Source organism: Lepisosteus oculatus, chromosome 13 (genome assembly GCF_040954835.1).
Source record: "Lepisosteus oculatus isolate fLepOcu1 chromosome 13, fLepOcu1.hap2, whole genome shotgun sequence".
Taxonomy (NCBI): domain Eukaryota; kingdom Metazoa; phylum Chordata; class Actinopteri; order Semionotiformes; family Lepisosteidae; genus Lepisosteus; species Lepisosteus oculatus.
The window spans coordinates 14,267,247-14,518,612 of NC_090708.1; the positions used below are offsets into that span (position 1 = coordinate 14,267,247).

A 251,366-nucleotide genomic window follows, 5' to 3' on the forward strand; every position below is an offset into this window, starting at 1 on the left:
ATATTTCATTTTAGTTAGAATCACATTGTCAAATTAAAGCAGATTTTAGATTTATCTCTGGTCTTTATCTCTGGTCCACCTATCATTTTATTAGCTGTAGTTTTTAAAATATTGCAATGTTCTATTGAATACTATGGTTTTCTGTAGAATTGTATGTACTGGACTATACATTAGTATTCTACCACAATAATCTATTTTATATTGAGAGCCTTTGTGGATACACTCTAAAAGATCTGAACAAAGAAAAACATTAGAACAGAATAAGGGAAAAGATATGCAGAACTGAACATTCAATAAATAAATCAACAATTTTGAATACATTGCACAATAAACCATATTGGATTAGATCGTTCTGGCAACTAATTTATATAAAAAGGATGAACATTTTAACTCCTGATACAGGAAAGTAACCTGAATGGGGAATTTCATCATTCTGTACCCGAGCAATCTGTCAGAAAGGGCGCCAGTACCAAGAGTGTTTTATAATGTCATTCCAGATCACGTCACCTCTGCACAACAAAGTTGCGGGGAAAGACGTAAACTTCTCTATAACAGAACATACAGTACATCTCAGTGAGCTCGAGGGAGCGAGTTTCATTAATCAGCATTAGAGAGTTCCAGTAAACCCGTATCACGGGATTTCCTGACACAGATTCTGTTCCACAATCTGTCTCACCGCCATGCACACACAATGCGTAAGCGAGTTCTTGTTTGTGCATCATCGCCAGAAATTGGCACCGGTCCTACTTACCTGGTGTTAGACATTGCTTCAGAATAACCAAAAGTTATTTTCAAAGTCATGTTTTCCGATGCCTAATATCAGCATATTATACTACTTAAACATTTATTGTTTATTATGTATCACCTTATTAATGACTTTTTACATGTAGATTTTGAGCAAATTAAAATACTAGTGCAGTTTACATTCATTTGCAGAAGATACGCACACTCGTGCTATACATGGAGGCTTGTGTGTTTGAACATATATACATACTGTACATTCATATACTGTATTATACAGGTATACCTGTACCAGATCCTTGATTAATTTGTTTGTGCACATGACGGAAGGTCTCCATTTCTTTTATTTTTAGCGTGTTTCCAATGAGAATATCTATTCTTGCAGTTCACACGGAAAATGTTAGCTTTTATTTTCCAGTATTTATGATAACTTAAAAGAAGTGAGTTTAGATGCGTGGAAATATTCGGTGTTATACGGCATTTGTGGGCGGGTCCTCTGCCCCATGTGCGTTGAGAGTTAATTTTCATGGAGGAATTCCCTACTGAACGATTTTACGGTGGGCAGATACTCTGGGAATTGCCAAAATCTTAAACTGGAGAAAAAGTGGGAGATCTATTGTCCTTTGAAGATAATTTTATTGCAGCAAGGTAAGAAAAACAACACCTTTATCAACTGCACGCTATACACGGTATCATTTCTATAGTGAGGACGAAAGATAGCAGATCTTTTTAAAGTTATAAAGTTGTTGAGATGTGGTGTCTGGAGTGAAAAGACGCCGGTAGGCTGAGCCGAAAATAAAAAGCAAAACTCGTCTTTCGTGAAAACGAAACTTTGCGCTCTGCTGGGTTGAAAAACGATTCTAACGTATTTACTCGACATTATTAAATATGTACGACTGTTTTTTTTTTTTAAAAGAAGACGTTGGGGGGAATGCTCAGTATTTTCATGCGATGTGCCCACAGACCCTGTTCCAAGTCAGATTTTTCCCCCTTGATAGCGAGCTGTGGTGTGAAAAGTCTAGTGCGCAAGAGTTTTGTAACATTGTTTCGCTTAACCATTTTGTTATGAAAGGGAGAGGAAATGTTTATTCCCGAAGACAAGTTGTTAACTTTGTAACAGTTCATGGTACTTAGCGCTGGGATGCTTTTATTTTCGACTACAGAAAAGTAATAGTTTGACAAAATAATAATAATAAAAAAGAAAATCAGAGATTGTGCATCTAGAAGGCGTTAACGAGAATGCGGATAGCCTCTATTTACTGAGATGTTTCTTATACTGATTACACTCTTTAACAAAATTTCTACAGTATCCAAAATAATAAGATATGTATTCTATCGGCAATATTAATTCGGATGTTGAACTTTTTCGTATTTGCGAACTGAGAGTTTACTTGAAGGGGCAACTCCATCATGCCCTAGTATTCCAGAGAGCCTGTGTCAAGTTACAGCTGAAAAGAACGACGTTTCTGTTGTCTGTGGAAAGTCTGAGATTTTCTGGGTTGAAGTAGGTGAGATCAGACTTTCAGTATTGAATACGTTGCAATTCTAGAACTGCTCTTTGTCTGAAGAGAATTGAGATTTGCTTCGTACTTTCTTTTTTTTTAACCAAGCAGGTCTTTGAGATCGCATTTGATCTCCTTTTGTAGTGGTTGATATTTTTTATTTACAAAGTAAGACGAATACGTTTGAAAATAAAGAAAAAAACACGGGTGGGGGTTTGGTGTTGGTATTTGCTTGGCATTGGGGAAACTGGTGGAGATCTTAAGGAATTTTCTTTGACACGTTTCTTTGAGGGTTTGGTCGTGCCAGATGTCGTTCAGGTGAGGCGCTTCTGAAAGACACATTTATTCAGGAATTCATAGCCTGAAGGTGTGTTTGAAGTCTTTAAAACATGTCTGGATCCAGGGGGCACATTGGAGAAAAAGAAGTAGATTATCATGGTCGGGAGAAATTCGATACCAAATAAATGACGTCAGATGAAATTCCACTGCAGAGAAGTCGAAGAAAGTAGAGCTGGTTATTTTTCATATAAATATTTTCGGTCTCTATCTTTCTTAACAGCTGACAATGAGTAGTCAACGAAAACATGAAATTGTCTCTTTTGGAGCAAATAGCAGAGTAATGTTTTCCGAGATTATTTTTGTAAACTGGAAATAGATAATGCAGATGGAACAACCATGTATTGAGCCATGCAACTACTTTTCTGTTGAGCTTGTTTTATAAAGAGGAAACCGAATTAACCATAAATTAGGCTATAGGTATCAATTAAAAATAATCTATTGTTTTTCTATGTTCCTAATGGCCATGCATGGATAACATGGGAATCGGGAAACAACGTACATTAAGTCAACATCATGACTTTTACATATGCAAGCACATAATCATTTCGATAAGAGCTTGAATTAGGGTACGTGTAAAAGCTCAAATTATTCGTAAATGTGGTATGAAAATGCTTGCATCGTGAACTGCGAAAGGCTATCTACTCTATAGTTCAGATAACCTCAGGGATTCAACGTGCCAGCTCATTTCCATATGTCTCCTCGTATGAAAGCATTTTATATTAATTGTCTTCTGAAGTCTCGACCGTATTTAACACAGAGAACCTTCTGTAAATACTTCACAGAAAGTGTTGTTGCTGAAATTAGTTCAGAGGTCACTTTCTGATTTTTATTCTTGCTTCAGAATGACCCCCAGACTTTGAACTGAAAACTGCTCTGGCTGGTCTTTTCTTGTTGCTCACCTGAAGACATGTTGTCTTGGTTATGTGGATAGATGTATCATATGGCGAATGAACACATTTGAAGAATACATTCCTGTTAGCACAGCTTTCTGTTTTTCTTTTTGGAAGTGTTTCAGTGTCTTGTAGGACTAGGAAACCACTACAGAATGAAGGAAGATGGACAGTTACCTATTCAGTTGTTCAAGTAATTTATTTCTGTTTTACATATCATCTTTGAGGTAAAGAGTAATCAAAGAGTAATTTGGATCCATGCACAATAATTATTAAAATTGGATAACACTGACATATCTGCACATTTAAAGTTGGTTATTTAACCATAACGTTTTAATAGCATACCCTATATGAAACAAGGACATTGACAGTGGTTAAAGTAGTTATATCTAGTCTCAAATGCATGTTTTAAGATACTGCATTTGCAGCATGGGCTTACTGAAAGGCCAGTTGGTTCTTTGTACAAAGGTTTTGCACTGTTATTTTATCATGACTGTTTAGTATGTTAAAAAGTTTTCAAGTTGTGTGAAGAACACAGCACACAGACTCTCTCAGTGTACATGGGGAAGGAAACTGCTTGTCACTAGGTGCTATATTCTTTGTCTCAGTCATGAGTTACTGGTGCTAATCACAGGATGAGGGCATTTGTGCTTGGGACCGAGTACTGTGTGGCACAGTGTGAGATGCAGTATTAAGTCACTATGTAAAAATGAGGTGTGTTAAAGTGTAATTTGACACCCTTATTTTTTAATTTGAGAACACTTTGAGGTCAAATTTAATTTCAGGAATGTAGGCAACTTGCCAGTGGTAAACCCGGCTGAATTACACTGATCTTCCTTTGATTAAAATAGAGCTCTTTTGTTTCCAAGCAACAACAACAAAAATATTGAGGTACTGATTGGTTACAATTACAGAGGTCTTTTGAATATTGAGATAGATTTTTCCCAGTCTTTTTTGGTAAATGAAAGAGTGAATTATATATAATATTATACCTACATTGTTGTATCTTGTCATAATTGGGAGAATATTTTCTAACATTTCTTTTACACACTATTTTCCATACTATTTTGTCATGTAGCATTTCTCATTTTATTAATTGGCAGTTTTTATATTTTCAATTTGTGTTGTCTTGGAGAGGAAATTAGTATTCTGCTAGTTTCTGATATAAATTCTGGAATAAATTGGTGTTAATTGTCTGATTCTTCACAGACATCCATAATAATCTATTATAGTTCCTCTTGTCTTGTCTTTTTGTAAGGTCATGGGGTTAGTATTTGGTTTACCAGAGATTAGTTCCCAGGGGACAGGTTTTTGGAGCATGTGTTGTGGTCATGTTAACTAGAATGTTAATGATAAAATCTCCAAGTAATTAGCAAAATGCCTGCCTTTGGAAAAATAAAATTTTCCAATCTTAATGAATAAGGTGGTAATTCATTCATTATTGCTGATAAGATGGATGAAGACAGATATCTAAATTCCTGTTTTGCGGTATTTGAATTATTTTATAAAGTAGCTTTTAGGCATCTTTAAATATATTACCATCTTTTATTTTTCTCAGTTAAGCCTGACACATCATGGAAAGTCTTTAAAGGATGTGTGATCTCCAAGGCTGGATAATAGTTGTTTATGCCTTGCAAATATAATTTTAATGGGATATTAGGCCACCAAAAACAACAAGGAAGCAGGAATGCTACTTGGGGTGTTGGAGTCATATATTTGTCATCTTCTGAACAAGATGGTTTCCTTTAAAAGATGAAGAGACAACGCATGAACATAATGACTTTGAGAATTGTGTGCTTTCTATTGAAGATTTTCTTTTAAGCATGGTTATGGCTTACAGAGCTCAGTGCTATTAAGTAAAAGGCGAATGATATGTGTTAGAAATTCACGAGTCCAGTGATATCTTCTGGCTCTTGAAGCAAGTTGATAGTGGGCATTAACAATGTGGATCTTATCACCAATCCAAGCCTCTTCCCCTCTCCATTAGGCACAACAGAGCTACTGCAAAGGAGAACACTGATCTCATTTTTTTCTAGTTTGAATTGCACAGCTCTGTGTCTGAAGTCAGTGTGGGACAGAATCCGGCATCCTTATTACTATCCCTTTCTCACAGACCCTGAGCTGACATTCATAAGCAGCTTATTGTATGGGTTTTTATGGGATTCTTTGACCTTTTTCTGTGAAGGCTAGTCAAGAAGTGAGTGTCTTTTGAACTATTATTCCAGTAAAAAAGAGTTAAGACTGATGCCATTTGAACAAATAGGATTCTAGATATGCCTTAGTGAGACATTGAATCTGGGATTTGAGGACAAACATCACAAGCTACTGTGCTTTTATGCGTGGATTGTATTTCTAAGGGCAGCACTCAGTTGGCTTGTGATCAATTCTTAACAAGCAACCTCCTAAATCCAGCTCTTTAAAAGCATATGTGCATCTATTGGAAGGAACAAGATGCATTTCATCTGTTCATGGGAAGAGTTTTCCAGTTTTTCCATTGACATTGATAAACAGCTTCACTCTCACACTTATGGTTTATCAACCCTGTTCAAGTGTTCAGAGGATTTTAAGCCTCAATAGAGGTGCAGCTGCATGTCCAGCATTCCTTTAACATGCTGCTGGAATTATGGGAAAAAAATGTTCTGTCACATATGGGAGCATGATAGATCTCTGAGATGGTAAGTGCCAGTGTGACAGCGCAGGCAGGGCCTGCTGCTTGTTGTGATGAGTTGAGAAGAACGAGATAAAAGTGTGGAGATAAGCCAACCCAAAGTCACTGTCTGGCCTCAATTATTTTATGTACTTTGTAGAAAACAGATTGGCATATCTTCCTTATCCAATGTTTTGGAAATTTTGGCATTTTGTAGGTTGCCGGAAAGTTTTTTGTAATCGAGGGCAGTGTTCTGTCACGCACATCAGTTTTTTAGACAAACTACTGGAAACACTAATGGCAACTAGAACAGTATTATTTGTTGTCGATGCCTCATGGTTACAGATCTTGTCCATTGTGTGGTCAAGGTTTGCTCAGTTGTGGAGCTTTCTTTCTTTCAGGATGTCCATGTTCCTCCAAATCTTCTGACACAGTGCAGCTACTGGGATGATTTAATGATTTAATCTGGCATTTCTCGCCCCTCTCCTGCCGCTGCTTGTTTGCAGTTTTATTTTCGTCAAAGTTATCCGGTAACAGACTTATGATAAAATCGGTCATTTTTCAATAATTTTACCACTAAAGCTAAGCATGGGTGTTTACTAGTATTTACTGGGTTAGGAAAGAAAAAAAGGCTTCCACTCCTGTAAGTCTTCATTGTCAGTTCATTGTTGGCCAAAACTTGTACCTTGTTTAAAAACGTGGATTTATTTTCCAAGAAAATATAGAGCCTCTGGTTCTTATTTGTGTTTTTGTGGTTGTCAGATAAGACATCTGATTCTGATTGTAAGGGCAAGCTGTCAAATAATGTCGGAAGCAAACGTGATATAGAAATTCTGTTGGGGAATAGAAAAGAAAAGATTCAATTAAGTGTACAGTGTTTCACAGGGTTTCACTTACTTTTACAATGATGATGTCATAGCCAGAGGCATGGACTGTAAAAGTGACTCGTTGTTAAATCTGAGGTGGCTGAAGCTGTTGCACTAAAGCAGGTTTATTTCAATTTTTGGTATATTTTAAGTGCAAATGGTGCATTTTTCTCAGTGTTTATCCCTTGAGGTTCCTCAACAGTAAAATTACTCTTACTCTTAATGTTTAAAACCTAAGGTCGAGCTGTTACCGAACATGACATTGGATAACACCTAGTGACTCTAAGATTTTGGAAGTGGAAGGTTGTAGCTCATTAAACATCAAATAAACCTTTAATAATTTTAAGCTGCTTTAGCAGTTGGCTCACTAATGACATGATACCAGGATATTTTTTTTGCTATATTGTGTTTTAGTATTTCTAAAGTCTTTGATTGACAAACAGAAGGCATTTTTTGAATGAAAGTTCTTTTCCTTGATGGATTAAAATACACTCAAAATAGCCTGAAGTTTAATAGGCCAAAAGGCCCCTTCTTGTTTGGAGCCCTTCTTCTGTTCTGGTTTATCTGCCAGGAAAGTTCCTCATCTGGACCCCTTGGTGCTTACAGCACACAGCTGAGTCTAGAGAGTGTACATGCTAATTGTGATGGATTCCCCAGGTAGCGGTATGTTCCTGGGGCTGTTCAAGGTGTCCTCGGCTCACTCTCTAACAGTGACTCCCGTCACTCCTACTCTCCAGCTTGCAGAGGTGTCTGTGAGCACTGCATTGTTCCACCTCTTCATGCATGCTGTCCCACAGGCACCCGGCTTGAACAACGGACAATGGCAGATATTGCCATGGTCTCCCTCCCTCTTTGTTGATCAATCATTATTTGCTAATTCTAAAAAAGAAAAAAAATGTCAATTGCAAATTACAACAACTTATCTATATATCTGAAAAGCGTTTTGAATTTTTCCACTCAATTTAGAGCTGGCAGTAATTTCTTCCCGTCACAGCAGTGATTACTGTTCAGGGAGGGTGGGGAGAGAGAGATGTAATCCTCTGAACTCCCTCCCCTCCCCGATAGAGGTCAATCTCTATTTGGGCAAGCACCTGGACTAGTTGAGCTGCTTAGGAGTCCTAAACTTCAGCAGGAAGCCTGAAAATGGTAAAAGATTATGTTCAGGAGGAAGGTCTTGCTTACACTATATGTACAGTTCTGGGTAGCTCCAGTGGAAACTGTTTTACTCTCCTGTTTGCATAGCATTGTACTGTAATGTGTTAAGTGCTCTTTGGCTTTTCTGCAGTTTGTTTTGCTGTTGACAGTTGATTATCTTAAGGAAGATGGGGAAGCCCTTTGAACTCCAAAACAAGCAAGTAGTCAGGCAGGCTGTATTATAGTTGAAAACAGTGACTCTTTATTGAAAGAACCCTCTTTGTACAGCTTACCACTGTAGCAGTCACAAGATTGGCAGCTTGTTAACAAAAGATTTGAGATGATTGGATTCTTTAATGTTTTGAGGATTGAGGGAGACTGGCAGTTTAAGACGCTACCTTGATTTATAATTACCAAAGGTATTAACTTGTTGTAAAGTCATTAAAATTACTTTTGTTTTACCATAACAAACACTAACCGATATAATTAACCAAAGCAAAAATAGGGAAGATGCTGTTTCTCTCCCAGTGTTAATACGGTCATTAATATTCGCAGTGATAAGGCACTTTATTAAACTCCGTATCCTGAGAGAAAACTGAGTCACCTAACAGCTTTTAATATTGGAAAGATTAAGCATTGCTGTGTTCCTCAATTGCAAGTTCTTTGTCTTTTATATTCTTAGCTATGGCTTCAGGCATGCATGTTGAATTAGTGTTTGTGAGGAGGGCCTGAGAGGAAGTGTTTATTTTTATGCAAAACCACATTTTATTGGCTCCCTTTGAACTAGTGCCTGAGCTTTTAATTGCTGACTTTCCGAAGACCCTTCACCCATTTAGGTCCCAGAAAGAATTGTTGGCTCCACAGCGCCCCCACACGGTGAAAGTTGAGATGAGTGCACTGGTTCACATTATTGCAGCCCAGCTTTTGTCTACACAGTAACTTCCTGTTGTTTTTTCACTCCTCCCTGCCTTAAAGTAGGTCCTCCTTTGAATGATTAAAACCACAGAACCCCCCCCCCTCCCCACTCATGTGTGAAATCTTGAGGCCTGAATGAAGTGAGGAATGTGACCTGCTGACCTACAAGACTGTGGGTGAGGGGTGGGGGTGTATTGGGATACTTTGCCTGGGATGGTTAAGTGTCTGAATTTTGAAACTTTCAGTGAACTGCCACCAGTTTCACATTTGCAGCTATACGTGTTCTACACACATTTGATATGTGAAGTATTTTGTTGTTTTCATGAGTTTACAAAGTGCGTGTGGTTGCTTCAGGTTTATGAGTTTTGACAGTTTTTGGAATTAATTATTTCAGTTTTATAGCGCTTTTCTGGATACTGCACTCAAAGTGCTTTACAAGTAGTGAGGACTCCCCTCCACCAACACCAACACCTGGATGATGTGACAGCAGCCAAAGTGCACATCTAATCACACATGAGCTCTCAGTGGAAAGGAGAACAGAGGAATGAATCCAATTTAAAGGTCAGAATTATTAGGAGGCCATGATTCATAAAGGCCAAGGAGGAACATTTAGCTAGGGTTAACACCCCTACTGTTCTTGAGAAATGCCCTGGGATTTTTAATGACCACAGCAAGTCAGGACCTCAGTTCTATGTCTCATCTGAAGGACCGCACGTTTTTTACTGTATAGTGTCTTTGTCACTGTCATGTTTCTCATCTAAAACCAATGAGTCAAACCCCATAAGTTTCTAGGATCTGCTTTCACACCCCTAGCTATATGCGTGCATCATGAGAGCCTAAAATCTATTTTAAATTAAATAATAAAGAAATTTAAAGACAGAGGAGGAAATGTGAGGACATTTTCAGAAATATTTTTTGAGGAAATATTAATTAATCTGTACAGTGTTCTATATTCTCTGTGTGGTTTTAGTTGTGTGCTTATCATAATGGGTAGATACTGTAAAACTTCTTAACAACTATCAATCGATCTGTTGTTAGTCTCCTTGTCCTGGTGAGGGTCTTGGCAGGAGCCTCTTGATTAGGGAGTATCAGAATTCCAGGTCCTTCTAGAGAATTCACAAGTGTTCCCTGTCCAAGCAAGAAATATACTCCCTACAGTGTATCCTAGTTCAGCCTGGAGTTCTCCGTCCAAACTGCCTTCTCTGGTTTCATATAAACACATTCATTTTGTGAGAAGCCATGTAGGTATAGTTCTGAAGTAAGTGGACTTTTGACTGTCCTTACACAGAGAGCTCACTGTTGCTGGTTGCCTGACTTTCCTTGAATGACCCCCGTAGGAGGAACAGGGACTGCTTAAAGGCTTTGTGTGCAGTGAGGAGGAAGTCGTTATGTTTGTATAAACTGAGCTGGCCTCTTAGAGGGCATTCAGCCATGTGGGACAGTTTAGCAGGAACAAGCTAAGGTCCTTTTACCATCTCTAAAATGATGTTCTGAGTTGCCAAGAACCTGGATGTTTTGAGATTGCGGTCTCAAAGACACAACTGCAGCTCTGCTTAGGCCATATTTTATTTTGAGTGGGAAGACCATGTGCCCTATCGGGCTACCTTGATGTGAGCTTTACAGCGAGAAAGCTTCAGTTATGCCAGGATACACTTTTGTGTTCATTCTGGGTATGTGATCCAGAATTATTTGCTTTGATACACAGGACAAAGCCTTTCACCTATACAGGTTTGTATTGAAATCTTGCCCAGGGTTACAAGTGAAAAACAAAATGGCAGCTAAACCTACATATTTCAGAATGTACTGGTTTGGTTTTGCAGGTGCTCATCATTCACATCCTTGAGAGATTTGGATGTGGATTATGGTCTTCCTCAGTTAGGAGGTCAATATCTTTTTCCTCTTTGTACTACATCGATGCCCTCTTTAAAAAGTGTTATCATGGAATGTGTTGACCTGAATTTTTTTCTTTTGTTCAGTTTAATTGAAGGTAGCAATGTGTGATTTATACATGGTTTTTAAAAATTAATTATTCAGGTCTTTTATAAGCAATTACCATGTGTCTGCTAGTTACTAAATTGTGCAATTAAAAGTTCCAGGAAACTTATTGTGGACTTAAAACAATAAGATGGTGGTACTTACAGTAGTTTCTGGTACTGTCTAGTAGAGAAAGGGCTGAATAAGCTCTATATGCGGACTCTTCAGCAAATCTGCTCACCCAGCTATTCTGATGTGTTACATCCCTGTGTCTCAGAAATGCTGAGGAAGCCACAAAAGTAAAAAGGTTCATTTCAAAATGACGAACCCACATCTGAAACCACTGGTGTAGATGGGGTAGAAGTGAGATATTTGCTCTGTTTCAGGTCTCTTTTGTCCCACAGAACTTCAGGTGCCAAATGCAAAATGCAATACCTGGGTTTATATCTGCACACCCTATACTGTAGATCCTAATATCTTCAGGCTCACCTGTTGGTTTTTGATTCCTTCTTTGAGATTAAAAGGATGTAAGTGCAAGAATGTCTAAAATGTTATGGACTTGTAAAATGTATTGTGTCTATTGGGTAATTGTAATGTCTATTGTGTATTCTGTGCTAAACAAAATAGAAATTCCTTTTATCCCCTGATACTTACACCCCTGCTTATATTCATCTCTTTATGTAAGCCAACACATTGCATCAAAAGAGATGAACTCAGTGTTGTTTATGCTCTATAATTTGCGAGCACGTTTTGGACATGGAAAAGTCTTTCAAGAGCTGACTCAAACCTCAGAAGTGCTTCTTAGATATATCTTCTTAGATCTGTAAATAATAAGTGCTCACTGCACGGCCTCCACCCTCCTTGATTTTTGTTTTGGAGTTAGTGCAACAGGAAAATCAGTTTTGATTTCTAAAATAAAAAAAAATCAGAAAAATTGGAAGCGAAATGACTCATATTCTTGTGCTCATGGGAGTGAGATTGTTTCCTGTCAGGCAGAAGCAAAAGACAAGCTCAGCAGGCCAGAAAAAAAAAAAAACAAGTTCAAGAGCAATGGCCTGCAAGGTCATGAATCCAGCTTCACAGACTTGCTGCTTCCTTCAGGATGATATTTAAGCTATTCAGTCTTTTTTCCTCTAAAAAAGCACCGTCAGATCATTTGTAAATTGATAATCAGGAGATACTACTTTTAAAAATGTCTTTGAGACCCTGCTGTCTCTGGATCACGAGGAAGGAGGAAATGGTGGATATGGTTGCTGTTTCTTAGCTCAGGCTATATTATCCGTGTTCAATTCATGTGTTCCCCACTTGTTAGTGTTGTCTCATCAGGTGTGCATTAGGTTTCATAGGCTTTGCTAAATTGCTCCCTTCTTCCCCATGAGGAATGGGTCTTTTCTCTCACCTCATTAACCTTGACCCTTTTGCAACCTGGTCCAGTGTCTCTCCCTTAGAGCCTGTACACTGGACAAGGGACAGACCACTGGACTGGAAAATAATTATTTGCAACTCTTCTCCCTCAGTAGCCCCTTTTTCGTTTTACTTGGCTCTTGGCTGGGTCCCCCTGCTGTCTTCTGTGTTAAGGACAGTGAAGTCCATTCCTCATAGAAAAAAGCAGCATGCAAACCTGAAACATATATGTTTCCCACACCTGAGGCAGTTTAACTCATTCTAAAGACGCTGAAAGTGAAGAAGATATACCAAAACTGTTTGAAACTGCCTCAAATAGAAAATCTTGAAAAGGTTGGGTTTTTTTCGAAAGCCATAATAAAACAAATGATTAGCGAGCAGGTCACATTTGAGTTTGTTTCCTCTTTAATGCACCTGGAAGAACTGCATTGCAGTTGTGCTCCCTTATTTAAGTTGTCGAGTCGTCTCTCCGGCTTGTATAATGGCTACGTGGCAGGGACTTTAAGTGGATTTACTGCCTTTTGGCCTCTTGCCTAGTCTAACTCCAGATGGTTGGATTGAGTTTTTGGCAACGTCATGTTGCTTCTGCTGCTGCTGTGAAGCTGGAGGGACTGGGTATATAGAGCCGTGCCGGTTGTGTCTTAATATCTATGTCCATCTCTAATTAAATTCTTACAATCTCACTGTTCTTGGGTTGCCATGTCCACTGGGTCTTTTCCATAGGGAACCGATATGAAAGGATCATTATGTTATCTGGCCTGCTACATATTACGTAGTCCCCTAAAACAATCTTTCAGCAGTATTTTGGAAGTTGTTAGTAAAATGATCTAGAAATATGTAAGACATTTTTATGCATTTTAGCTATACATGTACACAGGATGTTATTTGGCTTATGCTAGAATTGTATTAAAGGTTGTTTTTTGCTCTGGACACATAAGATACCTGTCTTTAGAGTGTGCTCAAAAGTTGTGATTTTATGAGTGGTGACTTCAGCAAGGAACTTCTGACAAGAAGACATGCAACACAACCTGTAAACAGACAATGGATAGCAGGTAGTTTTTAAAATATTCTTGACTTCTGATTGCCTGACCCCATTAGTGATGGGTTACAAAAACTCAGGCAGTGTCTTTGCAGAGATCTCATTACTAAGAAATTACTGAAACAGGAATCAATAATGATTCCTATTAGCAACCTGTGGAAGAGTGTTTTAAAATCTAAAAACTCAAATGTGATTTACCTGAACTTTTATTGTCTCTGACCAGGTTTTAACATACAAATGGGCCTACCCTAATTTTTTTTTTTAATTTTAAGATGGCTTTTTAAATGATCAATCTTTATGTGAGCATTGTCCTATGGTCATTTCTAATCGCTTGGAAAAAAAAGTCATTGTAGAAACATACCCCTTGTAATTGATACTGGATGGATTTTCCTTAGCAAATAAGCTGTGATTACCTTGAAATGACTCTGTTACTTAAGCAGTGTATCATGGGCTCCTTTGGCTTGGTGCTCTGATGTGTCATGAGGTCAAAATCATTAGAAGTGACAAAGGTCTTTTTGGTGGATTAATGTATGTTGGAAGAATGGAGAGCAGTCCTCTTTATTAGTCTATTTTAATGCCATTCATTGACAGCTGGAGTTTTTGACCCAATTGCATTAGAAAGCCAGTTAAGACAAAAATGGGCAACTGTCCAGTGGGTGATAGCTCCTGGAGAAGAGCCACACCTAGAGCACAATGGCATTGCCCATAGTCCTCTTCCTGCCAACCACACTCAGACCAGAGCTCAGCCCTCTGCTCTGAAAGTTGTTCTGTTCTACTTTGAAAGAATTGCATTGTTCAACGGCCTGCTGTTGCTTAATTTTCATATAATGGCTGCATGCATGCGTCTCGAGGTTTTCAAAGGACATTTGGAAGTAAAGTCGACTGGCACATTCTCTCTTCATAAAGACCTCCCTTCTTCTGAAAATGGGTTTATCTTACAGGCTTCCTGTGCCCATCCCTGCTAGGGGCTCAAGTTTGCCAAGTTTTGCAGTGGCATGGTTCTCTGATAACATTGTGAGAGACAAATTGGGGCTCTAGATAAACACGAGTATTGCTAACCAAGGTTTTAAAATTGAGATTTTTGGAATGCTCCCTGTGTGAATGAATTTGGAAAAGAAAGTGCTTAACAACGTGGCATTTAGATAATGACAAGTTGCAGAGGCGGTTCCGAACTGCTTATCTGTCCAGTGAACTTGCTTTATTTGGAGTCCTCTGGCAAAGAAATACCCTGTTCATTTGAGTTAAGATGCTGTATATAAAGAATCATGAATCTGATTTTAAAACATTTAACAATGGCACTCCGTGGGGTCTGAAATGTGGTCCAGTAGGGGCACACCTCATCTATTTACTGTGTAGTATATGTAGCGTTTGCCAAAAATCCACAAGAGAAAAGGTTTTCCATTAGTCCTGGATACAGTGGCTAGCCAAACCTGTGTAGACTTGGGCCAGCAGTGTATGTGTGGGAATAGAAAAGTATTTGGAGGGAACATTTCCCTCATTGCATCACAAGTCCAGAGTGAGTGTAGAAATTAGTGCTATTTAAATGGAGAATGAAAACCAAATTTATCTAATAAATGCATCATATATTTACTAAATAAATCTGAAGAGTAGGTATTCTGTTAACCTATTGAAGATATTTTTAGTTTAATAGGTTTTATTGACAGCAGTGTCACACTGTATGTGTGGCAGCTCGAGGTGCTTGCACAACTGTATCTCTGCAACATGTCATGTCACCCTGACCTCTGTAGTTCATGTTTCTGTATGATTACAATATCATTTTACTTAACCTTGTTACATATTCAAAAAGTGAGTGGATTAACTGAAATCCAATCTGAATTATGGTTTAAGTCTGGAAAATTAAGCTGTCTGACCTGTCAGTAAAGAAGTGTTGAGCCCACACGTCTTGATTCAGAATTTAGAATGGCTAATGTGATGGCCATCAAATATATAAGCTTATGTTTGTGTCTTGGTGGCATTTAAGAACTTAAGAGAGTTGTAGCATCTGACAGATACATTTACTCCATTGACATATTTGCTGTGATATTTGATGTGATAGGTGACATGCAAATGATACGTTCATTATCGGCACATAAATTCAGACTTGGGTTCAAATGCATTTGCAAACACTATTCTAGTGGATGTAAATGTTTTTAATCCTTTCTTTTAACCACAGAGGTCAACCGAAAACAAATTCTCACAATGTCTGCCTGGAACGTATCCACACAGTAGGGTACTTACTGGAGTTATAGCCCTATCCCATCCGGGACCTGAACCCAGACCATTAACCAATACTCCACACTACTGCTCCAAGCAGGAACCATGACAACAAGCTGCCCAGCCATGTAATTGAAGCTAGTACACTGCATTCCTTCAAGAAATGGCTGGGTGAGGTCCTTGGATCAATTTTCTACTACCAGACACACTGGATGGGCTGAATGGCCTTCTCTCATTTCTCAACTGTACTTATGTTCTTAAGGCCTTAAGAGGAAGAACTATATCTCTGTATATGTCAAGCTTTAAATGAACAGTAGTGAAATGAGATGGTGAACATAAATCAAGCACATTATAGTCTGTATACTGGTATGACCAAGTCTTGGTATCTTGATTATGTGACTGTCGTGCACAGGGAACAAGTGGCAAGGCAAGAGCAAGACTACTCATGAAACATTGGAACAGTGGTCTTATTCTTAAGAACATTGCATTTCAGGAACCCCCTTTGTAAGGAGAGTTTCCTCAACTTTGGCAGGAAATATCAGATACACAATAATTTTTAATCAAATTTTTAATAAACTCAGTGCCCTGTGACAGGAGAGCAATCTCAGTTTTTGTCTTTGTAGGTAGGCAGTCACTGTTCTGTGGAAGATGGGGGTATTTTATACACAGGATTTAATTGCTCCTGAAGAAGCCTTTTTCTTTTTCTCCCGTTTCTTTCTCTGTTGACCGTCACTCATGACAGATTATCCATGGTTTGTTGATGAGCCAGCTGTTCGTGAAAGGTTAGCTGGGAAAAAGTGACTCATTGTGTGGAGACCTTTCAACAAATCAATCCTACTGTAGAGCACCGGGTTAAGAGGTATTGTTTTGCGTGAAGAGCTCATTTCCAGGATGACTAACGATGTGTATACATCCAGTTATTACAAGCATGCTGAAGAGGGGAAAATGCCTTTTTAGCTCTTCCGCTGTGTTATGAAAGTTTTTATTACATCCTTATAATGACTGTGACGTAGTGTTTACCAGTTTTGTATGGCAGCATGTTATTCCTAGAAAACATTTTTCAGTTTTGGCAAAAATGGCTGCTGCAGCTGAGGATCTTCCATTGACTCAAGTTTGCTTTTCATCCAAAAAGCAAACCTCCATTGCTCAGTATCGCTGTTGGTGTTTATTTTAATTAACATGTTTCATCAGTCACTCCTTTCACTCCCTCGAGTCCCCTTGTAGTTTTGTCATGCTTTCAGTGGTGAAGTGAAAGCAGAAGCTGATGATTGATAATCATGTGATATCTGCACTGTGGACAAGTTAATTTTTTGGACACGAACGATTCACCAGAGAAACTTCTGAATTTCTCCAGAGTGGTTTACATAACAAAACCTTTTTTCTGAACTGCTGCTTCTCTCTAGCTTCCTCCAGCTCTTTCCCTTCTCTAAATGTTTTTTTCTGTTAATGAAATACTGAAGTGTGAGCATTGGTAATTTACTGTCTTGTTTTTGGAAAACATGTTTTTTTGGGTTCATAAAATTCAAGTTTTTGTTTTATTTTTCTGATAAAGCGAAAGCTTGGTATCATGTGGTACATATCGAAGAATCCTGAAAATGATACTGTATCTCCTGACTACAGTGTAGTCATTCTGGTGGAGTATGGAGAGATGACAGATATTTTAATGAGAGGGAGACATTGTAGCAAAATCTTCTCAAACCAGATGGTATCTACTGTGGTCTGTCGAAAGCACTATATATGCCTTGAGGTATAACAAAAAGCTGAAGGTTAGGATAAGATCCGTTTCCTTTCTGGTATTTTTCCAGTTAGCAGTATACAGAAAACTGAAGTGCATCACAGTGGTTTACACTGTAAAGCTGTTGACTAAAACATATTTTTTTTCTGGCTAAAACAATTGTGTGTTGAAGTGTACTACGGTTAGCTCAAGACTTGCACTGAAACATCTGGCTGTATGTGTTTATTAGAAAGGCACAAAATATAACACAGTGTCAATTTCTGAAGCCAAAACAGCTGTCTTATCACAAATTCTTTTCTGTCAGGAGTGCAGCTGGGTTTTTTACTTTAGTGTGTTTCTAGATATCTGCATATAGTCAAGGTTAACTGCACAACTTAAATTTATATTGGAACCACTTCAGATTTGTGTAGAAGTCTTTCATTATTTTTTTATGGAAATAATGTCTTATTTTCTTAAAGATGTAACAAATCTAGTAGAAAATGGTTTGTAACAATTAGTTCTTGAAAGCAAAATACTTGTTTCCAGTTGTTATTTTCGGAATTCCTCTCTAGTTCCTAGTATGATTGCATGGTGTGGGTTTATTGGACCATGTCCATGTGTCCACATGCTGTCCATTTATGGTTGTCAATAATATCAGTGAGACAGGATTTAGCAGTGAAAGTAAAGGAGAGTGTGTGAAATCATTGTAAATGAATGTACAATAAGAAGAAAAGTATAAGGGAATAAAACTGATGTTTTTATTGGTGAAATCAAAAGTAGAAGGTGTTGTGGCTGACAATGTGAAATTATTTGGTGTTCAAATAGGTTATAAGTAACATCTATGTCTAAGTATATAATCTTCAGTATGGGTAGTTCCTAAAATGTTGTCAACCTTTTGGTTGAAAGCTTGCAAAAAGATACTTGCATCAAGTATATTCTAGCATGGGCACTTTCAGCATGTGTGTTGTTTCTTGGGTATGTATTGCCAGATACATCCATCCAAGGTGGTGTGCCCGAACATTCCTCACATTTCTCTGTTCGTCAGCAGAAGAAATTCTTCAGCTTGTCAAGTCCTAATACTGAACAGATGAGGTCTGGCAGTCATCCGGAACAGTTGGTTATTTTATGTCTTTATTTCTATTTTTTTTCTTCCTTTAATTATTTGAATTTTCAAGTGTAAGAATCCCGTGAAAGCAGGCATTCAAATACTTCTTTTCTCTGTTTTTCAAATCTACATTTCCTCTGCTCTTACTCCTGCATACCAGTATAAATGCATGAGAGTGTACACCCATAAACTGTATATATATCCCCATGCAGTGTACATGTTTCAGAGGGTGATATATGTGATTGGAGGATGGGACATTCAGTAATTTAGTTTGCTGATGCAGCAGCTGCACAGTACGTGGTTTCTCAGTGTATATCCCATTCAACGCTGGAACCACAGTGTGCTTGTCGAAAGACCTAACATTTCCTTTTCACATTTATGAAAAATTTCAAGAGTGTATGATCAACATTCCACTTGTTGGCAGCTGAAAAATATGGTCTTCTGTTCCTCAACTGGGGGCTGATCTCCATGGTTATCAGATTGGATCCTCTCCTCTCGATCAACATGCTAATCTCCTTTGAATTACTCCTGAGTATTTTTTTTCTTCTGTCTGCCTTCAAGTCTGCAAAAGAAGGAGTGATTTACCACCCTCATGCTTATGTTGCCTGTTCAGCTCACTGCATGATGTTGCTTTCCTTCCATTTAACCTACAGTGTTTCTACAACTGTGTTCTTATTGGATAGAAGTTATAGAAATTACACCTTTTCTCTTGAGGTACAAGAAGCCTTCCTGTGGACAAAAACCTAACAATGTAAATTAGTGTCTGCTTGACAGCTATACATTTTCTTTCACGGGCAAAGTGTTTAAACAGGAAGGGAACATTTGAGAAATAGTGTTCTCTTGTTATTCAGCCCTTTCTACATTTCAGCAGAAACTAGTGGCTTTGTAATGGTGTTCCAGATTCCATGTCAGACCACAGATTTGTCATTGGAGAGTTCTGCTACAGCGACAGTGAAATATACTAAAAAGGCCTGTTACTTCACATGTAAGAGCCTGCCTTTAAAGATATTGGCCTTTTTTCCACAAGATATTTATAGTTGAAGAGATGTGCAGTAAAGCTTAATTACTCTTCAGTGATTGTTCTGTCAGAAAATTATTACACTTCTTTATCTCCCACCTGCCATGTACAATTTTCAGCTGAACCTTTCTTTTCAAGGTTTAAGTTCTGCAGGAGTTACTGGGTGGCACATTCGGTTATGCTCAAGATTTCTGTCTAAACCAAGGACAATTCAGAAGCCCCTAAACACTTCAGCCTCGCAAATTGGCAGGTGGAGTTGTGGCTGAGCAAATCTCCTATAGTCCAGCTTTTCAGAAAAGCACCTTGAAAGTGGCCCCTGGCCAGAATGAAAGCTGCTGAAACAAAAGGCTGTTATGAACATTTTCCTTCATTTAAGTAACATTTTCTGTGTGTTTACAGAACTGACGTTGTACAGCTTGACCTAAAAAAAATGAATAGGTCCTTGATCACGTCTGAAGAACGACTAAGACAGAACAAAAACGTGAACTGTGCCCAATAGGGACAGCTGCAAAGAACTAACATGTTCCCCCTGTAGACAAAAATAAATGCTGATCTTGCTGCTTGGTCTAACATGTTGAAGCAGAAAGCTTGGGTTGGAAAAAGTGCCAGTGTTGTAGACATTTACAGAGGAATGATTGGTATTTGCTTGGAGGTAGATAAGCTATATCCTCAATTATGAGTTCTGTTCGCAGCCCATAAGCCTTACTTTTCCATAAATTGATTATAGACTGTCAAGACGTTTTCCTTATTCTTATAATATAGCCTTATTCTAATTCATTTTTTGAAAGAGTCCGAAAAGTGGTGGAAAGCTGCAGAAAGATGAGTGATGATCATTACTCTGAGTGAGTCCTTTCATTAGACTTGGGATTTTAAATGAATTCTTCCGCATCTCAACAGTCATTAAGAGCCTTTGCCTATCTCTCGTCATTGCAAAATACTTTATTTCATGCTGATCTTGATCATTTTTGGTCGTATGAGCTTCAATGTATTTTTTGAACTTCTAAAGAACTACATCTATACTATACTACTTCTGTGCTACATCTTTGCTTTTTTTTAAAATATTTAGTTATGTTGTGTAGAGTGCAATTCAAATTGATAAAATTTGTACATGTTTTTCTTGGACTTTTATGTTTCGTGAGGGAAATCATTGAACTAAAGGTGCTGGGAGGGTTCTGTTACACCCATATTCCCACACCCTAGGTGGGAATAAAGCTGTTTCAATCTAAAACATTTTGCACTGAAAGAGGATCCTTTGAATTGTTTCTACAGCTGTGAACTTTATTCCGAGTACAGACATTTTTGTGCATATTGTCATGTTAATTCCAGTGCCACATTTTAACACATTTTCAAAATCAGTTTTTTCTTTCTGTCAACATTTTAGCACTATGGCATTTGCTAAGATACTTTTAGGGGCAAAACAGAATGAGCAATCTTTCAGCTATAATCCTTCATTAGTCAATGTGCTTGTGCTCACCTGTCTTATTGACTAAAGTGTTCAATGTACACTTTAAAACTACCCTTTAGCTTTTTTGCCTTGTGTGTTTGCTAGCTGTTTGCCACTGATCACTTGTATAGTCTTACACTCGGGTTACTTGCCGAGTTAGAAAATAATGTTTATGTATATGTATATGAGCTGGTTTGTACAAAGCAGCTTCTCTCTTTGTCGGTTGGAGAAGAACAGGAGAAATCGACCTCTGTTCGCTGAAGGAATTTAGATTAATGTTGAGATGTTATACAATATTGTTAACCCGGCCTTCCAGTGAGTGGAAAATCTGATTTCCCTTCTCCCAGCACACAGAGCACCTTGTGAGAAAGTTGGCTTGTCATGGTGTCGGGTTTCACCAGTGCTCTGAATTAACAGGGTTACAATTGACTGGACCTGTTCACCCTTACCTTTTAAACTCTGCATGGTTTTTCTTTTCAAGTTTTTCAAAGAGACAGTTCTTAGGACACTTTTGAGCAATTTATAGCAAAATATATGAAACCCTTCAGGTATTTTTCCTTTTTACTGTGTTTGAGATTGTTTCTGTCCTTAAGACCAATTTTCAAGTAATAAGGACTTTGAGATAACGAGTGCAAACAAACCTGCCTGGAGCAGCACTGTGCTCACATCTTAAGGATGGATTACAATTTGTAATAACTTAGTAGTGTAATAAAACAACCAGCCTAAGGATAGTAGAAAATGTTCTTAGCGTTAGATATCTACTCATGTAAAAGAAATGTTGCACAAACTACAAATGTTTGTACTGCATTAAATTGTACAACATTTTTATTAAGTGTGGGAAAAATATTTGCCATTTTGTCATGGAATGCAGGGCAGGTGCAGTATGCCGGACTAAAAGGTTTAATATTGCTACTCATTCTGATAATCTGTTATTTACACATACTGTAACAACATTTTGCAAAGGATCTTTTACTATAGGGTTAATTCATTTTTCAGATGTCGGAATAAAATATTGAAATTGCAAACTAATGTATTTTATTTAATTTCCTGGTTTGGGTTTTTATCCTTTTTGGATGTTGTTAAAAGTACATACTTCAAGGTAAATGGCTTTTTAATGGCTGACAAGGTGTTGCACCATGTCTAGTCTAATTGACATTTTATCATTCCCATACTGTAGCTCTGGCTACAGTTGGACTGGCTGCTGTCCAACAATATATAAAGCTTTGTGTGCCGGGCTTCCTAATACATGCATGACTGCTGTAGTCCTAACTACAAATAGAGGCCATAAATCATATTTCTTTGAGAAGCCGGTAAGCTATGGATGTTATGCCAGTCAGGAAAGGCTGATGAATTTCTCACACAGCAGCATTAAAGACGAACAGTAAATGACAATGAAAGCACTGATGTCTAACTGTGTAGTAGCAGGAGGCAGGGGTTAATGTTTATAGATCATGAGGACTTTGTAAAGAATTCTTGGGAAAATAATCTTTGCTGTCAGGTAGGAGTTTAATATGTTTTCTAATATTTTGTTATCCTTATAATACCACATTAGGTAATGTAACTTTTGCATTAATCTTTTGCGTTTTTGCACTTGTTTTGAATGTTACGTTGAATAAAGGGTAAATGATATCTGTGAGCTTTGTTAGCCATGATAATTTCTCATCTTTAGAGGGCTGAACCATCCGAGACTTTGAATTCTGCTTTGCTTACAATGTATTAACACAAAACAGAATTAGGAGTTTGGTAACACCATGATCTGGAAATATATTCCTTATTCAACACATAAAAAATATGGGCTACTATCCGTGTGGCGTTTATGTCCTCCATGTATTTGTGTGGGGTTCCTCTGGTTGCTCCAGTTCCCTGCCAAAGTCCAAAGACATACTGATAGGTTAATTGAATTGGTTTCTGGGAAAAATAGCCCTGTTGTGAGTGTGTGCACATGTCTTTGTCTGTGTGTGCCCAGTGATTGACTGACGTCATGTCCAGACTGTATCCTGCCTTGCTCCCGTTGCTTGTTGGGATAGGCTTCCGTTCCCCCATGACACTGCATGGGATGAAATGGTTAGAAAACTGATGGATGGATGATCCATTCATTCAAAAAGTTTATTATATGATGTGTAGTTTCTGGTCAATGAATGACAAAATAAGAAGTGCTATTCTTTTTTCATCCCTGAGTGGCTTCAGATCAAATGATATTTGTATATAACACTTTTGCAGTATCTAAATTTAGATAGCTGAAGTTTCCTCATCTGTGGATGGAAAATCCTTTATGGCCAGAGGCTGTTTTGTGGGAGTCTTGTATAGGCATGTTGCTGAAAGACCTGGAGCTCTTAGCGAGATGTTTACAGCATAAAATGGAATTCCAGGATCTTTACCTGCATCTGAGTTACCGCTTGAATGTCGTAGGTAATTATTTCAATCAGAGAGAATGCAGTGCTCATGGCTGTGTACTTTTTACATGCTCCTTGAAATTGCAAGCAAAAAAAAAACTAATTCTCATCAGTTTTACTGAGCGTATTTGAAAAGATGAACAGATTAGTGCTGTAAACTGAGATGGAAAATCAGCTTTTTTATTGCTGTTGCTGTGTGCAATATAACATCTATATGTGTAATAGATTAAGTCTGCTGTGCTTTAAAAGAGGGTTAAACCACTGTCAACTGAACCCAGAGGCAGTGATAATCTGATGTGGGCTGGGATGGTCTTGCCTTTTCTGTTGCATAAACCTAAAAGGCATTCAATTTGTTTACTCCGAGGTGCAGTCTGCAAGTTATTTGCTCATCACAGTTTACAGAACTTCAGCATTCCTAAGGCTTGCATAACCCCCCCCCTCTAATAATTGACAAAGGTGCTCCATTATGCAGCCTGCCTTTCTGCTCCCTCTGTGAATACCTATTGTTAAGACCAGGGGGTTTGAATGGGAGATGTGTGTGAAGCAGTTTCCCACAATATTAAAGTACCCTCCTAGCTGCCAATAAAACGGTGGCATGAGGTCAGGTTAGCATGAAATGGCTTGGAGAAAAGGCAATTGAGTACAGCAGGTGTGTCCGAAGGGCATTCTTAGCCAAGCAAAAAATCCTGTTATGTTTAGTGTTTTCTATATTGTGGCATTTAAAGTTCTTTTTATGGTAGACTTCAGTACGCCTTAAGTGACTTGGTGCACACTTCACAGTAGTCTTTTTTTTTTTTAGAGGAAGGGGATACTGAATGCTATAGAAGAAAGATCAGTCATTCAATCTGGTTTTCAGAATCTCTGAGTGCTTCAGAGTAATAACTTGTTCAGAGTAGGCTTTATTGTTGAGAGACACCTGAGAACATTCCTGGCCATTTAAATACACCCAGGCAAAATCTTAAAGAGATAGTGCAGTGTTCAGGATATGAGTAGGAATCTGGAGACAAACTGTTCAGCGTGACTGTGCTCAGTGGTGTGCAGCGTACCATAGACAATTCCTGTTCTGACGTCTTCATCAAAAGCATTTTGGGAGTGGATGCGTTTTAGTTCTCTTCCGAGGTTAAAAGTTTTGAGTGATGCTTAACATTTAATCTTTCGGGTACGGGTATGTACTTGTCCTTCTGTCCCTTTGCAAAGTCAACCTTAAAATGCTTTGGAGAGTGTTTGCGACTTCAGCTTCTTGCATCACCGAATCCGACCCCTTTCTCTCTGCTGTCCGGCATGTTGATACAGTGCCTCTATGTGCCACCAGAGATGCCTGTGGCCTTCCTGTGGTCACCTTATTGTTGTCGTGTTTCCCCGTTTGCCAGCCTCTTGATTTTTTTGTGTGTGGTTTTCCTAATCATTGGCATCCCCGAAACACAGCTGCTGCATAGTGTTAAAAAAATGAAATGAATTATGGAAATATAAGGTACTCTTTCACAAAAGCAAATGATAAAAAACAAGGATTTCCATATTGTACTGTCCTTTGGAAGTATGGAAAAAAAGTAGATTTTAGCTTTTGTTTTGTTTTTTCAAATTCAGTTTCAAGCCTTACGTATTTCAAACCTATCGTTCCATTTACACTTAGTAAATTACCTGAGAAAAATTACTGGTGCATTACGGCCGTAAAGGAGGTATTGGGCTTAATTATTTAAATTACCTGAATTTTAGCCTGGATGTTAAAGCACTGATTCTGTAACAACTCTCTGTGTTTCAGCAGAGAGTCAGTACCAGGCCTAATGGGCACAGGTTTTGATGCCCTGGAGCAGTAATTTTCTGAACAAAACCAGCAACAGTTATCTTATTGGATTTATCTCTTGAGTATCCTGCACACAAACATGACTTGCATTTGAAATCTAATTTTTCTTCATTTAGCTTTCTGTTCTCAATGAAATACACAGAAAACTCTTCAGTGTTCGTAGTGTCAGTCTGCAGCCCACGTGTGGAATATATAAGTGCTATCTTTGTTTTGTTTTTTGAAAGACGACCAAAAAAATACCACAGACAAAAGCAAACCTAATCCAATATAATCTTAAAAAAGCCCTTTAATTACAGGTTTAACAACATGCCTTTTTTAAATTGCCTTCCAATTTCCTGAAATTTAAACCAGTATTATTACTCAAAAAACCAACACTGGTTCTTTCTTGGATTGAAAAGGTAAGATGAGGGAAACGTGAGGAGATGCTGTTGCCAAGGGGATAAGCGGTTGCCATAGCTTTGTTTTGGTCCTGAGAAGTAATGCAGATTGTTTGTAAGCTGTGATCATGCTGCTAGTAATATGGTGGGGGATGGAGTCTCATCTGTGTTGAACCCAGTAAAGTATGTCTGAAGTTTTAAGTCCCTCACAGCACACATGAGTCTTCTACTCTTTATCAGTAAGTGGTCACATCATAATGGAACCTTATAAGATTGATCGCGCATGAATTGCACACATTTGCTCAGTCATACTTGTAAATTATTTCTGTCTAGGTTTCAGTCATATGTAGATTATGGATTTGTAAAAAAAGAAGCCCAAAACAAACAAATAGAAAAAAGCTTCAGAACTATAGCACATAAACAGTAGCTGATGGTAGTCATGCAGATTCTTTTATTCCTGTGTTTATAATCAGGCTGAGTGAGTGAGTCTTCCCAAGGAGGCCACGCTAAGTAAAGAAGTGGTGAAAAATGCAGCATTTTTCATTTGTGAGCAAACGTCTCCTTGTTTTTTTTTTTGGCTTGTGCCTCCTACATGTTGCACTGCATTCCAGTCTGCCAGAGAGGGAAAAGGAGGGCCCAGTGCCTCTCCAATGAACAACTCAATAACCGCAGCGCCTTCATCAGCTCCTTTTACTTATTTCTGTCTTTTTAATACGCCAGTTTGTAATCCTGAACTGCTGGTTGCTTCGTTAAAATAAGCTAAAACCTGGAAAGGTTAGTTGTTTTATCCTTGTGTCTCGGTGACAGACAGTGTTGCTGAATGCCAAAATTCAGCTGAATATGCTCTGGCACAAGAACACGTTAACCCCTTATTTCCTGGCTTCTTGATCACATTCATAGGACAACATGAGGACACACTGTATTTTACTGTAGCCATGCCCACTATCCAGAAGAAAAGCAAAGCATAATGGCTATAAATATGTATTGACCACCAGTGGAAACTGAACTTGAATAGTTAAAGCAAAATCAGTGTTTCCTGCTAAATGTTTAACGTGGGAATAATTGCCAAACTCAATTGTTTTGATGAAAGGCATTTGCTTTGTGAGACTAGTAAGGCATTCTCTTGCCACTATACTTCACTTTGTTTTTGTGGAAACTGCATGATTTGTTGTTTTTTTTGGAAAACTTTTAATCATTCCTAATCATTCTTCTTTGCACTGAGTGTGATGTTGCAGATGTCTACTTATTGATCATTTTGTGAAGAGTGCACTAAAATAGCAAATTGTGAACTACTGGAAGGAAATCCGGTAGCATTCTGTTGGAAGTGGGCTGCCCTTGTTGTTTTTATGTTTGGAAATTGAAACTTTGAGCTGCCGCTAAGGTTAAGGAGACCTGTAGACAGGGTATGATTAAGCAGCACTAATGAGCAGATATCAGACAGGATGACATAATTCCAGTCTATGCACTGAGCAGCCAGCTGTATGCATACTTGCAGGTAAAGCTCATGTCTCCAGAGGGTGTTTTTGAAACAGAATATTAAATTTCTCCTTCTCCTTACATAGTGCCACATACTGCCATGTGACCCATGTGTGCTGGCTCCAGTGTTTCCTCTAAGCTGTCAGCAATTTTTTTCACTTCTGGAACCATGACAATAACATAATTTGTGACTTTATAAACTTGTGGTTTATGATGGGAGAACAGCAGTCACAGAGTAAGAGGATTGAAAGCTCTGATGCAAAAGGCTGGCTTGTTAATTGTTTATCATACATATTCTGTTGATAAGGTGGTGTTCAGGACTAGCCCAGTGGTTAACTGTCTTCTGAAATCCTAGGTCAACAACCTTGTTGTGTGTTGAACATGTTTGGATTTGTCCAGAATGTTGTAAATTACTTCTGTCTGACCTTTAAACTCACGTCTTTGTTGTTACTCATGCTTGCAAGAATTCTACAAGTGGCCATAATATTTACCATTTAGTTCTAACGCTATTCTGTAGTAGACTATTAAACCATATCCAAAGAACTGTTTGTATATCACCTGTAATAAAAAAATGGATCAAAATATTGTTGGATATGTAGTATTAATTACAATTGTTGACACAGTAACTTGAGAGGTTTGACAATGTCTTTGCTTGTCTTGATAGTGATATTTAAATATGCTATTATCAGAAGTCTTAGAGACAGCTTTTACTGTTGATTATTTTGCTTTCGGTGGACAGTAAAGGCTTTCTCATATACAGAAAACCAGCATTTGAACATTAGGGTTAGACTCCAGTGCAGAGTCTTTAAACACACAGGTTCAATAAAACACTTTCCAAACTCTCATAACAGACTTCAGGAAACACCTCCCTTCACACTGGGCTGTGCTATGATGAAATGCTTGGAATAACAGCTGTTATATTGAAGCTGAATTGTTTTCTATGGTTCTTTGCCGGGCATCCTAGTGTGGAGAAGGAGATCTTGATTGGTGTCCTGGCATGATTGAGGCTATATGTGATGGGTGGTTTAGTTGAAACTTGAACCATCACAATTTATAGCTCAACACATGATTATACAACAAGCAATACTGGGTGTGTGGCCAAAAAGAAACTGGAATTTGGATTGCACATTTCTGCATGTTTTTTATTTGCACGTTCAGTGTCCTATATTCATTTAGCATTGAATCGAACTCTTACTTGACAAATGTAGGAATGTAGGTAATGTGACAACTGACTTTGCCAATAATTTTTCTATGTTTACAGCAAATCGGTAAATAGTGAAGCTAATAACTCATCCCTTGCTATACAAGCATAATTGGTTCCAAGATTTCTGGTTGTAGGCGAAAACTTGTAAAAGCAACCATTCAAATACATGTAAAACTCTCTTTTTTGTTGTAAATGCTTGTAACTGGACACGAACCAGATTAGTTTGGCACTATAAATTGCTAAGTATATGTTACAATTAGTAGAATTTGCAGCACGTTTTATTATTCAAGCTGTCATGTTTAAATGTGTTATGAAGTAGTAAAGTGGATAAAATTGCATGATATCTGATAGTTATTGATGAACAGTAAATATGACATGAGGTAATCAAAATGGTCTATTATGTTAGATAATTAATCTTGTTTGTCAAAGCAAGATAAAACATCACGTTGTTTAGTGATACCAATATGGTGCATTCATAATGTGCCTAATAAAAATAAAACTAAAGATAAAATATTTAAAATATTTTATAACTAATATAAAATAAAACTAGTATGATACCCTTAAACCCCCATTTCTATTAAGGCAGCAACAGCCTTGAGGAGTGAAAAATGAAAAAGAAAGAACAAGCTATCCACCTGGATTTTGTATTAGTGAGGGGAGTTCAGTCATCTAACAAAAATATGTAAATACATGTGTATTTCGTTTTAACAAGCACTCTTAAGTGAAGTGCTTATTTAATGAGGACTGAGTGTATTTTAGTGTGTCTTGAATGACTCCACCACCTTCAATCCCAACTAATATAGTAAGTGGCTTTACTGCGTGAATGATTTTCAGAAAAATAAAATATTTGAAAAAAGCAATGACAGAAGTAATTGGGCTTTACTTTGCATCAACACTGAAAATAGACTTCATCTTTGTGAAATGAAGATGTGACACCAGAACGTTTGGGTTTTATTGCAATGACAATGTTTTTTTTATACATGTGAGTTTAATTATTTCATGCAGTTAATTGTTTTGTGCTCATTTTTCTTGCTTATTGTGGTTTAGAGAACAGTTGCATCTGGCAGAAACAGTTGTGATGGGATCCAGTCAACAGTCCTCTGTTGAATCAGTTAAGACCCTTATGGGCTACTGCAATATTTATGTGTAAAAAAGATTGGGAGTTGATGTTTTTCCAGTCTAGAGATGCAACTACCCACAACCTTAATTTGAAAGGACACTTGCAACCATACTGTTTGTGAGGGTAAACATCATTTAACAGGGTTAAAGGGGAGAAATGCTTTGGTTGTCTTTTGTGTATGTACTTTGTACCACTTGGTAAATTAATGTTGACATCAGTAGTGATGAAACACATTTAATCATGTTTGCTAGCTTGATAAATCAGTGGGTTTTCCAAAGTCCCTTCCCTGTAGTCAAGCAGCCTCTGTGAATTCCCTTCGTGGTTGATGTTCTTAATACACCCATGAGGGCAAAAGAACATAAATGTTAAAAACGGGAGGAGGCGATTGGCTCATCAAGCTCATTTGGTTGCTAGTAGGTCATTAATCTGAATCTTTGTCTTCTTTCAAGAAATGACAAGACAAGTATCACTTTTATAGCTGGTGCACGGTTGGGTAGGTTGTTTCAGACTCCCACAATCCTTTGTGTAAAAATGCCTCCTTACTCTGTTTTAAAGATGCTCGCCACTTCCCCTTTATTTCTATGTGTATCCACCTGTCGGGTAGGCTTATAGGGAATAAAAGTATAGGAAAGTCCATTGGGCTGAAATACCCAATGCCTTTGAGAATTTTGTTGAATTAAATCATGTCCCCAGTTCAAGACTAAGAAGGTTCAGTTCTTTTAGCCTGTCACAGCAGGACAGGCCTTTAAGTCCAGGGATGTTTTTTAGTGCTGTACGTTCTTAGCAGCATTACTAAGACCTATTGGCAGTTACGCACTTGTGCATTGAACAGCTAGCATGAATCTCAGGCGAATCTGTGCTTTTGGGGACACCTGTATACAACAGAAAGTACCCCCGACTTAAACTTTGCTTATAACATATTTCATGATGATGTGTGGCTTAAACATTACCATGGTTTCAATTCTTGTTTTTGGGAGGTGAAGCAATGGCAGCGTTCTGTCATTTTTGCTTCCCTTACTTCACGTTTCTGTGGAGGCATCCACCTAGCCTAGATTCTTGGTTAACACTGAGCCGCCCTTGTTTAAGAACGCTTTCCCTTGAGGACTGGGACTGTCCCCTTGACCACACTTGTGACAAAAAGACTGCCTATTCCCTCTGGGCCATTTTTCAAAACAGTGAAATGAGTTTGAAAAAAAAATCAAAGCGAAAGGGTAAAGTGAAACCTAGCAACAGGAAATTGTGGTACTTCAAAAGGGAGATTATATGCTGAACAAAATGATTGATGGTAGGGGAGGAAAGGTTATCACAATAAACACACAGTGTACTTTCTGTGTGTTGTCCCTGTTTTTTTCTCTTCTGGCTGCCATCAAGTAAGTCTCTTTTGTGTGTCTGAGACCACCAGCAATAGTCACCCTGGGCAAAAAGGATCGAGAAGAGGCTGAGACAGTGCTCGCTACCAAGCACGAAAGGGAGGTGACTATAGCTGTTCTACTGCCTCAAGATCCAAAAAACAATCAAATTGTCTGCAGAACTTGGACAAGTCTTCAGAATGATGGAATTTGCCTTAAGTTTGTAATTGTAAATGCAAATGGCCAGTATTGTTAGTAATATGAAGCCCTACTACTGCCTGGAGGTATTTTGCCACGTCCATGAGCTGACTCTGCATACATCAGCACTTTGAAGTTTGGAGACCTTCAAAGTGCTAATCACAAGCTTTCATAGGATGCATAACGTTTTTCCCTCGTATTTTTGAATGAGTTCATCTTGGCACATAAATTGCAGGGGGGCAAAATGAAAATAACCTTCTAGTTCCGATGCATGGTATAATTAGATGTCTTATCTTCCTTGACCATATTAAAACATTTATTTTTGTGGCGTCTCCAAAATCTGTGTGCATGTAAAATAAGTGCCAAAAATGGACACAGGTGGAATATGAAATGGAAAATAAGTTTAATTTAATTGCATGCCATTAATGCTCTGTTCTGTGAAGGACTATGTTCACCACTTTTACAAGTGCAAACAGGATATGACAAACTTAAAATGAATTTTTGTTTTTAGACAGTGGGAGTGAGCAATAATTGTTTGTTTTGGATTATATTCTATAATGTCAATTGAGTCCTCAAAGGATTGTTTGACTGCATAAAACTGAATTAAACAAATGTGGATCTCATAAACAGAGGCCTCTTGTTTTTGTGAAGAGGGTGAAATTGCCATGAAAATGAGATAATGAGTAGAAAAGCCACTAACTGGCTCCACCAGGGCTTCTTTTCAAATCAATGACCTCAAGAATTACAGTCTTGCTGTTGAGTGGAGCTAGGTTTGGTGTTGTTTGATAGATGTCTGCTTGGCTACTGGTCAAGGTTATATATTAAGATTTCAAGAAGGAGGTAGACAATGAAGTTAAACACACTGTTACAGATGTGACTTTTATAAGTTAATTGCAGGTGTGACTGAAACTGTGGATCTCCCTATTACAGACAGTACAGTTTACAGCATTGGAAATTAAAGTGTTGCTTCACGAGGCTGTTTTTCCTAAAACAAGGCTGTTTGTAGTCCCAAAGAATATTTAGTACACCTTCACTATTAAATGAAATTTAGATTTTTTTAATATTGTAATCCACAAAGGTTTGTTTCAGTTTAGGTCATTTGATTACTGTCACCTATTTATTAGAATTATTTATACAGTATTTGGTGTGTGTACAACCTGCATAGAGGTAAAAGCTACTAAAAGTCTTTGAACTTGACTAGGTATATTGTCCCATTTTATTGTTTCTTCTATTGTAATTAGTCTTTCCTTTTCTGAAGGAGAAAATGTATTTGAAATTTTATTTGAATGGTTTGAATATTAAACCAGATATCCAAATCTTAATATCTGAACAAAACAATCAACTCTGTATTATTGGTGATACATTTCAGTTAAAATGCAGAGCAACAAAGGGTCAGAACAATCAAAACGTACTCTTTCATTTGTATAATGCAAATTGCCACCTTCGCACAATGACTAACAGGATTTTCATGCAGAGCAGAGTTGCTCTCCGGTACTGCAATCATAAAATAGTTTGACAGCTAAAAATAAGCAAAAGATAAAAATCATGTTAAAAAAGAATAACGGCACTCATGCATGTTAATTTGCACGTCATTTCTATATGTCACTTTGTGGTTCGTTCTGTTTCAAAATTTTCTCCTCTTCTTCCTCTTTTATATTCTGTGAACTGTGCTCAATTCAATTTTCAGCAAATGATGCATAGGTCCCAAGATACAAAGGGTATCACATTTCAATGAACATGCTAATTATAGCAGCTGGGTAGCAGAGAGGCTCTATGAAGTATGTGTGTTAAAAGAGTTTCAGAGAAACTGGATTCTTAGTGGGGTTTCTTAAACATTCAAGAAGACAATAGTCATGGAACAGTGGAGTGCAGCGCACACTTTCCCTTTCGCACCCTGTTCTTCCCTCCCTGGAAGATAGATGAAGAATTTGATAACTGCATTTAAATAAAAATGACCTCATCATGACTTCATCCTTCAAGCTTAGCCTTTCCCCCGAAACATTCATACCCTTCTGTTGTGCTTTTTTTAGTCCATTATTTAAAACGGTCCTTTAACATTTTTTTAAGTCGTTAATTACTTTTGTAGTTTGTCCCCTTCTCCAAAACGGCCAAACATAGAGCATGTTCATAATATGTGCCCTGAAAAACCATTGGGAGTGGGGCTCCTTTGGCCTTTTTTAATACCTGAAATAATATCCACATGCCATCTTAAAAATTAGGTGTATGCGGGTCTCTTATGGAGTGAACTTCCCTTTTCCTGCTGCTTACAGATCTTAAGTCACTGATCGTATGCAGTTTATTTCCCTTTTCTTGTCACAGTTCTCTTTTAATGAAACACTCGATTGCCCGAAAGCAGTTTTGCGGCACTTCCGTTATGTTTTGCAAATTGTCATTATAGTTTGGATAATTAGCTGCTGCTCTACCTGTAGTTTGATTTAAAACCCTATTTTTAATCTCAGTGTTTAAGGAATTATCTCCTACAGACAAACACTGCAAGCTGGGGTCTCCCTCATCTGTTCTGCAAGGGGTCTCTCTGTTTTTTTTTTTTACCACTTTAGTGTCTGAGTAGCTCTGTTGCCCTCATCACAGGTCACATGGAAGTTTCGTCCCATTTTCCATCTATCCTGAAATCCCATTTTCAGAGGTGTTAGAGAAATTGATTTCCATTAATTATCATAGTTTCTGTCAATTTACATTCTGTACATTTTGTGTCCCAGAAGAGCTGCCTGTATGGCTGATTGGAAGATGTCAACTTCATTGCATATCATACACGCAACCGAATGTTCACTTTAACTTAAATATCCTGTGGTTTCCTTTGTCATTAAACTGCTTCTGTAGGTGGCAGTGAAGTCTCAAGCTGATTTTCAGGATTGAAATTTTTAAGATGGCATGTGGATATTATTTCAGGTATTAAAAAAGGCCAAAGGAGCCCCACTCCAAACGGTTTTTCAGGGTACCTATTATGAACATGCTCTGTGTTTGGCCGTTTTAGAGGAGGGGACTTCCTTTTCATTAATAAGGTTACAAAGACATCAGATTTTTTCCGTAAACAAGAAGAGTTAGTCATACAATATGTTTTTGACACCAACGCCATGAATGGGATTTTTCATAGAAGTGCTTTCTAACAATGGGGGCAGAGCTTTCTTATGGCAACTAACTTAGAATAAGCTGTAATTGAAAAAGAATTTGTGTAAGGAATGTGCTGAGACTCGCAGTGGAAAATGGGAACACTTCTCTAGCAGCTCTTTGAGCAGGAATCAACTTGAAGATGACCACTGTGAAGCCAAGTGATCTTTGAGCTCCTAAAGAGCCGTTTATTTTTTTTTTCTCTATTTGAAACTGCTGCTTTTCTAAAGTTTTGAGAACATTTTCCACCAGTTGCGACATCATCAGAAGGCGCCCCTGTCACTCCAGCTGATCCACAGAATCCCTCCTATGATCTCATGAGCAAGCCAGCATTCAATTGAGAACATGTGTGTCTAAGCCTAGATTACTGGGAAGAGTAGAGACTGCTTAGTGTTTTGGCAACAGTCTGTCCTCTTTGACTGATGCTCTTATGGGGAAAAGATCTTGCCAGCAGTTGCACTAACTGACCCCTCTATTATCGGTCACCACTGTTAAATACCTGGCAGTGTAAGACATCTCTCTTAGTAAGATCAGTTTATTGACAAGAGTGGATTTTATTTCCATATCTTTTCAGCATTCACCCCATGACAACATCACATTTGGATGAATTACAAGTACTGTGTATATATATATGTTATTTACTTCAAGATTGAAAGGATCCAACTGAACTTTGCTGTATGTGAAGGAGCTTAAGTGTCAGCATCACCTGCAATGGAGATAAGGTGATATTTATCATCATGTATTCACCCCCCTAAGTCAGTACTTGGTCAAAACACTTTGACAGAACTGAGTGCAGTCTCTGCCAGCTTTGCGCAGTGGTTTTATTTCATCTTTTATTCCTAACACAAATTACTCCAGCCTATTGGGTATAGTTGATGGAGTGCAATAATCAAGCCTTACCATAAATCTTCTATTGGATTCAAGTTAGGCTTTATCCTTGTGCTTCAGGTCCTGACCATTTTCTTCTACAATTTGCCTGTACTTTACAAAATCAATTTTCCTCTCAATCCTGACCAGCTTCCTCAGGCCCAGCTGAAGTTTTGTCTGATCATTAAACCTTCTGTCACTTTTCTGCAGAATATCATGCACAACACTTATGTCTTTATTTCGCTTCATATATCTTTCTTGCCACTTGTATATTTGGACCAGCTTTGTGTATAGTCCAAGATACTGTCAATGCACAAATTATAAACAGTATTGAAATTAAAAGCTTTTTGTTAAAGTATTTAACTAAAGTATTTAATTTGGACAACATGCTATTCTATCCAGTAATATATATGAAGCATGCTGAGTTTCCAAACAAGTAATGTTTAAGGTTTGTTTTTCATGAATGAAAACTGGCAGCCCAGTTTCTTTCACTAAGTCAAACAGATGATTAAATGACTGATAGAGCATTCAAAATATTTGAGTCAGAAGATAAATGGTTCTTCACATGCATCTGTGTGGTTGATGTGACCCGTTATATGCTTTGCTTTGTCAGGAAGCACTTTTGTGTCAAGTGAAGGACACTTCCTGAGAAAATCTTTTCCTATAATAACTGCAACTGCACTTCGTTCAGACATTCCTCACTCAAGTGTCTGAAATTCTGAGACCACTAATTTAATGGATGCTTTTTATTTGTACTAAGCCATATCAAATAATAAAGCTTGATAAAGCTTAGAGCTGTTGAACAAAAACTTTTGAAATTCAATTATTACTCCCTCAGAGCTATGCATTCCATCAGGGTTTGACTCACTCAACACTTCATGATCTGTTCAGTTTAAAGAGAAAACCAAAATACAGAATCTCTGTTTATTGTTCATTTATGAGCAGCGTAATAGTCATTTGATAGCACCAGGATATAAATAGTCATTATCTACTGTAGCAATGGGCAGTCTCCCCATAGAGAAACACCCTTTTCCCCTATGATGATGATGTCATCCTGCTATTGTCTTTGAAGTTTTTCTGAAGTGCTCAGTATTGCTGATGCGTGTTTTGACAGCCTTGTATAAGCTGGTTTTGTAAAACTTGGTACTTGGATCTTCACATTGTTGTTAGCCTCTTAAGTGCTCTGGATCACATTTTCTCAAGTTACTCAAAATTCTTTATATATCTTAGGTTTGAATTTTTAAAAGAGCTTTTCCACAAAATATTTAAGCCATTTTCATCCACTCTTTGAAATTCCCAAGATAGAATAGTTATTGCATTTGGTCATTTTAAGAGACGATAAGAGGAGAAACAGGAGATAAATGGGTGTGTGGCCTGCACATTTTCTTCTGTTTAGGAGTATGAGATAAATTAGTAGAAATATTCACTAATGGTATGCTAGCTTGTCAGGGATATTTGAATAAAAACATTCACCAAGACTAAAAAATAAATGATTAACTAACCAGAAAAGAAGCATTTACAGCTTTATTACAGCCACTTTAACACTGTGCTATCTTCACTCAAGGTGTCAACTGACCACCATGGGTTTCAGGTTGAGGTTCTTTGTTGTGTCCATATAGAAACTCCATCACAGCTTTTCTTACCCTTGGATCCTGTGGGCCCTCTCCTATATATACATTGCATCACAAATGCAAATAATTATTATTGTTGTTGTTGGTGTTATTGTTAATTAAATTAGAAAACTCTTTGAAATTCCCTTAGGTTCCATGGAGCGGATTTGTGATGGTAACTGCTGGAATTGTTTGTTTTTGCAGAAAGACAGTAGAGGAAAGTTCTCCATGAATGTACGTCACAATGATGATGACAGACCAGATCCCACTGGACCTGCCACCTTTACTGAATGGGGAGATGCCTATGATGCCTCACATGGTTAATGGGGATGGATCACAGCAGGTGCGTTATTACATCATTGAAAGCCCAAGAGCTCAGACAGTCCTTATTAGTTTGTGCAGTTTTTGTTTTGAATATAATATCCATGTTTTTTCCCTGTGCAGCAGATATTGTTCATTTTGTGGCTGCACGTATGTTTTTTATCAAAATTTTAAATTGGTTATCCACAGTGCTTAATTGTAGCACAAATGTTATCTTCCTGTAACTTAACTGTCTACGGCCATAAGCCAATTTTTGCAGAAACATTCAGTTTACACTGCTGTGTTTTGAAGGTCCAAAGACTATATGAGCACAGCTGGTGTTTTAAGACCCTTCATGCCAAAAGCCTACATTGCATATTAAGTTGTAGCCTTTAGAGTTGACTTTTCTTACTACAAAATGTGGTAAAAGTTGTGCTTTTGGATAAAGACTGTCAGGAGTCTGGTCTTGAGAGTGAGGCAAATTCAGGATTTTAATTCACTTGGGTTACTAAACAAATCTTTCCAAGTATGTTTTGTTATTGCATCGGAATAAATGTACAACTGCATCTAACATAATTTCTTTTGAAAATGTAAGAAAGTTAAAATAAATGGAAACTTGTTCAGTCGGCACAATGTGCTGTCTCTGCCCTCCCACCTTGAACCATATCAGAATCATAAACTGTGGGGACATCCAAATTTCTAGGAATTAACTGAGATTTTCTGCTGCACCAAAAGCAGACTGAATTTTTATTTCTGTTGTTGGACTAGTTTTACGGTTAATCTCTGGAGGGTCAGATCATTACAGAATGCAACAAGAGGAGAAAATCTTTTTCTTAAGATATGAAACATTAACGTTTATATATTAATCATATTTGACTCATCCTCTTTCTACCTTATGTGATGCAGTGCCTGGTGTTTATTTTGCATGTGTTGTCAAGGAAGAGTCGAATCATCGCCACATACATACTATGTATATTTTTCTCATTAAATTAGAAATAAGGCAGCAATGTATTGCTCCTACCATGGCTGATGAAACATACACAGCCTTATCATCTGAAGTTTGTTTCCCTGCTTTTAATCCGTCAGTCTTTGTTTTCATACCCAACAGTGCTGGGAAGGCGTACAACACAAGTGTGTTGATAGATGCTGTGTAATATGTAATTTGCTTGTACCATCATCATTGCTGTATTGCAGGCGCTGGAGAGCAGGCTGGTGTGTAAGAGCTCTGGGAGGTTGTAAAAAAGGCTTTGTCGCTTTGCCTTTTTTTTCTTTTTAAACCTCAGTTGACAGTGCAGAATACATCCTGGTAACCATAGCAACCTCATCAGCAGCCCGTCCTGCAGGAAGAGGAAGCCCAGAATTCACTGTATTAAACAGCGTGATCAGAGAATTGCCAATGATATTGCAAAGAGGAGAATAATGATAAAATCCTCTTACTTACCTGTAGAGCTTAGAGAGTCTGAGAATGGCAGCACAACTTTTTCATATATGCAGACAGCTATACACTGTTAACAACGTCTGTTCAGACAATATGATGGTAAGGAGCTGTTAATTCTCTACTGACACTTCAGATCAAGTTAGACTTTTTAAAGTACCACGAAGCAGAATTGTTTTTTATCTGTGGTATGACAATCTTTATATTATAAATGTATGCAATTTTTGTCAATTTTAATTAGCTGGTATTATTTTTTATAAAAGGAATTATTTATTCATTTATAAGTATTTATTTGTGTATATTTCAGGTGTTTAGACAAATCTAAGCAGTTTGGGAAAACTAACATGGGAGAACTGTGTATTGTACTAATTGAGAAACAGATACAAATTGGGTTATATTGGATGTACAGTAGCAATCTTTTTTTTGTTTTTTTTTTCCAATGTATTTTTATTTTCAGGCCTTTTCTTTATAAGCTTCAATGTAGTTCAGGTCCAGTTTAGATTCAATTTGGAACCTTGAACTGCTGATTTTTTTTTAGTCTAAATTAGGATGAGAATAATGAAGGTGAATTATTGCAGAAGTGACCATTGCAGCACCAGCTAAGAAAGCTTTTCCATGTTTTTTTCTCTTAATGGCAGTTATTAAAGACGGACTTGAAGTTTTAGATTGGTGCTTTCATCTGTTGCCTCCATTTCCGTTGGTTATTGATTCGTGCTACCTTCTTGCCAGGTTTATTTTGCAGGGATTCTGTGAATATTGCTTTGGACTCTCCACTCATCCACTCAGACATTTTCTTTCTTCTTAATGACATATTGTTAGAAAATCTGTTAGTATACGCGTTTTTCACCACAATCTTGATCATGACCTGAGTGTCTTCTGTTGAACATTACACTGCTGAACTAGTTGTGTTTGTCCTGTTTATGTGTGTCTGTTGCTCATTTATTGGTTTTATGTGTTTCTTTACTGCAGGTCATTTTGGTTCAAGTCAACCCTGGAGAAACATTTACAATAAGAGCAGAAGATGGGTCCTTGCAGTGTATTCAAGGTATTTTAAAAATATCACCTTTTCCTTTTTTATAAACCCTGCCTTCTTCCTTAAAACACCATGACTTTTCTCAACCATGACACAGCTAAATGCTGTGCACTGGCTGCATAGTTAAGTACTGGATATGTTTTTATACACATGGTGGATATGTTTTTATCTGCAATAGCAATCTGTGTTCACATTAGACAATGTTTTTGAAAATAAATTCTACCTGTTAGTTTTCACCGCTTTGTCCCTAGCGTAAATTTTGCTGAAGGTGTGAGTTCTTATTTTAAATTTAATAAAGCACCTGCTGGAAATCTTTGTAGTTATTTCAAATGATCTAATGCAGATCTGAAGGATTCTTATTGGTAGCAAAGGTCTTACAGGCCAGAAAATCAGCATTCTCATTAATGGTTCCAGAGGGCTTGTAAAATCTGCCTTGTCTTGCATTGTGTGTACAAAAAAGAGAAAGAGGAGTTGTATTGTCAGAGACCTGTGGAAATGCTTTCATTCAGATATTGAAACAGCTAACCAAACGACAGTACAATTTACAGCTTTACAGTTTGTTCATTTTCTATTAGGTTTTACTGCTAAGTGGAACCACAGTTTCTCTGTGATTCAATTTTTAGCCCGTACAAATCACTAGAAAAACTTCATTCTCAACTAGGCTGTTGGTAAATTAATTTGCAGATGATCTATAGCAGCACTAAATGAAACAGGCATCCTGCTTGAAAATTTAATAACCACCCTTTCTCCTCTTTCATTTCTAGATTTACTGCAGCATTGGTCCATAGGTTCTAGAAATTGAGCTTTTAGAGTTCGTACCGTAATTTTATCAATTTCCTTGTGTCTGTAGTAGCCTTGCTTCCTTCCTCCTGCCCTTTACTCCACTTTTAGTTAACCCAAATTTTTAGTGTGATACATTTTTCACAGTCTCATTCACACACTGACTTGTCTGCTTCTTAATTTTTTCAAGTTTTGTCTTCGTCTTCTGATAAACACTGTTAAGGTTTATAAAAGAAATTGGTAATTTTGGTTAAATGTCTTGAAGATACTCCTTTTAATCAGACATTTCTTACTGGTCTTATCAAATGTGAGGATTACCAAACATAAAAAAGTCAGTGCCTTGGATTTCTCTCACTCCTGTTAGTTGTCATTAGGATTTCGTATGCTTACATCTGAAACTGCTGTTATCGTGGTGAATGCAAGCATGTTATATATTGTGAATCAGTGTAAAACCAAATGCCTCATTATCCTTGACAATGCTGAACTGGTGTGTGATATGGTGAAGCTGCATGTCATGTCTTCCATATTTTCTGTCTCCTTTATTTACATTGAGCCAGTTTTCCTTTGCTATCTTCCACAGATTTTACTGAATTACTGAAGTAGCTGTTTTATTCTAACAGCTATTTTGGCTAAGGGCCAGACAGTGGAAGTCTATATAGACAACACAAAACAATAGATACAAAAAAAAAACAGCATAAATCTCAAATGGGTATATATACACCCTAGATCCCTTGTCCTTGATTATTTTAATTGAACATGGTCTAGTTTTCAGGTTTGTTTTGTCTCCTGTATAGACTCCCAAAATAACACATTGTTTCTGATAGCTATGTAGAGGTTGATTTTCTGCATGACTGGTTGGACGAATGAGCTAGCCAGGATGTGCTTGCTTTCCACCATACACTGGGAGCTCTTGAATTCTTTGCTTGTCATAGCCAGCCATGGTTCTATGTAGAAATTATCTTTATTCCGCCTTTTTATGAGTAGATGTGCCATCTCATTAAAATAATCTCCACCTCTGTTGTATAATTGGGCTTGGGTTGGAAAAATGGTATACATTTTAATTAAAGGCTGGAAGTGGTTTAATCACAGTATTTCTGAGAACACAGTCTGGGCTAACTGTTTAGCTTGAGGAAGAGTTAATATGAATGCTGTGCTGGCAGCAGGGAAAGGAATCTGGAGTTATGATGGAAGTAATCACATCTTTCTTGAGCTTTGCTTCTCTTTCTGTTGGAGATTGTCTGCAATCTTCTGTCATGGGAGCTAATTGAAATTAGCATGCAAAACAGAATCCTGCAGAGCCGTGGACACATTCTTGAGCATACCTGTCTCTTCCAAATGCATTGGTTGAAATGTGTTGGACTAGAAGCAATAAGGTCTTCTGACTTCTTAGAATCCAGCTCTGGCTAGATGTACTTTGGAGACTGTCATAATTAGTGGCTACAGGAAAAATACTGTTACTTCCACAAAAGTAGGAGCGCTTACTATTGCCAAAGCATTTGGCAAGGCATTGCAGTGCTTTCAGCTTTTTAAGGGCCATGCTTATTTTACATGACCAGCTTTTATGCAATTTGGAGTGAGAGGGTTTATGGCTGCCTGAGTCTGGCATTTTAGAAGGAGTTGTAAAAATGGAGAAGGAATAAATACTGACCATTGTGGGGTACAATGTATATTTCTACCATTAATTTGTAGAAAAAATCTGAATTCTCTTAACATAGTTTTATCATTCACTCATAGCTTGTTGTTCATTTTCAAAGATGATTTTGAAATTAATCTTGCACAAAATATGTGGTCTCCTATGGCTTCAGGTTCTTCCTGAATTCAGCTGGAAGTATCGTAGACCCCCAAAGCCTGGGAAGCACCATGCTGTTCACGTTGGAGTTAAAATGTTGTCCACATGTTGACGAAATGCGATTTGGCATGTTCACTTTGGCTTGGCTGAAAGCATATTGTTGGGATAAGGGGCAGACTAGTTGGAAAGACTTGTAAAGGTTTGGCAGCCATATTGTTGACACAAGATAAGAATTACACGTAGCATATGACGGTCTTCAGTTATTCCAATATATAAATGGTTCAGCCCTGCACTGGTTCTCTTTTGTAAATGGCCAAAATGTTCTGTTGCTGACATTGGATAATTGTAACAGTCCTGCATACAACGGTCTGTTTTAAATGAAGTTTATGTGTATAGAAATTGTCCAGTCTTTCACCACCAAGAGCCCTCTTTTCACAGAGTGAAGTACGTTACTTAACTTTTTCTGGGGATTTTTCTTCATCTCTCTTTTGTTCTGTCCCAACATAATATAGCTGCACTACAGAATGATGATAGAATTGTGCTATTTATATGGGGGAAAAACAGTTTCTCTTTGAACTGTCATGTGCGGGCTGAGAGTGGAAAGCTGGCACATCTGAGTGAAAAGGAATGGACACCTTGTATGCCTTGCATGTCTATTTGCTTGTTTTTTTTCTGTTTTTAGTTCATTATGAGGATATGCTAACACATGCTTTTCTTTGAACTGAAGCTTGTTCAATTCTTGGAGCCCCAAACCACCACCTTTTTTTTATTTTGTGGAATTACCCTTCTTGTTCCCTCTATTGTGCTGTTTGTGTGCTGCCAAGCTTTGCCCAAAGTGTGAATGAACTATGAGTGTTGCACACATAAGCTACATGCATGAAGAATTAGACTGAGGTGTCTGTCTTATAATCAGTCATTTAGGAAGTGATTTTTCTTCTTGGAATTTTGTGTCAAACATCACACATATACTTGAATTTTCTCTTATCAAAATTTATACATACAAATGGTTAGCAGGTTTAATTAAAAGTGTCTACTACACTAGCAGTCATCTTGAAGTTGGCGAGTGACTGTTTTTAAGAGAGAAGCTTCTTTGTCATTATCCCAAACCTCAGGGCAGCACCCTAGGTTTAAGTTTTTATATAAAGTAACTACTGTTTAGTTTGTGGACTGTTTGGTTTGCAGAACACACAAAAGGATTATCTTTTAGATGTTTGGCAATTGGACTGGCAATGTATAGCTTTGGTTTAAAAAAGTATTGTATAATTACCTTTACTGTATTAGTCTTTTTTTAACCTGCAGCTAAATCAACAATAACAATAAAAATGTGATTGTTCGGGGGTTAGTACTATTATATACTAAATGCATTTGGATTTACACAATGGAATAGGCCACTTGGAATTTTTCATTCATTCTTTTTGATTGATGAGAACTTGTGTACATTTAACTCATGTGTACACCGCAACCTTTACTAGTAACAAACTGACAAAAGTTTCAATTAAGCAGATGAATGTTCCAAAAATAAAAGCAATATTGAAAAAGTACAATTTTGCCCAATTAAAGCTTGGCCCAGCAGAGCTGTGGTCTCTTTAGGTTTCATAGGTGGAATAAATCATTAAGGCAGTACAGTCATTTCAGTGGTTGAGACCTGTGTTGAGTTTATAGTTTTCCATTTCCAAGGTAGCAGTCCACTGCTGTAGGTACTTATAGGTTTGTGTTTGGGAATTTGTGTTGTTACTTTTAAAGAACAATTTCTTAATCCTCCTGCTGATGTTGAATATTGTCCTCTGAGTCCTGCTGATCTCAGCACCACTACCCCTGAGTGAGTGGCATCTCATTAGCAGAAGCAGAGCCTGGTTTGTTTACACTTGCCTTAGCCAGTTGTATCTGTGTGCTAATTAGGGTGAAAGCAGTCTTACTGTAATCTGTGCCGTGTTTATACAAGGGTGGCCTTTTTACTGTTCAGTTTAACAGTCTCCTACCAAACCTCTTTCATTCAAACGAGGAACACTCAGACTTTCCCCACACTTAGACAGACCCGAAAATGCTTTTTAAGGTTCAAATTAAATATCTCTAGAAGGGGGGCTTTAGGTTCCAAATGTTTAAGTTGCTTCTCTTTTATTTATAAAAAGGTAATATGTCAAGGAATTGTCATAATTGTGCAGAGTCCAAGAACATTAAAAGGACTACATACTTAGAAATTGAAAACTTTTATCTGCAAGTCATTTTTGTACAGTTTTCTTGGCCTGTTTACTGAAAATACAGAATTCTTTTTGTGCTTCCTATATCTTAAAACAAACCTTAATGTAGCTCTGTATCATGTGGGTAGACTGTTGATCCTTCTTTGCTTATTAAAATTACATAGCTTAATGTATTTTGAAGGAGATTAATTGTATTAATGATATACATACTGTTTAATAAACAGGGAGAGAAATGTTGTTTCGGGATGTTTTGATTAGAAAGCAGCTACTCACTGTACTACATTTTGCGGATGGCAGAATGTCTTAAGATGAGCCATGTGTACTCGCTGTGTGTGATTTAGGTGCAGATTTCTGAAAGTGGCAGGAATTGGATTCTAGACCACCAGTAATGAAAGATTGAAAGATTGTAGAGCTGGCAAACAATAAATTAGATCAATAAAAGCCATTGTACAGTGCTTGGGAATATGTGTGTTTAGCCCTGGGGGGACTGTTCAGTGGGAGGAATTTGTTTTATTTACTGTTGCCTGACTTCAATATCACAGCCAGGCCCCCGGTAAAATCAGGTGAGAAAGAAAAATGAAATGAATTCTTTTGTCTGTGGGTTATTTTATTCAAATGCTGGGAAGGTATTTGGCAGATGTGGTAATTGGAGGTTCTGACACAAGGCCCATTGATGTGGTTTCCCTGCCAGCTGTGAACGTTTCCTGTTTGTATCATCTGGTCAAAGAAGAGAAGCCTAGGTTATAAACAGTCCTGCTTGAGTTTATCAAGCAAAACCTTTCATGTTTAGTACTTTTAGACAGATGATGGCATTTGGCACATAAAGGAAAAATACAAACCCCTACTGATTTTGACTGAGATTGTTGACCTTTTATTCTGATTTTACAAAGACCATTCTTTGGCCACAATGTCCAAGATCCGTTAAAATTACAGGTTTACATCAACACAGTCGAGCTCCTGGCTTAGCAAATACATTTCCTTACCAATTAATTCTGAAACAAAAGTTGGAGACAAATGTTTTGCCACAGGTCTGCATTCTCATTTGGTTTGTTTAAAAAAGGCTGAAGCACCAGCCAAGTATTGTCAGCTGGCCTTCTTCTCTGTCTGAAACTCTTAAGTATAGCTAATTAAAAAATGAAAAAAATCAGCTGTTTTCTTGCTGGTTCCTGATTTTAATTGGTTAATTAAAAATAAGCACAAAAATAATCCACTTGGTAATATCAATAGCATCATGCATAAATTCCCACCTGAAGGTTGTGTTTTTAACCTAATTGCACAAATCCAGTTTTTTGTGGGTTTGAGGAATCAGTTTACACAGAGCAAATTTTAAAATGAAGAACCTTGCTTTTAAGAAAGTTTTTAAGTTTTTGCATTATATATCTTGCATGAATTTATATTTGGATTGTCACAGAACCAAATTTTACTCCTGTTTATCGACAAATAGCTTTAAATCTCTCACCCCCAGCCTCCAAAAAAGTACATTTTTGATAAAAAATCAAGTATGAATATTAGTACTCATACTCGAAACATGCCTCAGGCTATCAGATCTCCTCACCTCTGTGTGATCCAGATTTCTAGCTATATAAGTATTTTCAAGTTGGAAACCTGACCGGTATCAGACTTCCCTTAGTCGTTTGTAATTTAGTGGATTTCATTGTCTTTCTGAAAAAATCAGAAATTGATTTGCTCTAATTACATATTTCGTTAGGAAGACACATTCCAGTCTGCAAATGGCAATTTAGCAATAGTATCCAACACAGAAAATCGCCTAATTACAGCAGCCCATACAGTATGACTCAGAGCTTCTTCATTCTCCGAGACCGCTTTGCTTCTAGGAAAGACTTAAAGGAGTACAGTACCTGTTAAGCCATCCGACTGTGGAGCACTGTACTTTTTTATATTTCATTGAAAAGTATCTGTTAATGTACCACAGCACATCAGCCTTTGTCTTTGCCTGTGATCCAGATTGATTCACTAATCCTTTGGATGAGTGACAATTCCATTTTTTGAAAAGATAATTAACTGCGTCTTCCCACATTTTAACTGAGAAGTCAAATGAACACTTTTGTGTAATACCCCGATATGCGAATCTTTTGATGTTGTATCTTGTATGAAATTTAATTTTGAAGGCTCTTTTTAACTGTACTCTGGGACTGTATTACTGTTAATATTTCTTCCAAAAAATTGCATTTCAATTTAGTTTTTTTTGTGTTTAAAAATGGTACTGTTGGTAACTGGAAGCTGTGGGCGAGTGAGCTCTCTTCCAAAGACTCATCAGATTTCTCCACCCTATTTGTTGTTTACTGTATAGCAGAAGAATGTATCATGTCTCACAATTCAGGAATGGTAATGACTTAATACAGCGTATTACCTTGGATTTGGGTTTCTCACGTGAATAATGAACAAACTTGCATATTCCTGGCTAAATTAAATTTGTGATCAAGAACTAAAACTAAAAATACAGCTAAAACTGGTACAACAATCGAGTCCACTGTTAACAACAGAGAGAGAAAGGGGGTGCTGAAATTACTTGTCTTTAAAGTGTTTAAATTCTTGCTTTTTGTTATGTCTGCAATTAAATGTTCTACTAGAAGATTTGGGAACATAACATTTTAAAGGCACAGAAGCTGGACATGCTTCTTTCCATCTTTAGTTTATACATTAAAATGTTTTATCTTTAAATTACCACCTCAGTAAGTGTTCTTTAGTGGAGTTTTGTAAGAGTCTTGATTTATGGAAGCCTGGAAAGGGAATCTTTTCTTTTGCCGCAGGCAGCATAGAATAAATGACCTTGTAATTTACAAGTTATCAATGACATCTTCAACTTTTTACCTGTCTCGACACCTTAAATAGGAACAGTGCTTTATGGAAAAGCAAAATGTTGTTGGTTTTTGGCAGTGATGGTTTTTGAGTTCTGTTCTTTTTCAGCTCTGATTTATGAATTGGGCTGCTTTAATGTTGTTCAAACAGCCTGGGTACCCTTCGGTTTGTGTGCCATATCGCACATTGTAAGCTTTTGCCTTCAAATTTGAAAAATACTTTATATAAAAAGAATAGATGGAAGCTTTCACTGCCTGTTCTCATAAGCTGTAGAATGTATGAAAAGCTCCAAAACAATTCAATGTGAAACCTGTTTTTATAGATCCCAAAATTACTTTTGAGTTTCTGGATGTTCTGGTATAATTGGTATAATGTTTTGTACAAAGGGGTTTCTTATCGTTTCAGGTCATCTCTCTGATCTCTCTGATTTGTCTGCATGTCTATCTGTGAGTGTGCATTTGTGAACATTTCCTCTATTTACTACCAAGCTAGTTTCATTTCAGACTCCAGCTGTCCAGTCTGTCCCAGTGCACTCACTTTAGACTAACCTTAAGGGGTGAATAAACACTAGATAGTACATCCAGGTTCCTAATCCACCAAAAAATAATCTGCCAGTCTATGTGCCACTTTGGTCTAGTTCTGAAAGATAATTTGAGAATTTCATTTCATAACTCTTTCTTTTATTGATTTTGTTCTCCCTAACTCATTTAGTGCATTGGTAGAATTTGTTGCTGCACACTTCATCTGAATCTCGGGGATTGATAGATGACTTTTCTGAAGTATGTCTGCTCAATTACTCTTATGATCTGAAATTATTTCAAGCAATGTTTGTTTGAACTGTACACTGATTTTAAAGCGTTGCCAGAACTCCACTGGGGCCTAGAGACCTACTTTTTCTAAGGAATGCTGAAGCTCCTTCACTAGGTAGATACCTGAAATAACTGAAGTGTAACTATAGATGTGAATGCTCTTTTGATTCCATCTGAAGTGATTAGTTACTGTTATCGATTTCTCATTTAGATTCCAACAATTCCACTTAACTCAGACTATAGGTGCACAATTATGGCATGTGTTTAGGGCCTGTGAAAAGGACTCAAATATCAGACTATTTTAGCAACCCTATGCCCCAGGCCATTCATGTGGAGGTGAAGGACATTTTTTCACATAATTACACAAAAACATATGAAGTGATGACAATGTTGATTTCTCAAACAAGATGGAAACTAAAAACAAAAGCTCCTCTACTGACTTGGTATATAGATACTTCATGGAAAGGTAGCCCTGATTGGGAGACTAGTTCCTGGAAGTTCTAGAACAAGAGTGTCCGTGACTAGCTATTCTTTTTAAATGCAGCTTTTACTGTTATAGCTGCTAAGTATTCCAGGGCTGTTTTATTTGGATTCAGTGGCATGCCACAGGAAAAAAAACAGAAATTCTTTCTCTGTCTACTGGACTGTGTGTAAGCAATGAGAAGACCAGAAGGTTACAGAGTACATTTGGAACAGCAACCATTTGGACCCAGTGCCTCAGCGAATGTGTGGTGCAGTTTTTAAAAGTATTTATTCCAGATGTGTTTGAACAGCAGTTGCGTGCTCTTTTTTTGCATAGTCTTTTAACGCATAGATTGCATCTTTGGGTCTGCATTAGAACCCTCTGATTTAAATATGCTGGTTGCAGACAGTTCCAGATCTCATCCCTCTGTTGTGCTGTAAGCATTTACAGACTGCTGGGAAAGGGAAAGCCTGCCATTTGCATACAGTTAACGCAAATCTTTGATGTTTGACGAGAGTTAATCAGGCTTTGTCTTCCTGGGCAGAAAATCATGAGAGGTAGCAGGGTGGTGGAAAGATATGCAGTGGAATGTTTGTCCTCAAATACAATGCCCTCAGATTCAAACTCCTTTAGGTTAGAGCTGTCTTGCACAGATGTGCAAACACTATCTTAGTGATGGTCGAGAAGGTGACTCTTTGAATCTTTGGTCAGGTTTTGGGCATTTTGACCTCTGCTGTCAATGCAGACCTGGATCTTGTGTCATCATTAATTGCAACAAGGAAATTTATAGTGACAGAAAGGAAAAGGTATTTTGGTAATGCCTTATAAGAGCAGTACAGTGACTTAATAACAAATCATATTCAAGTTTATAATCCTATACTTTTCAGAGGCTCAGAAAGGCAATCACATGTTAAAATGAATGCAGACCAATGAACATTGAGTTGTTAAAAAGCTACTTTTAAAGTAGCCATAAATATCATCTCTTGTAGATTAAACCCTTAGTGTGAATATTTTCAACTGGGACAGTCTGGAGAGCCAGGAGATGAAAGCTCATGCCTGTAGTTGCAGTAGCATGTCTGCTCCTGTCTTCACTGAAATACCAGGCTAAAGTACTTCCTAACCTTCCCCTCGACAGACACATAGGGCTTGTTGGGAACTATTCATTACATCCCTGTCTTGAATGAGTCAGCTTTTGGGCACGCGACCTGTCACTTCAAAGGTGTCTAAGCGCTTCATCTCAAAGTTTTCAAGCTGGGGGGGGGGGTGTATTCCTCTCTAGGGGAAAGGTGATAAAAACCTGAAGTTTTATTTGCTCACCAAGCAATCCTTATTTCTACCTTCTGATCTTCTTTATTGTTAGTATGTTTCTTTTGAAAAAAGATTGTGTTACCACAGCTGTTTGGTGCTTGGCGTTTCAGCTCTAGGTGAGCTAGGACTGTGACACGGCTTGTATCACAGAAACTCAAGCATGTTACAGGAACCTTTAGGCATAATTTTTCCTGTAGGTTTCCCCCCTCCTGAGTGTATATTCATTTGCCTCTATACATTAGGTTGCTGTGTTTCTCTCGGCAAGCTAGCAGCTCCAGACAGTCAGTATGTGACCTGGCAGCCAGCTCTGCTTCCTGCTGACGTGGCTGTTCTATATCAGAGCTGTTAAAGACTGTATGGGATTCTGCAACCCCCTTCACCACCCTCTTTCTTTGGCAGGCTGAGGGTCTGTTACACAATGAATCATTTAAATATTCATCAGCTGTTAAATATTTACTTGACTGGGACTTTTTTTTATTTTTAGGACTGAACGATTAAACATTCCTTCTCCTTTTTCATAGGTTAAAAACTTGCTAACTGTGGAAAGTTGTAAAATCTCTCATTTCCTGTTATCCACTCATATCTTGGCTGGCTGTCTTCTGGTGTGTCAAAAGCACTTCTCCGATATCGTCACAGATTAATTAGAAAAGACAAGTGAGTTGTACAGGTTGTGCGGTATGTGTGACGAATCTCTAAAGCACAAAATTTAAAAGGGAAATGTGTAAAGTATCAAATATTTGGAACAGTTTATAAAGTGTGATGTGGTCTTTTCTTTTGGATTTACAATACTCAGTGCATCCTTCCTAATCCATTACCACTTGCATAACATATAGGAAAAACTGTTTACACCCTGCTATTAATATTCTTTAAATTCCTGTATTCTCCAAAGGGAAGCAAAGGTCTGATTGTGTTTGAGAAGGATAATCTCTTGAGAAAAGCATAGACATTAATATTAATTATTGTTTATTAATAACATTAAACAAGCTAGACTATGGAGATATTCCAGCATTCCACATGAGCAAACTTCATTTTTTTAATGTGCTTTCTTTGGGTAACTGGGTATTTGTGTTGTGTTGCTTCAATGATGATGTTTGTGACGGGATACGGCTTGATGATATTTAAGCAAATTGAAGTTGATGATTTATTTTTAAATTTTAAATTTTGTCTTGTGAAGATAAGGTGGTCATACACCTTCACAGTTTTCACGTTTAAATTCATTGAAGTGTCTGATTTATTTCAGTTTTTCAATATTTGAAGCCCCTTTGCATACTCTGGTTGGTTGGTTCCTTGGAACAGTTTGAGGTGCTGATGAAAAGACCATATGCATGGTCATTGTATTTTTTTTCAATAATGATTTGCTCATAAGTCCCCAGTTCGTTTTTTTTTCTGCCCATGAATCATCATTTTCTGAGGCTAACCATTGTGGTCCCTAGAAATCCATGAAACCACACTCTTCCATTCATTTTCCTGATTGTTCCGTTGTGACTGGGTTTGCTGGTTAATGTTGCTTCCATAGCTTTCTGCTCATGTTCTGTATCATCACGTTTGGAATCTCATGGCCAAACACAGATAGCAGCAGTTAGGAATGCTAAACATTTTCACTGATGTGTCACAAAGGCCTTCCATGGTCTTTTGTCAGTCTGCTTTCCTTCTTACAGGGTTGCCTTTCCACAAGTGACGTTTAGAAAGTGTCTCTAGTCAGTTGCACAAAAACACCATAAGTGATATTTCCTCTTACATTTTCACAAGTTTCCCTAGTTGTACATCACAGCTAATCACACTGAAGTCAACACCCTTAAAGAATTATTTAATGTTCAAAACATAAAGCGTTTGCTCATGTTTTATTCAGTTGCCTATTGGGCTTGTGTTCAACAACCAAAATATATGACCAATGCATGCTATAAACGACAGATAATGGATGGGGCATAGAGTATCATGTATGTACTTTCACTTTTCATAAAGTATAGTCTCTGTTCGCTACCATATGTTTCCTGTACCAGAAAACAAGCTCATCTGTACCACACCAACACCGATTTTCATAAATTATTCAAATTGCAAAGCAGTTTTCACACCTCCAAGGGTGTTTGGCAAGACTGAATGCTCTCGTTACAATGACCTTTCATTCAAGGTAACAAGTGGGCAGTGGTGATTACAGTTCTTGAAGGCCCGGCACACCTTTCTAATGTGCTACTTCTTACTTATAAACAAGAAATAACAAAAAGTAAAAAATTGCATTGTTCAAAATTCAAGAGGATTTCATCACAGGACAGGAGAAAAGGCAGTGTATATTTTTACGACATAACGAGTAGATGGAAAGAGCCACTTCTTTCTGACAGGTTGAAGAATCCAAATGCTCGATCCCAGTGAAGGTCTGGGGATTGATGAGAGCTGATGGAGGTAGACAAACCAGTTCGGAGTTACGAAGGCAGGCAGAGAGCCAAACAGGAGAGGTGAAAGCAAGCTGAATGCGAGCACAGTTTTTAGGGCTGAGCAGGTTAGGCTGGTACACAAAAATGATATAAAAACTATATTGCAGATATCAAAGCTTTCTTCAAGTGCTTAAATGAAGACTTGAAGACTGAAGTCTGTTTTAGCCTGGGCCTTTGATCACACTACAGTGGTAGTGCTTAGTTACAGTAGTTCAAAGCACCTCACAGACAGGAAGCTCATCTAGGTTGTTTTAATAGCATCTTGAAGATTTGTAGTAGATTTGTCAATGAGCATAGCCAGTCCCTAAGTGTTTACTCTTAAGTTCCTCATAACTGACCTTTTCCTTTTACGAACGAGTGGGATTTGGTCATCAAAGCATACTCTGTATCATTCTTTCCATGCAGCCATTGTAGAACTCTATAGATTAAAGGTAAGACGGTCAGGGTGCAAAGCTCGCTGCTGTGTCTGAGCCATCAGCCTTAATCCTAATAGCTGGACAATTTATCCATGTAGTGCGTTAATGTTTGGAGCCATTGGCGGGAACCGGTGTATATATCTTAGGCTATCTTGAGGCGGTGCGGGTGCCCTGTGGCTAAGGATCTGCACCTGTGGCTGGAAGGTTGCTGGTTCGTATCCCGTGGCGGCAGAGGAATCCTACTCCGTTGGGCCCTCGAGCAAGGCCCTTAACCCCAACTGCTCCAGGGGTGCCATATAAATGGCTGACCCTGCGTTCTGACCCCAAGCTTCTCTCCCTGTCTGTGTGTCTCATGGAGAGCAAGTTGGGGTATGCAAAAAGACAAATTCCTAATACAAGAATTTGTATATGGCCAATAAAGTGATTTTATCTTGTCTGTGAATTCTGGATCAAGAAATGGAAATGGATTTGTAACACATGTAAAACAGCAGTAAGAATCTGTCTGGTAGGCAGCAGCTCCGTAGCATGTAGTGCCGATTTAATGCATTAACTGTAGAAGCTTTACCCCTGCCTGTAATGGTGACTGCTGTTGAGGTCTGTCTTCGGCAGCCACAAAAATCCAAGTGTACTGCCTTCCAGCCAGCTGTGCCCCTCCTTGCTGATGTTTGTTGCATCATCTGGTAAGATAGCATCCCAAGTCTTAGCTTTTGTGTTGATTAAGGAAGTTGTATGTTTTTAAATAATTATGTATAGGAAATTCCATTAAATATTTTCATAACTGCCCTCAATGCATGAAAAATGCATACCTTGACAGGTAAACCTGTCTTTAATGCTGATATTTTTAAAATTAGATGGGTCAGGTTATAGTGGACTTCCTCTGAGATACCCGGAAGAAAGTCTTTTCTACAGGTGAAATTTCTTGCATTTTCATCCTTCATAGATTAAATGTCTAATTCTTGCTTGCAAAATATTTTGTAGATGTTATTTCCTTAGTTGTGATTACTAACATTATAATTAGGGATATGGAGATTTTAAAGAATTGCCTCAAATTGCAAGTTTCTAGTGCAGAGGTTATTTGACAGCCCATTTTGAATTCAAGGGTACATTAATACTTGGGCTAATCTATCACAGAGGCAGGTTTTCCAAAATGGCTGAAATTGCTTTTTAAAAACTAGCAATTCCCGACTATCAACAAGTATATAATTCTGTTCATAACAATGGTGTCTGTGCCGGTAGTAGATTAACATTAGCCATATTGGGTTTGCATATTATAAGATTGAACATTTGAAGCTCCTCTTATATACCATACTGTCTTCTCTGTTTTTAGTGTCTGTTAAAATAACAGACTGTTTCTGTATTTTTTATGGTATCAGTACAAAAACAAAGCATACTTAGAGTGCTGGGAAGATCCAGAGAGCTAATTAGGCCTGTTAATCTGGACGGTGCTGTGACTGTTGACATCGAGCCCTATAAAGTGTGAAGCTTTGTGAGTGACTGCAAGATTTCTTTGTGAAGCCAGTTTCGCGACACACTGACAAATTTGTCTGGTGCTTGTTTTTATGGTACTCATCCTCTTCAGGGCTTCCCAGAAGCTTAACAAAACCTGTCATGCTGGTGTGAAATCTTCTCTGCTGCAATAAACAATAGACAGTGCAACACCTTGAGCTGTGAGTTTCCGTCCAAATAGATGCTTGTGACTTGTATAACAATAGAGTAATACTTTGTTGACTAGAGGTAACTGTTCTGACACTCTGTCAGAAGCAGGTGTGAAAATATATAGTTCCAAAGTCTCTCCTTCCCTTCTTCAATGATAATTTACAATTAAATAGTGCTTTTCCCAAGCATAAATGAAAATGCCACTTATATAGCTCTTTTCTGGACACTCCACTCAAAGCGCTTTACAGGTAATGGGGACTCCCCTGCACCACCACCAATGTGTAGCCCCACCTGGATGATGCGACGGCAGCCATAGTGCACCAGAACGCTCACCACATATCAGCTATCAGTGGGGAGGAGAGCAGAATAATGAAGCCAATTCATAAGGAATTATTAGGAGGCCCTGACTGGTAAGGGCCAATGGGAAATTTGGCCAGGACGCTGGGGTTACACCCCTACTCTTTTCGAGAGACGCCCTGGGATTTTTAATGACCACAGAAGATCAGAACCTCGGTTTTATGCCTCATCCAAAGGACGGCACCTGTTTACAGTATAGTGTCCCTGTCACTATACTGGGGCATTAGGACCCACATGGACCGCAGGGTGAGCGCCCCTTACTGGCCCCACTAACACCTCTTCCAACAGAAACCTTAGTTTTTCCCAGGAGATCTCCCATCCAGGTACTGACCAGGCTCACACCTGCTTTACTTCAGTGGGTTGCTAGTTGTGAGTTGCAGAGTGATATAGCTGCTGGCTATATTTGAAAATATCCTGGTTACTGGTTTGTATGTTATGTGCTTGGATTTAAAATACCCTGTGTCAAATTTTCCCTCTACTCTTTTATATGTAAGGATATAAAGAAAATAAGAAACTGTTTAACAAGATTAGAGCAGTTGTTTTCAACAGATTTTGGAAGTGAAAGAGGAAAGGAAAGTTGAAAATATTCTCTTTAGTTAGCAAATTGGGGAAGCAAGGGTATTCATTTGCGTAATCAAAATAAAAAAAGGGCTGTTGTTGCACTATTTTTGACCTTGGTCGGTAAGTGGCTTCAGAATCTTTCCTGACCTTGCCCTGGTTTTATCAGGAATGTTATTTCAGGTCATCCTGAGCCCAGTGTCTTCAGGGTGTTGATTTTTGTACGCATATGCTGTATTGGGTATTCAGCTCACAGCTATGTTTAGGTTTAGAGCACTTGAAGAAAAGCAATAGGATATTATTTTATGGATGTCAGAATGAAGCAAAGCCTTACTAACCCCGATCCTGGTTTGCTGTCTGTGTGTTCTGATTGCGAAATGTGAAAACAAGACCCTATTATCAAAATGCTTTACACATGCTCCTGTCTAAATCCAGCCTTTTACCTGTGACAGATCTGAACAAACTGATTTGGTCGGATGAGTTTGCCTGTTGTCGGGATAATAGATTCAACAGGTGTACATGAAGCTCATACGGCACTTCCAAATGCCTTGGAGATTCTTGGTAAATTCACCACATCTGGAGAGAGTATCACAGAAGCAGTGCTGTTTCTTATTGACCATCACATTCAGTGTTACACTGAAACCTTCAAAAACTTCCTTTTTGGGGTCTCCTACAAAATCAAGGAGTGTTTCAACTAGTTTTTTTGGTATCAGATCATAGGATGGAAGAGATAAACCAAGGAAGCGAAAATTGCCTTATTTTGGGACAGAACCGGAAAGGTTGCTTGTGATTCAGATACAGTAATTACTGTGAGAGGGCCTAGGGGTGCTGAGATCCTGCACTGGACCGCACTGTAGGTGCAGCTCTCCATTTTAAATAACTTGCACATGGCCAAAGAAAAGCTTTGGGGCATTTTGGCACATGGCATTAATTTGCACATATACTTTACTGTGCATTATTACAATAATTAAGTACAATTTTTCTTACTGGAGGGAAAAGAATTATGCTTCCGAGTGCAAATCAATCACTCTTTACAAACAGGAGTTGTGCTCATGAATGATTATTATTACTAATGTGATTGTTTTTTGCAAACAATCCGTTTAACTGCATTTTTGTATTCTTCTAAATAATTGTTTGTTGTATTATTTTATGAGTTCATCTGAAGGAGTATCATAGATGTTATGCAGTGGTTTGAGGTTTTTGAAAAGTGGTCCAAAATAAAATCAGTAGTAACTTTATCAGTCTGTGATGCTTTCTAATCCTTTTTTGCTGATAAATTAGCTTCAGCTACACAATGTGTGAAGTCTGTCAACATGTTCACTTTAATTAGGAGGGGCAGAGGTAATATCATAAAGGCTGTGATAGCAAAAGGTAAGAAAATATTTGAGACTAGAACATTTCCTGTTTAGGCTCTTTGTCATCTTCAGTTTTTTGTTGTTGTTTCACATTTCAATTTCTTTTCAACATTTTTTCAACACTTTAACATTTGGGTTTCTCCTCGGAGATCAAACGTCTTTCATTAAAGTATTAAATTAATTGAAATAATATATATATATACATTTGCATACTTTAATATGCATGTAGCATTACATAATCTGATTTGTTTTAACTGCATAACATGTTAAGTAATAGGAACAAGCAATAGGTGAAGAAGACTTCATTGCCAAAAACTGCAGTAGATTTTTACAAACATACTTCCCATGAAATTAACCCTCTAGAAATGTCTTTCCAGATCATTTAAACTGAAACTTGTTGCACTATCATGGAAATCATTATTTACTTAGCATCTTTTGTACATATGAAAACAGTTGTGTAAATAGTCCTGGTCCCCAGGCAGAATGAAGTCCTAGAGTTTTCAGAGTAAGTCATTTCCACACTGCCACCCAAACTGTGATGACGTTTCTCTATTATTCTGCTGGACAAGGCCTCCTCCTTTGTTCCTCTGGGTAATTCCATTTTGCTTTATAATCAAAGAGCCAGAGGCCTGTCAGCAGATGGTTCAAATCTGAGGTGTTGTACTGCTCACTTTCAAAGACGGTGTGAAATTGCTGCGTGTGTTTTGTAACCCACGACCCCACATCACTTGACTTCACAACAAGTACAATTTTAATCTTCTGTGTGATTCATTATTTTACTCGGTCAGAGCTTTCAATGGTGTTGGAGCTCAGTGTAAAACAGATATTTTAGATATGGCAATGTCTGTGGCATTAAGACAGATTCCCTAAAGCATTTTTGTTAAATTGAAAATTGACTTGTTCAGGCTTAGGCTGTGTATCACATTTACTCATGTAATAAATTAATTTAATTCACAAACAGTAGTATGTATCACATTAGTCCATTTGTTCTTCAAATGAGACTTGTCCAATAATTTTCAATTTGTAAGCATTTCTTTTTTGTGAAGCAGGTAACTGTGTCAACTACCTTTGTGTAGACTGGAAAGGAACAGGTGAAAAGAAAAAAAAGAAATGCAACTTTGTGGCTGTGGAAACGTGGAAGACAGCCCCACAGCCAAAACATTGCATCCCTTTTCTTTTCCTTTCAGCATGGAATAAGTCTTCACCTGTTCCTTATTTATTTTTTATTTCATTCACAAGCATGCCAACACAAGCTAGGATCCATCACCTCGTGAACATGAAGTGCTCGGACCAGATGCTTGACTGATCTAAATGTAAAAATATAAAGGCACAAAAAGCTTCAAATTAGAATACAGCTGTAGAAACATACCATTAGATACTGTTTACATGAAATGCAACAGTTGTTTTTAGCAGTCATTGATTTTTTTGGTTCATAGTCGCACTGCAGCTATAAACATTACAGTTGAGAATAGTAATGATGCATGATGTGTTCGTATATACATGTATCATGTTCTCTGTGGAAGCAGCTCATAAACACTGTTCTCTAGTTGCTTGTCTGGCGAGTTCTTCTAATGACTAATTCCATGTCACTCCCCGGTCTGGCAATTTACAACCGTCTGCTAGGCAAAGCAACTCACCACACATTAGAAGAGCACTCATCTGTATGGCACATGAAGAGGGGAATTTTTCTGCACCCCGCGGTTCCAGCTTGATGTCTTAGCTCTTGTTTTCTCTGATCATCTCAACCATACCCTGGGGTTCACACCTGGTGGGCAGATAATGGGTGCAGGTGTGTCTTGCTCTGACTGCCAGATGTTGATGTGGGTGAGACAGTTCTCTGATTGACTGTTGCTTACCCCTCCCCCATGACAAACAATGCTCCTGTCATGTCCTTCTTTAGCTATTGCTGCGATGAATAGTTATATTCTTTCATGCCCTTCTTATGAACATCTGAATATTAGAAACTTGATTAGGCGAGTCTCTCCGGGTTTTATTAAACTCAAGTTCTAGGTAAGCGACACCATCACTGTTTGAATCATAATCTTTTTTTAAACCAAATAAAAGCACCGTTTTTAGTGAGTGTTTGGTTAGGCATTTAGATTCATGGAAAGGGGACTCTGTTTACATTTATTTTTTATTGCTTTTCCAAAAACAAATGCTGTTGGAGTTCTTGAGGCTTAAGAAGTAAGGCTGCTCATTTAAAGACGGGTTGAGTCTTCTAGTCCAGACATTTCCAATATTTCCAATCTGAGGAGACAAAGATTTAGATTGAAGTAGTTCAAGGAGGTGGCTATGTCAGCATGTGTAGGCTGCAAGGAACAAGTAAAGGTTTATTCTGTGCTGAAAAGAGAAGAGAGGAAACACTACATTCTCGTTTCAGCATGGAATAAAGATTTAGATTAGTTCATATCCATTTAAGGGTACCACTCGGAAAAAGGATAAACTTTATTGCCATATGTACTGGTACAATGGAATTCTTACTTACAGAAAGTCTCTCTATTGTAAAACAAGTGTAAAAAACAAAACAAAGTGCAAACAGTGCATCAAGACAATATACAAACAAACAGTAGACAATGTGCAAGTAAACATGTAGACACTTTGAATGTAAACAATACAGACGTGTAAACAATGACTGGAGATGTGCAATAGATAAGAAATCATAAAGAGGTAGATGGTGATGGTGTAGGTGTGGTCCGAGGGGGATGGCTAAATGTGTTCGCCAATCTCACTGCTTGTGGATAGAAGCTATTGAAGAATCTAGTGGTAAGTGTCCGTATGGTCTTATATCTCTTGCCTGAGGGCAGTGGGGTGAAGAGCTCATGCCCGGGGTGGTGACTGTTCTCTGTGATGGCCAGAATTCTACCACGGCAGCGGTCCTCATAGAGCTGTGTAATCTCGGTGAGACCGCAGCCGATGATCTTCTGGGCCATATTGACCATTCTCTGCAGTGCCTTTCTTTCTCGAGAAGAGGTATTGCTGTACCACACGGTGATCCCGTTGGTGAGGATGCTCTCGATGGTGCAGCGGTAGAAGTTCACCAACACATGTATTGGCATCCCCCAACGCTTGAGGCACCTCAAGAAATAAAGGCGCTGCTGAGCCTTCTTCATGATAGTCAGTGTTCACAGTCCAGGTTAGATCTTTAGAGATGTGAATTCCCAAAAACCTAAAGCTGGTGACTGTTTCCACTTCCGTTCCATCAATACTGAGTGGGCTGTGAGTGTGTGGCCTGTGTCTCCGAAAGTCCACTATTAGCTCTTTCGTTTTCTTTACGTTCAAGTCCAGGTTATTGCTATGACACCACCTAAGCACCTGGACGACTTCATCCCTGTAAGTGGACTCGTCATCATCACTGATCAATCCTATTATAGTAGTGTCATCTGCAAACTTAATGATGCGGTTGTTGCTGTGTCTTGCTGTGCAGTCGTGAGTGAACAGGGAGTACAACCTTGGACTCAGACAACAGCCTTGTGGGGTTCCAGTGCTCAGGGTGAGTGGTGTTGATGTTTTATTGCCTATCCGCACCACCTGTGGTCTCTCGATAAGAAAGTCCAGCAGCCAGTTGCAGACAGAGTTGCACAGACCTAATCCCCTGAGCTTTGTCACCAGTTGACTGGGTATGATGGAATTGAATGCTGAACTGTAGTCTACAAACAGCATTCTCACATACGAGTGTCCAGGAGTTCCAGGGCTGTATGCAGAGCCAGGGAGATAGCATCATCCACTGATCTGTTGTTCTGGTAGGCAAACTGCAAGGGGTCCAGGGACTCTGTGATGGAGGAGTTGATGTGTGACAACACCAGCTTCTCCAGGCATTTCATCACCGCAGATGTTAATGCTACTGGGCGGTAATCATTCAGGCATATCACTTTTGCCTTTTTGGGGGTTGGAACAATAGTGTTTTTTTTAAAGCAGGTGGGGACCATGGACTGTGACAGGGAGGAGTTAAAGATGTCCGTAAACACTGGTCAGCTGGGCTACACATGTCCTCAGGATGTGATGTGGTATCCCATCAGGCCCTGCAGCCTTATGGATTTTCACCCTGATCAGAGTCTAAACTAAACTAGAGTCTAAACTAGAAGTTGCAAGCAACTATATGGCTTCCAAGGCTTATTGTACACTCTATGTGACATGCATCTGTTAACTGTGTGAAAGTTCGATCCTATCCTTGTAACTCATTTTTTTCATGTGATATTATCTTGCATTACTAGCGTGACAACACCTGAATGTTATTTGTAGGCTTATAGTAAAGCAGATGCTTGATTGAAAGACTTACAAACATATTGAGATTCATGGAATCCAAAACACGTTCATTTATTTCCATTTCATGTATGGAGATTTAACAAACAAGCACTTTTATTGTTTGATGTTGGCCATCTTGGTTTATTGGATCAATTAAAATTTGCAAACCTCCATTTCCACTCTGACAATGGTCACAAATGCCAGAATGACAGACTGCTCTGGCGTTTGTGGGGAAAAAATGAGAAAGGATGAAATATCACACCTGAAGAAGGCTCCACGGCCGAAACGTTGTGTTCTCTTTCTTTTTTTCAGCATGGAATAAACCTATTACTTGTTCCTTTGAAGGATAAAATATGTCTGCCAATCCATGTACTCAGTCATCTTGCATTCAGTTGTGTGGAATGCTTGTATTAGGCTTCTTCTGATCTGTGAAGTCTCACTGTGCACAAAATATGCACATTTACCATAGCTAAAATTGGCTAATTGCAGTGATTTTTTTCACAGTTATTTTTGCTTAATAACATTAATACAGTACAGTACAAAGTGACCAAGATTTACATTCTTCCCCTGAAAGGATTCCTAAGGAGCTGGTAGTTAAATATTTTACACAAAATCCAATATGGCCACCACAGCTTGCAAGCTATACTTTGATTCATAAATCGTAGAATCAGTCATGTGTATATATAAGTTTCACAGCTGTATGCATCTAAATTATTCATTAAGAAGAATGTTGAAAATCCTCCAAAAGCCAGTATGGAAACTACTTATAGTCCAATAAAATAACTTTCATTCAGATACAGTTCAGTATACATCTTTACCAATATATGAATTTTCATGGAATTACAAGCAACTTTTTTGAGAGCAAAAAAGTTTTTTTTGATTGGTTGATATTGGCTATCTTCAGTTAACAGAAACACAAAAAGTGTATGAGGTTGAAAGCAGGTTACGCTTAGTACAAAACCTCCTGAATTGTAGGCGGTAGTAGTTCAAGTGGGTAGCTGTGTCAGCTTGCGTAGGCTGCAAAGGAACAAGTAAGGTTTATTCCATGCTGAAAAAAAGAAGAAAGAGAACACAACGTTTCGGCCTTGGAGCCTTCTTCTGAAGAAGGCTCCACGGCCGAAACGTTGTGTTCTCTTTCTTCTTTTTTTTCAGCGTGGAATAAACCTATTACTTTCTCCTGAATTGTAGCTCAGTCTGTCCATTAGTTGTATATGAGTTTATTTTATTGTATTTTACCCATTTGCCATGAACCGCTCACAATAAATAATGTGCCTGGTTGCATGTTGTCGTCAATATATCCCTGAAGTTTGAGAAAATTTAACTGTAGTGGTTCTGGTGATGTTTGAGACTTCAAAAAGAGGCGTGACGCATGTCCTTCTTTTCTGGTGCAAGAGAAGGAATGGACAATAGTATGTACAAGATCAATCGTTTAGTTTCCCCACCTTGTCCATTATGCAACCCCCTTTGTAATAGCAGATGACAACAAGAAATAGAAGTTTTCCTGAATAATGTTGGATGTGAACCTGTTGAGTCTGGGCTGGTTTACGATTGAGAGCCTCATTGGGGTTGAGAGCACTTGACGTGACCAGTGTATGTTTGATTTCCCTTGTAACTGTGACCTCTCTCAGTTACTTGGAACACATGAACTTGTAGTGTTGTCAGAATCACATCCTCCAGATTATGCTAAATCTCCAGTAGACACTGGATGGCACATAGAGTATAGCTCTGCCACGCTGAATTTTCCAGAAAACCTGAGCACTCTGCTTATTCCTGTTTTCTGTCTATGTGGCAGTGATGAAGCCAGTTTGATTAACAACTGTGGGGGGGGGGATTGTACAAAGACAAAAATAGACAATTGCATTTTTTTAAAATTAAAAGCTTTGCTGTCTCTTTTATGCAAGGCAGGACGTGCTCTCTAAAAAACCTTCAAACCACACAAGCTGAAGTAAGCCTTTGTAAAACAAGACCTATTGTAGCCATTGTAAGTCTCTATACAAACACACAGCTCACCACAGCTGCTTTGTCTAACTTTGTTACTCTTGTTGTTAGTCTGTCAGATTCAGGAAGAGACCAAAAAAATCTTAATACAATTCTGGTGAGTACTCTTTGTTGACTCATTAGCCTTTTAAAATACATTTTATAGGCATCCCAGGAAGTAGGTTATAGTAATATCCTCAGATAATACCCTGTTTGAGGAAATTATATTTGCCATGTTTTTTGTTATATGTGGTATCAGAATATTTTGCCATGTGCACCTTATTTAACTAACTGTAATTTTTTAACATGATTAGCAATGGAACAGGCCTTGAACTTGTTTTAACTTTGTACCTTACCCAAGGTGCGCTCATCACTAAAACGGCCATGAAAAGTCTGCCGCTGCCGATTATGTAAAATAGCAATGGGGGAAAAAAATAGTAGAATTCTGCAATGTGTTTTGTTGACCAGATGAAATACAGTGAGCATAAGAACAGGAAGGAAAAGCTGCTGATTAAGTTCTGAAGCCAGTCCCCACTGTTCTGCTCTTCAAAGGCAATACCAGCGTTTTGGCACAGAGAGGTTTTCTGCATCTTTTAATGTGGAGGCAGTGAGGGAGGTCTGTTCGCACTGCAACAGAAAGCATGTTTTTCTCAAAGTTTTTCCATCCAAGGAATCTTGGCCTAGATTTCTTTGTATTTGAGTGTGGGTGCGGTCATTCCCCATGCTCTGATTCCAAATGGAAAGCATTCACTGACATCACTCCCACTTTGTCTGCTCTCTTTTAAGGATCTGCGGTGGCTGCTGCTGCAAAATGCGGCCCGGTACATCCTAGGGAGTACAGAAAAATGCCCACATTGTCCGGTAGATAGTGATGCATTGTGTTGCTCGCTAGGGACTGCATTCCCACCAGCGTCTTCACTTCAGAGGGGAAGAGGTGCTTCTCTTCCCCCCTGTTTCCTGTCTCGTTTGGCTGCTAATATAAACGTAACATTCTGCAGAGTGGGCAAGTTCTGGCAGACCTGCACTTAAAGGGAAAGCACGGCCTTGTGAATCAAGGGAGTGACTTTTCTGAAGCTTCCTGGTTTAGTTTGACCTAGATTATAGGTGTTCTTTATTCCTTTATCATTTATGTGGGGTTTCCCCGAATTCTTTATGGTTGTGTGGTCCCACACTGTTAGGCTACCCTTTGTGTGCACTCGAAAAGATGAGCAACACCACCTTATTGTCTGGTGACAAGATGGACCTTTTAATTTTTATGGGGTAACAGTGCATTGTGCATTATTAAGGGACTTGCAGTGGGTCTTTTGTAGACATCTTTTATGGGCTTGTGTAAAAAGGACTGCAGTTACTTATTTGTCCTCATGAAAAACAGTTAAATAGTTAATGCAGGATCTGTGCTGCATTGTATGTGAGCTATTTGCCAAAGACTGTGCTGCTGTTATTCACAAAAGGCTTTTATTTCTGTTTCCTGATATTTTATAGTTTCATAGTGTCGAGCTGAAAGGTAAAGCTGCTCCATTCATGCTCCTGCGTACTTCTGTGAATCTGTGTAACTCTGGAGAAATGAAAGCCAGGACATCTCTGGATTCTCAGTCTAACAAGTGGGTCGCCCTTCTCACAATCGCTCCACAAATCTTCATGACGGAGGAATTCCTTCCTTGTGACTCATAGGCTGTGGAACAGCAGTTTTTTTGTATACATCGCAAAGAAAAAGAAAGTGACAACAAAGAGGAAGGAAATGCTATCAAACATCTGAATGTGTTGAGGATTTTTTTTTTTCTGAAGGGAATCTTAACTGTGCGAAGGCTGTTCCACGATCTCAGTCTCTGAATTTTACTTTTCACAGAGCGCAATCTGTCTGAAGTCAAATGTTTGTAACATGTGTCTTTTGTAGTCTTGGTGTGATTTAAAAAAAAAAGAACTGGAAACAACTGTAAAAAATGTCAGTTGGGGGAGGAGGGGAATTCTTTTTATATTAAATTTTAAAACCTCCAGGATTCCCATTTCATCCAAAATGTCAAGCATGTTTTGTAAACACAAGGCTGAAGGAAGTATGCTGTGCAAGGAGTGCTTATTAATGATTCGGATTTGTTTACAGTCCTGCAGATGTGACATTTATTAAAGTCTGTGTTACTGTCATGGAGTGGGAAGAATGAGTCACGATATCTAGGTTTAGCTGAGACTAAATAATTCTAAATAATTAAAAACAATCTCATGGATAAGTGCCAGTTCAAAAGTTTGCCTGGGGAGCTGCATTGATACCACCCACTCAATCAGAAATATAAACCGGACACATCTCACTTTTTCCTAGCTCGTCCTTGGTGCTTTAGTGTCAAAATACATGTGAGATAGACTTGTTCTAGCCTTTCACATCTTGTTTCATCCACTTTTAATCAAGGGGTCTTTCTAGGAGAACAGACTGTGCAGAATAACAGGTCTGAGTGCTGAATGATTATAAGGGGTGTAGCTCAGGCATAGTGCTTTTCCCTTTATAAAAACTAAAAAATCAAACAAAACTATAAAATCAGCATTCTTCCTAATAAAAAACATTCAGCATTCTGTTATAATTCCTTAAGTGTGCTTTTTCATATCATGTGTTCACATACCTTAAAGATAATGTACTGTAATTTGAACATTGCAGAGATCTGCGCGATTTTATGTAAACAACACGCAAAATTGATATTTTGCAGTTAAGGAAAAATATTTTATTAACTGGAAAATATGTTGGCATATTAATATGGAATTCAAGTGTTTTTCTGAATTTTCTTTAAAGTGGTTTTGTTCTGTATGGGTGCGATTGTTTTCAACAAACCATCAGGAGCATTTTTACCTTATAACAAGTTTTATCTACTGTAATCAGCAGTAATGTAATAAGAGCCTGAGGTTTGTTCTAACTTTCTAAAGAATGGCATTTTTAATTTTAGGCATCCTTAAATAGTTGGTTTGCTCCTTTCCTGTGCTATATCTGAATTAACCCCTGTTGCAATTCACATGCACTAGGGAGTTCCTCACTTGAATATTGGGGGTGTTCAGATCTGCCTCTTTTTTAGTCTATTACAACAGAGCTTTGTTTCGTGTCTGTCACTCTAACACTGCTCTTCAGGAACCGAGTTCTGCTCTCTCCAGAGTTAAAACAAAGATTTAACTCACCACCCATCTAGACATTACACTAACACTAGATTTCTGGAAATGGTCCAGAACACAAATAGGTCAGCCTAGTAAAAATAGGGCTGGGGGGGGCAAGGGGTCTGGTTATTAGGCTTGTACTAATGCTCTTTGTGTTTTTTCCATTTTCCAGTGGCCCTGTTACGGTATAGAATTTTCATTGTGTTAAACAGTAAAATAAAACTGCCTATCAAGTGGATCATGTGTGTCACAGTAGGTGCTACTTCAACCTAAACACCTGCGGAGAGAAATGAATTGTAGTGTTGATGCTTAGCAAAGTGATGGCTTGAACAATTATTCAGTGGCAGCCTTTATTTTTTTAGCAGTGTTTTCAATTCTAAAATACTGACAAAATGTGGGGAATTATTTTGTAGTGTAGTCACTAGTCTTGCATAAAGGTTGTTGAACGAATCTAAAATTTATTCATTTCTTCATCATCAAAAACATTGTCATGTGCGTTCCATATTACTTGCTAGGGCAGAGCAACACATTTGCGACACTTTATTACAATTACAATTCTGCTTTTTTTTGCAGCACTGTCAGTTAAAAGAAAACTTTAATGTCGTTGTTAGCTGACGTAGAATGGGCAAAGAAGGTAAATAAACTGTGAATGGTTAAATGCCTTCCAGTTATCAACTTGACATAAAGAAAAACAGATGCTGTTGTCTTGCACAGTATGAGGAGCCCACTTCTCACTGAAGGCTGTAATCCAGTGGCAGGGGAGAGAAAGCAGATAAGGAGCAGGGGAGACTTCCAGTGAAAATAGTCGCTAGGCAACAGAAGCAACAACGTGCCAGGGAGACCATCACTTTCCTGAAAGGTCATGCAGCGACCCTTAGAAGAGCCAGTTTCCCTTCTCTGCTTTTATTATTGCTCCCTTTTCCTCCGAATCCCCCTTACTGGTAACCATAGGAACATCCTGCAAATATATATATATACATTTTATTTAGTAGAATATAATATTAAGGCTAATGAGGTCTAAAACATGCAATGTGAATCATGAATCAGAATTCTGATGAATCTGTCTTATTCACCTTGGATAAATGGCACTCCATCCTCCTTTGCACTTCCTTTCTTTAAATGTGATGAAGTGTGCTGGTCAGGATTAGGTATTTTAGTCAATTAGATTAATCTTTGCTCTAAAACTAGTTTGGACAAGGCAGGCGTGAAGAGGGATGTTTAATATAGTTTTATGTTACAGTAAAATATTTTGATTTTGCGAGTGCATATAGCGTAATAATTTTACATTCAGTACAATGAATTACAATTGTTGAATTGTTATTTAAGATACAATGATGGACAAAATATAGATTTAAAAAAAATCTACAAGATTTTGATAATATCTATCCTGTCAATAAATTTATAACAATATAGTGGAGCATGAAGCACATTATGTGTTTTCTATGTCATAGTGTGCTTCACAGGCAAATAACTGGATTTAGCATCAAGCTACTGAAGGAACTATCCACTCAAAATATAATTTATATGCCAGGACAGGAAGACTGGAATGTCTATAAAGGAAGCTTGGAAATTGACTGCAAAATAAGTTTTTGTTAAGTCGGAAATACCTAGTTTTCAGAATATGTGGTCCCTTGACAACTTGTTAAAACCCCTGCTCTGAGCCCTTTCGCTGCAAGTCTCCCCTGTTGTATGGAAACTAAAATTCTTCGGTTTGTTAAAAGTTCATTCTTCTGTTTGGCTGTGTTGAGCTTGTGACCCTCAATCACCCCCCCCCCCCCCCCCAACACGTCTACGCTCCTGTGTGCCATATTCCAAGAAGTAGGGGAAACACTAAAATGAATTTCAAACTTGGCTTTAAAGCATTAAAATGTTGTCTTCCTCCTGTAAATCGCCGAGATGATGTATTGAACCTCATCACGCAGTGCTGTGTTGTTGGGAAAAAAACATCAAATTATTTACTATGGATAGATTTTTAAGTATCCACAGTTTCTGGAAATGTGAGACTTGGAAGGAAGCACTTCTTTCATGGTGATTACAAATCTTTGTCCTCAAAATCAAATAAATGCTACCCACAGGTGGTGTAGAGCTGTCCCATTGTTGCTTTTTAATCCAGTGTTATCAAAGCCCATTTCTATGTTACTCCTTACTGATGTGAAAGGAGTGCGTTTGGGTCTCGCTTCACCACCTGTTTGGCAGAGGAAGGCTAAATTTACTGTTTTATTTTTGCTTTACAGCCATTGAACCCTTCAGCAGTTAAATAATGATAGAATCTGTGTCCGGCGTTCCAGGAAATGCATGAAAACACAAGGGAAAAGCGATGTCATGCCTTTAGGATGTTAATGAGTCAGAGGAGACAGAGGCTTCTACTTCACTGAGGGTTACATGAACAGCAGCCCCTTCTGTGTGGCTATAACTATCTGGCAGACACTTTGAGAGTTGTCTGTGCTGCCGCTGTTTCAAATGCACTTCTCAGGAAGTTCCTGAGTGGGCGTTTTTTCAGCGTATTCACAGATTTCCACCCGCGAACATTCTTTCACATGGTAGAGATGCAATCTTAAAGAGACAATGGTGTGAGTTTTCGCAGTTTGCGGCTCTGCTGAACAGCACCTTAAACATACAGTACACCAGTCCAGCAATGTGGTACTACAGATCCTCTTATTAGGCTTGAGTCAGGCACAAAGTAATAAAATGGTTCCACTTCCAGAAAACTAACAGGTTAATGACTGTGATTGTGGTTATTGCCTCTCGTAAATTCCTAGGGAAGATGTTAACTTGACTGAACTACCCAACATTACTTCCTGAGCAAACCCCTTTCAGGTGTGGTTAGCAATTGAGTTAGATCAAGAACATCATCCAGATTATTCTTATGTAACACTATCAAAAGAGACAGCTGTTGGTTGTGTTGACTGATAAGTAACCTTTCACAGAACAGACAGCTGCACATTGTGCTCATTTTATTCTTTATAATTCGCTGTGTTCTGTAAGGCATTAATTGCCAGGCAAGCTCCAAAAATCAATATTTGAATGTGAGCAAAATATGATACAGCAAACGTATAAACATGGACTCTTGCTAATGTGCTGGAAATTACTCTTAGTAAAAGCACATTTCAGGATTATTCACAGAGGTCTTTGCAGTTCATTTCCATGTTTAAAATATTTTTAAACTATGCTCACCACATGTACATTAGTATAACATCACACTATAATGTGTTAATAGTTAAATATTCTATTCACAATGTATGCTTTTCTCTGTGTGTGTTGTGGGCAGTCAGATATTTATATCTGTCCTAAAGTCTTTCATTTGGTGACTTATTTAGTGTAGTTGTCTTTTTTTGAGGTTTCATTTGCTTTAGTCCTAAAGCAAAAAAAGGTATACTTCTGTCAGACAGCATGTACTTTAAGATTTCAAAGGTAAGTTCTCACTGTAATAAAATACTCCAAGGAAAGTTGGTGGTAAACTACAATTTCAAACAGTCGAACCTCTTATTTGTTTTTCTTAAGCCTTTGTGGTTGTGATGCCACAATGCTAGTCTAACTTGCATGCCTCTCTTGAGGAAGAAAGAGAAATTTGGCTTGCCTTACAGGAAACATTGGGGACCAATTAAAGAGCAATAAAATCTGAAATCACTCGGAGGGATCTAAAGGACAGAATCAGCATTTTGGTTGGCTATTGTCAAACCAAGTCACTTAATTTTCTTCTTTTGGATAGTCTCTGTACTGTGGTGGCTGAAGTTGCATCTCAGTGAAGGTTCTAGAAATCTATCAAGAAATTAATTGCTTTTTTTCCCCCCTTCCATAACTCGGTAGGTATTAGATTTTGAACTTTTTGGATCCCAGTAGAGATGTATTGACGATTCCTATCGCCAGTTTTGTTTTATACTGAGAAGGAAAGAGAGAACATGTTACTGGTTACCTCGGTCTTTCATCTCTGGATACCTGGTTTCAGATCCTGCTCAGATTTCAACCTGTACCCCCTTTGAAATCTAGTGTGGCTTGGGAAGAGGTTTGTGCAGGAGATGACAGTTGATAAGCATGTCGACATAGAATTAACCCCCTCAGCTTTGCGCCGGGTGTGTCTTATTTTACCAGATTGAGGTACAACTGGAGAATAGAGAGTTGAAAGTCTTGCAGCTCCTGTGCTGTGCATTTATATAAATTGAAAACTGGAGTTTCCTTTTCTTTATGACCAACCTCCTTCACAAATGCTGAAAATGCACTGCCGTAGATCCTATATTGAAAACTAAGAAGGGTACTGCCCATGTATTGTAATTTGTTCTTGGGGGGAAAAAAAAGAAGCTGAAGTATCTGTCTCTCCACATGAATGTTTGCACAATTGTCTCCAAAGCAGAGCAAAGTCAGATGGAAAGACAGATCACTGTCAAGCTTTGGCATATTGTATTCTGGAAAGTAATTTGATCCCGCACCTTTGCGGGTGAAAACCACTCCTTCAGGCAGATTAGATGTAAGGTTTATGTTCACCCCACTTATTTTTATAGAGAACATTTCAGAGAAGTTGTTTGAACTTTCAGAATCTGTTTTGCATTAAATATAGGAATTTGTTTCAGTGTTAACTTTACAGGCCATGGGATATGTAGCATTCTGTGGTTTCCACGTGCGTCTCTGAGTTCAAGGTAACCTGACAGAATATCTTTTGAAAGTGGAGCTTGTAGCTCCTTGTTTGATTTATTTTGTGGGAGTAAAATCGAACATTTGCCACATCTGTGTAATTCTTTCTTTGCAAGTTACTTTTGCAAAGCAGAGCATAGCAAAGCAGAGCATTTCTTAATTATTGAAAAGATACTTACAGCATACTTTGAGAAAAGCAGATGTCAAAGTAAATGCATTACATATATAAATTAGGACGATGCTCATTTACAGCACTTCACAAGTCATATTGCCCCCGAGCACCCTACCTGTTTCACTAGAGTAACAGATACTCTACTTGCCTTTACAATAATGTGGACCATCTTTGTATTGCAGTATAACAGCTTGTAAAATCATGGCACAACTTCACTTGAAACAGCAAGGAATGCATGAAGTACATCTGTCATTACTAAAATGTCATTATACGCAGGTGGTGTCAGTTATGTGCAGATTTAGGTCACCATAGCACCAAATTCCCTCAGAATGCTCAGCAGAGCCGCCTAACTTTGTAAATTTTGATCAGTATTCCCTTAGTAGATCTCAAGGTATTCCTGTGTCAAAAAGATCAATGCAGTCGCCGAATTTACAGCACGTCTTGGAGCTTATTCTTCAGAGCTGTGTGTGGAATCCTCTCAATTAGATTTTTTGGCGATGGGCAGGTAATGTACAGGATACACACCTGAGTTACACAAGATTAAACAGAGAACTTTTCCTTCAAAATCTGATCCTGGAAGTCTGCAGAATGTTAGAAATTTTGTTTCAGGTAATCCTCTAAAATACTTAATTAAATACATTATCTATCTGTGTGGTACAAAAGAATATGGCTGAACACCTTGAGAAACCATGGTTTTACAGTCTGCTGAAGTGCTGTTCATTCAAGAACTGCTTGGCCACCTGTTTCTTGTATCTTTTCATAACAACATGAAGTGTATAATTAGCTTGAAATCTTTTTCCTTTTTATATTTTACCTGGGGTGGTTAACCCTTCACGATGTAATGCAAATCTTCAGAAAAGTAAAAAATGCTTTCCCATCCTGTAGTAGAATTTTTCCTTTTCTTACATGACCATTATTTGCCAGAAAACCTTAAGTAAGTTTTTATTATACAGAGTACAATGCTACTGATCATTCAATTCATTCAGGAAACATAAAAGGCTGTATTGTCCTCCTTAGGGAGAAATCACAGCTGTTACTGACACTTACCATGTACGTTGTGAGAAATAAATGATGTAATGTTACATCATGTCCTGTGTGGAACATTTTGTAGGACCTACTGGATGGTTTCTTTTATTATTGTGTTTTATCCTGAAAAGATGTTTGATGTTTAGAGATATGCCAAGGTGTTTTGGATTATGTTGGTTTTCGTAATTTGAGTTTGTTGTTAAGATTTTCACAGATCTGTCTACAAATCAGACAACAAAACAAAAAATGTAATTATTCTATTCCTGCTACAGAGATCAATGAAAACAGTTGTGGTACCTTGTATAAAATGTAACATATGGATCACTGTAATAACAAAACTGGTTAAGGAGTAGTTTGTGCAATTTATTTAATGTTTGCTTTAATCTTTTAATTATAGCCATTATGCTAACTTAGAATACATTCAAATATTTGTTCTTTTCTAAAGCTGTTTGTGTTTTTTGCTAAAGTTAATTGGAAGAATGTTGTTTGGAAAGAAAAGTAGCCATTTGCTTTCTTGATCAATTGGCATTTGTGCCTTTATGTGTAGGGATGTTATGAAAGGACTCTTTTGACAGCTTTCGCATGGTAATTTATCATTGACAGGACCTTGTGCGATATTACTACTTTAATGCAGATGTGGACATATAAAAAAAACTCTACAGTCTACCAAATCTGTCTTCTGACCCTTTTGCCTTTCTGCATTTTGCCAAAGCATCTCTTGACTTTCTGTCCTGAGAACACTTTTCTTTTTCTGCTGGAATAGCATGACAAATTGGCCAAGCGCCGTTGACAGCGAGCAAACTGATAATCAAGCGCACCAATAAATTAATAAGTTGGTACCCACTGATTATGTAAAGTACTCCTTGCAACCACTTATGACCATGTTATTTATATATTTTTAACCATATGTTTATTAGTTTTTATTCCTGTTTGCTTTAGACCTATACTTGCTGCCTCAGGTCTGCCCAACAGCTGTAAAGCATTTTCTTTTACTAGAATCAGTGATAAATATTAATCTGCTAGATAACAGAAATGTAAGGTGGATGACAATTGTATTCCTTTACAGAATTTGAAAGGTCAGGTTAAGTAAATATCCAAGGACCTACATAGAACACTGTCCAAAGCATGAAACTATAGCATTATTATATGCTTAGGTTCTTATTGCATACTTATGTATGTCTAACAGGCAGCAATCCAGCAGGTATTATAGACCTCTTTAAAATAATATTTAATAGCACAAGACCACAGAAAGACTGTTACTTTAGCTCAATTAATGCCTCATTGGACAAATTGTATTCTCCTAAACAGTTTGCTGCACTGTTGTTTTAAAAGGCCAGACTTTAGGAGCCTGTTATACATCAAATTGCTTGAATTTAGTTATCACCATTTTTGTATCTAAACTGTCAAGTGGCATTTGTACCTATAGTAATTTAAAAAGAGCTAGTTACAAACTGCTGTAGGTATCCTCCCTGAATGATGTTGTATTCTGGGATTCATATGTCTTCTACTTGGTTATTTTTACTGAAATATGACCCTGAATACAGCATGATCTATTTCTCTGTGCTTCCCTGTGCTTTTTTTATTGACCATGGTCACCATAACAACCAGCTATCTCTCCTGTATTCATGCAGTGAGACTGCATAGATTTCCTTCATGATGGTTTAAAACAGTCTGGTCTGGTTTCTGTATTTTTCATGAGTTTTAAGGAGGATGACATTTTTGTACTTGGTCTAAAAAAGGAGCAACTTCCAGCATTCATGATGTCAGGGCTGTCTGTCCTTGTTTTTTGAGAAATCATGATTAGATATTTTATTACTTGCATAATATGCTCAACAATTTTGAACAATACTTGTAGCTGTTTTCTATCTGAAAAGTAGTTGAATTATGCACACACCCTAGCCCATGCAAACAGACGTGTATGTAAAATATATACATTTATGCAGACACCAGTTCACATAGCACTTTGTAACTGTGTAAATATTAAGAGAACTTTTGATACTTTGCAAGCTTTGTATATGTTGTTGTATCTTCTTTGTTGGGCAGTTGCTTTCAAGGATTCAATTGTAAAATTTTCTTAACCTAGATTCAACATTATTTTTTCTCAGTGCACACTGCATTTGTTACAGTACTTGTCTTGAAAAATGCCTTTAGATATTTGGGGTCCCTTTTTACAGTGAATTATTTTTCTCAGAAAAAAAAAAGATTTAGGCTATAAAGATGCAATATTTTTCTTTATGGTGTCTTTAGTGTGTTCCGTTAAGTTCCAGACTAAGAGTTGTGTGCCAAATAATAGCAATATAAAATGTACAGTGTTAACTTGGCACACGTTTTAGTTTTTAGTCAAGCTGAGAGAGAACTGTAAAAGAACATTAGTCTTCCTGTGCACTTGTGCTTTGACTGTTTTGACTGGTAAAGTCAAGTGTTTTGAAGTTGCTAGGCTTATTTGAAATGGAGGTTTACTGTGTGTGCTTATTGGGTTGGGGAGCACCAAGTGAGTTTACCTGAACTTTTCCAGCGGCTACCAGGATAAACTGCTCGAGAATTATTAAACTGCTCATTATTATTATTGACTGCTGCCATAGGGCTTGTGCTCACCAACTCAAGTTTAGAGTCACTTCAGTACTTAGTTAAGCATGGCTCTGAGACAATAGTGAACATGCCTAGCAATTACGGAAAGTTTATTCAGCCATAAAAGCTGTTTTTCTGGTTGCCTTTTCTGGTATTTTACTGAACCACACGCAAAAGAGATGGTGTAGTAGTTTGTGTCATACTTTTATTACAAGCAAAGGTGATTTTGGGACTTGAATGTCTAGTTTATGGCAGAATTGTTAGTTTTGCTCTGGTCTGTTGTCAAAACAAGCCAGTGTTTACAGAAATGCATTACTTAATGAAACATTGGGCTACGTGCCAGCTATATTAGCTTTTCTTGATACGTAGCAGTGTGACTTGATTTGGAAGCTTTGCTGGTGGTGGGTTTGCCATGCATGACCTTGAGGTCTCAGTTGCTCAGCTGGATATTGTGATGAATCTCCATTTGCTACATAGATCCAGTAATTATAAAGTTTGTCATAAACCACAGTTGGGTTGGGGCTTGACTGAGTAATAAGAACCTCAGTTGGGACAGGCTTCCCCTTGCTCAGGTTTGGTTGATGCTTGTACAGTACACGATCCCCACATGAAAGAAAGCACTTAAATCATTTAACAAATGAACAGCCAAAGGTTAAATAAGGTAGTCCATGATGAGTGCTAATTGGTTGGTGTCTGCAAAACTGCTGGATAACGTCTAGTTATAGAAAGGTGCTTTAACTAATGTGCTTGAAATGTTATAGTTTTAATGGTAATTTATTTAACATGAATTTCCAGCAAAATTGAGTTTGAACCAACTTTGCATTTCACTTTGATTGTATTTGTGCTACAGAAGATATTGTCTCCTTCCTAGATGGACAACAGACCTTCATGCCATAGCAAAGAAACTCTCTTAGAAGGACACGCAAAAATTAGGAATTTAAAAACATTTGATAAGTGTATATACACAGTTTGAGAGAGGGAAAGAGGGAGTGTGAAGGACAGTGATAATGTAGTCCAATACTGTGATATTCCTGGCCGTTTACATTTTTCAGTGTTTATGTAGTTACTTAACTATGTCTAGTTTGCATTTTTAAGTACTCTAAAATGGAAAAAACAACAGTGAGCAGTGAACTTTAATATGTCCAGTCGTTAGTTTTTAGCTTGGTTTCTCAACAGATTGTTTATGCAGAAGTGTTTTTTCGTGGAGATACAGTTCAACACTTTGTTTCCAACTTTGTTTTCACTGGGCCATTTGTACTTAAAGTAGGTACCAAGTGAGAATTTAATGCATCAGAAATGTGTAAAATTATGCTGAATGTGAACCTAACTACATATTTTTTTATATGACTTAGACATTATACTGTGCAGTTATGTCTGAAATATTTCAGAGCAAACATTAATTGGAAGTTTTGTTATTGCAGGCTTTTTAAAGTGTGAGGGTTTTTATATATATGCATATATATTTCATATTTTGAGACCAAGCCTAGTATTTTCAAGCCAATTTCCTGTATTTTTTGGTGAGGTGGTAAAATAAGTTCACATCTTTTCTAGCACATGGACAGATTTTGATTAGACAAATTCTAGTCAGTAGTGATAGTACTTTTTTTTAAAAAAAGAACACCACCATATTATATTAATATTACTATGGGAACCTAAAACAATCTGAATTGTGCACTGATGCAATGATGGTAGATTATTTTATCATCGGTAGAGGCCATGTGTGGACTGCTAAATAGTGCGTGCCTGGCTGGCTTTCAACCATAGCAAAGCTGTTTTGTTTTTTAAAAAGCATATTCATTTTATTATAAAAGGCACTTCAACGACTTTATACCAGCTCATCTTGCTTTTTAGTCTCCCTATCATTTCTTTCCATGTTGTAATATGTTAAAGGTACATTGGTGTTAGTGGCCTTGAAAACTATTAGCTCTTTGTAAGATCATTAACAGATAGCACTAGCCTGACTGTGACTCTGCAAAGAGAAGGAGGTAAACAAATTTATCTCCGGTGATGTTTCAATTATTTTTTGGGATTATCTGAGAGGGAATTGATTAGCATTTCCTCCTGTATTACATTGAAGTGTAAGTTACAGTTTTAAAAAGTGAACCCTGAACCCTGGTTCACATGTTAAGGCAGTCTTGTCATGCTTACAATGGATACACAGGAGAATTAGTTATGCTTGAAGACACTAGCTCAGGATTCTTTCATTTATGTCTTTAAAGTACTTCCTGTAATCTGTAAAAACACTTTGCAATTCATGTAGTGTAGAAATATAAAAACCTGACTTAGTTAAATGTAATTATTTCTAGCGATGCACAGCACACAAAGGTAAATTATTTTTTCATTGAGAGGAGCATCCAGTTTCTTCATTTTTTCAAGCCTGCGCTTAAAATAATAATGTGTATCATGCCTTTGTTGCTGAACTGCCAGTCACAGAGGAGGACTGAGGATCTACAGGTGCCTCTCAGTCTGACTGTCAGACTAAATCATCTTTCAGTAGCTCGGAGAATTTAATGAGCAAATTTGAGAAATGCTTTCATGCTATTCAAAGAAAATACTTCACTTTTCTTTTCATACTACATTACTAACAACGGTCTTATAATTTTCTTTTTGCATATCTTCAGACTTTGTTGTCAATATTTATTGGACTATACATTTTTCCCAGGGGCCTTTGTGGTATGGTTCGTTTGAGTAGATTTAATGTGGATAAACTGCAGGAGTATATGCTATTCAATGGACCACCCAACGGAATTAATTGGAGATGACCGTAATTCTGTGACGGTGAGAAAATATTTTTTTAAAGCATTGCTATGTATACTACAAGATCTGTTTTAGAGGTTTACATTTTTCACAGGCTCATTGGATAAACATCCGGTTGAAAGGGGTGGCCAAGCCATATTTGCCGGGCTAAAAAAACCATATCATATGAATTTTGGAACGAACCAAGATAGGAGAAAATTAAGCAGGCCATGGTTTCATTGACCCAAATGGGAATTTAGCCAGGACACCCGGGTTCTTAGGAGGAATGTCACTGGGTCTTTAATATCCACAGTGGAGATAGATTGATGTTTACTCTGGCTCAGGGCCCACCATGCTGGGATAGTTTTAGCATTGCACGAATTCAAAACTTGAGAAATGGCAAAAAACGAATGCGTTTCTAGCAAATACGAAAATAGTTCAAATTCTTACCAGGATAAATCTTACTCCCTTTGTTAGATAGTATTGCCTGCTTGAAAAATTCTTATTTACAGTATAGCCATTTTAATAAGAGTATGAGATAATTAATGCAAATATAAAAATTCAGGCACTGTCTAGATGGAAATCACATTTGATTTTGTTGTATTATATTGTGAGGAATGAAAACCAAAAAGAAGCCACAGCTGGAGCCTGTGTTTTACTTAGGCCTTATTTAAAAAATTATTTTCATTTCCGCTATACTTTTTTGGATGTCTGTCATAGAGAAACCATACTTTTTTTTTCTCTGCATATTTCAATGTCTCTGGAGCATCACAGTCAGAAATTAGTTTATTATTAGTTTATTTGGCTGCTGCTTTTATCCAGAAGCAACTTGCGTTTGTGCACATTCATACATCTGGGAATTTTTGCTGCAGCAATCTGAATGAAGATCTTTGCTCATGGGTACAAACCAAGTGCACCAGCCAGGTTTTGAATCAGACAAGCTTTACAGCTTTCCACCAAGATAGGAGGAAATCCTAACCACTCCTCCACACTGCTTTACGTATTTAAATGATCTTTTAAGTGTAAATTAAAGGTAGATGTTCATTTTATAGGACCAAGTTGAAGAAGACAGTATATTGGTGAATCTCACTGATTCCTGATGTAAAGTAAAATGAGTGAGCTGGCTTAGTTTTGTTTAAAAAACACAAAAGTACACACAGAGGATATTTTATATTAAGCTCCGATATGATGTGAAATTGGTAAATTGACAAAGCTATTTTTTTTACACATACTCAGCCTTCATTCGGTTTAAAGTCCCTTGAAAATCTATAGCTGCGTTCAAAATGGTAGCTGCTGAAGACAAAGGCTATCCTGTTTTTGCAGAAGGTCCCGTTGGGCCTCAGAGGCCCAGCATGGGAACGCAATGTCCATTTCTCCTTACTGTGGAGTTACAGGAATGCTGATGTTTGCCGAGCAGAGGGCTGCTTAAACTGTCCAAACAGACCTCTGTTTGCCAACTGTGAACATATTACTGTCTCTATAAGGCTCTTGATGGAGACCTGAATGGGGCCTCTTGTGCAGTGATGCTGAGACAGAAAAGACAACATTTCTGAAGGCCCAGGTCCCTCTATGTAGTGCCCTCTTGAGTTTCCCTTGAACTGCTGCTGCTTTTAGTTTTTCCTCGGCTTTAGGGGGCTGGAGGCTGGACGGAAAGGGCCAGAATGTGTGTGTGTGTTTTGGGGGTGGGGGATGCTGAGTCTGAAAGGCATACCTATGCAGAACCTGCAAAGATAAAGTGGAGAAGCTGCTAATGGATTTATTGGCCTCACTGAATAATGCCATCAGAGACATTCCTTTGAAGATTAGACATCCCGTCCCTTTTGACCCTTTGGGAAACCCGAAGGAATTTTAAATGTTTTTGCCTTCCCCTCTTTCCCTCAGCTTTGCCCCCCTCCACCTCTTCTTGATGCCCCCTAACTAGTCTCTTCTGATCTGTTTTAACAGTTTGAAACAGCCGCGAAGCTTAGCGCTGTATGTAAACAAAACTCTGACATCTAAAATTGTGTTCCCTTGGAAAAAAAGATCTGGTTATCCAGTGTTAAAAGTCATGCCTTATAGATGTGTTATCCTTTTATCACTTTGACTTCAAAAGGACCTTAATACTTTTAAACTGAAGGAAAACTAAAAGTTTCTCAAAAATATATTTAATTGAATTTTGTCTATATACTATACTTTTTTTTTTCTGGTTAGCTTGAAATCTTAGTTTGAAAATGGACCCATTGTTTCAGTCTACAGCAGTGTGCCAACTTTTACCATTTTTTTTTATCATAGTAAGAGCCTGGATTTAAATTAATAGGCTAAAAGTGTCCTTAGCGAGACAGATTGGGTTTGGTTTTAGTCTTCATTAAAGCCATTCTATGCAAATAAATTAAGCTCTTGAAATACAGTTGTTACAACGTCTAAATGTCTAAAGTTTAATGCTTCAACCACACCGTTTTTAGATGGCTAAAAGTTCACTAGTCACAGCAGTTTCCAGAAGTGCTGGCACAGCAGTCTCTGACGATATTTCAGCATTCCTTAAAAAATCCAAAGGTATTCATTGAAACCTTAAGACATAAGGAGGAATCTGGGAATGTAAGACATAAGGAGGAGTCTGGGAATGTGTAGGAAGAGTTCTGCATTCTCCCCCAATTCATTTTACCCCCAGAGCTATTTTCCTGCCAAAAGACTCCAAAATTGAAATCATACAAAACTGGAAAGCAGTAGAAGGATTAAACCAAACAGTAAGTGATCAAAAAACTAAGCAGAAGAAAATGAATTCCTGAAGGCACATCCCCTTTGTGCCTCTTGAACCTTTTGGCTGAGCTCATTATCGGCACTAATTAGCCATTTAAAAAAATTCTCCATCATTCCTTCTGCAAAAATCATGACTGCACACCGAAGAACATTTATAATGTCTCTACACCAATGCATTTCAAATGTTCCATGTTTTTAAAGGGTTGACATTATTTTGGTAAAGATGGAAGCATAGTTTAACCCATGGGAAAACTGTTTTCAGCTAACTTTCTTTTTTCCACAAGTTTTTGCCCAAGTTAGTCCATAAAGGGAGAATGCCATGTACCAATGGCTTGCAAAGAGAAATTATATAATTTATTTATTAGTTCAAGATGTTGAAACAGATGGGCTTGATCAACTTTCCCTTGTCTAGCTGGAAACATCGGAATCTGTTATAAGCTCTGAGGAAGGAAAGTTTGCCCAACCTTCTTCCTCAGCCAGTGAGAAAAGTGGATGAGCTTGCACTTTGATGCTGTTCTTCAGTGAGACTGTTCTCCGTCTGATGCTAAGCTTCAGTGTGACTCTTTTCTGGTGTTATGTTTTAGTTAGTGTGTTCTGTACTATAATTTGCTTGTTGATGCTTTAAGTTCAGCATACAATTTAAATATTAGATTCAACTTTAACGATACATGTCATAGCCAATGAAGCCCTCTCACCTTAAATCTGAGCCTCAATTCTAGCACTAGAGATCACTGAACTCAGTACTGTGTGTTTGTTCTGGTTTTATATTGACATGAAATGTCAATGAGTTAAAAAATAGAGCCAATAATATGTTTTTCAGGACGTGTAGATCATGATTATGGTGATTACACAAAATTGAATGTTTATTCTTAACATCTAGGACACGTTTCTCTGGCCTTGTTTTGTTGAAAATACTAAAATACACATGCTTATCCACCCACACACACCCACACACTAGATATTGCTCAATGTTGTTATTTGCTCTCTTTGCGTTGGTTGTACAAACTAATGGGTTTATTCAATGAGTTCCTTTGATTCTTACAGTAGAGATATCCTATTCCATTTGTTTGTTTCCTGCAAGATGGATGAACAGGGATTTCAGTTACTACTCCTCTTTATGCATATAATTTCCACCTTAAATCAGTGACTCTGGCCTCTGTCAACATTGTGGTATAGCAGATGGAGATGACTCTTGTACCTTATTTCCCCTAGCTGATTACAGATATTTGCCCTAAGGATTCCCTTGTGAGTGCCATACAATTGTAACTATACAATAACAGAGTATATCCCAAAAAGTTTTTGCCCAGGTGAAGTTGCATTATTGGCAAAGCCATTTGTGTGGATTTCAATTTAAAATGATTAATTACTAACTGAAGTGGTGTCTACCAAAGAGCATGTAATTTTAAGTAATGAATTACCAATAATCTCCAGCAAGAAAGAAATGGCTGGTATGCCAGACAGAACAATCTTTTTGCCAGTGTAGTATTAAAAGTATGCAGAGTATGAATTATTTTTGTGACGCATTCCTTGCTGCAGCCACGTCTGTGTTTTCCTGGGATGACCTTAGTTTGCATTACTGAGATCCAACATTTTCCTTCTCTGCATAATTAGACATTCATCGAGTCTGCTGGATTAAAAAAATATAACAGGATGTTTTTTCAAAACCCCTACCTAGCTCTCAAAAATCAACATAGAGGAACTGATTTTTTTGTCCTGTTTGTTCCATTTATTTATGTCTTGCAAGATGGTTATAAGAAGTTAGAAGCACTGACAATTTAAATATGTAAAAATAATTGCAGTTAATGGCTATTAAGAAAATGTCTTTAAGGCTAATTGCTTGTTTTAGAAGAGGTTTCATTAAGAGTTAATTATCTCTCTCCTTATGAAATCCTTGTATTTTCTATTTGTATGCATTAGGGCATATTGGTGGACACAGAAACAGTATGAGTTCTTTGTGTTTCTTTTTACATACCACTAAATGGTGCTTAGGTTATCTGGAATTCTGATTACTTCTTCCAGGAAAATAATTACTTGAAGTTGAGAGGAAGTCTATTGCACACATCACCGAAGTTTATTGATTAAACATTATACCTCTAAGTAATTTAATCAGTTAATTAGATTTCCTATCATAATTTTCTATGTTAAGCTTGAAATATTTTGTCTCAAATATCTAAATTCGGTGGAATCTCGAATATATGGTGAATATCAATTATGAAATAATGTCATAAGTCTGTTTTGCTCTCAGGCTAATTTACTAAGTTTGAATATGACATGCACTACTAAGTACATAGCTGGATGGATTTTTGGTACACGGTAAAGCTATTTGGTTTGTTTTCATGTGGCATAAAACTGAGACATGATCACGCATGTAACAGGCTGAGTATTGAATACCAGCACAAAAGAGCTCAAGTAATAGGGAGAGTATACGTGTGAAGATGGCAGATCTGTAGTGGTTTTGTTTGCCTAGCAGCTCAAGCCAGTGAGTTAATGCTTCAGATGAACATTGTACATTTGTCAATTTTCTGCATACTCTGTGTTCACTCAAACACAGTGCTACTAAAAAAAGTGGAAAAATTGCCGCTGTATCTTGGCTGTCAATCAACAACTCCAGCCAGATTTCCTGTTTATATGAAGAAATGGTCCCTTAGACCAAAAAGATTGTGCTTGTTTTTGTTCTTTGAATTATGAAGCTTCAGTGTCTAATCCAGTTGGTTTCAGTATGCCTTTGTGTCCAAAAACTGTTTAGTAAAGGACATTTGTGGTGAAGAAGAGAGAACAATATGACCTTGCACTAGTTTTTAAAAACATCCACAGAACTGCAAAGCATGCTTCTTTCTTTATACAGATAATTAAGGAAATAGCCTACTTAGTTATTTAACCAAGTCCTCTAAAAGTTTGTTTCCTTCCATTGTCAAAATGTTTTCTTTATTGTAAGGATGGTTTTTGTCATTTTCTGTTAAGGAGGCATTATCCTAATACATTATGGCTAACACTTTAAACTTGTGCGCTGTTTAAATTTGAAAAGGAAGGATATATTACTGGAATTGTTTACAGCAAAGGAATATCACACATGTTGAAAATCCTGCTATGTTAACTGGAAAAAAACATTGCCCCCGATTAGAATAACAGGTCTGCTTTGAAAAAGAGACAAACTACTATCCCCAAAGAAAATCTGTTGTGGTGGTAACGGTATGTTCACCATGTTATGGTAGATTAATGTGGTGTGCGCACTAAATTTTCTTCAGTTTTGTCAATGACTTTTCTGTTCACTAAGCCTTCACAGGTATGCTGTTTTAGGATATTACGTAGTGGTTATAGATTTTGTGTGGTAGATGTTGAAAAAATATTAGGCTTACTGTAGAATTCATTAACCCATCTGAATGATTTATAGTGGCATACTTAGAAGAAGCCTAACTGTTGAAACCCCCAGAGATAAGAAATGTCTTTACCAGCTTCACATTGTGCTACTGAAGCTGTTGTGAAGCACTACAGCAGAACTTAGAATAACACAGTATTATATGTGGAGATTTATAACATTGAAATCTGTCTGTCTTGTTTAATCCTTAAAAATCTGAGGTTTGAACCTCACAGCTATGTCTTGAAGGAGGTCAAATGCCAGTATCCAATGCTAATTCCATCTTCCAGAAGTGAATTCCTCTCCTAAAAAAACAGCAAGATTAATTGTAGCCTGCTGCCAATAGTTTTTATTTATTGAGTAAAGCTGAAAAGATGAGGGAGTGCTCTGATAGGTGAATGATCTGTGATCAGTTAATGTAATTATAAATCTATAAGTGTCTTATCAGGTAAATTACTCCATTTGTGCACATTATTTTTGCACATTGTTATTATGTTACTGTTATGAGGATATAGTATGTGAAGTTAATCTGACATTTCAGATTCCAGGCTACAGATGAGAAGCAGGGGGAGAGGAGGGGAGGGGTCAGTAAGTCTCAGAAATTCACATTTACTTTCAACATTTGGATGCTGAGGTTTTGAAGCGGAGATCTTATTGCCAGCTGAGCTTTATGATTTGCTGTTGATAAACAGAAGCTGGCAATTCCATTAAGTAATACTTACCCCATATTGAGACGTCAAGTACATCTACATCTGTACTGGATCAAGGCTAATAGAACTTTCAGAGTACCACAAATATTTTCCACGCTGCCTCCTGTCTTATTTCCAAGGTTTTGGCACCTATCGTTCTCTTGTTCCATGAAGTGTAGGTTACGTTTGTAATGTTTTATAATACAGGGGACTTACTGGAGATGAGGGAATGGGAAATCTCCTGTCCCTCAGTTACAATGACATTTTTCCTGGAGTTATTGCTGGCTAATCATGCAGCTTTGGAATTAGTGTAGCACTAGCCTGCAGTGCATTGTTTAAATCTGCATTGCTTCAGAGAGTGGGTTTTTCAAACCTTTGCCTCGATTCAAGAGTGATTGTTTCAAGATGACAGCCTGGACTCTAGTTGTATCAGTCTTCTGTTTGGGTGTAATTTGAAGAGTGCCCTACAGTAGCATTGAAATTTGTACCCATTATCTCTGAGATTATCTCTGTTCTTGAAACAGATGGGATTGATAATAATCCGGGGATTTTGACCATCCAGTAGCAGCAGAAACAGTACATGATTTTTGCCCCCAAATGTGATTTTATTTTTTGGCAAAGCAGAAGGTAATTTTGTACATTAGTCATTTTTATTATTTTTTGAAAAACTGAAAGAATTTAAGTTGCTTGAACACTCACTTACTCAGTAACATAGCAACCATATTATAAGTACTTTAGCATCCTAGGTAATTGTGATTTAATGTGCCAAAGAAGTTCATCGTTAAGTTGGACTTTTTACTCAAATCCTATTAAATTTGATGTTCTGTTGAACAGTCAGTGCTTGTCTTGTGACTCTCTTCCTTTAAACATGATGCAGAACCCAAACATATTGCAGTAATTGCTACAAGCACTCCAATTTTTGAAATTTCTTTAATTGCTTGTAAATATAACATTCAGGCTAATCCTTTTACAAAATACTGGTTGTTTGCAGTTGTTTTTCGGTTATGAATTGAATTTAACTTATTTTAGATGACGTCTCTGTGTTCTAAGTAGCAAAATAGAAATAAAAATTTGAACAGCCTTTACTGTATTTCCTAAAGGACATCTTTAGATATCCTTTAGAAATGGTATCAAAATACTATCGATGTAATGATATCTATATTATTTTTCTCCCCACATTTTATTTATTAAATTTAATTGTATGGAGGCAAATATGTTTTTGCTGTGGTGTTTCCATAGATCGGTGTGCAGGAGGGGATATATGAAGCCGTAATGCAAGCCTATACATTTTTCTGAAAAAGACAGTCATATCTTAAGAAGAGACCCTTATATCTGACTGGGATTTCTGTTTGCCAAGTAGAAAGCACAGATTGTTCCGGTTTTTTAAGCTACAAAAAGGTACATAAAGAGTTAAAACTTCCACTGAAGGGGGTGACCCAGAGCCAAGAGAACCAAGTCTTTCTTCGGTCATGGAGGTGTGAATGTCTTCACAGTGGATAATTACCGTACACTAAGAGTGGTGAACCTCTTAAGCCACGAGAAATCCTTCTTAAATCAGTTTAACAGTGAAGGAAAATATATAGATTCTTTCATTTTATAGGAGTTGGCTTAAAAAGCAAGTTTGTTTTACTTTACTTATTTTTTCACTTAAAGCCTTCACACTCCCCTGCACATGTGAAAAAAAAATGGGAGTGAAACATGCTGCATATATGTTGGAAAAATAAATGGCATGAATACTTGGAATGTTTCCTTTGGCTTATACAAAGGGATTTTCTTTGCTCTAGAGATCTGACTGTTGACTTTGTTTGACAGGGCCTGCAGAAGTTCCGATGATGTCACCCAATGGTTCCATTCCACCAATTCACGTGCCACCAGGTTACATCTCCCAGGTAAGAGGAAGAGAGTGGGGAGATGTTTCTCTTCTAGTCAGTCAGGAAAACCATTTTGTGTTTGTTGTTTTTAATGGTGAACAATTTTTGTTTATTTCATATGTGGATAAATGATCTTACCTTCACTCTGATTATGCCATTATTATTTAAACATCCATGGCTCTGCCCCCAAAGGATTGATCCAAAGTAATAGTGTGGGATAGATCCAAAAGATATTTCTGGGTAAAAGAAACCGTACAATACAATAGAATATGTTTGCATAACACCTTCATACAAAAACTACCTTTGTGGCTATAAACAACAATGTGGAAACCCTAGGAGGGAAGTGGTGAGTCAGGGTAGGTAAACGTATATAGTTTCCATTTTAGGCCATCTGAAGTAATTTCTCAGGCAGTTCTATGAGAAGGGGCTTGAAAATTGAAGAACCTGTGTTAAGCTGTTTTCAGTTGCTGAGCTCCTACTCTTGATGTAGTATTTGGCTAAATAGAAGACCTCCAGCTGAAACAGAGAAGGAAAAACTCCCTGTATTACATCACCTGAAATTTCAAATTCTACACTGTTCTAAGCAGAGAAATTTGCCTCTCGAGTCCATGTTAAGGGTAGATTTGATGCATCCACTGTAAATCTTCTGAAACTCTTCTGAAAATGAATTTCCTGTTCCAACTACATTAAACTGCTTCTTTGAGTGAATGTGTACAGAAGAATCGGTGCAATGTCAATAAAGCAACATCATAAAAGCAACATAAAATTGTCAACAACACAACAGCAGACTATTCCTAAGGAAAAGAGACTGTAACATTTATTCCAACATAGATGTGGACTTTTATTTCTAACAAAGGATAACATTTCCCTATTTAATTTTCTGAACTGCAATATTCTATTTAGTGATTAGTAAGTGAAAGGGGACATAATAATGCATATCTCATCACACATGCTCTAAATAACAAGGGATTAATACATTCAAACAATTAAATATTTTGTGACACGTTTAAAAGAAATTAATACAATGTCTTTTTTCACTCCTGTAACTCCTCACTAGGAAGTAAATGTTAAATGTCCACATCTGTCTGTAGTGCTGTTTATCTGTGGATTGCATACTTTGTGATTATCAAAATGATTAAAGTATCACTGTTTACTCCGATGATTGTTTAATAATGACTGATTGATGCTTTGAGACTAGTGGACTGAATTACAGCTTTAAAAAACAGGATGTGAAAAATATAAAACCCTGATTGCAGGGTTTGTTCACTCAGGTTTAGTGCTATTAAACTTTTGTGGATCTGCATGTCATATTTTCTTTGTATTCCCCTCAGCCAGCTTGCCTGAACTCTTTCCTTTTGTATTTGACACTTATTTTTCCCCTTCTTACGTTAACCCTTCTTGCATGGCCTGCTGTCCCAAACATATCCACAAGTTTTGCCCCTGTCTTGTAAACCAAAAATGACCATTATTTATTGATAATATTCTGACAGCATCACATATCTTAAATTAATTCTTAAATTAGTAGTTGTGGTTGACTAAAATGATTTTTTACCTGAGCATAAAAATCCAAGAACATTTTACTGACAAAATGGTGGATGCTGCACATTGGTGGTGGTGGTGGAGGGGAGACCCCATTACCTGTAAAGCGCTTTGAGTGGAGTGTCCAGAAAAACACTATATAAGTGTAAGCAATTATTATTATTATTATTATTATTATTATTATAAAATACATGACACAGGTGGATTGAATGTGACCGTATAACTTGTTTCTGAATTTCTAAGTCAGCCTTTTTGTATAGCTGTAGAAAACTGTTAATAGTGTAAGTATAAAATTAAAATTAAAATTCCTTAGTTAAAAAGAAGTTTATAAGCGGAGAAGTGACATTTTTGATGTACTACATTGCTGGCAGTGTGATTCCCCATCCAAGGGGACGTTCAGTAATCACAGATGGGCTTTCATCTCCCCCTGTTCGACAACGAGGTGAAATCTAACACCAAAGCAGTTCTTGGGGTGCAGCTGCACACTCTCCCTCAGCTCTAGAAGCAAGTGAGCCCAATGTGGACTGTACGCAACCGCTTAAAGAAACAGCCTTCCTACTCCATTTGCTTTCAGTGTTTTCACATGCTGAGTGCAGCTCCGTAATTTCAGAGCCCACATTGGTGCCTCCCACAGCAAAGCTCTCTCTCTCTGAAAGTGATAAAATAGCTTAACTCAGAGTATGCATCCCATCCTAATCTAATAGTATAACATTTTTATGTACTGTAAGGTGAAAAAGCCATCTGTAATTTCTGTGTATGGGAGCTGCAAATGAATGATCAGCCCAATGTTTTCTCGGCCCCTTGCCTGTTTTGGTCCCTGTGAAAGATGAGTCATGAAGCAGGGAACCAATGGGTGAACCCACCTAAAAGCCCAGTTCCCCCGCCCCCCCCTTGTCCTGAGATGTTAACTCAGATGTATGATCAGGTATGCTGCAGGGCGGAAGGGTCCATCTCCTGGGCACCGAAGAAGCAGACAGTGTATAATAGCTAGCAGTAATAGCAGTACTCTACAGTCAAGCAGGTTTTTGTTTCAATATGTGTGCCGTGCGGGTGTGTGCCGCTTCAAGTGGAAAGCGATGACATTTCAGGTCATCGCATTTAATTGACACAAAATAATTTGTGCTTTTGAGCCTGGGAAATCCACAGTCATTGTTTTGTGAAGGGGAATGAATGCTGATGTGTGATGCTGAAATAAAAATCACATGTTTCTGTTTAGAACTTCATTCTTGTTTTTACTGGTATGATGGTAGCTCATTTTGTGCATCTTCTGCATCTTTACTTGATTTCCCACTAATATAAAATAAAAACTGTTGAAAACCTGTTGCCTTTCTAAAAATCCTCATTTAGTTTTTGAAATTAAAAGCCTGTCTCAAAGTGCTGAAAGGAATTACAGTGCCTAATGAATACCTACTGTCTGTTGAGGAAAATAATAATCTCAGATCTTTTAAAAACTGATGACCTGTAATGTACCTTTTCAGATAGCTTTGCAAGTAATTATGTCAGACTATGTCCATGTATGGATCCTTTACAACAAATTCCATTTGTTGCGCTTCAAACTTCATTTTTGAGAAGATACTTAGGGCATTTAAACCAATTGCAGTAATTTGTCTATGGATGCTGATTTTTGCTGTTATGTCCCAGGAAAGGTAAAAAAAAAAATGTGGCCTTCAGCATACAGTGCTTGCCAGCTCACTAAGTGATTGTTCGACACGTGTATTTCAAATGTTGCATTTGGCTAGAAATGGAAGCTGGTTGCTTTTCAACCTTGAAAGCCAGTGAGCGTAAAAAATCTCTTCTTCAGTTATGTCCATTGGTTCAGTTGTATCAGCTGGTGTTTTAGAGAACAGTCTAAACCAAAGGGAAAAAAATAATTAGGGATGTGTTACATAACTAAATGTCATTAGTCACCTCTTCCCTCCTATTCTTCTACCTCCTGAGGAAGTAAAGGATTTAAATTCTGTCAGTGGTTTTTTAAGAGTTTAGTCACAGATGGAGGCTTAGCACAGTGACGTGAAGAAACGAAGACAAAGCAGAAAGATACATTACACAAGTGATGTGAAATAGTATCTCTCGGGTGTCCCATTTGTTAATTGTCTCAAATTCATTTAATCTTGTGAATCGGGGACAAACACATATCAGAGCCAAGTGCAAGCGGGAAGCACACTTTTGCAGAGTCATGTTTGTTTAAACATCGTTCAGAAACTGGGGAGATGGAGAGAGAGCATTTCCACATCCTGATGTGTGTAGAAGGCAAGAGGACAAGCAGTGTTTTGCAAGGGTTAACACTGAATGTGTTTGCAGTTGTTTCCCTTGAGAGAGTTACTGTAATCCCACTTCCTCCTGCTATCCACAGGCATTAGAGTCTTCTGATGTAATTTAACCAAATGACAAATCACACTGTCCGCCAAAATATCTGTTCTAATAAACAATTGTTTAGGTCTTCGTTGAGTTTCCTCTTTCAATCGGAAGGATTACTGAGGGAATACATTTAATAAAACCTTTCTGCTGTATCTAAACACAAGTTGTGTATTTGTTTGTGTTAATATATACTGTTCATCAAAATAAATGTTTTTTTTGTCATTGTAATGATCAGACATGACATAATTTGTCATAAATGTGTTAGCTACAGGGTTTATTAACAGGTGGTCTCCTGTGAAAGTCATAGGCTAGTAGTACAGTATGTGTGCCCACTGTTGGAAGTGGTACAAGCTCTTCCATCTGTGACACTTGCTTTGATCCATGTTGCAGATGTTGTCTGGTGGAGTTCTGTCCAATTCTTCTCGTAGCACTTTCAGAAGCACGTACCTGTCCTCTGTGCCACAGATTATAACAAATTCAAACTCATTTTCATGTTTGGCAATTCGGTAGAATCACTTTTGCATTCTCATCATGCATGAAAGCCATTATTACATGAGCAACCAAGGGTGTTGGTTGCATTTTTGGAATACCCTCACATCAGGAAGAGCATGTTGCATTCCAGGATCAGTTTATTCTTTGCAAACAAAATGTCATCAATTTCTACTAAAAGTATAGTTCTGTAGTGACTAGATAGTCCTTCACACTCAAATGATGATGTTGACCTTGTGGTCATCCAAAATGTCTGTGAACTTGTGGATATCAGACTTTTTTCTGTCCTATTTCCATTTTTCTTTTTTCTTCTTTTTTTTGTCTATATTAAATCACCTCATCACCCCTGCTCAATCCAATTTCTCACTACTAAGGCGATTTAGTCCTTGAATGTCCCAATCAGTCACGGATGACAAACTATTCAAAATTACTGAAAACATTAATATCTGAAATTCATCAACTTTATTTTTCTAAAAACATGCATGCATTAATAGACTAATAAATTACTTTTCTGTATATTTTATGGTGCTGTCATCATATGATGTTAAATATTACTATAACTGACATTTTCAGTTTAAAGTTGCTCTTAGGTTATTCATTTGAATTAACACTTAAATTACATGACTTTATGAGGTGCTGAATCAGAATGTGCTTGGCATTAGAGCATATAAACTTGAGACAGTTTTTTCTCACTTACCTTTTACAGTAACTGTTTGTACCTGCATTTCTTTTTTGTTCATTTCAAGCTTTGCAAACCAAAAACACTTGATTTTAGTAAAAATAAATCTGCTATTTCTTGGCTCTTACATTCCATCAAGTGTTCTGCTTTTAATATACTGTACTAAATTGGCTACCACACCTCACTCTCAATATGTAAATAAGTAGCACATGTTCTGTTTTATTTATGATAAAACAAGCCTGGGAAAAGTAAATAATCTTATTTTGTTTTCTCAGAAAGTGATTGCTTTCTCAATTAACCATTGGAATTTGAATAAAAAAGTGACTTTATCAGAGACTGAAAAGGAAGGCCAGCCCTTGACTAGTACATTCCTGGCCTTCTGTCAACCTTGGCTTAATGAAAGATGAGCGACAAAACAGGCTGATCCAGAGTTTTTCTATTCAGGCTGAGAATGCCAGCAAAGTCAGAACATGATCTGAGCCTCAGATAAGTTGAGCAGACAGTCTCATAACAGAGTCATATGCAGATAGATATACTTGCTATAGACCCATGGGTTGAGGGTGCAAACAGATGGTACACAATGTATTTTTTAGTGAGGATGCTCAGTCTTTCCTTTATGGGGGAAAAATACACAATGGATATTTCCATCACAGTGGAAAAACAGTTCAATGCTGCTGCTTTATATTCCAGACATGCATAATTAATTAGTTTCTTTGGTCCAGACGCACTTTACATAAGGGAAGGGATCAAACCTGATCCATCACTGAATTGCTGCTCCCACCTGGGTGGAACGTGACAGCAATCACGCATCACCAGCGAGTGAGAAATGACTTCACTGTTTAAATTAAGGCTTAATTAAGGCTCTACATGGCTTGGCACCTCAATACCTGTCTGAACTATTATCGCCCTACTCCCCACCTCCCAACCTCCGCTCTTCAAATTCTGCCCTCCTTACTGTCCCCCAAGCCCGTCTACATTGTATTGGCGACAGGGCCTTCTCCTGCTTCTCCTTCCCCAAGCTCTGGAACTCTTTGCCCAAGGATATCAGAGAGTCACCTTCTCTAAACTCCTTCAAATCCAGACTCAAAACCTTCTTCAGAAAAGCCTTTACTTAACTGGTTCCACTCTTCACCCCTCTGCTCTTCTTAGTACCACCTTCCACGGTTTCCTCTATTGTTATTGTTGTACTGTTGTAATTCTAATTGTGTCTTATCTTGTGTATTCTTCTTATTTATTGTTGTAGTCTTCTTATTTATTGTTATTGTCATCCTGTAAAGCGCTTTGAGAAGCCACCTTTAAAGGCGCTATATAAAATAAAGTTTATTATTTTTATTATTATTAATCTTTTTCTTCTGACAACTAGGGCTTCTAAGTATCTGAGTACTGACCCTGCCTACCCTTGCTTAGGTACTGAGGTGGTAAAACCACTGTCTTGCACTATGAAAAGATCCAGTCGCCATACAATCATAAAATGTATTCATGCAATCCTGGGATTTGTCATACATGATTAAGAACACAAATAGTCATTGACACTCACGGATGTGTCTGGGCACCCAATACACTGATTTATTAAGTTGAGATTATTCAGTGCATACATGTGGGTGTGTCCTTCCTCATTGTCAAGAGATCAAGTGCATTATTGCAACAATAATATATTTAGTGCAATTCACAATCTGTTGAATTTTAAGGGAGTAAATACTTATTTCTACAATTTTGTATCTGTCAATGGAGGAGCAGGTGGCATTTATATCCTATATATTAAATTCATTTATTAGAAATTTCAACTACCACTTAGATTGAAAAAGTTCAGTAAAACTGCCAAATACGATTTAGCAAGCCATGTTTGTTACATTCAAAAGATTTGTAAATAACATTGCTGGGGATAGAGGATAGCAAATAAGTTAATATTGCTTAGTCACAATATGTAGATTCTAGGTGACCAAATTCATTATGCTACCTTCAAGCTGATGAACCAAGATGAAAATCTTTTTAATACGGCTTTATTGTTGTAGCCATTCTTCAATCAGAAAGCAAAAATTAAAATGTACATTTTTACTGACCATTGTCCTCTTTCTGTCCACAGGTGATTGAAGACAACACTGGAGTGCGACGTGTGGTAGTGACACCACAGTCTCCTGAGTGCTACCCCCCCAGCTACCCTTCTGCCATCTCGCCTACGCACCACATACCCCCGTACCTTGCCCACCACCATCATTTCATCCCCAACTCCCATACAGCCTTCTACCCCCCTGTCACAGGGCCGGGAGACATACCACCCCAGTTCTTTCCACAGCACCACCTTCCTCCAACAATATATGGGGAAGGTAAGAGTCTACTACGATTTAGAGAACCCGCCATCTTTTAATGACTTGTTAATTAGGCCTCGGTAGTCGTGTTCTCCTCTGAAGCAGGTGTGTATTAGAAGGTAAATTATATCTGAAACTTTTAAGGAAGGGCAAACAGCTAAAAAGCTTGAAATAAGAGTTTGATTGGTGTAATTGAGGGCCGAAATGAAAAGCAGAGCCCAGTGGGATCATAAGGGTTAGTACAGAGAGACTGGGTGCTCATACTATACACAGTGGAACCTAAACAAATTCCACTAATTGTTATTGTAAAGACTTTTCACGGGGAAACCCCCCTTATATTACTGAGTAGATGGCTGTCGACGTTGTCGTTCATTCTCAAGTTGCTCTTTTGTTTTCTCTCCATTTGAAGAGATCATCCCCGTTTACGGTATGTCCAACTACATAACCAGGGAGGACCAGTACAAGCCACAGCCCAAGAAGATGAAAGAACGGCAGCTGGACCGGCAGAACCGGCTCAATAGTCCCCCTGCGTCCATCTACAAAAACAACGTGGGCTGCACAGCAGTGTACAATGGATACGGCAAGACTCACAATGGGGCAGGGGGAGGCAGCCCAGGCATCAAGAAGACGGAGCGTCGAGCGAGGAGCAGCCCCAGGGCCAGCGAACAAGACGTGCCAGGTAAGAAACCTCCCTGGGCATGGGTCAGCAGGTGCAGCCAGCTGGGGTCGACAGTAACACCCCCCGCCCTCCCCCAATCCCCAGAGTTTGTCAAAGGCTTCCTGCAAACCTGTTGAGGGATCTCTTCAGGTCTGAGGGGCTGCTGAATGATCTCTACTCTTCCTCTAAACACTCTTTAGATGCGTTTCCAACCACTGTCTAAGCTGAAAGCTAAGCCTTTAAAAAAATGCCTTTGAAACGACGAGTGCAGACCTGTTCGCCTGTACCCGTGTTGTTAGTGTGGCTAGGAGACTGCAGGAAGTGAAACCATTTCAATAAAGTAGAATAGATAAGAGCACTATACTGAAGCACTTGTAGTTATCATTCCATAGACTGTCATATGCAATAGTGTCAGTGGACAGTTAATTGTTAATTAAACAAAATAAATAGTAAGTGGGGTGAGAATTTGCACTGATAAACGCCTATGTTCTATAATTTCTCTCAATTTAAATTTTAAATAGTTGACCTGAGTAATTTTAGCTTAACTACAGGCTAAATTTGACCTTGGAAAGTACCACATTTATGGAATCAAGTCTCACATTTCGTTCTGGACCCTTTAATAATGAATTCAGTAAATTACAGGATTGTGAAGCAATCTCATAAAGTATCATTTTTTACTGGGCTTTTTTACCACAGGATTTTTCTTTTATTGTCTTTGCAAATTGCCTGTCTTCTTGTCTGATTGATACTGGGGAAAATGGCATCAATTAAATACTAACATGAGGCATAATTTTTGAAAGATGATGATGTTACAGATGAAAATGCCATTCACATTGCGATGATTAATTGAACCCCCTATAATTATGATTATTTTAATTTTTGTAATGAGGATAATTCTGCAGTCAGCCTTGAAGGAGCAATCTTTTAATGAAGAGAGCTGCCACAGCAAAAACTGAATTCATTTTTTTAACAAGAGTGGCAGAACCCAAAATCTTGAGACAACAAAGCAGTTTTAATAGGAATGAATCATCATTCAAAACTAAGCAGAGTTCACCATTAATTTTAGTTTATTTCAATACGGAAACAAATGTCAAAATAATGTACAAAAATAGTCTTCATAGTAACATCATACCAGTATTATCTTTTGGTATTGTACAGTATATAGAAATTAGTAACAGTGTGAAATCAAGTGATTCCTTTGGAATTTCCATCACTGTGAAGTGTGATCAGGTGTTGACTAATTGGTTGTAAATGAAATCCACTTAAAGAAGTTGCCTTTTTATTCTTGTTCATCTACCGAGAGTGGCCCTTTGTCAAAGGCTGCACTTTTACATGTGCCCTGTTTCCCACCGGGATAGCATTTTTTCTGTCAGAAATCTCTTATTTCTTCAGAGAAAAGAAAAGAGGGGGTAGTGGTGTTGTCATAGTAACCAGATATTTGGAAGCTGCCGGGGCACTATCGTTTTCCTTGTTCACAATGCAGCACTTGTGCCCAGGTAGTGGCCGCCGGCATACCTTAGGAGTCGCACATTTTCCCAATGAAGAACCTCATTTAGCCTTGCCTCTGATACGCACACGCCTTCAAAGCCCCCCTGTGGTGACATTTTATACGGGGTTTCTTGTCAAATCATGTTGGCTCAGAGACTTTGCAAAGGGGGGAGAGTGTGGGTATTTAATACAGAGTTTTTGACATGATCTCTCACCGAGTCAATATGCAAGACTGAATTATTAAAGTGTGCACCTGCCCGGTTAGATAAGGTTGTTTCATGTTGCAGAAACAAAGCTGACCTTCCTTTAAAAAAAAAAGTAAAAAGAGGGGGAAAAAAAGTCCTGGAAATGTTGTAGCCCGATTGCCAGTTCAACCAGGGGAATGATAAGCACTGAACACACTGAGCTGTTAACAAATCATCATGAATCTCAGGACATGTCTTAATTTGTTTAGTGCAGTAATGAGAGAAGTACACTGCTACTTAACTTTCAGTGTTTTTTTTTTCTACTGGATCAGTCAAGTCAATTTGGTTTTTAGTTTCTTGAATTTTCCGCAGGAGGCAATAGATACATTTGGCTTCTGCAAGTATTTTCTTCAGTTTATCATGACATCGTGGAAATTCTGTTGCAAGCTGTCTATTAAATTCAGATATTTCCTTCTTAAAATACACTTTTCACATTTTTTCCTCAGTGTTCTCACCCACCCACCAAGTTGTTTGCGTTTACAAATTAGAGCAGCCCTTATACACTCCTCTCGACAGCATAACTGGATCTCTGGCCTTATGTTATGAAACATTTTTGCACTTTTTATTGTTATATCTTGTAAAAAATATCAAGTGAGAAATATACAAATATAAAGAGCGCAGAGCTTGTGCTATACAAAGACAAAATTGAAGTACATGGGATATTCTGATCCTGTTTCTGCAAAGTACTTTTCAGCTTGTCTTTTTAAATGTTTTCTAAAAACACTTTTTCTTATTCATAAACAAACTGAATACTATTCAAGGGGTTTAGTCACAGACTTGCTAAATTTCCATGTGTCCTAGGCTAGAGACAGTATGCTTCATTTATACTTCTGCCTCTGAAGAGAGAGCAAATATGATCAATTCACAAGGGGATATGATTTATGAGTTTGACCGGCTGTGTGAATGGATAATATATGATATTGCAAACACAGATTTGTCTCTGCAAACTTAGCCAAAGGCCTAGACAGGCCAGTAATGTTAAATAGGGTGCAGAAGAGACACCTGAAGAAAGCTCCTCAGCCAAAACGTTGTGTTTTTTACTCTTAGTTTTTCCTTTACACGGTGGAATTAACCTCTGCATGTTCCTTGGAATAACAGCTGGCCTTTCAGCTGCTATGTCATATTTTCTTCTTCAGTACTTCTCGCCTCTTCACTCATCCATTTTCATAGACCCCCCCACACACACACACACACACACTTGCCACGACAAAGTTTGAAAGTTCTGTGGAGTCCTTTTCTGTTAGGTGGTCTAGTTTTTTGGATTAATATGTATGTGCTGTCGTAGCTCTTATGAGCATCAAGCTTGTACCCGAGGTTATGATTTTGGCAGACTCTGGGCTGTCATTCCACATGGCGTGTCATAGGGATGGTGCTGTGGGATCCCACTACCTGACTGGTGCGGAGAAGCACAGGTTTCACTTTTTCCTCTTTTTTTCTCTGTGTGTGTGTGTAATAAGAGAGCCTGGAAGAAACAGAAAAAGCAGTAAATTTGCGGGTGTCTAATCAAGCTTCTAAACATCAGCCCCAGTTGGAGTTGGGTCCAGTTAAGATTAGAAATACCAGACAAAGCCTGCAATGGGAAACAGCCGGCCATTTTTTGGGGTAGGATACAAATTCTTTGGGTCAGACGGATTTGACAGTTTCAATTGAATATGTGCCCCAGAGCAAATTATAATTTAAAAGCAATAGGACAGAAAATGGATTGTTTCACAGTAGGGCAAGTGTTTTTTTTTGTCAGCAGCCTCAAAGGAGATTGGAGTTGCTAAAAAATGCTTATTACTAGTATCCATTTTTTATTTTTTCAATCAGGGGCAATAGTTTCTGGTATAGGGGGGTAGTTGTTGTACTGGGTTGAAGTCTAGTTTGACTGCGTGTTACTCACAGGGTAAAAGTTTGCAAATTGCTTTGAACCTCTGTGGAGTTTAAACTTAAGTCACAACAGAACACTAGGAGAGCCTCCCCAGCACAGTTGTGTACTGCTTAAAACATCCTGTTTTCTTTTTATTTCTCACACTGGCACTCTTTAGTCACCATTTGTGGTTGTATGAAGTAGAGTGAACATGTTTATGTCACCATATGTCACTGTCACCATAATATTTGAGTACATTGTATCTTTCTATTGAGACATTGTTACTTTTTCATAATTTAATATTTCTGTTTACTTTAAGTCTTCACTTTTCTAGAATTCATTAGGCTCATGCCTTTCTTTAATATTAACTAAAATTGACAGCTTTGTAGAATGCTAACTATATGTGATCTATTTGGTATGAAAACAAAAAACTGGATAAAGGATGCCATTTGATAAAAAAACATATATTATTCAGGAAAACCATTAAAGCAAGTAATACAGAGCCATTTGGAGTAGAGAAAAAATGAAGGGTCGCACAAGAGTATTTTCTAAAGGATGTTTTTCCTCATTTTACAGCAACATAAAATTACTCAGACTCACATCTGTTTTGGCTGTAATTAAGGATTCAAAGCTGTTCTTTAAAACTGTTTATTCCTGTTGGAATTTTATTTGCATGGCAATGAGCCATATTAGCAAACGCAGTTATTTAATTCATTTTTTAGCATCTCGATCTGCTATAAACAAAGCTTTAATCTGTCTCTTCCCAAAACAAGACCATGAAATTCTAGGGTAGCCTTCAGGCATGTCTCTCCTTTTTGTGTAATTATTTCAAATTAAAGTCTGGAAACATTAAAGTCCCATTTTGAGAAATTATTTTTTCTTTGTACTTAAAAATAGACTTTCACCAGCTATGTAAAAAATAATCAAAAGTTAAAAACTTTTATTCATAAATGTAGTCAAATGAATAGCTGTCCTTGTGTATGCTACATCAGCAGTCATTATGTGTCCAAGACATTCCTGTGTCTGTTGATTGAAAGGGCAGGAGTCAATACTGGCATAGAAGCTAATCTCTGTACTCTGTACGCGTTTGAATATTTCACAGCTGAAGTGAAGGACTGTGATGAGACAAGATTAGAAAACTAAGTCTCTGAGTGTCTCTTAATGTTAAAAAAAACAGTAATAAAGGGTGATTCGGTCATGACAACCTTGTAATGAATGAAAGAAACAAATAGGAAACAACTAAAGCAATTGGCTTGTGAGATGAGTTGTTGTTTTCATAACCATGCTTCACTGTTCAAATTCAAGCCAGCATTTCTTATTGTTTTTGTGCATGTGTTACAAACTAGGTCTGTTACCTCTGTTCTTTCCAGTCTGTTTCCAGGAAGGCCTTGCTCACTCTGAACATTTCTTGTCTCTGTCAGTGCTGAACGCAGGACATTTGTTTGCTGTGAAAGTTGTTGTCTTGTAGTCACAGCATGCTCGCGTTCATGTGGTTTTTGCAACTTAGGGAAAGGCTGTCTAAAAGACTGCAAAAACCCCTGTAAAAACGTAAACGTAAGCGTAATATGCAGGCAGACAATCGGGTGCCATTTACGGATGATACAGAAGATCAAGTGCCAGGCCTATATGGGGTACTCTGGAAGCTCCTTGTACCCGTTTGACAGTGAGCACTTTGATTTAGGGGATTTTCTATGTATTAGCTTGAAATCTTTCAATAAAGATGCCTGAAACAAACAGGGAAAAAAAAAAAGAATGGACAGTAACCCTCTCTTTTCAGGACGTGCAATACTTTACTAAAATACTTATTTTAAATTCAGTTTTTGTTTATTTGATGTGTTTGTGGAATGATTTGTTCTTAAAAAGGATGTTTAAGGACATAATAATTATTAGGAGTAATTAAAGATAAATGAATCAATTGTATCTACAATGGGAATGTAGATAATCATAGAAAATAAATAGCATGTTCCTGTTTCCAACACATATGCATCTGATCCTGCAGTTACCTTTACCTTGTGACTCCAGTCGGCCTGAATCACAGGTTGCTTGTGATTTTTTTTTTTAACTTTTCAAATCACTCCTAACTTCCCACCCTCAGACAGAATACCTTTTCGGTACGGATGGGGTCAGATAAGTAAACGTCTCAATTACACCCTTTAGTGTTCAAAGTTACCGAAGACGGAAGTCTTGAACTCAGCCAGTGTCCTGACGAGCATGTTTGTTTCCTGCACAGGACCGTTTAGCAGTGGAACGGTCTCCACCCTTCCCAAACCCCTTTCCCTTTTCTTTCGTACAGTGGAAATGTGCCTTTAGGAATTAGCTCTGCCAAACTGTGTGAAATAAAGCATGGAGAAAGAAAGGGGGTTTGTCAGTTCTCATGGAGTGGAGCAAGCAGTAATTGTGAAAGGGATTAGGATGCACAGCTGGTGAGCAGATGGAATGTTTGCTATTTAGAGTTGAAAATGTTCTGGAACTCCAAGACCCTACAGTCTTCTGCCCTAATTTCCCTTCCCGCTTGCTGGTTTTCTCAGTTATTCCCTACGTTTCTACACTGGGGAAATGCTGTGCAAAACACTAGCTGTTTCTATAACCTTTAATGTACCACATGGATTTGGGCAAAAGTGAGGTTATTGCTCATAGGTGTGGCTGATAAAAATATATTTTTTTTTTACACCTTCTCAGTAATTGTTTCTGACAGGCATCAGTCTTTATAGATACTGTTTGTCAGCTGTGGAAACTTGCACTGATATGAGATAAGAACAAATACAGTCTTGGGGTTTTGTTTTTGTAGGGCTTTGTACCAATTCAGTTCCAGTATTGCATGTAGTTACCTTAACAACAACTCTAACAGAATAGTTTTCTGACTGCTTTTTGTGTTGTTCTAACATGCTGAATGGATTAAAGAACATGGTTCAAGCCAGATGGTTTGTTGATATTGGCTTCCAGACTGAACCTGATTAAGGCTATGCCTGGTGTTCCTCTGGTTTTATCTAGACCATGCTGGATGTAATTGTTTCTCTGTGTAAGCATGTGCATTGTGATACTTGCTAAGAAAAGGGAAAATTAAAGCATACATTTCCAAAGGCGTTTTATTCCTTATCCTTTGACCCTGAGGGCAGCCTAACCCGTTTCTAATTGGGAATCTCAAAGAGTGATTTATGTTTGCAACCACAAGATGTCAGGGTCGAACGCTCTTTAAAAAAGTGGAATAGCACCTTAAGACGCCTTAGCAGTGTTTTTTTATAATGCTTGTTTTTATTTTCCTTTTTTGAAGGGAGACTGTATTAAGATGAGCTGTGTTCTTTTCAGCTCTGTGTGAATGCATTTAAATTGTCAACCAAAATGTCTGCCTGATGTATCTTTTCAGCAGTACAGTAGGCTCCTGTCGAAGCTGACAGCTAAGGCATTCCTGGCAGTCTAGAGTCTCCCTGGGTGTCCCTTCAGGTTTGTTTTTTTAGAACGCGGGCGTCCGGCAGACTCGCTTCACACTGGCTCTTGACCGGGACGGCTCCAGCTGGGGGGATCACGTCTACCATTTGAAAGTTTGGACGCTCAGTAAATACTTTCCACTGCCGTGTCTCCTAGAGTTTAGAACAACAGATTCCCACAGCACGGAAGCCAGCCGGCCTAATTAAACTGAAGCATGTCTTTGTGCCTTGTGGCAGATTGCATTTTCAGCTTGCATCCAGAAGCCATTGACTCTTGAGAGAGATGGGGAGCAAGATAAAGTTGGAGATAGTATTGAGTTAGTGAGTTTTTCTCTTTGTTTAAAAAAAATGCATGATGTGAAGTAAGGTTAATTGGTAAGTTTTTTTTCATACATTTCCTGTAGGGTATTCTTTCTTTTTTTTTTTTAAATGAAAGATGTTTCATTGAAACATCTGCTACATGACAGTCTCTGGTAATATTTATAGTTGAGTATTTGATTCAGCCGTTGCTGAAATGAAACCGCACATAGTTTTATTTTTTAATCCCTCGTGTAAACCTGGCATTGGACCCGATGAACTCAAAATCCAGATTATTATTTGGTAGATGTAACTTTTTTTTTTCTCTCCCCGTTAAGCAGAAGTGCAAGCGTGGATCTGTCAGCGTGACAGACTCGGTCTTGCTTTTCCTTTCTTAGAGGAGAGTTAAGCAGAAGGAGGGAGGGTAAGCCTGTCTCTGAAAGAAAGCTCTGTTATGGCTGAGTGTACTGCACTCAAACCCCTCAGCCTGAGAACCATATGTACAGGCTTCTTCCAACTTGGGGTGATGTCATGGGCCTGGAATGGAGGGCTTGTTTAAACGGTAAACATCACAGAGCACTCTGCATCCTACGGACTACTGTCTAGCCAAAGCTCTCTTTTTTTCCTTTGCTCCCCTGTCTTTCAAAATGCTCCCTGTCTCTCGCCTTCTCATTTCCCTCTCTTTTTCTGTCTGTCATTCTCTCTCGTGCTCTTGGTCCTGGTTACCTTAAGCACACACACACACTTTCATTTCTCATTTCTTGGCCTGTTTTCTTGCCATCATATGGTTTCTCCCTGTGACCTCACTCACTAATTAAATGCAGACACTTTCTCTCCTTGTGAAAAAAAAAAGTTTATGGGGTAAAGTGGGAAGGAAGAAATGTGGACAAAAGACATACCGTTTTCAAGCAGCCAGTCTGTTCCTTGGAAAAGCAAGTCAGTTGCTGAGAAACGCAAGGCTCTTTGGTGACATGGTTACAGGAAAATAGACACTTTTTGGAAAATAAGCTTTTTTATTTTCTTCCACAAAAGAGAGGTTTGTGAGGTTTGTGCAAGTAAGTGGTCTATTAGAAGCGCTGTTGGTGCACTCCTGTTATATGGAAGTCAACTCATCTAAGGTACTTAAAAAAGGCACAGGCAATATCCAGTACACTGGAGGCCTGCTGACACTAGGGGAAAATGGCCAAGTGGGAGTCACTAGGCAATTGAATGGCAGCAACAGTTTATTTTTAAACATTTAAATAGATTTCCCTCCCTTCAGTCTGACTTATTTGTGTAGGTGGACTGCATCATCTCCAGCCAGCAGGGGCTTCTCATGTTTTATATTCTATTTTTTTTTTACTGAAGCTCTTGCATTAATATTTTTGAGTCTGTCTATCAGCTCATCCTTTATACTGATTCCACTGCAGAATGGTGGACTTAGCCTTTCCTGACAGCCTGTTAGTAAGGCAGGAGCAGATTAAATCATGGTACAGTCTCTCAGAAAGTGTGTGGGGGGTGTTCATTATTGCCAATGCTAATAGCAAGAAGGAACGCCACAGCCTAGATCTCCAACAAATATGATCATGTGCTTTCTGCCCTTCTGGAGGATAATACATGTGAAACAAAAATAATTCAGCGATGGTTTTGGTTTTATTGTTGTGCATTTCAGTGAATCAAATGCCATATCTGCCCTCTGAGATGCAGTTTCATTTGAAACGTCTTGTTAGTAGAAGACGCAGTGTTATGCCTCCCCTGTGGCTCATTTGTACCATGAGGACCTGATCTGTTATTAGAAAGAAGTTCTGCAGACAGTAGAGCTGTAACATTTGTGTTTTAATTGCTTTGACCTTTGGCCTAGTCAAATAATTTGGCATACACCAACTGCACTGTGAGTTCCCACTATTATTTGTTTTGTGGTTTTTTTAGTCTCTTTTATGGAGAATTACAGGTTCAATCTGACACTTTCTGTGACACATTTTGGCCTTCAGCCGGAGAAGAATTATAAAAAAGGATGCTTGAGCTCTGAAAAACATTTGATATAAAACAACGATTAAAAATATTCTAATTGTCTGCAAATAGCTAGATTACAAAAGCAAGAATTGGGGTTTATGCTCACATTAAATTAAACTTGTCCTGTCTGGCAGTTGAAAAAAAAATCAATATTTAATGGTGGCTTTTTGTCTTCCTGAATTTCATTCCAATGGAAACCCACCAGGAAGTTTAGGTTTGTAACTTACAGATGCTAAAATGGATCAGTTTTTATTTGATCATGGCGGGAATATAAAAGTATCCTAGGGTTCCACATATCCGGATTGATTAACTTAAGAACTGAGATATGTGCAGTAGAGCATAATATCTAAAGCCTGACAACAAATGTTCATTCGTTGTTTTTCCTTCTATTAAGACCTTTAGTTAAAGTAAAAAAAAACTGTGCCACAAGGTTTGTCTATTTTGGGATTTGCTGTGTTTTTTTATCTTTTTTCTTTCTCAGCTAGAGAGTATAAATCATATCCACATGGACGAAAAAAGGTCTAGACTGCAAATGAAGGGAGAATGACTTGCCCCATCTAATGCTGAGAGAGTTCAGGGAAAAAGTTATCCACTTAAAGTCAACTGGAGGTCACGCTGCAGTGACTTCACCACACCAGTGATTCACTCACTATCAGCCCCATGAGTTCTGTAAAAACAATGCATTCTGAATTTCTTAAGCCTTTTTCCTTTGTCCAGAAAGCAAATTTGAAGTCAATACAACTCATCAGAATGAAAATAGAACCTAAACCTTTGAAAGAAAAGGGCGTTCTTCTGCAGGTGTGGCACACCTTAAGTTAAGTCCCTTCCAGGTGTTTAGGGACTAGTTAGAAACTGCCTTCAATTTTCCATTTTCTGAAAAAGGAGGTTGACGGTACTTTTTATTTATACCATTCATTGAAATTTCTTTCTGCTTTGTGGCCATCTTTTATTAAATTCAGTTCAGCAAATCAACAAAGCCCAAATAAACCATACAAGAAGAACAGAGACCCGGTATTAAAAGCTTGCAACTCAGTGATTAGCTGACTATAAAAGGTGGATAACTACTGTAACTGCTGAACAGTAGACATCTTACCACATTTACCACAGTTGTTGCCCGAGATTAGGCCAGCCTTTTTAAAACTCAAATTCCAGTTTGTGTTTTGATAATTTAGTGAGAGCACATTAAAGATTAAAAGGTATTTGTGTGTAAGTGTGTTTCTAGCCTGCCTGTGTGGGTGACGGGTAGATTGCTGGGTCTGTTGTATTTGTTTTTCCTTTGTGAGAACACCTATGTGTTGACCCTTTGGTGTGAGTGAAGGTGATGGATGTGAGTGAAGTCCTTGTCATTCTGGGTGGTAGATCCAGTTAGCTTTTCTTATTGGCTGAACCTGATCACAGAATGTCCCAGGACTGCACTGTGATAGCCTGGAGTTGAATGAACAAGAAGGGCTCTTTTAGGGATACTGGGATATGTATTATACTATTTATAACATGTATTGATATGTATTACTATACTGTATTCAGTGGTGAGGTCCAAGGTGATTGATTTGCAGGTAGTTAAGGTTTCTTCTGGCACTGAGGGTGGCAGTGGATTATGTAGGGGTAGGGCCTAGGATTCTTAGTGAAGATAGTGACATTTTGAATTCAAGCTTTAATTAGTGCATCCAGTCATAATTATTTGCAGCTTTATTTTTGACCTTTATTAAGCTTTATGAGGCTTGAACATATTCCATTTGTTTTACTCTATGATTCTTTCTTTTACTGAATCTTTTGAAAGGAAAGTGCATTCCTCTGCAGCTGTTACACCTATACATTCAAGAAATACAAAGGATTCCTATTATCTATTTAGACTTATTTATAAGTCTCTTTCTGTCTTTCATAAGACGTTTTGAAATTTACTGCACTGTTTTGGGATGTTCTGGACTGTCTACAAGACATGTTCGTTGTCTATTATTAATAGTATTAAGTGTGAACTTGCTAACATTGTCTTGATAAATGGCTTATTTAGAAAGTACAAATGAGAATTAGTAAACAACTGTATTCTTATGTTAATATCCATAGCAATGGATCAGGGAAATATTATGATCACATTCGTGTATCTGGTGAAAAGTTATTCTGGTATACTAATGAGGGAGTTCCTCATTAATTAATAAGGTAATAATTTTGCAATTATTCATCTTTAGGTGAATAATTGTCTAATTGTCAAGGGGAAAACTGTTTTTTTTAGAGTTCTTTGGCAATGTTATTTTTAGGTTTGAAAGCCTTTATGTTGTTTAAGCTTTGTGGTAAAAACACTTGGAATAGAAATTAATAGAATAGAAACGTCTCTTTGAGTCCAGACAATATGTTTTCAGATTTTAAATCATTCCAGGATGCTCAATCCAATAGCACCTGCTAGGGATTTCTGAGAGGCTGTGGGATTTGTGGTGCAGACAGTAAATGTTAAAGAAAGGGGAATTCTCATGGTCTTCAGAATAGGTACAGACACCAATACAAAATAAAAGTTTTCTTTTCTAATTTCCCAATTTCCCACAACCGTCCCACATATTTGAAATGTTGTTGCTACTGTAATGTTTTGACATGGTGTAATTTAATTAAAATTATTTTTCTACCAATGTACTATCATGTGAGTGTGTGTTCTATTATTTAAGTATTGTCCAAAGCAGAAGAATGCTGCCAAAAGCATGGAAGAAGGATTTAAAGGGATACCCACACTCTTTCCATTTCTTCAAGGTTAATAGTTTTTACTTCATTGCAAGGAAAACCAACCCCGATCCCAAAGAGTCCCAGTCCAGTTAGTCTTATGGATCATCCTAAACCCAACTGGTTTTTAAAAATCAGGATCACTAGGTACTGTAAACAAGCTGTTTAGAGGAGGGATTTTATACCTTGAAGGCTGACGGTGTTCTTAAATCTCTGGATTTTGAGATAACTTAGCTTAACATATTGTTTTATTTAATTGATCTCGGTTAAATGATCCATGTCTTTAAAAATTGATGACTTAGCAGTTACCTAGGAAATGTCTCTCTTTACCCAGGTGAGAAACCCTGCTTGAATTAATGTGCACACTGATAATAAGAGACTCACTCTTTTAGGAAGGGTGTGTACACATAGGAATGAGAGGGAAAAAAAGGTATTGTTCATATTGATCTTTTTTTTAAATTTCCCTCCATACCACATTTTTTTAGATCAACAAGGGTCACTTTTGCTGTAACAGTAACATATTATTATTGTAACAGACCCCTTTGATCATCTTCCAGTGCTTATTTACTGCGGTACTATTGAGTCTGACTCCACTAATTCCTTACTTTACACCCTATATATGTCATAAAAGTTCATAGTGTGTAAACATAACCTTCCTGCATTCATTTAACTTTTAAGAAAAGTAGCAGCTGCCATCTACTGGAACATGACAGATATAACAGTTTGTTTCTTTTCTTCACAGATCATGATTCAGAAACCAAAAGAGTTCAAGACATGCTTTCAGGAATCGAAAAACCACAGGTAGGCCTCCAATGATCAAATAAAACTGACAGGATTTCCAGAACACAAACATGATTAATAACCAAACCTTGATTTATCAAGCTCTGGAATTTACAATTCTATGTGTTAGAATGACAGACATAATTGCATATGAATCATATAGAAGGAAATGGTCCACTCATAAATGGTTGTTGTATAGGTTAGAGGAAAGACTGCAGGTTTGTTGCTTCATAATTTCTGGTTCTCAAGTTTGGTTCAACATTAAGTGTAATAGAAGACTTGCTTAATGGGGAATTATGAAGACTAATTTGTCACATTTGTCTCAATTTCTCATTTGTAGATATGATGTTTTAATAGCTGGGTTCCAGGTCATCCCAGGTTAGGTAATTGGTCCTTAACCTTCCCGAAATCTTGGAAGTCTGCTTTGTCCACTTGGTGGCAGAATATTGCCACAATTGAAAATGCCTTTTCAAAGTTGCAGTGAATATGTTTTGCAGGAATTCAATGGAATTATTTTCTGTTAAATGCTAGAATCTTTTGAGGGCCTGACTAAGGTAACCAAAAAGTTTTTGTGAATGCAGCCAGTTTATTGCACGTAAGGTAATGAGTTCAAGCTCCTTCCACACTCGGCTTTTAATGTTCTCTCAACATTTTATTATAAATTTGAATTTATAACTTTATAATACATTTATGCTGCTGAAATAATGACTTTTAATGTTTTTGAATAAACACAAATAAAGTTTATATATTTGGAATTCTGGGGGATATCAAAATTTGAGAGAAACAACATTTTAGCCTGGTCATACATTTTCCTGTTATTTTTCATCAGATGTGTTTTCCATATTAAATCTTTGAGGGTAAAAAAAGGTTTACAGGTTTGGTTGAAAGCAGCTGTTCTACATAATGAAAATTGAATCCTGGTATAATTTCAACTTTATTATGACACTTAAGATGCACCACTGAGAGTGCAATAAAATGCAAATCATAATACTGGTAATATCACCTTAGAGCCATGTGGAGTTAATTAAGTTAAGCAGTTCTTTTTAACTTAGTGTCATTGTGTCATTGCACACAAATGTATTGAGTCTGTACCCTGAGTGTTTATGCATGATGAAATGTATTATAAGATTTTGTTTTTGCTGTTTGAACAGTTTGTTATTCAGTGTCGGAATGATTCAAAATTCTCTTCCATACTATCCTTGCAAAATGACCAGAATACCAACACTTGAAGGTTTAGGCATCTATGTTTAACAGTTTCAGTTAAAGGACCAAAGTCCTTTTCATAACTGACCATTTAGCTCATTTCATAGCTAGTATCACTGCAGTGTTTGTTTTCCCCAGAATGATCCTCTGAAAGGATCATCACTAGCTTCACTGATTTCCACTAGGTTTGAAAAAGGAATAGAAATATTGCGTGGACTTGCAAGAAAACGAAGACAAAAGCTATAAAAAAGCTAAACAGATAAGGACGTTATTTGATAATTGTCAAACAAATTCGCACACAAAAACATTTAAGAGGCCTTATCTCAGAATATATATTAGTTTATTCAACTAATTAGAAACAAAATCACAGTTTCTGAAATATACCATAGTTGGAAAGAAAGCACTTCTTTCACCCACTCCCAGAGTCCTCTGTGGCCTTTACTACTGTTTACTGCTTACTTTTGTTTTTAAAAATACCAAAGAACATTATAATGCATCCTCCCACATACACAATGACACAAAAAATTAATAGATGCTGCACATAGCCAGTGCCCTCAAATTTTCTGCTTGGTAACAAGAGGGTAATAATAGATAAATCGCTGCTTTATCTGTTTATAGCTCATCTTCTTTCATGCTGCCTTAGATACAGGAAAATGGAGCTGATTAGTGCTGCAGCAGAATCACCTCACATATCAGTCTAACCACGAAACCTGAAGACTTGTGCATAACTATCCTCCCATGAGAGTCTTTCTTCAGTGTAGAGTCCCTATTTGTAAAGCACTCATTTATTAGAGGGTCTTACTGTTGGTGGGAGACCTTAATTTACAAAAAATAAACTAGGAGAGGAGCATTCAGAAAAGCGGTTTCAGGTCATTTGTGTGCAGTATCTCTGGGTTGCATTGTGGTTTAACAAAACCAAAATATCTGTTGGTAACTTATTTATAACAGAAACACCAAAATGGTGAAGTACAACACACTAGTTTTGTGCCAAATGGTTAATAGAGTTAAAGGCTAAAAGAAACATAATACAAGGTTTTGTATAAATGTTACAGAAATGAAGGTTGAAAGGTAATGTGGAAAATTTTGCTTGAAATTATCAAAAGGCTTTTATCGATCCGAAGAAAAACTGAAACTTAATAAGCTCTGTGATATTACTGTATCAAATAAGTCACCTTATAAAAATCAACATGGGCTACTGAGCTAAATATTTATGTTGTATATGTGTAGTGTTCCATCACCCTCAAGAAGCTGTTTCTAATTTTATGTGACAACTACTTGTTATATACAGTAGCTTTGCTGTGCTTGCAGCATTACACACACTGTAAAAGAATATGAACCTTAAGACATGCAAGGACACAAGCTTTGCTTGAAGTAGATCCATGTGATTTCATTGAAATAGAGAGAAAGGTGCAGTGGCACACAAGAGTGGCGTGTGTGGTCAATCATTTATGCCAGCAGCCATATCACCCTGTAACTCACAACTAGCAACCCACTGAGCCTGGTCAGTACCTGGATAAGAGACCTCCTGGGAAAAACTAAGGTTGCTGCTGGAAGAGGTGTTAGTGGGGCCAGCAGGGGGCGATCACATGCGGTCCATGTGGGTCCTAATGCCCCACTATAGTGACAGGGAGACTATACTGTAAACAGGTGCCGTCCTTCGGATGAGACGTAAAACCGAGGTCCTGACTCTCTGTGGTCATTAAAAATCCCAGGGCTTTTCTCGAAAAGAGTAGGGGTGTAACCCCGGTGTCCTGGCCAAATTTCCCATTGGCCCTTACCAATCATGGCCTCCTAATAATCCCCCTCTATGAATTGGCTTCATTACTCTGCTCTCCTCCCCACTAATAGCTGATGTGTGGTGAGTGTTCTGGCGCACTATGGCTGCCGTCGCATCATCCAAGTGGGGCTGCACATTGGTGGTGGTGGAAGAGAGTCCCCATTACCTGTAAAGCGCTTTGAGTGGAGTGTCCAGAAAAGTGCCATATAAGTGTAAGCAATTATTATGATTATCATTATCATGATCCAGAGACTAAGACAGACCTCCATCACCTTCATATGCCAGAGCAAGGCCCAGATATTAGTCCGGTTGAAAACCCATGGAACTATTCGTACCAGCAGTTCAGTACCATAATTTCTGCCACCCAAAGGCAATTCTGCTAGAAGAATGACTCGGAACATCTTTTGTAGTGAATTTGTCTTCTTTCTTACACTTGCACAAACAAAGCCTGCACAGTGTGCATGACATGAAGCAAAGATGATTTGGTGAAGATGAATCAATGATACGCTGTACCACAGTTTTCATCACGTAATACTTTTATAAGCCCAATGTACTGTATTTTAAAAGTTCTCTGTACTTGCAACTGTAGTGTTGTTTAATCTCGCCAGAGCATATTATTAGCCCTTTGCTCAAAGAATTTGTTAATGCTTTTCAAAATACCTTTTCTGCATCTTTCTTGTTTGTTTATTTTTAAGAAAGTTCAAGAAATCTATTTGAACCTTCACCACTTTAGTATCGAAAAGAAAAAAGACGAATTGCTTTAACAGAATGATTTTTAAATTTTGTTACCTCTCATCTTTCCTTGGAAGATTGAATTTGGTTTCCTGTGTCCTTTAAGAAAGGACAAATAAAATAAAATGATTGTGCTCCATGCCAAGTATCTCAGTAGGATCCTTGCTGACTCGTGTTACTTGTGTACAGTAGCCAAACCTGGGGATGTGATGTGATGCTTTTGTTGCCTTACAAGCTCAAGCTTATATTAATATATGTAATACAAGCATATACCTGTACATTTTTATTATGCTCATTTATTGTCCATAGAAAAAAAATGGTTATAGTATAAAAATAAGTGCAAGCTGCCAATATTTGACATAATAGCAATTAATTGCCATTTTCTCAGGAAAGTTAAAAGGTAAAGTCCATACCAGAACCACAGTGGCTCATTGAGTTTCTGTAGTGTTAAGCAGAATAGAGAGCTGAGACTATTGCATATTACACAAAGAGCACCACTCTTCCATCACAAACAAAAGGACACTCTGCAAACAGTACACCTTTAGTAACCAAACTGGAATGAAATGGACCATAATGCCCAAGAAATGTTCATCCCAGTCCTCCAATGGTTGGGTTGTAAAATCAGCAGCCAAGTACGTTGTTGACCTGCAGTTTTGCTGTTATTATTTTCTAGTAGCCTTAATTAAATGATTCAAGTAGGTAGCTGCGTCAACATGCGTAGGCTGCAAAGGAACAAGTAAAGGTGTATTCCATGCTGAAAAGAGAAATAAGAAAACACAAAGTTTCTGCTGTGGAGCCTTCTTCTTGTGCCACACCTGAAGAAGACTCCACAGCCAAAATGTTGTGTTTCTTTTCTTTTCAGCACAGAATAAACCTTTACTCCTTCCTTATTTGAATGATTCTCTTTTAAGTGAAGGGTCAAGCTCGGGAATCTTTATTGAGAGTAATCACTTAAAAAAGGCTTCCTCCAGCCAGAAATGGATGAGAAGCCATGGCCAGAAGTGCTTCATTTGACTTAAATCAACCATTAAACATAACTTTTTAGAAAGAACCGGGCATTAACTATATAAAGAATTAGAAATTTTGAAGCATGTTGGGCAGGTTTGTGACTTTTTCAGGCACGCAGTGAAACCTGCTTTGTATGCAGGTGTGCTGAAAGGTTGAAATTTTCATTATAGGCCTGAGACCTCAACATTTTGTTTTTTTGCTGTTGTAAGTGGCATTTAACTTCAGTTCATTTAGTGTAAGTCACTGAAGCTTATAATGTAAACTGTGAGACATCAGCAAAGCTGTGGAAAATTGCAGTCTTCTTTCTCGGTTTGCTTTAAGATTTTAGTTCATTTACTACTAGAATTTATAAACATTAATGTTTCATATCCTATATGTTTTTTTATCTTTGTGCTGCAGTGTGCAAATGCTGAACTTTCTGAGATATTCAAAATGCATTTGAAAAAATACTATATAAAGCAAGAGACCAGCACAGATTACCCTGCATTAGAGAATATTTCATGCAAGAAAGATAACTTTGTGTGAATATGAATAAGCAGGATTGATGTTTGAACTTTTCTTTGTATTAAATCAAAGATTTTCATTTAAATAAGGAGTTGTGGGGTTATTTTGAGTGACTAATCTATCAAAATATCATTAAATATTAGAGATGTTTAATGACCTATGAAAACTACTTACTGCCTTTCATTAAAAATTAACTATGCGCCCAGATATTTTACTACACTTGTGGTTGGGTTTCAGCAACTTAAAAAAAAAAACTTTATTGAATGCTTAGCATGAGATTTTCAGTGTATAAACTTAATTCAGTTCTAAAAGCCTGGGGATACAAACAGACTCTCCTAAATACGAAACTTAGCTCATTTTGTTGTGGTTTTTTGTGTGTTTATTGTAATTTAATTTTGTATCACAAAGTTAACTTTGTTTGCCTTCACAATGTCACAAAAAGCATTAAATCATGTTTGCACAATGTGGTCTGCCTGTGAAGCCTTTGAAGAGGTATTACAAGTTGATAAATTGTCAACTCATGCATGACATAATGCAATTTTAGCCTCTTAAGAGCTTCTTACTGCGCTCCCACCCCCAACCCCTCCGTCCTCAAAACGAAAATGTTTGTCCCCTTGAAAAATTAGAATGCTGGCAATTCATCATGGCAACATATAATTCAGTTTTAAATTAGATGTGCAATGCCTTAGGATGAAGTCGTCGTCATTCTGCTTGCTTTGCAAATTTAAACAGCATCATCCATAAATTTCATGCTCTCCTCTGAGCATCCTAGCAGTTTTCCCCATCAACACTGTTCTGAACAGATTTAGTGTGTACAATGCAGGCTGGCGATGGGACAAAGCAACAGTTTGTTGGTGCAGACTGGGAATTAGTGGAGGTTAATAAGTCGTTCCTAATTTTCTTCATTTTAGCGTTTTCCACAACCTCTAGGACTCGAGAATTGACATGTGATAAGTTGTTTTTTTTATTGCAGAACATGGGGCAATCTCATTGCCTTTTCACATCGTCTGTAGCATGAAAGCTTCCCTTTTGATTTGTTGTGCAGTTGAATTGCAGACGTTTTCCTTTTAAGAGTAGATTTACTGTCAAGTACTGGTAGTTAAAATTAGGCATTTCTTACTGATTAATAAAATTTGTTTTCCTCTTTTACCCTGACATTTTTTTGTCTCCTGGAGTAAAGATTGCATGCAGTTGCAAATCAATGTGAAATGTAATTAAAAGTAAATAGAGAAGATAGACCTGAACTGTGTTTGTCTGTTTGAAAATGTAATAGAAACAAATCCAATCAGTTTAAATTAATTTTACTTACATTTTTCTCATTTTTCTAACGAAGGAGTAAAGAGTTTCCTTTGCGAGCAGGCTTAAAAGGCTATAACTCTGGCAAGTGCATTATGCTGTCTTTTATAAAACGTGTAATTCTATAAATGGTAATAGTTCCTATTATTAAAATCTGATGTGGCATAAAAATTAGTTATTCCACAAGGTTGTTAATCGCATTGATAAATGGGCGAATCTTTGTTAATCTGTGTTACTCGCATGTAGCTGGGCTGCTGTTGTTTATTTCTATGCCTGCTTATTCTGAAAGCATGTTTTACCTCACACAGATCAAAATATTAAGAAGACCAGTAGCATTTTAAACTGTAAAGAAAGTCAGATTGACAGTGATGTGACACTGACAGAGTGGGTTTCTAATAAACGTTTTATTTTGTTTACACATTAAACTGATGTGCATATGAATGGTTTAATAGATATTCAATAAACCAATAACTATAAACTGAGAATTTTAATAAAGCATCCATATACATATGGTGGTGATGAGGTGAATGTGTTGGTTGGAGTTTGTATGAATACTACCGTGTGACTGTGCTTTATTAACATTCTACAGAACCTCATATTAAAAATGATCAGATCACTAGTAGAATACCTTCAGTGACCTTAATGTGTTAAAATGTCTCATTGAAAATGATTTACTTAAGCAGAGTAGTTCATGTAATTGCACATAGCTGATCTTATATCACATTCCTGCTGTGAATCAGATTGCTTAAATATTTCCTGTATTTTTAAAGGTGTCTAACATTCAAGCCAGGACAGCCAGATTGACTTGGAATCCGCCGTCTGGGCTCCTGAATGGAGACAGGCACACCAATGGTATCCCATACTCATGCAGCTATGAGGTGATGCTTTCAGACAAGGGGAGGGATGGAAAGTACAACATTATTTACAGGTGAGCATTACTGTAGTTTCTGAATGGATGTTTTCTTAAAATAATTTTGCTTACAGTATATGTTCCACAGACAACCCTAAATCTTCCACAGACAACCTGTGTTCTCATCATACATTTAGTATTTTGTATCTGTGCTCAAATATTATTCATGAAGTTAGGTGTGAAAATCTTAGAATTTATTTTTACTTATTTTTTCCAGGGTAACAAGGCTATTTTTAAGGGCAAGGAATTACTAACCCGTGATGGTGGACAGTAATAACAGTTTAAAACAACATAAAAACAGTAATAACAGTAATAACTGTTTAGTTAACATATTTCACATTATTTTGAAAAAACTTTGAAAATTTATGGCAGGCAATTCTGTGTTTCCAGCAGGCTCATACGTAATTTAAGTAAAGCCCTTATTAGTTGATGAAAGATTTTACCACTGCAATTTGCTCCGCTGTTTTGGTAGCCAGGTGAAACGGAATGTTAATCATCCCGTTTTCACACCAGCAGAGTCCAATCAGTTGTGAAGAAAAAAAGGATTGACAGGACCTGACAAGCTTTAGCTGGAGAGGCAGTCGTTATTATCCCCCAGGCTCATTTGCCCCTGAGCAGCATTGCTTGGAAGCAGTGAAGTCTGAAAAGTCTGACTTGCTGATTCAGTGAACACTGTGGTTTTGAACAAAACCACTTACCAGTCAGCTAATCCGCCTTGGTCAATCATGTTTAGATGTATAGCTGCTTGGTCTGTCCATACATCATCAAGCAGCAATTACATTTTTTTGTGTGTTAACAGACTAAACTACATACAAGGTTGAAAGAATGAATTCTTAAGAGTGCCCTGATCAATAGTGATTTCGGCATCACACCTTTGTTTCAAAATATTAAATTCTAATGATTTCCTCACCTGGCATAAAGTGAAATCTTATTTATTTGAAATCTCATTAAGCTGAATTTTGTTGTTGTATGTTGTTTTATGTTTATACAGCAAAACCAAGATTGCAAAAGGAAACAATGAAAGACTTAAGCACCAAATATTATTACTCATTTAGAAGGGTCAAACTCAGTACATTTAGGTGTTCAGTCAATTATATTGACACAGTGTACCTATTTATATGGCTTTATTAGAAAAGAATTAACTATTCTCTGGGTGTCCTGAAGAAAGCTTTTCATTTAGATTAGGTTCAGTTGGTAAAATATATAAGCAATGTTAACAAAACCATCCAGGTTTTTCATTATTGGTCAATAGGTGTTGATAGGTTCAGAGCAGAATTGCTAGGATATTTTTAATTTCTGAAGGCTATAAAAAGCAGAAGAGAGTTTATCATTTACTTAGTAATAACAGACAGAGCTGAGGGACATGGAAACCACATGAACCTTTAAATCTTACCACTAATCTCTCTTGTTTTACTGCGCATTATGGTTTGTAGAGCTTGTAAGTGTGGTGATGTCTGTGTGAATCGAGACCATCTGTTTAATTTTAAACTCTTTCAAATTCTAAACAAATGAGATACGCGGTAGACAAAACAGTGAAATGCTCAGAATGCAGTAGACTATTTTCTGTTAAGAACAGTGGCTGTTCTGATATCGGGGTTCATGAATCAAAAACAAACCTAAGGATGTGTTTTAACCGTAAACCAATTCTTTACTGCCAGACAAACTCCTCAGGGAGGAGTTATACCTTGAGGCTCAGGAAAGTGCATTTTATTCATCTTATAAGAGCACAATGATAGCTGCCCTACAAAAGACTACATGTCTGGACTAGTCGTGAAATTTCTATGTGCTTGTATAAAATCAGAAGCTATTGTTGTCTTATTCTCTTTTTTTTTTTGCTGTGGAGACAGCAGCTGGAGGCCCGCCGTTCATTTCAGTGTCTGTCGATGTAAAACAGCCACAGAGCATTGAAAATCGCCTGTGTGCTTGATCACTATTGTCTGACTCCTTGCAGGGTGTGTGTCTGAGTTATGGAGTTCGCAGACTTTCATGTAGAAACGATGTTGCTGCAGTGCTGAGAACCTCACATCTTCCAGACCTTTCTATTGTAGCTGGTAATACCAGTACTGATTTCAGAGGTGCTGAACAGAGGAAGGAAACAAAAATGAGCTGTTCAAATCTGCCAAGTCAGAAGTTAAAATCTTCAAAGCAACTCATGAATACAGTTTACCTGCTCATGAAAAGTTGATGGTATGCAAAGCCTTTCAGTATTTTTACTTTTGCATAGCAAGAGTAGAAAACCCTAAAGAATTTCAGTGGAACAAAAACAGAATTTTCTAGGTCATACCTAAACAGTCTCCTGTCATCACTGTTAGGAAATGACAAGATTATTGACATATTTGAAGTTAGAAAATCAAATTTCTGTGTCACAAAATGGCCTCTACTACACCTTTAATTTTTTTCAAATGGTTCAGCAGCATTAGTATGGTTAATCTGTTTGCAGAAGCATCTTGAATTTTTTCTAGTCATGTGCTTCAATCCACATAAAATGTTTCAAAGGTTGTGTTTTACGGTTTAATGCATTTTGTCATAGGATAAGGACGAAGGTCCTTTGTTTTCCCTCAGTGTGTTTTGGCAGCTCTTGCTTTGGACTCACAAATTTGGACAAATCTGGATTCACCAGGGGTCTTTAGGGCCCAGATGTGAGCAGTTACCTCATTTGCTTCTCACTCCAGTTCGTATCCAGTGGAACTGCAATGATTAATAGGATGCAATGTTTTTCCACTTACTGTAAATGGTAAATATCATCAAGAGACATGATGGGAAGTTCAGTAATAAGCCTAAAGGCTCATTCTGTAGGACATCATGGTTATAAATGTGCTGCCATTGTAGGGAGAATAGCCTCATTCGTTTTTTTACTGCGGGGTATTTCAGCTTCACACAATCTATACAAATCAACAAGTCATGTCTTTTATTCTTTTTTTAAATCTTAATTGCGACAGAAATAGCAAATGATGAGCCTAGATAGGGGCTCTTATTGTGTTTGAGTGAGCCCTTTTAACCACTGCTTCATTTACTTTATAGTATGGAATAGGGATGCATTCCTAAACTGTAGATTTTGATCTTGAGTAAAGGTATTCTTGGCATAGAGTGATATTCAATATTTTTTAATTGTTCAAAATGTAATCAATAATTATAATATGACTCATACTGATTCTAGACATTACTTAGTTAAGTATAGATCTTCATTGTCCATTACATTACTGTTTGTGTCTCTTATAATTGTAATCTTATTCAATTAAAGAATAATTAATTCAATAAAAAACAACTAGAGAACAGTTCTGTGTGCCCTACTAAGAAAAGCATGATATTCTGTACATATGATACTATATATACTGTATGATGATGAACTGTTTACACACTGTTTGTCTTATGTGCCTTAAACTTTGTTGCAATGCCTATGTGGTATTGCAGTAATTGGTGATAGATTTAGCAGTGTTATGGGGATATTCCAACTTTCATGAATCAGATTATTAAAGGATAAAACAAGTGTTTAATGATAAAGTGTGGTGTAGAGTGTGTGTACTACTAATTCCATAATTATTTTTAATTGTGATTGCTAATTTTACAAACAAATCAAAAACTAGCTCTTGAACAGACTGGATGTTTGGTATATGACTGCTGGGTCTAGATAATTAAAAACCAATTAATTCTCTCCTTTTCTTCTTTTCCAGTGGAGAAGACTTAGAATGTAATTTGAAAAACTTAAGACCAGCAACAGACTATCACGTGAGGTTAGTAGGAGCTTTGAACGTTCTTTGTTATATAATTCAAATAAGTGCTGCTGTTCAGCACCTACTATAACCTGAAGAATTGAATGTACTCAAGACTAAAAGTTGAATAAGTGTACTTCTAATATAAATTTGATTTCTACTTCTTTGATTATGGTCCCTGAAGAGTAGGTCTGAGTGCTGGTTTAATGTAATTATTCCATATAATGTGCTGTAGAGTGCTTTAAAATCATGCCTCTACTAAATTTTCAGTTATTTTTGTAAAAGTGCATAGCTGCTTTTGATGTGTTGTAATGTACTAATAATGAGTTTCTCATAAATATTTGGTTAAGCGGTCAATTATGTGAGCTACACCAGATTGATTTCAGTTATGTGTTTTGAATTGAATGAGTGTGCTAATTTATTTAAATACATAACAGAAAATATTATATTTTTAATTATGCCTAAAATATGCTTGTCATACTATGCTCCTGAGTTGAAAGTGTTATGTGCTAATTTGGATTTGTGTGTCTAGTACCTTAGTAATCTGATTTTACCTATTGTAAGCTGTAGATAAGACTTAAATATACTATATACTGTATATACAGTTTGTGTTCTTTATAGCCTCTACTAGTTAATAGAAAGGTTTAACTTCACTGTTCTTCACTTCACTGCTGTAATGGATAACTTACTATCTTCTCAAAATAAAAACCACAAAATGAAGATAGAAATTGTGTTTGGGTGTGGTTTAGGTGACATACGGCTCTTAGAAAGCAGACATTTATAAAACAGATTTACTACTATATTCATTTAGTGCAATAAATATATAATCACCCATGAATCATTTAAAAAAAAAGACTAGTAGAGAGCTTGAAAGATGAACTATAATATCAATGTCTTTTTCACATGGGGAATAGGGAAAAAAATCTAAAGGTCAACATGGTGATTTGCATAGTCACAGGTCAAAATGTCTTCAGTTTTTATTATAGAATGGATCAAGTTTATGAATATGCCCTTTAGAGTCTGTCATGCACCAAGTAGTACTAAATCCAAGAAGGGAAGAAACATCTGCTTGGAAATGTACAACCTATAATATCATTCTTAAAGTCCTTCTGCAGCTTTACTGGAATCAGAAATTTGACAGTTACCCAAGGGGAACCAGCTGCACTATGTCAAAATCAAACCTTGTTGCACCTTAACTAACATGAATATGTTTTTTAAAATCTGTTTGACTATGAGTATGCTAAACAGTCGCAATTATCCAAGTGCATCAACCTATTCAGTATATTTTTTCCTTGTTCACGCCTGTTAGAAAATATATTTAATGATGGCCAGTGTTACTGACTCCTTCATTTTCAAACTCTAAAAGCGTCTGACAAGACCAGATGGTACCAGTGATTTAATATACAGCAAAATACATTTTAGCGTCAATTTAATTTTTGCTAAGCTCAAAAGTCTCTCGGGTCTAATGGAGTTGACTTTGCTTTGCTTGTTTGTTTAAGTGACAGACCATTTACATTTTGTTCCAGGTGATTAAGGTCTGTTTTAATGTGTTCGTCACCTTCATTATTTTAAAGGTTGTGGCAAATTTTCCTATCTGTCGAAAAGGTGTGACAGAGATGTTGAGTCAGTTTTGCAGACAAGCTTCTTCCCTGGCTTGGCTCTGAGCTTGTGTGGTCACTGGAGTGCATAAAGGAAATGGCCTTTCTGGAACTGGCGAATCCACAGCCAGCACTGCAGTGAAATGCAGCATTAGTCAGCTGTAGCAGTAGGACATCTTAGCAAGGGACTGGATTTAAATTTAAATACATTTCGATGTGTTTATTCCAATGAATTAGGATTTAAAAGCTGCACACATTGATATAATACTTCCTCACTATATGGGCCATGTAAACTGAGCTTATTTATTCCAATATCACATAACCTTGGGTACCATTTATAAAGCGTACAAAACATGTTTTGTTTACATGCCCTACTGACATATGGGTTTGTGTGTTCATGATTTTGTCCAACACTGTATGTGATTGCAGCTGTTTTACTTTTGATGTTCTGATACATATATTTTCAGAGTCAACGCAGTGTATAACACTGTCAAGGGATCGTCTTCGGAAACAGGAAGCTTTACCACACAGTGCAGCACACCTGACTGTCCCTGCCCTCCAAAACTGTCTCACAGGACCAAAAGTTCCCTCACTTTGCAGTGGAAGGTATGACTGACCAGTAATCCCTCCCACTTAGCAAACATCTGTGCTAGAATTATGAACAATGAGATAAAGTATGAGAATGGGCTGTATACTGAGAAGCTTTGGTTCCAATACTCTTTTTTTGCACTTTTAATGCCTCTCAGTAAATTTCATGTATGTTTTTTTTTCAGTTTAGTGATGAATATTAAGTCAGCAGTGTTTCTCAAACTGGATATCTGTACAGCCCCAAACCCAGAGATGTAAACAAAAAAATAAAAGGAAATCTGACAAGCAAAGACTATGACAAATGTTTTTTCTCTTCTCAGCAGTCTGCCAGAATAGCATTTTAGGTGTGTTGTTCTGACATCTTAACATTTGCTGTTGAAAGTTCTCTAGAAATTAAAGTGTACTGTTTCTTTCAAGTAGATCAGAATTTACCAGGTTTGAAACTTGATAATCTTGAGATGCTGCTCACTTAAAATTAAATTGTTTTTCATAATATAAGTTTAATACCTAAATGTTTTTTTCTTTATAGTTGAGTTTTGAAATGGTAATTCAAATGCTTTTCCTTTTATGCTTGTCTTTAATATGTGTCCCTCAGAAATGATAAATGGCCTATATAAATTATAGCAATGTTATTCTTCCAAAATCACACAAGAATTGTAATCATTGTGTGTGTATTCTTTTGTAATTTCTTTATGATTAAAAAAAGTTAAGATTCTTGTGGTACTTCAGGTGACCTCGTTATAACCAGAAGAGAGCAAATGGAATCAACCACTACTTTTCATAAAAGATGTCTTAAAAGCAAAAACTTTTGAATTTTCAGTACTAGCCCATTTTAACTAAATCACACAGGTCATCGTGTCAGTAGGGTACTAAGTTTCCATTCGGAACACAAATAAAGACAGTGTGCCTAAAATTAAGACTTTTTTGTTTGTTTGTTTCTGAAAGATTTTCATCTTTCTTTTAGGCACCAGTGGACAACGGATCAAAAATCACCAGCTACCTGTTAGAATGGGATGAGGTATTTTTGTGATGATCAGCTTTTAAAAAATAGAACAAAAATCAAGCAACATGGCAAGAAGGCTAAGAGATAATTATCTTTGATGTTCGCGTCTGTTATGCTTATTAAACATTTTAGATTGAATTCCTCTTGATAGGGTTCTTAGTATCCACCCGACTTGATGACTTCCCAGCCTGCTTTAATCCTTGGCTACACTGCATGACCAGTCTCTGTTCTCAAAAACATTCTAATTGACAGCCAAAACATTGTGCCTGTTTTATTTTCCTTTCAGCATGGAATAAACCTTTACCTGTTCATTTGCAGCCTACGCATGCTGACGTAGCTACCCACTCTAACTCTAGTCCAGCTCAATGCATCCTCATCCATTACCAGGAGTAATGTGACAGAATTTAGATTAGTGTTATATTATCCTTACTTCTAACAAATCACAACATATAATACACCGTAATTAGAACCAGATCATACTGTCCAGGCTCAAGGACACCATAAAATACATTGCAGTGTGGATATAGTACCAATATGGAAGAAAGCATAGTGTAAATAGGACCTTAGATTTTTGTGTGCAAGACTAAACATTGTTTTAAATCATGGATTTAGTTCTGTTGTCTTGGGGTAAATCACTTGGAGAGGACTTACAGGAGAGGTTTAATTCTGTTAAACCTAACCTTCAAGCCTCATGTGCTGACATTCTCTATTCACCATCCAGTTTATGGAACAACCTTGCACACTTTAGGATGCTTCTTCACCGTTTTGAAAACAAACTGAACAATAAAGATTTTTAGAAAGTAGAACAAAGCTGTCAGCAAACAATAAGCTACAGTGTTATGTTTAAAATTTCATTACCCACTTGATAGAAGCGGTTTCTGTGAAATAGCCCAATGTTGTATATCACATAAATTATCAATCTGAACTGAGGTGTCAGTGATTTTATTGTGCATCACAATTGAAACTAATCCCTAAGACAGATCCCTAGAACTTCATCTTGTCTATGAAATAGGAATTTATGGGATGATAAATGGCTGAAGATAAAAAGCTATCTCCTGCAGACTTTTAAATCACTTATAATAACCAGAAGAGCAAAACTAACCCTTCCAGCTAGAGACAATTTGTACAACTATGAGCACAGTAAAATTTAACAGGAATCTCAAATAGTTAAAAGTGCAGCATTGACATATTTTGGATGTGGTTCAGCAATACTGAAATTTCTTTAAATAGTTTTGTTCCAGCACAGGCAACTTAGGTGTTAAAAGCTTTGGGGTTATTAAATGGTATATTGTATTACATCTGCTATTACCATGTAAAAACACATTTGAACATTTAGCTATTAAGGTGTTTTTGCACAGTAATTTTCAATCAGTGCCTCGCTGTCATTCCAGTCTGTGTACAACATGTTGTGGCAGATCTCCTTTTAATTGCAGCGGGGATGTTTTGTCCTTTCAGTCTACATTTCCTTTCTCATTTATCAGCAAAAGACTCCCTGTGGTTTTGTCTGCCTTCTGTTTTTTAAGGTGGTGCTGGAAGACTAAAAGAACCTCCAAATGCTGGATTGTACCTATGTAGGTTTCATAGTGACTATTGTCCTGTAGGCCTCCCAATAAAATATGCACATCCTGTGGCCAAATACTTCTTGAAAAATGAAAGTAGTATTGTAAGGCAATGCTGCCTTCTAGTGCTTTCCCTAATAGTATCAAATTGCTTATGAGAAAGAGCCTCCTCACAGTGCTGGTTCCTTTCCTTGTATCCAGTGCTAAGAAGCAAAGTAAAATGTTAAATTCAGATTCAATTCAATTTAGCATACTGTATATGACCCATGCTTGACAATCCAAAACTAAATATGCTGTTTTTTTTATTAAACAGGAAACTTGGTAAATAGATGCCAAGTAACTAAAAGAGTCGGGTTGAAAAATACGTCAATTTGAAAGTCTCAGGCTATAATGATATTTTTATTTACATTTCCCACAGTTCATCTGTTTGTTGAGTTTCTGGGTGGATCTTGTAGGATTCACGCACTTTTGAATGGATCCTTCTAGGATGTTTGAAAAAGGTTGTGGCTGTGATTAAATGTTGTATTTCTTATAAAATGCCAATAGGTTTGGCAGACAGAGCTTTTGACAAAATCTTACTTCTGGCCATCTTGTAAAGGGATTGCTTTTGCGTTTCTTTTCCTCTTTAATATCCTATGTCAATGGGCCTTTGGAAAGAAAGTTGAGAAACATAAAAAGTCCTACACCGTGAGCGAGGAGGCTATTAACTGATCTGGAGGATACAAATGAATTGGTGTCCTGTGGAGGCAAGTGTAGCTGCTGGCCTCATTATTAGCTCTTAACTTCATCTCTAGAATGAAGCCAAAGTCATTGCATTAACCACACTATCCATCAAACACTAATGATCTGATGGCACATTGACGGACAGTTACGATACTTTTTTCCTCCTTCTTCCCTTTGGCTAAAAGTGATATGATATGATATATGAAAGTGATAAAAAGAGGAAGAAGAGAGGAGTAAATACTATGGGGATACTTAACATCACTTTATTAACCCTATACAATCTCTTGCATTAGGAATTTGTCTTTTCACATGTCCCAGCTTGCTCTCCATGAGACACACAAACAGGGAGAGAAGCTTGGGATCAGAGCGCAGGGTCAGCCATTGTACAGCGCCCCTGGAGCAGCTGGGGTGAAGGGCCTTGCTCAGGGGCCCAACGGAGTAGGGTTCCTCTGCCAGCTGTGGGATTTGAACCGACAACCTTCCAGCCACAGGCGCAGATCCTTAGCCACAGAGCCAATCATCCTCTGTTTGTTACTGGGAACAAGAAGAAGTGTTATCTTTTGTTTTACTTGTTTTTATGGACTTTTTTTTTTAAATGGGGAAGGTGTAGTGTTGACATCACACAATGCAACAATATTACTAAAAGTAAAGTTCATGTAGAGATAAAAAAATGCCCGGGCTATTTCAATATTGCTTAATATCTTGTGTTTGATGTGATGTTTTTCTTCTGGCCTTGTATACTAGAACATTTATTTCCAGTCAGTGTTTTTTTTGTTAGCCCCACAGTATTCCAGTAATGTAGCGTCACAACATATCTCCTCGTTCTCCCTCATAAACAGCACATTAACTGAACAACAGTTGCAGCATATATTTTGTGACATTTAATGACCCAGCTGCATTTCATGGAAATATTCTGAGTCTGCAGGCATAAACACAACTGAAATAAACAAAAATAAGAAATATTTTGAAATGGCGGTTTTAGATAGTGGAGGAATGTTGGAGAAGGGGGCTCTCCTGTCACCCATCCAGGCCAATGGGATAATTGGGATTGAACTGGGATCCTCTTGGTAAAAGACTGGCTAGCCTTCAAATACATTTTATCCTGTCTTCTTATTTTAAAATTATGAATAGGAATGTACTTGTTTCTCTCAATGCTCACATGGAGAAAGGAGGTTAGCTGCCATTTTCCTATTTATTGCCTTTGCCCGACTTTAAATCTCACACCTGTAATGTCTTATAAATTTCATAATATTTTTATGTAATGTGGATGTGTTATTGTTTCAGTAACCTTAATCCTGCTGTGTTACTAACGCACCTAATTCATCTCCAGTTGACGACCCGCACACTCACACGGCGCAGCAGGATAAAAATAAGAATTTTGTTACCTGATTTTGGAGTAGGAGTTCTTTACATTTTCAGTTTTAATGGAATATATCAATTTGAAGTGCAGCCATTTTTCTTGCAACATTAAGCCATGTATTCATTGAGCATTTCTAGCAGAAAATGAAAGTAGTTTGAGAATTTGATTTTTTTCCCTCATTAAACAGAAATGTGTCCGTGATGACTGTATCATTCCTAATTTTGTTTTCTCTTCACTTTTTAGGGCAAGAAGAACAATGGTTTCAGAGAATGTTATTTTGGGAACCAGAGACACTATAAATTAACTAAACTCTGCCCAGCGATGGGGTACACATTTCGATTAGCAGCACGGAATGACATTGGCACTAGGTATGTCTCTAGCAAACTGTTTTGTTGCTATTTTTATTAAAGTACAGAATTAGTATCATGTAGTTTGTAAAATTCTCATTTTCATTTCTTGAATCAGTTCCACATAAGCGAGTACAACATAGTATTGCACCTCTCTCAAGGACAGAGAATAAGGAGGTTAAGTAATTTAGTTAGCATAGCAGAGTATTACTTTTCTGATAAGATAAGAACTGTCAGTCAAGGTGACTGGATTTATTTATGATTGCTCAGATCCACTAAGGACATCATATCACGTTCCTGCATGATGACCTTGTTTTATTGAAAGCTCCAGAATTTCAATGCTGTGTTGTATTACTGTTTTATGGACAGCTACAGTTATATATATATACATTTTGTTTAAAAAATTGGAGTCACCATTTAATTTTCTATAATACAAATCTCATTTTTAAATTATTTACCAGCTGACCCCTGCAGCCCATGTTCTACATGCAGAGAAACAGGCCATGTCCCAGCATGCCTTTCATATCCATTCCTCGTCAGAACTATGTCTTGCTGAAATCATGGCCAGTTCAACAGGTGCCAAGCCAAGGTCCTAGGAGTTGTTTGTGGACAAAGCCCTGGCTGGCTTAAGCCCCCTTACATACACTTGAGCCAAAGATGTTTTAAGTTGGTGATTGGTTTGTTAACTATAACTATACTGCAGCTGTTTCTGACTTTGTTCACAAGAAAACAGTTGTTTGCTCATTAACTGCCTTTGTGCCTATGAAGCTGCATAGACTTGAAATCAGCTTTTCATGACTGAAAGTACCTGCTTTCCCTTTACAGTTCTTCCTAAAGCTTTTTGGATGTTCAAAAACCTGTTTGAAGAATGACTTTCATTTAGTGCTTCACACTAATGGCCACATAAAGTTGGAAGACTAGAAGCAAACCATTTCAAAAATAATTTAATTGCTTGCAAGAAGTTTTTAGATGGTTCTTCTTTAAATTTGTGCCAAGATCTCGAGCGCTTTAAAGTGGAAGTGCTCAGATTTAAAATGTGTCGCCACTGGCAAACAAGTGTTTTTAAATTACTTTCCTATCACCTGAACTTTCAGTGACACTTTAAATTTCTCTGAGAGTTAGCAGTATAAGGAGGCCTATAAAGCCAGAAGAAAATGGCTGTCACCACCAGTTTGAAGGTGGTGATTTATATAAACTGTTAATATTGAAAGCGCATGCATTGCCTGGGATTTATGTTTATAAAAAGTACACTCCACACTGGATTCTGTGACAGTGTTGGATGCTTTTTTCCATTTTTCTCCTTGCAGATGCAGTACAACTTCTATATAGAATTACTGTGTATTATAGATATTAGATCGATTGGTGACTTGTGCATGTGACCTATAAAGTACTGATTTAAAGTTATTTTTTTAGTTAAGAATGTAGAAAACTTTTAAATTTGTGTCATTGATTTCCTTATTTTAAAATATTAGTTCCTTTCATTATTTTTCCCAGTTCTTGAAAACACATCCGTTTCTTTGCATTGGCAAGAGTGTTTGCACTGCCTATATTATAGTGCATCTTAAATCAAAATCTCCTTCTTTTGTACAACACTTCTATATCATTGAATAACATAACTGCCTCTGGTCTGTGTTGTCAGCTAACAGTTACTCTAAGACATGTCACCTGTACTTCTTTACCGAGTCTTTTTTTGGTTGAAGAGATGGGAATGTGGGTTACATTCCAATGTATTTGATGACGTTTAGCACCGAATCTCTTCTGGAATGTTGAAGACTTGTTCTGGAGCCCTGGTGTACTTCCCACTTGTACGCGTAGCTTGCCTGTGTAATGTTGCCTTTGCTTGTAATCCTGTCCTGGCAGCTCACAGGTCTCACGGTGCCTCTTTTTGATCCCCAGTGGTTTCAGCCCTGAAGTGGTGTTTTACACATCTGGCAACATCCCTCAGCTCCCCCTGCCTCCTAGGCTGGTCAGGGCAGGTATCACTTGGATCACACTGGAGTGGAACAGACCAGAAGGCTGCACCCAGGAGGAGACCATCACATACACCCTGGAAATACAGGAGGAGAATAATGTAAGGAGAATAATGTAATAATGTAAGGGCTGTTAGTGCACTCCCATGCCATCTTCTCTTACCTGCAGAACATCATTGTCAGCAGACTTAGACAGCCTTTTTGATTGAATTTGATTGTATGCATTGGTTCGTGTGCTGTGGCCAAAAATCAATCTATTTATTAAGGCAATGTATAGTGGGAATAATGCAGGGTATAAATCAGAAGTGCACAATTAACACCTTCTTGGGTCATATCTGATTTTTTCTTTACATATTCAAACTGATAAGTTGCTAAATTGGTTAATACCTGCTAAGTTGCATATTGCTGCACAGGGATTATATGCACTAGTGCTGCACTGGTACTGTTTTGTACAAGCCAGTACCGACATCAGTGTTTCCAAAACTGGGCTGCCATTCGCAAATATTGTATATTTTGTGTACATGTACAACTTAATTGAACACAAAATGCTTGCGGTGTTTTGAAGTCGATAGAAGAACATAATTATAACAGCAAAATGTCTTCTGAAGAATGCAAGCTCTTAGTAATGCATCTATTAAAAACAACATAGATAAAGATTTTTAAAAGCACTAAAAATTCTAAATATATTCAAATTAATAAACAAGACACAAAACTCAATTCTTTCTTAAGTGTAACCTATCTAGAACCTCCTCCTAAAAGCTACATTCTAGTCCAGCTTTTCTTTTGCCATTCTTGTTTAAAGTTTTAACACTAGTCTTTTCTGTCTTCTTATACTTCCATTTTGTTATTATTAGTTAAACAGCTACAGTTATATTAGATATATTATCCATTATGCAACTTACTAATACTAAGCTTCTTAAATTGGCTAAAGCTGTAAGCTTCTTAAATTAGCTAATGAAAATTGCATTCAACATCATGATGCTTAAAAGAGCTTTGCAAAAAATTTAGTTTGCACATGCCGTCTTTAGCATCTGCAGTAACTGATAAATGGAAAACATTTACCATTTATTTTAAAATTCTGTTTTGTATACTAATTTGTGTTCGACGATGTAGTGTTAAATAACTCCAACAAAGCTCTACATGAAAGTACAATATCATCTTAAATTCCCTATGGTAAACAAGATTTTTATTTTTTTAGTAGGCCCATCTCCATCTCTCTAAACGAAGTAAAACAGATGACTAAAAATACATCCAGCCTATGTTTCAAAAGCAAAATACAATATTGCTTTTAACCTCTTGTAGGAAAATAAACAGTGTTATTTACTACCACCAAAACACTTGGTTCCATCAATTTATTAAACTTATTTCATAATGTCCTTTATTAATATTCATTGCCAACAAACCTACAGTATGTGCAACACAAATGTTTCAAGTGCATTAGAAATTTAAATTACGTTTTAGCACTGAAGTTCTCCTTTTACTCAGTAAAATAGAGAGACGGAAGCTTTCAGGTGAAAACTGAGCAATTTGTTTGTGCCACCACTGTCATCATATTTATTCAAAATGAAACTTGATCTCTTGCATAAAGGAATGCCTAGTTTATCATCTATATTATAATCTGTTGAAGGTTGCTTGTTAGTATTAAGGAACCTGTTATTATTTCCTATTTGAATCCACTTAATAGCTAATTTAACACTCCTCTTTTGCCAGCTGTTGTAAAGCAGAATGTTCTATCTTTTTAGAGGGATTATTGAAAAGGTTGCAGAACCATCTGCTTACAACCTTAACCATATAACAAAACCTCCTGCAGCTCTGTATTTCTTCTCTATCAATATGATGTGCTATAAGAATTAAATTATGCACAGTTATGCCATTGAGTTGTAAGATCAGCCAAATATCAGTCCCCATTAGGCTGTTTGGCTGTTATTTCTAAAAAGTCAGATGTCACCTGGACAATAAGTCAGTCAATGTCTAATATGCAGTTATATAGTTAGGTTTCACCCATGCCTGACTGCAATATTCCTAAACCATTTTATTTTATTAATGAACAGTATATTTACTTTTGGCTTTCATGCTCATTTATTGCAAACCAAAGGCCACAAAGGTAAGCGTCTGGTACTTATCTTCATGTCATGATCTTTTTTCTCTTCACAATCCAATGGCAGGGAACTGGGTTTCATCCGAAATACACAGGGGAAACCTTGACTTGTACTGTAGAAAATCTGAAGAGAAGTACACAGTATAAATTCAGGGTAAGTGAACTCCACAGCCACATGAGAGTAACAAAGACAGTTTGGCAGAATACGTCTTTCTCTGAATATATTTTACTAACTCCTCTGTCCCTGCTTTGGCTATGAGTAAGCCATTGAATTGATTTTTAAGAGTTAGCCATACATAGTCATGAATGTCCAGGGTTGTTGGTCATTTAGAAGCTCATTCATTGCTCTTGAAGAAAACAAGAAAGTCAATTAGAAATCTTTCTATCATGTACCTTTGTTAATTAACGATACTAGTTCCAGGTGTGTTGTAGCATTACATTTAGCGTTTTTATCTTCTGTATTACTGCTGCTTTGCCATACCTTTGTAGTATATATTTAAATTAAAAATACTTTTCTTGTCAGGATCCCAAACCATTAGCTTTTAAACAAGGTAAAAACTGTATTTTAGAATAAAAGAGAACCATTAGTGTTTCTAGAATAGATAATGGAGTCTTTTTACATTAAAAGATAAGAATAAAAAACAGATCATTTCATTGCAATAGGATTTTTGACAGTAGTCAATGAAAGCCCTGTTTAAAATAGGGCTTTGAACTGACATGTTATATGAAAGCTAAGGATAAATTCCAAGGGAAGCAAATGCCAAGAAATTAAATATTCACAGTTCAACAATGCATGTTAATGTTATCTAAGTCAGAGTGATCCATCTCAACTCCTTGAGGGCTAGTCTGTCTGTAGTTTTTCTTTCCAAGTCTGCACTTAAACCTAAACGACCTAAACTTAATCATTATTAGCTTAATTGGATCACTTGACCTGTTTCTCCCAGTTCTTCAGGTCTTTAAAGAGACCTAGAAAACCTCCATGATCGTAGTAGGTCTCTGTTGTCAGAAATTTTTAAAAATGGAAAAGATGTCTATGTCTTGTAAAAGAATAAAAAAGGAGAGGAAAAGTGAAATGTGATCTAAAACTAGGCGGATTATCTATATTTGTGACATGTAGTTGTTCTTTTCTCCTTTAATTCCTCCAGCTCATTGCCTCCAACATGGAAGGGAAGAGCACTCCCAGCGAAGTTCTTGTTTGCACCACAAGCCCAGACAAGCCAGGTCCCCCCTCAAAGCCCAGTGTGAAAGGGCCCATCACACCTTACAGCTTCTGTGTGAAGTGGGGTATGTTTGATGTTCCTGTCTGCCTTCCCTAGTGGCTTGCATATTTGATATAGCTTTCTTCTGTGGTTGGAATAGCGGTAATAAAACCACCACTGTATGTTATTTGTGTTGCACAGGGTGCCATTTGCAGAACCAAATGTGCTGTTTTATTAATATATTTCCATTCCTAGGCCACTTGTATAATAAATGTCTACTCAAATAATCTAGTTTAATATGCAGGTTACCAGGCACTATATTCCCCAGTGGTGCGACCTCCCATTTTGCAGTTTTTTAGTTGTAATTTAAGAAATTAAAGTTTTATTCAAGGTAAGGAAATCAGTTAGCATTTTTCAAGTAATATTTTATTAATAAAAATCCCTAGGGATATCAGTTAATCCAACAATCCATCTCTTATCAGTACTACCTAAGAGCTTCCCTGTGTTTGACAGTAGATATATTTATTTGTCAGGCCTATCTAATCAGAATTCATAATCTTTCGGGCGATTTTGTGTATTGCAAGCTTGATTTTAAGAAGAGAAATCCTCACTGACTTGCAGACCATGAAATTAACCTTTTATCACTATGAAGTTAAACATAATGCTATTTTTAATAATGATTGGCCATATAATAAATGTTTAAACGTTTTAGTAATACAATAAGTATCATATACACATTTTTTTAAACTTAATTGTATTTGCAAATACACAGAAATGGCTAGATGACCAAATACTGTATTCATTATTAATGTAATAGATTTCTTTCCAGCTGTGGTGAAAATTAGGTTGTCTTGGAAATGCAATGATGACGTGTCTTACATTTGTCTTTATTTCTAGCTTTATCACACTCCAAATCTGTTTTAAAATAATAAAACAGTGCATTGTCGTCATACTTTGGTGTTACATGAGGTGAGATGCACGGTTGTTGGATGTTTGACTTAGTCATTTTGTTTTTTAAGACGTCTGCTTTCTTGTTTGTGTTACAGACCCCCCGCAAGACAATGGCGGTTCAGAAATCTTGAAATACCTCTTGGAAATTTCAGAAGGAAACTCTGATGGTACATTAGTCAGTCAATCTCATGTTCCATTTAATTACACCTTTGTGCTGCACTCAACAGTCATTTGTCCCTGTCTAGCAGTTTTATTTTAATCCAGTGTGGTTCTTTTACATTGAGTTCACATGGAGGTACAATAAACCCAAGCCCAGAACATTGTGTTCTCTCAGTAAATTGGTTTCAATTTTTAGAGAATTGTAATTGCACTCAGTTGTAGTACAGATAATACAAAGGCTCTCTCCACCTTGTTATCCTTGATGCTTTGTTTTGCATATGAAAGTCATTTTTATGTGTTTATTTACAGTGCTTATGAAGCCACTTTCCCTGTTTAAACAATAGTATCATGAAGACAATGATGCAATAGAAATTGGAACATATAGAAACCAACAATGGAGAACATGTTTCCAAAGAATGTAAAAGTACAAACCAGAAACCCCATAAATCATCATTCAGTTCAATTTATTTTTATATAGCACCTTTCACAACAAGGTTGCACCAAGGCGCTTAATAAAGCAAGTGACCATATATGTTGTGAATACAGAACACAAAAGACCAGAAGACAACGGAGGAGAGGAACCAAAAACTCCTTAGTAAGGAAAAAAAAACATCTAAGGGTCAAAGGTCAACTGGCTGCCCAACCCCTTTGGCCATGCTAACATTATACAATTAAAAAAAGGAATACATTAATAAGGGTATTAATCCACCCATCATGTCTTCTGTATGTCAATACTCTATGCAGATCTCTGTAGACCTGCAAAATCCTTCTAAACGATGGCTATATCCACGATTATCATCCTCTGTGATCCTAGGTGGAAAATCACTAGTATATCTTCCATTTTAACTCCTGCTGGAGTATGCCATTGTCTGTGGGAATTCCATGTGTATTTCAGACTTTACTTCCTCAAAGGTTCATAGTTTTCACAATAAAGTTGTTTGATAACTTTCTAAGCACCATGTAGGCACAATGACGTTTGAAAAATGACAGGACTAAACCTTTGTCTTCACAGCAAATCAGTGGAACATTGCATACAGTGGACCGGCTACAGAACGAGTATGTGATCACTTGAAACCAGGCACTTTGTACAGGCTCCGAACTTGCTGTATCAGCACTGGAGGGCATAGTCAGGTATGAAGAAATCCCCCAGGCTTAGCCATGGAAGCCTAATCTAGCTTGTCAGTCAGATATGACAAAAATAAATCTGGCGTTATTTTTCATGCTTTTTGTGGCCCAGCAGGCTTCTTGCATGTGTTATGAAGATACATGATACAGGTAAAGGGAAGATTAATTAGACATAAAATGTTTATTGTATTCAATTATTGTCAGTCCAAGACAGTTTGAGCATTGAAAGCTAAGTCTTATATCCTCTCTGAAAATGCTTTTAACTTTTTTTTCAATGGTTAAATTTTCATATCTTTTTTTTAAATACTGAGTCTTGCTACTGTACTCCACTTGGCGGCTTTTCGGAATCACACAGAAGAAAGGCCTGCCACTCAGTTTTGCACTTGTGTCTAATATTTCTGCAGTGTTCTGAAAGCCTGCCAGTTCGCACACTAAGTGTTGCTCCAGGTCCATGTCAACCCCCAAGAATCATAGGCAAAGTCAGACATAAGGAAGTACACTTACAGTGGGGTAAGTCGAGTTATCTTTTAATTTCTGTTCAGATCCTTCCCGGACTGATCCTCTACAAATGTGAATCATGCAGGGGGACTTTATATATCTATCTGTTTTCTAACCACATTATCCAATTCAGGGTCACGGGTGTGCCCTTTCCTGGTAATCAATGGGTGCAGGGAAGGGTATACCCTAAATGCGATGCCAGTCCATCACAGAGCACACACACACACACACCCGCATGCACTCACAGCAGGACCAATTTTCTAAGAAGACAATTAACCTGCTAGTATGTCTTCAGATAGCACCACGTAGATAGCGCCCCAGGTCTCAAATTGACCCACTGCACCACTATGCCACCCCCATAGCTGTAATTCATGGAATTAAGGTATTTTTTCAAATGCAGTAAAAAACATGGGCATCTGAGCTACCACCACAGCCACTATCAAATGAAACGGATGAGAAGATGTTGTTTACTACTTTGCTCTGAATCACGTATAAAAAACATAATCATAATTTCAAGGACAATAAGCTGTTTATAGGTAAAAAGAGCCATTTAAATCGAGAGGGTACAGCCTTTTGTATCCCTAGTGTTTGAGATTGAAATAGAACAATAAGCTTTGTTTAATAATTTTATGTACTGAGTGCAGATGCAACTTCTTCTGTTTTCACAGCTTGTGCATAAAACATCTATGAATTATTCCCGTCATTTCCTTTAAAACAATTAGGTTTGCATAAAAGGAATTGAAATGTAATTCACTATATTGCTTCTTTGTTTGATTGTGTTCAGCACTTTTTGCAGACCTTATAAGTGAATCTGCTCATGTATTACTGATATTTTGGATTTCCTTTAATGGTTGATCATAGTTGGGCTCTGAATCTGTGAATTACATTACGTTTCTTAGTAGAGTTCCCTCCTTAATCTGGTCTTAAAACTATAGCAGTTCTTTTCAGTTGTGGAATAATTTCTAACCTGTGGGCTATTACGTAATCTCAAATTGTTTTCTCTACACTTCCATTAAGTTTTCTTTTTTGTTTCTTGCTTTGTCTCCTTGTATCACTCTGACCTTGAGCAGTGCATGTACTTCCACCGAAACATCACATGGCAAAGCAATGTGCAATTTGCCTTGGTAGCGAAAAGCTATTGCTTATAGCCTGAGTCCTGCACGTATGTCTGTACAGGTGACGGGCAACAGAATGGAGAAAAAAGGGAGGCAGTAAAAGTGTCCTGCCTGAGCTCACGCACACCATCACGAATCAGCATTTCAGCGCTATGTAGAGATGGTGTCACCATGGCAACAGTTCATCAGTGAATGGATAACTAAACTGTACACATTTTCTGAAGTTCATCAGTCATCGTCATTCAGGAATCAAAAATCTAAAAACAGATCCAAAGACAAGCGTTGCTTGATCCTTGTTACAGTCTTCTTTATTTTGCTTAGCGGAGATGGGAGATTTTGTTGAAGTATCAAAAAAAATCAGTTTTCTCTTTTCAGCATGGAATAAACCTATTACTTGTTCCTTTGCAGCCTACTGACGCAGCTACACACCTGAACTACTCTATAATATTTTTCTTTAGAATTCCCCAAGAAATCCATTGTTTCTCCTCTGACCCGTCGAGATATTGCAATCAACTGAGTTCACATTCACACTTGTTCATGCTTGTTCATAAGGTTTAAATCCCTGAATTAATAAAATGGGATTTAGGAGATAACCTGATCTCAGGGGAAGGGAAGCTTCTGTGAAGTCATTTGTCTGATTTCCAGACAGTGCTATTCTAATTATGCATCTATAATAGTTGAATTGGAATATACGGAGCAATTATATTCTCCCGGACATACCCTTTTTATCTCTGTGCCTATTAAAATTCATGTCTGTAAACTGCAGTGAATCCTGAAGGCAGTCCTGTAGGGCGGCAGTTTGTTCCACTGTTACTGAAATGTCACTGCATACTCTGTGTGTCTGCCACGCTGAAAGAGTATCCTGGCACAGTCTTGCAGACATGCGTCTGCCTCCTGTAACTTATGTTAATTAAGTCACAGGACTATTGCTACGTTGAATGATACTGAAAACTTAACTACAGGGCTGGGCTTTAGACTCCTAACTGCAGGGTAATGTGTCCAAACCCCTAAAAGTAATGTTCCGTTCCACCCAGCTGTAAAAAATGAGTCCAGTACCAGCATCTTTACTGGGGGTAGGCTTTGGATGGACAAGCCCACCATTCATGGGGAAGTCAAGTGCCACCTTTTTCCCTTGCCCAGCAGAAACTGAAACATGTTCTGGCCTGATGAACAACTAGATTTGAGATGTAATTACTGCTGCCATTATAAGAAGACTGGTGATGTTTCTTTTTCTTGGGCTTTTGTATACAGTAGCTGTAACTCGCCTGACAGCCCGTAAAAGAACGAGTTTTATTTCTCGTCGTTCTCTCTAAAGACGAGCCCATCCTCCCTCTGCTGCCCAAAGACCAGAATGGCGTGAGGGAAATGTTTTCGGATGTGTTGTGGGTTTGTCATGGGCGATGAAGGAGAGGTAAAGGTCACTTAACGACCTGGGCTTTCTTTGTCTGCAGACTGTCCTGCCTCCGAGGGAGCCTGTGAAGTGACAGAGTATAGTCTGGAAATGAGTGAAGAGAACATGGAGCCCTCGGAGGTGTATCACGGCCCTGATTTGGAGTGCACCGTCAGCAGCCTGCTCCCCGGAGCCACATATAGCTTCAGAGTCCGAGCCGCCAACGAGGCTGGGGTGGGTAAACCCGGCCCATGAAGTCTCACCGCAGTGCCTGACTGGTGAAGTTTCCATGATGTTTATCCCAAAGCACATCGAAAATTGTGCCGGGGGGCAAGCCAGTGTTAATTCAATAGGGACACACACTAGGAGTGAATGTGCTCTAGAATGTGCTTGTTAGTGGAAATGTTTGTATTTTTGTAGACGTTTTTGAATGATCTTTTGTTTCATTTGCCTGCTCCCTTAGCTTGGGAGGATTTCTTGTTCATGAAAATGAAAAGTCAGATGCAACCTTTGGGAACACTACCCTGGATTTCAGAATTAAAAAAATACACAAGGAAGGGTTTTTCCCTACACATTTTTAATATGGCATATTTCCATTTATCTAAGAGAAGGCTTGCTCTGTCTGTTTGACTTAAGTCACTTTATGACTGTTTTGTAGTGTAATGCACAGTAGCATTAATGCATCACAAACTTTCAGCCTCTTCTGTGGTCGTGTCGCTGATAGTTTGAACTTTGCTTAATCCGCTCTGGAGACATGATTCAGACACTGTCGTTTTTTATCCTGACGACCACAGAAACAGTCAATGAATTCTGTTCTCTTCCAGATCCATGCTGTCCCTAGAGAACTACTTTCTGGGCAATCAGAAAATTTTTTGTTTTAAGTGGAGAAGCTGTAATGCGTAGATGTGACATAATTCATGTCATTGTCAAAAGTGCCCCGTAATTGGGCATTAAATATACACATGCCATGTTAGTTAGATGAAATGGCTTGTTTTTCCCTCGTTTTGGAGAAGACAGTTGTTAGGTATAACACTAAACGGATTTGACAAAAGTCTGCGGAAAGTGTTAAGCTACAGGTTGCCTATTTCTGCTTTGCCTGTGAAGAGCAAATTGATTACCCTTGTAATTTTATGTTCCATTCTTAATTAATCTCTATTGCTGTTAACTCATTTTTATTGTGAGCTCGATATTGTCTTGAAATGCAAGCATGAAATTGCACTTAGAAGAAAAACTCAGAACTTTTATCTGAATATAGTATTGGGTGTATTGAACACTAAGTACAATAAGTGAGCGAATGGGAGTTTATTATTGATTTATCTTGGATATTTTTCGCATCTGTACAAGTCTCTGTTTTCCTGACACAAGGTTGTAAAGATGGTTATCTGTTTGATCCTAATGTGCAAGCAAGAGGCTGTTTAGTTTGCAGTCTACATAATCCACAAAGCAGATTAAATATATGCACACGAAGGAGATCATCAATTTTTTTTGCTTTTTTAAGATCTTAGGAATGGATCTGTTTGAGAAATAAAATAAACAATGAAAATAGCTTAGTGTATACTGTGAACTTTTAACCTCATTATGCAGAGACAAAACCTGCTGGGGGTATGTGTTTAATTATCTTCGGTCTCTAGTATTTTCTGACACTTTTATTCAGATGGTTTCGTTATGACATCAGGAACTGAATGTTTCTTGCTGTGTTTTTCTAGTACGGTCCATATTCTGGAGCCACAGAGGTGACAACTGCAGCTGGGCCTCCAGGCCAGTGTAGGCCCCCCTGTCTGACCCTTACATCCAATACCTGCGTGCTGGTGAGCTGGGAGGTAAGTCCCGAAGAAGTCGTGGAGGGAGGTGATTTCATAGACATACTTGTTACTGAGAAACGCAAAGATTTTAAGTCATGTTGCATTTTCAGTTGATATTCTATAAAATAATGGCACTATAACATGGTGTAATTCCTGTAGTAAATAAGAAGAAAGTGTTGACTTTTCGTAACCCATTCATGAAGAATAAGGGTCCGGTTGATGTAGCTCTGTAGTGTCCATGTGATAAGTCAAATGGTAAATTCGGTTTGAGCTGCATAACTTCCTGCCATGGACACTGCCAATTACAGAAGCTGGATGCTGCTTGTAAAAGAATAAAGTATCCTGGAATACATTACATCAAAGGGATTGGCAGCTGAAGGGCACTGCAAATCGCAGGAGCTTCAGATGGTTTTTAACATAGATAAAACATGCCTTTCTGTACATCCCGATAGTTTGAAAAAGGTACAGAGGTAATTGCTACCCTGAACATTTCAATTTGTGCTATCAAATGGTTTCAATCTTTTGTAGTCCGGGGAGGAGAAAGCTCTTTGATTGCACAAGCCCCCACCCCCTCCCTCATACACACAAAAAAAAAATGCATGCAGCTCTTTGTGGCAGAAGAATGGGATCCACTGGCTTTTAAAGCGAATATTTTTCTTGATTAAGATTCTATATGTGAATATATATATTTAAACTGTGCAACAATGGAAATTAGGACACATTACAAATAGGACTGTGGCGTTTGCAGTCTCTTGGACAACAAGAGTACACAACAGGAGGCACTGTAACTGGAAATTTAATTCCCTAGAAACACACTGCATGATGTTGCTGTCAGTGTTGTTAATTATTCAAAGATTTAAACACATCATTTTTATAGTATTGCACAATATCACGTACAGCTAATAGAAGGTTACAGTAGGTGTCCATTCCAATCTGAAAGCTTTTTTTAGTTGCTACAGAATATACAACAAATATACCATATCTTCTCTCAGCAGTTGTCAGATGCTTGTTTCCTGTTTTCCAGAGCCCAGAGAACTCTGGGGCTGACATTTCAGAGTACAGGCTGGAGTGGAGTAAAGCAGAGGAGCCCCTGGAACTCATTTACTGTGGTACTGACACGCAGTATGAAATTTCAGATCTCGACGCAGCAACACCTTACTGCTGTAGACTACAGGTAATTATGCAGCCTGGACAATTCAAGTGATTTTGGGTTATTTTCAGAGTTCACAGCAATTACTAATCTACATTGTATCTATGAGTCTTTCAGGCTTTTTTAAAGTCCTAAGTTCTAAGATAATTGTGCAGGTGAGCAGAACAGTTATCTTTTTTTTTTATTTCTGACATGGGATTTTGATTTCTCACAATTTTTGTTGTGCATCACACCTGCAGTGCTTGTGTATCAATTCATAGATTCTCAGTGCTGACTGCAGCGTAATGTTTAATTAATTTGTTTTTTAAATTGGATATAATTCCGTAACAATGCACAACATGTTCTGGTCATAATATATTACAGACTGTATTTGCAAAAGATAATTTAGTACAGTACTGTTTAAGAGTTTTATACACTTTTATTCAACCTTATTGCTATAAAAAAACAATGCAGAAAACTTTAGTTCAGAAACATACAGCTATTTATGCCCAATGATGGATTCTTAAATTTCACAGTGCATAAACTGTGTTAATACAATGATGCAAAACTTTTTCTTTATCTCTGAAAATGACAGACAGGTCCTGACTACACCGCAAGACAGTGACCATTATTTTTCTGCATAGCGATTAAAACTTTATAGCACTATCAATCACACAAGAGCAGCGCACACTCTTTATCTTCCATTATCTTTGTGCTAAAGCGGAAGATCTCTTGCAGCACCAATTGCTTTCTAACAGTTTTCTATGCAGGCAATGTCAGGTAATTTATGGTGAAAGAAGTAATGTCAGTGACTGCAAGGGCAGGTGAACTCAGAGTGCTCTGTAACAGTTGAAATCCTCAGGTGAAGGTTTATCCTTTACACCAAGTTTGGTTTCTTCTTAGTGTCCATTCTACTGACTTGGCATTTCAGATGATGCTACATTGACTCATTTTACTTTGTCCAATGGAAAGAATATAAAATAGCCTCAAAAGTGAGACTGTATGGACCTCCCCTCACCTGTTCCTGTAACCTTGGCAATATCAGTTTGTCTCATGGTTTATAAAGAGGGTGTCAGATTAATCCTGAGAAAAGAGAACAGGTTATGCAGACATGTAGCTTCCTGAGGTAGGGGTTATAGTTATCTTCCGACAACAGACAACTGAGGAGAACAGTAAAAGAGCTCCTCAGATAGAATTTCCTTGAATTTTATATTTTATGTATGATTGTTTTTTAGTTTAGAGTCTGGAATTATTAATCCTCTCAATCTACCCTCCAAACTATGTAATGTGTAGAGAATGATCTATATTCTCATCTGACCTGCCCACCTGTTACTGCCACTAGACAAGCCCGGTGAGGCCTATGCAGAAGAGTTAGCACTGATTGGAGAAGTGTTGTACATCTCTCACTGACATCATTCACAGGCACTCCAAGCAGGTCTGAGAAACCCCTCAACTGCAGCAGCTCATGAATACCCTTAGCAAGCCCTGACAGCCATCAGCCAAACATAGACTTCCACATTGGAAACATGACCATATCACAAACACAGGCCAGAAAGATTTGGGCTGAGCCTGTACAATATGCTGTCCCTCTTTACTGGTAGAGCAGTCAAGAACTCCATATTGTAAATAGCGGGTTTCCTGATTGCTATTGATTGCAGTGCTATGGGATACAGACAGATGCTTGTGTCACAGCAGAACACTGGTCACTTTTAATGGAGCTACTATTCAGCCACATGTGCTTCTTAACATTAGTCGGTTATGGTCACCACACCTGATTCACAGACTGGTTTTTCACAACAGATGCAGTAAAAACCTTAATATAACTAACTTAAAACAAAGAGTTAAACCACAACAGTCCTAATTTCTCTTTAATTGTTATGCACTGAGGTGAGTTCTGTTTTCAGATATTGTATGCAGAAAGGTCAAGTTCAGAGTATACAATGCTTTGTGTCTCACATATTGAACCTTTTCCAGTGGGTTGACTAATCTCTCCTAAATATCGTATTTCATCCCCCCTTGCCTGTCTGTTACAATCAAGATACATTCACAGTACTGAAAGCATTCAGTCATAAAAATATGCTAATTGAAATTGCTGTTGTCTCTGAAGTGGATTTGAATAATTTTTATTTAGTGGAAAAAAAACATAGAGGAAAGAAGGGTTATATTTTTCCCTATTTATTCACCTGTAACTCATCTTTATCAATTCAGATAGATTTTGAAACCTGTGTACAGGCTGAATTCATTATTGATTTGCCATGCCTTTTTTCATAGAGTAAAGTAGGTTAACATTAAATTCAGTAAATGAGTTTATTAATTGAGTGTGATTGCAATATAGACCTATTGCACTGTGATGGGAGGGCTGGAGTACTAATATAACGTTAAAATCTCTCAGGAGTGTTAGGGGAACGTTTTTAAGGTTTACGAAGGCCTATAAAACAGTTATGTGCTGCATATTATATGTTCAATGTCCACATTTTATTCTGCCTTTCAGAATAGTAAAAATAAAGTGTCAATTTCCTTACACTATGTTATGTATCTGAAGGAGCACAGTGAGTAATGGCAGCAATGTTTAAAAGTGATTGTGACCACTGAGACAACTTCTATTTTCAGGCTAAGGCTAGCATGCAGACTAAGCAATTTCATTCTAAAAGCAAGGCAGTGTGTATATAATAGCAAGTGCTCATGGCCATGATTGGAGTGTTGGTAGATCCTCTGCTCATGCATGTGGAGCAGTGGCACTGTGGCTAAGGATCTGCGCCTGTGGCTGGAAGGTTGCCAGTTCAAATCCCACGTCCATCGGAGGAATCCAACTCCGTTGGGCCCATGAGCAAGGCCCTTAACCCCAGCTGCTCCAGGGGTGCCATATACAGTAAATGGCTGACCTTGCGCTCTAACCCCAAACTTCTCTCTTCCTGTCTGTGTGTCTCATGGAGAGCAAGTTGGGGTGAAAAGTCAAAGTGAAAAGACAAATTCCTAATACAAGAAATTGTATATGGCCAATAAAGTGATCTTATCTTATCACTTAACTGGATGTGTGAAATTTAACACTGAATGTACAAAATGCTGTGCTTCTAAATATATTCCAAAACTGATCAGGTTTGTCTTTTCTCCCATGTGAATGAATTAGCAGCTATAAAATGGGGAAGGACGGTGGCTGGCGGCCGGAAATGACAAGAGCATGCTGCCTTCAAGTTATTTTCCATAGCAACATAAAAACGAGATGGAGACCTTGGGGATGTTTAAAATGGGAAATTGCTGTGGAGATGGTTTTACTGTGTCTGGGTTGTAACACGAGGCAGTGGTGTTTCCTGCGTGAAACATACACATATTTTTAAATATAAAGGAACCCATCATGCTTTTCTGCAGAATTAACTGAATTAAAAATGAAGCTCTGTTAAAAAAGCATTCTGCCCTGTCTCAAGGGGGAGAAGTTCCCATCTAATCTTAGAGATGTACTGTATTTGGTTATTACTCAACGATTTTCCCAGTCCTTCAGTTGCTTCCTGTGTGTTTTTTTTAAATATGTTCTGGTTTTATCAGGAATAAAGAGACACTGAGTTCCTCTTCATTTTTTGGTTCCAGGCTGCCAACCAAGCAGGAGCAGGGTCCTACAGCGAGCTGGTGACATGCAGGACTCCTGCCTCTGTGCCTGACATGGTCTCCACGCTGTTTGTTTTAGACAGCGATCACATAGATGCACATTTAATTTCCCCCTCCACGTGCCTTGCTTTAAAATGGGAAGAGCCTTGCAATAATGGATCAGAAGTAATTTCATACACCATCGAACTGGGAGACAGTCAAATTATAGTGGACAATGTGACCTGCTATGTGGTTGAAGGGCTGCAGCCAGACAGTGAATACAGGTGAGCAAAGCCATTAAGCAATTTCACTCTTATATGTGCTGCTTGTATAAAACAAGCCATTACTGGTTTATTTTTTCCATTTAACTTTTCTGGGTAAAGCAATATCATACTTTTTTTTTCATAGGGTTGTGCTATAAATTTAAAAAAAGTAAACAGCATGTTCATTTCAATTTTCATGGTATTTCTACATTAATGCAGAACTACATCTTTCACTATATGTTTTGAGGGGACCCAAACCCCTTAATGATACATTCTCTGAATCAGCATGCAAAGCATTCGCGTATTTCAGATTGCCAGAAATACAGGGTTGTTTCGTGAGGAAGAAACTTGACCAAACTGACTGCGAGAACAACAAAAAAACATAATTTAATATATGAATGCTTGTTTGAAGTGTGACAGAGCCTGATTTTATCCATACCAGCAGAAACAAACCAGGCATTTCTGTATAAAGGTCACTTGTGGAATGGACAGCGATATGCTCAGTGTAAAAATATAATCATGGGTTGCAGTGCCCATCTGACAAGAGTGCCTGCTTCAGGAGCTGCGAGCTATGATTAACACCCTAGCTGTATGATTTTGATAACATTTTAATGCTCTGCCTTTTAAACTGATTCTGCAGCCAGAAGAATAATGATGGCTCTTAAAATATGCTGCAGTTATTTTACTGCATGGTTGTGCTGCCTCCTGAAGTATTGGGTGTTATCTGCGTCACTCAGACAGATCTTTACTATTTCTAACTTATTTGGACATTACATTAAAGGGTTTGTGTAAGTGATCACTTCACTCTGTGGAAGTATCTAACTTGTACAGCAAGCCTGATACACATTCTGATAAGGCTGATTAATGACATAATGTTTTCTCCATTGCTTGAACTTTTAAACTACCCTGTGATAATGCTTTCCTTCCCAGCAACAGCCTTCAGAAATAATGCTTTATTGCCCAGAAAAAGCAACTATTGTATGGAGCTGTAACTATTTGTATGCAGGTTAGGCAAGTCATAAAAGCATTGATATAGTGTTTCTTTGTCTAGCCAGACAGGACAGGTGTCTGATGGCAATAGGTCCAAGTGCTGTATCCAGGAGCTCCTGAAAAAAAAACACACTTACTGGTGAAGTGTCTGCTGTTCTTTAGAACAAGAAGTTTAGTGGTTTCACCAGTCATGTTTTTTTTAAGTTTCCTTCGATTGTTTAGCAGTCTTTTTATACAGTGGTTGACTTGATGCTTTCTTCAGTACTTAGTTGGACCTGCACACTCAGACATTCACAACACAATCCCAGCTGCTCATAGTAAACCTGGTTTCTTGTATCTTTCAGTATTAGCTTTCTGTTTACGGTCTTCTTCTGGTCAGTCCTGCTGACCGTTTTATACTCTAAAACTGTTTATTTAATAATTGATATGAATGTCCTTTGGGAAGCATAGTGGTACTGTGGTTACCATTGCTGCCTCACAGTGGGGGGGGCCCTGTGATGGAATCACGTTCCATTCAGAGTGTATCCTACCTGTGACCATTGCTTGCCAACTTCCCCGTGTCCCAGAATTGGTTGCAGAGGTTAGAAAATGGATGGATGGATTAACTTTGCAACACTAAGCATGCTAAAGGGAGTTCCAAGCTTAAGATAAAAGAATAACATGTTTTATTAATGGGCTTCAGCAGAATGATTTAATGTAAATGTCTTTGGACTTCCAATGCTTGTAAGGTACCACCAAATCTGTTTACTTCAATATCCTATAGATATACAGTATAGATACTTCTGTCTCAAAGGCATCTTCTCCCATTAAATGTCAATTAAATGTCTGTGTCAGTTAAGCATGCTATGTTACATTTCTAATGTGCACATCTGCAAAATGGTGATGCAGATTGGATTTAATTTAAGCAATGTCCTTAAAGAATTTTCACATTTGTCCTTCACAAATGCTTCCGAAAATAATGGAGCTCAAACTATTAACACCACTAGGTAACTATGGTTGCTATATATTCATGGAGCAATATCTTATATGTTAAAACCTATTTGATTGCTCCCTTATCTGGAATCGAACTCGGGACCCTGTGAGGCATTGGCACTAATTGTGGGTATATAGTGTAGATTACAGAACCTTGTGAGAAAGTGGCCATTAGAGAAAGAGCTTTCAGTAAATGATCCATAATTTAGTGGACTGTTCAACAAAACCAGTTATCAGTAAAGAAAATAAATTATCATGTGTCGGTTTTACTATTTTTTTTATTACATGTAGAATATTTTTTAAAAACACAATACAGGTTTTAGGTTTATTGATAAAAAAAACCACATAGTCTAAACATTATTGTTTCACTAAATGGAATGATAAGCAATTTAGAAAATGTCTGAACTTACTTTTGAAGTAGTACAGCAGTGCCACACAAGAAAAAGAGCATTGAGAAAATCTAGAAAGATGTTGATCCTCAATTTATTTCCATAAACAACTTGAGCCAGTGTTGCCTCCAAGTACTAACAGGAGCCCAGAAGTGTTTTTTCAAATTGCCTCATGTCCCTACTGTTTTTAAGGCTGATGTGGAATGGTCAGACAGCAGCAGTAAGTATACTCTAGGTGTCACTGGAAAGTCTAGCACTTTTGTCCTGACCTCAGAGATCTCTTTTGAACTTTTTAAATGTGTTACCTTAGAAGGAAGCCTTGTGCTCCACTGTCTGTAAAGTTTTTCTGAGAATATCAGTCTGTTCTATTAGTTTAGTCCTGTGAAAATACAATATTCTTGACTTCAAACCGTATTTCCTAATACAATGCGCCTACGCTGCTAGAAGTAAAAGTCTATCCAAAGGAGGCAGTTCTGTGTAGCAATGACATTTTGCCTTGATTTATAAGGACTATATTTATGGGTACAGAACCTGATAAAAAATATCTGTTATACTGCAAATCTTTACTCCTGTGTAAAACTCCTGATGCAGCAATAAAGCATAAACATTCCATAACTTGCCACAGTTTTTCTCTTCTTAGCTCTTACATAGTGTGTAAATCTATATACCAAGCCAGCTTCAGAAGACTACAAAAGCCAGAGGATGCTATGAAGAGAAATATAGTCATGATTTGAATGTTTTTTAGACTGGGTTTTCCATTTGTGGACTAGGAATGCAGTTATTGAAAATGGCCCATATTATTTTTAGAGATTATATATTAAAGAATTCCCAAGTTTTGACTTTGTGGGTTTAGAAAATAGTTAAAGGAACAAAGAAGGTGACCTGATCATTAAGCTTTTGAAGATATGCAGCTGCTAAATAGTGAAAGGTCTGATGTTTTCAGTCTTAAGTTAACACTTCTGAGCATTAAAAGAATGTACACAGAAAGATGTTTCATGCTGTGGTCAGCGTCAGTGGCTTTTGAAAGCATATTTTAACCCTGCTTTTTCTGACTCATGTTATCCCTTTCTTTTGAAGAGGAAAATGGCATAAGAAATGTCTTATTGTTAACACGTTTTCTTTAAACCAGTGGACAGCATGTTGCTGCTTACAGCTATACAAAAAATGGCTGCAAAAAAAAGTTATTACATCAGAATGCTATCAGATATAAAATGTTGAGTGGGTGATTAATTAAATTTAACTTTTAAACTTGACAGTAAAGCTTCCTTTAAGCTTTCATATAAAATCTAAAAAAAACGGACACTATAGTCTCTGTATTCACTTATTTTAATAAAACAAGTTCAGTTTGCCTTATTACACTCTACATTTTTCAGTAGAATTGCCCATAAATTTCATTTTGGTTAAAATGCATTGGTAATATTCTGGTATATTTTATTACTTTTTTGGGGCTTTAGTCCATTGTCACTTATGTTTATATCCATTTATATAATGCTCAAAGGTTCAACCCACCTAGTATATAAACCCTGTGTCCTCCAAGTCCGAGTCCAGAGCATACATTATCTATATTTTTGCAATTGGTAATAAGCAAGTATTCTCATTTCAATAGCATAACATATTGGTTTGCTGAATACAATTTTTAATGTATTTTTAATGGGAACATGGGAACAACAAGCACTTCCATAACAACCAACAGACACATAAGCTTGACTTAAATGTAAAGCTTGAAAAGGTTTTTTTTTCCTCAGGCACATTAAGTTTTAATACACTATATACCCCTTTAGGCTAATAAATTTAATTAAAATACACTCTTGGATCAGAAGATATTCATTATGTGTTTTAATTACATTAAGGAGACTCACTGCAAACTTTCTGCTTTACTTCCTAAGCACCCACATCGCCTACCAGACACAATCATTTTTCAAAGCTAGGTCTTTAAGACTCAGTTCAGATTTTTGCCTGAAATGTGAAACCTTGGACTCCTCTTTGATCCTAGTCTCAGTTCTAAACAGCTATGTTCAGAACTTCAGTTGGAAATCTTTCTTCCATCTCGAGTATGGTGCCTGATTATGTCCTGTGCCTCAAACTATCCTAGGATATATACTGTACAATTAATATGGTTCAGTGTTTCAGAAACTTTGCACCTGATACATTTATCATACAAGCTTCATATAATCTATTTGCGTTTTATTAAATAGCTGGAATTGCTGTGGTTCTTCAGGCAGCTGCAGACAATGCACATTAGATCAATGAGCATTTTAACTATCGGCTCTTTTTCATATTAATAGTTGTGGAAAAAAATAAAGTGAATTTAGGAAATTTCCTTAGTAGGTAACACATTTCTGGCAAGCCCCACTTGTTGATCTTGAATTTTGTGAAAGTTATTGGAGTGAATAAATGGTAAAAGCAAAATACAGAGTACAAAGCGGGTTTGTCGTTTATTTGAATTATCTTGATATAATTTTCATATAAATTACAAAGGAACGCTATATTTGTTTTGAGTGATTTTCATTCAGTGTGAAAATACTATCTCTTTTTTGTCAAAAGATTAGCTGTTTTCAAATGTATTGATGAATAAGGTGAATAAATAATTTATATTCACTCAGGAAATGCAATTGGTGCTTAATATAGAATACTTTGTTAGAAATAGACAACTTTTTATTTTTAATATTGTACCAATATTAATAAAGTACCCCCCATATTTGTACTTGTTTCACTCATTAAGTCTTGTTTTAAAATGTCAGATTAGTTATTATAGTATGCATATATTGAACAAATTTGACTTCTTAGTTTTTTCCTTTGCCTAGAACTTTAACTTTACAGGTTAAACTTTAACAGGTTTTGTTGCATTTGCATCCAAGTTTTTGTTGTCTTGGATGTTTACTGTTCTTATTTTAGGAAGAGTGCACTGCAGATTTTGATTAACATTGATTGCGTCGATATACTGTGTAATATGTCTGTTTTTGGAGTAATTGCCCTGCCTATATAGTGCTTGTATTCTCTTACAAGTCTTTGAGCTGTGTTGGTAACTTAATTTCCCCCTTGTGTCATCACTTGTTCAAATGTAGCGGTCTAACGTTTTACACCCCGCAAGGAAGGATTTTGTCTGCTTTTGTGCTGCAGTCTTTTGAAGCATTCTTGTTATACAGAATACAGAAATGTGTTTTCAGAATCTTCAGCTGAACCCGGGCTGCTTCCTCTCTGTGGTTCTCCCATTGGAGCTGGTCCTCACTGGCTTTGTTCTTGGCTTCGCTTGCAGCCTCAGGATCCGGGCCGTGAACGAGATCGGAGCCGGAGCTTTCTGCCAGCCCCTCCGGGTGCGGACCAGGCCGTTGCCCCCAGCACCCCCTCGGCTGGAGTGCGCCGCCGCGGGGCCCCAGAGCCTCAAACTAAAGTGGGGTGACAACAGCAACACCAAAATCCTCCTTACAGATGATGTGGCCTACGCCCTCCAGATCGAGGACAAGAACAGAAGGTAAGAGGCTCATCAAACTGCTGGGGTTGATAGATCTGCAGTAAGAAACAGCCAAACCAGTGCTTTAGTAGTTCAGGTGGGTAGCTGCGTCAGCATGCGTAGGCTGCAAAGGAACAAGTTTATTCCATGCTGAAAAAAAGAAGAAAGAAAACACAAACGTTTCGGCCGTGGAGCCTTCTTCGTGCTTTCCTCCTGAACTTCACTGTCTTTATTGCAAGCATGGATATGAAGGTGTTACATCTACAAAGGAGGTTTGGTGACTGTTGGGGCTGTTTAGATCTGGTCTTCAGAGATCTGAGTCTAGCTACAGTACATATGCTATGTACCGTATATTCCCATTTGCCAGTCAGACTTCTGTCTTTTTTCTTCTCGATTATTGATCACATTTATGAACATTAGGAAGGTTTCACACAAGATGAGGTCATTCGCCCCATCTGTCTTGTTTGGTTGCTAACAACTGATGCCAAGATCTAATTTAGTCAGGTGTCAGGTTCACCAGCATGGCTGGGTAGCTTTTTCCATAACCCAACAGCCTTTAAAACTAACAAGTTTAAAGTATTGGTTTTCATTGGGTCTAAAAGGTAGAAGCTTTAGTTCAGTTTATTTTTGTAATAAAACCTTTTTGAAAAAGATGTGTTTCTCTAGGACGGTTTTTCTGTCTTTATTTTTATCTGCATGTCTGTGTGTTATTTAGAAAAAAACTATGGAAAACTACCAGTTTTTCAGGGTATTTTTTTAGATTGCAATGTAATTTGATTCTTTGAAGCAGTGTTTTTAAGTGTACTTTAAAGTTTCTTTGTATTTTTAAAAACACATTAGAATCCCGGATAGGCCTAAAACCATAACTAATTTAATGAAATACAGAACCACTCACTGAACTCCGAAGTTAAATTGAAAAGAAAAGGTTGCCTTTAACTGCAGTTTAATGAGTGTTGCGGTTGTGGTAGCACCACCACTTAAGCTTAAGTGAGCACATTTGCTTCTACTCGTTAGCTTCAGACAGTTGGCTTTTCTGTGCAATCTCTCTGAATCCATTGTGTAATGTATAAGACTGAATTATCTGAGTTAAAAATAGTGCCGTATTTGACATCCAGCTCAAGCAGACTTTCATATATGGATCCAAGATGCTGTTTTTAAGTTTTCATTCAAAGGCAAAGAGCAGGATTTCAAGACTTTATTAAGACAGAGTGTAAACAATTCCTTACAAATGTACCTTGATTTGTTTGACATTTACTTAATAAGTTTGACTGTTCCGTTCAGTAAAGAAGAGGCCATTAATTTATAATGTGTTAGAAGAAAGAATTTGCAGTATACATTAGTTTTAAAAGGATGTCTGTCTTCTAAATACTGTAGAAAATTATAATTTAAAACCTGTGCATTTAAGAATTTTCTTTTTTCAGTATTTGTATTTTTGTATGCCACAGTACAACCATCTCTTAGTACTGTTTTACTAAATATTTGATGTATGTGCTCTTATTGTTTTTCTCTTTCAGGTGTTCTAAGTAGCAATCTACTACTCAGTTCTGCACATTTCGCCTTCTGTAAACATTTCTTGTAGAAATGCAGTTCAGATAAAAGAATAGCATAAAGAGCAAGTCTAAAAACTTTTGTCTATTCGTTTAAGATAGATACAGCTGTCTCTAGTTCCAGCAACTCTTATTGTTAAGTTTGTTATTGCTTCCCATGGGCAATAGATGAAGGCTCTAATGCCTTATGGAATTATGAGATAGAGCCAAATCACATTTTCAGGTTCATAAACAAGGCGAGCAAGGAATATAATAATAACAACAACAACAACAACAACAATAATAATAATAATAAATCATTATTTCATGTGATTAAATCATCTTCTTTCATAGATCTGGCAAACATTTCATTCACTGATCACTGTTTTTCATGTGTTATTTTTATTATTTAAAATTATGATTAACACTCTTCTTTAAGCACACAACCCTATGCTATCCGCATGTTACACAGTACTGTTCTTTGATTTAAGGTCTTTGAATTTGAAATCCCCATTTAAATTTCTTTCTCATTCTGAAACAACTTAGTGATATGAATAGATTTTTGTGTTTAAGCTATTTGATTCAACAGGGAATGTCTCTGTGGTTGAGTCTGAACAGAGGTTTTGACTCTGTGCAAGCTTTAAGTCTGAGCCTTCATTAGATGACAAATTATATGAGTAATGTTGTTCCGAATGGCCTATAAGCAATTTCTGTCTTCTATGAAGACATTTCAAATGCATCTACCCTATCACTTTAGAGGACATTGATTGATGAAAACCAATACTGATAGCTTTTGGAAATCAAATTACCTTCATCCAGTATCTGTCTCGAAGGTACCCTATGATATAGTTATGTGTGCTTTGAGCTCAGAACGGCAATATAAGATGAGCAGTTTTTGAACTAATATAAAATATATGGATTACCTCTTGAGTGAAAATGACACTCAGGTTTGTCTGTTTGTTCAAAAACTGCAAGGGGGTGCATGCAGTTTAAAGGGTCATGTACAGTTCATTTCCTTGAAAATGAAATACTGTGTGCAGGGAAACATAACAAACAAAACTTTGTAGAGAAGCAAAGTATTAAATCTTTGCAGCAGGTGATGAAGGTTTAATTCCTACTGATGCCTTTTGGGATGGCATCCAAATTGAATCTTGAGCTGCAGTTAGTTTTCAGAGCCCAATCACAAGGAAGGAAAAAGGGCACTTTCCATGAGGAACATAAAGCCCACTTCCATAAATAGATTGGCTATAGAGGAAAATTAACATCCGAACAACACAAATGAGCACTAATGTGAAAAGTTGGAGATACTCATATCTGTATGCCAGATATTGTTGCATAACAACATTACACAAAAAAGGCGATGAAGTGTGGCAACTACAAAAATGGTGTCGCTTGGAGTATTGATTATTGATTAATTAATTGATTGATTAATTAATTCCAGCAGTTCAAAAAACATCTTTCACTTTCTCATATAGTACTTTTTATTCTCATTCTTGCCTTTCAGTGTTAAATACCAGCAGCAGCAAGCATTACGATGTCCAGACCCAGTCTTTGTCAAAACACAAACTCATTGAATAGGGTGTGCCAGAAAGACTTTATTACTTAAATCCTTGCTTTTAAACAAATAGTGGTTCACAATATTTTGCTGTCATTCCTTTTTGTAATGAGAACCTTTCAAGGATTTCTTTTCTTACAGCTGTACTTAAAGCAGATTTGGGGTTTTAATGGCAGTTGCTGCTGTGCACTTCTTTCTTCTACCATCAAAACCAAAAGTGCAGGGAAGAGAGCAGAAAAAAATATTGAAGCTAAGAACCCCAGCAAGAGGAAAAAAAAGCAATTCCAGTATTTACCTGCAATGAATGACAAAATAAAACCATTCCATTGTAGAGTTGAGAGACCATCTGCAAGACAAAGTGTGAAATTTACAAAATACCTCCTTACAGCATTGGTAACTTATTATATTCGTTGGATGTGAATGCTTTTATTCCTCAAGCAGTTCATTATTCTCGAAGGGTTCTGACATAAAATGTGTTCTTGAAAGTTTTTATGACACTCCTACATTGGCATTATTGCCAAAGGAAATAGAAGTAAGAATTAGATTAAGTACATACAGATTTCAGTATCATGTCAAGCAGTGATGCTTGGAAATCTTTTGTTGAGAGTTACTGATATACTGTTTAGAGAGTTTGTTGTGAGTGGATAGAGTGATAAATATATACAATGCATTTTATATACTGTACATTTTAGAGGTATAAAATCCTCAAAAAGTTTGAAAGCAACAGCAACACATGAAAGCACCACCACACACAGCCTCTGCCTATGCTTAAGAGCAAATTTCAGAAGGACATAAAGGAAATTTGTGACTCATTGAAATCCAATATTTACTTTTTTCAAGGAGCCCAAGGCCAATAGTTGACCTATTGGTTTTTGTGTAATTGTAATGCATTTCAACATGGGTATAGACCAGAGAACAAATGTGGCCTTGAGTGTGAAGAAGATTTTGGAAGATTCACACTGGCATTAGAGAAGGAGAAGGTGATTTAGCGTGAAACTCTGAGGACAGGGTATATCTGCACAACTAGACTAGTGGGTCGCGAGGCCAGTGGGTATCCTGGGTTAAATTGAGGGTACCTCCTCCCTTCTGGAGAGTAAGCCAGTCCTTCTGGAATCTATATGGGAATTCAGCCCAGTCATTTAACTGTGTTGTTCACGGGCACAGACACCAGTATCTGCAAGGACTGAAACCCACAGATCATGCCACAGTGCAAGCAGGAATTCACAACTCTTTACTGCCCCCTATCCCATAAAACTTAAAGGGTCTTGAGAATTTCAAACCATCCCCTTCTCTCGATGAAACTGCCTACCTCTGGTTCTTTAGCTCATTCTTCTTATTAAGAGGTTTTGTGTAGGTTTTATTTTTTAGACTTTGCAGTGATAAAAAGGAGAAAAAAAGAAGTTAACCCCAGTGTGTCATAGACTTTTGTTTCTTGTCTGTATCTTTTTATCCCATCTTGTTTGAATATAAAAGCTAAAGACACCCTTTGATCAAATATAGAAGTTTAATATGCGGATCACATTTTATGTTCTCTGTGGATAATTAAATAAGGAAGCACATTTTTACCCCTGAAAATTAATCTATAGCCATAGCTCTTCCTAGATATAGGTAGATTATATAGGTATAATCTGTGGACATAGTTAATCCTAGGACAAAGTATTTTGTTTTTTATAGAATAAAGAATTACACTTGCTTACTGCAGTAAATTAATCCCACTTACGGTGGGATTTGCAAAGATAATGTAAGAACATAAATGTTATGAACAAGAGGAGACCTATAGAGCCCATTTGGTAGTTAGTTTTTAATTAATCCAAGGGTATCATCCAACCATTTCTTGAAAGGAGCCAGGCCTCTGAGCTTAATGCTTAGAAATGGATCAGAAAACTCATTTTTGATTTCTTTCAGTCTTTTTTCTTTTCTGCTAAACCATGTCTGTGGTAAAATTGTCATCAATCATGCTTCCAGTCTTTCCCTAGTGTATTATCTTTGCTGTTTTATAGAGTTTGAATTAATCATTTCAAAAGAGCATTGAAGAACACTTGGACTCCTTTAACTGTTTTTAATTATTGTCTCGCAGAAAGTCTCGATAGCTGTAATTAGAACAAACTGATAGGTAGAAATGTGTACTTGGTTTTGAGACTGATGGCAAAGTTAATATAGTATTGTATACCTTTATAAAGATTTACCTTTATACTGAGAGTGGAATTGCAAGATGTTTAATTTTCATTTTTGCATATTTTATTTGCATAGTACTGCTCCCTGGCTGTTCCTGATGAATAAGGTTGACACCAATGACCCCTGAACTAGTCAGGCAGGGTGCAGGCATTTCCCCAGGATATATTAATTATTTCTTTGGTCCTTTTATCCTTTTTATCAGCCCATCTTTACTGTTTATATTTACTGTTTACGGGGAAGTGCTGCTTATATTTATAATTGTTTTTTTACATAGTTGGGCTGAGATGCTCTTTCATTTTAACAAAGCCCTGCTGTTAAAATTCAATCAAGTATGGCAAATTCATGGTCTTAATTCAGTGTGTTCTAGCTTTGTAAATTGGAATTGAGAGTTTGGAGGGGAGACAAATTTAAATAATTGTAAGATCACAGGCTGTTTTTTGTAGCCGTATTTTTTTTCTCTGTAATACTTAATGGCAGTGTGTTTTATGTGTTGATTTGCGCTGTGTTCTAACAGCGGAATGTAAAGACAATAAAACTGGATAAAAGGTCACGCGTTCTTAATTAGGACACCCCCAAAAAAACAGCTTGGTCATGATTCATCTTTAGTATTTTAATAGAAAGCTCTAGGGACAGGACAGTAGCCCCCATCCTCAGGCTTTCCAGCAGCCCCAGGAAAATGCAGGCTCTGTTTAGATTTAGCTTTATTATATACCTAAGTACATAGTGTTAATTATGTGCCGTAATGAAAGAAGGGAAGAAGTGTATTGAATGGGAGACTAACATGCTCCTTTGTGAATTGTGTTTTGTTTGGTGGTTGTTTACTCAGTCCCTAATTGTGAGAATTCTGCTGATCTGCTCTCCTGCCAAGCTCTCACAGACAGCACAGTCATAATTCATAATTAAGAGTCTGAATAACACAAGCCTTATCATATGGGCTTTAATTCCACAAATGCCTACCGCCTGTTGTGGTGTTTTGAGCTGCTACAGGACAAACATTACAGCTGCCAGGTCTTTCGAGAGACTTCCTCTATGTACTGTATGTGTGTACATTTGTATATACAGTACATACAGTATATACAAACCCAGATTGCCTTTTCCCCCATAGTTTGTATTAAAATATTAGAATTCTAAGCAGATTAATGCTAATTCAAATGAATAGTCTTGGCTCTAATTTTAATATCATAATTAATTTTTTACACAAAAGAAAAGATGACAAATTACACAAATTACACAAGGCTCTCAGAGGTTTGCCTGGAATTACCACCGACACTGCCAAAACCGTATAAGCCTAGCACACACAGTGTAGGTATATACTCATTAGATTGTGTTATTTTCCCTTAGGTTTGTAACTATCTACCGGGGCCCAAGCCACACCTACAAGGTACAGAGGTTGACAGAGTCGACAAGCTACAGTTTCAGAATACAGGCTGTGAGCGACGCAGGAGAAGGTCCATTCTCTGAGACGTACACCTTCAGCACAACCAAACTGGTGCCACCTGCTCTCAAAGGTAAAGGATATACAAGCATCCACTGATATGCTTCAGTCAATATTCTTCAGTCAGGATATTAAGGATATTTTTATCAGGGTTTTATTGTGGGGACCAGGGATGTGCAGAGCCGGGTGGCTACACTGGCTTACACTGGCTTAAGCCCCAGCCCCTTTGCCCTCATTGGCCCAAGTGCCCTTTTTTGCTTGTAGAAAAAAACTCCAATCAATTTTTTTTGTTACTTGATGATTCTACATCCCTATTTAGTATGGATGTCCCATTAGGGGGGGGGAAATTGGACCTAATTGATCTCATCTGAGCACAAGTGCCCACCTCCTGTTCGTTGTAAAAGGCGGAGAAAAAAAGCAGCGATAAGCAATGTATGCTACTACACCTGTGGAGGCCATGTTAAACATTTTTGAACAGTGAGAAGATACACAGAATTTTCAGAAGGACAGTACAAACGTAACATACCAAGGGTGTCGTATTGAGCACTTTGTGTTTAAGAGACTATTTTCATTCACCTATTCTAGGTTTGCAGACTGATGAACTCGCCACATTATTGTCTGCACGGTTACTTAGCTAGCTAGATTTGAGATTTCCTTAAGAAAAATTAGTTAACTGAGTCGACAAAACAGTCTTTTTGTATTTGATATAAACAGCTCACATGCATATTCTTAGTTGTATAAATATGGTTCAGTCACAAACAGAAGAGCATGCCTTCAAAAGTCACATCCAAACTTCCCGTAAAATGAAAGCACACAGAAATACAAGCGGGCAATGATTTGTGTCCAGGATACTCTAATGTAACAAATCCTGCCCCAGAAAGTGCCCCTTCTTCTCTTTTGAGCCACTGCCCACCAAAAGGTTTCTGCACATCTCTGGTGGGGACCTATGTCAGCCTGCAAGCCTACAGAGTGACAGACAAAAGTTAGTTCTTCACTGTAAAGTAAAGAAGAAGCATGTTTCAGCCGTCTTCTTCCGATGTGACATCTCATATGAGCATATGATACTGTAGGGTTATCATGGTAAAAGAAGGATGCTTTTGTGATTAGCATCATTGCAGTTCACCCCAGTAAAGTATATTCTCATGTAATTGCTTTGGGATTTATGGCCTAATTGTGATATATATTAAAAATAATTTAGTATGTGCTAAATTAGCAATCTGTTTTACACTCTTGTAACTTGTTTTTGCAATTGGTTTCACATTCTGTGTCCTTTTTACTGCAAGTAGCTGTATATAAGTGCTTATTTTATGCTTCTAGCTCCTAGAGTAGCCCAACTTGAAGGAAACGCTTGTGAAGTCACATGGGAAGCAGTCCCACCAATGAGAGGAGACCCCATCAACTACATTCTGCAAGTCTTGGTTGGGAGAGAATCAGAGTACAAACAGGTGAGTTATCATTACCGATTTTGTATCTCAGTTAAGTTTTTCATCAAAGGCCTCTGTTATGTATGCTGAGAACATAACAGCTGCTATTGATTACAAATACTCATTTTTAATACATCTCAGTAGATATTACATCCTGTTTACAGCTACTTTATTCCAAATGTATTGTTGGATAGATTATATTTCAATACATTACTTTTTGATGTAACAAGCATCCAGTCACACATTCATGTCAATTCACAAAAGCCCTTTGCCTTTGCTGTTTATACACAGCTGTGCTTTGCAATATTTTACTCATCATCCAGTTTTTCCTTTATAAAGAATCAGATCTCTTGTATGTGTAGAAAGAGTAGTCTTTTAAAATGAATGTGGTGAGGAACAAATGATATTAATATTGGGGATCCAACAATGAGTCAATTAAATCTGATTGATAAACATGATGGATTAGGTACTATAACATATCATATTGGCGGCTCATGACAGTACATATAACTTTGTTTTTGTTCTCACTTTAAGTTTCTTGTCTGATGTGATGTGAAAATTGCTTTATGACAATCCTGTTTTCTCACCCAAAACCAAGCTGCATTAACAGATAAAGTTGATATAATAGAAAGCATTCATAAAAGCATAGAGAAATTTTTGTATACTCATAGAATAAATATATTCTAAGTGCTGATTTTTCTGAGTTCACGGTGGTTTATGTTTGTATATCATATTCTATTTATACAACTGTCTAAATAAATTTAGTATCTGTTGCCTTGAGTTTGAATAGACAATACATACAATCAAGTTTATCAACCATTCTAACAGTCCCTGATATAAAGGATAGGGCCATTATAGAATGCCAGTTCATTCAGTGCTTCAAAGGTACAGTTTCTCGCAAAATCTTTGAGAAAAAATGATATATAGGATAGCTGTGTAAATTTACACTTAAGGAAACAAATATATATGCATATATATGCAATTTCATAGAAGTGAAATTGAACCTCCTGCGGAAACAACCTTTGTAACTCCCAGGTAGATAATGTGTTTGTAATATAATAACATTTTAAGTGCGTTATTAGACATGGCAAACTGTGCTTTAGAAAAGACTAAGTTTGTTTTTAGAAGTTGGCAACAGCACTAAAATTAAGTTAGAGGAGAGTATTTTTCTGTTTGTTTTTTGTGATAAGGATTTTTATTGATATGTGACTGACATCTCTTCACACATGCTGAGTGTTTATGAATGAGTTCTCACAGTGAACAACCTTCTGGCTCTCTTGTTGTTAAGTATAGAGACACCTTCCTTTGATTTAATGATACTTGATAAAAGTAGTCGAAATTTTGGATGCCAAATATGCCAAGGTCCTTTGCCGAAATTGCAGTGCTGTACTTCTTTGCTCTTGTTCTGTTAGCTGAAAGATTGTCCCTGTGACATAACCATTGTAATGATCAATAAGCATTTCATCAGTTTTCAGTTTGGTCATGCTCTTAAAGCTGCACGGAAACAAAGTAAACCTTATTAATCACATATTCAACCCGATATTCTTTGAAGATTAGAATACTCAAGTGTTTTTGAGTACTCAAGACCCATGTTTTAAAATGGGCAACGTTCGTTAGGAAACATTTGCCTGATTAATGGCTGTTAATGTGCACTGTAATTATTACACAATTGGATTTTGAATTTTTAGCAGCTTGAAGAGAAAGTTGAAGTTTAATTAGCACTCTGATATAACCTGATATCTGGCAAATGCCAGTAAAAGATAGTGAATTAGAGTTATTTTAATATCCATCTAGCTGGTAAGGAGAGCTGACATCTCTGAAGACATTAAATTATAGTGATATAACTTTTAGCTTTTATGGCTCTTTTATAGCCACTTAATGTTAGAGAAGATTTTGTCCTCATTTTTTTTCTGTTAACGCTTATAAAATGTATCACAACATTATGAGATGTTACTGGAATATTAATTGGGCATGCTTGCTACATTTCCTTGTGTTTTATTCTAAGAACACAGAGTATTGCTGAAGTGCCGATGATAAGATATATCTCTGGGGCCAGGCCATTGTGTGTTTTTGTAAATTAAAGCATAAAAGCTGTAGATTATGAGGTTTCTAACAATTTAAGCCTCATACATTTCATTCGCCCACTGCTGTTGTATTCTGCATTATTGCTTTAGTGCGCAGCTCTGTCATTTCAATGAGAAGTTCATTTCAGCTTGCGTTTCCGATTGCATTAATAATGGGAAAAGAAGGGTAATTGCTCATGTTCTCGCTGCATAATTTTTTTAATTAAAGAATTTTCCAATAGGTATCCCTCATCATCCATGTAATTGACAGGATTTGGGTGTGCTTTTTTAGAGGAAGTTTTTACTCAGCAGTTTGTAAAGTCAGTAAATTAAAAAAGCCCTGGGGGTCTTTCAAGAAGATGTCAGGGGAGCAGTAATGATGACTTAAGCTTCCTACTGTATATGTATATGCAGCTGTGCCTGACCACATTTATGTATAGTTCATATCCCTGTGCATATTTTCCAAGCTGCTATATCCCCTTCTAAATACCCATGACCTTTCAAATATGTTGCAGAACTGCAGAAAAGAAATAGCTTCTCCTGTTTTCAAAGTGATTGTTTAATTATTACCCTTTTCATCTACTTGCATAAACCCAGTGATACCTTGACCCTTTACAGTTTTAACAGAGCATAAAATATATGTGGACGTGCTGTAGCATTTTTGGATTTTGTTCACAGTCATTTTCAATTGTTGATTTGGTAAGTGTGCCATACTGTATAAATGTATATAGACCTTTGTACTTGTACATTGTACAATCTGGTCCTTCTGATGATTAACATGGCTGTTTAAATCAGAGCTTATTCTGCATTAATAATGAGAAATATTCCTTACATTTAAACAGAACCTTTCAGCCCAACAGGATCTCAAACACATTGTGCCATTAGATTCTACCAGAATACATACACTACTGACTCACCTGACTTTTTTTAATCTTTCATTTTATAATCTTGTTAGATCAAGTTAGACAGTCCTGCATTTACATAGTGAACTTATTTAAGATATTATTGTGGCTATAGGCAAAAATGCATGCAGAAAGCATTTTTTCTTATATGTGGAATTAATGTTTTTCAGTCCCATTTTACTGTTTAAAGGTGTGGGGTATTCAACTATAAATGTCATGTATAATGTACTAAGGAAAGGAACTTATATTGTATTGAAATGAAAAATAATTTCTCTCAGACACATTTATGAGACGTTCTGCGCACTACAACAGGGACATAAGCCAGAAAATAAACAGATTGTATAATTCTTCTCACAGGGGTACTTAGAATTCCCTCCGGCTCTCTTTGTCAGCCTATGCAGTTATTTTTTATGAATTGAAATAGATGTATTTATAAATAATTACTTCCTGTGATGTCTGCAGTGGATTTTTTTTTTCCACCAGTTTTAATTGGTGCTGCATTCTCCAGCTGCTTAGTAAATACTTTAATTCACAGCCAGGGAATAACACTGTTCTGTTTACCAAAAAAAAACATCTTACTAATCCTGGAGACAGAGGAGTATCACACATTTAAAACTTTGTAAACAATCTTTTACAGAGGCACTTTATTACAATTTGAAAAATTACAACAGGACTTATTTTTGGCAAGTAATGCCTTCTTTCAGCATCTTCAATTGAGGGGGGAGCTAAACACATTAGTCAAGACTCAGTCTCTACCATTATTACCATCTCCTCTGACTACCATGCTGAGGGAAATCACAGGAACACAGAAAATCTTACCCAAGATCTATACAGTACATGCCTCCCTGGGTGAAGATTTATATCCCAAGGCATAAATAGAAAAGGGATTTACATTTTGACTCTCATAAACTTTTTGAAAAACTGTATTTTTAATGTAGTGCTCAATCCAGTTTAATCAGTATAAAATATTCAATGGAGTTCATCACGCAGCTAAAAGATTGATCTCCTTTGGCCACATGTAGTGGATAGCTACATTCATGTCTTATAGCATAACCCATCAATTATTCAGTTTTGGAAGAAAATTTTAGATAATGTATCGGTTTTCTTGGGCTGTAACATTGCCATCTCCCCAGCTGCTTAATTGGTGATCTTTCATCTGGTGACTTGTCTCTGGTAACTATTTTACTTCCACTCACAACAGCAAAAAAGGTGAAGCAATTCCATTTACCGGTGGCTTAACGTTATAACCAAATTACAAAGGTAATGCAAGCTGGGAGATAATTTCAATACCAATGTTTAAATAAATTGACTGCCCTCTTTGAGCAGATGACCATTAGCCGAGATCAGCAAAAGAATGCTGATTTACGTGCAGTACTGCAGCCTTGTGGTGGCCTAAATCATGCTCCAGACTCAAGAGGGGGCCGTCATAGATGCCTCTGAGAGTGTTGTGGATATAAGCTATTTGAGAAATAGGAAGCTGCATTGGCATGCAAACACACAATGTCTGAAAAAGAGCCCACGGCTGAAATAGTGTTTTTTTTACCATTCAGGATGGAATGAACCTGTTCCTGATCCTAAGCTTTTTGACGCATAGGTTTTAAATATTATCTGACTTATAGTTCAAAATGTAAGCACTTGCTGAGCTTGTTAAAACCATCTATTAAATGTTTTTTGGGTGTAGGTGAATGATTCATTACCTCCTCTGTTCTCTGTTTGTTAATGATATTATTTTTTATTAAAAATCTGATTCCCTTTTCCCATTGCTAAACTCTTCTAAATACCGATTTATTTCTGGCTTTAGGAGTTCATTTAAAATTGTGAGTCTTGGTAGATCAAATCTAAAATCTACCATTTTGATCTTTCTGTCTCATTCACTACTGAATAACTGTATTGTAAATGGCTATAAATGTAAGAGCTCCTTTTACACTTATTATTTCTGTCTTATTATAAAGGTATATTTCATTTTCCCAAGAAATAATATAGTTATTTTTTTAATATACCCAGACAACTTATTAAAAATAATATTTATATATATATCCTGGGCAGTGCATTAGAAATTTCTCTGTATGTTAATATCTGTTTACATATGCCCTTGTTATTCTGTGGAGCATGATTTTGAAGAGGACCTGGAATAATTGATGTTGTGCACGTGCTGTCTAAATCTGTTGCCCCATTAGAAAATTAAATTAATTCCAATAGGCAACCAATCTGCACATAACAAATTGATTCTTCTAAAACCTTGACAATGATAAAGCTATTTTGGCTCCTGTCATCTGTTTGGGAATCTTCCATTTGGAGTCCCTACACATACTAGGGTATTAGGTAACTAACATTTTTACTGGATACAATGCTGTTTCACTTATCATGTGTTCAGACTTGATACTGATCCTTAATTGCAGTCCAGTGTGTTATTACTGGTGCTGCTCTTAGTTTAAAGTGCAATTTTAAACCTTTGCGCTTAAGCCATCATGTTAACCCACTGGGGAAATTACACAGTTCTTTCCCTGAAAACGTCTTTCTTTTCTAGTCCAAGTAAGTAGCTACGTCAGCATGCGTGGGTTGCAAAGGAACAAGTAATACTGTAGGTTTATTCCACGCTGAAAAGAGAAGAGGCTGTGGAGCCTTCTTCGGGTTCCTTTCTTCTCTTTTCAGCATGGAATAAACCTTTCACTTGTTCCTTCTCTCTCTTCTGTCCAGTTCTGTTGTACTTCCTAATCCCTTTTTTCTAGTTCTTTAACTAGAATTTGCTTACCATATGGCCCCTTGCTTCTCAGAATTTGCCACCTCTAAGGACACAAATAGGGCCTCACTCACACCAGGACCAGTTTTCCCAGAAGCCGCTTAACCCCCCAGAGCTCCCAGAGGAAACCCTTGGGTACATAGGGAGATACACATGTTTTTAAAATTTTGGTGAGTGTAGTCTAAGTCCATTTCAGTAGTAGGTTATTAACATGCTATTTTTAATCATGCCTGTGTTGTATAAATGCCTGTATTCTGTAGTCTGTAATTGTGCTGAAATACAGGACTTCAGTTTTTAAAGCACTTGGAAATGTGAATAGGTATGCAGGTCAAAATAGTTTACTTTTACTTTTGACCTTTGAAACATTTTGGATATCTTGACTGCTGACTACAGAAGCAGAACCCTCTGGAAGTGTTTAGATTGTTCTAGTTTTAATTCATAATCTTAAAGTAGTCTGTTCCTGTGTTGAAGTGCCTGCACATCCGTTTTCTGTGTTTGGTTTGGCTAGATAATATATCAAGTTAAAATCTGACCTTAGAATGCCTTGAAGAAGCTACATTACATCTTCAGAACTGTCACATGAATGATGTTCTTTCCCACAGATCTCTTAAAACACCCTGTTTTTTTTAGCAGGACTCAAACAAACATGACTAGCCTTTTGTCTCCAAGAATACAACATTCTGCAATACATCAGTTTTCCTAAACAGGAATAATATTGATGAGTAGGAGGGTTAGAGATAGTGTTAATACCTGTAAATGAAGACTAAATGCTTGTGTCAAAAGTCATAATTGAACTAAAGTGCAGGAACCAAGAAGAAAATGGGGGGAAAATTAGCTGAAGAGTATTCAATTAACTACAGGAGAGGAGAAACACTTGCAAAAAGAAACAGCTTTAGCCTTGTAGTCAGGCAATTTAGAATTAATTTGGTTAATTAGTGTTTGTAGGTTTAAAATTGATTAATTTAAAGAGTGTCTGGAAGGGGGTTCGTGAAAAGGATTTCTTCATCTCTGAAATGTTTTGGGGAGCTAATGAGGGAATTAATTTGGGTAATCTACCAACTAGCTTTACAATTAGCATCAATTTATGTAACATACAGCTGTACAAGGGATAGATTCAGAAATAATTCAGAAATATTCTATATTGTACTGTAGTTGTGATTCATGTGGATCCCACAAAATGCAGCTGCTGTTTATGGCTAGTGAGCAGGGAATATTTCTGGTTTCCAAACACAATGTGACATATTGGAATACAAATATTAATTAGTATTAAGTATCTGCCAGACTCAGGCCTGAAATCAGGGTTTCATACATCCCAATCTGCAATAACCTTCCAAAACATCAAGAAGGTTGTTTAAAACGCATTCAAGTTTTTTATTGCTGATTATCATCATAAAAATAAAATCGAGAATAATTGCTCTCTGCTACAGCTTTGTAGCCTTTCCTTTAAAAAAATTACAAGCTAAAAGGGTGCAAATATGCTGTTATGATGCCTATTTAAATAATACAGTTTCATCGTGTATTCTGTATGTATGTATTCTGTATCTGAATTTCAATGCAAAAGCTATTTAAACACAATTGCCCTTGTATGATGAGCACCGTCAAAGCCAAACAATATATTTTCAGTATTTAATAAAGTGGATGCTTATTCCTAATCTTGTACACCTAAACTAAATATAATTTCTTCTTTGAAAATTAGTCTCAAGAAAGGCACCACAACCATACTGAAATGGACATTTTGTTTTAAAGAAATGGCTAGCCTACAACTTTTCTTACATTCTTAATTAATCTTAATGCTGATATTGTTCAGAATCATAGCATTTTGTCCTCCTGCCTCTCAGAAATCCTCCCCATTTTGTAAAATGCCAAGCTGTTTTGCAGAACTGAACATTTCCTAGAGTTAACTGTGTTTTCTATCATTTAATTTTAAGTAAACACCTGGCAGATAGAGGGCTTGCAGCTCTTTGTGCTTTGAGTATTTAAAAAACAAGGACACCAGTACATCCTGCAGATCATGGGGAGTGCTCACTGCTTTTCACTTATCTCATTTTACATAGTGGCACAGGGTTTATTCACTCAAATTGAATTCATTGGACAATCTACAGCACTTTAATTAAGTGATTAAGTCCACGATTACATGCTTGAAAACAATATTTTTCCTTTAATTGTTTCTTCTTAAAATACCCTGTAAAAAGAATCGCAACATACTAATGGCAATTTTTTAATATTATTATTAAATGTTTCTCATTGTAAAATGGTGTTTTGCATTTAGTAATGAGCATTTCATTTAAGTGAACAACACTTTGGGGATTAGTTTAACTGATTTTGCAGGAAATAATAATCTTTTAAAAAACAAAACAGAAAATGAGGAATAAAGCTATAATTTTTGCCATGTTATGCAAATGTAAAATGTGGAATTAAGTATTCTTGGTTATGCAAATAATATGCAACTTATATAATGTCACTATGAAAGAGTAAGGAAAATGTATACGTCTCATCGATTATGGCAGCTTCTTCAAAATACAGTATATAGTGGTTTATATTAAAATGTAGATGTTCACAATAGGGTATATTTGTGTATTCTAAAAAAGAAGAAAAACAAAATCTTTTTGAGCCAAACTCTGAAGTACCTTTTCTCTTATCCATCTTTTGAGTTTTTAAATGCAGGTGCTTGAGGTTCCAAACTTTTCTCATCTCCTCTGCTTGTCTCTATGTAAATGTTAGCTTGTGATACTTATGCAAAGTTTGTGAATGAATGGGATTTACATAGGAGGGCAGCAAGAAGTCTCTTGATCAGGCTCTTCTGTGCTGTTCCAAAATCAGAATGGGACAAGAAAAATAGTAGATGGTACTAGCTGAATACATCTTACATCTGAATACATGTAGTATGATTGAATATTAAAATACTGTACTGTGCCAACTCTGCATCCATTTCTGTGTTCCTTACAGTTAGATGTCTTCATTAAGCTCCCCACTGATTCACAATTCGGAATGTAATATCATGAAATAGTTAAGAACTGTTCCTGTAATATTCACAAAGGCGCTGCAGAGGAACGTAGCTCATAGTAGACACTGATATATGGAATAAAGTGGGTGTGGTTTTGGTGTTCTAGTAAGTTTACAACTGATGCAATTAACACTACATCAAGTTATAATACCGATGCAAAGATGAAACTTGTGTGATTTGCAATATATTACTGAGCAGTCTGGCATCCATTGTCAAACAACAAGTGGAGCAGGAAAGATTTGCCGCGTAGCAGGAGTGCGAAATTCTAATGCAGCAGGGCCATTTATCTCCAGGTAAGATTAAAAATAAAAAAACAGAACGCTCACGGAATGGGATCTGGGTAATGGTGACAGAGGGAGGGCTGTCATGTATTTCAGTCACCATAAAGGTTTAGTCAAATGTCAGAATTGTGCTGGCTGGAAGGGTTTCTCAAAATGTTCAACTAAGAGGCCTTCCGTTTCTTTTCCATCCTCAACAGATATTCAGAGGGGAGGACACCGCATTCCAAGTCTCAGGCCTTCAGTGCAACGTGGATTATCGGTTTCGTGTGTGTGTCTGCCGGCGCTGCCTGGACACCACGCAGGAGCTGTGTGGACCCTACAGCCCCTCCACCTTCTTCACTCTGCGCCGCAGCGAGGTGGGAGTGTCCGGAGGGCTGGGGAACACAGACGGCTCCAAATCAAAGGGCATCATTTCCACTGATGAACAGTTTGCCGCCCTCATTGTTCTGGGCTTTGCAACGCTGTCCATTTTGATTGCCTTTATTTTGCAATACTTCTTTATGAAGTAATACGTGCGCGATGACAAAGAAAAGAAAGAAAACTTGAGGTATATTTTTAACTAATGCTACGCATTATAGTCCCAGTATGTATTCAGATTTTTCTTGTCCTGTTTTCCTATTTCGTTTCTCCGTGTTTCAGTTTTCTGTGTTGCATCATGCAGATTTAGCTCAACAAAAAGCCTTAGGTCTTTGCTGCACCTTGTTTGGGAAAGAAAATTCTGATTAACAAGCCTTAAAAAAAGTTGAGCAAAAAGCAGTTGTTAACAGAATTGTTTGCATGTTTTTATATTTTTTTAAATCTATATGACTACAAAATATTTTCTTTACATTGATGGCCTTAACGTTTTTGTTCACTGTTTATCTTGCTTCAACTTTTTTTTTTTACAGCCATATTTGATGTAGGCATCAAAGCTTTACCAGTTTGTTACTGATCATTGCCCCAGGAAATAACGCCATGCTCCCAGAAGGCCATGGATCAAATGGTAGATGGTAGATGGATTCCACGTGGTATTAAAAAAAAATGTTCAGGGCTGTTGTATTTTTAAGAAATCACAGTACTCACATTTTGAGACTATGAAACACTAACTCCAGAGCATATAAACAGGTTATTCATATTTCAGCTTCTGAGTCAATACCACCAGCATTAAGCTGCCAAAGCACGTTTCAGTCCATGCAGAAGGCATGGTTAAATTGATGCTGCTATCCTGTATTTTAAAAAAATGGAACCAGTTATCTAATATATAACAAATATATATATAAATTCTATTGATACAGTGTAATATAAGTAATATTGGGTTTGGAGTAAAGGTTTTAAATTAAGTATGAGTCAGCGCAAAAACAAATGGTGCTTAAAATCTGTGGTCAGTAGTCTGTAGGTTCAGGTTGTAAAAATGGCTGTATGTAAGGCAAAAATGCTGCAGAGTGCCATAGCCAATCCAAAAACTGTCGGACCAGACCTGTTTTTGGTCATGCTATAGGATGCTGCAGAATTTTATTTGTGCTGATGCCCTGATCTAATGGTCTGAGCTTACTCACGTTATCTGTAGCCACTAAACAACTTGGCTAATCCATCACCCTTACTTCCCTTTGCGTATCCAGCTTCCATTCTGCAGCCCCATGATCGTGTTTAATTCTTCAGCTCCAGTAAGCATTCAGGAGTCACAGGGCCAGGCCTTGTCTGAGGTCTGCCTGAAAATAAACCTGATGTACCCTGTAAGGTAATCTCCGTGTGAAAAGCAAGTTCTGTGTTCGTTGCTTGTTACGCTGTGAAGTTCTACTTAGGACTATAACCGCCAGTAGGTCAAATAGCAGGCTCTATCCCATTCTTACTGTAGTGTATCACAGGAATACGTATGCCAAACAACAGGAAGTCCTTACAGAATCCTTTTAGCAATGTCAAGGTACAAACCAGCAGATTTCACAATTCCAAAGAGTTTCTGTGTTACGCTTGCAGCTTCTTTTGAAGTTTAATTGGGGGTTTCTGATCTTCTAGGAAACCCCCGTTGTGACAAGCCTGTATAATGTACCTCAGGGACTTGAACTTTAAGGAGGTGAAGACGCAAATATTACATTTCCAAGAGGGTGCTGCAAACACTATTTTGTATTGTGATTTTTTAAAATCTTTGTTAGCCTGTTAGCTTTTTTTCTTCATTGCCTAAGCTGTGCCTTGCTCTGTTGTCCATAAACAAAGTCGTTTACTAGTTAAAAAAAAAATACCTTTACCAAAGTTAATGGGAAAGTAAGGTATAATTCTTTTTTAGGTTTATTTATACTATATATTGCATACAGTACTTTAAATGCCAATTACAGTGCAATCTTCATTTATTTATTTTTTAAATTTAAGAGACAAGTGTAGTTATGTACTAATTTTGTTTTCTTGTAGCATGTTATATTTTTTTCTGTTTTGTATTGTCGTATTTTAGATTTACATTTACAGGCCAGCATTCCTAATATCAATAACCCTTTATGTGTTTGTTAGTTTTTCAATAATTGGGAACATGTAGTGCATTCATTGTCAGTATCAGTACAGAGGTTTACGTGTATCCAAAATGCATAATCATCTCCTTTCAAAACAAGTGCTGACCTACAGCGTATTTTCTTTGCCTATATATATGTAGCAGATGTTAGACAGGTTATGGTTTCGTTAATGGGCTATAATTTGGCATTGCAAATTAGTGTTATTGAGCTTTTAAACTCATGCCTTTCGCCAAAGTCAAGGCTTGTCCACTTCTTATTTTTGCTTTTATTTAAGAGATTATGTGATGAGATACTTTGTGACACTACATTATTATCTGGAAAAGGAAACTAGCAGCTTCTGTGACTGTAATGATTTTTTTTGTTAAACAAATTCTTGTGCCATTAATTGTGTAACCCTTTTGAGAACTTTAAAGAATGATTTTACACTAAAAAAAAAAACCTTTAAAAAAGCAATCAGCAGGTTGGAGAAGGAGATTTTTCCCATAATTTTGCTTGGATAGCACAATAGTGAACATATCCAGTATTTTGGTGATATAATATATAGAGATAGCTATATAGATATAGTATGATGGTAAGAAAAACTAACAGAAATGAAGCACTTTTTAAGCAAAACAGTTGTTTTAAGCAAATCTTATTATAAGGTATCAAAATTAAGCTGTGATGCTTAACCAAGCAGCATTCATGGTTTCTAAAGCAAGTTTGATAATTGGAAAATACATGATGCAAAAGTCTATCCAGCTGTTCTAAATAGCTAACAGTCACAAATCTGGCAAGAAAATGTTTTTTTAAATAAATTAATTCAAACATTTTAAATTTTTGGGAAATGCTTGGCTGTAAATGAATGAACGAATTATGCTTAATTAAAGCATTTAGTTCAGATTAGCTGGATAGACTCCTTAATGTTGCTGTAAATGTGTTTGATACCTTTGGGGTCACATCAGAAAAACAGATCTGAAAGGAGCTGAAATCATCCCTGAGTGGACCGTGAGATGTTCTATGTTTGTTGTTTCTAACAGAAATGATGGAATCTTAATACACTACCCTGGCCAATGATCAGTACTGTTTCAATGTTACCCATTTATAGAAACAGAAGTTTTCAACGTTATCTTTAATCTGAAAAATGTGTATTTTTACCTCACAGTTAGACAAACATTCCAAGCTTTTTGTGATTTACGATTAAAAAGAAAATCATAAACTTCTTCTTGTATTGTAAATTTTAGACAATTTCATATGCATTATATTAAAAAAACTGCCATATCAATTTTAAATGTATAGATTTTGCAAATATTACACTCTGTATGTAAGACTAAACTGTATCTGTAGCGTATATGTAATATATTTATGCCCAATAAATGTTTTAATTTTTTCTGACATTGTTTCAGATGCTTTTTTACATGATTTCAGCATGTAAGGGATTTAGTTTCAGGTGACTTAGCTTGGGTTCAACAGTATTGCCTTGCAAGATCGCAAACAGCCCTTTCAGAGAAATGTAATATAAGTGTAAATGTAAAATCATAAAAGTGCACTTCTGGCTACACACACTAAATGAGATGTAAGATAAATTCAGCAGTAGTTTTCTCACTCTTTGATGATGAGTGTTTATCACTGACAATCTTGCTTGCGTGTTGATGCTATCACCAATGTAAAATTCCACAAGAATCAGACTTGCAATATTTCTTTTATTGCAAGGACACCCGAGTTGAGCTAAACCCTTCATACGTCGGTGTATCCTGCAGTCTAATTACCATAAAATTGATTACTATAAAGAAACTATAAACAGGCATGGCGATGCCATCTGCATTAGACCACAGCCATCACTATCTCTTTAACTGTTCGTTTTATACCTTCTCAGAATTGGAGGATTCAGATTCAGTTTAAAAGATTCAAACTAAAAGAAAAAAAAAACAGTTCACCTGTTCCTCGATTTCCTTCATTCATTGGGTCTTTAAAGTTTCTTTTTATTTTAACCATGATGATTTAATAGTTTTGATTACAACCCTGGGAGAGAGGACAGCAACCAGATTCCTGCTCCTCTAATGTATAGTCCTCCATTATGTCTCTTCCTGAAATGCTATAAAAATCGCAGGAAACCCCTCTTCTCCTCACTCCTAGTTTTTTGCATCCCTCATTTGACATTGCTGGTTTTACAGCCACCCCTTGGTTAAATTCACTTTGCATGGGTGCCCTAACGTCCTCGTCCTATGACCAGATGGTTGGCCTGGGTTAAGCTAAAACTCTTTAAGCCTAATCTTTCAAATAAACGTGTCAAACACTTTCTTATTGGGTGCTGTAATCCCTTCTGAGTTCACACAGCTCCAGAAAGATTTTACTGCTCTGTCAAGATGTAGCACAGTTTCTGAATCACCAGGTAATCCCGTGGTGTAAATTCCAGTATAGAAAAACATTATCCTAAGATTAATAAGGCTGAGACTTTTTATAATACCTGGTTAGAAAGCTCAGTCAATGCTGTAAATAGCTTAATTCTGAATTCTCTAAGACAACTTCTGCTGTATTCTGTGAACTGTCAGGCACCTGAAATTTTACTTTTCACAGCAATGCTTAAAAAATTAACCCTCATTGCTATTCCGATGTTAATCTTGCTTTTGTAATTGGTTGAAGTGATTTTCGTTACTTTTCCTTGCTCTACCCAACACTGATGTGCAATTTAGGTTGTAAGTTTTGAAAATTGAACATTATTTCAAGAATTGTAAATATTTACAAGCATAATGAGCAGAGCAAACTGCTCACATCATGCTTTCAACTAAAAACATTTTTGTGAGTTTTTTTTCATGAACCCACCTCACACATAACTATCAGTCTGTCTGTTGAGTTTGCAATATGTTCTATTATCAGTGTAGAGAAAAACAATCTCTATAAAATATAAGGATGTGTCTATTGTTTGAACTGCTGGCTATAGTATCGTCAGAGCATTAACTGATATACTCAGCAGAAATTACTGTTAGATAGAGTCTTCAAAATGTGTTTCACCTCAAGTGAATAAAGGTAACCAGGAGAACATGTTTTCAATTGACATTTGAAACTCAGCTGAATGTGAAGGAAACTATTCTAACAATGTTAAATCTATATTGTTGGTGAAGTTTGCTCTGAAGATTCCTTTTGCACCATTTCCAGCATCATGTAGGATTCTACTGGACAATGTGTTATCTGTGAACTGTGGGGAAAAGCACTTTATAGTGTCTTTGCTTGTTATTTTGGGGTGTTTTTTCAGTCTGTGTGGAATAATTCATGAATACCATTTCCACTTTTAGTTTAACTAAAACTTAGAGCAAGTTGTTTCTATTCGCTGTGGAAGAAATATAAGTTTATAAAAATTGTAACTGTCACCAAGAACCATAATTCTAATCTGATCCAAGAACATTTTTTAAAAGTGTTTTCCAGTTTTGAATATACAATCCAATGTATGGATAAGGATAGTAGATCAATATTTTATGAATGTTAAGGAACTAATGCTTACAGTTTTATTTTGTAATTCTTAAAGGTCTGTGTCTCTGAAACTGAACTCCCCTGACAGTGGGTGTTGTGTAGTTTTTTCAGTATCTTTGTCTTCACATTTTTTTTATTGATCACAAAGGCTAACACAGGCGGGTGGATTATTTGCATGTATACAGCAAATCAGGTACAGCCTGAACTCAAGATTTCCTTATTTAGAGTAAGACATACTGTCTCTCTGTTCTGGTATTCAAATACTGTTGTGAAAACTGCAAGATGGAGAAATATGATTATGGAAAGATCTTGTCCATATTGAGCACACAGAGTATCTACCCATGGGCAGTGTCTGCACACTTCAGCAGACCAGAAGACACTGCCACGATGTCTGGCCATGCTGTCCTGTTTAGGTCCACTGTCATTGTCTGGGAGTGTGTTCCCCCTTATGGTCCCATTTATAGGTTATTCAGCTTTTTCTGTTCCACTCTGCACATTCTTCCTGCTTATTCTTTTTGTGTATTAATTATAGCAGTTATTTGTAATTGTTTTCATTCGCATATACTAAAAGATACAAGATAAAAGATCAAATCTGAATGAATTCGACAAAAACAAAGACCAAAACAACCAGATTTATTCCTAGATAGTTTTATATAATACATGTGTTCGTACAATTACATAAATATATAAAAATAAACAGAAATAAACGTCTTTTGTAATACATGTTCTACTCTAAACTTTATTTATTTGGAACTGCCCAAATTTGCTATAACATTTGTAGCATTAAAAACTGCACATTATTTGTCTTGCCGTAGTTCGAAAGAGCTATATGTTGTCTGTAAAGTAAATCTTAAACCTTGAGAAAATATATATGAGTCTTCCATTAGTTTTGTTTTGTATATGTAATATCTATAGTCCCTCGCAGTTTTTCGCTTTTCGCGGGAGGTCTTGGAACCTATTCACCGCGAAAAGCGAAAATCTGCACATCTGACCGCACTCTCAAAACAAAAAAAAAACAACGTTCTTTTTCTAATCGTGGGTAATTAAGAGAATATTCCAGAGCATACTGCTTTTTTCGCATTTTTTGACACATGGAAAGTGAGGGAGATGACGAAGGAAAGGTATAAAGGTCTTGTTAACAAATTATTTTTCTGCCCAGTAAACGACTTTATTTTTTAGCGTTTTTATACGGTTTTAAATGTTTCTTTGTTATTAAATCCCTTTTAGTCATTTAACAAAATAACGAAAATAAAGGCATTTTGTTTTTCACTCTCTTTTAATTTCATTTTGCGACTGGTTCACTTGGGCTGGTTGGGGTTTCTTTTCTTTGCAGAAACATGCTGCTTCTTTTTTTTCCTTCAGCTCCTTGAACATCATATGGTATAGCTCGAAGACCCGCTGAACAATCTTAATGCTCCTATCCATCATCCGAATGTTCGGGGAAGTACAGGGAGCTTTTGGGGAAAGCGACCCACAGATAAACGAAACCGCGAAGTACGAACCCGCAAAAAGCGAGGGATGTCTGTAATAATAATTCCTTACACTTACAGTGCCTTGCGAAAGTATTCGGCCCCCTTGAACTTTTCAACCTTTTGCCACATTTCAGGCTTCAAACATAAAGATATAATTTTTTTATTTTATGTGAAGAATCACCAACAAGTGGGACACAATTGAGAAGTGGAACGAAATCTATTGGATTTTTGAAACTTTTTTAACTAATAAAAAAATGAAAAGTGGGGCGTGCAAAATTATTCGGCCCCCTTGCGTTAATACTTTGTAGAGCCACCTTTTGCTGCGATTACAGCTGCAAGTCGCTTGGGGTATGTCTCTATCAGTTTTGCACATCGAGAGACTGAAATTCTTGCCCATTCTTCCTTGCAAAACAGCTCGAGCTCAGTGAGGTTGGATGGAGAGCGTTTGTGAACAGCAGTTTTCAGCTCTTTCCACAGATTCTCGATTGGATTCAGATCTGGACTTTGACTTGGCCATTCAAACACCTGGATACGTTTATTTGTGAACCATTCCTTTGTAGATTTTGCTGTATGTTTGGGATCATTGTCTTGTTGGAAGATAAATCTCCGTTCCAGTTTCAGGTCTTTTGCAGACTCCAACAGGTTTTCATCCAGAATGGTCCTGTATTTGGCTGCATCCATCTTCCCCTTAATTTTAACCATCTTCCCTGTCCCTGCTGAAGAAAAGCAGGCCCAAACCATGATGCTGCCACCACCATGTTTGACAGTGGGGATGGTGTGTTGAGGGTGATGAGCTGTGTTGCTTTTACGCCAAACATATCGTTTTGCATTGTGGCCAAAAAGTTCGATTTTGGTTTCATCTGACCAGAGCACCTTCTTCCACATGTTTGGGGTGTCTCCCAGGTGGCTTGTGGCAAACTTTAGACAAGACTTTTTATGGATATCTTTGAGAAATGGCTTTCTTCTTGCCACTCTTCCATAAAGGCCAGATTTGTGCAGTGTAAGACTGATTGTTGTCCTATGGACAGACTCTCCCACCTCAGCTGTAGTTCTCTGCAGTTCATCCAGAGTGATCATGGGCCTCTTGGCTGCATCTCTGATCAGTCTTCTCCTTGTCTGAGCTGAAAGTTTAGAGGGACGGCCAGGTCTTGGTAGATTTGCAGTGGTCTGATACTCCTTCCATTTCAAGATGATCGCTTGCACAGTGCTCCTTGGGATGTTTGAAGCTTGGGAAATCTTTTTGTATCCAAATCCGGCTTTAAACTTCTCCACAACAGTATTACGGACCTGCCTGGTGTGTTCCTTGGTCTTCATGATGCTCTCTGCGCTTTCAACAGAACCTTGAGACTATCACAGAGCAGGTGCATTTATACAGAGACTTGATTACACACAGGTGGATTCTATTTATCACCATCAGTCATTTAGGACAACATTGGATCATTCAGAGATCCTCGCTGAACTTCTGGAGTGAGTTTGCTGCACTGAAAGTAAAGGGGCCGAATAATTTTGCACGCCCCACTTTTCATTTTTTTATTAGTTAAAAAAGTTTCAAAAATCCAATAGATTTCGTTCCACTTCACAATTGTGTCCCACTTGTTGGTGATTCTTCACATAAAATAAAAAATTTATATCTTTATGTTTGAAGCCTGAAATGTGGCAAAAGGTTGAAAAGTTCAAGGGGGCCGAATACTTTCGCAAGGCACTGTATATAGAGCTTTTCTGGACACTCCACTCAAAGCGCTTTAGAGCACCTAGCTGGATGATGTGACGACAGCCATAGTGCACCAGTATGCTCCCTACACAACAGCTATCAGTGGGGAGGAGAACAGCGTGATGAGGCCAGTTTATAGATGGGGATTATTAGGAGGCAATGACTGGTAAAGGCCAGGAGGAAATTTGGCCAGGACAATGGGGTTACACCCCCTACTCTTATCGAGAGACGCCCAGGAATGAATTTTCAGAGCAGGGGTGTAGCCACTTAGCAACAGAGGTCTTATATCAGGACACGAGATACCCAGACAGGACGTTTCGCGATATACTGTATAGACTTTGTGTCCGGACATGGGGTCAGCATGTTCTGTCAGGTTATGTCCTATTGCAACATATCGACTCCATCTCACGACATGGGGGCGGGGCATTTTGTCGGGGTATGTCATATCGCGATATACGGGCTTCATGTCGGGAGATGGGCGTGACAGGTTTTGTCATATCGCGATATATGGACTCCATGTCGTGACATGGGGTGGGCGTTTTGGCTGGCCATGTCATATCGCGATATAGGGCATTTCATGTCGCGACATGGGGGCAGGGCATTTTGTCAGGGTATGTCATATCGCGATATACGGGATTCATGTCGCGACATGGGCGTGACAGTTTTGTCATATCGTGATATATGGACTCCATGTCGCGACATGGGGGTGGGCATTTTGGCTGGGCATGTCATATTGCGATATAGGGCATTTCAAGTCGCGACATGGGGCGGGGCATTTTTGCCAGGATACATCATATTGCGATATGCGGGCTTCATGTCGCGACAGTGGCGCCGTGCCAGTCGCCCTGGGTATCGCGAGGTGATCGCGATGCGCGCACTCCTGTCGTGACATGCTATCGGAGTTGTGACCGCTCTGTGGATGCCATGCCATTCTTTGTCTGCTTTTCAGTTTTGACCTCTTTGCGACTTAGCTTAGATTGATTAGTAATTTGAAACCAATGGATGTGTTACTGTATATCCAGTGTGCTCATACAGCACACAGGGTTGACAGGGCGACAGTATTTGGACCAAGAAGAACATCAATCACCTGTGTATCTACATGTTCTCGGAACTTCCGCTGTGGCTCTTTACCACTCTGATTTACCCAATCAGAGTGTCGACTCTCACTCTTCACCCAATCGCGGCCCGAACTGTTCGGGGGTTTAGCCAATCATGGGTCTGAGAGCTGTTCAAGCTAGCAGCGCCAGGTGGATCGGCTTGTTTACTGTCAATGAGAATCTATTTTTCAAATGCTTTACTTATTTGCAAAATACCCATATCGGCTTATTTTTAACGTCTTTATTGATTCACAATGTCCCATACTCTTCGAAATACATTTTTATTTGCAATATAACTTTCTCCGCTGCTTTCTGTAATGAATACATTGTATTTGAACACTTTCTATCGTATATTTAAAGGGGGTAGGGGAAACATATTCTGCTTTGTACCTAAAAATGAACGGAAATGTAAAGTCTGTGATCATTATATTATTATGCTCGTGCTTTCAATTTTGTTTTTTTATTGATAAATTATATCGATCTAGAAACTAATACCTTAAAATGTGAATCTGGGCTCTCTGTTGACCAGCGGTAATGTGCAAACTGTTGTCTTTTCACCAAAAAAAGGAGTACACAAACAGTACATTTTCGAGAACATGGTTTAAAATGAAAAAAAAAACACCTTACCCAATGAACTAACATAGTAACTCCTCTCCAAATGTAAGACTGTTTATTCGCGTAAAGGTTGCAAAGTCTGGGGTCAACGGATCACAACAAAAGATCACAACGGAAAGATCTGGTGGGCGTGACTTTGCCATGTTGTACGTCACAGAGTGACGTCACATCCAAGAAAAGAAGGCGCTATCTTGAAATTATATTATATTGAAACGTCCACCCCACCTGACCAGACAGACTCAGAAAACAAATTGCCACCATTGTTTTTATCACAATCAGGAGTTCAAGTACCGAGTTTGTTGGTACCTGTAAACTTCCTTGTAGATAATCACGTGATTACCCGAAAAACCCCTGTTTGCGCTATATCTCGGAAACGAAAGCAACACAAACGCTACTTACAGCAACACAAACCGGGACAAACACAGCACTAACGATTGGAGTTTAGTCGTTGGTGCTGTTCGACGGGCGGGTGGGCAACTTCGTGGACAAACAAACATGTCTGGGTCGTTACATTGTAAACTGCAGAAGACTCGACTTCACCTGAGGATCTAACACAGGCGCCCATACCTGTGTCTTCAGAGGGCAGGTGTGCCCTCACGCTGTATTGTACACCAAGGACTGGCCGGAAACACAAAGACAAAAGGACTGTGAGCTCATCGCTTCATGTTTGCGTATAATCCCCCTGTAAATACAAACACACGGATAATGACAGTTTATTAAAGAACTCAGATATATGTTCACTTCTGTTACAGTATGTGAAAATAAAAAAATATGTTTCCAATATTGCCGCGGTCCACAGGTGTGAGACGGTGGAATTTCCAGTGTTTCTTCTCGGATGTGTTATTTACTACCCGCGACAACCTTGTTGTGCCCCTTAAAAACACCCTGGTTCTTTTTCCACGTTAACGAATGTGCTTTGCATAAAAAGTGCAACAGTGGTCTTGTTCGTATAGCTGCAGATTCAAGCCGTTTTGAACACGTCTCTCGACTGACGGGTCGGATCTTTACACGTCCCTTGGTGCGTCTGTTTATTTAAGAAGGAGACAGTGAGAAACTGATCACTTCTTCAGATTTTTAAAAAAGCACACCGCTACGAAGTATTAAGACGCGCTCGTTAAAGCTTCTTGGTAAGAACATGCAATTGTTTGCTAGTGGTCGCTTTTTGAGACTACACCCCAATACTCCTCTGATTATTGTATGTGATATTCGTGACAAATTTAAGTTTCCTGCTCACACAAACGCACAGAAGACACTGATATTACATACAAAATCCACCACCGCCCCCCACCCGGGAACAAAATTGCAGAACTGTTACTCTCGCACCGGTAACACACGCTTGAACTCGGCAGACGGGGTCACTGGAGGTCAAAGTCACCGTGCGTGGTCACTTGATCACCGGGAAAACAAGGCGCTATATCTCGGGAACAAAAGCGGCACAAACGCTACTTTCAACGGCACAAACGTAGCACTATCGAATGAAGTGGGTTTCGTCCTTTGTGCTGTCTGTAGGGGGGCAACTTCACAGAGCTCAAGGTAAAAGCTGCTTGGTATTTTAAATACAATATTTTGGACGGATTTTGAATCTTGCATTTTGCAATAAAATATTAACTTCAGAGTAACTCGTAAAACTACTGAACAATCAAAAAGCAGGCATACGAAATACTTAGAACTGTTACAAGCAACAAGTGAAAATGAGCTCTTGCAGCTTTTCTTTCGTTAAAGACAAAGTCCTCATATTAAAGACCTTTCCAAACTAGCTGTCATTTGAACGGGAATTTGCCGACTCTCTAGACAGTGACGAGATTATCCCCATATTCAATTCCAAACCCCGACGCCTGCGTCTGGTCTAGAAGGCCAAAACCTCACAACAGAGGTAGGCACTGGTTGTTTATTTTGTGTGTCCGCCGTGGCACAGTAGCGTTCGGCAGCCTAGGTAATTGTTGCTTAAGCCGTGTGTGTGAGTGAGAGAGAGACAGTATATATATATAAGGTTCCGCTAATTCTACTATTTGAATATACCGCTCGAGGATTGCATTGTAAATTGGAGGGGTGCCCCTATGCTGGCAGGACGGTCAGTTAGAGCCCTGGCCACCCACTTTTGCACAGGCCCACCCAAAAATCAATTCCTGGCTACATCCCTGCTACAGAGAGTCAGGACTTTGGTTTTACGTTTCATCTAAAGGATGGCACTTTTTTACAGTACAGTCTCCTCCATCACTATACTGGGGCATTATGACCCATACAGCCTGAGAATGAGTGCCTCCTACTGGTCCCACTAACACCTTTTCCAGCAACAACCATGTCTCCCATGTCAATTGTCAGTTGTGAGTTGCAGGATGATCTAGTTCCTGCCTGATGTATGCTTTTATACTTTAGTCTATACATTTTTAAGCATATGATATCAGGCTGCATAACCTGCTATGCTCTTAAAACAGAAGATTCAAATCTTTGCAGAATTATCCCTAAGAGATGTAATTGTGACTTTTTTTTTTTTTTTTTATAAAAAAAAAGATCCTAGTCCCAGTCTAGTTGGTTTTCATTGCTGTTGAGTTCCTGTATGAGGTCTTTTACATAAAGGAATCCTTGGCTGAAACAAAACTTGCATGGTTAGAGGCTGGGTATTTTAAGTTACATAAAATGCAGTAGTTCAAAAGCATCCTCCTACATATTGATGAACTGCAACCTCTTACTAGGTCTATTTTGGTTCAATTATTTAATTGAGTGTGTGGGTCTTGAGGACCGGGATTGGGAACCTGGATCAGAGGGATATGTTGTACGCTTACCTAGTGGCCATGACTCTGAAGTTAGTCATCAAGCTTCAAGCGACAGCATGATTTACTGAAGAGGTTTTAATTCCTGTTGTGGGAGGCCGACCACACCGAGGGTTGCAGTGACAATAAGACTGCCACTAGGGGCCGCACAAGAGACACATTTTATACCCGTCACCTGCGTATACAATAAATAGTTCACGCTTGAATTTATTATTTATATAGGAATGTTGGATCTTCGTGAAGGTTTTAGTCTGCAAAAAAAGTTATGAAAGAAAGCATTAGAGACAGAGAGAGATGATGAGGCAGGGATAAGGAGGTGTGCTTTGGCCTATTATCTGTAAGTGAACTGATTAAAAACATCTATTTTTAGATGCTGTGAGATCTTAAAAGCAAAAGTCTGGTCTTTTTAATCAATAAATAATTCATGATTTATGATTTATACTGTATATCATAAATCATGAATGCTTTCTGCAGAACAGAAATTCTGCAAGAATTCTGTTTCAACTACAGCAGATAATCAGGTCATTGACGGTTAGAAATATTATAATAAGAAGACAGACTTTTGTCTTTAAAAAAAAGTAATTCCACAGTAACAAAATTATTTAGCATTGCAAGACAGCAATACTAACCCCTGTGCCTCCATACCACTTTACAAACCTGTTTAAAAAACTGGCATAAAACTATTTTTAAACCTTCTCCTAATTATTAATGTTAATTTTATTAATAATTTCATGATAAATATAGGTAATTTAATGAAGCTTTTTTTCTTAAAATAATACTTTTGGTAGTTAGCTGTATTTTATACACTAAACCAGAGGAGATGTTTAATGTAAGGACCAGAAAAAAAAGTTGTTCAAAGAGCTCCCCCTGTCTATTTTCTAAAAGCATAAAGCATCCCTCAGTGTGCACTACAACTATTTCTTTTTTCAAAAATGTGGAAGAAAATCCCAAATAGTTCTGAAATACATTTTGCACTAAACTAAAATTATTCAATGCTTGATCTCTAAATGCTAAAAGCCAAAATGGTAGTGATTTTAAGGGTTTTTCCTTAACCTTTTTTTCTTGAGAATGAAATGGATATGTAGTTTATTTTTATTTTTAGGAAGTAAGAATAAGAATAATGTGTTGTTGTCAATTTATGGACGTAAATTACATCCATCCAAAACATGTTTCTTTCTCCGGTGGCTAAATTTGGCACATTTGCTATAAAATTATGTTTTTTCAGCCGTGATCTTTGTAAATAATGGGACATCTTCTTAAAAAAAAAGATTTCAGACATCTCCAGTATGGGAGCTGTAGCAGGATTGGTTTCAGAAGACATCACGTAAATTCAACAAGTACAGTCGATATACGTCTACAGGAAAAAAACACAACAAGGCTGTTCTTGGCAACATCATCCATCCCTGAAGTCTTGAATTGATTCCCACTTGGTTTCTGTGTAAAACTAATTTGGTTAAGTGAAGTGAATCTTAAATCAATAGATCTGTACCATAGAGATAAACCTTGTTTTTAATTATGTAAATCCACATTTCAGGATCTGTTTACTAAAGGAAACTGACAAATAAAAAAAAACTTCCAAGGAACATTACAGGAAATCTCTCAAGCGTACAAACCATTCATGACCGTATTTCAGAACTGTTAGAGAATGAAGCAGATGCCCAAATTCAAATTCAAATGGACCTGGACATAAAATGAACTTATTACATCCACTACTTTGTTTGCAGATTTATTCTGTTTGCTAATATTGTGTGCATTGCTTCCATGTTGAGCTTTAAGATATACTGTATATGAATTAAAGTATTTCCCGGTCTATGTAACATAAATATAAACATTAAATGTAGGATTCAAAATGTAAAGCCTTCTTTACATCAGTTAAACTTCAGCAAAAACATGCACATTTCCTGGAGTCAGAAATTGAGATCAAAATATTGGAATTTTTCCTTAAGGACTAAATTATTACACAGCTTACCTTATGTCCTTCAAATCTTTGAACATATAAAGTAGTGTTTGATGCCTAAGGCATAAGTTGATTTGATCATTCTTGTATTTATTTAAGAATGGGGGAGATTTTTTAGAAGGGTTTTTTGGATTAGATGAAACTCTTTGTGATACATTTCCTTGAACAAATGGTATTTGAAGATAAAAAATATCTAAAATAAAAACTTACAGTGCTGCATTAATCTCGCATAGACATTAATTAAAATCCACTGAAATAAAAATCTTTATTTATATACATCTTTGAGTGCTTGGAGATTCATTTTATACCATGACCTAATATAAAGAAAGCAGAGTATTTATTATGTATTTTTTCATGTTATATTAACAAGCAATAATGAAATAATGATATGTTCTTTCCTTATATGTGATAATGGAGTATGTAAAATATTATCATAGTTCATAAAGACAAAGAAAAAGCTGTAATTATACTGCTTCCTGTAAGGGATTTTATTAAAACAATACTGTACATTAATCTTTCATTATTACAAATACAACAGAAAAAAAACACAAAAACTAGACACCTGTTCAAATATTAATATATGTACATATTTTTACATAGTGTTTTCATACTTGTGCACAGATTTGTCATTCATTATGCACAATGGCACACTTGTGAACAAGGAAATATTTGCAGAAGGTTTCGAAGTTTGCATGCCCATCAATAAAAAGTGCACTGAGGCTGTAAGCAGATATTGCAAATGGTACTGTATTATCATATATATCAAATTCATAACTTGATATAAAAAATAAGCTTAGCTCCAGCTGTACTTGTCATTATAACATTAATAAACTTAGTTTCATTTTAAGCTTAGCTCTTAAATACCAGAAAACAAGAACTTTCAATAGGATTGAATAAACTGCATTATGGAGCTATTTGAAGCACACCATGCATTAATGAACTCATGGAGTTATCATCCACTTTTTTTTTTAGTGAAACCACTTTTGTCTTGCTCCTTCAAACTAGTGTATTTTAAATGTCCATCTTGATTAACAGCAGCGACTGTTAATGGCTTCTTGCATTATCTTTGCTTATCCCTTGTACTTCTTCAATAGCCTCATATCTGACCTAACACTAAGATAAGCAGACTATTCTTAGCACATGGTAAAGTGACAAGACTCCTCCACTGAGATTCAATTTTAAAAAGTTACAGCACCACCATTACTGCATCGTTGTATGTAGAGGCACCTCACTCACTGGTACAAGAGTACTGCGATGCCTACAGTGATCTTTTAGTCATCTGGACCTTGTCAAGATGTGAGGGCAGTGCCAAAGCTTTTCATTTTTCTTTAAACTGCTGAGCAACTAGGGCAGAAAAGGGGACCTTTGTCACTATTCATATATGAAAAAGCAACATTTAAGTAAGTGAGCTATCAGCAGGACCTATTTGGAAAATTATGTTGCCAGTTCTTTGTAATCATTTGGTTTCCAGTTTAGGGTTCTTAATGTTTCCAGTGGCAGTGATTATCTTTGTCTTGCATGTATTTTTTCCTGTCGTTATACTCACCACTGGAAAAAATGAAAACATCATGAAGAATATCATAGGTACTATCCTGGCCTGTCACTGCAACATCAGGTCTCAATGTATATGTACAGTACATTTTTACAATGGTGAAGATGCATTTGGAACTATCAGGATTTATGTTTTGAAGGGGATACCATGTATGAGTTTTGCCTGGATTGTTTGACTTGTGGAATAGATAGGCACATCAAGTCAGAAAGTAGAAAGTGATTTCGGTTTATTGATGTATGTATCCTGTTTTTCTGTTAGATTAATTCCTAAATGAATTTCCACGTGTGCTTCACACTCAATCCTCCTCCCGAAGTGACGTATGAGCATGGGTTGACACCCGCTTCTTCAAAAGAGCTCCATAAGGAATGTCTTTTTCTGGCATACCAGATCTTCTCGTGGAGATGTTCAAGGCATTTGTCATGTGCTAACACTCGACTCTGTCCAGCCTGGGGAGCTTTCGTCCTTCATGGTGGAAGCTGTCCTTCTTGGGGCTTGCTTTAGTCCAAAGAGTTTACAAGCCGCTACCCTGTACTTCTTGGACATGATGTTGTAGAGGATGGGATTTATGGCCGCACTCAGGTAAAAGAGGACAAAGGAGACCAGGTTGCAGTATTGGCTGATCTGAGACATTAACGGGGAGCCTGCTTCAGATGATTTGGAAAATAAGTAGCGGCCAACATGAAAGGGAAGCCAGCAGAGCACAAAGGCAAACACCACAACAGCTGCAAAGAGGAAGAGAAAAATGGATCGTATTAATATCTTTAGTGAGATTGATTGATGGTTCTGATCTTTTAGTTATTGCTTTGTTCCACATTAAACAAACCTTATAATGTGCAGTTCTTTAGTGTTTGCATTACAATGTGATGGATGAAAGAGCCGTGTTCTTCTTCTAGGGAAACCAAATCTGTATTACACGACATTAGGACGTATTCCACTGAAGCATTTGAAACAGAGGCAAATCTGTTGCCCTCACCCACCTGAAATGTTTGGACTGCTGAGCACTTTTGCAAATTATTTCTAAAGCACAACAATCCAAACACAAAGTTCTGTGAACCATATTCATGCACTGGATACACAGAAAATGGAAAGAAGGGGAGATAGAATGGAAAAGTGGCAGATGTGAACTGCTCTTCATTTTGAATAATAGAATTTAATTTAGGTTTCCTGTCTTGCACAGAAAAACAACTGCAGATAAATCCATTGTCCCTTTCATGGGTTTTTAGTTTGAAAAGTGATCTTTGCTGTTCCGTATCTGTGATAGAACCAAACTGGAACATTATGAAAAAATGTAACCTTTTTCATTATTTGTTTTTTAAATGGCTAAAGAGCCAGACTCAGTCAATATTGGAAAGATCCTGACATTTCTGGTATTAAATGTGAAACTAATGCTATTCTCTGAAAATAGAAACATCATGAAAGGTTAATGCAAATGTTACCTACCCAAAACAGCATCAACAGCCTGCTGCATCACTAAAATACTGTAGCTCAACCTTCCTATTACTTGGAAACTTTAAGATTAGATTATCAATAAAAACGGAGGATATACATGTTTATTTGTTCATTATGAAGGTTTTTGCCCCATTTTTCCTGTAGCATATGCTTCATTCACAAAACATCCATGCCATAAATTATATTAGAGAGCAACGTCGATTCTACCATCAGTGTGTACGGTAGCTATCAAGTAAATAGAAGATAAATAAGTATATGGTTTTCAAATGCTTGTTATCAAAAACAAGCATAACAAGGTGTATAATACATGTATGCATTAAGAAGCAAAACTAGAATGTGGTTTTTACCCTTGACTTACAGGTTGTCGATTTTTATAGTTATATAAATGCGAATTTGTTTAATCATCATCTCAACCAGCTAGGGTATGTCATGAACTTAAGTTAATTAGAAATTAATGTGTTTGTTCAGCAGACATGGAGGCGGTGCATGTGAAATTGGAAACTGAACTGTCCCTTAGAATAAAGCAGCCTGTATGAGTGGAACACAGAACTGAGTTGTGGTGACTGATTTAAAATAAAAGTAATAGAAAACGTTCTCTTTTATCCAGGGGACGTCTGTCATTAAACTCTCAGTCAGGTGCTCAATTACTTATCACCCTCTAACTCTACCGCTTATCAGACCTTTCCTGACTAGTCATTAAACAGTGGTCTAGTCTTTTCAGCATGACAAGACAGCTGAACATGACTTTCTGAATATAGAATATAGAACTACCATTTCAGATTACCTGAAAACATGCTTTATACTTATATTATACCTGTGTATTTTGTAATTGTGAATTGGCACTGTGGAACGGGGGAAATATTCTTCACATAGACTACACTATCTACAATCTGATTTGATATAACTGATAGTGGATTGGCTGTGGTCTTATATCATTGATCTTAAATATAGCTCCTAAATGGTATCATCACATGTATTTCAGACGGAGAAGTTATTACTTCATTTGGCTTGCTGCCATATACTGTACATATACGTGAACTTGTGATGATCCATATGGGTGTTTCTGTTTGTTCAGGCAGATCAGCTTCGCCAAGTTCAATTGCTCTCCTTGAGAATGCAATCAGTAAGCATACTGTACATATGTCTTCATTGTACGTCTCGGATGAATATCATTGACTAGCTTCGCCAGATGTTCACTGATCTAAAGACCATTTTCATGTAGTTTATGTATATTGCTTATGTATATACGTAGCTCCATGTTGGTTTTTCCGACATAAGTGAAGGGAGATGGGAAATGTAGGTCTCTCCTCTCTAGTGTGTGGTGACTTCCCTCAATTACTAGTTTCTGGGTACGTACAATTTGAGCTTGTAATGGTTGACATGCTAGGCAATGCACTGTCACTCAGGGCTCAGTGAATTGGTGTCTTCCACTACTCCATCCAGGATTTTAATTAGGGAGAGCATTGCTTGGGCAAAACTTTCCTTTCTGGACTGTAGCTCTCATGTAGAGTTGGTCACGAATTTTACTTAGTCATACTTGTAAGGGCAGTTTTTACTTTTTGAATTTTGGATTTCCAGTTATGCGGCAGAATGACTCCTTGCTCACCTGCCAGTACAATATTGTGACCTGAATACTTTAGAAAAGAACTACTGCTGACATAAGGTAGCCTAATTAGTCCACCTCTTTGGACAGGTGGGTTATTGCTTTGTCAACCTAAAAATAAATCTTTAGACTTGAAAATCTGTTGGACATTAACATTAAGAGGACATTAGTTCCAGGGTTGATTTTCTACAAACTAAGACACAATGTTGTGTAAGACGCAATGCATAGTGAATTTTCCAGCGTCATTGTATCTGTACACATATTTCTCGCAGTTATATATAAAAACTGTAAGCCACCTGTCGTATTAAATTAGTGCTGGCAAAATCCAACAGGTAACATGATCACGTCGACAAAATGCTAAGAAAAAGCTTCCAATGCAAGGTCGTCTGTACCTTATTCTACGTCGTATTTTTTAAATCGAAACCTAGGTTGTATTGGAATTCATTCATATGAGCCCAGTTTGTACTGCTGTTTTTTTTCCAGAACAGAAGAAACCCTACGATTCTTCAAGAATCAATTCTTCAATGGTAGTAAAAGAATATGAATAGGGGGATATTCTCAGCTGACAAGGCTGGTATTCTAACTGGTGGATTTCTTCGTTTTATGCGGACGTTGACTGCGGCTCCTGAGGCTTCAGTGTTGGAGTGAGGAGTTATTCTCGCAAACATCAATAACATCCTTTAGTTTAATAAATTACCATTATTAACGTACTTCAGTTTACTTAATTGTGCTAGATAACTAAAAAATATCAATTTCAGGAAACGTTTTTTCGCAAAACAAAACGACATTAACGCCAAAGTTAAAGAGCACTCTGAATATTAACCCATTGAGAAGCCCAAGGACTTAATAACAGCAGTTCACATGAATCCCTGTTGCCTTTACGATTACAATTAAGCCTCATAACTGTACATTTACTTTGTACCAAAAACCGCACAACACCATTTCCAGTGTTTTGTGCTTCTTTATGATATTAAGACAAAATACACACACCCTCCTACAGCTGAAATGCAATTAAACTGCCGTTAGTAGGTTTCACCAGAATGATCTTAATGCTTTGCTATTAAGATGAGCACATTTTACGTCGTTTCATTTGAAATTTAGGAAGTTTAATGTGCAATATAACTTTGTTTGAATTACGGAGATCTATAACAAAGTAAGGGGTGATGAATGTGCTTGGCTCAGTTTTAACAGTAACATTCTTTTGGATGCGTGTTTAATGCCTCTTTGCCAAATCGTATTGCAACGCCGTGGACAGCTTACTGCGGATATCTGCAGGGGTTAAAGACTTAAGGATGCATGAAAAATGTTATAATAAAAGGTTAATGTACGTAATATTGGAAGCCTTTTGATAGTTGGTCTTACCTAACATTTTTACAGTTTGCTTGTTGTTTTTATCTCTACTTGAGATGTTAGGTCCTATTGCCTCCCTTTTTCTCTTCCAAAGCCTTCTCCCTATGAGGCTGTAAAGAACAGTCAAGCAGAAAACAGGCAAGAAGAAAAAAATGCTGGAGACCCACACCATGATGGTGAGGAGTCCCGATCTGATCGCGTATTCTGTGGCTTTGCACTCGTTTGTCTCCCAGGCAAGCGTCCCGTTTTCATGCTCAACTCCCACCAAGACAAAGATGGGTCCCGCGCTTACAAAAGCCAGAATCCAGAGGACTAATATAATACCCTTCACCCGACTCTTGGTCACGACCACTTTAGCCCTGAGCGGAAAACAAATGGCAAAGTATCTCTCCACGCTCAGGGCTGTGATGTTGAGGATAGTGGAATAGGTGCAGCTTTCGCTGATGAACTGAAAGAGCTTGCAAAGCAGGTCTCCGAAGTTCCACGGACGGTACCTCCAAATTCGGTACAGGTCGAGAGGCATGCAGAGGAAGATCAGCAGGTCGGAAAAGGCCATGCTAGACAGATACAGGTTGGTGGTCGTCCTCATGTCCTTGAATTTGGAGACGACCAAAATGGTCATTAAATTCCCCGCAACCCCTACAATGAAAAGGAAAACGCAAGTGGCTGATATCCCAGTCAAAATGGGAATCGGGAAAAGGTTAACGGGGTATTCTGTTTCCCAGTAAGTTTCGTTGTCCCAGTAGTCCTGGTCATCTAAACTGCAGTTATGCGAACAGTTGGAGTAAGTCGCCCCGTTAGGCATCCTGGTATTCACAACCCGGAGCCTGGGAAGCAGATGTTAATTCTTCAGTTTGAAAGCGCTGCAGGTAGCAGTCTGGGCGCAGACGCCTCATGTCAGCTGCACGGGGGAGAGAACGAGAATGCGCTTCGAATGCTCGGAGAGTTCGTCGTAATGATGTGAAGTGGAATGAGAGAGACCGAGGCGCACACGTTTCTTGCGAAGAACGTTTCAAGACGATGTGGAAAGTGTTAACAGACAGACCCACTTTCAACATTGCGTCAGTACGAGCCTTTGTTTGTGGGTTTAATGATTTAACCCTCGTAGTCGCTGGCAACCTGTTTACTCATCCCCCAGCACAGTTCTCGGAAAGGAACGTTTCTCCATCGTGCCCTTTGGAGCTACAGAGATGTGTGTGGTGAGACAAAAACATGTGAAGGAGGCAAAGTATAATACGTTTGTTCTGACAAAGGTAAAATGTTTCATTTTAGGATTTGTGACTGGATGCATCATGTAATTGTCAGTGCTCCCGTCACATTGTTAGGGACTCTAAGGCTTGAGTCTTAATTTAAGTCTCATCGAGATGTGTAATCTATCCCGGTTAGTCTAAAATTTAAAACAAAAAACAATGATAGTTTTCAGGAGCACTCCGTCCCCACTCAGATACGTTCTTTCCCATCCCTGTGCATCCCACCACCAGCAAGCAGGCGCACGGATGAACAGAGGAAACTCCGCGCACAACACAGTCCTATACAAAACAAAACTGCTTATTGTACCTGCCGTTCTGCATGTTTGTGGCCAAGGGTAATACTGCGCCAAGACCGCATGTTTAGAATATAGAAGTGAATGTCTAAATGTAATATATATCTATACTTGGATACCAGTAATTAAATCTAAGAAGTAAAGCTTTCATCGGTTTACATTGAAATGAAAATGGGAGAAAAGCTATTAGTAAGTAGTAAGTACTGTAGGTAGTAGTGTAACTAACGTTTATATATATATATGACCGTAACGTGTACCACCTAGCGGCAACCTTAGAGAACAATATATATAAGAGAAAGAATATTCAACACAATGATAGTAATTACATTGTTTTAGAAGTCATCCTTAATAAATAATTATTATTTATAAATGATTTATTATTTAATAAATAAATGTCTCTGTCTATATGTAACGCATATAGTTAATCTTTTTCTTTGGTCAAAGGATGTAAAAGTTGGACCACACATTGTAACTAGTAATATTTTCTAACCTGCATGCCCTCTCTGTCCAGGGTTCTGAAGTGCGCATGTCGGGTGAGCAGAGATGAAGCCGCAATCAGTTGTGAAGTATCGATCGCTATTGTAATATAATTTTAAATTACGGTCTATGTTTTTCTTTCTTGAATAAGAACAAGTGCTAAGTTAAGTCAAGTCTGTCTCCTTCTAGCACCTCACACTTCCGTAGAGCATTGCGACCCGTCAACAAATTAATAAATACATAGTGTAATACACTTCATACGTCTCCCCGCCTGACGGTATGACGATTATTATATTTTTAATTAACTTTATTTTATACTGCTCCTTTCGTGACATATAATCCCAATACCTTTTTTATTTTACAATAAAAAAGATATACACATGCAATAGAAGCAGAAAACAAAAATTAAAACAGTCAATCAGAGTTACTAGGTATAATTGTGAGTCTTCAGACAGGATTTTAAAGCACTAACAGCCTAACACTGTACTGTATGTGGTGGGAGATCATTCCACAGCCTTAGACGTACAGAACAAGAACAATGCTCTCTCAGGGTTCCGAGCCTCCTTTCTGGAACTGAAAAAAAGCCAGAGTCTCAAGAGGACAAATAAATAGTGTGTTTATAGGGAGATAACAGTGATAACATGATGTGGTCAATGAGCCAAACATTTAAGTCCTTAAAGCAGCAGTATTTTGAATTGTAATCTACAATCCACAGAGAGCTTGTACAAGGAAGCTAAAGTAGCTGATATACAGTATACACATGCTGATTTGTATTTTGGTTCAGATCTGAGCAGCTGAGTTCTAATCATGCTGCAACTTTTTAAGAACCTATTTGGAATCATCATTTGTAATCATCTGATTCCATCAGAAAATACTACAATACTCAAGCATAGAAAGGGCAAAAGCGTGTATTAGCTTTTCTGCTGTCAAATTGGGCGAGAAAGAAAACCAGCAGTGTTAAAATTGTGGGGGAAAAAAACATCTTCACAACATTGCTAACCTTAGCTTTGCATGCAAGTCTTGGGTCAAAGATGACATCAGGATTCCACACTTGAGTACAGTATGTGGACTAATTCCATGGTTATCAAACATCAAACTACAGTTAACACAATCGCAGAGATGACAAACCCCTCAGCATAACTGCAATCTTGTCAGGGTTCAGCTTAATCAGAGCAATACCTGTGGGAAAAGGAGCCTAGGGACGTGTGGCAGATTTAATATTAGTGATTATTCCAGAGGGCTGCTGAGGAAAGAGACTGTACAGTATGAAACTCTGCAAAGTGACACATGCTGAGCTTAAAAATGCATAAACTGATCTCAGAAGTTGACTCACAAGATACCAAATGACCTTTGATGTTATCAGTTTCAGATTGAAAATCCATTGAAGAAAATCAATTGCAGAGGTCCATAGACTCTCTAACAGGGGTGTTAACTCAATTCAAGAGAGGAAGAATTGTGGAAAACGGTGATTACACACTGTTTGTGTAAATAAGTGCAAATAAAGCACAAGTAAATGTATACATCTTTATTTTGCATTTCACTTAGTAAATAAAATAGTCTGTTTGTATATTGTAACTTTTTTTTATTGAAGGCATTATGTTTCCTTTATTGGATTTGTTCCTATTTGCTGAAAGAAACAAGATGAATAACATCAACCAGGGAGATGTGTTTAGAATTATGGGGCCTGCCATTTAATGGCAACGATTCAGTGGCTTTTTAGCCTGTGAGCCTAATAAACCTGTCAGAGATATTTTTGAAAATGATAGTCACAATAGAAAAAATATATTTCAACAAGAATCTGTAAATTAGAAGCCATGTATTTTGAAATACAGAAATTGCTTTATATTTCTACATATTCTGACACTTTCCAGGGAAAAGATAATTCAACATGCTAGATTTCTTTTTCTGTCATTAACACCAATTAAGCTTTAGAAGGGCAAAATCCCAAAATATGATGTTTGTAATACACATGGCGCAGAGTCTGAATGAATTATAAATTTACTAAGAATATACAAAGAACTGTATTCTTTTCTAAGACAAACAGCCAGTCTCCTCTGTGAGTCTCAAAGTAGAAAAGGGATATAAGGAGCTTACTCTCTCAAATTTAGGTCACGTTTCTAGCCAGATGTGACTTGGAATCCTCACCACTGGTAGGTGTGGGATAAATCAGTCAGGACTCTTTTTGGTAGGTATCACTTGCATGCTTAGTTGGCTGTACAGTTTTAAGAAAGTATGCCACTTGCATTAACAAGCATGAAATGAGGGAAAAAAAGGGTCATGGATTGTGAATTACTTATTATAAATTAAATTAAATTATAAAACACAAAACAGTTGATTGCAGTTTAAGACTGTCCCCACCAACAGTGTTAGAGCACAGTATGAAGACCAATGACAGCGCTTGATGCTGTGAACCAATAGCATGTAATTACTGTACCCATAAGATGCGACCCGTCCCAAACCAGTCATTGTCTTTTTTTAACCTACTGGGCACCTGCAGATGTGCTGTGACATCACTGAGGGATGTGCTTCTTCTTCTATTGGAACTGAACCTCTTGTACTTCACTAGTGCTTCTCGTTAGTGTAGTTGTAAGTATCCCTGCCTGTCACGTGGGAGACCGGGGTTCGAACTCCCGACAGGGAGGCTGTTTGTTGCCAGCAGCTATGTCACTCTGCAACTCACAGCTGGCTACCCGCTGAAGCTAAGCAGGGTTGAGCCTGGTCAGTACCTGATTGGGAAACCTCCTGGGAAAAACTAAAGGTTGCTGCCGGAAGAGGTGTTAGTGGGGCCAGCAGGAGGACCTCACCATGCGGTCTATGTTGGTGCTAATTCCCTAGTATAGTGGTGGGGACACTATACTGTAGAGGGTGCCGTCTTTTGGATGAGACATAAAACTGAGGTCCTGACTCTCTGCGGTCATTTCAAATCCCAGGGTGTCTCTCGATAAGAGTAGGGAGTTATCCCTGTGTCTGGGCCAAATTTTCCCTCTTGGTCTTTACTGTGGCCTCCAAATTGTCCCCATGTATGATTGGCTTGACTTGCCCTGTGATGGACTGGCGCCCTGCCTTGTCCAGGGTGTACCCTGCCTTGTGCTCGTTGCTTGCCGAGTAGGCTCTGGCTTCCCGCAGTATAAAGCAGTTTGGCAAATGACTGACATGACATGACATTACATTATTCACTGTGCAGCTGAGAATGCAACAAAAGATGCTGAGAGGGAATTAGAAAGATCTGACTGGTGATTCCAGATTGTATGGACATACAATAAAAAACAGACACTGCCTTTAAAAAAGACACATCACAGATGTTTAATATCATAATGCTTTGCTTTATTGTCCCATAAAAAAAAGATAAAAAGTGCATATCTTTTTAAATTTAAGTCTGTTACATGATTTCACATAACATTCCCAAAATCACTGCTACTACGCCCTTTTTAGTGTTCCTGTTGACTTATCTTTTTAAAGTGTCTTGTGGAGTGCAATGGCCTTTAGCTTTAATTGATATAATTTACAGCAATTAACTGTGGGTGATTACATTTCTTTGCTACATTTCAGTTAAGTAATGAATCATTTTTATAAAGCTGTTGAAACATAAAAAATTAAAATAATTGAACTTCACATTAAATGTAGTATCCCTTTGAAAATAAAGCATATTCTTTACTCTGTTTACAAAATGATGGAGTCTATTTTACAAAGAGCTAGTAAAGTGACTGTACAAAACTATTTACAAATAAATAACACTGCTGAGAAATATACACCATGACACATCTTCTACAACATACACAATGTACAATCGACATCACTTCAATCAACACAAGCACAATTCTCTGCAATCTTGTTGCTTACCTTCCTTTATCAGTGAATCCTTGTAATACCTTAAAAGTGCCTTGTTTTCACAATTCCATTCCGTTGTCTCTCTGCTGAAAATCTTTGTCTTTGCAAATTGGCTGAATAAATCATGGGTTGAAAGGAAAAGGAGCAAAACAAGACATAAGAGGAAATAAAAAATCAAATACAGGTGTATTTTAGAAGTTCAAAGGTAACTCATTTTCTTCACTTATGAACAAGATGTACAAACCCCAATATTCGAAATACTGTAGTTTACTTACTGTAAGTAGATATGTGTATTCAGTAATAACTGCATCCCCTTAAAGCAGTATCTGTTTCCAGGTCTTTTTCTTTCAAGAGCTCATTGAAAGCCTTGGAAGTTTTTAAATGCCACCTTAAAGCCTACTGACTTTCTTGGAGCTTATCCTGCTCTTCCACTGCTGTGAATTCACAGACTGGCTGTTCCTGGGTCATGAATGAACTGCTGACGTGTCTAGTACTCCCAGAGAATAATGTCACCTATCAATAAGTTCAAGAGTACAGACGAAGAACCCTAGGAAATTATTCAAAGAAACCTTTTCCAAGGTCCAATTTTTAAAATGTCTTGGTAATGTTAGATTTTTTTAAGAAAGCAGGACTTCAGTCTTGTTGTTTAAAACAGCTATAAGGGAATGCAGAATATTTACATAACTCCTTGAAAAGATAAGATCACTTTATTGGCCACATACAATTTCTTTCATTAGGAATTTGTCTTTTCACATACCCCAGCTTGCTCTCCATGAGACACACAGACAGGGAAAGAAGCTTGGGGTCAGACTGCTTTATAGTGTGTTAAATCTGAGACTGACCTAGCCAGGCATCTCCAATCTTGCCCTGCCTGCATCTCATTTCCACCGCCTTCCCACTGATGCCTACTGCACTGTCTCACCACTGCCCTCCTGTATGGTCTCTGATCCTTTGGTGTTTCTATTCCAGCCAGCACCCCTGTGCCACTTGAACAGTGCACAGATGCACAGGTGAGGTGGGGCTGTCAGTACTGTATGTACCTGAGGACAAACTGCTGCTAGCAGCTCTGCATTAAATGCAATAAGGAACAGGTGGCACCTGCCTGCACAACTCTTTACAGTCTCTTCTCATGAACACAGATAGTAAGACATGCACACTGGTGAAAAAAGGCTATATACTCTTCTGAGTCCACGCCCCCAAACATGAGGTATGACCAGCTGAAATGGTAGGACAGCCAAAATGCCACCTCCGACTAGCTGACCAAAAAGGCACCAAAGAAACTTGATTCCGCATCCATGTCGACGATGCTGATGTTACTGACTGACACGAATATCCTGTCATTGACATTCAGCTGAAACACACCAGCCTGGTAGATGGAATACAGCCCATACTCTGCATTTTTGGACCAGCATGTTGTCCTTGCATTTTTCATGAGAAGCATGGGCTCGGGGTAAGAGGAAGCCTTTTTGTAAATGTACTGCAGCATTTGCTTGTTCTTCACTGAGTTGTCTGCTGCTTCAGAGTCATCCAAGGGTAAAGAGTGTCTGAAGTAGGTCTGAGAGTAGAGGTAATAAAGACCAGCTTGTGGGATGATGAGTTCTCCATTATTTAATATAAGATTGTGAACAAAAGCCAGGCCTCTCTCAGACTCCCAAGACTGAATCTTTTGACCTTGAACTCTCCTTGGTTTTGGACCTATAAGATAAACCAGAAAGGGTTTGGTTAAAGGATTTCCTTCTGTTGCAAAGAAATGACACACATCTTTGCTCTAAACCAATTTTCACATTTTTGTGTGTAGAATAAGCCTAAGTACTGTTAAGAAATTTCAGCCTATTACAACTTTGTGCCTCTGTGCTGAACTGTAAATATGCATTGTGACAAATCCATCAATCATATATATATATGTAACATGAAACATTACTATTTTACAGGTAATCATAGTCAACATTCTTATATTTTTGCGTATACACATATATACATAGATGGAAATACACACAGAACACCACGGTGATCACTAAATCAAATACGGCTTACTTTCTATTTCATCTGTACTGGCCATGAAATTTCCTGTGAGATGAGCTGCAATCTCAGGGCGTGGAGAGTCTTGATTTCCTATTGTCAGGGATGGCAAAACACGGGACACTTCACCTAGAAGACAAAATTAACATTTATTAACACCTACAATACTGGCAAGTGCCGTCCTCTTGTACCACATACTAACAAGAAGAACAGGACAACTCACCTTTTACAGCAGAAGATATTTCCTTCTGATAGTGATTTGATGTAGTCTGCAGGAATAATTGAATAATTACTTTTCAAGTTCTAAAATTTGTTTTGAAAATCTGAAAGCTAAAATTCAATCACTTTTGAAAAAAAAAATAAGAACACAAAACATAACAAGGACAAATATCCTGTAAAATGTATGTTAACATCATAAGGTTCCAGTATTCTAGTGTCTATGGAAGGGCTTTCCAAACCTGGTCTTAAAGACAGAAATATCAATAGGTTTGCTTTCCAGTTAAGTTCCAGCCTCACAGTTCCAAAGTTAATGTATTATGGCAACAACATACACTAGTTAAATCCATATTAAAGTTTATTTTTAACAGTTTATGTTGTTACCATGGTTTTACCTGTTTAGTTATTAATACGTTATCTATAACACCTGAGAAGCTGTGACTCTCCAAGACCCAGGAATGAAATTCACCTTACCGACTCGATCTCAATGTTCAGTACAGTTCTAAATTACCTTTTCCATCAGGAGATGGAGCTGTTGCGTTACTTGCCAGCAGGGGTCATCATTTCCTTCCTCAGAGCTTATATCCAAATCTCGGAGGGTCCTCATATTGGCCCGCATAAGGCACGAAATACTGCTTTTAGAAAACGTTTCTTTCATCTGTATTGGAATATAAAATATCGGTCAGCTGTGTCCGACTCACACATGCTACTATATAGAACATAGAAATTCGCCTAATATTAATAAAACTGATTTAATCAGAAAGTAAAATAGTGTTTTTATTATTCTACAGAAATTCCTCGCCTAATGGATAAACAACTTCAGATTTCGTGCAACTGCATCACATGAAGCTGTACCGCAGAACTTTGGTCAAAACAGACTGGTTATTAATTTATTTCCCGTGGTTTGCCAGGACTCATGCAAGACATTATTTTCAGACTCTAGGACTTCGCTGCCCAGTAAATGCATTAGGTCATGTCATCTTCATATATTGCACTACAAGACTTCTCTATGACAAATCTGCATCGTCTTTTAATTTTTAAACATTTTGTAACTCGTATTATGATGCACTCGAACTTATTATACACTCGTCCATAACACTAAATTGTCCTATTGTGTACATGCATAACCAGAAATGATTGGTTTTGTAATGTCGTTTTAATTTGTACGCCCTGATGAAAAGACGTTCAGGTTTTGATTTCCCCGTCTGCTCAAGTCCACCTTAACAAAGTTGTTTTTGTTCTTCCAGCGCACTGTTGCTCGGGGCTGCATTGTTTATCCAACTGGCGAAAATCCAAAAGTTACAAAAAAATCGTCAGGGCTGCAAAACAGTTTCCTCTTCTTCCAGTATTATTGTTGTTTAAACTTGCCACACTCTATAACTCCGTTTGCGGTTTGAAACAGGCATTTCCTAACACAATTCTGCACAATTCTCTCACGAAAGCGTTGCATTACCATGGAATCTGCTTGCGTTTGTCCGTGCTTACATTTTTATTAACAGACTTGTTCATATTGAGATCTGATATGAATCTTATACGCTTCACAAGTCTTACCGTTGTAAGTGCGTTGCTGAAGTATATAAAAGTTACAGCAACGGCTACAGTTTGCAGAAGAATCGCTACGAGAAGAATAAATCCAAGAGTCTGCATCGTAAAAGAAGAGCTCGTCATGCTGATAGTTTCAAGCCAAGTCCCAGACGAAAGCTGAAAAAAAGGTTTCTCCAAGCTGAAGTTTAAACCATAGAGGCGGGGCTCATAGAAACAAGGAAGCAATGGAGTTTATTTTTTCCGTAAAACGAAACGTCAAGGTTTCGTTATTTACATCTCGCAGTGGAAAAATAACACCCACAAGAAACTGAAACAGAGATAGCCTAATGTGAAAATATATGTAGGCTATGTGGAGTTTTGCATTGTTTTTTTTTTAAATACTGTGGTAATTTAATAAAGTATAACTTAAAAACTAGGATCACTGGCCATATATGCCAGTTTCGGATATATCTATTTAAATTCCAACGAATGCGTTTAAATATGGATGTATGATTTTGTTGGGAACATTATTACATAAATATTAAATATTACATGATTTCCCCCCAAAAAAAACAATTTAGGTAATGTTTTTCCTTTTTAGTGTGAAGGTGAAATTAAAATTTTATTGAAGTCCTCATTCCAAGGTTCTGCCTTGTGCAAATACAGAGGATACATGAGGTTAACCTCTCGATTCTTCAGTATTCAGAGTAAAAATGTGGTGTGTTTGTTAATGTTTAACATAAATTTATACTATATACTTTTTTACGTTTCTGGACATTTTACACTATGTTAAAGAAAATACCACACACGTTCGTTAAAACGACAGTAAGTTGTGTAAGAATAACCATAGTTGATGTATGTAGTAAGACCTATCTAAATTCAGAATTATTGGATTCATGTAAACTTTGAATGTAAGAATTTTGTCATTCTAAAATTCTGTCCATTATTCAGAGAGACAGGCGCACAGGGACTTCAGCATTTTATAATTATGAATATTTAGTTAATTCTTTGTGCTTCTGGTTTATTTTATTGAACTATCATCTTTATATCTGCAACTATGTACAATTGCATGTTACTGTTTAGTAGTAATAAAGCCACAGTTTTTATCAGGAAAATCCTGTCAGTATCAGGAACAAGGAACAAAGTGTGACTCTGTTCCAGTTAAAAGCTAACAAACAGTAACTGATTAAGCCCGAGCAATGAGGTCAATATATTTTCTATAATTTCCAAATCAGAAATCCTCTCCTTCCTCAGATTTGTTATTGTGAAATTATTTTAAACTTCATCCCCATTTTAGCTTCCCATAGTGTATTTGGACATAACATATATTTGGGCATTGATGATAAATCATCTGAGAGCAAAGCATTATTTATGCAGTTATGCAAACACCATAACTCACCTGGTGTTAACACAGCTGCATCAGCATGCGTAGGCTGCAAAGGAACAAGTAATAGGTTTATTCCATGCTGAAAAAAAAGAAAAAAACACTGCTACTTTCATATTGTTTGACTTAGAGGTGAGTTTAAACTCCTACTCTCTGCTCAGAGTCAGAGAGAGAGTATAAACTCTTACTCAAAGAACGTATTAACTTTTTATTACCTCAAAATGCATAGAAATCATGCTTAACACATGCTGTGTTTTCAGCTTTGATGCATTATAAAATGACCCCAACAAACAATGCAATTTGTAAAATCACTCACCGAGGGGCTAAAATGTCTAATTACAGTTCATTTCCAATTCTTTCCTGCCTGGTAACTAAGCACGTGTGTAAAATACTTAGAGTGGGTCTTTTTAAACATTGGACAACTATTGTGCAAACTAAGGTCTTCAGGAAATTGTTTAGCGGGACAAAGCAATTGACACTGTCAACACTGTCCTTTGAGTTAGTCATCCCAGGTCAAGTTTCAAGCAGGGCTAGGTTGAGGAGACTACAGCAATACACACATTTGAGAAAGGATATGTTTTTGGACTGTGGGATGAAATTGGAGCACCCAGAGAAAACTCACATGAAGTAAGGGAGAACATACAGTACAACATCCACACACATATATATCATAATAATTATAATATATTGTTACTATTATCATTGTCAATAATAATAATAAAAAGAAGAAGAAGAAGAAGAACATTTGGGGGTCACAGTGTGGCAGTGTATTTACTCTCTGTCTGACTAACACTATAGAACATAGAACTGTATATGACATACAGTATACTGTAACTCTATATATATGACACTATAGAATGTATTACTATATACAGTATGTAGAAGCTGGAATATAGTCTGGCCTGATGAGCCAATATGCTCAAGCATGGACTTACTCTACTTAGATGGATTAGATTTTAGACATTGTTGCAGCTCAATGCTTGCATTATGGGTAAAAGATTAAATAAGCCGAATTTGCTTTCAAAGTTCAAATTTACATTTGCTGAAAAAAATGATGATTGGACACAAATTGTGGGATTTTGCATTTTAACTTAGTCAACTGGTATGTACTGCTGGTACCAATCCTTCTATTCTGCATTGTGTTCAAACGTACTCCCTCTGAAAATGATCCCATGTGTATCTTTCTTACATTGTTTGCATAATTTAAAATTCTTTAAGCAATTGCTAAAATTCCAACATTGTTTGGGTATGGTTTACTTCCAAGCATTACAGTACCTCATGTGGCAGATTAGTGTTAACCTGAAAGAATGCTATTTATATTCATAATACTACTAAAATACTATTCTTATTCGTTCCAATTCATAAAGAACTCAGATTTAGACGAATGCTTTTGCATCCTATGTTTTAGTACTGAATTTTTTGAAAATATTTTTTGATGCAATGAAACATACAGCCATTGCGATTCATAGTAATTTACTAATATCAACTCTAGAAAGAAAACACCTCTTAATTTACAGTTTAAAATAATCTGAAGAGGCTAAACAATAATATTAACAAAAAATCATTAACTATTGATTTTTTTAGCAAAGAATATTTCTGTTCACATGGAGTGAAATGCTACTGACATGTAACAGCTTATTTTCTAGAACTTAGCCGGTGTATCACCATTTTTATTATATTTCCCCCAGTTTAATCCATGCTTGCTCTAGTTTTGTATTACTTGTTTTTTGTAAATGTATGTACAATGTGGAAATCCTTTAAACTTATTATATGACACCTTCATTTCCACCTTTAAGTTTTTTAAAACATTTAAAGTTGTGTTACTGCATACATTTTGCTTTGTTATTGGATGTAAATACAGTTCTTGTGCATAAACTTTGTATTTAAGTACACCGTCTTCTAATAGTGTTTTGTGTTCCCCCCAACACCTTTAAGTTTAGACTTCAATGTACATTTCCAAATGTCTCACAATAGTGTTAGTTAACTCCATATTTTGATTATTTTTTATTTGTAGGGGATATGGTCAACTCCCCACAGCCGAAACAGAAAGTGTGTATTACTCTACACGTACTATAAACATTGTTATATGATGCTTGGGTGGAGCTTAAATCAGAGAAAAACAAGGTCCACGAGCCAATAGCTGGCTTGGAATGTGGGTTTTTCCCAAAAGCACAAAGGCCAGTAGACCTCTTTCATTTTTGCTGACGCCAGGAAAATGTCTGGCTGAGAAATAGAAACTTATCTTTAAGGTGGATTCTTCAGCTTGGGCATTGCTTTGTTTCAGATGTAATTTTGATATTTGTTTTGACACTGATATTGATATTTTTTTTAATTCGCAATTTCTAACATTCAGTGTTTTTGTACTTTATACATGAAATGAGACTCACTACAGGAAGTCCAGCCATATTAAACTCAAGGCTGGAGAAGCACTCTAGTGACTGAGCACAGGACAGAACTACTGATCAAATACTGTATGAGGTTCTGTAACAGCTGTTCTTAAAATTTCTCTTATTTTAGTTTATAACAAAAGTTTGGGAGGTATCACAACAGCCACATTCAATTAGCCTCAGCTGACTCAATTTGTAATCAATCATGACATCATTTTCTCCACTTGATCCTTATAAACATTATAGATAATCTCCTTCTCTCCTCGTATTGGTCTGTTGCTGTTTCCTCTTAATGGATTTTCACATTTGCAGCTCTGATGAAGAGCTTTATGGTCTCAGACATGAATCTCCTTGTGTAGTCTCACATTAAGACTACACAAGTTTTCCATCTTGTCCATCACTTACGAACCCCTGTATGTTTCAAAGTCTGGTTCTTCGTGTCAAGCTTTCATGCTTCACCTTAGATTGAGACCTGCAGTTGTCGTTCCATTTCGGCTAGCAGCCATTTCACCCAGCAACTCACAGCTGGGAAGTCATTGATGCTAAGCAGGTGTGAGCCTGGTCAGTACCTGGATGATGGAGACCTCCTGGGAAAAACTAAGGTTGCTGCTGGAAGAGGTGTTAGTGGGGCCACGATCACCCTGCGGTCCATGTGGGTCCTAATGCCCCAGTAGAGTGATGGGGACACTATACTGTAAAAAGGCGCCGTCCTTTGGATGAGAAGTAAAACCGAGGTCCTGACTCTCTGTGGTCATTGAAAAGAGTAGTTGTGTTTCCCCGGTGTCCTGGTCAAATTTCCTATTGGCCTTTATCAGTCATGGCTTCCTAATAATCCCCATCTATGAATTGGCTTCATCACTCTGTTCTCCTCTCCTCCGATGGCTGATGTGTGGTGAGCGTACTGGCGCACTATGGCTGCCGTTGTATCATCCAGGTGGGGGCTGCACATTGGTGGTGGTGGAGGGGAGTCCCCATTACCTGTAAAGCGCTTTGAGTGGAGTGTCCAGAAAAGCACCATATACAGTACGTGTAAGCAATTATTATTATTAATACTTAGAAACCCTACAAAATTGCAACTTGAAGCCCTACAAAATTGCAACTTGTAATATAATATTTTACAAAACCAACACACAAAATGCTCACACAAGTGGAGACAAATTTGAAAATATTGAAATTTTAACTTTAGACATGTAGGCATTTGACCTCTAAGGGGGCAGAAAATGGGTTAGGTCCCAAATCTTTGACCTGCTAAATCTTTGTTCTCATCCGCTTGAGGAGAAGTGTGTAATTCTGGATTGATGGAATCATTCCCATGTTAAAATTTCTAAAACCCGTATTATCCAGGTGGGGCTGCACATTGGTTGAGGAGGAGGGGAGTCCCCATTACATGTATTGTGCTTTAAGTGGGGTGTCCAAAAAAAGTGCTATATAAGTGTAAGGAATTATTATTATTATTTCATATCTTCTCATTCTTGCATCACAACTCACATCCTTACACCACCGTAACTCTCAATTTGATTTCTGAAGCAGAACTTCAGATGTGGGACCTGTCTTTACAAACTGGAAAGGGTTATCTTTGTTCCATGACATGTTTTTTGTCCTCTTCTGAAGACCCCAGACTTGACAAGCAACTTTATTATATGCACAACCGTTATGTTATCCAGATGGATAAGGACTGATTTTTGTTTCCAATTGTGTCCCCCAAAGAGAAGCAGCTACAACAGCTGGAAATCAGGTGGCCTCGATAATAACCTCTGAAGTCGAAGGAAGGGGCTGGATCGTGTTTGAAATTGCAAAGTCACATTAGAGAACAGTCCTTAATAGTGGATTATCTGTTTTGACTTTTACATTACCAATGAAGTAAAGGGTAAAGAAAAACATAGTATCCTTATAATTAATACAAGAGTAAAAAGAGCTATGTCTTTGCAGATCCTTTTTGTGGCTATTGTAAAATCTCAGTTCTTTGGAAAACATTGTTTGACAGGTTAATATAAAACATCAACGTGTGAATAGTTACAAACCAGAAGATGGTTTTACATGAAGTCAAAATTTTGCAATTCAAAGGCACTAAAGGAAAAGATTTAGCAAGGTTCTTTAAAACTATTGGGTTAGGTCGTGGATGGCGTTTTGAAGTAGGTGGTTTTACATGTCACATACAGCATCTTTAATTTTCCTCTTATAAATACAACATTAACCTCTGAGTCGTGCTATGAATAGTTGGCTCTATAAATTAGACTAGTTTCTGACAGAGAAAAAAGAATGTAATTATAAAGGCACTCTTACCCATCTGCAAAGTAGCAGCACATGACATAATGTAACACTATTTTCTTCAGTAGGACTGTCAGTTTACATGGAAACTCTTGAGCTGATAATCAGCTGAGACTGCAGCAGACAACTGGAATTTCTGTGCCACAAAGGGAGATTCCAAAAACTCTCTTGTTTTGTATAAATTCATTCACCATATTTACTATTTTGTTTCTGTTGAAACAACCCGTGCATTCATTCAAGCTGATGTTCTCTGTCAGAAATTCTCATTTCCACAGCTCAGGTAAATATGTCACTGTCTCAAAGTCTGTGCCCTCCTCTCCGGTTTGACAATGCATTACTGTGCAGTGTGGCCGTTGGTGAGACAGGTCTAGTCTGGGTTTGGTAATTACAATGTCCTTTTTGCATCCAGTGGAATATGAGTGTGTATTTTAATCTGGAAGGCAGCCAAAGAGAAACAAACAATTTTAGTGGAAGTAGAGGGGATTTCCCCTCAACATTCATGTAACAGTGTGCAGAATTAGGCCTCAGGAAAGCAAGATATTAAAGCAGCATAGAAATTTTCCAAAATAAATTAAAATGAATTTATGATATCAAATCTGCATGTTGGTCATTATCTGTACTTGTCTACATATACAGCAAGAAAGAAGTTCTTTAGAGGATTCCACTATATACTAGTGAATTAACTGTGTTGTTTCCCTTTATCCACAAATCATTCTAGTGAGCCAATGTATGAGATTTTCGCAAGTGTATAAGAATTCCATAAAAAACAGCAGTAGTTTCTTCATCACTTTTTGTTTTAGTCATATTTTGTATCTTCAGTATATTTATATTTAGGCTTATATATTTTTATTAAACATAATGTCTACATCAGCATTCTTACTTGTAAAGTGTTTCCTTTTGTTTGAGGTTTCGTTTTCATTTAAATTCACTATAACACTCCCAGTGTTTCAGCTTTGCACGCCGGTTTTTTATTTCAGGCTGACTGAAATCTTCACCAGGAGACTGTCATACAAAATCAAGACAATCGAGATATTAAATAACTGCTCCCCACATTAAGGAGCCTCCGATTTATGCTTTAATTTGGTTTTATATAGTCACTGCCTTTGAAGATTAACATCAAAAGCTTGAATGTTATTTTCATTCTATTTTAAACTATTTATAGTAAAAAACTTGGCATTCATTTCAGTTCTTACATCCACTACATACCTTGAGGTAAAATGGGTTGTTTTTCATTTGGAGAGGAGGATGGGTTTACTTTCAGAGCGTGTAATAACAGGTTGTTCTGGTCATTTACGGCACAACCTGAGCATGTTAAAGCACGCTACTGATCTGATCTGTGGCAATACTGGCATACAGTACATTTCCTCAGAACCTTCTGTTAGCATGGTCATGATGTCCAATGTGTTGCAATATTAAAATATCAAGGCCAAGCCTGTCTTGGGGTTCCTTTCCAGAACCAACTGTGGCATACTGTAAGGTAAGGTAAGATCAGATAGGATAAGATTTATTGTCCATTGAGGGGATTTTTTTTGTGGACACACAGCACTTCTGTACATTTAAATATAATACACACCCCAGAAAAAAAAAAAACATTGCACATCACTCTATTGCACATGTATATCACATAAGAACATATAATATTTATAACACATTACAAAACATATTGCACACAAGTGCATTGAGAAAGCAAATGGATAGTGGAACAAAGGAATGTTTGTATCTGTTCGACTTACATTCGGTAACCCTAAAACGTTTGTCAGAAGGAAGAAGTTGGTAATCAGAATTTTTTCTGCCTGTTTGATTATGGCTTTTTCAAAGATTGTCTGCAGGGAGGGGTGCTGTTTCACTCCTATCACCTTCAAAACTGTGAGACAGGTAATTTGAGATCTTAATTGAACTGATAAATTACTAAATCACAGTATATACCAAATCTGATAATACATATCCGATGCTCTTGAGAAGCATTATTTCCTGTCGAACCCCAAACACTTTTAGTCTCTTCAAGAAATACAAGTGCTGCTGAACTTTGGAGCAAACACTATCAACGTGATTTCTTTTGTTTTATTAACATTCAAAAGTAGGCTATTGTTGTCGCACCTTTGCACTAATCTTTGGACTTCTGACATGTACGCAGATGAACTGCTTCCTCTATGCATTAAGCCAAGCCCAGCTGTATCATCTGAGAATAAGTTGCTTTGACTACTGCTCAGTGTGTCCAGAACTGGAGAGCTCACACAGCCCTGAGGGGCACCTGTATTAATTTGTGACTCCCAAAAGAGTTTTATTGACCATGACATACTGTGCACAGTTTGTTAAAAATGAGTGATACCATCTTATAATGTTATTGTTTACAGACATTTGCTTCAACTTGCTTATCAATGGATACTGGTACTGATTCTCACTGATTAGGTGATTCTCACTGATCAGTTACTGATTCCTCCCCATTTCTTGCCTTATGGGAATTTCAAATTACAACAGTACAGTAATAATCCGGTTTACAATGTAAAATGCATCTTTGCTAGTAGAATTTCCACGCTGTGAAAATATGGGTATTTTTAAAGACACCTACTGTAGCACAAATTAAGATAAGCACGCTGTTTTGGCCAATGTCAAGAGTGACGCCTGGCGTTTGAAAAGGATAATGCAGCCTGAGTCGACCAGACGTGCGGGAATATGAAGCATTTCTAACCTGCTAAAGGTGGGTAACCTAAAATCCGTCCTTGTGTTGCTATCAACAATTTTATAATTATGGAAATAAAGACGGGCGATGATATTTTTTTATCACAGATTTTCACGTTTTTAAAACCGTAATATGAAACAAATAGGATATGAAACTTCGTTTAATATAAACTATGTTTAATATGTGAAATATGAAACGCATACAGTAGAACATACTGTAATGCAAGGTGAGTCTCATACTGGATATAGAATCCTGCCCCTCAAATTCATTTTCTCCTCTGCCTCCAGTCAAAGGAAAATAGTAGTCTTTTAACTAGTTTTATCCTAACTAATCTATACTGCAAGGTGTTAAAAATGCAACAAACGTGTACCAAATAACAAACGTGGAACCAATAGCATTTGTTGAGTTCTTGAATTAATCGCGTTTCTTGCCTGCTGGGATCCACTAAAGTAGTTTTGTTTTGTAATTCCTACATGTTGTTATGTGTGCTGTCTACTGCCATTTCAGCGTCTTCACCTGAACAATAATGAAGTTATCCACATAGTCTACGCATGTTAAATGTGTTTGTCTCTTCACTCCGTCACTCCGGGCACATGTGCACAGATGCAGATAAACACTTCATATCGTTGAAGAGAAATGTTTGCTCTGTTCTTTGCAGTTAACCATGAAGTTATCGGTATGACTGATTCATTCGATCTACAATTTCTGTCTTCCACCCAACAGAGGCCGACACAGAGCCAAGCTCATTTCTTCCGGAGCTTGCCTCAAACTGGATGCATCACAAGACGGAAAAAAATGTTTTCTTATTGTTAATGGTTGTCAGCGGTTTAAACCAAAAATCACGAGTTGTATCAAGTGGGAGTTTTAAAACGGTTGAAGTGTTGCAATTGCAGAGCACTCGCTGTTAAGTTGTATTTCAGCAGACAAAAGCATTTTTGTGGCATTTACAGTGTAAATGACTTTAATGACCAAATCACAAAATATTTTCCCAAATAAGGTTCAAGTTGAACATAACTCGCAAACTTTAAAAAACAATAATGTAATAGAAATTTATTTTTTAGCCTTCATACTGTTAGACAATATGTAGATGTGTAGGTCAAATCAATTACAGGTTCAAATAGACAATAGATAACATCTAGATACAGTATCTATAATCTAAGTATAACATATTCTGAGACTAATGTCTGAGTAAATACAGAGGATGTACCCGATGTAGCAAACTTTTAATAAGAAGACAAAAAATAAATTGAAAGTATGTGTCTCTTTTGGAAGAAATGGTTTTTCACATTTTAAAATGTAAAAGTATCCAAAGGGTTCTTAAGTTGAAGTGTCACACCATGGTGCTCATGTTCTCCTGTTTAGGCAAGCCAAAGATTATCTTTGAGCAATCACAAGTGAGGACTATTTTTTTGGAAACAGTGTTTAAGTAGGTTAAAGGTAGAATGAAGAGAGAACAAAAACAGATGGGAGGGTGGCAGCAAAGGGAAAGGTGAGAGGGTTTCTTTTTTCCATAAATTCAACCTAAATTCATTATTGATAAAACTAAGTTTATCAGGGACCTAATCCTTGGTAGTGATGTAACACAAAATACATTTAGAAAAGGGGAGTATTGTTTTTAATTGACGTTGAAATGCTTTTATTTTCTTCAATATGTTATTTGCATTTTTTTTACTGTTACAGTTGAGTTTGGGCAACATACTGTTCTTGAAAAATCCGATAAACAACAGAAACTGTGTATTTTTACTTGGTATTTACTGGCCAATGAGTTTATTTTGGTGTTTTACATTTATTACTGGCTATTTTAAAACACTTTATGTCAGGACCACGTACTGTATATACCATATTTTTAAATGCCTCTTCCATATCAATTTGAAATTGCTGTTGCTTTTTCTTTCTGTAACAATTTTGTGTTTGCAATTTGGTATAGAGGTTGAATTTGCCGTCTTAACTGTGGGTCATAGTTTTATGAGTATTTGGAGGAGATTGCTCACTTTTGCCATTATTCTGTGGTGAACTGTTGTTATTAATAGTCAATACTTTGAACATAAAGGAGGTCGTAGGAAAAGAGCAGGAGCCTGAGGAAATTTCTTATTTTATGATTAAAAAAAACTGCCCTGCAGGTTCAAGCACTTCAATTTAAAAAAAAAAAACAATATCTCTAAATTGTTCAAAGATATGAATAAATTGGCAGCAATCACAAAGAACTGTCTAGTTTAGCAGATTAGAAAATGGAGAAAAGTGTCTCTGAGAAGTATCTGAAATAGCTAGCTATGAAAACAGGAAAGTGAGGAATGGATTATTGACTGTAAAGCTTCGGTTAGGGAGGAGATAAGCTCTTGTTCTGATAGGTTAAATTTGCTGGAGGATATGTTGAGTATAGTTGAAAGTGAGCTCTGGACTGTGGGGGAAAAAAAGGCAAATTGCCATTGAAGTTGCTCACTACATCAGCTTCCTGCCTCTGTCACTAACAGCGAGGGCACAGACCAGTTACCAGGGCCTGTTAGTTCAATGGTATATGTACCTGTTGTACAAATAACATTTTCTGAAATACATATGAAGGCAAAGACTGTACCACAGTCTGGATCTGCACTGAAAGGACCAGCTCCACCTGTAGAGTCAACAACTATGCTGCACCCAGCATGTCTCTTCAGCACTGACGGTTTAGGACTTCAGTGGCAGCAGGACACAGCAGCTCCTCCAGGGGCCAAGCTGCATCAGCCAGCCGGACCTGAATGATAACTATGCTCTGGCTCACTGTCCAAGTCAGGTGAGTCAACTTGCTGCAGGTTTCCCTCGATTCCCTGTCACTCTCATGCGCTACAACAGCCATGCTTAATTCTAGAGACAATCTTAGAATTAAGAACGGTTAAATGTGTTCTTGTTTTGGAGATCTGTTTCTCCTACCTGTCCATAAATATATTTTGTTCGTATTTTGTATCATAGCACTCTTTACATTTCGCGTTTGCAGTTTTATTTAATAAATGTTTGTTCACAATTAGTTACCACCTAAAGTATCTGCTTCAACCATTGCTGCCCGATCACTACACATAAAATAAAAGAAACACAAAAGGGATCTTTATTAAGTTTGTTGAGAGTTTATAATGGTCTAATTTACAATAGCTGATGTCAGGACCTTATATATTATTATCATCTCCCTATTGCACAATACAATGTTTTGAACATTTCTCCGTTTTCAACAGCACTGCCCCATTACTCACACACTGCAAGTTATAAATATGTGCATAAAAGTACAAAAACCTCTTCAAAGGTCCCAAACAACAGTAATATTCTCACATTGGCATTCCAAGATCCTCATCCATTGCAACTTTGACCCTTAAAGACAAATTCTCCTGTTTCAGTTTATACAGGCGATGGTTCAAAATTGAAAGACCTGACCACAGAATTGAATAATCTTCTGTACAATAAATATAACAATAAATTGAGCAATGTTTTTAAACCTGCACACCCTACACCTGATTGATGCCTGTATAATTACAAAAAGAACATTTTGTTTAACTTAACTAATTTAAAAGATGATGTAAACAGAATGTTAACTTTATAAAATAAAAAAGCAGGCATTGGCATTTCCAGTGTCTGCTCTGTTCCCTTAAAAATCTGAGAAAACATCTTATTCAGAGGGGAAATGGTCGATAATTTGAAATATTTAACAAAATCTACAGGTACAGGTGGTATTTTGCAGTTACTAAGTAATAATACATATGTTTTGATATTTCTAAGAAACGTTCCACTGCAAGAGACAAAAAAAACTAAAATCAGTTCCAAAATGCTTTGCATTCCTTAACAGTGGAGTTGCCTCTCTTCAAACAGTGTTTTGGTCTTTTTAAGAGATTATTTCAATTTCTTTTTGCTCTCGCTAACTTGAAATAATACCCTTCATTGATCCTTCAGATAATGAAGGATTTTGAAAAACATATGATGATCCACCATCATGATTTCAAAATAATTGAAAAAGTATCTTATACATCCATTGTTATTCCAGTTATTTCTTATGTTCTGATGTTATGTGCTTTGCTAGAGCACAAAGTCCCATACAGTCTTATTATTATCAAAAGAGTAATATTTAATTTAAATATTTTATCACTGATAAGGTGAAAATGAAACAATTTTAAATTGTTCCAGAACCCAAATGAACTTTGCCTGGCCTGTTATTAAAATACTTTATAAATGTTATCGTACTGCATTAAAATGGAATACTTAAACTCCATGCTATGCACTCACTGTACATATAAAGCAGCACTGTAATTGGCACACAGTGACTTCAAGTACTTGAAGCAATATTGACTGTAACGGTTATACAAAGACTTAGGAAGACAGAACTAGATAAAACTTGCATTGGCATGTTGCATTGCATTGGAATATGTGAAAGTGCATTTTTCTGGGCTTTTTATCATATAAGTAGTTAAATGATTTTTTAAAAGCATAACCCACATAAACAAAACCATGGATCAGAGGACCTAAAGATTTTTATCCAACCAACTGATGTAGCTGTTCATGGTCCGAATGCCGACTGAAAAATAGGTGGGCCAGATCGCGAAAATCATGCAGCCATGAAATCCATCTTCATAGTGGTCAAGGGTTACAGGGATCCCAGCCTCCTCCAGGCGCCTGGCGTACATGATGCCGTCGTCCCTCAAAACATCATGCTCGCAGGTCAGGATGTACGCTGGTGGGAGCAGCCTCAGGACTTCCTGCTCAGCCAGAAGTGGCGCGGCTCTCACATCCAGCAGAGCTGGAACTTCCTGAATGACCTTCGGTGTTCCCACAGCCTGGACAACCGGCTTGTAATTCTTCTTGAAAGCTGACGGGAGGAGGGAAGTCCAGTTGAGCTTTGCACGGCTCCTGGAGGCGTGGCCGAGGTCCAGCGCCGTGTGGTTGTTGACGAGCAGGGGCTGGAGAAAGCTGGGGTCCCCCTTCAGGTACTCCAGCCAGAAGCGGGCCATGAGCGGGCGGGAGAGGATGGGCACGTTCCTGTTCTGCTGGTAGGAGGGAGTGTTAAAATCCAGAGCCTGCAGCACCGGGTAAATAAGAGCCTGGAGCTTCAACTTATTAGCGATGCTGCCATCCAGAGCAAGCTGAAAAAAAAAAGGTGAAAACTATTTGTAAATTACAGTGCACATTTAATTTAAACAACAACACAATTAACAGTATTCCTTACAATAGCAAGGAACCCAGATGCAATAGTATGATGACTTCAGCCTAATGCCGGAAAGCAGAAATGAATCATTCTTACAATGTAAAAGCCTTGTCTGCTTTTTTTATTCAGCAGAATGCAGAGCAAAAAGGAAAAAAAACCTGTTCAGCCATAGGGGATGAGTAAATCCCAGAAAATGCAGTTTGTGTTTGAACAGGATCATGAATCGTTAGACAAAAACACACAGAATGAAGCCGTACTAATTTGGCAAGTCCTGATGAACTCACACACTGATAAAACAGACTAATGTTTTTTTATTTTCTTTACCATGCTGAAATAAAATCCAAGAACAATACGTTTCCATGACTCACCTGTTGAGACACAGCTGCAGCTAAGTTCCCCCCAGCGCTGTCTCCAGACACTGCTAACCTGCCTGGGTCCACAGAGTACTTCGCCAGCACCTCTGGACGCAGGAAATACCTGGTGGCACGGTATGCGTCGTTATACTGCTCAGGGAAATACACATCTGGGACCAAACGGTAGCTGAAGAAACACATAAAAATATATTAAAAAACACTCTTAACCTAAATAAAATCCATACATTTTCTAACCATTTTAACCAATCCAGGGTTGCAGGGGAACTGGAGTCTAGCCAAGCAAGCAATGGACACAAGGCAGGATCCACCCTGGATAGGATGCCAGTCCATCACAGGGCACACACTCACACCAGGGTCAATATTCTCAGAAGCCAAGCAACCCACCAGTATGTCTTTGGACTGTGGGAGGAAACAGGAGCACCCAGATGGAATGCTGGAACAACATACAAATTACACACATGTATCCCAGGTATCCCAGGCCCAGAATTGAACCTAGGGCAACAGCGCTGCAAGGCAGCTATGCAAACCACACACCACCATGCAAACAAGGAAACACATATAAAGGTGATTTTATACTTACTCAATTGAAACAATGACTGCATTCAAGTCTTTTGCCATTTTCCTACACAGATGGTCATAGGATCTTATCTCTGTTAATGAAGATAATGAGTAATTAGAATCTTTTTTCTTAGAGGATGTGTTTCAGAGCTTAAAAATCACCTGAGTAACAATTGGGAGTTTTTCTGTCTTACAGCTTTACATTGTGGTAATTTAGAAGCCATGTTTTTTTTTATCTAAATATATGATTTTCGACACAATATGTTGAACCTTTTGATTTTAAGTTTATATAAGCTGTACTTTGGAAAACCTGTTGTTTTTATCAAATACATTGGGTTGTCCTAGACGAGACCCGGCAGCACTATGCCAACTGTATGGTATTGCTTGAGGGATCCCAGTGACAGCCCAGATTTGAAACAGCCACTTCCGAGCGTCTTGTCTACTTGACTAAGCAACTTGGAAGTCCAAAACGCCACTGTTCGTCTAGTGTTTCGGATCTACAATTTCATATTGTATATTGTGAAAAAGTGGTTGCAGTGCAATGTCGACGGCGTGAATGTGAGAGTTGCATCTGCACACTTACTGGCACTGGCCAGGGCCCATCCCCCTCCATGGATGTAAATCACACTTCGCTTCAGGGCGCGGCCCTGCTCCTCGGTAGACTCGAAAACTCTGACCAGGACCCCGTCGAACGTAGCGTCACTCACTTTAACCCCTTCGCTGGACACGGGGCCCAGCATCTCAAACTTCGTCACGTAAAAGTTGAGCACCCTGATGTAGTGGCTCAGACCCAAGTTGTGAAACAAGTTTCCCTGGGAAGAGAAAGAACAGGACCAGCATTTACACACACCTCACAAAACTGGTGATGGATAGCTTAGGTCCTTAGCCCTAGTATCCCATGTGCAGGATGGGGGTGAAGACATCCCGCCCTCCATGATTAAGCACAGCAATGAAAGGATGACACCCAAAAATATAAACACCTCACAGACGAATGTGTGTTATGGGAAAATGCCATGGACGCTGCTAATTAGAAACCCTGATTAGAAGCATTCAGTTATTATCAGCATTTTTACAATTACTGGAGGTGCCACACAAGTTATTTTACTTTTTTATTTGTATACACAGTGTTTGTCAGATAGTTTGTGTCAAACTGAGTAGCTTGCACCTCTGCTACTATTATTTACTGCAAAGACCTTGCAAAAAAAAAACAGTGTGAAAAGGTACCTACTGATACAGGTCTTTGATAGTAATACAAGTCAATGTTCAAACAGTCATAATGTGTAGCCCATGTCACAGATACATTCAGGAATTTCACCCTGGGAGTTGAACACGTACATCATAATCAGGCCTTCCCTGACCCCAGAATGAAATCTCCAGTTTAACATCTCCCAGATTATTTATTTAACAAGGTATTTTGTATTTAAAAAAACCAATAGTCCAAAGCTAATTCATTTTAATCTTCGTTGAATCTCATAAACTGTTATAATTTATATAGCTTTACACAGGTTTAATCTCTAGCTAATTAATGTGGATTCACAGAAAGCGTCATTGGGACCAACTGGTCTCCATGCCAGGTCACATGCTGTATTTAGCTAAATCTATCAGCCAATTCGAACCACTGCGCAGTTTAACCCCTTTTTGGCATGAGGCTGTTGGAATTCTAGGTTTATTGGGTTTCTTCCCAAAATCCATTAACAAACATGCATACCAATTACAGAAGAAGCTAAGCAAATGATTAGGCACTGCTTTGCAATTTAAAATGGTACATGCATTGCTCTCTTTCTTGTATCTTCTTTTAAAATCAATCTACCAGATCCGCTCAAGAACCATCTTATAAAGGCATGCTAGGCACTGAATGGGATTTGGTACCTTGAAATTAATCCCTTTTTAATGAGATTTTATTTGTGAACAGGAAAAGCAAAACTTATCTTTGAAACACGTTTTGCTTTGAATAGTAAGGATTTCTAATCTAGTTAATTATGAGAAAACCAAATGTGATTTTTTTTTTACTGAAAGAAAGGAGGATTATGCTGATCAGGTTCAGGAAAATTGTTTTTTTACTGGTATATTCACACAAAAATTACCTTTTGTAGTTGTTTTGCAAAAGCAAGAGATGCTGCATGTAACTCCCATACAAACACAACTGTAACTACAGTATGGTCTTATTGTGAATTGTGAGATATATAGTAATAAATGGATGGAAAGATAATCCTCAGTAGCTTTTCAATACTGGACAAGTATTTTCAACAATTTCAACATGCAGCAGTAGAAGCATTAAATCATGCAGAAGGGCTGAGAAAAAGCACACAATGTCCAGTCTCACAGTATTCCATAAACAATGCCAACTCAGGCAAAGTTCACCGACACCATTGTGAAAAATATCAATTTCTGTAGCATTTAAATCATATGTTAAAACAACTGTCTGAGCAGTATATTTGTGTAACCCTTTTTACTATGGAGACATGATCCAATTAAATCATTTCAAGCTCAGAAGGAATAAAAACCCAGAAGACACTATGGGTTTTTCCTGCATGAGGCTTGCAGAGGCCTGATTTATATCTACACACACTAATCTAAAAACTAGAAACAATGTTCAAAGCAGTGAAATCAATAGACTTCCTATGGCCATAATAATCCCCAGTTTTAGCCCTGCTGAAAACTGCTAAATTGTGCAGGCTAGACCCATATACCATTGTTCTCATCATATCCGAATATAAATACAGTCCAAGAACAAAATGGGATGAATTTGTTGTATTGGATGGGGCTTCCTAATATTTTGACTAATGGATATATTTAAAAGAAGACTGAGAAAGATTAATGTATTGATATACTGAAGCAAATTACATTGCAATAACTGTACAATAATAAGTCAAGTCTGTAGGTACCCTTTTCTTTAAGGTTTTTGCTCAGATTATAGAGTTTTTAGTGCCATAAAAAAGGATAAGTATTTTTTTTTAATTATGGGCATCACAAGTTCTCTTTACATCTTTCGGTCAGGAAATAATGAAATGTAATCACAAATCTACAATCTATACCAAATGCTAAAGCAATTAAATTCAAAATGTGTCCTGTAGATCAGGTTTAGCATGCTGTAGGACAGACCTTACTTTATTTGTAAGTATAGTGATTCTCAAGGCAAAATAAGGTCTGTGGCTGGTCTACAGACTGTGTCTGTAAAGTTAGAATACTGTATACTGTAACAGACTACAAGAAGGCAGAGGTTATAAAGAAGTGGGTGAAAGTTCATCTGACACTATCTAACAGCAGACTGGTGCTGATAAAGAAGAAGTAAAGGATAAAATTAAGCGAAAAGGAATAAGAAGTGTATTCATTGACACACACAATCTGTCCAGTACAGTACCTAGTTCCATGTAACTGCATTGAATTAAACTGTTTACTGCCTTATTAACTATAATTGTTCTCCGTCGAAATTTTCTATTCGCATAATGCCACATTTTCTAGTGAAGTTTTTTTTGTCTTATGTAAAAAAAAAAACATGCAACACTTATTAAGCAAGAAAGTGTTGTTTTTTTATGTGGGAAGGGTAGGTGGTGATTATTAAGAAGCAAAGTACTGAATTATCAATATCACGTTTTGCATTACATTCTTTCAAGGCGTTTAGTGCATTGCAAAATACTAGAAAACGATGACAATGGAAAAAATTTCAACACGCAGCTTAAATCTTTGCACATACTGTATATTACATCACTTGGCTATCAGTATGCGCTCAAACCTCTCATCTGACGTCGCATCTACTGATATCAAACAACAAGCTACCCATCACCTAGAGACGCTACCTGTTACAATTCAGTGAGGTTTAAGAATGTTTAAATATTTAGTGAATGCACTAGCTTCAACATTTTACGTGACAGGTGATTTAACAGTAAATATATAAGCTGTAAATGTAATCGAAAGAAAGCTAATGCCTACTAGGTATGCATACTCAAGTCCACAATAAATTATAAAATGACACTGAAATATTATCAATCGAGTCATATGAAGCTGGAAAGACGTATTGAGCAACAGCAATAAAATAATGAACGGTCCAATCTGAAAAGATAACAAGCGCTTCGATCATTCAGAAATCTGTACAGTACGCATTGTGCAGCCTTACCAAATGCTGAAAGCCCCGAAAAACTGCATCTAGCAGCATGAGTTTCCATGGCTCTGAAATCGTGCTTGGCAATGGGGTGTAAATGTAGTAAGCAGTCAGCACTGTAAATAAAAAGACGACAATGAAAACTGGCTTCATATCTGCGCTCATCTCTCCTACGGTGCCAAACCCGTGTAATAAAATCGATGCGGTTGACACAGAACTTAAATTCTGAGGAAGTCGGTTTCGGCAGCTGTTGTGTAATACCACGAGCCAATGAGATCAGCCAGGGAGGAGGAAGCATGGGAATTGAAGTTCTAATTGGACAGCTCGTTTCTCTGGGGGGCTCAACAAATAAAAGACAGCGTGATCACCCCCTGTTCATTTCTACAGCCTAACAGAAATGTATATCTAAAAATGACATGCATCCAAATGTTCTAAATGAAGTAACGATCCCAGTAAACGCCTAAAAGAAATATATCAAGTTTCTGTTAAAGGACTTCAACTCCCATAATTCTACATCCAGTGGCGCTGTCTGCTTTGACAGCGGCCGTCATGTCGCATTGTCACGTGATGAACACATACTGTATTGCAGTATGTAGCTATTCTTGTTATACGAGTCAAACTACCTTTGGCCTAATTTACAATTGTAATACAAAAAGGCATGTGGGTGCAGTTTTTTTAACAGGCGTGCTTTTTAACTAATGAGGGGGCAAACTGTTCTATTCTCTTGCAGGTATCATGCATTGTAGTATAGTATCAGTCTCAATATTACTTTTTACAAACAAGTGGCACACCTGCTTTGACAAATGTATACAGAGAACAGGGCAAAATGTTATATTTTATGATGCTGTGTCAGTTCTTTTACACTTTAAGTTTTGAAATACGCAAGACAAAAATGTACATATTGTTTACATGTAATTACATTGCTTACTTTCAAAAACTTCAAACTTTTTTTAAATATTGAAGTTTTTTTTTTCTTAGCTTGTGTATATTAAAAACTAAAAGGTGATTTAAACATCAGAGTTGTTTCTGATGAACTCCAACTTCTCACAGGACACAGTGCCCAGGATGGGGAATTCTGAAAACAACGTCAGTGGTGAAAAACTAAACTAACGTATTAAACCATAAGTAGTATCCTTCCGTTTTATACATTGACTAAAGTGAGTCTAATGAAAGCATATTCCTTTGACTTGCTTCTCTTTGACTTTAAGTTTCATTCAATACAGTTTAAGAGTAATTCTTTCCAAATTCAAAACAAATACAAAATGTATGCAAAAGCACATGCAGTACTGTGTTAGACTTATTTTTGAGATGCTTCCATTCATAGAAACACACATAACTGTGAGCATGTGCAATAAAATAAATTAACAAATACATTTGCATTGTTAGCCAGGTTCATGCATCACGTTGCAAATGGTAGCATGGATATGCAATATATTCTTGAACAGTTGGCCATTGAATTATGAAGTAATATACTGTATGTAAGACACTGCTGGGTGTCATTTGTTTGTATGCCTTCCATGGGGGGGTCGCACTGGAAAATTTGCTTAGATGGTAGAAGATTTCTCTGTTAATGAACCTTTGCAAGTTAATTGTGAAAATACTCCACCAAGTGGATCTGCCATGATAACTAATCAGAGCTGTTCAGAGTGACGTTTCAAGATATCATCAGGCATCTGTCCTCAGACTTCACCTTTGAATTGTCTAATAATACAAGCAATTCAGTCTAGTTGAACAAACCTTACTTGAAGTACCTGTGAGACTTTACAAATTAAAATCTTTATTTTGTCATTTTTTTTCCATGTGATTATTCCTGGAATCCAGCCTTTTAGGTTCTTTTTGATCATTTATGGAATGTAAAGGTTTCCGTGTCTAAAAATGATACAGTATGTTTTTGTGGCATTTTCAAAGGACTATGTTAATTTTGTGCTGTACAACCACAATTGCAAAGCTGTTCCACAAGCGGTGCACAGTCCTCCGAATTCTGTAAAAAAATAAGACATTTCTTAGATATTTGACTTGGTGCTGCAAGCTAGTATTGTAGACTAGTATGCCATACATACCTGTATGCTAGTATTTGCAAAGATATTGAAGTTTAATTAGCTTTTTATAAGATCCTATGTTTAATCTGGTATACATGTCAAACAGTGATCATTGAATAATGATGCCTGCTGGATAAGGATCCTTTTTTTTTACTGGTTTAGACATAAACCTGACACTAGGTGACACTGTTGGTATCTCAAACTCTCATCTATTTATACTATATTTTTCCTTATAGGTGCCTATATTAACTACTTAGACAAGATAGTTTGGAGAAGGGATTAACTGAATTCCATCATTAATTACAATAAAATATTGAATATCTGTGGCTATAGTTAGGAAGAAGCTTAAGGCTTGCATTAAACTTTGTTAGGGAACTAAAATTGTACTTTGTTTCGGCCTTGGAGCCTTCTTCAGGTGTGAGCACCTGAAGAAGGCTCCACGGCCGAAACGTTGTGTTCTCTTTCTTCTTTTTTTCAGCATGGAATAAACCTATAACTTGTTCCTTTGCAGCCTACGCATGCTGACGCAGCTACCCACCTAAAATTGTACTTAACCAATTCACATCAATCTGTATTCCTATTTAAGAAAGTTTCAATTGGTTGATCCTACAAGGATTTAAAAAGTCTTTAAATGTTCTGCTAATATTATTATACTTTAGCTCGAATATTATTGCAAGTTGATTTTATGTAATATGATAATTTATCACATGATAAACTTAATCAAAATGTATTTACATGCGAAGGGTACAAACATTAACCAACGTGCACCCATTGAGGGACTAGGGTGGTTGTCAGTGCTGCCACCTCCGAGTTCCTACGTTCTGTATGATTTTCGACAGCATCAATTCAAAAATAGTAACAACAGTTTTATTGGAATACTCCATAAACAATTCAAAACGGTAAATAGTAAACGGGTTTTGCGAAGCCGAAGGTGACAGATAAGACCGAAACTAGATCAGCACATTCATTGGCAGGTTGGGTAGGTGTAGTCTCTGCAGAGGTATCAGGTCATTATGAACTTGAATCGCCTGCACTTTCTGCTGCCATTTAGACCGAGGACTAACGCCCATCTTCACTGCTTTCATATGAATACATTCGGCCGAAACACTCACATGCTGACCGCGGTGCCATTGTTCAGTGGGTTCTACTGCTCTTTTCATCGAGAAAAACAAGTGAAACTGGTCCAATTAAGTTGATAATAAGTTCGACTTAGTGCTAAAACTCTCTTGTTTAAGGACGGCCTTTAGGCCATGTGGTCCTAAATAGAGATTAGGGCTAGAATAATAGTCACATTAGAGGTGTCCGGCTGTATTTGGAAAATTCCACATTGCTTTGAGGAGCACTGTGCTGTTCATGACAAACCTAAGGTTTTAATTAAAGTAAATATGATCAGTTCCCCCCATCTAATCAAACTCTTCCATCTTCAAAAACACTTCCTTTTTAATAATTCCTAAATCCATTATTAATTAGGTCCGCACTTCGCTCAAACCGTCAGAGTTCGGAAATGCGTTTCTGCACGTTTGGTGAAGTGACTGGCCTTGTCACTGTCCCCTACAGCTCAGCAGTTAGCGTGGCAGCTTTTAGCACATTCTTAACACTCGATACTCACTGTCCAACAAGCAGATGTCAAAGTAAAATTCGTTTTTTCGATAATCAGACTGTAGAGCATGACAAAGGAAAAGCAGATATACTGAACATATATCCGTTGAGAGGCGAGGGGAGTTACAGTTTAGTTCTAGACCAAAAGGGTGTTAAGAAAGGTAAGGAAATCTTTAAAAGCGTAGAGAATTTTATTTAAAAAAAATAAAATGCCTTCATTGACAAAGGAGTTGGAAATTAAGAGAAAGTTAATTTGGGATTGAATACAGGAGGTATTTTTTTACAGGAGTGTCTGTTGTGCAATAAAACGTTTTCTTTATTAAAACTGTTTTTTTATCAGTCACCTGAATTACATAATCATCTCAGTTTTATGAAAATAGTTGTGCTGAAAGACAGAGCCGTGAATTGACAAGTGATCATGAGAAACTTATTTATTTCCAGTAACTTATAATAATGTATAGTCTATATTACATAATATATATATATATAACATGTAACATACAGTGTATATATATAATGTATAGTCACATTATACATGAAGATTACATAAAGTAGATTCCGTATAAAAATCTAATGAAATTCTACGAAGCAGTGTTATGCTGAGATTGGCAAATGTCAACTTTCTGTAATTTCAGCTTTAGTCTTTGGAAATATGTCAGACAGCATGACTCGAGACCTATCAACGCAAAGTGAAAATATATTTTACAACTTTGTGAAAAGTCATTGATGTCTTATTTGTGGTCTCATGCGTTTAGTGACAGCAGTAAGCAAAGAAATCACCGAAAGGTGGCGCTAGAGTGTTGATAACTCATTGAAAACAGAAATGTTCATTCTATATATCTGAAATATGCAGGGATACAATATTTCTGATTTTAACCAGAGGAAGGAATAAAACTCTATATGCATACTAGAACATGTTGTTTTCTTAAGACTTAAATATATTCTACAATATAGACTGTCTTAAACATGTCTTCGATACTAGGTTTTGCATCTATACTCCTTTAAAGCTTAATTATTATTTTTCTTAGTGATCCATTTTCAGATGTCTGTCTCTGGTTTAAATTAAATTGTCTGAATCTAGATTTTATTTTAAAAGGTATGCATGGAAAGCAGTGAGAAATAAATTAATTATGTAATATAAAGGTCCTAATAAAAGAAACTGATTATAATTTCCTAAAATACACTCTTTAAGTATGTGTTCAATAATTCTGAAATTTTGTAACTGTACATAAGTAAAATTTATATAATGCTTTGACATTCATGAATTCAAGAATGAAGAATGAGTGGTATAAAATTAATATTAATCAAATTTTGCATTTTTAAAAGCAGTATAGTTCTGATGAAAATATCTTAAGCAGGTACAGTAGATAGTTTCCTATTATCATCCTGTTCCTTAGATTTATTGTTTAACAATTTAGTGTGTGTTAACGTTTTCCCAAGTAATCAAATGCCTGTTCTTTGTCTGGTCATGTCCGGTGTTATATGTCTTTAATCGGAGCTAATGAAATAAATTAAAAAAATACCTGAAACAACTTCTAAATGAAGCCAGTTTTAATTTTCTTTAAATATCTAATAAGCCGTACATATATATATATATTTTATATATAAATATAATATATTTAATTTTTGCACATGCACAATGGTTATAAATTTATGAATAAATTAATATTTGAAATGTTTCTTTAATTATATTTTGCAGCACCACCCCATTGAAAGCAGTAGTATTACTGGAATTATCTTGAGTTCTTCTGGTGTATACATGTATTTTAAAACCTTGTAATAGTGCAGTTTGGGGTTTTTCTGTTCAGTGACTCATTCTTCTTGTTTCCAGTCAATGTTTCTGGACATTGAAAGGATCCAAAAGAAAATATAATAAAAAATGATTTGTCTTCTTGCTAATAATAGTATTTTAATGCTTTTAATGAATAAGAACTTTATGTACTGTATTTATTGTAATAAAGTAGGTGAAAATGTTGTTTCTTATTGACAAATACCAGCAAAGGGATAGAGAAGGGGAGCTCACTTCCTTTAGTACCAACCAAAAGAGGGGCATTTTTATGCCTTGGGCTCCTCAGATTCTGCAACATTTTTCTATAATTAACCTCCATAAAAGATATTCATGCTCGTACCCTGCATAAATGCAGTCAACATTCAATACGCCCACCATTGACTCACTAATTAATAGCTTTTTTGTCTCAGGACTCGGGGGTTGCATTTAGTACATAACCTTTCAATTCCCACATCATTAGAAAAGGTGGGTTTGTCTTGCCTTTTGATTACTTTGATAAATTACTTTTCTCTGCTCCCCAATTTTCTGCTTGGTCATTAAGTCTCTCAAGAGACGGCATGGCTCTGAATACATTTGACTAAAGCCTGCCTTCCTATTGTACAGTACATTGAAAAGCCTTGTTCCAGCCAGACCTATTTGTCCAGAGTTACATTTAATCTTCCATTGACAAAAGTAGTTTGAATTGGCTAACACCTGCTCCTCTGCTCTTCCAATTAAGAATACAAGAACTGAGTCTGCAGTGCAGTGAATGTTGAGAACATTCCTAAGAGACTCCTTTCCCTAATGACATTTCAGTCATAGTTCTGGGTACATCAACAACTGCACAACCACCCCCTTATCACATCTGACTACTAGGAGATCAGGGTTTTGTTTTGTTCAATGCAGAAAACAATGTAAACTTAGTTTAAGTAAAAATAATTTTAAAAAACCTACAAGAGATAATGAGTTATCAAAACAGAGTTGCTTATTGTGTATAAGCAATTTCTAGGCTGTGCAGAATCACTTCATTTTATAAAGAGAACAGGCTGTGAGATTACAGAGTGTGCTTGGGTAATGAAAGTGGCTTACAGCCCAGGGAACATGAAAATAACATTTTAAAGGCTTTTTAAATTTTTAGTGAGAGAATCCATTTTAAAAGCTCAGTAAAACAGATTGGTAAAAATCAATTAATTTAATTTGCAATCCATTGGTTGTTTTGAACATTACTTTGGATAAAGGTGTCAAATTTAAATAGTAATCATTCGGAGGTTATCACAGATAAAAATGGCCAAATGCCCCCTGTTAAGAATAATGGAAAGGTACAAAAACATTTTCATTTCTTCTTTAATACAGGTGATTCTAAACAGGTTCAAGTTCATGTGACATGAGGCTCAGCCTTCTGCCTCATGGATGTATAAAGGAACTGTGAAAATGAAATGCATTGGGTACCTTTTACACTTTAAAACTTAGCATATTTGGATTTATAAAATGTATGTTGCCTGAGATAAAAATGTCCTTAAATTCTTAAATATGAGCTTTGTTTTAAATTCAATTATTATTGCCCTTATCCCATTAGCAAGAACTGATTTGTCATTGTACAATAACACCTTTGTAGTAACAGTATAACAGACTTTATTGTCTGTCTCGGAAGCAGTGCTTTCCATTTTGGCTTTGGTTCAATCAGGTGTGACAAATGTCTAGTAAAGTTCCTATTTTCCACACAGTGCTGGAAATGATCAATGGGAAACTGAAGACCTGTCAGGCATTCAATGAATATTTAACAGGAAACTGCGTAATAACACAACAGATGCACACAATAAACAGTGCTCTGTTCTGTTCAAGCACAAGTCATTTGCAGATTCCCTGTCCTTATGTGGAAGAAAGGTAATTTCACACCTTTGACCTGCTGCAAAACAGGCTTTTATTGCTATTCCTTTCAATTGATTGAGATTAAGAATTTGTGTCTTTCTCTTTATTTCTTCGGTTTTCTTAAAATCTTTTTTAATAACACCATTCTTGTATTATTTCACATGCCATATTGGGGTACCTGGCAATCTGTGTGTTACATCAGTGATGTCGCTATGGTGGAACGTTTGAATAGAGTTCTCTCAAACTTTACCTGATCTTGATGGAGGTATGTACTTTAAAGTTGGACTTTGTTTATATGTGTGAAAGATATAGATACAGTTATATAAAGACTTCACAATTGTTCAGATTTCTTTGCACTTTTTTCTCCACGGGATGTGTTTTAAGTCATTGCATCTGAAAATATAAATAGGAAGTGGATGTAAAAGTAACAATTTTAAATACACTGCACTGGAACTAAAGTTCATGTTCTAAGAATATTCGTGGTTACTTTATTTTTCATTTTTTATGATGGGTAAACAGTTTGTAAGTCATTTACAGGAAAATACCATTTTTTTCAATGTTCATAGTATATAACATTTAAAAGTTACCACTTACCATAAAATATACCACAGCTGAGCAGTTTTCACAAAAACATGACAGCTTGTTACAATACATTTCATATGTCCCAGTTTCATCCTTCTAAGATGGTTACAGCCAGGCTGGATGACAAACCATCGAACTAGCCCACTGGGGAGAGCAGAAAACTAAGAGGAGACTGAGAAAAAAACTAGACGTTTTTGGCCAGAATTGCCCAAAGAATCTCAAATCCCACTAAGAGTAGAGCTATTTTTGTTTTCCCAACACATGTCTCCCTATGCAGCCCTTACATTACCTGTTCAAGCCAAGAGCACTCACAGATGGCTCCAACTCCTTGTCAGTGTGAGTTAGCATTTAAAAACTGCATTTAGTCCACATTTAGAACCACACAACACAATCATCCATTACATTGGTCTCCTCGAAATCCAGTGATAAGTACCCTTCTAGTGTGGTCAGCTTCTTCAGTGACTGCTGATATCAGATTTATTCTATACAGTACCACTATTTAAATAGCTTTTTTACCTTATGTGCATATTTGTCTTATTTTAAAATCAGCATTTGCAATTCTTAATAATGTTAGATGTCTTTATAAAGAAATATTACAACCTCCAGGATGTCTAAGAATCGGCTGGCCTCAATTTATGTCAATGAGAATTTTAATTTGAAAAACAACAGCAGCATTTGACAATGATTCCACTGGCACCTAGAAGGGTTTGGTTTGTCGACATGTCTTGTGAATCTACTGGAAATCTAAGAAATATGAGAAATAAGTGGAGTGCAATAAAACCATCTGTTACATGCCGATGGGTTAAAGTGAGCGTCTTCTGTGACTTCCACAGAGAAACATAATGAACAATGAAGGGGAAACGCATCTGCTGGCCATATTATGGCAATTCAATTTCCAGCTCCTTCCTCCCACAGTCCTTGCTGGAGAACATGTGAATCTCTTTTGATGTTCACCAGGCTGGATTGAGCAGAAAAGGGCCAACTGAGGTCACAGGAACTGTCCAATGGGCAGTAAAAGTTTGTGAAATACCAGCAGAGACAAAAAGAATACATGTTTTTGAACAAGGGTTGTGCTTTCCTTCAAGGAAATATAAAATGCACTGTTCTTTGTCGCAGACCAGCGATAACACAAGAAATACAAGTTAAACTCTAAATTCTTTCACAGTGTTACACAATGCAGCTTGAAAACAAAATGCAAAAATGTACACACACATGGATGAACTCATATACTGTAAGGCATGCAACAATTTCCACAAAAAATAGAATGAAGAATGAGTTGTGAATTACTAAACTGAGTCAAATTTAAATGTAATTCTGCCAAACTGCCTGTGCGAACAGTAATTCATCTTTTCCGCAATCCCTTATGAAAGTTTGCCACAAAGAATTTACATGCTATTTTACAGTCCTGTTGTTTCTTACCTCTCTGTACTTTACCATGATTTTACTGTGTTTTATTGCGCTTTAAACTGTTTTCACCAATGTGCAACAAAGTACATTTTTACTAAGGAAATCTGAGCACTGAGCCTGGCATGGGCTCCCCTCCTGTTTCTTCTAGTGTCATCTTCCTAGTTCATTCTTTCACATGAGAATATAAGAACAGGAACAGCCCATCTAGCCAGTTTGGTAGTTAGTAGTCAACTGGTTCAAGGATCTCATCCAGCTGTTTCTTGAAAGAAGCCAGGGCTTCGTCTTCAGCAGCATGTCTCTGTAGTTTGTTACATACTCCTACACGTCCTTTGGGTAAAGAAGTGCCCCCTGTTCTCGGATTTAAATGCTCTTCTATATGGTTTTCACTTGTACCCTCTGGTTGGTGACTCTTCATTCTGAAATTGCCCACTGCTAAATTGGATGAAAGAATTTGCTAAATGCAAAATATAAAATGGTTTACATGGAAGAGTACATCGCAAGATGATCTGCCTGTGGTCTCTGTCATGAGGGTATCCACATAGAACGCAAAGATTCAGTAACACATTCTCATCATTTTGCAAGCTGGGCCTTCTTTTTGACAGTGTCAGACTTGGAAACGATATTTTCACACTTTATGCCGACAGTCTCTAAATCACAGCTCTTGCTGACGTGATTGCAATGAAAGGCAGCAGCACAATGAGAGTAATGCTGGAGACAGGGAGGGTGGGGACGGGGGCATGAGTTTAACAGGAGTTGCTGTTTGCATAATCTCAGCAAAATTGTATCTACTACTTGAGTGACACTGGATCAAAACAGTATCATCTACCCGTGTGTTCAGAGGGCCAGAATCTTGCCATTACTGCAATGGGAAGCTGGGAAGCAGCACAGCTCTGATTTTTCATGTCTAACATAGCCAATGTATAGTATTTCCTAGTATTCAGACATATTGGAATCTTACACTGAAGGCAAACTGGAGCCACCAGTTTTTTTTTCTGCTTCCAGCACATTCCCCAAGCCAGATGACTCGATGGACTGTAAAAGAGATGAAAGGTGCCCCCCCCTTGAGGGGGTCACCTCTTCATTCCCATCCTGTTGCCGCAGCGATGGAAAAGTCTGCCTGTCTCAGATCAGTTTTGGAGTCGAGGGTCAGCCTTGTTTACTCCAGAATCTTGACATGGTCAGATAATCCTCTGAGACTAACCGCAGCTCGCACGGTTCCTGCCAAAAATCAGGGTGTACTGTATATACAAACTGCTGCAGCCCGTTTGAGAATAATTTCCCTCTTCATCTTGATCGTCACAGATGTATAACAGCTTTGAACTGTTTGAAATCCAGCATCTTTTGAGATAAAAGCAGCAGTTTTCAGTAAAGTGAAGCACAAACATCACCAAAGAATTATTCACAAGATTAAGATAAACGTCACAAAAATCTACAGAAATTTGTAGAATGCTTCGAACACCCCCAAAAAATTGTCCTGGCCGTGATTTTGGTTAGACTGTAATACACCCTTACTTACTCAAATAATAGCAGTAAAGGTTAAGACTGTCCTCACTTCTAGCAGTGATTGGAGAAATCTTAAAAATTTTAAACACTGGCAGCAATTTAAGACTGATGCATGACAAACAGCTGTGACACTTGGTCTTTAGTTTGTGGTTCAGTCTTCACCTTTTCCCTTCTGGAATTTGTCAGGAAAGTAGTAAATGTCTCCTAAACATGTTGGATTACAGTTCTACATGATAGTAGTGCAGGACTCAAATAAATGGTGGGCTTGACTCACACAAATGAGGTCTCCATGAATAAAGCAAAAGCTTATCTATTTTGACGTTAGGGTTACATAAAAAATGTTCTAACTGAATTCATACTTCCAGACTAACTCATACTAAATCTCTGCTTAATTATCCAGGCTGTGAAGAAGTCTTATTCTCCTGCATAGATGGTTTAAGCATTAAACTCAGTTTATGTTGTACACCATAAGTTAATGTACCTACAAACTCCTTTGAGTCATTCGTCTCTTTCCAGTGAATGATACACAATTTTTTACATTCCTCCCAATCTCACACTGTGGAGCTCCCTCTAGGGGGTCAGTAAAAAACAGACGTAAAAAGTAAAGCTGCTGTGAATGGAAACATCACGAGCAAGAGCAGCATTTCTATGTTTCTTGTACTATTGTATTCTTTCATCCATCCATTATCATCATAATCAGAAAGCAGCTTATCATAAGAATGTAAAAACAGATACAAATGAGTGGGACCCTTTTGGAAGAAATCCCAGCATGTCCTCTGGCTGTTTCTTGAAAGTAGCTTCTTCCATACTTGACTTCTTCTGCTGCAACTCTGGTTGTAGTTAACCAGAGTCCATCCCAGAAATACAGGAATACACCAAAATACAAGAACACATGACTGACAGTCACAAGAACAACGAACCCCTCATGCCGCTTTTCTGTTCTAGCAGTGTACTGAAATGGTCGGAACATAAACACAGCTTGGTGCAGCTTCTGACAAAGCAATGTGGGTATTTTTGGGGTTCTCACCCCGTGCCACAGAGACTCAATCTGCCAGATTTGAAAGCCACATAGGGATTTGTTTTTCCAAGAATCGTGTTCATTTAACACCTGGCAAGCACATAATGTGGATGTTAGTGCTCTGGGGCAATACTCCAGGTTGGTAACCCTGTGTTTCAGATTCTCTTACTTTGCTGAATGAGTATTTGACACATTTGTTTGTTCTTCCAAGATCGTGTTCAGCTTCAAGACTAGCTGCTAAGCAGTTGATATCTGAAAGTTTTATTTCTCGCAATCCATTAGCTCAGTGCTGCAACTGCAGACATTTTACCTACTTTAGGAGAATCTAGATTCCAGATTCTTCTCAATATGAGAAGCAGGTGGGGAACTATCAGCATGATTCCATTTCCCAACCATTTCAGATGGATAATGAACACAAAAGATCAAGAGGGATGACAAAAAAAGGGAGTAGGTAGTTTTAACTTCAGGTTACTATGCAAGCATTGCAGTTATGGGATTCTCCTCAAAGAAAAGCCTTCTGATATATTTAGAGCCAAGAAAATAATAACAAAAATGTACTACATATTTAAAACACATATAGAAATAATCAGTTCAATATTTTTACTATTGTGCAGAGGTTATACTCTCATGATATTACTGTATGAATAGATCAGAAACCACATAACGAAATGGATACCAGACGAAATTGCTCCAGAGAAGCCAACTCCTAAGGTTTATAATCTCTTGCAATGTTGTTTGGAAAGGGGGATTGCAGGAGGATATAAATGCTAGCCAAACCAACACCCACATTTATAAGGATCTCACAGATAAATGATTTTCCTCACATGGTGGAGCTGGATCATGAACTTTTATATGAAACTTTTATACAGTACTGAGAACAGCTGTGGCCTGCTTGCAGCACTTGACATACTAACCATTTTGTGTGGAGTGGCTATAAATGTTTTATTGGGGTTTGGGGTGTTGGGCGGGGGGGGCTGTCTAATGATCTCATCTTTTACCAAGCTTCAGCAATCCAGACTTGCTGTTGCATTATGTAGCAGTTGCAGTCCTTCTTCAGTTGGACAGTGTTTTTTGTGCTTGATTATCTGTGGTTTTGTCAATATTGCAGAAATGAATGTATTTGTTAATGCAGTTAAATAGCAGCTATAAATATTATTGCATGATCAGACATACTGTATATACATTATCCAATAATACCATATTCACCTTTTCAGTTCAGATGGGCTAGGCAAATGCCGGCTAAGTTTATACTCAAGCCTGACTGATGATCGTGATGAAATGAGCAATTTACATGTTACTTTTTACTACTGGTGATCTTAATTATGTACAGTTGTTTGTACTGTAGTAATGGAAATGAGCTGTGCTCTTTATCCGACAAGAAACAAATATACAATCTATTAGTGGTTAATAGGTAGGTGTAAATTTCTCTTAGGTGACAAGTACTGTAGAACATGTTGTCTTGTTCAGAAATGAGAAAACAGAACTGTCAGGGGAACAATTTAAGCTGAGTTTTGCATTGATTTCAGCTTTCATTTTTGAGTAGTTGTATGGATGCCTGCAAATATAGTTCACCGAAAAAGTCTTTGTATTTTTAACATGCCAGGAAACACCTTTGTGTTTTAAATTACAGTTTGGTGCTTCAAGCGCAAATATTATTATTTATTTCATTAGTGTAAGATCTGAAAATTTGTGTTGGTGTTGCTAAATGGTAGCTTATCAATAAAGTATTTTAATTCAAACTTTCCTCACAACTAAGTTGAAGTTATTTTATATTCAGTGGCAGATGTTCCTAACAGTTCAATAGATTCACCAGTTTGCATTTGCATACATATTTTGTAACCTGAAGCAAAACAAAACTATAAAAATTCAAATGTAATTTTGAAGCACTAAGTGCCCAAAAAGCTCTTACGCCGTCTCACACTGATCAATAAAACCACAGCAGGGTGTTGCATTATTCCTCTTTTAACCAACCAAAAGTGTGGAGCCTTTGGCATATAATTTGCCTGCATGTCACTATCTAGCAAGCAAAAGATTTAGAGAATTCTGTAGAGAATTTGGGAGGGCTCCAGCATAAGCCTCTTTCGTTGTTAGTTAAACCAGGGACTGATCAATTTGAAAAACATTTAAAGTAAAAGTATCATCAAAAGTTATTTTTACATGAAGGACCGAGCTTTGCTCATTCCCGACTGTTAACACTTTCATCTGACCATCCCCTTGTTTTTGCATCAAAGACTTCTCTGTGTAGGAACCATACAGGAAGGCTTTGGGAAGAGAGCAGAAGGCAAAGAGCAAAGCTCTGTCTGGCTGTCTTGTCACCCACTTGCAGTCTAAAGTAGAAGGACAGATCCCTAAAGCACGTCTGCCTGTGAATCCAGGTGGATGGAGACAGTCTTAGACAGACATAAAGCTGTCCTTTTTGTACTAAGGATTGCAGTGCTCACATTTCTCCAGCTGCTTTCTGCCATTTCATTGAACATCATATTATTATTTTTCAGGGTGTTCCTGCACCTTTTACGGATATCAAGTTACTTGGACAGTGTGAAGGATTCCCGGGTTTAAAGTGGAAATGTATACAAATTGCTTTCAATGACTAATCAGTTTCAGTATGATCAGCCTGAAATGTGTGGCCTTTTCTCCTAAAACTAGATCCTTCGTAGTAAATTCTCAATACAATTTTACTGTGTTTTTATAAAGTACGTAGTACTGACAAGCTGTGAAAGACAGACTTAAATGAGTCAGGCAAACCTCTTTATTTCTTTTATAGATATTACCTTTACAAGAATCAAAAGCAAGCTTTAAAAGTAACTGTGCTTTCATATTTTTCTATGAAAAACTGTCTCTATACTGTACGTATTGTATATAAATTCATATCTTCGGTACGGATATGTGTGCAGAAGTTATTTACTCTGTCTCTTTCAATGTGTGTGTGTATCTTCAAATGCAGTAGATATATTTTCATTTAAATTGCAAGCTTCAGGCTTTAAATACATGGAAAGCCAAGGCTCTTGATTTAAATGTGCCCAGGAGGAGTCATAACATGTTCTTAAGAATGAACATACAGTAAGCATTGACATTCAGAAAAGGAAGCTACGATGAACTTCTGAATTTTTTAGGAATTATGTAATTCTCATAATTCACAATGATCAGCAATTGCTTCAGATGACTTGAGACAGTTCAGTTTCAAATAAGATCGGTTGGATCTACAAACCATGCAAAAAGTGTTCAAAGAAATGTGTGAAAAGGGGAAATGATTTGCATTAATGAAAGCAAAAGTTAATTGTGACTAACTCCAAACAAAACATTTCAGCCATTTCGTGACATCCATCTGTGCTGTCTTCTATGTCAGCATATGGGAAGACATTTAGCCAATGAGGAGTCAGACTCTGAAAAAATGACTTTTTAAAAAAAACATTGTATATGATATTCTAAGTAAACAAAAAGGATGGTAACACAACTTTTATTCCCAGAGAAAAGGATTTTCTTTCATGCAAAATGCTCAGTCCGTCAAGGCGTAGAAAAACATTAGTACTTTACCTGTTTAAAACAAACATTTTAAACTGAACTAAACACATCTAAAATTAAAATATCAGAAAAATGTATACTTTTCCTACATTGCAATATGCAGTCTAGACAATGCTTAACATAGTTTGGGCATGAACAGTGCCAGTAAGTGGTCTTTGCTGGGATTCCCCAAGCAATGGCCTTCAATGGCTTAGCATCACAAATCTGCATGCCCTTGAGTTGGCCTGGGTAACATTAATCTGCCATGCCTGTGAGCTTGCAGTATTATCAGTGAGAGATGCATCACTTTTAAACTTTGTCCTAATTCTCCTGTTAGGCACCACAGAACCTGCAGTTTGTAAAAATGAGAAAATACTCCTACAGAGGTCAGAGATCATTCAGAGCCATCATTGCTCCTGTTCTGGTATAGGAGTTATATACCTCCTCTACCTGAAGAGAGGAGACCACAAGAAACCTTGAAGCAAGTATTCAACATTTACAAGAGCGTTTAAAAAAGTCATCCCATCGGATTTCTTCAGAATCAGCACTGAATCATGAATCATGGGGCAGAATGGGATTTAAATGCATTTAAAACTGAAAAGGCACTTTTTTTTTACAGAAAGGATTGTGGGAGTCTGAAGCTATTAACAGCAAAACAAATTAGATGGGTCAAATGGCTGCTTCTCATTTACATTATAACCTTTGTTAAATTCTTAACAATTCCAACCTTGGAGCTTATAAGAAAGAAAAAACACTGAGAGGTTCAATGGAATTAATCAGCTACATTACCCTTCTGTCCTTGGCATTCCATTTGCGTTAGTAGAGAAGATTTTCTAACAATTTTCTATCAATAATTTCTGGGAAAAATATTACTGACTTAGCTGACATATGGCAGATTTTATGGTTTATAGTTTCATGTGTCAAAGTATTTCTCTCACCCAAAAGGAGTTAAAGTGTGACAGCTCTGCTTAGAAAGCCAGCCCATTATCTGTAATCTGAGTGTTGCCCTTGACTTCTGAGTTTCTGACTTTAGCAGTATTTATTGCTTTTGGTTTTTGTTCAATTGGCATTTGGAGGATAAGTGACTTCATAAACAGAATCAGACTTACTACTAAGCAGAAGTCGTGAAGAATATTCAAGGGTCATAGCTGAATGCTCTAATTGCTTTGTAGTGCTTTACTAGATATTATAGAAATTGGGATAATGAATTTAGGATTGTGTACAACACATAAATGACATCTTTATTATATCATTTTACCATTAATTATTGTCTATTTGAATTCTATTTGAATAAATTAATAAAGAATTGAGTTAATTTGGCTGTTCTTTGGTATCAGTTTTACCCAAATACCAAATGGACTTGTAGCAACAGTGTTAAAAACTTTAAATTCGCATAGAAACATTGTAGCATTGCAAATTTGCTGTCCTCAGAGAATTTGTTGAAGCATGTGCTACAATATGGTCAGAGCCAAAATAAATCATTAATGTAATGTTCCCTGGTAAATGTGCAATTTCTAAGCAATAGCAGTAAGTGTATAAAATGTCCATTAATGTCTTCTAAAACATACTCACAATGTGAATGTCATACAGTAAGTGCTTGTAATTTGGCTACAGCATTAGATCTCAACTTCTGACATAACTGAACTACACCTTTCCAATGTCAATGTTTCTGCAAAGGTTTTAACATTTTGTTTAATGTAACCTAACCACAACCTGTCAGAAATGTTTTGGAATGTTCCGGCATTTTGTGTTAGCTGAGTATTTACTTTTCAAGTTTCTGGCACAGAAAATCATTTTTGACTCTCCCATTGCACTTGTACAGCTCTGTAGCGAAGACTGTGATTAAACACTGGTGTTTGTTTGGCAAGCTGGAGGTGTTATAAAAGTAAACCACTTGAAGGTGCTGATGGGATTTCTTGCATCATTTTAATAAGAAGCTTTGCTAGTGTTATCCTCAGAGGCTGAGCACATAAGAGATTCATTACTGTGATTTATATTCAGCCAGTGATACTGAGGTATCACTCAACTCAGCTCCTTTACAATCGCAGGGGAAGATACAGTAGGTGTGGTATATTGGGCAGTGTATACAGTCTACTGTGTATTAAGATTGACTTAGTAAGTATGGTGATTTGAGAATGATTCATTTTTTGCTTGTGGTGTAGAATATGGCACATTTATTCTAGTGTAGAGAATAATTACTTTCTTATTATTATGAAGCAAGGGAAAAAAGAACGTGCAGAACCTATTAAAGATATAAAACAGGTTAGGTATAGATAAAATATAAGCTGAACTGTATTTCCAGTTTTACATCTGCTCTGCTTTACCAAAATGTTCCTTTGCTTAGCCGCTATTAGTTAAAGATGCTCATATATTTCGTATGAGCTTACAGTCTGATCCACGGCAGGAAAAGGACCTGAAATATTTTCTTGCTTTCAAGACCATGGGTTGTACATTTGACATCCTTATCGTATTGAAAAGATATAGAACTGAGGTACAGGCTACAGCTGTGGGGACATACATTCAATCCTTCCATGAGTTGTTATAGAAGTGTCATTTCTTCCGTGGTTAGTGCATAGACTTATTCAATGGTTGCTTTGTATCAGATGGCGTCTATTCTTCTCCTGTTCTGAATTCCACATAGTAAGATCCATACTGATGGGCTGCTTATGGGGAGTGCAATGTAATTTTTTCCTATGGGATGTGCCTTTTGATAGGAAGGTGTGAAGGTTGAGTGTAAAGTGAAAGGCTCCGAACTTTTGCTTGTTTTGGTTCTCTGCCAAAACCTTGCGTCACTACTCCTTTTTTTCTCATGAAGATCCACACAAAGGATTGTTTCATGAGAGAAAGGTACAGTTGTCCAGATCAGATTCCTGGAAAATTCCTGAACAAACACACCCTTTGGCTAGATTCATACTGTGCTCGCAATCTTAACCTGCTCCTGTCCATCTAAGTCCAAGATTGTGATAAAACTTGTAATTAGAGTTTATATTAGTGATCATTTAAACAGAATTTGATGCAGTAATACTTGGTGTGAATATAATTCAGTCTATAATTTCTTAAAAATATGTCTTGCTTGTAAAATTCTTGTTTGAGCCCACATTTTAATGGATTAATAAATGTTGTTTGTATAATTTTCAAAAAAATTAAGTCTTCGGGAATGAAAACTGTCAATGTACCCACAGCATTAATGCTATTTGATAGGAAACTGTGAAAAGACACATCTGTATCCTTCATCAGTTGAAAGGAATAAGATTGTTTGAATAAGAAAAATACTGCCCTCATCTTACAAGATTTTAGTTTCCATCGATTATCAGAAAGCCACTTATTCCTGGTAACTGCACCAGAGACATTCAGTAGGTCACATGGTGAAACTATAGCCTGGACAGAAAGCCAATCCATCACAGGGCCTGTGGACACACACATACAGGAACAATTGAGAGACAGCACATCTCTGGAAGGTGGAAGGAACCACAGCACCTTCAGAGCTGACAGCATCCATACAATCCCAGGGGGAAACACATAAACTCCACAAAGTGACGTGACCAGCTAAGTAGTATTTGTAGAGCGAGACTGCATTTTTCCTCTTTACTTGCTACAGAGTAGGATTTTTAAACTCTGGTGTTGTGCATTAACTACTTGGTAATTTCACCTGCCAAAACCACTAAATAATGACAGAACTCCAGATAGCAAGTAGATGTTATAAATCTAGCACTGGCTTGATTCTCAACTGACAGGCATATTTTTTACATTCACGATTCAAAAATATCAAAGAGCTGGCTGCCAGTGTGAGAACACACAGAGATGAGTCATGGCAGCTGGTGATTATCAGGCAACTATTGAGAAAAATAAACTCATAATATAGAAAGGTTGCCTTGATTGGGCAGTGCTGAGGATGATGATCATCGTACTGTATGACTGAAGCTTTTCTTTTTTTTAAATAAACAGATTTTTACCAACCATATTTAAGGGAGTTCTTTTGATGGTGGATTTAAAAGCCTTGTACTTTTTCAAACGTTTTTCTGTCTTTTGATTTAGTGTTATTTTTCCTGGCCTCCAACTAATTTTTCTTATTTAAGCGCCACCAGTATTCTACAGCCCAGCAGTGGTGAAAGAAGTTTGGTGGTTAGTGAAGATCCATTTGCAATTACCATTTTCACCCACTGTTCCTAAGACTTTTTGTGCTTGGAGGTAACAGTTATACTCATTTAGTTGTTCCCTGTGAGTGAGTTCAGGCTAACATGGAAAGCCCATTCTCTCAAATATGAAAGACAGGACATTACAGCGTCCCAGTCTGTAAGTTATATATGGCTGGCCTTACTCGTGCTGTTTATTCAGGCACCTTTGATCCAAGAATAATAGAAAAATGTGTGTTTTTCTCATTTTCTGTTACAGGCATAACTCTTTGTATCCCATATTAAGAATTTCAAAAATACATATTGCATGAATGCAAACGCCTTTGTGAGCACAAGTCTGCATCATATCAGTGTCATTTCTTCATGCAGGTCGACGGGGAATTAGTGTACATTGTAAGAAAAGTTATCCCAGTGATACATAGCCAATACCTGGATATTCTTCCTCCCTAAAGTAAGATATTCATGTTTTCATCAATGTATTGTTTCATGTGTATATTACATACGGTAGAATAATAAATAGTTTCCGTATAGAAATATATGCTGATATCTGAATAATATGTACTATTACTTACTACGCATTTATACACTGTTAGGATTTTTAACACTTCCTGACAATGTAAAATTTAAAAGGTTGTTCTAGTTCTAAGATGCCATTTCTCAATTAAACATGGAAAATAACAGAAAAAAAAAACATTAGAAAACACTGATTCTACAACAATAATAACAGAACATTGAAGCTATAAACACTTATGCTCATGCTCCATATCAGTAACACAAAAATACATAAATGGAATAAGTTGTTTAAATTAAAAAACAAATGCTAACGAACAGTAAAACAAAAGGTGTTCTACTACGCAACAGAATTCCTTTGACATGAAAGATATAACAATGAAGTGTTACGTCTAAACCTACAATCTTCTGCAACTAAACTGCCTTGCTGTAAGTCAGAGACGTTGCAGAAGTCATAAAAATAAACAGGAGACCAAAATGAAGTGCAAAATAAGCATCCATTTCCTTAGTGCTCTTGTGCAAGAAAAATATTTACACACGGATACAAAACAGATGACAGAAATGTAGCCAAACTATAGTTTCGCCACTGGAGGTTTTAAGAAAAACTGACATAAGACAAAAACTAAGCTGTGGCGTAGGACACAGACAAGATTACTATTAAAAGATTTCAACAATAAGCTCCACCCCCAGTTCGTTTTGATTGGCAGGTAAGACTCCCTTTAACCCAACACAAAGGGAGAAACAGACAGGAACAAGAAACACAATGAAAAACATTCTGGATCCACAACATGTAATATCAGAGAAACAATGAACATGAAAGACAATATCTAATACACAATCAAGAAAAAACAGTAGAAAAATTAACTACAATGAAAAGGAATATGCCTCATAAAATCCTTTTCTTTACATGTGTTTAGAATTGGACAGACGTTGATATATGGAAGACATGAGTGACCAATGTGAAAAACGCAATGAGAGCCCTTGTGACAAAGGCATAAAACAGTTCTGCCTCGCACTCAACTATGAGTTGAACACTGTCAGTGCTCATGTAGTAGGCCTGCTCTACTTGGTACTGGGAATTTGTGTTCAACTATGCTGTTTATCATGTGGGATGTGGTAACAGTTGCTTCAAGATGTTACACGGGTGTGGCACACTTTGCTGTGTTCAGAAAGACTTCGTCTATAATCCCACATTTTCCATTCCACTGAACTACAGCATATCATATAAATTGTTTGCCTGCTGCTGTCTGTGTCCTGGTGTGTTTGCCATTTGAAAGACGTCTTTCACAAATTCAGTGTAAATGCTGTCTATTTGTAAAACAGAGAAGAGGCTGAAACTGCAATCCAAAACCACAACAAAGCTGCGGTTTAAAAGGGAGACATCGTTTCAGTTTAGAAAAAAGGCAACACTTAATTTTATAGTTCTTTTAAAGGAACTGTAATTGAAAATCTACTTTGATCTGCTTTCTTTATATATTTTTAAAAGAGAACCTTAAATATAGAGATGTTTTCTATTACTCTGCAGAATATTCATAATTCTTTGACCTAAACCTAACTTCAGTGAAACACGGCACATAGGATTTCTATTGTTCTATCATTGTGGTTATGTTTTCCAATAGCCCAGACTAATGATGACACCCTAGTTAAAGCTAATACTGGATTTACTAATTTATGCAATCAAATTTGAAAGATCAACAAGAAGACCCTAAGAAAATGTATTTTAAGTAATGGAAATATTTAAAGTTCTTCTTAGAACTTGTAAAACCCCTTTGAATCACCTTCAAAAGCAATTTTTACATCAATAACTAGAGGCCTACTTGAAACCTTGAAACTACATTAAAAAATCATGGATTACCTATTTCTGGACTGCCAATCTCAGTGTGGAGTGGTTCTAAAACACAGACGGCACATTCATTTTTCTGAGAAGACGGTTTAAGAGCAGGTGAATAGATTTGCTGTAACCTTGAGTGGGAGTGAACCCGTAATAGCTTTTCAATTTCATTTCCAGCTGTTAAGTTGTATTTTCTTTAATGGACTATTACTCATCACAAAAGCATTACTATACTTTAACATTTTGGGACATTTTTTCACTTAAAAAGCTGTAAATCCAAATAGCGGTGATGAGTCAGAAACAGTCATATGCCATATGGCTAATATATATATAACTTTAACAGTCTGGTTTAGGAGCCTCAGAGTTCAATTATAAATTCTGTAATAGATTAACTGAACATTAGCAGTTTTAATAACATTAGGACTTGATTCCTAATAACGATTAATTGCATGGATATTAACAAAATTTAGATTGTATTACAAACTTTTGATTGCTTGACCAATGAATGCATTAGTGTTAAGAACTTATCTTTATGAATTTAGCAAGTTAAATTTGATGGGAATATGTACAGTATATACTGTATGTAGTTTAAGATAAAAGTGGCAAAAGCTTGGAATCTTGCAACAATTACTAGGGAAAGCCCCAACAAAGAAATGATAATTAATGCAAAAGCCCTATGTTCCTAGTTTCTGCTATCTCTGGACTATGTTAACATTTAGCTAATCTATTAATTTAAGCCATCTTGATTTCTATTTCTCATTCCCAAAATTCTAATCATGGGAAAATCATTCACTTTGTTGAAATGATCTCTTTTTGAGCATTGCTAAATTCAATGACTCAATCAAAGTCAGCTTTTCTTGAGTACCTGAAAGGCTTTTCTCTTCTTTTTGAACTTGCAAGAAATAGAAAGTGAACTTCCCGCATGCCGAATGGGATCAAAGGGTTCCATGCAGGTGCAGGGCAAAAATGAATGTTGAGGAATCCAAAACCCAAAACAAGCACCATAGAGGCATATTCTGCTCTCTCACAGCTGAGATGCGATTTAGAAACATTAGCCATGCCAGCCTTCAGGGGAGGCCACGAGCTCTGGGTGATACCTTTAGGAGCACACCTGCACATCACTCAGGAACAAGACAAAACCGGCACTGAATCAGGAAAGCCCATTACACAATGGCACAGGCTCAAAGGAATTTTATGTGTATAGCATTCATTTCACAAGGCCAGGGCATAAACGTTTTTTTGTTCAGATTAAATATGGGAGCTACTGTTGCTGTTGCCCAAATGAAAAGCACATTTACCATTCAACCTAGCCACATGAGTGCCTGGAATGTCTTTTTTATATAAATATTATCAGTCAAATGTAAGGCAATATAGTTAAGGTAATATTAATGCACTGTACAGTAAGTGTTTGTTAAATTGAAGGTCTATCTTGGAGAAGAGAAATAGAAAAGGCTACATTTTAAAAGCATATAGGAGCATTCATCATATCACAGTACTTCATCATATCCAGTGGAAGAGAAATGCCTGCTTTCCGTTAATATATGATTACATGATTTTCACCATGCAAATGTGTAATTCAGTTTCATTTTCATTGATTTCATTTCCTGAATTCAACGTTATCCGTCACAATTTCTCTGGGCCACTATTTGAAAGGACTGAGTGTCCTGTATATCCATCTATGTCATCTGCTCATATCAGGTTCATGTTTTTGGCTGAATGAAAAATAGTCATGGTGTCACAGACACCTCTGACTCAAAGGTAAACCATTGAATAGGCTTATTTTCCTGGGAACAAGAGGAAGAGTGTCCCCAGGTGCTTACTCACCTCAACTTCCTGACTAGAAAAACGGCAAACATCCAGTAAACACAGTTCTACAACCATCTGGAACTGGCAGGACTGTGTTCCAGCTGCATAGCAGATATATCTGTTATCCTTTGATGTACAATGACAAGCTGGAATGGAGAGAATATGCTGCCTAATGTAACATGAGACAATTAAAACATTTTTCTCACTCTGACAAATCTGTCAGATGCAGTTTTAGCTTAATGATCAGTAACATTTCTTTAAGATGAGTTGCCAAATGCTGTAACAAAAATACATTATAAATTAAAGGCAACAGTGTATCATGATGCCTGTTTGGTGGACATTATTAATAGTGTAAGCAGATGTGTTTTGCTGCCGAGTGATGGCGCAGGGATCAAAATTAATTGTATGGGTATTAACTTTCGGGAAGGCTACGTGTCATTAAATTATTAAGCCGAACTGACCTTTTTTACACATACATTCTGTTAAACTATTGTGATTATCCAATTATTAAATTAGAAATCTTAATAATATTAGCACAGGTTACAAATAAATTTCATTGTTGACATATTCGTATAATAAAATGTCTATGGTGTTATTGACCTGCTTGGTTCACTTGCTGATCGGTGTGACTTGGCACATACTTCATTCTCATTGGTTGGTCAGTCAGTCAATCAGCCAATCAGGGAGCAGTCCAGCCTCAGCCGCGTTAGAACAGTGAAAGAGCTGGTTTGTACTTATTGGAACACTCGTGTAATGATAATGAATGCGTTTTTTTTTGTTGTTGCTATTTTTCCCCGTGTGTTTGCCCAGGTTTTGTTGTTTGTTTTATTCGAATATTAAGATGATTAACTCTCTAATTCCAGCCCTATTCTGTATATTGACACTAAAAGTTTGCATTGCAATCACCAACACGGGCTTCAGCCTCACATAACAATTAAAATTGTGTATTGGTTAAAGCTAAATAATCAGCATTTGCTCAGTATTTTTCTCAAATGCATTTTCCAAAGCATTCATGAATACCAACAAATCCAAATCAGAAGTCACAGCATTGCTGGGGTTGCTTCCTTACAGCCTAAATATATAATTTATAATATTCTAAAAACAACTCCTGTTGACCCTCACACAACACTACCTCAGCAAACCTCCCAAATGTACTGCAGCATAGACCACAGACTGCATTTTGAGGGAAAAATAGTATTTTTTCCTCTTTTGAGGTAGGTTCAGTCTGACTGAACTCTTGTTATTGAATATTCTAGGTCTAGAAGGAATTTTCTGACAAAGATATTCAGTACCTGACAGATTTTCATTTTCAAGTGCTGAGTGTCTTAAAACACAGAGCCACAGGCTATATAGATTTAGAAAGCCTTGAATTGTTGATGAGTCACACACCAGGAAAGTGCATCTTAGTACGTCAATTCTTTTAACCATCAGTCGATTGTATACAAGGAAAAGCAAAGCTGTTTGGAGTCCTGTATTACACTATAAAAAAGAGACTGACTAGGAGAAATATCTGGGTCAGGGTGGATATTGTGGTGTTTTTCTCTAGATGTCTAGCATTCAATATATAGAACAGTTTGCTCCAAATTGGGAATATTAGAGTGACTTTCAAAGTTACTTAATGTAATTTAATTAAGTTCCTCCAAAGTTTTTAATTTAGCTGTGATTGATATGCAAATTAAGTTTATCCCAAACTGCCTCACTGAAGAGGGTAATAAAATCTATATTGTCCTGAAATTCTTAAGGCATTATTATTACAGCTTCAGGTGATAGACCTGATTTCTGGGTCTCGGTAATTGTTAACTCCTCTTTTTAGAAATGCCTCTTGTGTATATTCTTTTTGACTGCATTCTTTTGCACAGTGATACAAAAAGCAAAAGGTCTTTTTCATGCAAAATTATAGCATTAATACTGCAAAATAAATGAACATTATATTTTTATTTTTATAGAATTTATGACTGAATCTGAAGATACAGATGAATGGTCCTTATGTAGGTGATCTGTCTCATTATGTATACCAAATTAGTGGTTAGTTATATGGCTTCAAAATATAAAATTCAAAATTCAAAATATATGCCTTCTTTATATATATCTCTGTGTAATTGATTGAATTCTTGAGCAATATTCCAATCAAAATGGTAATTGTCTATGTACACAAGAATTGCTGGTACCCCAGGCTATTTTTAGAGCTGATGTTGAAACTGTGCAAAGTTTAATAAAGAAAGAATGTTTCTAAGAATGAAATATTATTATAAAAATGGTGCTCATTTTTATTTCTTGCTTTCCTTCTCTAGAATACCTCTAAGGACTGATGATGCTTAATTATTCAGTATATTCTAATTAGGCTGCTACCAATGAACCCTGTAAAATAGGACTTGTAAAGTCAGAAATAATGTGAATGTCATACTGATTTCTGCTTTGCAAATACTCTTTAAAATCCCTGTTCGTTATATAGGTTACTTAAATAATGTATAATGTTGACTTAAGAGTCTTTTCCTCTAGATATTCTCATTTGTTAATATCTTCTGTACCTTTGTTTTTGCCATTTATCAAGCTAATGTGCACATTTCTTTTCATTCCAAGCAACCCTGATTAAAAAAAATCCATCCATCTTGGCAAGCAGTGGGCACAAGGCAGGATACACCCTGGACAGGACACCAGTCCACTGAAGGGCACACACTAGACTTGCTTTTAGACTTACAACAGGGACAATTTTCCCAGAAGCCAATTCATTTACCATTATGTCTTTGGACTTATTTTACAATACACTGTCATATATACCCCGAAAACATTCTGGTATAACTGTTAATATACTACAAAATACTGTCATTATTGTATATTTCACAATACATATACATATTATATTCAATACATGGATATCTAATAATAATAATAATTACCTGCACTTACAAAACACTTTTTATTCAAAAGGATTACTTCACATGTCACTTCCTCCAGCAATTATTCTGTACCAACAGCCCCACTACACAGCACATCAAACACAGTAAGTAAGACCTTGATTTGCCAACTAAATTAAGAGGCAACTTTAGGTAGGTTAGCTCATTTCTTCCAAACAGTGTCAGGATCTTTAATGGCCAAATAGTCAGGACCTTGTTGAACTTCTCATCTGAATGGTGGTACTTCTTGCAACACAGTGTGTCAATGGTGTTAATGGTTTTAATGGGTCTCTTTTTGATCAATTAAAGTAGAACTTTTGTCTGAAACATCCTGAAAAATGTGTTTTTCTAATCATTTAAACCTTAACATAAAAACATATTTTTCTTTTTCTGGCAACAGAAAGTAATAGGAACACGTAATAGGTTTATTCCATGCTGAAAAAAAGAAGAAAGAAAACACAACGTTAAGGCTGTGGAGCCTTCTTCAGGTGTGAGAGAGACAAGGCAGTAGGCAAAAGAAATGTAGCGGGAGAACAAAGGCTGGGAGAGAGGAGGAGTGAGAGGCGGGAGCAGGGAACAAAAAGAGAGGCCAATCAAGAGGTGTGAAGTCAGAATAGGTGTAGAGAGGTGTGAAATAAAACTTCCAATGAATGGAGAAAATTCAGAGAAGAGTAGTCTGTGGTTAAGAGAAGGGGGAAGGTGTGATCCTATCTGCAGGATAAGATTGGTTTCAGTGGTCTTTCTGATGTATGAGTTCTAAAAACTGTCTTTGAGAAACAATGGGCTGGGAGAGATCTTTAATCTTCACAGCCCTGACATGTTCTCTGAAGCGGTCTCCTAGTCAGACAGTAATATATTTCCAAGTACATAAACTACATAGATGAGCTGTTTTTATGTTATACAGTATTTTCTTCAGATTGTACAAATACTGTACATTTGTCAAAGTACTTCAGAAATGTGCGTTTAATATACAACCACCTTGCAATACCGACCACTTTCAAGTCAATTGTGACCCACCCAGAAGTCATAAATCACAAGAATCACTTCCTTGTTTTTGCAAGAATAGAATCAGTAAGTCTGTTGTGAAAACTGCTGATTTTGAAGGTAATTGTTCACATCACTAGCCTTACTGTATATATTTAAATATTAAAAAAATAAGGTTTTGTTACCAGTGACACCAGAGGTCTCATTTAGAGGTATAAGGTAAATAAGTGAAAGGCCTGCAACACAATACCTTAGCTTGAATTCAATTTATACCAAAATCAAATCAAGCATATTTTATGGCTATCTGAAATTTACTTGGTAATATAAGGCATATTACTAGAAACATGTTTTCAATTTGATTAAGGGCATCGTTTTTTAAATTAAACGTGGAACTGAGTATATTTAAAATTAGACTTAATGATATACCCACACATGTGTTTTGCAATACTGTATATTTCATATCTGTAAGGGAGATCTCACAGATAACTCAAGGGTCCTGAAGACAGTGGGCTTATTGGACTGAGGAAAGAAGGCCCTTTGAGATCTGGACAGAGGCTGGCTTCAGCTCTCTTTTCATTCCTTGGTGCTGAACTTTGACCCCCTCTCACAAAGACAGCTGTGAGTAAGTGCCAGAGCTGCTGCTGACCCGCTTGACTTGTGCCCCATCTTCTAAATGTCATGATTTAAGCTGATTGAGGGTGGGCTCTCACAACCTCTGGCCTGTGCCCCCTTCCCTCTTCCCAGACTGGGCCCGCACTTCCTCTCTGTCCACTAGGGAGCCTGTCTCATACACGTAAGATGAGCCTCATCTCTCAGGGACTAGATCAGCTCCTTTCTGTTTTTTCTGTTGAAACAATGCAAAAATGCTGTTGCTGTTGCTGTTGCTGGCTGCTGTTGGTGGTGGTGCTGGTAACAAAATAACTTCAATAAGCTTGTCTCAGAATACTTTTGTTTTAACTGATTTGATTTAAAAGGACAATTATCATTCTCTTTTGATGGAAAAATGTTTTGAATACGTGTTAAACTACTATTGTGCGTAATCAGACAGTAAAAATGCAACTCTTTTAAAAAAGACCAACAAGGATCAAGGAACAGAACTTACTCAACAGAAAGGCTTTTCAGATCTTAGGGTTTCACAACAGTGTACTGTTACCAAGGTGTTTTTCTAACTAATCCTGAGTAATCCTTGTCAAATCAGGTCTGTGTAGAAGGTAAGTTACTATATATAGTAAATTGCAATCATATTTTCTGTGTGCGGTTAGAAGATTATATTGGAATTAACATTCACAAATAAAATGTTTTGCCATCTAAACTGTCAGCAAGAAAATATTAGCAATATTGAGGTGCCATGTGTTCTATGTAGAAAATGAATGCCAAAATTTTATGAACACCTGTCTCATGATTCTTTTATGCTGATGGACTCTAAACATCTGACTACAGTCTGAAGGAGGTTGCAGCTGATAGTACAGAACAGATAAGTGTTTACCAATTTGCTTCGAGTGCTAGTAAAGGATTATAAAATGAAAATGCCACTACATACAAAGCATTTAAAGAAACCAAAAAAAAAGAGTCTGTTTGCTGTTATGCTTTCATTGCAATCAAAACAATATTAAAACGTTTCTAATGAAAAGACAGGATCTATTTTTCTAGAGACATTTGACATAATCTGTTTGGACAAACATGCTTTCTCTAAGCCTAAAAACTAAACCATGTTGTTTTAATTAAAACATAATATTTAATGTAATCAGACAAGATCTGAGTTCATCTTCAAAAGGGTACAAATTCATCTTAATCTGTTCTTCCCTGAGGAAATTAAGACTGTCACCTCTTTTTTGAAACAGTGTAATAATGACACCCTTACCAATGAAAGGTTTCATATCCACAGCTACACTTCCTGGGGCTGTTAATGTGCTGGCTAACTGGAATCATATTATTTCACATGGAATGCAGATTAAACAATCTCAAATGCACCATATTGAATGTATTACGTTATTTGAGTATGCAATTTGTAAACTCTGCAATTCATTATCAATCTACAGGTGAATGTCAAACATTTTGAACACTTGCCTGGTCATGTAAAAGGAATGAATGTTTTTTTTCTGAATTAAAATACCTCAAGCTAAAACTGTCAGTATTTTATTATACTTTACTTGAACTTGAGGACTCAGTTATCTCACTTATAATTGAATTAAAAAAGAAATGGATACAGATCATCAAAAGGTGTTCAGGGGTGAAATGAATTGGATATTGTTTTGGTTTAATTGTAAGTCTATCCAATAAGACATACACTTGCTGATCATAATATTAGGAGATCTCACGGAATTAGAAGTCGGGTTTATTTGAGCAGCAAGAACAGCTTGATTATAACATGGCGTGTACACAAGGTTTTAAAATGTTTGCAGTCCAATCCAAACCCCTCTTCCAGCAGGATTACTTTCAGTTGAGGATAATAGGGTGTGGGGTTGAACTACTTACACGTTCAGTTTCACAGGTTTGCAATAAGACTGAGATCTGGAAATTGTTCTAAATAGTTTGTTCAACTGGGAGTTTCTGATATTTTGAACAGTGAGTACAAATGTGCATGTGAAAACCTGCTAAGCTGATTTGGCTTGGGTCCTACATCCTGGATCCGATTGCCTGGAAGATCAAGCAGACCTAAGAGCAACACAGGAGTCCTTATTGAAGAAGCAGCTGTGTGTGGATGGAGGGAATGGTGGTGAGATTACGTAAAACCTATGCAGGTACATTGGTGCCATTTATGAAGAGACAAGAGAATGGCCTAGATAATGGAAACCATAGTTTTCTAAGGGTTTTGGAATTCTTGTTAAGTCTCGATACTCTGGATTTTCAATATACAGTATACTTCAATACTGTTCATTCTGTTGCCTATCTGAAATTCTTTGACCATGGAGCAATGGATCTGCTGGAAATCATTTTTAAAATTGTATTGGCTTTTGGGAAAGAATCTCCCAAAGAGACAAATAGCTGGAGGCTAACATCGAAGACATACATCCTGAGAATGAAGTGCGCTCCACACGCTGTCTTGTATCACTGATACATGATTAAAAACAGGCAAAGTGTTTCCTGTTCTCAGTTTTATGCATTGCATATCTTATTTCATACGTACACTCACAAAGTGTAAACGGCTACAAGCGAAACCCAAGCTAAATTGAGATGAATCACATATTCCCCAAGGAGACCCTCAACGACCTGGTCATAATGTAAGTGTCTGGAATCTGTTCAACCCACTTTGGGTTATTGAAACAAAACCTAGGTCTGAATTAGTCTCAAAATACCTTTATGCTTTTGTGAATAAACTGTACAGTAAGATTTTCATATATGTATATTTTCTATATTCCAGACATTAAAAAGCCAAAAAACCATCACACTGGCTAGTTATTTTGTGCTTTCCAGCTTTGACAGTGTGCTAATTCAAACCAAATTTCTCAGATGGAGTGGGAAATGGTGATAAAGATAGTGATGAGGTCTGATTGCATGTTATTGTAGCAGAATAAAAAAATCATGGGAAAAAAAGCAAGTTTTTATACCCTTCCATCTGTGAATATACTCTCCTCCATTTGACAGTACTTCATATCTATTCACCTTAGGATAATTTAAAGAAATTGTCTAATCTGAAGGGAAGAAAATACAAGTAAATGAAGTGAACTAATGTACTTTCTTTTGGATTTGAGATAATTTCTAGCACATACAGTAAAACACTCAAAGGTAGTACTTTATGTGTAAGTAAAGTAATGTAATTAATGTGAATTAATTAGAAACCTGCCTCCTAAAACTAAAGTTTTTTTTTTCTTTTTCTCACAGAAATCACTACATTTTTCAAAGGGGAATAAGGACTGAGGTGGGACATTGGGTCAGGACTGTGTGTGCAAAGCACATGTTGGGACACTTTATTTTAAACTGGGCCCAATTTAAAATCCACATCACATAAATGGATGTTGAAGCAACATTATATAATCTCTTCCACTACGTGCGAGGAAAACAGTTCCAAGACGAAATCTAATTATCTATAGACAAAAACAGAGTTCGGGAGAGAATACGTCTGAGAAATAGAACTGTTTGCCTAGGGAGCCTGAGGAACTCCTGACATGTTGCTGTAATTATCTATCATTAACCCCCGCAAAATGTACACCGCCATTCCCTGTCTCTTTGTTGATTAAATCCCATCTCCCCAGACATAGAAATCAGAGTTCACTTTGGGCCGTTCGGAGGAAATTAGGGTAAGGAAATGAAATCGGCCTTAGTGTGACCCACTAGGGTGTTTACATCCCCAGGCTCTGTCAACGAATGTAGAGAGGCAAGGTTCAAACAGAGTACCCAAAAGGACAGATTGTTAAGGTTTCACTGTGTTCATCTGCTGCACTCACACATATCTCTTAGGTTATTATTACAGCAGCCCCTAAAGATATGCCAGCACTGTAAAATGGCTTCTACTATTTCTCCTCGGGACTCAACCAGGTGACCGTCTCTGTGCTTTCGTGTCTTGTTCCTGACCCCAGCATCAAGCCCTTTGAGAATAATGAAGCTCAAAACAGGTAGAATTCTTTTTTAGAACTGCAGTGAGTTTCAAATTTTGTCTTAGTTGCTTTTGTAATAAAGAATAGATTTATGTCAAGAGCAGATTTAGTGCTTGTGTCTCCTCTGTTGATAAAAATGTACAGTATATTCAAAAATATATGGTTGTGCTATTGAAAAGCAAGATACCCTTTGTCTAATATAGTATTATTCTGCATGAAAAATGACTTTTCAGATACACGTTCTGTTATATTCTTTTGAGCTCCCCCAACGCCCATTTCTTTAGATTTCAATAATAAGGTATATGACCTTGTCTTTTACAAAATTTTCCCAAAAGCTATTCTGCTGACAAATAGAACAATTATTATCCTGAATTCAGAGCAATTCAAAGCATGGCTCTTGGTTTTTTAACAATAACCAGTCCCAATCACTGCTGTTAACAGACAATGTTATTTTTAATAGTTTTGCTCATATCTAAATATTTTTAAATAACAAAAGTCAAGTATTTTCAAATATAAAGTTTTTCAAAAATGTTTTTAATTGCTTCTCATTACTGCATGATAGCTGTATGAAAAAAACAGTAAAAACTATTAAAATGATTGAGATCAAATGTAACTGTTTGTCCCAATTATTGAATTCTGAATCATTAATCTCACATTATACTGCAATAACCATTTAGTTTGTTTCAGACTGTTTACTTTTGGTATCGGTATAATAACAAGAACATGAATAACTATGGTTGTATTACTGATATTTGAAAAACTGACTTAGTGATTCTTGAGACATTTATTCCTCTGTTTTGCAAGATATTTACCTCATGTTGCTGTTGTGAGACTCTGCAAATGGTGTGTACCACTGCCGTGGCTTAAAAATACTTACATATACTTGACTCTTAGTATTAATGGTGGCGATGACCTTACAATTTCCCCTAATGTTATTCTTGTATTATTTTTAGATGTTATTCCTCCTGTTTGGGCCTCAGATGCTAATGCTAGAGATATGCACGCTGGCTGCTCATGCTAAAACCTTCCAGTGCTTGGATATGCCTGATCTGTCTGAAAAGATCACATCAAAACCTTTTCCGGGAATTCCACCGCAGAGGTGTTGAGGGACAGAAGCTCGGAAACTCCATCCACGTGGTGAGTTAAGTGTCAGCCACAGCTGGGATCTGATCCCCCGTGACCCTGCTGTGACAGTTCACGGGGAGAAGAAGGTCCTGCTGTTGAAGTCTGGGGAAACAATGACCTGAACCACATGTAGAGGCAGTCAGGCTTAAAATAGCTACCAAACATGATCGCCTGCAGGTGACTATTTAGCCAAGAGGCCATTTTTTACCAGTTTGATTAAACAGCATTCATGTTCTGTAAAAAAAAAGTCAGCTAATCTAAAACAAATGTTAGTGAAGTTAATTTGACACATACAAATGGACACCCATGGAAATGAATACTCAAGGTCTCTTCTTGTGTGACCTACAAATACTCCAACATCCCAACAAATTCGAAGAGTATTTCTCTTTTAAGAGTCTAGAACTTCCTTCTGTCAAACTGGAAATTAATGACTTTATACTTATTCAGATTTGGATTTGTGCAGAATAGCAACCTTGTTTCTGGTAATTCTTGTATGCCAAAAAGAAGAAAACAAATAAAATACAAGTACAAAAAGAGTCTAGAACTTACAGGCAGTTTGCAAGAAGGGAGTAAATGGTCCCTTGGAAGTTAAAAGCAACAATTCAGAAAACAGCTCTTCACTAAAAAGTCACATATTCATATTTTTCAAGAACAAAACAAAAACCTTTCCTTTGGGGGAAATCTTCAAATACCTTATACTAATGTCAAAAAGAGACAAATGGTATATGAAGTACATAAAATCTATTTGGTTTATTTAGCATATTGACTACCAATGTGAACATAATCCATCACGCATTCTGTTCTCATCTGTGCTGTTAGGATGTTTCTGTACAAAGTTCTCTGGAGTAGGGAGCCTTAAGAAAATGATGTCAGTGGTAAACTGTGGCTTACTTAGAAAGGCTGCCACGTTCATTTTGCTGATGGACAGCTGACTACAAAGAATATTCTATTTCTGTCTGTGCTGAATGACTGATTAGTCATCAGCTTGACAGTTCAGCCACAAACCAGAAGATAATGATATTTTGCTAGTGCATTAGTACCCAGCCAAGCAATCTTTATAGCCACAAAAGAAGTTATGCCATAGAGCTGAAATGTTATAGTCCCCAAGGGGCAGGCTTTACACTGATGTCGGCTGTGAAAGCAATAGAAATGTACAGATACATTGTAAGATCAGCTGCAACTGTGTGGTAAATCAGACTTCAATCCATGTCACAAAAATGTCGCTGTTCATTCACAGATTTTCTTTAGCTGGGGATTAACAAAATAGAGGGATGTTTGGCCCTTAAAAGCAACAGTGCCACTTTGTGATACAGTGATCCACAGAAAGAGAATGACAGTCACCCTAAAGCTACGCTGGTACCTCTGTCTGTGAATGGACAGGAATGCAGTTAATGTGTTTCAGTTTGTTTGACCTACCATGCGTAGATTTAGGCAAAATGCAACAGTAAAGTAATGGGAAATGCTCGTGGCTGAAGTTTTCACTTGGACTTGCTTTGTGATTGCTAATGTGGTTACAACCTCCACCACTGCTGCACAGAATAGAGAGGGGAAGCACTTCACATCCAGAGCCATTGGTATCAACCTGTCTCAGTTACTACTGAGGGCTTTCATACATAACTGTGCCCATCCAGAGTAACTGAGGTGATAAAAACGAAAGAAAGGATACAAATGAGAGGAGGCCATTCAGCCCCAGCCTTTCTGGAAGCTAATACCATCTACGGAGGTACTGACAGAGATATAGAAGTTGTTTGGACAGACTTGGTCTCATTTATTCATATATGTTACCCTTTTTAGTGCTATTGAGATTGCATTCACTTTAGACCCAAGACATGAAGGACAGAGATACAACAAAAAAAGAGAAAGGCAGTGAGAGCAAGCTAAAAAGAGATCTCTAAGCAGACGGATTCTGTGTTTTTGTACAGCTCAGTGACATTTCTGTGTTAATGCTGATTGATTTAATCTGATTTTCCTTTCTCTGGCTTGCAACCAATTTGTAACACTTCCTGTGAATTTCATGCTTGTTAGGGAAATGAGTGGATTTCCATCTCCTTTAAATCCACAGCTTTTTCTGTTTCAATGGAAGCCTGAAATAGCTCAAAGGTCTTTATAGAAGCCCCAAAATGTGAATTATAAGTAAAGACAAGAAGTAAATTATTAATATTAGTAATTTGGTAAGCAATCGTGGAAATAGTGATCTGCATCTACATTTTTAACATGTAAATGAAAACAATTGTTTTCATTAGATCATTTTTATCATATTTTAAACTCTTGGAGAGAGTCAGTGTAGCCATTATTGAGGAAACTTCAAAAACATGACAGGAGAAAGATAATGTTGCAGTTCGGTCAGCCTTGTGGACAGTTCTGCACAGTGATGTAGAAGCATAATAATTACAATTTGATAGAACATTTCTATGTGAGCATTCAGTAAATATCTATCATTTGTGTTCGAAATGTGCCCCAATTTGTAACTGTACATGTATGAAAAGGCTTTGAAGGGACAGTTGACATAATTACAGTGACCCCTGTTGGCAAGAGAAGGAATTAAAATATTCCAGAGATCAAACTAATCATCCTTACATTTATATAAAATAAGATCACTTTATTGGCCATATACAATTTCTTGTATTAGGAATTCATATTTTTTCACATACCCCAGCTTGCTCTCCATGAGACACAGACATGGAGAGAAGTTTGGGGTCAGAGCACTGGGTCAGCCATTTATATGGTGCCCCTGGAGCAGTTGGGGTTAAAGGCCTTGCTCAGGGGCCCAACAGAGTAGGATTCCTCTGCCGGCCATGGGATACGAACCGGCAACCTTCCAGCCGCAGGCGCAGATCCTCAGCCACAGAGTCACAGCACACATTTTTGACGCTCCTCTCAAGGCACAATGCAGGTAATGGGGACTCCCCTTCCCCAGCCACTGATGTGTAGTATCATGATGATCATGATGTGATGGCAGCCAAGGTGCGCCAGTACGCTCAACACACATTAGCTATCAGTGGGGAGCAGAACAGAGTGATGAGGCCAATTTATTAATCATTAATCAGAGATCATTGTCATTCTGACTAAATCTTACAACTGATTTGTTTACAAAGAATCTAATATCTGAAGGTGTGCAAAGTGATATTGACTCTATTATTATTATTATTATTATTATTTACACTGTATAATACTTTTAAATTGTATTTAATGTTATTGCTTTAGAATTGTAATGTTTGAACATTTGGTGGTGCAAAGGGAATATTACAGATCTTTGTTTAAAACTGTTGCATTTGCAACTAAAATTGCCAGTCATTAATTTTTTCTCAAACAGTACCTGGTTTCCATAGAAACGATGCACTGAAACACGGGCTTCTCGTGGTGCCCATGCGGAGGTTAAAAGGTGGTAATTTACTGCAAATTGATGTTAGTGCACAATGGAAAATAAAAACCTCACGTTTCACAGTATATAAAGCAAAATTGGAGGTTTGAATACAAAGAAGCCTCGTATTCAGAAAACGTTACTCTTGAAATAAATGATTTCCCCTTTTTTTCTCTTATTTTTGAAAGATACATTTGTGTCCTTTAAATACACAAACTTATTCGTGGATTTTCTGCTTCCAGGATGATAAGGTGTAACCACTAACAAAGTGTTACACTATTTA

General features: G+C 37.3%; 4 protein-coding genes and 1 long non-coding RNA gene across 5 annotated transcripts; 2 read left to right on the top strand and 3 right to left on the bottom strand.

Annotated features, from left to right (window-relative positions):
- Window positions 1-1,267: 1,267 nt before the first annotated feature.
- On the top strand, window positions 1,268-167,597 carry fndc3ba (fibronectin type III domain containing 3Ba). Its single transcript, XM_069197403.1, has 26 exons — window positions 1,268-1,389; window positions 36,672-36,810; window positions 39,172-39,247; window positions 85,239-85,315; window positions 92,446-92,686; window positions 93,078-93,347; window positions 106,068-106,126; window positions 113,396-113,553; window positions 117,207-117,266; window positions 119,311-119,449; window positions 120,396-120,449; window positions 124,320-124,444; window positions 126,320-126,494; window positions 128,559-128,645; window positions 129,637-129,775; window positions 130,737-130,808; window positions 131,813-131,931; window positions 132,330-132,435; window positions 134,990-135,162; window positions 136,635-136,748; window positions 137,755-137,904; window positions 141,442-141,722; window positions 147,309-147,524; window positions 154,101-154,267; window positions 155,512-155,639; window positions 164,806-167,597. The coding sequence occupies exons 2-26, from the start codon at window positions 36,700-36,702 to the stop codon at window positions 165,115-165,117; spliced, it is 3,609 nt and encodes a 1,202-aa protein (XP_069053504.1). The 5' UTR covers window positions 1,268-1,389; window positions 36,672-36,699; the 3' UTR covers window positions 165,118-167,597.
- A 13,037-nt stretch (window positions 167,598-180,634) lies between these two features.
- On the bottom strand, window positions 180,635-187,171 carry ghsra (growth hormone secretagogue receptor a). The gene is made up of 2 exons (XM_006637803.3): window positions 186,119-187,171; window positions 180,635-182,426 (listed from the first exon to the last, which is right to left on the bottom strand). The coding sequence occupies exons 1-2, from the start codon at window positions 186,909-186,911 to the stop codon at window positions 182,122-182,124; spliced, it is 1,098 nt and encodes a 365-aa protein (XP_006637866.2). The 5' UTR covers window positions 186,912-187,171; the 3' UTR covers window positions 180,635-182,121.
- Window positions 187,172-191,428: 4,257 nt separating this feature from the next.
- Window positions 191,429-195,919, bottom strand: tnfsf10 (TNF superfamily member 10). The gene is made up of 5 exons (XM_015361124.2): window positions 195,741-195,919; window positions 194,701-194,847; window positions 194,197-194,242; window positions 193,989-194,102; window positions 191,429-193,649 (listed from the first exon to the last, which is right to left on the bottom strand). Exons 1-5 carry the CDS (start codon window positions 195,855-195,857, stop codon window positions 193,207-193,209), a joined length of 867 nt encoding a protein of 288 aa, XP_015216610.1. The 5' UTR covers window positions 195,858-195,919; the 3' UTR covers window positions 191,429-193,206.
- A 7,820-nt stretch (window positions 195,920-203,739) lies between these two features.
- LOC138242193 (uncharacterized) lies at window positions 203,740-229,118 on the top strand. The gene is made up of 3 exons (XR_011191436.1): window positions 203,740-204,450; window positions 205,156-207,199; window positions 228,899-229,118. It is a non-coding gene; the product is annotated as an uncharacterized lncRNA (long non-coding RNA).
- nceh1a (neutral cholesterol ester hydrolase 1a) lies at window positions 207,486-214,881 on the bottom strand. Its single transcript, XM_006637694.3, has 5 exons — window positions 214,634-214,881; window positions 211,103-211,331; window positions 210,542-210,611; window positions 209,956-210,127; window positions 207,486-209,525 (listed from the first exon to the last, which is right to left on the bottom strand). The coding sequence occupies exons 1-5, from the start codon at window positions 214,781-214,783 to the stop codon at window positions 208,908-208,910; spliced, it is 1,239 nt and encodes a 412-aa protein (XP_006637757.2). The 5' UTR covers window positions 214,784-214,881; the 3' UTR covers window positions 207,486-208,907.
- Window positions 229,119-251,366: the final 22,248 nt, after the last annotated feature.

Coding starts and splice junctions, on each gene's coding strand:
- fndc3ba (XM_069197403.1), top strand. CDS start 36,700: ATGTACGTCACAATGATGATGACAGACCAGATCCCACTGGACCTGCCA. Junction 126,495..128,558: donor AAATACAGGAGGAGAATAAT/GTAAGGAGAATA, acceptor ATCCAATGGCAG/GGAACTGGGTTTCATCCGAA. Junction 147,525..154,100: donor ATCGAGGACAAGAACAGAAG/GTAAGAGGCTCA, acceptor ATTTTCCCTTAG/GTTTGTAACTATCTACCGGG.
- ghsra (XM_006637803.3), bottom strand. CDS start 186,911: ATGCCTAACGGGGCGACTTACTCCAACTGTTCGCATAACTGCAGTTTA. Junction 182,427..186,118: donor GCAAACTGTAAAAATGTTAG/GTAAGACCAACT, acceptor TCCTCTTTGCAG/CTGTTGTGGTGTTTGCCTTT.
- tnfsf10 (XM_015361124.2), bottom strand. CDS start 195,857: ATGACGAGCTCTTCTTTTACGATGCAGACTCTTGGATTTATTCTTCTC. Junction 194,103..194,196: donor AATATCTTCTGCTGTAAAAG/GTGAGTTGTCCT, acceptor TTTGTCTTCTAG/GTGAAGTGTCCCGTGTTTTG. Junction 193,650..193,988: donor CAGTACAGATGAAATAGAAA/GTAAGCCGTATT, acceptor TTTATCTTATAG/GTCCAAAACCAAGGAGAGTT.
- nceh1a (XM_006637694.3), bottom strand. CDS start 214,783: ATGAGCGCAGATATGAAGCCAGTTTTCATTGTCGTCTTTTTATTTACA. Junction 210,612..211,102: donor ATGGGCCCTGGCCAGTGCCA/GTAAGTGTGCAG, acceptor CTTCATTAACAG/AGATAAGATCCTATGACCAT. Junction 209,526..209,955: donor CTGCAGCTGTGTCTCAACAG/GTGAGTCATGGA, acceptor TTTTTTTTTCAG/CTTGCTCTGGATGGCAGCAT.